The sequence below is a fragment of the Camelus ferus genome, chromosome 2, assembly GCF_009834535.1.
Source record: "Camelus ferus isolate YT-003-E chromosome 2, BCGSAC_Cfer_1.0, whole genome shotgun sequence".
NCBI lineage: Eukaryota > Metazoa > Chordata > Mammalia > Artiodactyla > Camelidae > Camelus > Camelus ferus.
The window spans coordinates 111,471,423-111,755,697 of NC_045697.1; the positions used below are offsets into that span (position 1 = coordinate 111,471,423).

The window sequence follows — 284,275 nt, forward strand, 5'->3', positions numbered from 1 at the left end:
TGATGTGTCTTTAATAACTGTATTGATAGTCCAAACACAAACCCACGGGTTGGATGTTCATTCATTGCAAGTTCTGCCTGGAAAACAGAACATTGTGCCCTGTGATTTAGAGGTTTAAGAAACTAAAAATGCATTCTATCCATTCGCAGATACTGTCTTTAACTGTATTTAATCATATTCCTGGATTCTAACGGGGTGGGGGGGAAGCACAGGAAAGACAATGTCATGTGCCAGTGCCTTTGCCAACCCCCTCTGTTACTCCTGTGGGGGAAACAGTACAGCTGGGAGAGCTGCACACAGGATTTAGTCTGGTATTAAGGTTAAATCTTTCCAGAGCAGCTTATCTGGGTGATTTGAGCTCATGGTCTCTTACCTGGTTGTAACTAAGATGTTGGACTGCAGTCCAACTGAAGGCTGGATTGGGGCTGGAGAAACTTCTTCCAAGAAAAAATAAATGAAAGATCAAATCCTGTTATAGAAAGAAAACTCTGATTGTGGGAGATAGTATCTGGGTTCCCCTCCCAAAGTTATTGCAAAAATATAAAATCATTTACAGCATTAAATACCCATCCTTTACACAGGATTTGTAGTCCAGGAAGAAATCTGGAGCAGATGTTATTCTGAAGAGGTTGCCATTTGGATTCAAAAATAGTACAAATCTAAATAAATAATCCATTTCAACCAAGCAGAGAAACTGGACATCATGTGGATAATTTTTTCATGTTAGACATAGTTTTTTTCTTAATTCACTCTTTCTCCACATGCCTAACATGCAGTGCACTGAATAAAAACTTTCTCCTGGAGAAAGTATAAATGATTTTATTGGCTCAAAAAAAGAAAAAAATGCTGCTAGAGAGACTGGTTTCAAACTCCTCTGACTGTTTCCCACAGCAGCATAGATCTTTTTTGGGAGATTTTGGGGGGAAAGCTGCCGCTACAAAGACATGCCACTCAGTTGAATTTGCACCCAGCCGTTTTCCTTTTCAGTGCAGGAATGACAATGCAAGAACCTTGTATATTTTCCTCTATGGTTAGTCTCAGTTTGATTACATGGTCCCCAGAAGTTTGCAACCAAAGCTATAATTAGATTTCTAAAATCATGCCCAAAAGAGCAACCTTGGAAACCTTGAAAAAGAAAACAGAGTAGCCAAAACCATAACTTCAGAAGGGGAAGGTCAAGAGTTTCATGTTAGCAATTTAAGGTAACCACACTGATTTGTGGCTAGGTGGGTCACATACTGGTAAGAACACACGTAAACATCATATGAGTCAGTAAAATCCTGTGTTGCCCTTAAGCTTCTCTTCAGATAAAGGGTGTGTTTTCTATTTTGTCCCAAATCTCAATTTTATGGATTGTTTTTGTTTTTGTTTTTTACTTTTTTGTAAATGGGTGGAATCCTCCCAGCAATGTGGTCTCATTTGAGGGGAGTCTTTTGTAATCTTAGAAACTGGTTTTCCTTATCTACAAAATGGAAGATCTGGATTCATTCAAGTGCAGCACAATCATCTAGAGAATTAATAAAATGTGCAGATTCCCAAGCCCTGACCGATGCAATAGATCTGAGGCGGGGGTTCAGGTATTAACAAGGTTCCAGGTTTTAACAAGAACTCCAGGTAGCTCAGAGTTTGATGTTTGACTGACAAACATACTTTGAGAAATACTGTCCCATGTGATTTCCAAAGTCTTTTTAAATCTAAAATACTATGATTCTGGAATTTTTCTTTTTGAGAGATGCTCTTGCATACCTGATAGATGATTGAGACTGTCAGTTACTCGCGGGCACACCGCACACACCAAGGAATCAGTTCAGAGGAGTTAAAACTAGGTTTTTGAACTTCTGGGTGATTTTACTGTAGGTCAGCTTCACTGCAGCCTATGTCATTTGTTTGTGGCTTCCGAGGCAATTATGTGAACGGTTACATACCCATCCTGATTCCTGGGTAGGAAATCTTGCATACTGATTGTCTAATGCATTGGACTCTGTGCACCCATAGTTAAACGTAGCGTGCACCCACATTTTAAATCATGCATGTGCATGCACACAGAAAAGAGAGAGTTCTGTTGCTCATCTCACTTCTGAACATCCATAAGGACCAACTGAAGCTCCCTTAACCTCCACTTCCCGCATCACCCCTACTACTTTTCAGATTCAGAAGCTACCTCTTCCTATCTCCCAAACCTTTGATTCCCTCCTTCCAAAGTCCTGTCTGAAACTCATCTACTCCACAAAAGTGCTGTAGACATTACCACTTTATATCTATCTGTCCAGTGATTTGATGGTAAATGTCTGACACTCAGCTCTCCATGGGGGATAAAACCGGGTTTAGAGTGTTTGCTGATTACCACAGGGTAAATATTCCCACCGTGGCTGATTTCAAATGGCCGATGTGACGTCACCAGACACAGCTTGAGAAGAGATAGGTGGCAGCACACCCTTATGCAAATTCTTTACACTCCTCCCTTTCACGGGGGAGCTTACTTCCCTTCTGCTTGAGCATCCACAGGACTTAGTGACTCGCTTCTAGTGAAAGTAATTTGGCAGAAGTGATGGGATGTACCTACCAAATTTAGGTGATAATGTAATAGAAAAGAACAAATCTGACTCCATATTACATCTGTTCCTTTGGCTTTAACCCTGTGCTCTGTTTCCTAGGCTTAGTCGTGCTGGTTCTACACCTTTTGTAAAAGAATGTTGCCTAGAGGCTGAAACATACAGGAGAGCCCATCCTCTAGGCTCTGACCTTTAAGGATATTAACACTTTTCCATTCATATAAAGAGAACAAGTTGTAGAATAGAAAATAATGTTTGTTTTGTTGGAGGTTTACAGGGGCACCATGATCTGACCCAGGTGGACAGGGCAAGAACAAGGATTCCAACACCAGAAAGTCTGCAACAACCAACCACGTCCCCTCCCCTTTTTTGTATAAAAGGAGCCTAAATTCTGACTTGGGGAAGATGGTTCTCCAGGACATTAGTCTGCCATCTTCTCAGTCTGCTGGCTTTCCAAATAAAGTCATTATTCCTTGCCCCAACACCTCATCTCCCGGTTTATTAGCCTGTCGTGTGGTGAGCATAACGAGTTTGGACTCGACAACAATAACAAGACCCTCTCCCTCTCTTTCTCGTTTCACTCGTCCTGGGCAAGTTGTCTGCCGTGTTGTAGAAACACTCACGCAGCAGGGACTGAGGGAGTCCTCTGCAGAACAGCCTGAGAGGGACAGACGGACGTCCGCAGTCCAGCCGCCGTGAGTTTCTGAGGCCTGTCAACAACCACGGGGGCAGATCTTTCAGCCCCAGGCAGCACCAGATTCCCAGCTACAGAAACTGTTAGAGAATGTTTGTTGTCTCAAGCTGCAGAGGTTGGGGCTAACAAACACAATTAGCATCTCCCCCACACAGACACGACAGACAGCATGGAGAACACAGAGGATAATGACATGTGGCAGCATAATGAAGAAGTCATAAATTTTGAGTATTTATTGCCTTTGTTTTTCATATAATTGCAAGCTTATATAATTTTTTTTTTATAAACAATGGCTGTGTTTAACAAGTGACTCAAATTCCTTCAATTTTAACAATTGGCTCTTGTCAGTGTCAACCAAGAAACACAGAAGACTGCAAACCAGAAAAGAGTTTATTTGGGGTTATTAACAATTCTGGAGATACAGATTCAGGTAAAACTGAGAGAGGGTTCAGGGGAGAGAAAGAGTCAGGGGCTCATGAGGGCGAAAGCCACAAGGTTATGGAAGTTGTCTGGCAAGAATTACGACCGACCCCAGTGCAGGAGGGAAGGTATTTGCCTTTAAGGGCTGGGCTGCCAGAGTTATTCAGGGTGAGGGTCCAATAAGCATCTTGAGTTTCTAGAACATTGGGCAGACGTTCTGGATGCCGGTGTTAAGACAGCAAGTGGTTGGAAGGTCAGATTTCACCCAGAACCTCTTCCTCAGTGGCCTCCTGGCTCCATTTTAGAGCTGTCTTAGCAACACCAACTTTATTTGATTTTCCTTCGACACAAATTGTTATGAATTGGCTCCAGCAAACCACTCTTCCCTCTCCAGTCCCCATTCCTCACTCAGCAGCGCCCCTCTCTGACTGGCCCTTCTCTGGGCTTCCCCAGAGAGGCAGTGTGGTACTGCCCTTCAGTGTTCCGGAACCTTCTGCATCAGAATCACTTGGTGAGCATGGCCGCATTCCAGACCAGTTGAATCCAGTTTTCTGGGGCTGGGGCTTGGAAATATGCCTTTGAATAAGCTCTCCCCACCCCCCATCCTCTCCTGGTGATTCTGATGCCAAATAAGATTGAGGAGCACTGGTTCCAGAGACTGATATTGAGGTTTGACAGAACAGCGTTCTAATCCCAGGTCTACTGGCTTCCAGAAGTTGTTCAATGAAGTTGTTTCAAGTTGCTCACTCGAAAATGAGGGACACGAGAAGCCTTCCATGAACTAAAGCCTGCAAGGAGGCAGGCACAAGAGACGTGCTCCATGAACGAAGCCTTCTGCTCCCGTTGGCTCCCTGCTGGGACACACGCCAACCGTGGTACCTCTTACCAGCACCGCAGCCCCACCCAGATGCGCCGGCTTCAGAATCCCTCCTTCTTCCTCTGAACTCCCAGCACCAATGCGGGCATTTCCGGTGAGCAAGGAGGACATTCTCTGACAGTCCTCTGCTCAACTATCTCCCTGTCCTCGCTGAGAAGTGCCCAGTTAGGAGGGAGCCTGGCACCTGGCGGGGCTGCAACTGGTCTCACAGCTCCCCCATTTTCCCCTTTTCTCCCATTTCTCATTTCTCTCATCGCTGGGTTGGGTGCACACACCAAGAGTCAGTCAGGTGTGTCACAAAATGTCCATGCCACTTTTACTTTAGCTATGTAATTAATTTTTTAAGAAAGTAAACTGATAAGTACAAGAATAGGAAAAAGTTGAATGCTTTAGAAACAGATGGATTGTTAAATTGGGATTAGGTATGAGTGAGAAAACAGTGAAGGACTGAGGAAGAGAGAAAAACCCCTAAACAGTCTGCTCTTAGGTTTGTTCAAAACCCTGTCACTTTAAAGAGACTCAAAGGGTAGAAAACAGTGTGGTGAGACGGGCTCGTTCCAACCACCAACCACCAACCAATGGATGAATGTATACTTATGTCTTAGGTTTAAATAAATTATTTAAAGTGTGCTTGCATGCTTCATTTTTTATGATTCTCTTCGTTAATTGGTCTTTCCCGTTAACCCCCTACTACCTAATCCCATTTTGTCAGCTGAGAGAGCGGACGTGGACCACGGCAGACAGGCGACAGCCAAATGCACCCTGACACGCAGCTTGAATCCGATGCACGTGCTCCATCCACAAATATCACAGCCTGAATATCTACTTACCAACTCAAACTAAACATGGTCACAGTTTTTCTACAGCTCTACCCTGTACCAGTTTCTCCGTATCCCAGTGGCCACCCCAGTATCCCAGCAGCCCTGCCCAACAAAAATATAACATGAGCTAGATGTTATTAGACGTGGCTACTAGAAGCCACGTCTAAATAAAGTAAAAAGGAAGAGGTGAGACTAATTTTAATAAGAAAATGTTAACTCAGTGTATCCCAAATGTTATCATTTCAGTGTGTTAACAATATAAATGCATTAATGAAATAATTTTTCATGCTGTCTTCAAAATCTGTTGTGTAGTTTACATCACAGCCTGTCAGCACAATTCAGATCAGACACACTTCAAGAGCTCACAGGCCACAAGTGGCTAGTGACGGCTGTATTGGACAACTGAGACATCTGGCCATTCTTACATTCCTACCTTCTGAAATCCTTCCTTCTGCTTTATCCTAACAGTTAATGCCTTGGTCCAGGCTATGGTAGCATCCTCCCCTGGAGATGCTGATAAATCTTAGTTTCTAATCTTGCTGCCAAAAGCACCTCCGTCATTCACCTCACCTTGATTACGTCATTCACCTCGATTCCGTCATCTGCCATCCCGTCATGTACTTCACTCAGAGGATCAAAGGAAAGCTGTGAGCCTCTTCCTCAGCGATGCTCATTAGAGAGCCCTAGGAAACCTCCCTCCCGTGTCTCCTTCCGCCTCTCTCACTACCACATCTTCTTTCTCATCCCGCACCCCCCCCAAACCACGACACAGCTGTATCTCCCCCATCCTTACCCTGGGCTGTCCTTCCTCCTCCCAAGGCCAGCCTTAATCCCCAGACCCCCTCCTGTCCCCACTCCCCCACCAGGCAGGCTTCCTTCCTCCTGAACTGCCAGCTCCTATCTCTCTTTGAATTTCCCTTTGGTCCATCCTCTTCTGTCTCCTGGAAAAAACCTGAAAAACTGACCCCGTTAGTTATGATCCAGCTTTCTCACAATTTTCTCATTCCCTCTCCCACTCAACTTCTGCTCTGTGGGTTCTCCCCAGCCAACCAGACAACATCCGCCGAGCTTGCCTGGCTCCCTCTTCACGTGCTCTTTGCGGGTGACCGTCATCCAAGCTCTTGGTGTCAAGTATCACCTCTCTGCTCCGTTTGCAGCTCCCAGGATTCGGAGTCCTGTGTCCACTGCCTCCCGCTGGGAGCCGAGACTGGCCTGACTTGCGTGTTGGCCTCCGGGGCCCAGCACAGTGAGTCACGGCCGCAGGGCCTCAGGATGCTGGAGGGTGAGTGAACTAACTACTCCATCTGCGGCCAACTCCCTTCTAACTTCGGCTCAGACTTATGCCCACGCCTTTAATGTTCTGTGCACTCAGCAAGCTCCTGGGTTCCTACGTTCTCCGCAGGACCCTGTCCTCGGGGTGGGGGGAGGATGCCTCCAGCCTCCTCTTGACTCATCAACCACATTTACCAAGTTGCTTGCATGTGACAAGTCATTTGCCAGTTTTCTCGTTTTATCTGTGTAATTATTCAGTGTCATTCCTATTGCTGTCTATGTTATAATTGTTTGTATAAATCTACAACATCACAAATACAATATTCAGAAGAGAAAAGTGGAGTTTTTTTCTTATGTCCTTCCCTTTGGAAAACAAATTACAGAGATGGAAATCAAATTGCCAATTTCCATCAGATGAACACCTGGAAGAACGACTGGGTTTCTCTGCAGCTGCTGGAAGGTCATTGACACAAACAACACATGACAACTTCGTAGGACAGTGAACTTCCTGGGCCTCGGGAAAGGTAAGCATTATGTAGGTGCACAAAGAAGTACTGAAATCCCTCGCGATGAACGATAACCGTGCTCATCCGCTGCATTACTCTTCAATCCGTAATGTCTTTGAACCTTTTAAAATCTCAAATGTCCAAGAAAGAAAGCTGTTCACAGCTTTGTTTTATATAACGTACAAGAAGTCAAAATGAAACAGGCTCTTATTTGTGAAAGTTGCCCACTTCCCTGCAAGCTCAAAATTGTAAATGTACATAAACATATGTTGTGTCCACACATATGTGTTAAAGTGTCTCTGGGCTTGACCAACATTTTGGAAGCCTCTGCTTCGAGATGGACTGACCAAGGTGCCAATGAGGTTGAAACTGAGGCTGACGGATCACTCCTGTACAGAGAGGAAAAACAAGCAAATCTCTTCCTTATCACCAGGACTGCACCCTTAATTTCAAAGAAACTTTGTGAATGACAACAAACCCAACTCCTCTGAAGGACTGACAGCTTACATCAGCCTGCAGGTGGGTGAGCGGTCAGTCATACCATTATTTGTGGAAAAAAAAAAAGAAAAACACACAGCATATTCATCAAGTGGATGTTCAGATACAATTCACGGGCAACTATGACTCTGACACGGTACCATCACATAATCACGGCTGTTGTGCACCTAAGTGTTGGCTGATCAAAGTCTTTGAAGTTAAATTGGGATTCTCTGATGCTCCAAGCACAAGACTGGTGTTGACCTTTTTGTTGAAAAGTTACTTACATGTGGAGTCTTGCTCCAAGTTAATGAAGAAGACGGTTCGGTGTGCTCCCCACTTGGTTGCCTGGTTTCTCCCAGGGGTCTGCATCCAGAGAGGGAGAGTGGGGCAGACTGCAGTCCACTCCACTACCAGGACGTGAGGGGCCTGGAGTCTACAGGGGTTGCTGCCCGAGGTCCTGTCGGCCCGTACATGCCTTCTCATGGGTGAGACTGTCTCTTTCTGTATTGTCTCTCTCAAGGGAATCCCATGGTGAAAGGGATAGAGTCTAGCTGAGAACTTAGTTGGAGTTTGTGCAAAACAGGAAGAACAGGAGGGTGGAGACTGAGCGAGAGAGAGAGAGAAACAGTAGAAGAGAGAGAGGAGGGAGAGGAGGGGAAAATAAGAGGGGAAGAAAAAAAGCAAACAAAGCAAGTCAGTTGAAAATCTGGTAACATCCCTAGTCAAGGGTCTGAGGAACTTGATGAACTTCATCTGCTTTGGAGTGATACGTGTGGGAGATGCTGCCTTCCTCCTGGAAGATCAGTCCTAAATCAAACTGAGGAGTCACTATCTTTTTCACGATGCTCCATAGCATAACAACAAATCAAGACCATAACATGTACAAAGTGTTTCCCCTGCATTTCCCAACGTGACTTTCACAATGACCTTATTTCATTACACACAGTTTACAGACATGCCACTTGATTTCATGGAGGATAAATTCCAAAGCAAGGATCCATGGGGTCAAAGAGAAATAGTATTAATTCAAAGATCTATTTTAGAAATGCTTCTTTAATCTTTTGGATCTGAGCTGATTGTATTTTAGGAAAGCATGCTATAAATCTAGAGTCTTAACATGTTACTCGGAGCCAAGAGTAAATTGAATTTCAGTGTTCAGCTCTCTGGCTCTGAAGAAATTGTTTCTGTGCCTTTACCAACAATAAAATGTGATAAGTCTTTAACAACCATAAAATGTGGTAGTGGTGTTATTTTATAGGCCTTAATTTTTCTACCAACATTATATACCCACATTTGGGAATGATGTTACCAAAATAAAAATCAAATGCCGCGCTCTCATCAGGCAAATATCACAGTGGATGTCTGGTTTTTCTTGGGCTATGAGGTGCTGGCCATCGCATAAATTTTAAAAACATATAAATTAATCAACCTTGTAAGTAAATAAGATCCTTATTTATGATGAGAGTTAACTTGCTCAGGAATCTACAGTGGTAACTCCAAACATAACACAGCTGCACAGCACGTCCCTCCCCCACCTCCTGTTTCCCATCCCCTCATCTCCTCTCCCTCCCCCACCCCATCCCCCATCTCATCTGTTCAGTCTTCTTCCCCCACCTCCTCTTCCTCCCCACCTCCTCTCTCTCATCTCCCTCCCCTTCTCATCTGTCCCAGCTTCTCTCCCTCCCTGGTCTCCCAGGCACCCCAGCTATCACTTGTCACATCTTTAGGCTCCTTTCCTTCGTCACACTCTCACAAGGTGTTGCTTCTTTCCCCTTGAGGACCTGCACACCTTAAGGGGAGGCTGCTACCACTGGAGTCTAACCCTAAAAGAGAGTCAATAAATATTTGTTGAAAAATGAGGCATGTCCTAACATTTTAAGTCCACAAGAACTTTATGCCTTTTAAACTGTAAAGATCTCAGGGAAATAACCAATTTAACCTCTAAAAGAAGAATATCATTTTTCATAGCCTTAATACCTAAAATCCTTGAGACAGGCACTCTACCAGTTATTGGCGTTACTCTTCCACATCCTACTACATTTCACACATAAGAAGACTGAGGTTTAGAGAGGTTAAATAATTAGTACAAGTTTATACGAACAGGAAGTGATGACATCAAGACAGCAGAGAAACACAGCATTATTTCCAGTACTGTAGTCCTAAATGCACTAATTCAGTCACTTTTATTTAGAACCAGGTACTTGGTAATTACTTGGTGGAATGTGGTCGGTAAGGAATACAAAATTGATTAACATATAGTTCCCGCCAGACAGGAGCTCAGAGCTTAGCCTCCAGTGTAGAGACCCTAAGATGGCCTTGCCCAGCAATGAGGGTGTTCCCCTCATGCACGAGAGTCCATTTCAATCGGGATTTAGCAGAATTTAAGTCTGGGGAAAACACAGACTTAAGAAGTGACTTGTTGAGGATTGTAAACACTTTGAAAATAGTACACAATAAATATTCAATAACTAGGTTTATTTTTCTTGCTTAATTAGCCTGTCTAGAATCTCCATTACTATGATCAAATGAAGTGGTAAGAAAGGACATCCTTGCTGGGCTCCTGATCTGAGCCATCAGTGTCTCACCGCTAGGTGTGTCAGCTGTGGGTTTGTGGTCCGTGTCCTTATCAGGTTGAAGTGGTCCTCTTCTATTGCTAGTTTGTTGAGTGTTTTCATCATGATAGTGTTGGATTTTTGTCAAATGCTTTTTTCTCTCCCTATTGAGATGATCACATGGTTTTTATTCTTTTATTCTATTAATATGGTGCTTATTGATTTGGGGATGTTAAGCTAATCTTACACTTCTGGGATAAGTCCAATTTGATGGTATATAATTCTTTTTATATGTCACTGGATTTGGTTTGCTAGTATTTTCTTGTGATTTTTGCATCCATATGTATAAGGGATATTGGTTTGTAGTTTTCCTTTCTTGTGCTGTTATTGTCTGGTTTTGGTATCAGCATAGTACTGGTCTCATAGAATGTGTGTTAACTGAGTGTTAAACAGGCACTGTTTTCTCTCTACTAGGTCACTGCCAGTGTTTTCACTTTCTTGAAAACTCCGGGTACCTGTACATATTCTGATTTTGGTCAAAAATGATTTAACATTCATACACTTAATATTTACATTGAAATCACTTTTCTTGTAGGCATTTTTGCATACCTATTCTGGTTTCAGTCCAAAATAGTCACGTTTTCATTTTATTTAGCCTTTCTTAACCCCAGACACTCTGTAGGAGCCATGGAGGCACTGTGAGTAAGGTCACCACCACGACAGTCCTTGAGGAGTTCCCAGTTCACTGGGCATGCAGGCAAGTAAATTGGCCTTTACAGCCCAGTGGGCTGAGGGCCGTGATAGGGGGAGAACAGAGTCAAGAGATAACTTCAGAGACGTTCCTGTGTCGGACTTGGAGAGAAGAGGTGAGAAAATCATCACTGGAGGGATGTCTGATCTAAGACTGGAGAACGCGTGGGAGTTAGCCAGGAGAAGAGGACGGAAGTTCTTGGAGAAGAAAGATTGTTCCAGGCATCAGGAAGAGAAAATAAAAATGACAAGAGAGAGCAGGGTTCTCTGTAGGGACTGAAGCAGCTCAGTGTGGGCCTGGCTGGAGCAGTACAAGTTGAGTCAATTGAGACAAAACCTTGTAAGCTGTTTGAAAAATGGTTGTAACAACACATTAAAATATCTCCACTAGCGAATACTACTCAGCCATAAAAAAGAATGAAATAATGCCATTTCCAACAACATGGATGGACCTCGAGATTGTCATTCTAAGTGAAGTAAGTCACACTGAGAAAGAAAAAGACCATATGATATCACTCATATGTGGAATCTAAAAAAAAAAAAAAGACAAGTAAACTTATTACAAAACAGACTCACAGACACAGAAAACAAACTTATGGTTACCCAGGGTGGGGAGGGCTAAAGAATGTGGGAAGGAATAAATTGGGATTTTGAGATTTGCAGTGTATATATACTATATATAAAATAGATAAACAACAAGTTTATAGTGTATAGCTCAGGGGGAACTATATTCAATATCTTGTAACCTATAATGAAAAAGAATATGAAAACAAATATATGCATGTATATGTATGACTGAACCATTATGCTGTACACCAGAAATTGATACAACATTGTAAATTGACTGTACAATTAAAAAAAAAATCTCCATTAGGACCATTGGCAGGGCTGGAGGCGTCACTGGAGATAACTCCGTTCAAACGCCCCCTCATCCAGGGATGGTCTCTGCTACACACTGACGAAGGATCCCAAAGCTGCTGCCTAAACCATCAGTGAAGGAGCAGGTCACAAGCTCCAACGGTTAGAAAATTCTTCCAAAGTTTGAGCTATTAAAAAAACAACTCCTACAGCTCTATTTCCAAGTAAAGTTCTTCCCTCTGGGGCAGTAGAGACCGCCTTGTCTGCTTTTACACAAAACCATTTTGGATATTTGAAGGCAACTTTGATGTTTCTATCTAGTCCTCTCGTCACCAACCATCGCTTTCCAAAAGAGCCTCTGTACTGATGAAAATGCCCTGTGGCCTACGTTGTCAAGTGTGTCAGTAGCCACATGCTGCCAGTCCCTCCCATACTTGATAGAGCTGCTCTAGACTAGGTTTCTATATTCCCTTAAAAGATTTTTGTGTCACTATTGTCAGGCCTTAAGCCACTCCTGGTTACTCTTTTGAGTATCAGTCAAAATGTGCCACAGTAAACATGGTACATTTCCACGTGCAGCCAAGCAAGCACTCCGGTGAGACAAACGATCACCATCTCTGCAGTTTGGACTTGCCAGTAATTCCATTTAAGACTGTCTTAATTTGAGGGTAAGTCAGTACTTGTCATCTACAAAAATTCTTAAGGTTTTCAGAAATAGATTTCTATTAATCCAGGTCTGTAGCTTTCAACTTCCATTTGTACAGCTGAACTTTAAATGAAGGCAAAAAAAAAAAAAAAAAAAAGATTGGATCTTGACTCTGTCCTGTAGGACGAAGTGTTAGCTTTCTTTTTTTTTTTTTCCTTTGCTTTAATCATAAGTGTATTAAGTCTGCCTTCGATGGCATTATCTAAGTCGATGAGACATGTGTTTCACAGGACAAGGCCACAGTCAAAGCCTCCTGTCAGGACACTGGAAACTCTCATTAGTCAAGATACTTTGTATTCGGTTGTTCAACCAGGTAAGAATCTAATTCTGCTCCTCATCAGAAGTGATGAAGGAGGTAGTCAAGTTCTTGATCTGGATATTGACTGTGTGGATGTGATCATTCAGCAAGCTGTGGGCTTTTGTTTGTGTATTTCTTTTTTTTTTTTCACTGTATATTTATTACATCCTTTATTTTGGACATTTGGTTGTTTCTGTTTGTATATTTCAATGAAAACTTTCTAACACAGTTTTTGCAAAATACTGACAACCAGCATTGCAGTCTTTAGTCCGAACTCTGTTCACAAAGGCCCCGTCCCCAGCTCTGCATGGTCACCCCTCCCCAGGGGTTTCTCTGGAGAAACTGAATAGAAATTGAACAAGAGGCTCAGGACTCTGGGATACTGGGGAGGCCTTGAGCGAGGTGGGCATGAGGCTGAGAACAGAGGGATTTTGTGACCGGGCACCCCCTGAACTCAGGGACCCCCAGATCCCCTGTTCAGACCTGATTCCCAGAATGATGGCATCTGGGCCTATTTTTCCCCAGACAGAGATCAGAAGATTCTTCTCTGGAGAAGCTGAACCCAACCTCCAGAAATACACAAAGTCTGAAAAGACCAATCATCTAACATGGCCTCAGAATCACATTTGCAAATCCTCATCCTCCAGAGAAGTGTAACTCCTTTGAACTTGGAAACTTCAAGTCATTTAAAGCTGTTCCGCCCTTGACGAAAGTCTGCGCCTCCACACTGGGATTCAGCTCCTGGTTAGCCGGCTAATGTGCTTGCTTTTCCAACTTGAAGACGGCTTTCCCTTGAAGGGCAGGTGCTGAGGGGTTCTGAAGCCCCCCTAACATGTTAACGGTGTGTCACCCACCCCTGAAGAGTGGCCCTTATTCCTACGGCTTCCTCTTTACCTTTTTCTATCATTAGCAGATGAATTATTTTCTAGCAAAAGAAAGCTCAGAGACTCTTCATGGAATACAAGAAGTGTGGCTCAAATCGGCCAAAAGACTAAACAACTTTAGATTTTCTTTATTAGGTAGACACAGTCTTTTGTCAAGTTAAATACACACCCATGCCCTCTGAATCTGTAATTTGTTCACAACAAGAACGTATCAGGGAACATATTCCATGAGAATCTGCACCCATGGAATCCGACCTTATTAGCGAGCAGTCAGACTTCAGCTGACCAGGCAGCCCCCACGCCGGCTTCGCTGTTCTTACTTAAAACTTTCTGAGTTGATTGTTTAAATAGCAGTGTAATTGCCAAACCCTACGTTAAGATGCTATTACAATATTCTCCCCTTTTTAAAATCGATACTTTTTTTTCCCTAAATTTTATTGACTTTCTTTTGGTGGGAGAAGGAAATTAGGTTGGTTTGTTGGTTTATTTTTAGAGGAGGTACTGGGGTTTGAACCCAGGACCTTGTGCATGCCAAGCATGCGCCCTACTGCTTGAGCTGCACCCTCCCCTGCCCCCCCCCCATACTCACTTCATGAACTCCTACCACGTGCAAGGCATTGCACCAGCTGTACAGAGGCTACAGGGGTGACTATACAGCTAAGTCCCAGCTCTCCACTCCTGACCTGCGTGACTGTGGCCATATTACTAACCCTCACTGCGAGTGTGTCAGGCTGAGAGATTAGCAGAAGCAAAGGTACAGAAGAGTGAAAGCACACAGTGCAAAACACAAATTTTTGGATTCAAAGAGGCAGCATGTCTGAGGAGCGAGAGAAGTGAGGGATACAAACTGGGAGCGAGGGAGGGTGGTGAGAGATTGCTGTCACCTGAAGCGGGAGTAAGACCTCGGGAAGAAAGGTGGGGATGGTAGGGGAGGCTAGAGCTGGTTCGTTAGAGGAAGGTGGGAATGTTTAACAGAATAGCGAACATAGTAGCACATACTTCACTTGGAGCATCTTAATCATCACAATCTCCCTATGAAATTTTATTATCCTCATTTCACAGATGAGGAGATAGGTGAGAGGGACAGGAGGGGAATAAGGCTTTCGAGGACGTGGACCAGTTCCGGGAGCAAAAGGGCAAAGCCTGCAGTTGCAGCCGCTGCATCTCCGCCCTGTCCCGCCCGGTGCGGGGTTCAGTCTCCAGAGAGCGGAGATCCTGGGGAGGGTGCCCGGGGCTCCAGGTCTCAGTGCGCAATGAGCCTGCACCCATCCTCACCCCACCCCTCCACCCCGAGTTCTGCTTCTTTTCCCAACAGTTTGAAGGTAGTACTTGAAGTAGTGGGCTCTACGCTCTCACATCCTCATCCTCTTCCTCTCAATGTCTGGAACACAACGGTACTCTAAGCATGCCGTGGACGTTTTACCGCGGTCCTCTGGTGATTTTATGGAAGAATGTCAGCATCTGACAGTCACCTGTCAGAGCATCCATTTGGCCAAGGGCGCGCATCACTCTTCTGAATATTGGCTGAAAGATTCCAGTCTTTTTGAAGAATGATTAGGAGCTAAATCCTCAGAGATAAATGTACAACCCTTCGTGCACCTTGAACCTTGAACGTCTTTCTCCAGCTTGGGGGAATTTAACAGCCCGAGGCTTTATATGAGAGCAGAGGAATCGGGAGTTGGTACGAGAATTTCTTTAAATATTGCAGACCCAAGCTTTTCCAAATGTCTAAATGTCTTTAGCTAGATTATATACAAAAGAAGGAAATCCTAGTTAATTATGACATTGTGGACATTAACTCTGTGAATATTCTACCATTCATTTAAATTACAATATTAACTTTAGGCTTTTAACTTATTACTTTAGCAAAATCCAACATAGATAATCCAAGAAACCAAGAATCTGGTAACTTTCTCAAGTACATGCAGATCTATGTACTGTTTTTGTGCTCATCTTCATATTCATTTTTGTCTATCTCATTGTCAAATTAAGATAACTTAATTTAGATAATTTAAAAAGAAGTCTGGCCAGTAAATCTTATCAAAGTCTATTTGTACCAAAAGCTCATGAATGAGTCTTCCTACTTTCTGGGTGGCTGTTAGCTTGGAACTTTCTTTCAAGTGTCTGTCTTATGAGGGGGGAATTTGGGGAAGAATCCCCTAAGATTTTCTTAGAAGATCCAAGTCTGCAGTGTGTGAATGTAGTGGCCACAACCATCGCTTCTGAAGTCAAAAGACTGGCCCCATGGGTCTGGAATAACTTCACCTCTCAGATAATTCCCTAATGTATGAATGGGAAAAAGAGCATCTGCCCTAGAGATTAGTGAGATCGTGCATTAAAAGCACAAGTCAGGGCATACAGTTAGTGCTCAGTAAAACATAACCAGCAAGAAAAGAGAATTAGAATGTACCAAGTTGTTTAAAAATGTTTAGCATCATTTTCAACAGTAGGTGTCACTCTCTCCCCAAGCCGTGGATGGAATCACCTTCCACTGCTAGTTCAGATGCCCGTGAGGTTCTAGGAGTATTAGGGGATGAAAGGTAGATGATAAAAGAACTCCCACAGGTAGCAACGACTAAACAGCACAATTTTAAGTACAGCTACCAAACTGCTGTTTGAGGTTTAAGAGGAAACAAATTTATTAAACACACACACACACAGAAGTATAGGGGTGGGGGGGATGGAAAGGGAGAATGAAAAGGGCCACAGAAGCAGGTACAAGTTAGAAACCATGGTCTGCGGGAGGGTATCCCCTGGGTTCAGTCCCCAGTACCTCCTTTAAAAATAAATAAACCTAATTACCTGCCTCCCAATAAAATACAATAATAAATAAATAAAATATTTTTAATAAGAAAGCATGGACTAGCAAGATACTCTCGGCTGTAATTGGAACCTCTTTAATGTAGAAGTTAAAAAAAAAAAAAAAAAGAAAGAAATTTACCAGAAAATGGCTCCTTATTTGAAAACGTAACAGTTTGGTACTACCATATTAAAAAGTCAGAATTACCAACTCTTGATTTAAGCTGGACTCTAGATGCTTGAAATTAGACCAGCCCTAAAAAGTTTAGCTCTATTCTTCCGTCTGTATGTTTTCTAAGTGGAGGAAAAGAGCTGCTTCAATACCCTCCACTTTATTAGGTCAAGAGATTTCCCACAATAGGTAGCCTGATAAATACATGTTGAAATTGCCAAAAAAGTTTAGCAAACAAAACACTTGAAAAGATACAACTATTCCTCTTATTACTAAACTTAATAATTTGGTGATTTCTGTACTTTTCCTGATAAAAATAAAAGGTGACAACTGATACTCAAAGTCGGAAACCAAATAATCAAACAAGATCACATTTATTCAATAGCTCCAAGTGCAAATACAGCAAGTCAGTTCACAAAGTTTCCAGATACAGCTTTAAGGATAATGAAAAATTGCTATACAAAAATGAAAGGGTAAATAGCAGAAAGAAAGCTCAATTTTTTAAAAATTCAAGTAACCTGAAAACCTTTACACTAAAATATTCCACTTACATCAATTCAGAAATGCCTTAATTTAGAGATACCAGAAGTACATTGCAATCAAAAAGGATTTCTCCAAAAAAGAGAATCACCCAGACTGTTCTTGGCGCTGGCTATTTCGGATTCCGCAGCCTCACTCACACTATTTGGATCGGTGTGGTTTATTTAACCCATGGTATTTGCTCTTTAAGCAAATTCTAAAAAGTGTTTAAAATTCAGTAAGAAGCCAACACCACTACTAAGAGTTCTTAAAATGGCCATTATGTATTTAAAAGATTTACAGATCAACTTCAGCTTCCAGCCTATGGTACCACTGGGGGAAAAGACATGGATTAATACTCCTTCCATCACTTAAATCCTTTTTGTCAGGTTAGCAACATGGCCTTTAAAGCTTCCTCATGGACACTGTACTTTAATATATAGAAGTTCCCACTAGGAAGATAATTAAAGGTTGTTAATGTTCTTTTTATCGCTGAGTGGCCAAGACACATGTTTATTTCTGCTCCCCAGAAGCAATGTTAGCTACTAGCTTCAATTCAGGAAAATGTGTATCTTCAGGAAGCTTTAAATGGGGTATTTATTCAGTCTTTTTCTCAGCCTGCTTCATCCTTTCATTGTAGGCAACGTATTGAGAGTCTGTTCCAAAAATTCTATCCCACCATGTAAATGTCGAAGCATAGTTTCCAATGAAGTTCATGTGGTGGAAATCATGGTGCCGAGAACCAGCGTAGAAAGGGATGAGATTTAAAGGGTTCAGAGGAATATCATAACCACTGAAATAAAAATGACAAAGATTATTAATGAAGTCAATACACCTTACATAATCTACATTTATATGCTTGCTAACCAATTCAAGGAACATTCCACTTGACCTAAGTACTTATTTCTGACATGTTTGCAAAAGACAAAAACTCACAGAAAGTGGTACATAGTCTAGAAACCACTTTTAGAAATTAAAAACTTAAACGATGTATAGAAATTAATACTATCCATCAGGGGATGAAAGAGAGGGATTATAATAATGAAATCTTTAGATGTAGATTTTCAAGAATTATTTCTTTTTCTGTTTTAAAGGACCTTTCTCACCATAGTTTGTAATGCTCATAATACTATATATTTACTACTAAATGATATGTAATACTAAAAGATACACTACATATCTTTTAGGAAAAATTATATGAAATTAGTATCAAGCATTAAGAAGGTTAAACCTAAGCATAGCTGTGTAGCAACTCCTTTTAGTGTTTTCTCCTTTATTTCTACACGTCTAAAATCTGATATCCACAATTGTACCTGTTGGAATCACCCCAATCCTTCCCTCCCCTTAGGCTGGAAGAAAAGAGTAATGCAAGGAAAGAATGAAGGAGACACCATCTACCACTTCTCTGCCTAAGACTAGAGCATTCATTTTGCCTGCCTTAGTGATTTAGAAATAATTGCTACAATTTCATACTCTGCTTTCACAGATGAAGTAAAAAGTCCCAAATAAAAATGTAATGTATATATAATAATTTTAAAATAATGAAAAACTAAGATATGAGGCATCTGAAAAGGCATGAAATACAAATAATCTGCCACCAAATGCCTCCCATTCAACAGAAAGGAAGCGTGTGACGTACGCGCGTATTCCGAGCAGTCTCCCTTCAGTGCTGGGCAGCACAGAAAGATGGAGAGAAAATATTTACAATGTATGTAACAAACAAGGCTTACGTGGACCAACAGGTTATAAAACATATAACCTAACAGAAAAGTAGGCAAATGATATAAAAAGGTAATTCAAAAAAAAAAATCCTGTTGGTCAACAAGCACACAGACATGCAGCCTCAAGCCTGAAGGCTCCCTGCCCCTACTACCGACAGACACCGGTGAAGAAGACTGTGATGTGGGCTGGCAAGGTGCTGGGTGCAGGGAGAGCTCTCTGACAGGTCCTAGTGGGGGTGGGATTGTGAAGACGGGCCCTTTGGGAGGGCAGTTTTGCAGCCCCTAGCAAAATTCTATTTCATTTTCTCAAATGATACATGAATATACTCTCACCATAAAAATGACAACAGCATACACAGATAGAAATGTAAAAAATAATCTATTATTTGAGCTCTTATCCGATGATTATGTTCTCTTGCTTTCTTAAAAATAATAACATTAACAAGATTAACTTCTTCTATTAATCTACTTAGAAAAAAGATAACCTACGACGATGATTAAGGTGGGTGAAATGAGTAAAGGGATTAAAAGGTATGAACTTCCAGTTGTACGATGAGTATGTCCTGGGGAAGTGATGGACAGCACGGAGACTATAGTTAATGGTACTGTACTGTGGAATTTGAAAGCTGCTAAGAGAGTAATCTTAAAAGTTCTTGTTGGTGGGGAGGGTATAGCTCAAGTGGTAGAGTGCATGCTTAGCATACACAAAGTCCTGGGTTCAATCCCCAGTACCTCCTCCAAAAATAAATAAACTTAACTACCTCCCCCCACCAACAAAAAAATAATAAAAAATAAAATAATTTTTAAAAAGCTCTTGTCATAAGAAAAAAACCTTGCAACTATGTGTAGTGGTAGATGTTAATGAAACTTACTGTGGTGGTCATTTTACAATATATCAAATCATTATTTTGTACACCTAAAACTAACATGTCAATTACATCTCAATTTAAAAAAAAGAAAGATAATTTTATCTTTATTTATGTCAATTACATCTCAATTTAAAAAAAAGAAATAAAGATAATCTATGACCATGGAAAAAAAGATATTTTATGCTGCCTTCTACCTGAATAGAAACCATAGCTCACCTATGGACATCAATAGTTTCTATCAAACGCACGGTCACCCAGGCCCAGAGAAGAATAACATGATCACATAAAAGCATGATTCCGATGAAAAATCCAGTTCCAAGAATTAGGGTTTCCAGAGGATGTGCATATTCAGCTTCCATTCCAAAGGGAGACTGAAATAAAGAAGAACTGCTTAACACAGTGTGATGGAGAATTTTACATGTCCACTTATTGAAGCCACGGTGCCCAGCTGCCTGGTCAAACACCAACTGAGGTGCTGCTGTGAAGGTCTTTTTCAGATGTTATTGACATTGAATCAGTAGACCGGACCCTCCATAAGGCAGGTGGGCTTCACCTACTCAAAGGCTTTAAAACTGAGCAAAGACTGTGGCTTACCAAGGAAGAAGGAACTCTCCAGACCGCAATACAGAAACCCTACCTGGTTTCCAGTCTGCTGCCCTGTGGGCTTCAGACCCACGGCTGCAGCATCAAGTCTCACCTGCATTTCCAGTCTGTGAGCTGCCCGACCAATTTCAGATTCGCCAGCCCCCATAATTAAAGCCAGTTCCTTAAAATAAATCTGTGTGTACAATGCTAATATACATATATATTCTAATTTATTTATGCACATAGTTTTATAAAACTATATCCTTTCTGCATGTTACAATAGCACAGTCATCCCTCGGTATCCAAAGGGTATTGGTTCCAGAAATTCCCCTCAGATGCCAAACTCCACAGATGCTCAAGTCCCTTATATAAAATGGTGCAACATTTGCATGTAACCTGTGCATAACCTCCCACATAGTTTAAGTCATCTCTAGATTACTTATATTACCTAGAACAATGTAAGTGCTATGCAAATAGCTATGAATACAATTTAAATGTTATGTAAATAGTTGCCCACTCAGACAAATTCAAGTTTTGCCTTTTGGAATTTTCTGGAATTTTTTTCCCTGAATATATGTATTTTTAATCTTCTGACTTGTTTAAGTCACTGTTTGTTTATTTTTGTTGGTTGGGGGTAATTAGGTTTATTTATTTATTTTAGTGGAAGCACTGGGATTGAACCCAGGACATTGTGTATGCTAGACGTGCACTCTACCACTGGGCTATTCCCTCCCCTCTTCCCAAATATTTTTGATCCTCAGTTGAATCCATGGGTTCAGAACTCACAGATACCGAGGGCCAACTGCATATCTAGCCACATATACATAAACGTTAACAATAATTCTCAATAAAAATATCCTTTTGTTCTTATCAAAATCAAAAGGTCTAGGGATGTCCTTAATACAATCTATTTTAAAAACTGTCTTTGATGGCTTAAGGTAAAGGCATTAAACAACTGACTCTAATTTTGGTTAATGCGTTTGAAATTGTTCTGCCAAGAAAGGGATGTTTCGCTGAGCATATCATGTAATCAGGATCAATGTGGATCAAGGAAGACCTGAGATAACCAATCCGACAAAAGCTAACAACAAAGTAGTGCCGATAAAAATCACTGTTTAGTTGGGGGGGATTTTGCAGTGAGGTGGAAATGCATTAAAACTAAGTTAGAAATTGTTTTAGAAGTTTAACGATTCAAGGTTTGTTGTTTTGGGATCCCATTAAGTGATCCTAACATCACTAGAGCCTCTACCAAAGTGTCAGGTACCCAATTGTGTCAGGGTAGTGCTCTGGCCCCAAAGACAAAGATGAACACTTTCATGTAACATTTTTCCTTTGAGTCTCAATTTACCATGAAATTAAGATACTAAAGACAGTCTGCAGAACTGTGTGTGTGTGTGTGTGTGTGTGTGTGTGTGTGTGTGTGTGTGTGTGTTATATTCCTAACAATGATGCCAAAGGAAAAAGAAATAAAACACCACTGACAATTTTTTTTTAAAGTCCAGATTTTTTAAAAAAATGAGATTTTTGCCTCTAATAGAAAAAAATGCATTAAATAGAATTCTAACATACCTGAAACTCATGATGAATTTTATGAATATATTTATATATTCTTTTGTGGTGTAAGAGCCTGTGCAGGAAATAGTGCCAGGTGTCTTCAATCACTGCACAGCCAAAGCATCTTGCCAAGAGCATATACCTTTAGGATGAAAATACTGTAATGAGTATAAAATAACTTTTTCTTAAACGATCTAGATTTTAACCTGGGAACACCACTTGAGACACTGCATAAAACCAAATACCAGCTTGATCTAATTGGATATGTTAATCAACAAATCCTTAAAACTGCTAGATACAAGTTGGCTATCTGATACCACTTGAAGAAGGGTTACAGCCTGACCACCATACCCATTCTAATTCATTAAAAAAAAAAATTCACAGGTATAAAATTGGAGTTAAACAAAATTCAAAACTTACAGGAATATACATTAATAGGAAAAGTATATATCTATACACTGTGCATCTAAATTCAGGTTATGTTGGGAACAGACAGTTAAATACAAATATTATTTAACACAAATATTTATGCTCAGATAACATCTTTGTGTCTATATGGTCACAACTTTTACAAATCTCACTATTCTTTCATTTTTTTTCATTCATTTAGACTTAAAATGCAATTTATTTTTTCTTGGTATAAGCACATGTATCTGTATACACGCCTATAAAGGATGTTATGGAAACTGCGGATGGGAGAAACTCACCTTCCAATAAAATATTACATTAAAACGTAGAAACATAAAAATGGGGACATTTTAAGTTTCTACTATGGTTTACTTTTCTACATTTTACTTGCAAAGTTTAGAACAAACAAACATTAACCAAACGAAGAAAGAAGATAACCATTAAGAGTATTTTAATTGGATGATACACCAGGACTGAGTATAAAGGTCAAATCTTTATCTACGTACCATCTTGGCATTCTTTCCCAATCATAAGGGATATTGAAATACTCCGTAAAATAGTAAGTTCCGCAAATCAAAGGAAGCTGGATACAAAAGTGATTAAAGAGAAGTACTTTAAAACATTTCCATTGGTTTTCCCATGTTTCTGGTTTATCCTGTGGAGAAGAATCACAGTATTTAGTACTAGCCTCTGCTGTCAGTAGTTTCACCTGGAAAGTAGAAGTAAATTCCTGTTTTTTTCTCTAGTGTTTAAATGAGTCCTGAATTCTATGCTATTTAATGAATCCTATGCTATGTGAGTTCTGTACTATAATTGCTATGTTACAGTAACTAGGGCCCAGGAACCACAACATCCGCCCCCGCTGAGTTCTTGACAACTGTTATCACCACTTTAAATAGGTGAAGGAACCGTGAACAGACACACCCAGGCGTAATAATCCCAGTGATCTCAATAAACCAAAACAGCCCCACAGAATGAACAACGCTCCTATTTGCTGCCCACAGACCGTTTACTTCTTTTACCAAAAATTCCCAAGAGGAAGAAAAGTGTTAAGCTAAGATCACAGCTGGGCTCTCCCCACTGCTGAGGTGGTTGTAAACGCAGCATTGGGAGCCTCACTGCACAGGCAACTCGGTCCTTCCGGCCATTCAGTGGTATTCATTCCCAGAAATAAGTGCATTTTTGTTCATGTAACAGTGACAGAATTATAAACTCTGAGCTGAAAGAACTTTAGAAACAAACGTGTCCAGCGGCTCCCAAAGAACGGACAGGTACTACTCATAGGTGGAGAAGTTCACGGATTAAAGTCAAAATGAGAAAGTGAGATCAAGGTGAAATGTTCATAAAACCTCATCAGGTTATGGAACTGCTCAGCAAGCCATACAGAAAAATCTAAATTTATTCAATTTAAAGGGCTGCCCTTAGATAAGAGGAGCTTTTGGTTTTACAAAAAGATGGTCATAATAAATAGTAGTTACTGCTTTGTTTTAAATGTCCCTGCTTAAAAATTCAGAAACCCGCCAATGAAAGTTTTAACCGAACCACAATAGCCCATGGATGGAAACCACTGCCCATCAGCAGAAGCCCAAAGAGGTCAACCACTCTGCCCAGGATCACACAGGCAGTTATTAGCAGAACTTGGACAAACCAAACTAGGTCTCCAGTGCTCCTGAAATTCTTTAGGAGAGTTACCTTCCCTGACGAACAAAACAACAAAAGGAACAGCATTCAACTGGTAATCAATCTGGAGAGCTGGCTCTGACCTCAGGGCTTCTGTGGCATTCACAACTCAGTTTACTCAACAATAAAATAAAGGAATTAGGCCAAGATAATTTATAATTGTCTATTTCTACTCTGACGCTGCTCCTCCAAACTTCCCATCTTTGATGGGGACAAAATGGAAGGAGATAAGTGGAAGAGGGAATAAATGGAAGATGCTGGCTTGGGCTGGCAATGGCATGGTTTTTCCCGTAGAAACTATGATTAACAGATTCGTGGTACCCTAGCTGCAGAAATTAACACAGAAATGAATCAACTAAAAAAAAAAAATCACATGTATTCTGTTTACCAGGGCCATAGACTTCAGAAAGAATGTTTTGGTGTAAATAACCTTGAGGATAATTCCCAGAAAATTATTAAGATGTATGACTTAAAAAAAAAATCCTGCAAGGTCTACTTCATCACTTTTTCATTCCCGTGTGTATAGCGCCCTCACTTAACTATCTTTTCTGTTTCAAAGCAGAAAGTCTTCAGTGTTAGCTCCACCACCAACTTCTTCCTGTACCTTCAATGTTTTAGGGTATCTGCCTTCAAAATGTGTAAACCTGTAATTAGCTTGTACTGATTCTTTGGCTTGTTTTTAACCCCCCTTATAGTGTGAAAACTGGTCCTGATTTACCTTCACAATTAATTTTAGTATCAAAAAAGCCCAAAGCAGGGAACTTAATGGTTGTGAAACTCAAGGAGAACATTTTAAATACAGACTTGAAGCCTTTCAATCTCCGTTTATAAATAACAATTTGATCTACCAGATTATTGCTTGTCTTTTTCTTTCTTTCTCTCTCTCTTTCTTTTGCCATGTTTTATTCTGAAGTCTTCATAAACCCTTGACAGAAAAAGATCTTTCTCTCTGAAAAAGTTACCACCTCTGACCAGTGAGTCAGCCATAGAGGGCAGAGCAGAAAGGCCTGGCCAGCCATACAACCAATCGGCCCTATACATAAACTATTGGGTGACTCATGGCAGCTGGAATTTCAAACACACATGAGAATTTAGACATCCAACCTGAAATTCTGCCTTTCAAACCAGTTCTTATTTCATTTAAAAAAAAAATTGGAAATTTTGTGTTCTTTATTTAGGGTAACAGGTTACCCTCCTTTGGGCCACATCCCATTTTATTCCTTCTCCCTTTACCGCTTGTTCTTCCCTCCTTTGCATTGGAGTCCACAGGGAGCTGGCCCCCTGCACTCCCCCAAGAGCATCAGTGTTAGTACCTGCATAAAGTGAGACTCACTGGGAGGCTACGAAGCAAATAGACGGACCAGAAAGGATGCGTGCAGGCACTGCACCAGACATGTACCTGTCTCCTTAGATGAACACTCCCAAGATGCCTACTTTCTACCAAGACTGTGTGCCCTCCAGTTTCAGTTTGCCATGATTTTTTAGAAAAAGGTAAACAGCATTAGAAGCAATCATGAATTTACCAAGTGCTGATAAATGGCTCCTTTCTTTAATAAGCTGGTCCACATTCTTTACTGGGAACAGTGTCAACCTCATTGGTCTACACATTGCTAGAGTTCATTACTTTCCCTGTTCAAAACTGAGAAGAGGCGCTGCATATATCTCAACACCTTGTCATGCACAGCAAGCTCTCAAGAAACATTTAGTGCACTGAGGCAAATACCTAGAAGCTAGGAGCATCATCACTTTTTTTTAGAATGACAAGAATGCGCAGAACTACCACAATATGTTAAAACAAAACCCTAATAGTCGTGATCAAGGTCTTAGCAAATTAACATACACTTAGGGCCTGAGACATCAAGGGTTGGAGTGAACTGCAAAATAATACTCAAAAATCCCCATAACCTTCCCTTCCAGTTAACTTAAAAATTAAAATTTATAACATTCATTTGTGATAAAACCTCTCCATAAAGTGGGTATAGAGGGAACATATCTCAACATAATAAAGGCCATATTGACAAACCCCACAGCTAACATTATACTCGATGGTGAAAAGCTAAAAGCATTTTGTCTAAGATCAGAAACAAGACAAGGATGCTACTCTTGCCACTTTTGTTTAACATAGTATTGGAAGTCCTAGCCACCGCAATTAGACAAGAAAAAGAAATAAAAGGAATCCAAATTGGAAAGGAAGAAGAAAACTGTCACTGTTTGCAGATGACATGAAACTATACATAGAAAATCCTAAAGATGCTACTAGAAAACTACTAGAGCTCATCAATGAATTTAGTAAAGTTGCTGGATACAGAATTAATAATATACAGAACTCTGTTGGATTTCTATACACTAACAACAAACTATCAGAAAGAGAAATTTAGGAAACAATCCCATTTACCACTGCAGCCAAAAGAATGAAATACCTAGGAATAAACCTACCTAAGGACCTGTACTCGGAAAACTGTAAGACTCTGATGAAAAAACTGAAGATGACACAGACGGAAGGATATAGCATATTGAAGGATCAGAAGAACTAACATTGTTGAAATGGCCATACTGCCCAAGGCAACCTACAGATTCGATGCAATCCTTATCAAAACACCAACAGCATTTTCCACAGAACTAGAATGAATAATTTTAAAATTTTTATGGAAACACCATAAAACTCCTAGAAGAAAACATAGGCAGAACACTCTGATATAAACTGTAGCAATATTTTTTTGGATCTGTCTCCAAACGCAAAGGAAAGAAAAGCAAAAATAAACAAACAGGACCTATTTAAACTTAAAAGCTTTTGCACAACAAAGGAAACCATTGACAAAGCAAAAAGACAACCTACTGAATGGGAGAAAATATTTGTGAATGATAAGGGATTAATATCCAAAATATATAAACAGCTCATTCAACTCAATATCAAAAAAAAAAACCAACAAATTAAAAACTGGGCAGAAGACCTGAATAGACATTTTTCTAAAGATATACAGATGGCCAACAGGCACATGAAAAGATGCTCAGCATTGCTAATCATCAGGGAAATGCACATCAAAATCACTATGAGATATCATCTCACACCTGTCAGAATGGCTATCATCAAAAGGACCACAAACAACAAATGTTGGTGAGGATGTGGATAAAAGGTAACCCTCGTATGCAGCTGGTGGGAATGTAAACTGGTGCAGCTGCTGTAGAAAACAGTATGGAGGTTCCTCAAAAACTAAAACCATATGATCCAGTAATTCTACTTCTGGGTTTATATCCAAAAAGAAAACACTAATTTAAAAAGATACATGCACCTGCCCCTCCAATGTTCACAGCAGCATTATTATAGCCAAGATATGGAAGTGACCTAAATTAAGTGTCCATCAACAGATGAATGGATAAAGAAGATATGTATATACACACACACACATATATATATATATATATACACATATATATAATGTAATAGTACTCGGTCATTAAAAAGAGTGAAATTTTGCCATTTTTAACAACATGGGTGGTATTGGAGGGTATTATGCTTGGTGAAGTAGGTCAGAGAAAAACAAATACTGTATGTTATCACTTATATGTGGGCAAAAAACCCCAAAACAAATAAATGAATAACAAAACACAGACTCACAGATATAGAAAACAAACTAGTGGTTACCAGTGGGGAGAGGGAGAGGGTAGGGGAGAGACAGAGGCAGGGGATTAAGAGGTACAAACTACTATGTGTAAAGCAGATCAACAATAAGGATCTATTGTACAGCATAGAGTACAGAGCCAGTATTTTATAATTTTAAACGGAGTATAATCTATAAATATTTTGAATCACAATGTTGTACACCTGACACCAATATATTGTAAATCAAAGATATCTCAGCAAAAAAATAAATAAATAAATAAAATTTATAAACCCAAATTAGACAAACATCAAATAGAGTTAAGGCACAATTTAACAAATTATTCTTGGCAACTTTATCAGTAATGATCTAGGGCTATGCTAATACAGTAGCAACTAGAAACATGTGGCTATTAAACACTTTAAATGCACCTAGTCTAAATTGAGATGGGCTGAAATTAGTGTAAAATATACACTGGATCCCAAAGACTTATTATAAGAATAAGAACAGAACATATCCTGTTAAATACTCTTAAATTTTGATTACTTGTTAAGACAGTAACAGTAGACATTTACTGGGTTAAATAAAATACACTGTTAACATTATTTTCTACATTTCTTTTTTACTTTTTAATGTATTCTACTAGAAAATTACATATGTGGCTTCATTATATTTCTACTGGACAACCCTGATCTAGAGTCTATTTTGAGCTATGAAGTTATATTTACTTTAAAAATATTCAACACTAATAATACCCATTGCAAGTCCATCATACTCACCTTTTGAATTTTGTACTTTTTCATGTAAGGTATAAATTGAAACAAAAATCCAGGTAAACAGAAGAAGAAATAAAGGAACTCATGAACTATGAGGGATCCCCACGTTGCAATCTGGAACTTTGTGTAATTATTCAACATGTAGTTCCAAGCATTTTTAAATGGTTCCTGCAGAGGATTCTCAGGTAAAAGTGAGTCTACATACTCCACAGCCAAGGACGCTGAACTAAAGATGTTGACACTTTCATTCGTCGCCATTTTTCAAAGCTCTGCAGACAGCCTTATAACTCTGTAAATATAAATAAATAAGTAATAAGCAAGCTAGATAATGGAATTCCAAGAAAACAGGTTTTAAAATCCTTCTGATTAATTTTTAAAATAAGAATTACTAAAGGAGCACCAATCTCTCAGGTCCTAAACATATGATTAAAAACACAAGTCTACAGTATGTCCTCACCACCTCCACTTGTAGATACGATTTAAAAGCCACATGTTAACTTTCAAGAGCAGGATCTAAAGAACAATAGTGGGTAAGGAATTTCAACCCATCTTTAAAGAGACTTTTCAGCATGGTCTCCAAGGAAAAATTTGTAATTTCACAGTTGGGTTTAGAAGTGTCACTTAAAACCAAAAGAATCTATAAAGAAAAAGCCTGCCAAATGTGACTACATACAAATTAAATACTTATAACTGGAGAATAAAAAGACAATTATAAATAAAGTCAAAGATCAAATGACAAACTGGAACAAATATTTCCAAGGATTATGACAAAGGGCTACTTTAAACGTGTGCTTTAGAAAAAGCCTAAGAATCTGGCAGAAAAACGACAAAAGACCATTCACGAAGCTTCACAGAAAAAATAAACGCAAATGCTCACTAAGCAAATGAGCAGTTCAATTTCGCTCACGTAGGAAATGCATACTAAGATAGAATCTTTACGTTTCCTAGTGCCCAGCACCCAGTCACAATATGGGGAAACAGGCGCCACTGTACGCTGTTGACGGGAGGATCAGCCTATCTTTGAGGAAAAATTCAGTATTTATTACAATTCAAAATGAATACACTTTTTGACCCAACAATTTTCTCACTCACTAAGACTGAAGGAAGCATTGCTTACAATAGCAAAAACAAAGAGAAAATAGAAAAACACGTTAAGCCCACCAACAAGAAACAAATTAAATTGTCAGGTCCTTCCAAAGACACACAGCCGCTTGAAAGGAGGAAGACCTACATGTTCTATGTAGAAAGATGTCTAAGATATGGTATAAAGTGAAACAGCAAGTTGCAGAATGTACAGCAAGAGCCCCACTTACGTTTTTGTGAAAAGGCTGTATGTTTTGTCTATGCACTTTTATGCATATGTGCATACTACACACACATATAGAAAATGTACAGAAAAATGCATGTGCATACACGGTGGGGGAGTTGTGGAAAGGAGAAAAATTTTCCTTTCAATTCTATACCTTCTTACATTTTTTTCTATGAGCATGTTTTACTTATATGATAAATAGCTTAAATAGGTCAGCAAATTAAAAAGGAGAAACTTATGAAGAATATCTCTTTCCTAAAAAATATTCACTGCTAGACAATGAAGCAAGGCCCTCAACATTCTAAAGGAACCGGATTTCCACCCCAGAATTCGATATCCAGACAAATTACTGAACCAGGTGGGTGAGTGGTATTTTTCAGCCACACAGTATCCAGAAGTTACCACTCCAAAGTCTTTCTTAGGAAGCTACTAGAAGTTGTTCACCACTAAAACCAAGAAAGTGGGACACAGAAAACAAGAGATCCAACCAAAAGCCAAAATAATTTCCTGGAGAATAATGGCAGGAGACCGCAGCCAGTCTGGACTAGAGCAGTGCCCTTTGCTGCTATACCATGTAGTTCCCCTGATCGTGTGCTTTTAGGAAAGCAAGAGAGTAAACCAAAGAAGAGAACGCCTTGAGATCCAGGACATATGGACCACCCCACCCCCTCCAACTCAAGAGAAAAGCAAAGGAAATTTTAAGGAAGACAGCGAAAGAAAGTGCCAGGATGACAGCTGGATGGCAGGCCTAGAGAAGAGCAAATTCAGACTGGAGAAAAATGAAGATCTCCCAGAGGGACAACTCCAGGGAAAAATTGGAAAGGACAGATTATCTCCTATGATTGACCTTATAGTAAAGTGTACCATGGGAAGAATATGCAATGGGTGTAAAGAAAGTTAAGCAAATGAAAATAATAAGGCAATTATTAACTTTGGAGAAAAACAAAAGCAAAAAAAATGAAAGAAAAAATAACATGCATTTTAATGTTTTAACTGTGAATAATTTTTACATAGGCATAATAACATAGTCTCTGAATGCTGTTTTAAGAAAAAACTGTAAACTAACCTTACCGGAAAGATGGAAGAAGGGAAGGAGAGAGGATATTGGTGTAAGAGCACTAAACCTTACTTATCATGATAAGAAAACAGTTGCATAAATGTTTACAAATGTTAACAAATGTTATATCCTCTTGTTGAATTGAAGCCTTTGTCATTATATACCACCCTTTTGTCTCTTATTACAAACTTTGTTTTAAAGTTGATTTTTGGTAGGGTGGGTATAGCTTGGTGGTACAGTACATGCTTAGCATGCACCAGGTCCTGGGTTCAACCCACAATACTGCCATTAAAAAACAAAACCAAAAAAAAAAACTAAATAAATAAAAAGTCAATTTTGTCTGACATTAAAAAAAAAATTCACTGCTGTTCCTAATTTATGAACTATGATGGATCCCTCTAAGACCAAATATATTAAGCCTCAGAAGCACGCTTAACAATGCTTAAAACACCCCCCTCCCCTCTCCCGCCCCCCAAATCGACCTCTTATCTTAGATGCTGGAAGCTCAGCCAGCTTCCTCAGGACTCTGAACTCACTCTGCATCGTTACTCGAGTCCCACTCATTCTCAAATGACTTACACCAGGGACTATCGAGTCACAGCCTGGGCTCACTCACCGTCTCCTCTAAGTCCAACTGCTCCTGTGCCCTCATCCTGCCTCATCAAGAACTTGTCCCTCACTCACCCTTTCGTCTGTCCCTCTTCACCAAGCTCACCTCCTCAAGTTGAAAAACATCCTCAAGTCTTCCTCTCTTGAGAAGTTTTCCTGACATCTCCCACCTCTCCCCTAAGCCACTGTCCCACTTCTTTTCCTCTAAACCAACCAACTCTGGTCTCAAGCCTCCGACTGCTTAATTCTCACCTACACAACTCACTCAACTACAGCTGACCTTTGATGGCACAGGTTTGAAATGTGCAGGTCCACTTACACTCGGATTTTTTTTCAATAAATATATTGGAAAATTTTTTGAAGATTTGCAACAGTGAAAAAACAGATGAACCAGAGAGCCTAGAAATAACCAAAAAAAGAAAAGAAAAAGGTATGTCACAAAAAATGTATCAAATACATGTAGATACTAGTTTATTCCCACCTAGGCACGAAGCAAGTGATATTTCATATAAAATTAATGTGCTATATTTCCACACTGTTTTATAACTTTGCTTTCAAAGAATTACATTACCATACAGAATGCCTCTCTCTCTTCTACCTGGAGAGACTGTACCAGCCTACCATCTCAGGTAAATGGTTTTTTAAAAGGTAATGTCTCCAATACTGTATTATGAATATAACTAAAATTATGCTGTAAAATTTTATAATGGTCATTCATTAGTTATAGGCTGGGCTACCGTGAAGCAATCGTATCGATTACACCAGGAGACCACAAAGCAATCACACTGCGGCTTCTTTGTTATCAAAGCATGAATCCTTATACCTGCAAATAAATCTGAATTATTACCACATTATCTTTTCAGTTTTGATGTGTGGTGTTAGTAATCTGTGTAACACCTATAGTGTTTTGTATCTTATAAAGACAATGTTCATGTAGGTACTGACAGACCATTCATCTTGTAAACAGACGATGTAAACTTAACAGTATTAATAAATACAGTACAGCAAAGAGTAAATGTATTTTCTCTTCCTTATTTTTTAACATTTTGTTTTCTCAACTGTATATATTATTGGTAAGGCTTCGATCAATAAGACTATTCGTAGTTCAGTTTTGGAGGAGTCAAAAGTTACGTATGGATTCTCAACTTCCCAGAGGGTTGGCATCCCTGAGTTGTTCAAGGGTCAACTGTATTTGCAGTCTGGCTCCCCACTCACACCAAAACTCCTTCAATCTCCTAAATTACAAGATAAAAATTGTTCCAATCCTCATTTTTCATGAGGTCATTCCCAAATCTGACAATGCTGAACCAACACCACTGACTAGCTATGTGACCTTGAGCAAGTTAAGTAACTTCTCTGAGCCTCAGTCTTATTATCTTTAAAATGTAAAGAGTAACAATAATAACTAGAGGATGGAATCTTTTCACCATGCATGTGTGTATCCCATCACCACAATGCACACTTCAAATATCTTACAATTTTTTTTGTCAACTATACCTCAATAAAGCTGAAAAATAAGGAATAATAAACATAATAGTATGGTTCTTCTAATGGGTCCAAGAACTAATGCATGTGAAGCACTTACCACAGGACCTGACACACAGTAGCTTCAAGAAGCGAACAATTATGAAGCATTATCTACATGCCACTGTGTTCTAGGGTGTTACATGCTCTGTGCATATTAAAGACTTTAATCCTTACCACCCTTTTCGAGGTGGGCAATTTTATTATCCCCATTTTACAAATGAAAAACTGAGGTGTAGAAAGATTAAGTAACTTTCTCGAGACAGAAACGCTAAGTGAAGGAGCCTGTATGCTCATCCATCGTGCTATCCTGTGATCCTAAATAACAAAGCACAAATTAATATTACAGTAAGAGTATTCCACATAGGCTGTCTTCATTTTCACACTGCCCATCTATTCTCCAGCCATCACAACCTGTTTCCTATTCTAATCAATGCACTGAATTTACTCTTAATCTAAGGGTCTCCTAGCTGCCAGATCCAACAAACATTTTTGGAGTTTTTTTTCAGCCAATCTGTGAGATTTGATACTTCTCTCCTTGAAATACCCTCCTTTCCTGATTCTTAGGATTCATACGTATTGACTCTGATTCAATGTGTGCTACTATGAGCAGCCACTGTGCTAGCTGCTGACCTCACCCTGACTTCAAAACATAAAACCTAGTGAGGAACACAAAGAAGTAACCAGACTGTCATAAAATTTGTGACAAGAACAATAAAGAGGTGGAAATATCAAGTGCTAGAACAGAGAGTTCTAGGGAAGAGTTCTAGAGAAAGATGCACCTAAAATCAAACCTGGAGCATAGAGGGGAGGTGACCAGATTAAAAGAGTAAAGTAGGGTTGGACAGGGGAACAGGGCATGTTTTGAGTAGAGACATCAGATCCAAAGACTCAAACAGGAGATGAGAAAGGATACAGAACTTTCTGATTTACTATGTCTGTGGTACAGCTTCTGAGAAAGGAAGGCTCGAGAATTGAGGCTGGAGAGCTTGTCCCAGGCATGCTTTTTTAATCCCTTTCTAACTATTCCAGATTACCTGGAGTTACCTTATCTGTTCCCAGTTTTAAGACTACGGCGATATCTACAATCTCTCTAGGCCTCTCTCCTAAACTCCAGGTACTGGTTATCCAAAAGTAATTTCTGCTTCGACGGTTCACAGGCACGTCAAGTTCAACACGTCCAAAAGTTCTGCCACTGCTCCCTGCAACCCTGCTCAAAAAACTGAACTGGCCACACCACCTGTTTAGTCATCTCGGAAGTTCTTGATCTCTGTCTCCGCTGCCTGAGTTAAGTCTTCAAACACTTTCCCGATTTAGAAATAACTGATTTAATTAACATTCAGACCCAAGGGAGGGAACCCAAGGGAGGGAAATGGATACCCTTCTGCCAGCTGAACAAGAGCAAACAATCGGAATTAAAGAGGAGAGGGGAGGGGAAATAAAGACTGAATATCTTTTCCTTTTCTCAGCCTTACACAACCAGACTCACTGGAGTCCTGCTACATGCTCGGACGAAAGAAATGTAGTCGTTTGTGGATTCCCCAAGAAACTTATAGTTTAGCTTTCTGAGCGCTCCAGCAGTGTCCGCCCTTTGCCGAGCCCGGATCGCACCTCCAACCGTGCTCTTGTTAAACCTCCCTCTAGGACACGAAGCCAGCAACCCTCTCAACAGCAGACAGGGCTCGCCCGTTCTCCAGACCTCACGGTTTCAGGTAGCGCCTTCCCACGGATAAGGGCCTAGGCCTCTGCTGTCCTCCTCGCTCACCTTCTCTCTCCCACCCTCCGTATTCCTACACGATGGGCTCTGACCATCCTGTGCTTCGGCCGTCTTTGCCCACGAAACATTGTCCCTTGCCAGTACGGTTCTCTGCTCAACTCCTATTCATCCTTCAGTACTTTCCTCGGATGCCCTTCCCCACCGCACGCCCCGCCGCGCATACAAACAAATCTTCCTTTTTCTTTTTGTAGAACTCTGGTCACTCTGCCACCCTGTGTTGTGACCACTGTTCCCGGACGGCTGAGGGCCGTGCCCCGTTCCGTCACTGAGGGGTTTCACCCATTTCCACCCGCACCCGCGCCCGCGGCCAGACGCTCTATCCTGACTTCCATCCAGACCTCCACCCGCGGGTGCTAGCCGCGCCCCCTCTATCCGGGCCCCTCACCTAGACGCCGCACGGTCTGCCGCCGCCGCCGCCGCCGCCGCCGCCGCCGCCGCCGCCGCCGCCGCCGCCGCCGCCGCCGCCGCCGCCGCCGCCGCCGCCGCCGCCGCCGCCGCCGCCCCGCGAGCTCGGCTAGGCTCTAGCCGCTCCAGGGGTAGCCAGTTCCTCCCGCCGTTATTGGCTTGTGAGTGCCCTGCCCCGCCTTCCCGGCGCTGTGATTGGTCCGTGCGGCTGACGGCATCGTGTGACTCAAGAGACCGGAGCACTGGCTGCGAGGCCATTGGCTGCGCGGATGGAGTGAGGATCGTGAGAGCTAGGCGTCCGGCCAGTAGCAGCGCCGAGGCGCCTATGGGCGGGAGCGCGCGGCCTGCAGAGGAGGACGGACGTGAGACCGCGAGGTGTCGCCTAGCAACCTCGGCCCCGCCCCCAGGCTCCTGCGCGATCCGGGAGGCTGTGGAGCGTGGGTTCTTCGGTCGCCGCGCTCGCTGTGTTCACAGATCACCCTTCCTGCTGGTGCGCCCCGTGTTTAGACCACCCTCTTTACGGTCCGCAGCCCTAGTACCCCTTGATAACCTCTACCTGTACATGGGACTTGGGGAACTTCAAATGCAGCCCGCCTCCACTTGCGGACGGGAAGCCGAGGCTCCGGGTTAGGAGAGCCTGGACGCGGCAGCAGACCTGCAGCTGGGCTCGGCCGCCTCCCGCCCTGGAGTGTGCACGGATGGGAGTCACATACGAATTTAAGCTTTCGCTTAAGAGGGTACCACTCGGTCTAGTTGAAGGCACTTTATATATACAGGATGCTGTCGTTTCTCAGGGCTATGCTAAGACTGGCTCTCCTGCCTGCAATAAGGGGCCAGCAGCTCCTCCCCCACCCATCGATTCAGGTACCATCTGCTTTAGGAAGCCCCTGTTTGAAGGATGTGTCTCGTCAGGTCCAGTGACCTCTACCCATTCGTCTGTCCCATTTGTTTGACACCCACTTTCTTTATAAAGTATCATGACAGGAAAGACACTCCTTTGCTTGGCCAGCCTGGCTCTAGACACCCGCCCATACTGGCTGGGGTCCTGGATGTGACTGTGCCGCAGCCCACTTTTCCCTCTGCCCAAACCTGCTGCCCTCCGTCAAGCAGTGTTAAGAGCTTGCATTGCGGGGTCAGACCTGCCAGGCTTTGTCACTCAGCAGTTTGCTCTTAGATAACTTACTTCTCTAAGTTTTATCTAGTACCTCTGTAAAACAGGTATTATAATGATGTTTGTTGTGACAATAATATGATCGTGTATGTGCCCTTTGCACGGTGTCTGAAATACAGGAAGTGCTCAATAATACTACGTTGATTATTCTGACGTAAAATCCTACCACAGTAGATACATTTTTTATACCAGAGCAGGTGTATGTATGTGAAGGGGTCAAGTTATTTTAAATCTCAAAGATTTAGAGCTGAGAGGAAATAGATATGGCTGCAAAACTACAGAAATAAGCTCAACTCACTTATTTCCTTACAATGAAGAAATGGTTCAGTGAACTGCAACAATAGTGGTAATTTACAGAGGGTCTTCTGTATTTCAAGCACACTAACATACATCATTCTGTTCAAACTCCTCAATAACCTTGCAAGTGACAGAGACACTACTGTTGCCATTTTAGAGAAGACGAAGTAAGGGTCAAAGATGAAAAAAATGTGTTTAAAGTCACAGCTAGCAATTGACAGAGGGGGAGGCAAACTCAAGAGCCATCTGATTCCTATAGATTGAACTGCTTTTCCCCTTGGAGTCCTGAAAGCCAGAAACTTGATTCAAAGTGTGATTCCATTTTCCCACGTAGCCTCCTCTCCAAAATGAGACGCTGGCAGCCAGACAAGTCAGTAGGAGGCAATTTGCTCAAGTCCACACTTGAAAGAAAAGGCAGGCTTATTAGCACATCTCTGTGTTATGTTATTCTACCCTTATGCTAATAAAAGTCTCATAACTCATCAGCAGCTGAGATTATAAATACCAGGGTCCTCATGCTGTCTTATAAGGGGTGATAATTAAAAAAAAAAAAAAAAACAGGAATCATCTGCCAGAGTCCGTAAGGAACAAGAGGGGAACTGAAAGTAGACACACCATCCACCTTAACACCATCTCTGCTTTCAATCAAGAAGGTGCAGAGCCAAGTGAGGCAGGCAGCAGAGTTGCTTCACAGTACACACAGATTTAGCCTTGAACTTTGTTCACACTGCATGCTGTGTGGATTTCTAAGACTTCTGACCTCTCTATTTTTGTACAATAATAGAACAAGTCAGGAACACTTTTATATGCCTGAAAGTGTATATTCGGAGGGTATATTCAAAGCTCTGAAATCTCAGTTATGAATCTAGCTACTGACAAACCCTGGCAAGCTGTTTTATGGTATAGCGGTCAAATCTTCAAAGAAAGAAAAGACAAAGAGGTATCTGATGTGCTAAGTATTTAAGACTTGGTTACTCTAAGAGATTGTATTTTAAGAAAGGCTTCAAAAAATTTTAGATAAATCTTTAATTGACAGATTCATGGAGAGTTTCATGGAACATTAGTGTTTAAAAGTGATTAGGAAAAGTAATGATACATTTTTCTTGGTGCCACTGTCAGAAGCAGCTAGCAGTGCTCCAAGTTTATTAGATCTTCAACATGTTTGCTGAGAATGGGTGTTCTTGGAGCCACGCTAATGCAGAAATTCATGCTTTCATACGGTGAACACAGGCTTTTTCTTTTTGATTAAATTCTTTATATTTCCACTTATAATGGAATTTTATATATATATATATGGCATTAAATATATTCTATGTTTAAATGTGAATACACTAGCTAAACAGAACTTTTGCTACAGGTGTACTTCTTTCCTCTTGATTATCGACTATTCTGGCAACAGCTCATGCCTAGCTGTTAAATTCCTGAGGAGCAGCCACCACATCCCTTCACCCCTCTCACGTCCAGCCCCTCAGCTGGCCACCTCACCCCTATTTCCTTAATTCTTTTTATTTGGTATCAAAATGGTAATTTATTTCTCAGTTGCTTTACTGTAGGTATTTTCACTTTGACTTTCCTTTTGGCCCATGCTAGTTGTTTTATTTTGTGTCCTGCCCATATCAGGGATAGAAGAACACAATAACTTTAAATTTCACCAGTCCTTGGGAGACTTTTGCCTTGACTTTGCTCAACTTGAAGAAGTTGAAGTAGCTTCTTCTTGGAAAACAGTTTTCAGTGCCTTCAGTTACTGATTTAACAGACTTGCCTTGTAGGTTACTTGAGCAACAAATTCAAAATATTGATTTATGAAGTTAGCAAATGCAAATTTTATAAAAGAACACAAAAAGTGAGCAGGCAACTAAATAGATAAAAATCAAGGACAACGTGAAACAAATAATATACAAACTTTTATTCAAAGTTAATTCAAGAAAGACATGTTTTGGTCATTTTTAAAGTGAGATTACTTGAACATCTCAGAAAAATTGTATCTGATCAACGCACATAGCTACTGACAGAAAGTTCTCTCTTCTGTTAATAGCAGCTAAATTTATTCACACAGAAAAAATTCTTAAGACCATGCAAATTCAGTTGAATTCCATACATTCATTGTATTCATCAAAAACCTGCAGTAATGTTCATGCCGAAGTGTTACTTTAAGAAAAAAATTAAAAATACACACCAAAACATGACCAAGATTAAACCAAAGAAAATAATAAATAAGCATAATTTATATTTTAAAAAAGTTTGGCATCACACATGTATTCAAGTGTGTCACACCATATTCATTCCTCAGAAGTGGCATTTTAAAGTGTTAAGCATTGTTAAATATCAAAAAATACAACTCTGTTTTACAATGTAGTACTGGCATAATTCAAAGTACTGTGCCAATTATAAATAGTATAATCAAGTTTCAAACATCTTTTCAAACATATTTAAAGGAAAGCATATAGACACACATTTATATGCACACAAATTATTATACTCATGTAATCAAACATTTTATAAAAGCAAACAGTTTTATCCCTCAATTAGTTTGTATACGTACATAAGATTTTAATACCTGTTCAAAGATTTTCAGTTCTTGTGTATACAGATTTTCAAGAGAAGGAATAAAGAGGAAATTTAGTTTTACAGGAACACAAATTACTTTATCCCCCTTCAAAAAATAATCCAGTCATTCAAGGTGGATTAACTAGTCTTTTTGAAAGCAACTGTTGTCCAAAGACTGCAGAACAATCCTGCAGTCCAAGTTTCTTATTAAAATTCAGTCAGCTGCTGCTCATTGCAGAGAAAGCCTACGCGGTGCATCTACCAAAAATAATCTTCAGTATCTGAGGCCTATAAAGGCAGATGATCTTACCTTCTGCGGAGACTCACAGTGCAGCTACAAGTGGAGAAGTGCTCGACTCTCAGTCACTTCAGAAGTACTTGTTGAAGCCTGCTTCTCATGTGTAAATATGCCAAAAATGTACTTCGGGCTCATAATGGTTTATCAATAACTGTGACTCCTGAACAAAGAAATGAAGAAATAAGACAGAAGTCACAGGAAGCATTCTGTATCTCTGAGAAAATACGGAATTTTTTATTCTATTACTTAAGTAACAGGGGCTGAACAGATCATGATGTTTCAAAATCTCTTTCTTTTCCCCTACTATCATTTTCATCTAAACGACAATGAAATCTTTGTTTAAAAATCACGGCCCAAAACTACATCGGACTATTTGAACTAGTCTCTTGTTCTTCACAGTTACAATTAAGGGAAAACAATTTCACTCAGGAAATACTAAAATCCACCTAATACTCAAAGGGGTACAAAGAAACTTTTGAGAGTGATGAATATTTTCATTATGTTGATTGTGGTGGTGGTTTCATGGTTATGTACATATGTCAAAACTAATAAAACTGTTCACTTTAAATATATGCTACTTATTCTATGTCAATTATATCTCAATGAAGCTGTTTAAAAAAATTCACGTAATTTTTAGGAATGCTATTCTGGGATCCTACTGTATATATTCCACTAGGTGCTGTTTTGGATGATACATAAAGAACAGTGATGGCTAATTAGTATAAACTTCTTTTTTCTCCACTGTTGGATCAATATTAGAATGTCACTGAAACATTCTAATATTAAAGCAATATAAATATGTATCATCAGAATAATTAATAAGCAACTTACAATTTTAAAGACTCAGTGTTGTATTTATTAGGAGTATTATCATTTCTCTTACTAAAAGAATGGACCAAAATGGTATTTTATAATTCAATCCGTGCTGTGCTTAAGGAAGAAAAGGACTCTGCAGCCTCACTGTAATACTAACACATGGAGCCCATCTGGGGCAGACATTGTAGAGGTTGTATCTTATGGATGTCAGAGTAATTAAAGGCTTGCCACGTAGTGAATTCCACACCACTGCATACAGATGTTAGTTTAGCCATATTACATTTTATGATGATTCTACACTGGGAAGATTTGTGAGTTTGAACACAAATGACTGCACAATGACAGAAGAATACTTGTGTTTTATTTCAGGATACACATATCCTATACTAATTAATTTGAGAATGAGAAATAAAATATACTTTGAGAAAAGACTCTTTCCTGACATAAAATGCTCTTCATGTAAAAATTATAATGATGTAATCTTTTTGTGTTACAATAGAAGACTGTGAGAAAACTGAAGATTATTACCTGCGTAACTTCTCCCTGTGCTCATACAAGATGACACAACTGTCCATTTATCAGTCGTTGGGTTATAATATTCTACCGATGCCAAGTTACAGGAACCATCATCCCCTCCAACGACATATAACAGACCATTTACTGCACAAACTCCTTTAAAAAATTACAGAGAGAGAATAATTATTTTAAGAATTTGGATGAATACAAATATCTCTGTAAGTGTCTGATGAGGTGATCAGGAGACACTTACTTCCTTGGAAGAGGCAAGAAGAGAAGATGGGGAGCCCAGAAAGAATTCCTTAATAAAAACCTACTGTAAGGTCCTACCCATGTCACTTACGCCATAGTTGCTTTATATACGCATTATTTCATTTAACCTTCACAGTAACCTTACTTTACAGGTTAGAAACTATTTTACTTTCTACTTTATTAAAACAAAAAAAAAAAGAAAATTAAAAGTCAAAGAAGTAGAAACTCTTCCAAAGTCAGCATCTAAGGGAATGCTAAGGAAATAAATATATATATATTTCACCTTCTACTATATATAGTAGAAGGTAAAAATGATTCTAAATTTTAATCAAACTGACTGATTATCTATTTTAGCTCCTTTAAAAGGGGAGAACAGTATTATTTATTTCATTATTAATAGAATAACATGGGGGGGTTGGCAAAAATTAAAAACATCTAGAAAAGTATAAAAAAAAAAGACTACCGCTAGTCCTATATCACTCAGAATCCTGATAATTGAAATTCTGATCTCTACTCTTGCAGGACGCATATATACTCAAGACACTCCTTTTTTTTAACCCCAGAGTAGCTCACAGTACACATGTTACACATGCTACTTTTTACTCACTCCCACTAAACAATACATACCTTGGAGATTTCCCCAAGTTAATAAATACAGATCTACATAATTTTTAATGCCTGGATAGTATTCCATTCATGATAATACCATAATTTATTTGTCTTTTACTGATGGGTTTCAAGTTAGTTTCAGTTTTTTTGCTCTCATCAATGATGTTGCAATGAACAAAGATCCCTCTTACACACATTTTTGCATACTTGTGCAACAGTTCTCTTAACGTAAATTTTACAAAGGAAACTGCTGACTGAAAAGGTAAACACCTTTTAACAGCTCTTTATTTCAATTTATTTTTTAAAAAGCATATTTAATAATTTTAAACAAGATTCAGAGCTTTTTATGAACTAGCATTAAACAAAACATCCAGAAGGATGCTGCCCGCACAGTGGTCCCTGGAGTTCTGTAGACAGTTTTGCTAACACAATTAACAGGTGCTTGCAGATTTCTAGTATAAAACAATGAGCCCAATCTCTATATAGCATTTAAAGTGCACCAGCAACAGTGGCTTCTATGCAAACAGAGCAGATCTTCTCTCCTCAAACTCAAATGTGTTACTATTCTAGCCTCTTGACAGGAAGCAAACTCCTATCATTTAAAGGTAATTCAAGCACCTGAAAAGCAAGAGTGGGATGACAATAGCTCTACATACACAAATCATCTCCTTATTCTGCTGGCTGGAAGAAGTGAGCTAATTTTGATTTGAAAACAGTAAAACAAGGGTAGAGAAAAAATAAAATTGGAATAATCTATAAGAAAGTAATAATGAAAGTTCAAACTGCAACTAAATTCCCTAATCCAGGAAGCACATACCCATACGCTTTTCTAAATTCACGTGCTGGAGACAAGCACTTATTCGACTTAGGGACCAGACGTGTGGGTTTTTCCATGGTTCTGGACTATCCATAGTTGAGGGGGTTTTAGTACTTCACCAAGCACAGCTGACTGTGTGAGATGGAAGGTCTAGTAGGATGAACTATATATTCTGTTCTGCAGTGGGAGTTCTTGCAGTCCTACATACTTAGTCTCCCTTAGTGATCACATTGAAATTAAAGAGAAATTAAGGAGAGTGTTTCTGGGGGAATGGAGGGTGCATCCTGCAACACCATCCAATGGTGCACAGTGAGTTTGAGAATCATCAGGAATTTATTTTGGATTATGAGAACTGGCATGAAGATAACGGTGTTTCCAGGAAGACTAGCATTTCCCAAAATCAGCACCTAGCTACCCTGAATCCATTTTCCATTTCTATTTCCCTTCCATATATCTTCTTTTTAAGCAGTTAGTTCCCTAATCTTGAAGACCTCAGCTTTCTTAAAATTACTGTTGTTGTTTTAGCTTTTCCATTTTCTAGAAATCCTTAACTGTATTAAATTGGAGTTACCTTCTTCAGGCTTCCCCTCCAGATTCAGATTAACAACCAGCTTCTTAATCTGGTATAAATATTTACTCAACTAGGCTAAATGCCTTGAGAACTGGGCTCCAGAACATGCTACCTGGTAGGGACTCAAAAAGGTTTGTGCTGAGAATGGATGAATTCAAGTATCAAATAAAGAGGGTTCCTCCTCTAATTTAGTTTCTATGATCATTACCAAAAAGCAGCCTCTAACAGAAGTTATAAGTTAACTGAAGGATCTCATCAATGTGCTATGCTGCAGACACTAAGCTAGGCATTCACTATATAAGATTATTACGAAAGTTTCTGCCTAAAAGAGCAAGTCTATTAGGGAAACTCAGATCAGTAAAAGAACAATGGAAATACACAGTGATACTAGTAAAACTTTAAATAGAATTCAACATAAATTTCACAATCATAAACTAGACAAATACCTGCATTTCTCCTGCACATGTTCATATCTGCAACCTGTCTCCATGAGTTGGTGGCAGGATCATACACTTCGACACTTTTTCGCACTAGAGGGCCATCATGACCCCCTACAGCATACAATAAGTTGTTTAACACACCAACACCTGTAAAACACAAAGAACCAAAGTATAGTAAAGGGGACAAGAAATTTATAACATATTAGGGTTTATTCAAATGACTTTCAAATAAAACTTCTGAAATGATTATTCATAGTAAGTCAATATTCAAAAGTAAAACCTAAGAAATGAAAATGAATAGAATTCCAAATAAGAATCTCAATAAGAACTACTGTTCTAAAAAAGAAGCATGTCAAATAGAATAAAAATAAAATGCAGCTGAAAACAGAGAGGGAAGTCCTTTAACATAACCCTTCTGAAAACAGCTTTCATGATAAAAGCAAACAAGTATTAAAGCAAAAAATGTGTAAGAAATGGCTCTCAAAAGAGCTGATTATTAAGCAAGTTCCCCAATAAGCACTAGAAACAAAAAAGTAAACGCAATGCCAAACAATATAAATAATGTAATGAAACAGGAAAGAGGTCTTTAACACGGCACTTCAGAAATTTTACGAAGTGAAATTTAAATGCAGCAGTCTACTGCTCTACACGCATAATTCAAAAGACATTTTAACAGTGTCACTAGAATCAGGACATATTTTCCGAAAACATAAAAAGATGCCGACAAATCACTGTTTAATTGTCTTCCATCATCTCCGTGCTCCAGGCGCTGCCCGCGGTCCCACTCACCGGCCCCGCTGCGCCGGGTGCTCATCTCCGCGATGTAGGTCCACTCGTTGGCCGCGGCGCTGTAGCACTCCACCGTGCTGAGACACTGACGCGACGCGCCATCGTAGCCCCCGACAGCGTACAGCAGGCCTAGCCACGGAACCACAAGGAGAGTCAGGTTCATAAAAAGCTGTTTTTTTGCAAATCAGAAAAGAATATATTTTTCCTTTGTGGTAGCAGAGTTTCCCTTTAAAGCGTTACTGGTTTTTACAAACTACTAAAATCTTATCTAATGGTGAGAGGTGGAGTTATCCAGTCACATTAAGAAGATCTGTGGGACATATACGGTGATACTAATTTAACACGTTCATCTGACTGACAGAACAGAAAGGACACTCATTATGCCTTTGGGTAACACTATTTGGTAACGGCACAACATCCTGGAAAATCAAATTAAATATCAAAGTTACCTCAGTAAATTGAAAAAAAAAGTTAAATCAAGAATTAGCACCAGTATACCATGAAATATTATTTGGCAACAAAAAGAAATGAGGTACTGGTAAATGCTACAGCATGAATGAACCTTGAAAACATTACGCCAAGTCAAAGAAGCCAGTCACAAAGGACCATATACTGTATGATTTCATTAATATGAAATGTCCGTCAGTGGAAAATTTATACAGAGATAGAAAGTAGAGTAGTGTTTGTTGAGGGCTGGGAGGAAGGGGGTGACAGTCAAGGGAGTAGGGCTGCTTTTTGGGATAATAAAAATGATTTAACATGAATTGCATACATGTACACTGGATTGTACACTTTAAACAAGTCAATGATATGGTATGTGGAGTCTATCTCAGTAAAGCTGCTAAAAAAAGTCAGTGCAGAGGATTATACCCACCTTGGGGAGGGGAGTGGGAACACACAAAGTTATTCAAGCAATTAAAAAAAAAATCACACAAAAAAAATCATACTTACAGCCTTTCTTAAGGGGGGGACAAGGTAGGATATAAATAAAGAACTGTGGCAACCCATCCCTTAAATGTTAAACAGCCGTTCTCCAAATGTAAAATTTCATATTCGTGTCATCCGGTTTGTTCCCCAAACCACAGTATTAAGAGGAGTTAGTTTTATGTAGGTTACGGGGAAGGGGGAAGGAGAGGCCAGAGGGTGGGCTGCCTTATATAGGTTAGTATATAGACGAGCCGATTTCAAAAAAAGGATAACGAATATTTTACAATAACCACTACTTTCTCTCTTTAAATGATCACTTCCTTGCCCATTTAGAAAGCTGGTGTCCAGGTGACCGGGAAGAACCACTCCTAACAACCAGGAGGCCAGCCGTACCTCCAACGACACCGACGCCCACACTGCTCCTCCTTGTGTTCATCGGGGCCACGTGGAACCACTCGTTAGACTTGATGTTGTACGCCTCCACGGAGGACAGACCTGCAGGGAACACGGCACAGAGGGCTTCACCTCCTCCTTGGGTTCCTTACATATTCAGCCACATTAAATTGGGCTAAAATCCAATTGCATGATAAACAGGAATGGCTTCTCTTCCAGACAGTTCCTACCCAAGCTACTGACATTTATTGGCTTTTTAAAGTTCAGAAGATATCTGATACTGAAGCATGGGGAAGAAAAGTTACATACTCAGCACTCTCATGTCATTTAAAGGAATTCTGGATGGAAAATTTAAACTTGTCTTTAAAATACATGTTAAAATACTCTAATGTGTCCTAATTTGCCAGGACTTGTTCCATAAATGTGACTGCTACGTTAACTCTTACAGCAATGTAGAAAGGATGAAAGGAAATTGCCTGTACTCCCGTCAAAGCCTCCCACAGCATATAACAGTCCATTCAGTACAGCAGCCCCCAGAGTGCTTCTCCGGTCCCGCATGTTAGCAACGCTGGTCCACTGATCTTTCACGGGGTCGTAGGAATCTACAGTGCGGACCCTCAAGGAGCCATTAAAGCCACCAACAGCAAAAACGAGTCCAGCCATGTAGACCATCCCTGCAAAAGAAATACAGCCATTAATGATGTGCACATGACCCAACTGCTGCCATCACCTAAAGTCTGCATCCCAGTAAGCCTTCTGCTGCTGTCAGAATATAAGCTCCCCTCAGGAGAAGCCTGACTGAATGGGCCCTACTCATTAGCAATTTAGTCAATATACAATGACTAACTTGTGTTCCTTTCTATTACTGAATTATGCAATGGCATAGGCTGAGGTACTATTTTGACTTTGGCTTTTTCAAATACTTATTTGTAGACTTAAACAATGGGCCAATATTTTCCAGCTACTTGAACCTGTACACATCTCCCAGGGCTTTCAATTTTGGACCTTTTACTCCATATGTTTATACTTAATTTGCACAACAGGCTCTCAGTTTATCATGTTAGTGGGCTAAATCAGGGGTTGGTAAATTATAGCCAGCAGACTATTTTTGTAGAACCTCATTGAGCAAAGAATGTTTTTTACGGTTTTAAATGGTTGAAAAGCAATCAAGAAAAAGAACATTTTGTGATGCATAAGAAGTCATATAAAATTAAAATTTCAGGGCCCATAAATAAAGATTTATTGAAACACAGCCCTACCCATTCATTATGTAGTGTCTGAGGCTGCTTTTGACTACAGCGGCACTTGATGAGTTGTGACAGAGACCGATAACCCACAAAGCCACATATACTTAGTGTCTGGTCCTTTAAGAAAAAGTTTGCTTGCCCAGGGGCTAATTCTGGGATGCTTGAGGATATCTGGACGGAGAAACTAGGCTGCCGGACTCGGGGCCTCCACCACCCTTCACGTTCCTGAGTTTTCTCATGCTGCTGTCCTGATCTAAGAAGAGCCCCTTCCAGTTGCACACCCCAGTGAGAGTTCCACATGCTCTAGGAGGCCTTCCCCGCACTAGTCCTGAAGGGACTACCGCTAACTCCTAATCCCCTATAGCAAATAACACCTACTTTAAGGCTAAAAAATCTTATGTAGTTTGCAATATCATTGTTTTAAAGTGTTGAAACTTTTATTGTTCTTAAATTCTATAACATTTATGTCACTGCCCCAGCTAGAGGGCAGGCCCTGTGACTCACAGTTCCCTGAATCCCACTGGGAGTACAGGAATCACCAGTTCCAAGTGTCTGACTAACAACGTTTCGTATGATGTCATCAGGCAAGCATGTACCACTACTCCCCAATGTCTTACCCTCTGGTGCTCTATCCCCCAACCCTGCCCCCAAAATTCATATGGATGTGCAGTCTTTCATATGGCGTGAAGACCCTGCAGTTCAGATGAAGTGGACTGTATTGGCAGTTAGGTTTCCGGTTCAGTCAGGAAATGAACAGTCAAGCTATACTCTGGAAAATCCAGAGTATGTGAGGAGAGCTGTGGGCAATGGCCAATTTAACTAGGCAGAGAACTAGCAAATAATTTAGGGTAACCATTGGATTTCCTGAGGACCCTCGACAGCAGGGGATGTGGCAGATCTCCTGGGAGGGCCTGGGGACAGTGAGCAGTGACACAGCAGGCAGCATGCAGAACCATAAGAAAATGTTAAATATCCACCAACAGATTAAGTCCTATCACTAGTCCTGTAACAAGTCCCATCATGTATAATACAGCACAATAATTAAAACTGTTCTGTTTTAATGCATGAGGCAAGACAAGTCAATGGACCAGAACAAAAAATTCAGAATAAAATCTAGTACATTTAGAAATTTACTATATGATAAAGCAGCACTTAAAATGAGTGGATACAGGTAGACTGGACAATAAAAGGTGTTATAACAACTGGCTAGCCATTAAAAAAAAAAATCCACATCTTCTTTCATCAAAATTAAGTCCAGATTTTTTTATATAAATATAAAAAATAAAACTGTAAAAGTACTAGAAAAAACTCATACTTTAAAAATATAATTTGGGTGGAGGGTATACCTCAGTGGTAGAGTGTGTGCTTAGCATGCACAAGGTCCTGGGTTCAATCCCTAGGACCTCCATTAAGTAAGTAAGTAAATAAATAAATCTAATTTACCCCCCACCACACACACAAAAAACCAAAAAACAAACAAAAACGAAGATTCTTTGAAAAAAAGAGAAAAAGACAACTTTAAATAAATAAATATATATATATTTTAAAAAAATATATAAATTTTATTATAGCTGAGAAACCTGGCAGACACTACCTTTTTCAAGTGACCAAGGTTAAAGTCACCAGAAATAATCATAATTACCCCAATCTAATGATGAGAAAATATTAAACCCAAAACTGAGACATTCTTCAAAATACCTGACCAAGTGCTCATCAAAAGAATCAAGGGCATGAAAGACAGGAAAAGACTGAGGAACTGTCACAGATCAGAACATACTAAGAAAATACAACAACTAAATGAAATGTAAGAAAGGAGGATCAAGATGGCAGAGTAGGAAGACATGGAGCTCACTTGTCCCAACAAACACATCAAAAATACATCTACATGTGGAATAAATCTCACAGAAAACCAGCTAGAAACTGGCAGAAGATCTCTTTTGCAACCGAAGCTGCAAGAAAGATCTCCATGTAACCAGGTAGGATGGGGAAAAAAAGCATTCAGGGCGGCACTGGCATCTCTCAGATGAAATGTTGAGCTAGTCAAACACTTAGATCTGGTGATTCAGGGCAGGGCATCCCTGGGAAGTATCTGTGAAGGAGGAAAGGTCCACACTGGCAGGTGCACATCCTGGGGAGCCTCCTTACTGCTGGAAGGTCAACTGGGACAGAGAGAAGGCCTAGAGTGACCTGGAGTTGGCTTGCAACGAGGGGGCGAATGCTAGTTTCTTAGCAATCAGGGCAGAGGAAAGAAGTCAGTTACAAGTGAACCCTCATAAGGTTATCAGCTGATTTCTCTGCAGAAACTCTGCAGGCTAGAAGGCAGTGGCAAGGGAAGAACCTGCAACCTAGGATTCCCTACCCAGCAAGGTTATCATTTAGAATAGGAGAAAGAATTTCTGAGACAAGCAAAAACTAAAAGAATTCAATGATACTAAACTAAACCCTAAAAGAAACAGTGAGAGGTCTTCTCTAAAAAGAAGTACGAATCTATAGGAAAAGGAAAATCACAATGGGAAAAGCAAGTGTGTAAGAGAATTGAAGATCACTTAAATAAGTCAGTACATATATTAAAAAAAAAAATCAAAAAATTTTGTAAAAGTGATTATAACTATAATTAACAGCAAAAGGATAAACATGAAGATGTAAAACAGGACATCAAAATCACAAAGTATGGGGGAGGGGAGTAAAAATTATAGATCTTTTAGAATGTGTTTGAACTTATATGACTATCAGACTATAAAGCAAGCAGATACAGTTACGGATCAATATACTTGAAAAACAGGGTAATCAATCAGAAATATACCACAGATTCACAAAAAAACAAGAAGAAAGGAACTCAAGCACAATACATAAGAAAACTATCAAACAACAAGAGGGAAAATAGAAGACATGAACAAAGAAGAACTACAAAATCAACTGGAAAATAAAATGGCAATAAGCACATATTTGTGAATAATTACCTTAATTGTCAATGGATTAAATATTCCACAGTGGCAGATTGGATTAAAAAACAAGAAATTACAACATGCTGCCTACAAGAGACTCACTTCAGGGTGAAAGACACACAGATTCAAAGTGAGAAGATGGTAAAAGATATTTCATTCAAATGGAAGTAACAAGAAAGCACGGGTAACAATATTCGTATCAGACAAAATGGACTTTAAAACAAAGTTTATAAAGAAAAACAAAGAAGGACATTACATAATGATAAAGGGACCAATATAAGAAGAGGATATTACACTCACTGACATATATGTACTCAATATAGGAGCACCTAAATATATAAAATACATACTAAAAAAACAAAGGGAGAAATTGACAAGAATACAAAACAGTGGGAAAATTTAACAACCCACTGATATCAATGAACAGATCTTCCAGACAAAAAAAAAATCAAAAAGGAAACAGAGGTCTTAAATGGCAAAATAGAACAACAGGCCTTAATTAGTATCTACAGGACATTACACTCAAAGAAAAACCAGACAACACATGGAACACACATGGAACGTTCTCTAGGAAAGACCATATACTAGGTCACAAGACAAATGTCAACAAATGTAAGAAAACAGATTATGTCCAGCATGTTTTCTGACCACAATGGTATGAAACCAGAAATCAACCATAGGAAGAAAAATGGGAATAAAACAAACACGTGGAGACCAAAAACATGCTACTAAAAAAAACAATCAGTCAGCAATCAAATAAGAAATAAGAAAGTATCTCAAGACAAACAATGAAAACATAACCTTACAAAATCTATGGGATGTGGCAAAAGAGGTTCTAAGAGAGAATTTCATAGCCATACAGGTCTTCCTCGAGAAACAAGAAAAATCTCAAATAAACAACCTCACCTACCACCTAAAAGAATTAGAAGAAGAACAAACAAAACACAATGTCAGCAGAAGAAAGGAATATAATAAAGATCACAGAGGAAATAAAATGAAGATCAAAAAACAATAGAAAAGATCAATAAAACTAAGAGGTGGTTTTTAGAAAAGATAAAAAAAAAAAAAATCAACAAACCTCTAGCCAGGTTCACCAACAAGAACTGAGAGTGGACCCAAATAACCAAAATGAGAAATGGAAGAGGAGAAGTAACCAATACCACAGAGATACAAAAAATTCACGAGAATATAACAAACAGTTATAGGCCAACAAATTGGACAACCAGAAGAAATGGACAAGTTTCTAGAAACATACAGCCAGCCCAATTTGAGACAAGAAAAAACATAATTTGAACAGACTGATCACTAGCAATAAAACAGAATCTGTTAAAACAAAACAAAACAAAACAACTCCCTTCAAACGTAAGTCCAAGACCAAATGGCTCTACGGGGGAACTGTACCAAACATACAAAGAACTTATACCTATCCTTCTCAAATTATTCCAAAAGACTGGTGAGGGAACATTCCCAAAGTAATTTTGTGAAGCCACCATCACCCTGATACCAAAACTAGACAAAGAGACTACACAGAAAGAAAATTACAGGCCAATACCTTTGATAAATATAAATGCAAAAATCCTCAACAAAATATAGCAAATTGAATCCAACAATACATAAAAAAGCATCATATACCATGATAAAGCTGAATTCATTTCAGGATCATAAGAATGGTTCTACATACACAAATCAATCAATCTGATACATCTATTAACAAAAGGAAAGACAAAAGGCACATGATCATCTCAACCGAGGCAGAAAAAGCATTTGATAAATTTGAACATCCATTCATGATAAAAACTCTCACCAAAGTGGGTATAGAGGGAACTGAGCTCAACATAATAAAGCCAGCTATGACAAACCCACAGCCAACATAATACTTCAATTAAAAAAATAATAAAAATAAATGCAATGTGGGATCTTGAAATAGAATAAGGACATTAATGGAAAAAATGATAACTTATAAGTCTGTAGTTTAGTTAACAGTAATGTACCAACACTAATTTCTTAGTTTTGATAACTGCAACACAATTATAAGATATTAATATTAGGGAATTACACACACATATATTATTATACACATAAATAATTTTTGAGTAAGCCTCTTCTACACAAGAAATGAATCCTAAGGTCCAAAGGCAAAACTCTGTGGTACTTCATAAAAAGATAAAATAGTTACATGGAAAAAATAACACAAATAAAGTCAACAGATAAAAAATTAATATAAATAAATATTCACACCACAAATGACAGACAAAAAAATTACCCTCCTTAACATCTGACAAATTGATAAAACAATATAATTAAAAAATGGCAAAAATCATTAACTGACAATTCAGAAAGATGTTTAATTTTCCTCATAATAAAAGTGCAAAGTAGATGAGACAGTATTTTTCACCTACCAGATTGGCAAAACTCGAAACATTTAATTACAAGGTGTTACAGGGTATGTAGGGAAACTGGCACCTTCATATTTTACTGTTAGTAGAAGTAATAATTGATGTATCCTCTTAGGATAGCCTCTGAATCATTAATTCTAGTGTTAGAGTTTTATCCCCCTAAAATATATTGGCACATGGACATAATGATGTATGTATAAGGAATTCATTGCCGCATTGTTTATAATGTAAGAGTAAAAACAAGTTCAATGTTCAATAAAAAGCTAGTAAAAATCATACTACCTCCAGACTCTCCTCCGAAGTATTAGACAGCACTAAAAGAATGAGGTAACTATGCTGTTATGTAACTATCTCCAAGATGTATTGTTAAAGTACGACCATGATGGAAATGTTCCATTGCACTTAGAACTCATTTTGCTATGGGCGCTATGAATTACGGTTCCAGGTTTGAGTCCCAGGAAGAATCCTTAGAGTTTGCAACTGCCTCTTCTGATTGCAGTTTTGGCTAAATAAGGTCTATTTCAACAAATGTCTGTGAAACAAATGCTTGGAAGAAGGCAACTGTGGCTCATAGATAAGTCAGGAATCGCTTAGAACAGAGGGTCCCAATTCTAAAGATTCTTTCTTAGCACTTCAGCAAAGGCAACGAGGAAAATATCCAGTAAATTGCAAGCTACTCTGTCTTATACCAGAGAATCAGAAAAAAATGTAAAGCTGAAGACAGAGTGGCTTTCCCCATCAATGTCTTGTGAATTGCACGAAGCTCCTGAATCACTGTTTAACCACATAGCTATTTTAATCCAAGTTTTGCTAATAAAGATTCTTCTAAATAAAATAAGACTTGAGAGAGAAGCTCTCAATGACCCAGTAGTAGGGAAATGACCATAATGCATCATGCTTACCTGCCCTACATCTCCTGGAAGGCAATTCTGCCACTTGGTGCCACCGTTCTTCTTTGAAGTCATAGCATTCCACACTTCGGATAGCCTTTGGTGCTTGGCCCCCGACCACCACCATCAACTGGAAGGGCAGACGTATAAGCACTTGAACAAATAGCTATTGCATATTCAGGGATTTAAAAGATCTTACAAAGACACTGACGTGGAGAGTGTTAGGATGAAGATGGTAGGGTGAGCTGGGGGAAAACAATCACCTATTCAACATTTAATCAACATCAACAAAGGGGGCACATGTTAGAACTACAGTTCTATCATCTAGCACATTGAGTCAAAAATAAGGATATCAGAAACTAAAATTAAGTTTCTGATCCTTCAAGCAAAAGCAGTATTTAAGCCAAAAACAGCAGGCAGTCAGCACTGGCAAGGCTGCAGTATGTCACAGGGCTTGCTATAAACTAGACCCCAGCTTGGTGATGACCAGGGATTAGATCTCCACAATCCAGGAGAGCAGAGTGGAGTGAAACTTATGTTAGTGGGTGGGCAATGTGAAAAGGACAGTAAGATATTAAAAGAAAGATGGAAGAAGGAAAAAAAATATTGAAAAAGGAAGACTAATTGAGTTGGAGTTCACAAGAAAGCACAGATTCCTAGATCTCAAGTAAAGAGACCTCCCTGGATGCCCCACAAATAAAACAACCAAGAGGACAGATAATGGAGATACTAGAACTCATAATGAATGAATGCACAATGGTCGAGCACTGAGAATAAGTCTACAAATTTCTTCAATTTAACTCAATCCAACAACTATTTACTAAGAGCCTATCATCTGTATTTGACCAGAATTGTGCTAGGTGTTCTACATAAGAAATGTAAGATACGGTCTCTACCCTCAAGAGCTTACAGATATCACTAAGGAGACAAGACTCTAAAGTAATTCAAGAACAACTTACAATTAAATATGACCAGAAAACTACATGATTAGTTATAGACATTAATTGCTGCTCCTGATCAGACAATGAAACGCAGCCATTTAGTGAATTTAGTGAAAGCTTCCTGGAGCGGGTGGAACCTTGAGAGTAGACAGAATTTCGCAGTCAACGTATCTGTTTTTACTGAGTACAAACAGGCACTCTTCGGCAACACTGAAAACATGGCTATGAAATCAGAAGAACATAAAAGCTAATGATGTCACATGTGGAATGCTGTAAAGAATGACAAGATCCTTTCAAGGCAAAGGTGAGATGGTTCACAAGAAACAAAAAATCAACACAAATAGAAGACGGAATGAGTCATACATACAGAAAGGGGAGGTTTGCAACCTTGACTGAGTAATGACCTACCTGTACCTGGAACTATAGGAAGATGGGCAGACAGAAATCAGAGTAAATCCTGTTTCCAAAAAGAAGCCTATTTTCATAATTTATTAACTGGAGAGTAGAAAGAGTTTTAATTTTAAAGATCTTAAAAAGAAGACTGAACGTAGACCAATTATATTATTTTTCACCAGACCTGCCCTTCTTTTAGTGTTGAATGCAAATAAATAAAAGGAAGAATTAACAAAGACTCCCTCCTATCCCCAAAGGAAAAAAGGGGAGGGGGCGAAGTTGTGAAATCATAGGGGTGGAACAGACAGTAAGAGAAACCCTATATCCAGGGATTTACAGATTTGTGTTTAAACTTTTAAACTCTGACCAGCAGTTAGACAACAGTTGAAAGAGGCTTGGTTAACATCTCTGATGAAGATCAGTTTAAAAAAATCTCAGAAGGGGAGAGTTTTCAAAAAATCCTTGAGAAACAATATAGGTTTCTTAGATTTCATGATTCTCAACTATGAATCTCATGACTTCTATGCAATAATTCACTTTTGTACATCAAAATGAAGATGGAGGGGAAAATGTGCTACTGACCAGAGAGAAAAGTAGTAATGTCTGTCCTTTACTCACCCAAGAGAAGTGAAATGGGGTGAGGATGTGGGACTCCGCGAACCAGAGATAACAGGGAAAAGGAAGAACGTATAATGGAAAGACATGAGCAGGGCTATCTGTACGAGATCAAGAGATGGTGCTAAAAGTCACTGTGCTACTTACCATCAAAAGAGGTGTCAGGGCTCTTAGACTCCAATTATTTGTAAAAGACACCTGATCTCATTTGAGAAACACCGTACTACTTACACGAATGTAAAAGAATAGAAAACTAGGAAGACATTTGCATGAAAAAGTTAAATGTGACATATTTAAGGAAGGCAAAGGGTAGGGAGTTAAATTCAAGTGGCCATCCTGAAATGTAGGTCAATTAAACTTTGTTCTTTCATTTTCTTCACCTATTAAATATTAGTTTAAAATTGCCTCCTGAAATAATCAAGTTTTATAATTTTTCCAACTGGAAATCTCAATAGATATCCTGGGTAAATGAAAGAAAAACATATGCACAGAAATAGTACGATAGCACTTGTAAAAACAGAGGTCCCGAAGATAAAAGGAAGCGAACAATAAAGCACAGCAGCACAACATGCACGATTTTCACTACGCTGTCCAAATCCAACAGTACCTTACGCAATCCCAAGACGGCGTACTGAAGATGCTAACCTAATGTTTGAGATACAAAGAGATCATCCGTGCAAATTAGCGTGAGTCCACAGAATCAGAGCCTAATAAATAAGTCAGTGTCATGGTAGACATATTATCTATCATTTCAGCACTGCTACCACATTCTGTCTGCTGTGTCTTAGCATGACTGTGATAAAGTGCATCATTACTATGAAGTTATGTCAGCATGAGAAATTCATCTTTGCCTCATTCTTGCCTACCTACGCAGAGTTAATCTTGACTAGAACCACTCTAAAAGGACAAATGGTGCTGCTGAAAAAGCATCCAACAAAACACTTTTTCAAAAACATGTGAGATAAACACACTTTGAGGAGACTATGCAGATGCAGCTCACTGCTCCCTGCCAGGTCTGCCAGTGCCTCCCCAGGCACCCTGAAAGGGCAGAAGAGAAGAGACCCTTCAGGGACCTGCATTCCCACCTCAAAATAAAGCCTGAAGAAGTGAGAAATCCAAAGTTAATACAGGTGGCAGGGACACTCCAAAGCCAACCAGAGAAGCCCAGAAACAATGGCAACTGAACTGACAATCACAACTCCACGCAAAAGAGAAAAAAGAATACTTGATAGGATTTTCCCAAGAACTCTTCAGCACGTTTTCCAAAGTGACATACTTATTCCAGAAATTAGAAGAGAATTAGTTTTCCCCCTAAGGGTAAAGCCAAAGCTAAAGATGCCAGAAGAGGGAATACACAAGAAGAGACTCTTTACAAATAAAAATGTTTAAAAAGTACTAAAGATAAAACAAACTATTTAGAAGGAAGTTTGAAAGACTAGCATAAAGGAAATAACAATCTGAATGGGCTAAGGCTATGAAAACCTTTTATGTATCTATTTTTTTTTTGTAGGAACAAAAACTGACACCAAATAATATGGACAAATATGAAGTAATGAAGACTTATAGAGATGGCTACTTATAAAAGGAGGTAAAAGGGTATTTGGAAAATGTAAACACTTATAAAATCAGCAGACCCAGATGGCATGCATACTAAAGTGTTAAGGGAACTAGCTAATGTACTTACTGAGCCACTTACAATTATTTTTGAAAAATCTTGGAGAACTGAGGAGAGATCAGAAAATTTAAAAAAGGCAAATACCAATTTTCAAAATAGGGTAGGAGGTGAATGCCTTGTAAATACCTTTTAAGTGATAATAATTCTTAGTAAAAATTTAGAATATTTTGAGAAAAGCGTTCGAACTTCTAGGAGCCTATGAAACGATGAGTAAAAGGCAGAGGGATGTTTTAAAAAATCATGCCAAATTTGAACATATATGATCCTGAATCTCATCGGATGTTGTATGTCTAAATATTTATTTTTGGCTTAGATAATAAACATAATCATATGGACCAAAACTTCCTAAAAATGGACTATGTCAGCAAGTGGGTATTTCTAATGAGGTGTCACCAGGAAGAATGCTGATGTCCATTCTAAATTAAAATATTTATTAACGGTCTAGAAAAAGGAGGGAGTAGCAAACTGGCAGAATACACAGTTGGTTCTAAATTGAGAACTCCTGTTAACACTGGGCAAAACAGAAAAAACACTACTAATGTGCATTTGCAGCAATTAAAAATGTAGACTCAAAAAAACTTGAAAAGACACTAAATAAAAGCATTAATACGAAAAAATGTAAAAGACATAATTTAATGGAAAGATAAAGTAATAACTAAAGATGATACAAGAAACAGTGAATAACAGATTAGTTCTTATTTCTTAATCCATCATTGCCCCAAACACACGAGAGCTGAAAATCAATACAGAAATAAAAGCATTATGCTATGGATCACTCTGATTAGACCAGACATAAAATGGTGCTTAAAGCGCTGGTCCTCCAGTGCCACAAAGAGGCAAACGGAGCAGGAGGAGCTGCAAACAGAGACAGAAATGAGGGGTTATTTGTAAGGAAAATTAAATCAGTAAAACATGAATGGCTTCAACTAAAAAGACAAAGGTAGAAAATGAACTTTCACACAGGAATACGTGAACACTAGAGATGAGGGAAGACGAATGGAAAACCTGCACTGAAGTGGCTACGTGTGATGTGTGAGTGAACCATCAAAGAGCACACAACAGAGAGGAGGAAGGCGCCAGCTGAACAGGCTACGCTCCTTAGTTCTCAGCAATTCTGCGAAACTGCTCGGTTTTCTGTTATCATCTAAACACGTGGCTATAAAGAAATCTTTCTACCTGGTCTGATTTTCCTTTCTGCTACAACTGAGCTAAAAAAACAAACAAACCCAGGTGGGACAAATACTGGTTGCCTCTGTTCCAGGAAGAGTGACATCATGCAGTTTATAAAAATCATATAAGCCAAACAACCCCCACCCTCCACAGACACAATCAATAGAGAGGTTGCATTGTAAACACTACGATGAATTCCTGGGGCACACGGGAATTCAGATAAGTAAAAATATCAACAGCCTCACTATGGGCCTTTCTGATGAGGTAGGAACAAGTATGAACATCGGATCCTACTTTGGGAAGGTTCATGGGCGTCCTCAGGCGGGTCCGGACGCTCTTCATCAGGACACGCTGCTCTGTCGGTAGCAGGTGGTACTTCATGGCTTCAATGAGGTAATCTTTACAAGCACTGCTGTTCTTCACCAGCGCTTCCTCCTCCACCCTCTGGGAGAAGAGAGCAGACACAGCCCATGAGGGGACAGCCACTTCATGACCAAACCGACAGAGAAACAAGTAAAGAAGAGGAAAAAAGCAGTAACTATCCTCTCTTGCTCAGTCTAAAAGTTACAGAGGAAAAGTTTATAAATATCACTGAGAGAAAAGGAAATGATGCCAGAAGATGCTTGAGTATCTGGTCTGCAACAGAAAAACATATACAAGTAATAAAGAAGAACTGCAGTGACAATGATATACTTCAATGTCAGCTATAGAATCATCTTTACATAACATTATGTTCACTTATTTCTTACCTTTAAACATCAAGCTAAATAGTAAGAAAAATAAGAAAATTTAGATAATGAGTCCCTCAGGTGGGGGAGGCAATATTTATAAATTAAAGACATCTTTTTCAAACCAAAGAAGGCAAATACAATAGCCAGAAAAGGGATTCAAAATACTTCATACAATGTGCCCACATCAAAATAAACCTTGTCCTTGCTACCCCCAACCTTAAGTGCAGGACAGGTTTTTTTCTATTCATTTCTTAAAAGCAGAGTACCAATGATTACAACAAATAATGAGGCTTCAAGAAATTCTAAAATGCTCAGATCTAATCTCCTAATACAGTGGTACCAGTGGGGAGAGGGAAGGGGGGTCAATATAAGGGTAGGGGAGGAAAAAGAGGGTTATTATGGGATTATATGAAATCATGTGTGTGAAACTTTTGAAAATTGTAAAGCACCACAGAATTTAAAGAACCTTTCATTCAATTAAAAAATTTCCATTAGATGCTTTCAATTATAAATTAAAATACTGAAATATCCTTAGTAGGATGCTAATAATAAAACAGTGAATTTAAAATTGTTCTGAGACTACTAAAAATCCATTTATTGCTATTCATTTCAAATAACCTGGTTTTCCCCACCTTAGAAATAAAGACAGAAACCAAATGCATGTCACTGTGAAATTATGAAGGAAAATGAAACATTGGGTTGAATGACAAAATTCTACTTCTACAGGGCAACCAGAGGAGGCCACCAAAAGGGAAGCCGAGGAGATGCAGAGCAGTGATATGGAACCACAGTGTATTTATTTACACAGACTTAAATCACCACAAGTACCAGCTGAATAAGCTCTAGTACTCGCTCACACAAATCAGAAACGGGAGGACCAAACTCGTAAGAGCAGGCAGGAGCCCAAGAATGAGCAGCTGTCAGGACTGGAGCTGTGTTTCTGGTCCTCTGCCCTGGGTCTCCCAGCCCTGTGTCCTGCAGCTCTTGCCACTGTGTGTCAGGAATCTACGTGCTGTCAGCCCACTGACACGGTGCGACGTGTACTGATGTGTTTTCATACGCTTTTACCTGAACTAAATATTCCCGAGGAAGCAACGGTAACCGTACATGTTCCATCAGCCGAGCCATAAATTCTTGCCTTACATCTTTGTCATGATTCACCCAAGCTATGACTGCTTCAAATACCTTGCAGAAAATATGGGGGAAAGAAAAATAAGTAATCACTTATATACCAAGTCATATGAATAAAATATGACGAGATTACATTTATACACAACTCTCACCAAGACAAAAGTCTAATCCATGGCTCAAATTTTTCAAATCCTGACTTGTGATATACTTAAAAAACCACTTCTTTCTGTTTTTTTAATTTGGTACTTAGTAAGTACTTAATTTTTTTTCCAGCTTTATTGAGATAAAATTAACAGATAACACTAAGTTTAAAGTGGACAACATGTTGACTTGATATATGTGACAAAATGATGACGACCACAGCTTTAGCTAACACCTGCATCATGTCACATAACTGTCATTTCTTTTTTGTGGTTAGAACATTAATGATCTACCCTCAGCAACTTTCGAGTATGTAATACAGTATTGTTAACTGTAGTCACCATGCTGTACATCACATGTCTAGAACTTATTCATCTTATAACTAGAAGATGGTACCCTTTGACTGACATCCCTTCAATTCCCCCACCCCCAGCGCCTGGTAACCACCACTCAACTCTGTTTCTATGAGTTCTACTTATTTAGAGTCTGCATACAAGTGAGATCACACAGTATGTGTTTCTCTGACTAATTTCACATAGCATAATGCCCTCAAGGTCTATCCATGTTGTCACAATGGAAGGTTTTCTTCTTTTTATGGCTGAATAACATCCCATGGCATATATATACCACTTCTCCTCTATCCTTTCATCCACTGATGGACACTCAGTTGCCTCCACATCTTGGCTACTGTGAAAAACGCCACAGCAAACATGAGAGTGCAGATATCTCTTCAGGATTCTGCTTGTATTTCCTCTGGATATATACCCAGAAGTGGGATTGCTGGATCATATGGTATATCTACTTTTAATTTAGTAGGTACTTTATTAAGTACTTTTATGTGCTTAGTGAATACTTTTTACTTGTTATTTACTACGCATTTCACCAAGTACAATATCTGATCTTGAATTTTAGTGGTAGCAGTGATGATCTGATGATATATGATCTAATTCACTGTTGACAATGTTTTCAAATTGAATTTGGCTCTACTTACTTATAGATTAAAATCTCAAGTCCCTTTGAAATAAAGCACCCAAGATAATAAAGCAAAGTGATATCTGGAAAGAAAATCATGCACTCTTAACAATTCATTTTTGGATTTTTCCTCAGGAAACCTACAAACAAATGTTGGATCAGATACTTCTAAACCGAGGGTCTGTAGACTACAATAACTCTTGTCACAATAGTAGAATGTACTAAATGTAATATTTTGAATTAAAAATCCAAACAATAAGGGAATTACAACATATATCTATGAGAAAGCTTAATAAACAAATATGAAGACAGAATTTGACTATATAATTCCCTTCCAGACTGATGAATATATAACCCAATAATCTTTAAAGGGTTGTAGAAAATGCTAGATGATATCTAAGCAGATAACTGGGAGCAAAAAATAGGTTATTTTGATGTAGGAATTAAGCAAGAAACTAAAAATAATCTACATTATAATTAACATACCTCTGTAATTAATTCAGTCAGCACCTGAGTATGTCTATGTGTCAGATGCTAGAGACAGAGGGTCCTCTCAGTCCCGGCTCCTCACTGCTTCTCTGCTCTGCCCTCTCTTCTCCACTCCTGTTTCTACCACCCTACATCAGATCCTGTGCTCTCTGGTAACTCCAGTGTCCTCTTGTCTGACCCTCGCCCCACTTTTGGTCCACTCTACACAGAACTACTTGGTAGCCACTCTCCAGAAATGGTCCTTACTAAACACCTCTGTGGTCTCCACACCTTACGAGTGCCCGCCCCCAGGGAGTGGGAGCTGGTCCTGGGTAGCCCACAGGTGGCAGTGGAGGCTGTGCTGTGGGGCTTCTGAAGCTGGGTCGTAAGACACCTTTCAGCTTTCTCTCTGGTCTCTTGAAATGCTCATTTGGGGGAAGCCAGAAGTCATGTAAGAAGGCTGATTACTGGAGATGACAAGCTACAAGAGACCCAAGCTAGTCACAGAGGAAGGGGAGAGGGAACGGGAGAGAGATGCCAACCAGCCCCAGCCCAGGAGCCAGACAAGTGAGTGAAGGGACCACCCAGATGTTCCAGGCACACAAGATGCCATGTGCAGAAGGACTGATGCCTCAGGTATATGCTCCAGGAGAACCACACAGAGCCATGTCTCCAGCCTTTCAAGCCAGCCCAGCTGCAGCTCTGGGCACTGGGGAGCAGAGCAGAGACAAGCTGTCCCTGTGTGCCCTGTGTGAATCCTGCCCACGAATCATGAGCATAATATGGTTATTTTATGTCACTACATTTTGGGACGGTTGTTACACAGCAGGAGAAAACCAGAACAGCTTCTGTGACATTTCCACAGTGCAGCTATCATCATGCCATCCTCCTCCTGTCACAGCCTCATCATCACTGGGATAAAATCGATTTTCTTTAATGTGGCTGAGAAGGTACCTTATGTCATCTTCCCATTTTATCTCCTACCACTCTGCCAACACGGTCTGAACTCTAATCTCACCGAACCAACTGAATGCACTCATTCTCTCACACCTTTTACACTTACATATTCTGTTCCCTCTGCCTGGACTGCCCTTCCCATTCTCACTCACCCTTATTTCACTGGCAAACTCATACTCATACTCATACAAGCTTTAAAAACTTGCATCACACATCTGAGCCACACTGACCTCCCATCTCTATCCCAGGAATGATTAAATGCTCCTACTGGGCCCCACAGCAGTCTGTGATCATCTGTTACCCCACCAGTTGTTCCTCCAGCCACGAGTAAAGAATTTTATTTTGTTAATCTTCTCATATCTAGCACTCCACGGCACTGTCTGCTCATAGTAGGTACTCAAAGTGTGTCCACTAAATACAAACAGTAGTGTCTTCCTCTCCTCTGTATTTCTAGGGTGCTAAGATTGTACATCTCACAAACACTTGCACTTACTTTTTCATATATCGTATTAAAAGAAATGTGTCTTTCTGCCCCCAGGTAGGATGAATATCCTTGGGGAAGAGAACTAAAGTTTATACAACTTTACATGGAAAGCACACAAAGGAAAAACTCAAATTTTAATTCCTCCAAATGCAGCGTATTTTTTTCCTTTTTCAGTTTTATTAGGTAGAATTATTAGTTTGTACATATACATTATATTGCATGTAAAACATATGTACAGTTTACTGCACACATTTGTAGTTTATATATATGTACTGATCATTGTTTCTAAGAAGAGATTAGAGCTTTAGTTTTTTAAACTTACATAGTTATCAAAGGAATAAAGCCAACCACAAAGAATCAACAGAATGTGGTAATCCAATCATAAAGGACAGTCAAATATGCTTATATTCAAGAAATATACTCAAGAAATCAATCATCTAGGTTATAAATAATAAGTAGTTCATTTGTGTCCTTTTGTTTGTTTGTTTTTTGTTTTTAGATTCCACATGTAAGTGATATCATACGGCATTTTTCTTTCTCTTTCCGGCCCACTTCCCTTAGAATACAAGATGTTCATAAGCTTTTGTGCCCTGATTTCCACAGGCTATAATACCTACTGAAAGAACAAATCCATTAAGAGAAGCTTCTCTCTCCAGTGATCGGGTGGCTGACAAAGGCAACCCCAAGTGCAGAGAGACAGAGGCCCCAACCAGACGAAGCAGCTGCACAGGCTCTGAAGGGGAGAAGGAAGCCCGGGGAGGGTGGGGTGTGAGCTGCAAGGGCCAAATCTAAAGGAAGAGGCTCAGTCTGGAGTAGCTAAACTTGGCCACCCTGGGTGACTTCTTCCAACTCACAAGGTGGTGAAATCACTTGGCTTGAGAACATTGTGTTTACATCACAGTTCTTTCAGGTGTCTAGCTGTGGGGAGAAAGCCAGTTCCCCGAAGGTCCCTGTTTCAGACCGTTTAATGTGTGCAGGCTCCTGCTGTGGGTCAAGTACAAAACCCTGGCGTCTGATTTTGGGAAGCTCCTTGGCAGTGAGGACACATGGTCATTTACACAACCAACTAGTCAACTGGCTGCGTTTCTCAACTTTCAGATCAAAGATCACTGGCTGTCACTACACATACAGGATCACAAAGTTACAAAACAAAGCAAAAGGAAAAATACGGTGTCACTGTATACTAGGAAAAGAAAACTACACTCACCTTCTCTTCTGAAGAAATGGTAAGTTTGTCACTTGAGATTAAGCTGCACACTTGCTCAATGCCGAGGTTGAGAAACTCCTCACTGAGCACGACGTCTGCAAAGTGCTGCTCTGTTTGGAGATTACAGAGAAAATCCATTAACACCAGCATTCCACTATTATCATTTTAAACTGCTTAAAAAAGAAGAGGCTTTTCTTAATCTAACCAATGAGTGAGAAAACCAAGTGTACTTCCTTAAGGCAAGAACTAGCAAGAGGAACCCAGACAACTCACCTGGGGAAGTGGTCTGTCCCTGAGTGACAAAGGGAAAGCACCTGCAGGAAGGCAGCCTTACTGTTCACGCAGCTGAATCACTTCTGTTTCATAAGGTGGTATTTTAGAGTTAAATATCTATTCCTTACATGGTCGTAGGACTATCAGTATTAAAATTTGTAAAACCTTTTGTTTACATAAATCAGATAAAGTACATTCACACACTTGACTTTATTAGGTAAAACAGAGAGCTTTAGAACATAATGGGATAAAGAGGGAAAGCTGCTTAATTTGAAAACTAAAGATTAAACTAAACAAAGAAATCTTAAACACTGGTCCATCTGAATATATGACCATCATTTAAAAAGAGCAGAACTAGTCTATAATATAGATAGTTCTGAATTCCATGTAAGCAGCTTTTTTAGGAATTAAGTTACACTGTTTTATACTCTCAACCCCTTTCCAGAAACCAGTGAAATTAGTAATTCTTAAAATACTTGGGGGAGGGGACTCTCTTTAATTTCACAAATATACCCAACTCCTCAAAGGTGGGGGAAGTGGGAGCTATTAGTATAATCCATGACTTTAAAACTTAAGAAAATATATATATATTTACAAAGTATCCTTTCCCGCAAGCCCAGCTGTCATTTTAAAGTGTGAGCTCACAAGGAAAGGTGGTGGTGGAATCCCAGCTCTGCCATGTGCTAGCCTGTAAACCCTTGGACAAGTTTTGTAATTTCTCTAAGCCTTGGTTTCCTCGTCTGTACATTAGGGTTAGGTAATAAAAATACCTTACCTAACAAGAGGTATTAAGGTATTAATGCTGTGAGGATTAAATAAATTGTTTACAAGCACCTAGATCTGTGCGTGGTAACGAGTGAGGATTCAGATCTTGCTCTTACTGTATTACAATCCCTGCAGTCTAAAGTAAAGACCTGCCAGAAGTTGTAGGTATTTTCTGGGTCTTTACAACTAACCAAATTCTAATAGTAATTTTTTTAAAAAGGCTTTTCTAAAATGAAATAAAAGATTCATTTCAAATACGTGTTTCAACACACCATAAAAAGGATTAGTCGGCTTCCCTTTCAGTGGACACAGGGCAGACCCATGCCCTCAAGGCTGGGGAGAGCAACAGGAGAATACTGGGAGCCGCAGCTGAGGGGCAGAGAGTCACAAGCAGATTCCACGTGGGAACTCGTGCCAGGGCAGGAAGCCTCAGCATGGACACTCTGAGATTTAAAACTTAAGCGGGGCTCAGTCATAGAAGGATCCTCACAATACAGTGAGATTTACATCTAGGAGGTTGACCCAGTTCCCACAGTAAATATCAGAGCAAAATCCCCTCTGGCTTTTGGAGTGAGGAGGAAAAATGAAATAATTTGAAATATCCAAAGTACTGTTCTTAACCATGCCTGCCCTCAGCAGAAGCTAGTTTTTCAGAGCGTAACTGACCCGAGGAAGGGAAACACCCAACTCCCGCCCACTCCAGCCATCCTGTCCCGCCTCGGGAGGGAGTGAGAAACCTGAGAAATACTTGTGAGGTTCCACAGTCCAGAGCCACAGGCTCACTAACAAACTGAGACCTAATCACAGGGCCACAGAAGGCTGCCCTCCCACACCTCACCACCACTGCATGAAAGGCCTGTTTACAGCAGTTCCTTTCACTGGTCTGGCTATCAAGAAAAAATTACAAGGCATTCCAAAAGGCAAAAACACAACTTGAAGAGACAGAGCAAGCATCAGAACCAGACATGGCCAGGATGCTGGATTTACCAGAGCGGAAATTTAAAACACAATTTAAAACAACTATGATAAATATACGAAGGGGGCCTAATGGGTAAAGTAGACAGCACGCAAGAACAGATGGGTAATATGAACAGAGGGATGGAACTTCTAAGAGAGAACCAAGAAGAAATGCTAGAGATCAGAAACACGGTGAGGAAAATGAAGAATGCCTTTGATGGGTTTATTAGTAGACTGGACACGACAGAGGAAAGAACCTGAGCTTGAGGATAATGGTGGATGCACGTCAGTATACACGGGTCAAAACCCACAGAATGTACAACACAGTGCACCCTAACATACACCAGGACTTCAGTTAATAATAACGTATCAGTCAGTACTGGCTCATTGTCTGTAACAAACGCACCACACTAAAGCAAGACGTTAATAGAAACCATAGGGAGAGGGACCATACAGGAAGAACTTGGCACTGCCCACCCCATTTGTCTATAAACCTACAAGTGCTCTAACAAATACATCAAGAGTATTAGTCCAAAAATGCACTATTGAAGAACAACATGAATGATTAATTTGTAACTGAATCTGTAATCAAAAGTCAAACTGGAAAAAAGTAAAATGGGTATTTGAAAAAATACCAACTAAAGGTTAAATTTAAATATACATTTTTAACATATACCTAGTCCTTATAATTTACTATTTTTATATTTCTTATAATTTATTAGTTTTAATTTATCTAGTTATTACAATATTACATCACAACAGTACTTTAAAACCTAGTGTAAATTTTAAATAGGGTTACAGATTTTAATAAATCACCATAATTAATTACAAGGGTCCTTTCTACATCTGAATATGATCCTACTATTTCCTCACCTCACACAACATTTACATAAAAAATATTTCAAAAGTCTTTACGTATAAAAAATAAGGAAAAACTTTTCTTCAGTGGCCGGATTTGCTTTTTAAAGAATGAACATAAGAAAAACATTAAAGAGATTCTTTATATTTGAAGTTCCCAAATATTAAGAGATAAATTCATTTTAGTGAAAATCTGGCAACAGTATATAAATTAAAAAATGTTTATGACAGCAACTTGGAAATTCAAAGATAAATACACAGTAGCTCCTGAACAAAAGACAAGTGCATACAAACCTCTTTTTCCTACTCATAAAATATTTTCACTTCCAAACATAGGTCTATAATGATTTTGCACCAAGCTTCTTTACAATTTTAAAATCTGAACCAAAGAGACTCCTAGCCTCCTCATACTTCTCATTGCAGGAAAAATCTCTAGTGGTAACAAACACAACAAAGAGAACATAACTTCTCTATATCATGACTGTATGAGTTACCCTAGACTCTGTCTCATCAATATGAAAAACAGACTTGCTAAAAAAGCAAATCTGGTGGTTTTTTTAAAAAAAATTAGCAATTACATTAATTTAGAAATAAGGACACTAGTAAACTCTATCTGAAGTCAAGTCTGGGCTCTCAATTCATTGAGTGCTCTTTACTAGTGATAAAGGGAAGTTAAGAGGGCACGGAATACAGTCAACTATTACAACTGTATGGTTGGCCCTCTCCTATCCGTGGCTGTGAAACCCAACTGTATTCATCCTCCAGCATTTTATACAGAGGACTTGCGCATCCGCGGATGCTGGTATCAGCGGGGCTCCTGGAACCAGTCCCCCAGGAATACACTGGAACAACTATACTGTCAAAACCATAACATAGCTGTTATTCAAACAAATGAACCCCATCCCCCTCACCAATTACCAAAACACTAGTCTAAACGAAAAGTGGAGAAAGAAGAAATGTTCAAAGAAAATGTCACTGCACACATATACAAATCTTTAAATAGTTCCAACCCTCACATACATTCTACTTTCTACCTGAACAACTTAGTGAAACCTCTCAGTGCTGGAATCTAATGTTCAGCCCTCCCTCTGTATTATATTTTCTTTGGAGAGGGCCTGGGAAATGCGTGGTGCATCACTAAACATGAAGGCATGTTTGGCATCAGTTGTAAATTAGTTCACTGTAAGGCCTGCCTTTCATCTATTTACAGCAACAGTACGAGCATTCAAATATTCTGCTGTGCTAACTGACAGCAGCTTGGTCGGACTGTTGCTGCAACACGCCCGATGCACCCAGATGCACCAGATGACCAGCTCAGTCACGGGAAGGCACTCCGGGGCACGAGTGATACTTTGAAATTTTTTGGTTGCACAAAGTTGTCCTGTGAATAATCTGAGCATTTTACTGCTCCTTCCCACTCAACCTGAAGACTCCACCCGCTTACCTACAGCAGCTCACACAGTGCATGTGGCCTGACTTCATCCCACAACCCAGCAGGGTTCATGACTACCCAGGGCCACTATCCTTGGCCCGACCCTCAATTCACTGTTTCCAGAATGTCTTCTGCTGTTTCAGTGTTCCGATGCCTCAGCCTGCGTCTCCTACTGTTTCTCAGCCCAGGCTTGCTCTGCATATGATCCTACCGACCTTAACACTTCAACCAGTTCACTTCGTATCAAACTAAAAACACTAAAGGTTGCCTATGTTAAAAGTGTATATATAATAGCATACATTAAACTTAAAACATATATTAAAAGTACCTATAACCAATTCTCTTGAACTAAAATAAAGTAACTCTTGTCATCTGAATGGGAAAAAGTTTAAGTCTATATATGTTAGAGGGAAAAATAAAATCCTGATGTCAAACTTGTAAGAGCAAAAGGAGCTTTACAAAGTTTTTACGGGAATATACAAAATCTAAACCACATTTATAAAGGGAAACTCCTGACCACCTCAGAAGGAAGATCTTTGTGTGAGGGGAGGTCACAAATTTTAGTCATCTAATGTGAGACACTGGCTACAGGGCAAGCCATTTCTCCAACACATATTTAAAAAGTATCATGGCCTCCGAACAATCCCTTTAATGAATCAGTAAAATTTTACATGTGTTTTCAAAAACATTAAAATAACATGAACTCTGGCATGACTGACAGCGGCAAATCTCAATTTTAAGATTCCTACACACGTATTCAAATTTCTAGGTACCAAAAGCAATTGAAAACATGTTTGGATAGAAATTGGTTCACAGGGACTCCGTGGGAAGACAAGAAGGTCAGTGCTGCCCATCTGTCATTTTATATGTTCTCGATATAAATCATTATTTGTCTCTCTGATGCTTAGTTCCTCTTGTTAAATGCTCTCATATTACCACTGCTGCCAATAAAAATGACATGATATGAACATTTCTTCCTTGGCCTCAAGCCACAAAACCATGAAGGACAAAATTAAAAACAAAACAAAAAAACAAAACAAAACAAAACAAAACCCTACTAAATGAAACAGTGTACTATTTCATACTGCTGGCAGGAATATAAATAAATCAGTACAAGCTCTCCAGAGAGCAATACTGAAATCATCCTACAAGTGCACCTGACCACTTATTAAAGAGCACACTGACCGCAGCACTGTTTTTAATAACTGCAAAAAAAAAAAAGAGTTCGCCAGTTGAAATTAGTTAAAACAGTACAACTATACAATGGAATAGTCTGCATCTATAAAAAAGAACAAGAAAGCTCATGCTGTGAAAACAGCTTCAGGAAATACTGTCAATTTGAGAGAAAAAGGGCACAGAACAGAGTATACAGCACGTTGGCTACCTTTTGTGTAAGAAAAGGGAAGGATAATGTAACAGGGAAGAACAAATCTGACTCCATATTTGACTGTTCCTTTCGCTCTGACCTTGTGCTCTGTTGTCTGTGCTTCGTCATGCTGGTTCTGCACATTTTGTAAAAGAACACTGCCTACAGCCTTGAAATATATAAAACAGCCCATTCTCAAGGCCCTGACCTTTAAGAGTATAATGCTTTCCAATGCACAGAGAGATTAAAAGTTGCAGAACAGAGAATAACATTTGTCTTGTTCGAGGTTTGCAGAGGCACGATGACCTGACATAGGTGGACAGCTGCAAGGACAAAGGATTCTGGATTCCTATACCAAGAATTCTGCAACAACCAACCACAACCCCTCTCCTTCTTAGTATAAAAGGAGACTGAATTCTGACTTGGATAAGGTTCTCCAGGATGTTCATTAGTCTGCCCTCTTCTCTGCCTGCTGACTTTTTGAATAAAGTTGCTATTCCTTGCCACCTCGTCTCCCGATTTATTGGCCTGTCGGGCCGTAAGAAGAACAAGTTTGGATTCGGTAACAATAACACTATAGATTCATGCACACTGGAAAGCTATAAAAGGAACTAATAAAAACAATTACCTATAGAAGAGGGTATACTTAAGGAAGAGGGAAGTAAGACAGGCATGGAAACAAATTTTTTCAGTGGATAGCTTTGTACGTTGTATTGTTATGTGAACCATGTGAACCAATTATCTAGCCTCCCCAACCCCCCAAACCCAAAACATAAAAACCAAAAACTAACACTAGTGATTACCTTTGCAGAGGGTGAGGGGGGATGAAGGACAAGGGAAAAAGGGAGACTTTTTCAATGTACACCTTTCAATACACTTGTGTATACAGTCAAATGATCTTTGATAAGGTTGCCACTTGAAGAGGAAAGAACAGTGTCTTCAAAAAATTATGCTGGGAAACTGGATACTCACGTGCAAAAAATTGAAGGTGGGCTCTGATCTCATACTTACACAAAAATTAATCCAAAAGGGATTATAGGCCTAAACCTAAGACCCTAAACTATAAAACTCTGGAAGAAAACACGAGGGAAAAACTTCATGATGTTTGACTTGGCAATTTTTCTTATGTCTTATATATGACACCAAAAGCATAGGCAACCAAAGCAAAAACAAAATGAGACTACACCAAACTTAAAAATTTTGTATATCAAAGGATCCAGTCAACAGAGTGAAAAAGCAGCCTACAGGAATAGGAGAAAATGACTTGCAGATCACATATCTGATAAGGTGTTAATATCAAAAATATAAAAATAACTCCTACAACTAAACAGCAAAAAAACCAATCCAATTAAAAAAATGGGTAGAGGATCTGCATATACATTTTTCCAAAGAAGACATACAAATGGCCAACAGGCATATGAAAAGATGCTCAACATCACTAATCATCAGAGAAAATGCAAATCAAAACCACAGTGAGAGATCACCTGACAACGGTCAGAATGGCTATCATCACAAAGACAAGAGATTGATGAGGATGGAGAAAAACTGGACCCTTGTGCACTGTTGGTGGGAATGTAAACTGGAGCAGCCACTATGGAAAACAGTATGGAAGTCCCTCAAAAAAGTAAAAATAAAACAGCAATCCCACTTCTGGTATATATTTGAAGGAAATGAAATCAAATCTTGAAGAGATATCTGTATGTTTGTGTTCACTGCAGCATTATTCACAATAGCCAAGATGCAGAAACAACCTGTGTCAACAAATGAATGAAAAAAGATGTGACAACATACACACCCCCACACCCACAACGGGAAAAAAAAATTGTACCATTTGTAACAACATGAACAAAACTTGAGGACATTATACTAAGTGAAATAAGTCAGATAAAGACAAATACTATGTGATATCACTTACATGTGAAATTTAAAACAGCCAAAATCGTAGAAACAGAGAGTAGAGTGTGGCAGTTACCAGGGCTTGGAGGGGTTAGGAAAATAGGGATACGTAGGTAAGAGGGCACAACCTTCCAGTTGTAAGATGAGTAAGCTCTGGGCATCTAACCTACTGTGTGGTGATTACCATTAACGATAACACATTACACAGTTGAAAGTTGCTAGGAGAGTCAATTTGAAATGTTCTCAACACAAAAAAGGAATAGTAATTATGCTTTGTTACTGTGTTACACGAGTTCACTATGTATTTTAGATATTAACCCCTCACTAGATATACAATTTGTGAATTTTTTTCCCATTTTGTAGGTTGCCTTTTCGTTTTGGTGATTATTTCTTTCATTGTGCAGAAGCTTTTTAGTTTCATGTAGTCCTACTTACTAATTTTTGCTCCTGTTACTTGTGCTTCTGGTGTTATATCTGAAAAATCATTGCCAAGACTAATGTCAAAGAACTTACTCCCTGTTTCCATTTAGGAGTTTTACAGTTTCAGGTTTTATGTATAATTCCCTATTCTATTTGAGTTAATTTTTGTTAAGTGTTATAGGATAGAGGTCTAATTTCATTCTTCTGCATGTGGTTATCCAGCTTTTCAACACCATCTACCAAAGAGATGTACTTCCCTCATTGAATACTCTCGAATACTTTGCCAAATATTAGTTGGTCATATATGCAAGGGGTTATTACTGGGCTCTCAATTTGTCCCACTGGTCTATGTGTCTGTATTTATGCCAGCAGCACCCTGCTTTGATTATCATACCTTTGTTTGAAATCAGAAGTGTGTGATGCCATCTTCTTTCTCAAGAATTGTTTTGGCTATTTGGGGTCTTTTGTGGTTCCATTAAGCCTTTAGGATTTTTTTTTTCTATTTCTGTGAAAAATACCATTGGAATTTTGAGAGAGACTGCATTAAGCCTACAGATGGCTTTGGACAGTATGGACATTTTAACAATATTAATTCTTCCAACCCATCAACACAAGGTATCTTTCCATTTATTTGTGTCTTTTTCAGTTTCCTTCATCTAAGTCTTACAGTTTTCAACATACAGCTCTTTCACCTCCTTAGAGAAATCTGTTCCTAAGTATTTTATTATTTTTGATGCTATTGTGTATGGCACTTTTATTTCTGTTTCATATATTTCATTGTTAGTGTATACAAATTCAGCTGATTTGTGTGCTGATTTTGTATCATGCAACTGAATTTGTTGATCAGTTCCAACTATTTTTTTTGGTGGAGATCATATCATATAAGATCATATTATATGCAAATAAATAATTTTACTTCTTCCTTTCTGACTGGATGCCTTTTCTTTCTTTCTCTTGCCTAACTGCTATGGCTAAGACTTCCAGTACCTTGCTGAATAGGAGTGTTAAGGACAGTCACCCTTGTTTTGTTCCGGACCGTAGAGGAAAAGCTTTCAACTTTTCACTACTGAGTATGGTATCAGGTATGGGCTTGTCACACATGGACATTATTATGTCGAAGGCATGTTCCTTCTATACCCAATTTGCTGAGAGCTTTTCTCATGAAAGGATCCTGTATTTTTTGTCAAATGCTTTTTTCTGCATCGACTGAGATGACCGTATGATTTTTATCTTTCATTCTATTAAGTAGTGTACCACATTTATTGATTTGCAGATATTGAACCATTTTTTAATTCTGCGGATAAATCCCACTTGACCATGGTGTATGATTCCTTTTAAGTGCTGCTAAATTCAGTTTGCTAACATCTGATTGAAAATTTTGTGTCTATACTCATCAGCGATATTGGCCTGTAGTTTTCTTGTAATTTCCTTTGTTGGCTTTGGTATCAAGGTAATGCTAGCCTTGTAAAATGAATCTGAGAGTCCTCCCTCCTCTTCAATGTTTCAGAAGAGTTGAAGAAGGATTAGTGTTATTTCTTCTTTAAATATTTGATAGAATTCACCAGTGAAGTCATCGGGTCCTGAACTTTGCTTTGTTAGGAAGTTTTTGATTACTGATTCAATCTCCTTATTTGTTATTGGTCTGTTCAGATTTTCTGGTTCAGCCTTGGTAACTTACATGTTTCAAAGAATTTATCCATTTCTTCTAGGTTATGTTGACATATGTGTCTCTTATACTCCTCTGAACTTCTGTGGTATAAAAGCTGTAATGTCTCCTCTTCCAATACTGATTTTATTCACTTGAGTCTTCTTTTGCCTCTAAGTCTAGCTAAAGGTTTGTCAGTTCTGTTTATCCTTAAAAAAAAAACAAAGGCCCTTAGTTTCATTTACCTTTTTGCTATTGTTTTTCTTGTCTCTATTTAATTTATTTCTGTTCTGATCTTTATTATTTCCTTCCTTCTGTTATCATTGGGTTTAGCTTGTTTTTTTTTTTTTTTCCTAGTTCCTTGATGTATAAAATTAGGTTGTTTGAGATCTTTTTTCTTAATATAGGCATTTATCTGTTAACTTCCCTCTTAGAACTGCTTTTGCAGAATCTCATAGGTTTTAGTATGGTATCTTTTCATTTTTGTTTGTTTCAAGCTATTTTTAAATTTCGTTTTTGATTTCTTTGACACAATGGTTGTTCAGGACTGTGTTTAGTTTCCACATGTTTGTGAATTTTTCAATTGCCTCCTGTTACTGATTTCTAGTATTATACCATTGTGGTTAGAAAAAAATACTTGGTATGATTTTAATTTTCTTAAATTTGTTAAGACTTGTTTTATAAGCTATCACACGGTCTATCCTGGTGAATGCTGTGTGTGTGCTTGAGAAGAGTGTGTATCCTGCTGCTGTTGGATGGAATGTTCTGAATATGTCTGTTAGGTCCATTTGGTCTAGAGTGCAGTTTAAATCTAACGTTTCCTTGTTGATATTCTGTCTGGATGATCTATCCATTGTTGAAGGTGGAGTACTAAAGTCCTCTATGATTATTTTATTGTTGTCTGTTTCTCCCTCCAGATCTGCTAGTATTTCTTAATATATTCAGGTGCTCCCATGTTGGGTGCATATATATTTATGACTGTTATCTCTTCTTGACAAATTGAACCCTTTATCATTATATAATGACCTTCTCTGTCTCTAGTTACCATTTCTGGCTTAACATCCATTTTGTCTGACATCAGTATAGCTACCCCTGCACTCTTGGTTTCCACTTGCATAGAATATCTTTTCCAACTTTTACGTTGAGCCCATGTGTGCTCTTAAAGCTGAAGTGAGGCATCCTACAGCTGGGTCTTGTATTTTGTTTTTCTGTTTTTAAATCCGTCCAACCACTCCATGCCTTTTAATTGAAGAATTCAATCCATTTACATTTAGCGTTAATTGTTCATAGGTAAGACCTTACTAATTCCATCTTATAGTTTTCTGGCTGTTTTTGCAGTTCCCTTGTTCCTTTCTTCCTCTCTTGCTGTCTTCCTTAGCAAGGTGAAAATTCTCTGTAGTAGTGTGCTCTGATTCCCTTCTTTTCATCTTTTGTGTATCTACTGTAGGTTTTTGCTTTGTAGTTACCATGAGGCTTACATAAAACATCTTATAGATATAAGTCTATTTTATGCCGATAACAACTTAGCTTTAATCACACACAAAAACTCGACCCTTTTACTTCCCCCAACCTTTTACGGTTTTTGATGTACAATAATTTAACTCTTTTTACAGTGTGCATTCATTAACAAACTATTGTAGCTATTTTTTTTTTTTTTTGCTTAGGAATATTTTTTATTATGGAAGTATAGTCGGTTTACAATGTTGTGTTAGTTTCTTGTGTACAGCACGGTGATTTGGTTATATATATAGATATGCCTTTTCATACTCTTTTTCATTATAGGCTATTACAAGGTATTGAATAGAGTTTCCTGTGCTGTACAGCAGGACCTTGTTGTTTATCTGTTATATATATATATATAGTAGTTAGTATCTGCAAATCCTGATAAAAATAATTTTTGACTGAACATAGCAAAAGATGTTTTGGAATATAATCTTGGTTTAGTCGGAGAGCAGCACTGCTTTAAGAAAGCCAACAAGATAGCGCAGACCGCACCCTACCCATCACCCAGGCAGCGTCCCCGCCTCCCCAGTCACACAGAATCGGGTTTGTATCCAAACTCGATGGCTTAGTTGTTTGGTGCAACACGATTATTTAGGTTCAATTTTGAGTTTCTTTCTTTCTTTTAAAAAATCCTTCCCTGTTGGTATCTAGGGTTGAATCTGGACGTGTGAGCAACTCAATGTTGAGTAAGACTGGGTTTACACTTGGTTCAGGGCCTGGTGCACAGCGATGATAAGTATTTGTTTCTCCTCTTTCTTTTCAGGACTTGACGTGTCTGCTTAATGTGCCACTGTTGATATTTGCAAAATTTCTGGACTAACCACGAGAGAGTGATGTCAGTGTGATGGGACAAATCCTCATTTGTTTAAAAAAAAAAAAAAGAATTCTCCCCAAGTGCCATAATGGGTATTGTAGCTATTTTCAATACTCTTGTCCTTTAATCTTATATCATCACTTTGGAGTATTAGAGTATTCTTAATTTTTATTATTACTTACCTTTACCAGTGTGATGTATATTTTCATACATTTTTATGTTACTAATTCACAACCTTTGATTTCAGCTTGAAGAAATCCTTTCAGCATTTCTTTTACGGCAGAACTCTCTCAGTCTCTGTGTCTGGGAAAGTATTTCTCCTTTGTTTCTGAACCACAGGCAGAGGAGCATCTCTCCTGGCCCTAAGCTGTGCCATCATGTGGCAGGGGTGATGCAGGTGAAGTGCAAACTGCTCCTCTCACACTCTAGTGCATCCATTGTTCTTGCTCCAGTGGAATGCTAAATCTTCTTCTCTGGAAACCCGGATTTCCACAAAGGCTCTCTCATCTGTGGAGGACTGTCTAGGTCAGTGTTCTCCAGGGGCTCCCAGACTGCAGCTAAGAGGGGCTGGAACTGGTTCACAGGTCCCATCAGGGTCCACAGTCAAGACCAACATCTGCCTGCCTACTGCCCAATGCATAGTGAGCAAGTTTCCTTCCGGATCCCTTAGGGTATGGTACTGGATCCCAGAGCTCCCACAAAGGCACTTTTGTTTGCCGACAGATAAGGAATATTTGTTGCATGGGGAGGGAAGGCAAGAATGAGGGGTGTCTTATGCCCATGACCCAAAAATGTGAAAACGCTAGTGATCGACACTTTTAAAACAAAGGGAAAAAATAACAAATATATCACCAAAGTAGGCCTATCAAGGTCTGTCCCCAATGAGGAAGTTAAGTATTACTACAGAGAGTCAATGCATTTTATTGTCTTGACTTCAGTGAACAAACAACTGCTATCCTCCCCAAGCTGGGCCACTGCCCTACCTTTCTGGTCTTCACACGGAAGTTCTTTATGACAGATCTTAATACTGAAGCCTCTATGTGCTGCTGCATTCACGTCTTTATGTGTTGTAACAGCCTCTGGCCTGCTTTCTCTTGAAATTGTTCTTTGAAAGTCCTTTTCTTGGGATTAGTATTTCTAAACCCCTATGCAGTATTTAATCCTAAAGACACTCTCTCCTAGCTTGGATTTAATACTTTTTCTGCCTTTCTAACTACTCAGTCTGTCTCTGTCAGCTCCCTAAAACTAGGTATTGCCTATGGATCTGACTGCCTTGGGTCCTCCTTTCATTTTCTGCTTGTTCTCCTTTACCATTTAATACACGTTTCTGTGTCCATAGTTATTGTCAACTATCATCCCAGTATAGTTGTTCCCATCCTCAACTTCTCTCCCAAATCCCAGTAACTGAATTTCCAGCTATCTGCCAGTCTCCATATAATCTCTCTAACCATCTTCTTTTAAACAGTCACCCCCACACCATACACCCAGTAACACATACAAGCAGACCTCTAAAACTCACATTATTCATTGTTTTAGGCCACTAACTTTGCCTGTTTTGAGCTCTGTGGTCTGGACTTTATAATCATCATGCATCTTTATGTTGATGACTTTGCTTCACTTCTTGGCTTAATACTCGACAAAGATTCTCTGGCTGAGTCTGCTGATTATCTCCTCAAAACAAATCAAGATCTTCTACTGGCCAAGTTGTCTTTGGCTGCTGCTCATAATCTTGCCCAGGATCTCTAAACTGATACTGTATTTCACTGCTGGTTCCTCCTTAAGCAATCAAGACTAAGATCCACCTACACTTTCCTCCATACACCTGCCTGACCTCCCATGTTTTTCTGGGTCACAGTGGCTCTATTATCCACAATGATTCCAAGGCTAAATAAAGTCTCAGTCACAGATGATTCCTCACTCCCTCTGTCTCCTTTTTTTATTGTGGTAAAAACGTAAGATAATTTACCACATTAACCACTTTGAAGTATATTGCTTAGTAGTGTTAAGTATGCGCACATTGTAAAATCTAAAACTCTACACCCATGAAACAATGCCCCTTTTCCTCCTCCTCCTCCATCTCTTCTCTTTAAACCCTAAAACGAATTGTTTCAGAAATCCTGGGAATCTTTCTCAGTAGTGCCATAGAAATTGTAAGATTTAGTGCTGTTAAGAGATCTGAAAGGTCACCTGACCACAAATTTCCTGTGTAAGAGTAACCTCCAAAATGTTTTTTTTTAAAGGGGTTTAGTGTATTCTTTTATTTAACTCCAAAATGTTGACTACAGTTTGCACACATCAGCAGAGAGCAAATCAGTCATATCACCCTTGAACTACTTATAACCCACCACAGAACAACATTAATCTTTCTCTTATGAAATTCCTTCAGACTTTTACAGAGAGCATTATATTCTCCAGAATTTTCCTTCCAAGGTTTATAAATTCCTAAGCCTTTTGACCACTCCTTGTACAACATAGTTTGGGGTCTTCAACATCATCCTGGCTCTGAATTCAGCACTTCAGTTCATCAATCCCTCTCAAAACATGTAACTGAAAATGAAGTCAATTTCATAGATACGGTCTGACCTGGGCAGAGCAGAGTGAGATAATTACCTGTTCTGATCATCTTTCTAGACACAATTACATTATTGATTGCTATTGAATCTACTATCAATGAAAGCTATAACATCTTTGGATTGGTTTGGCCAATATAAGCCTAATACTTGTCATGGACCTAAGACAAGAAATTCTTTCTTTTCACTGAATGACTTCGTATTCAGATGACTGTATCTCAGTGAGGTACAGTAAAAATCAGCAGCTACTGTACACTGCCAAGAAATATGCACACACTAAAATGTACCTACAAAGTTTTACCTAAAATATAATGCTAAAGGGCAGGTCACCTTGGAGTCCAGTCTGTTCCCCATACTCATATCCAGGCCTAGTTCCCTGATCCACTACCTCCTCTCCATCTTCACTACTCTAGTCCTCACTCTTCCCAGCCTCAACTACTCTTTCCAGTCCTCTTGCCAGCACAGTAACAGATTATTCTTTTTTGTAGCACAGAGCCTATACTGTGGCATTAATGATTTGCTTCTACTAGTTTACTCTGCTACTGTGTAAAGCCAACCTAATTATGCCAGCATTTGATAATCAGTTCCTTTCTCTCTGAACAACTGCCATAACTGCAGTGGAGAGTGAGTCCCAGTAGTATAAACCACACCATGAATATGCAAGATACATTAAACACACATACTGTACATGTATAATGTACATATGCATTCTTCCTTATATATAGGGAATCTCTTCACTCTAGAGCAGCTGGAAGAGGGAACGGCTCAAGTGGCAGAGCACATGCTTAGCAAGCATGAGGTCCTGGGTTCAGTCCCCAGTACCTCCTCCAAAAATAATAAATAAAAAAACCTAACTTTCTAGAGCAGTTGAACTTTCCTGTTGGCTTCCCTCCTGCAAGTAAAATAAGTTTATCAAGAAATGAAAGACGGTCCCTAGGATTTGTCACACTAGGTCTGTAAGGGCTCAGGTCCCTCGACCCAAATTAAGTCCAACGAAATCAACAACACAAGTCCAAAGTTCTGTTTGTTTCGTGTCCTGTGATAAGGTACAAAGTATCCTTTATATCTGATTTCTAAACAGCAAGCACCTTTTTGATCAAGATTAAATGCCCTGAGGGATGGCCATAATTCTTCTATACTCTGTCTACTGCAGAATCCCATCTGAGGAGTCAGGTTAAGTGTATGGGCAACAACAGTACTTTAGACCCACAAACAGCTTATCCCTGAGAGAAAAAGTGTTTGGGAGAAAATAAAAATATCTCTAGTCTTCATTTTCATAATAAAATGTTACACTAGATAACTGCTAAGGTTCCCAATTAGTGCTAACACTCTGTTCTTTCATTCTGAATACTATTAGACTCTAGGAGAAAAAATTCATATTTATGTGTCCCAACAGTTTCATTTATACTGACAGTTTGGTGAAACCTTAAAGCGCTAACTCATTCATCTCAGCTAGAAAAACTGTCAACAAAGCAGAAAAGAGAGATTGCATGTAGTTTACCAGGACATAAATGAGGACCATTATGAGTTTAAGAATATCAAAATGATTAATTCTTTTAAGAAGTGTCACTTCAGTCTGCATGAATTCAGTTAAGAAGTGGTATATATCACATGCTTTCACAATTCTCCAAAGGAAGAATCTTCTATATCAGTAAATTAACACTGCAATAGGAGAGAGAGAAGCAAGACGGCGAAGTAGAAGGACGCTTGTAACTCACCTTCTCCCACAAATACACCAAAACTCACATCTACGGACCCACTCAGCCAACCAGAGCACCTGCCAAACTCCAACAGAACATTGCCCTCCTCGAAAGACAAAGACGCCAAAAATCTGGTATGAGAAAAGGAAAAAAGAAAGAAGAAAAAGCAAAACAGTGTGGGACCAGTCCCGCGGGGCGGGAGCGGCAAAGGAGGAATAGCGCTCATTCGCTGGGTCTCCCCAATCCAACGGAGAGGCCAACAGGACGGAGGGGGGCCTCCGAGGCTCAGATCTGCCCCACGCACCCCTTGACTGACTAAACTAAGTTAAACAGGCACAGAGGGTCCCTGCGACACCCAGCCTGGGATGCGAGCCAGCAGCTGGGGCCGGGACAGGCTACCTAAGCTGAGCGGAGGACTGGGGTGGCTGCACTGGGGCAGCCCCGGGGGACTGCAGGGGGCTGCGCGGCATGGCTGGGAGGGGATACGGGAGCAGAACAACCTTGGTCCTCCATAAATTGTGAAAAAAGCAAAGCAACAAGGCTGGTGTGCCCTGAGGGGAAGGGAGCCGCAGCCTTTGTCTCCTCAGACCGGTGGCGCCATTACTGGCACTTCTTGCGAGAAGAGAGGTGGGGCGCAGCCACAGCCGCCATCTCCTCCTGTGCGCAGTGCCCGGGTGGGGGCGAGGCCAAGAGCTGAATCCGCACCCGGGGGCTCTGCAACCTCCTAGGCAGGACTGAGACTTGTTTACAGCCTGAGGCAGATAGAATCTTTCTGCCCTGGCACCTCAGGGAACTCGCGCCGCCAAGACAAACAAGGAGCTGAGATTTGGCACAGAGCAGGGGCGGGGCTGTTCTGCGGTCTTCCCTGAGCCCGCCTATGGAGCGCCGACCCGAGGCGGAACGTGCAGCTGCAGAGCAGTGGAGCGACCTGCACCTGGAGAGGGTGGGCGGCCACCCGCCTTCCTGGCAGGAACGCAGCACCTGACCACCGTGCTGGGAGGGGGCGCGATCCGCCCACCTGCCTCGCCCAAGCGCAGCATCTGACTGCAGCATCGGGAGGGGGAGTGAGCCACCCGCCCACTGGCCACAGTGCCAGAGAGATATGAGCAATATGAAGGAGCAGAAGAACCACTCCCAATTAAAAGATCAAGAGAAATCCCCTGGAAGCATGATCAAGGAAATAGACATCGATGGCCTACTAGATCAAGATTTCAAAAAAGGAGTGATCAAAGTACTGAAGGAACTAAAAGAAATAGTGTTTAGAGATATAAAATATGTCAAAAATGAAATAGAAGCTATAAAGAAGAGCCAAATAGAATTATTAAACTCCTTTGCTGAGATGAAAGCTGACCAGATAATGCAGAGGAACGAATAAGTGACCTAGAAGACAGGATAACAGAAAGCACCCAATCAGAACAGCTGAGAGAAAAACAAATAAAAAAACAATATAAGGGACCTATGGGATAATATAAAGCGTGCCAATCGATGCATAATAGGGATTCCAGAAGGGGAAGAAAGAACAAAGGGGACTGAAAAGGTATTTGAAGAAATCATGACTGAAAACGTCCCAAACCTAAAGAAGGAATCAGATATCCAAGTACAGGAGGCTCAGAGGGTCCCAAACAGGAAGAACCCAAACAGACCCACACCAAAACATATCATAATCAAGATGGCCAGAGTCAAAGATAAAGAAATGATCCTAAAGGCAGCAAGAGGAAAACAAAGAGTTACAAGAGAACCCCAATAAGGCTTTCAGCTGATTTCTCTACACAAACACTACAGGCCAGAAGGGAGTGGCAAGATATATTCAAAGTCCTGAATGAAAAAAAGATGCAACCTAGGATACTCTATCCAGCAAGGCTATCCTTTAGAATAGGAAAGATAAAGAATTTCACAGACAAGCAAAAACTAAAAGAGTTTAGCAACACTAAATCCATGCTAAAAGAAATATTCACAGGTCTACTCTAAATAGAAAAGAAGCAGGATGCTACAAAAATGAGAAACTCATAACTGCAAAGGAGGTAACTACCATGAATTACAAAAAGAATAAACACAAAATTGTAAAAGAAGACATCTAAATCATTAAGAGTGAGAGAGGGAAGCAAGGAAAGCCACTATGGAAAACAGTATGGAGATTCCTCAAAAGACTAGGAATAGACTTACCATAGGACCCGGGAATCCCGCTCCTGGGCATATACCCAGAAGGAACCCTACCTCAAAATGACGCCTGCACCCCAATGTTCATAGCAGCACTATTTACAAGAGCCAAGACATGGAAACAGTCTAAATGTCCATCAATAGATGACTGGATAAAGAAGAGGTGGTATATTTATACAATGGAATACTATTCAGCCACAAAAACCAACAACATAATGCCATTTGCAGCCACATGGATGCTCCTGGAGAATGTCACTCTAAGTGAAGTAAGCCAGAAGGAGAAAGAAAAATACCATATGAGATCACTCATATGTGGAATCTAAAAGATAAATAAATAAATAAATACAAAACAGAAACAGATTCATAGACATAGAATACAGACTTGTGGTTGTCAAGGGGGCGGGGGTGGGAAGGGACAGACTGGGATTATAAAATGTAGAACAGACAAACAAGATTATACTGTATAGCACAGGGAAATATATACAAGATCTTGTGGTAGGTCACAGAGAAAAAAAAAGTGACAATGAATATATGCATGTTCATGTATAACTGGAAAACTGTGTTCTACACTGGAATTTGCCACAGCATTGTAAAATGAAAAAAAAAAAAACATTGCAATAGACCCTTGAGTTTTCAGCATTGGTCCTTAGTATGCATATCATAAAGTCAAGGCTGTGACACCATTATTAAAACCACGCTCTCAACTTTCTTTCAAGGCAGCTTTCAAAATCATGAACTCATTTTTACAGATTCTTACCCCAAGCAGTGATTCCTAGCCTTAATCACAGAAGGATGGGCACATGATTGAGGTAAATTGACTGCAGAAGACAGAGGTATGGGACCAGCTTTCACAGAGAATAAGGAATACTCTGGATATACTAAGTTTGGGTGTGAATTGACTATTACTGGCCTATAAATTCCTTGTAAGCAGGGGTTAAATCGTATTGAACCTGTTATCACCCACAGCAGTTTCAGGAATACCACGCACATAAAGAGAGTAGCTTTAAAAGGACTGACCACTGGGTCTAAGCTGAGCAGCCAAGAGATGACAGGGAGAACTGGGACCAGAGCACAGATTTATGAAGAAATACAAGAGCATGAGAAGGCAGGAATATGGAAAGCACAAAGGCTGAGACCTTGGAGTTCCAAATACCAACAAAGTTCCACATGCCCTAGAGCTGTGCTCTAAAATGGCAAATGGGAAGAGAAGACAATGGTCATAGGAGGTAGGAAGAGGGAATCTCACGGGAGCCAACAGTACAGATTTTGAAGTTGCTGATGGCAAGAGAAACAAAGTAAATAGACAATCTAGCTGTCAGACTGAAGCATGCCTGGAAGCCTAGAGAGACACTGGGCTGCAGAGAATGCTGCAGACTGCCAGCCAGTGCAGAACCAGGGATGGTGACAGTGACGGAACAGCAGCCTGCAAGTCTACGCTTCTACCTACCTTCCTGGTGAGTCGGGGGGTGGGCGGCTGCACCTTAAAGAAGTTTGTCCCCAACATGCAAAAGCAAAGTGGGGACACACATGAAAAGAGTTGGGCACATAAAAATGTTTGATCATTGTACAAGCATAATGGGAAGGCTAAAAGCAGGGCAGTCTGGGGTGCCTGGACAGGCCTAGGGTGTTTTAGCAGACAGCAGGGTTAAGAGCAAGAAGAGAACAGGAAATAAACTGGAAGCATGTCAGTGACTGGAGAAAAGGACTTCTTCACAGGCAGCCCTGTTCCTGAGAAACGCCAAGTGTTTATCAAGCCTGGAGCTTCCGCTAGAGCACTGCTTTGAAAATGATACTAAAAATTTCCCCGAAGGCTAGTCAGAACAGATATTAAGTAGTTTCACAAATGTTTAGTATGGGGAGTGGTGAGGTGAATGACTAAGAATCTGAGACTTAATGTTTTCCTAAATTTGTTGGACATTCTTCTAATTCAACCACTGGCAACTTCTGTTCATCAACCAGGAAGGTTAACATTACATTCATATTTCAAATTAAAGTCTAACTTCCAAAAGAATCTTTTGCTGGGACTATAAAAATGCATCTAAATCGGTAAGTTCAGTCTTTTTCTCCTCTGCATTTTCAGGCCAGCAAAAATGCTCAAAACAGAGGTCTTAATGATTTGGGAAATGAGTAAAAAATGGACACCACTCAAAACACATGACAAGTAGGAGTCCACAAACCTGCATTCGCCAAAGAAGTCCACACACTTGGAGTAGGTGTGAAAATTTTCCTTTTTAGGTATGAAAAAATAATTTCATACAGCTTTCTAGCTAATAAAAAAATTATTCAAGAGCGTAACAAAGGCTGACTACAGTCCAGAGCACCAGGCTTCAACACTCAAGTCACCTGGCCTCATGGCCCTTGACTATCTCTGGTTTGAGGCTGCTCATGACACACTGGAAAAGCAGTGCAGGCCAGAGTGACAGGCCGTGACTGAAGCCACGGGAGGGGCCACCAGGACGGGGAGCACAGACCCCATACCTCCTACCCTCCCCACTTGGTATCCCACGTTTTTACTTTTTCTAAAGATGTTGCTATTATAAAAATTAAGCGCGAGTTCACAGAAGAGATTTCCATGGAACATCTTAATTCTTTCACTACACCTGTACAATTTAACTTAGTTATAATGAACACTAGAGAGCTCACCTCCAATCTACAAGAGAAAGGAGTGAAGCAGGTCTCACGTCCAGAATCTCTGGTGCGTTTTCAGAGGAGGAGTGCCCCTGTCTCTGAAGCAGTCCCACCTCAGATCAGAAAGTACCCTGAGGTCTTGAAACTCTCCTCCCTTTTCCATCTTCTCTCTCCCTCAGCCCTTTCTCCTCCCCCTTTCCGTGTACGCACGTATGTATGTATGTATGTACGTACGTATGTACCTACGAACTCTACTATTGCCCCTTATTTCTTCCTTTCCTTCTTTCTTGCCTAGACAGGCCTGTAACAGGCCCAACTTAGCCCACTGCCTCAGACAGGGAAGAGAAAAAATAAGACATTTTAAAGAAAATAAGAAAAATGTCTTATTACCTCTATTACCGCTTTTCTGGGAGCAACTTCACTCTCCTAGTTTTATTCACACGCTCTACAATTTGAACTTGAAAATAATTTAGAAGTTTGGGTAGGCTTTCTGGACACAAAAGTGCTTGAATTGTAAAAATAAAAGAGGGAAGGACTGAAAAACAATTATTTCTTATGGCAGAAAAAGAGAATTCTAGATATCTTTATGAACAGACTCTGTCTCCCCACCTCCTGTTTGCTTAAGATACAAACAGCAATCAAGATATTTTCACTGTGAAGAACGACTATTTCAGTTTAGTATTAAACTGGGTTATTTACTTTAGAAAGTTTGTTGCAACTAGTTATCAATACAAGTTATAGAAATAGCTCAATTATATGAAGTTGGTCACTGCATTTTATTCTTTAAAATTATAAAGACAAAATATATAGCTGAAATAATATGACTGAATTGCTTCAAAATAGTATAAGAGGATGCAAAATTTCATCAAGCCGTAGATTTATGATTTGCGTACTTTTTGATATGATCATTAGACTACATTAAAAAGTCTACATATAAAAAATAGTAACAGAAGGGGGGGAAGTTGAGAAGAGTGTAGCTGAAACAAGATTATCCACAAACCCACTTCAACCGCCCGTTGAGTACTGTTTTTTTTGTAAGTGTTGCAACTTTTCATAATAAAAGATGCTGTAAAATGTTACTTATAAATTTAAGAAACGAGCAATTTTAAGATTCAGGCACATAGTGTAAAAGCAGCGCATTTTTAAAAATGAGATTTTGATTTAAAATACAGTTCATTAAAAATGAAGAATAAATTTTCCTTTGTAATTTTGTTGAAAGGGACAGTTTTTCCATGAAAAATTCTTGGCATAATTCTGAGTCTCTATAAACTAAGATGTAGAGGTGGTCTAATTCTGGCAGAAAATTGTTCAAATTCTGAAGTATATCGCAATAAATTTAGGATTTTAAATAAAAGAAAAACATAATAAAATCTAATTATCTCTTAAAAACACAGTAACTGAGTTGGTTCCGAGATCAGTAAAACTAAGAGTTCTAAAGCACATCATGTGAACTAAGTGTGGACTCTTTTGCATTAATCCTGCTTTATTCATTCTCTCCCCAGCCCCCTCCTTATATCTTACAATTCAGTAACATTTATCAAGCACCATGAGGCAACCAGTAGCCCAGGAAAGATACATTAAATAGCGCTTGCTATATGCAAAAGAAACTATCCAAATAGTATACAGGTCTCCTCTGTTTTCCTAATATAAATCACTTACAGCAGGTTCATTATGTCCAGCAATTAATGGATCTTATGGATTTAGAATAAATATTTTCCTTTAAGCTCAAGAACAGAATTGGCTGCAATGGAACACATCAATGAATCCAAATTTGCCTTTGGTTTTTCTTAAAATTCTTTATCCCACTCAAAAGGATAATATGAAAATTGTTACATATTACAGGCATTCCCCAACTTACAGAAGGGCTGTGTTCTAAAAGTTCATCTGTAAATAAGCTTTCTGGAACTCAGATCACATTTCCCACTGAAACAATTTTATAAAGGGTAACTAAGCCAAACAGCCACCCCACGGAAATCCACAAAGCACAGACCTACTATGTTTTACTGCAGCACTGTGGGTTTTGTTCCCCTCAACTAACCAACTTGCACCTCTGTTTCTTTGATAAATGCAGTCGGGATTCCAGGAATATTTCTCCTGTCCTATGCTCTCTACACACACGTGCATGCATGTGCACAAACATACACACACACACGACCCCTTCCTTGGGTCTACGTGCCAAATGCCCCTTAGTTATCAGAGCACGCACAGCGGAGCACTGTTCAGATGAGTGGCTCTTGTGACTATCTGAAGGCTGGAGGAAGTTGGGGTTCTAGAGCTTATTAGGGAGCACTGGTCCTGGAACGTTCGATAGTAACTGTCCCTATCGGGTTTCACAATTACAGGGTAGAGATGGGGGATTATAACTTCTACCAGGTTTATCTTCTAGAAAAATGGTTTTAAAAAATTGGAAACTTCCTAATAATCACTTTTAATATGAATTTTTAAAATGTTTATAAATTCAGAGCAAAATAAATTATAAGTTACTTTCGTGTCCTTTATCTACACCTGAAGTTGTAAGAAGAATCTCTTCTCCCCAGCTGGACAGTCACAGGCCTCTGCCCACCACAAGGAGAGGATGCCAGCGGGAGGTCCTGGAAACCAGCATTTAATCTAAGAAGAGAGCTGCCTATATTTGGGACCAACTTTTCTACCCCACCCAAAGGCAACCAGACTCATTGCTTTGAATATTTTTAAGCCACAAGATTGTTTTCATGGATGCAAGAAAGGGAGTAAAAAGCCACAGAGATAAAATGAATTCATTTCATATGTAAACACTTTCTCATGTGCCTATTAATTTGACAGTTTGAAAGAAAAATACAAAGGGATTCAGTATTCAGGCCTAATACCATACCACGTGTAATTTTTTTTCTTTTAAGTTCAGAATTCTATGAGCATGCTTCAATTATGCAGTGCTACCAAACCACTGTAAGATTTGAAATGTATTTTTATGAAGTCCAGATCCAGAAACATGATATAAATTTCCAGAAATCACTATAGAATCATACCAGAACTCAAGAGTTCCAGACTCTTCCCTGTCTCAGACTCAGCCGAGGTCTATTCCACTTGCCTGCATAGGTGTTGGCCTTGTTCAGGAGGTCTGTGCATGCATGCATATCAGCAAAAGCCCGGATTCCTAAGCAGTTGACAGGATGAAGCTGAGATTCCAAAAATTCACAGCAAGTCTTCTTCACATCCTGTAACTGTAACAGACCAGCTGCTGGGAGAAGTACCTGTAATACACAAGTAAGCATGGTTAGAAACTGACTAGAAAAGTGTCACCATTCCCCGCGCCTACAGCGGGCTCAGGGGTCCAGCCACAGCTCATGATCTGCATCCAGACACAAGCATCCCAGAGAAAAGTAAGGTAACAATCATTTGTAAAAAGGGTGATGACTCCTTACATTCCCCATATTTTTCTATGGAATCTTTCAAAGGTCTCTTCTTGGTCACAAGAATTAACAGATATCAGATCGTATTAGGTCAACGGTTCTTTTTATAAGCATAAACAAAATGCTCCACTGAATTTTAAAAACATAAATTATTAGGATGCTAGGGGGTGCTGTGGTTCAGTGAAAATCTTTTTGTTCCCTTAGTAGTTCAAGTAGTCATAAACTTCAGTGATTTGGGGGGAAGAGTTAAGCACAGAGTAACATATGCCACAACCCAGCCTCACTTTGATTTTCCACTGTCTGAAATACCACGGACTGCTTTCCTTAGAGGGGGAGGACAATTTTAAACCTTTAAATTTTAAACAGTCTCTAACTACAAGCAGACTAATTTCTCTAAAATGTAACATATCTGCTAAAAAGGAAAACATAAAAAGTAATTGCCTAGTAATAACTTTTTAATTTGTGTTTTTATTTGAATAACTCCTCCAAGAGATTTTGTATTAATTAGGTTATTCTTTGAGATTTAACCAGTATCGTCACTATAAATACCACATCTTTTCAAATAGGTCAATGATGGAAATATTTTTCCCTATAAGTGAATTAGTATGATGCTATATTAGAGACCGTATTTGAAAGTCAAATTGGAAAACTTCATAAAAAAGAAGTTTGCAAGTTCTTCTATAAAAGCTAAAAGAAAAAAAAAAAAAACCTCAACTTTCAGAAAATAGAAAAGGTCACATGGCATATTAACATAAAAAATAAGTAAGACCTAAGTTCCTCCAGGGACTGACTTTCATGTATACCAAGCAGCAGCCCAAAGAGAAAAGAAATAGTAGTTTTGAATATCCTTTACGGTTTTCCTAAACATACGTGGGAAGTCCCAAGCGTGGAAGAGTAAGTGCATCCGTGTCTTTCTGTAACACAATCTACTCTATTTTCTTAAAGGAACCACAGCAGCTCTAAGTCTAGATCTAAAGTCTGTGTGTGCGCCTGCACGTACACAATCAACCGGTCATGAAGCAAGGACTAGAGGAACAACGTTTAATGTTTTAGTCCAATTCCACCAGCTAATACTAGTTTTCTCTGAAAACATGGAAACAATATCTGGTGACAATGCCTTTTCCTTCTCAATTTAAGGAAAATAAAGTGGAAATAATTCGTTTATAGCCAAACATCTTGTATAACATGTATAGTGTGCTTTATTATGTAATGGGAATCAATCTCCATGGAAGGCTTTAGTTGCTGATAATCTGCAAATTGGAGTTTCTCTACACTGGTCTAATTGTGCTCTGAAGTAACGTAAAGTACGTTCCAAGATGCTTAACTGTGCAGCCATTTAATTCAGCAAATACATATAGTTAAGAAAGTAGTCTTCAGTGTAAGATTCAATCTCTGTGAAATTTGCACAAACAGTGATGATCACCCATCTGATCAGCATCTTCCCAGACACAACACAGTGTACTGCAGCAGTATTCAAATTGCTTGGTAATAGAGAGAGAGCGATTCTCAGAGGGGAGAAGTTGCTGAGCAGAAGCAGACTCACTCACATACTACTGGTGGGTGTGTATACTGGTTCAACCTCCAGGAAGAGCAATTTGTCTATTTAATCAAAATTACGAATGTACATATCCTCAGATCCAGGAATTTAACCCACAGATGTAAAAAAGCTCACATACGCAAGACTTTCACTAGAGGGTTATTGTGGGTAATAGCAGAAGCTAGAAAAAAGTCTCAATGTCCACCATAAGGAGACTGGTTAAACACTAACGATCACCCATTCGACAGAACCCTCTGCAGCCATTCAAAAGAATGAGGAAACTATACGAATGGGACAATTTCTAAGATATATTAAGTGAAAACAAAAATCAGTGATTGGTTTATCCTATGCTAACATACACATACACACCCACATTTATATACACATCCATCTAAAAAGGCAGCTATAGCAGATTTAAAAAATTTTTATTTTGCTTCCTTGACTTCAACTTCATCACTACCAAGTTCAGATCTACTTTATCAGGAGATTAAAACTCACAAAATTGTAGAATCTCAGATCTGGAAAGGATATAACAAGTCATGCAGGCCAGGAATATAAAAGTTATTTCAGCTGTAGGCCACATGGTTAGAAATTCACATACAATTTTTTTTTTTAATGATGGTAGTGATGGATCAAGTGGTTCCACACTTGGCAAACATATATTAAATATAACTAAATGTAAAATATATATAACAAATTTATTTATATTTTCCTTTTTTATCAGTAAATCCTTCAAAATGCCTAAGTTTTATGACATAATTTTCCTATGACTAAACTTCAATAGCTCAGAATTTTAAATTAATTATATGCAGCTTTAAAAACAATTAATAATTGGCCCAAGCTTACTGACATGACCCCTGACGACCATCAGTCACTCATGACGAAAACTGGAAGGTAGCTGGGGCCACACCCACTGTCCAGATTACTCCGTGTATTAGACAACCAGCTAACAAACAAAATATGCTCCAAATTTCAGGTTAACCATATCTCACAATCAGAACCAAAGAGCTAGCAGTCTATGAGCTGGATGCCTTGGGATCAAATCAAATCAAACCTCCTAATTTGTCTGACGAAAAAACCAAGTCCTAGAGAGGCCAAAAGACTTGACCAAGTTGTACAACCTGTCAGTAGAGAGCTAGTGATAAAAATAAGAATTCGCCAAAAATAAAATTCGCCAACCCTTTGGTCTACTGTTCTTTCCACTATCCTGAGCCTCCTCTGTAGGTGTTGAATGGAGGGCTTGTCTAATTTCTAAATCTGCAATACTGCTCTTTTCAGCAAGGGTAATAAAGACAATAATCATTTCAACATCGCATTCTTGCAGCGTCTTCCATTAACTGAGTAATTACTACGTCGGGCCCAGTACTAAGCACTGGGCAGGCAACATCTCACTCCCTCCATTAGACACAATGAATACAGAGCCTGGGAGAAGCTGGTAACCTGCCCAAGATCACGCACCTGGCAGGTCAAGTCTTCTAGGAGCTTTTAGATGGCACACAGGAACATTCTCACGTTGATAGTCAGGAATAAGTTTTTAAAGTTACTATTTATTTCAGGAAGATAAATCCTTTCTTAAGTAAATTTATTTAAGCAAAACTTGAGTCATGTAGAGAAAAACATTACTGGCATCAGCACTAGTGAATATAGCAAAGTAATGAAGATGACACATAAATTACTGACTTGGGAGATCAGATTTAAGTGTTCTAATCTTTCAATGTCTGGTACCATTCTGATTTTCTGTGGTGTTTACATATCATTGAAAACGAAGGATGTGCTTTTTAATCTGAGGCCATCATAATCCCATGGCTTATTTTCTCCAAAGCAGACTAACTGTACATTTAGTAACAAAGGTAGGAAGCTCATTGATTGTAAGGAGGTGGTTTCTTAATGTTCTATTTAGGTCACAAAAGTATCTTGGGCATTGTCATTAAGAGGTCTGAAGAATATGACTTTTAAAATTAATTTTTCTGAGCTCTCTAGAGTAAAGGAACGGCTGAATAGTGCTGCTTCTTATATGAAGCAGAAGTGTATCAATACAATAAAACCTCCAGTCACAAAGAACTACAATCTAATAGAAAATTTCCATCTGCTTTCACCTTCCATATGCTTCAATTTTCAGATGCTTCAGTAGTATTCCTGCTATGACTGACTGAAAAAACCCTAAGTAAGGCACTCTAAACTCCTGAAGTGTATTCCAAAACATCAAAGAAAAAGCAATGACATTTGCAGTATACTCTGAATGTTAATGATATATTCTAGTAATCTAACAGTGATCAATTCCCATATAATGTATACACTGAGGAAGGGCCACATTCCAGAAGCTAAAACCCTGGTGGGAGCAGGGTCTGAGTGGAGAAACTTCAGGTCGCTACTAACAGCACCGCTCCGTTCCACCTGCTCTGTGACACTCAGCGCTATCAGAATCGACCTCACGTATCTGCCCCCACATTTTCTCTCTCTCTCTCTCCCTGCAAAACAACATATGCTCTAAGACAGCAGAGTCACATCTGTTTTAGTCCCTGCTGTATCCTCAGGTACCAGCAGAATATGTAGGTGGGTAATAAATAAATCAACCTGAATGTAAATTAACTTGTCACTCTATTGTGTGTTTGTATTTTAAAAGAGGTACAATTTTGGATGTCTTTTGACCCAGAAATACAAATGCTATTTCTAAAATGTATATGGGACACTTGTGTCCTACTGCGAATCCTCTCGGTCCCACCTCCTGCTCAAGCCACCACTGCAGCAACCAAGTCCAAGCAGGACTTGATCCCCTCTGTGAAGATGTAACTTAACAGCGCCTCACCCCGGCCCCTGCCATCCCTCCCTCTGGCTGTCTACCGGGGGTGCCCTGGGGACTCACACCTGCACAGTCTGGAAGCACAGGGGAAACGATGCTTGTGGGGCCACCACCAATCAGTGGAGAATGGTCCAAAGGAAGATGATGGGAAAATGCTCCCCTTTTCTCTTCCCCAGGTGGATAGTTCTGAGACACATTTCATAAGGCTCCTCAAAAGGTCCTGATGAGAATAAACACGTTACATTTAGATGTGGCCTGATCTATACCACATCTTAAAATGGTTTTCCCTCCTTTCCAATTCAAATCCCCTATTCACTCACTTCACTGTCGCCCTCTTCCATCACTTTCCAAATAAACTAACTGCACAAAGGCTCTGCTATTATAGGCTATTATATCATACACAGAACAAACTGTGAATGTGGACATATTTAGTTATAACAGTATTATAGTGCTGTTTATAATATCAAGAATTGAACTTCAATGTCCAACAACAAGGGGTAGATAAGTAAACTCTGTATTATCAGTAACAGTGAATACTTTGTAAGCACAGCTGTCCCACACAGTTTCCATGGGGGATTGGATCCAAGACCCCCCAAGGGCACCTAAATCCGTGGATGCTCAAGTCCCTTCTATAGAACAGTGTAGTATTTGCATATAACCTACACATACTTCCCACATACTTCAAACCATCACTAGATTACTTATAGTACCTAGTACAACGTAAATACTACATAAATAGTTGTAAATACAATTTAAGTGTTATGTGACTAATTCCCAGCACACAGCTTTTTGGAACTTCCTGGAATTTTTTTTTTTTAATATTTTCAACCTGCAGCTGGTTGGATGTGGAACCTGCGGATATGGAGGGCCCACTGAATTAAAAGAGATATGGTAGATAAACAGTTAATGACTTGGGAAAACATTCCTAATATAGTTAGTATAAAAAGCTAACTTCCAAACAATGTAGAGTGCAATCCCCTTTTCTGCGAGTACATGTACATGTCAACACAGGACGGAGCTAGAGGAACGGTACCATGGTTGTTAACGGGGATTACCTCTCGTTAATAGTCTTACTGGAGGCTTTCTATTTTCTTCTTTTAATTTGTATTTTTTAAATTTTCAATAATGAATACGCACCACTTAAATGGACACTTATTATTTTAAAGAAAGTCGGGGAGAAACAAGTAAAGAAACGCCTTTCTGGACCACCAGAATTCCAGCCAATACAGCGATGGTAACTGGAGCTGTTTACTCAGTGACTATCACCCACCACTTGCCAGACACTGCCCGGTCTGGCCTGTCCTCTGAACACCGGGAGGCTGAAAGGTCTTTCATTTCATCAAGCTAGTGTTTTGTACGACATAAAGCAGGCGCTACACATTACTGTTCTTGTTCATATGAACAGCATCTTTCTGTGCTTGGAGAAACATGAACTAAAAGAACGTGCCAGCTGATTAAATAAACTGACCTTCAAATGCCATCACTTTGTTAAACAGAAAAAAAATGTTTTTCATCTAGACATGTTGATTCCCAACATATGGAGACACAGAAAGCCTAAACATTTTACCCTGTGGAGATGTGTTCTGCAATGAACAAAGAAGTGGGGGCAAAGCTACTGCTGATTACTGAAGACAAGTAGAACAGAGACAGAGAAGACACCCAAGCCAATTAGCACCCGAGCGACACTCTTATCCCAGCTGCACATTTTAAAGTAAGATGCTCTCATCCTACTTCACGTTGCTGACAAGCCAAATTACACATAAGATGTTTCGCTTAGACAAGTACACTCCTTCTGCTTGGCTATTAGGATCTCAAGTTTATTTTGAGCTTGGACACTTACTCCATAGTGGGAAATAATTTATGCATCTCTTAAATCTTTTAAATCCTGAGTCATTTACAGTGTGTTTATTAGAAGACACTACCAAAGGGTCTGCTTATTCCATAGATGTAAGATTTCCAGATGTCTAGGAAAACATTCGAACACAAAACTCACAGCTCAGTCGCTGTTAACATTACAGTCAATGTACTGATAAAAAGCAGATTTTTATTAATTTCTCAGCCACCTTATACTCATATCAGAAGCACCTATTTATGAAAATGTCAGGGCCTAGTTGCCAGGAATAATATGAAAACAAACAAGAAAACAGCTGTCCAAAGAGCATTAGCAGAGGGCAGAAATTATCCCCAAACTTGTATCTTGTTAGACTAAAAATGCCTCATTATGAAATATAACCTATATCTTTCATTAGCACACATTTTCTAAAATCTGCACTTGGGTGGGAGTAGGGGACATACAGCTCAGTGGTGGAGCACATGCTTAGCATGCATGAGGTCCTGGGTTCAATCCCAGTACCTCCACTGACAAAAAACAAATAAACAAACAATAACAAACAAAATTGCATTTAGTCCCCAATTTATAAGTAAGTCATGCCCCACAAGTTTATCAATTGGCTGCATGACACTCCCTGTATATTTACTCACAGAAACAGTATAAAAAGTAGGTATAAACCACAATAGCAAAGAATACAATATTACTATCTGACTCTGACCTCAGGGGGCAGTGGGTGCAGGGAAGGAGGAAGAAAGTTTCCTTCCTCTTTCTGGGATGTAGGCCTGGCCGGGGACAGAGTTTTGAAATAGGAAGTGTTTGTCCTTCACATTCTGCCACCTCTTTTGCACGTCTACATCTCAAAGCCCTAAAGCTGGGCCACAGCCACAGCCAGCTAGCTCTCTGCTCTGTGCACCCAGATATGATTCTCCACCCAGACCTGTCTTTCCTGCTAAGTGTTTCATCTTCTGAATATACCTACCCCACCACCCTCTCCCAGCACACCTCTACCCAAGCTCCATCCCTCGGGACAGCTACTGTCAGTAGGGTCAAAAGGAAAGCCATCTCATTATTATTTCACATTAATAGTTAATAACATATCACCTTCCAGGACAAATCTCTTTCAGAGGTATTTAAAGATTTAAGAGAGGCTGACTCTTATGCAGACTACATCTGTAATTGATGGCATTTCCAATGATATAATAAATGAAGGGGAAAAGCAAAGGTGGCAGAGAGAAGAAATATGGGTCTCCTACAGTGTCCTTTTTGCAGCTGCTTCTTCCGTTATTTTAATACAAGGTTTCCCGAAAACCCCCAGTGGCTCAAATGTACAATGAAGACAGCACCTACCCTGCAGAGTTGCTGAAAAAAATTAATTAAGTTGGTCAACCATTCAACACAGTGCCTGGCTCATGACCCGACTAGCACATTAGCACTAATTCAAGGCTTTTTTTTCTTAGTTTGAACATTCAGTCCCATTACAATCAAATGTCAGGATTTCCTTTCTCACAGAGGACATTCTATCCAGGTCATTCACAATAAGAGTAAGGTTACTTTCTTATTGCATCAAATATTCCAAAAGTGAAAGATACAACCAAACAAACTGGAAAAGAACAAACAACATACAAATATGGGAAATATATTTGATACCTCACTAGTTATTAAATAAATGTAAAATAACAAGAAAGCATTTTATGATAACTGATAAAAAAAATTAAACATTCAGATCAAAGTACAGTTAAGTTTGGACCCTAGCATATTTTTGCTGTCAGTAAACCAGTCAACTGTCTTAGAGAGGAAATAAGCAATATTCATCAAGAGCTACAAAAATTATAAACGTTTAAAGCTTTTGACCCCGGAAGTATGTCCTGCAAATCTACTTTGAGAAAATAGTTCCAAGAATGAAACAGGCTACATCCATGAATTCTACTTTAACGTTACTTACAAGAGTAGGGGAAAGATGGCGGAGTGGTAGGACCACGAGCGCGCCTCTCCTGGTGACTACAACAAAACCACAACTGACTGCTAAACAACCATCGAAAAAAGACTGGAACCTAGCAAAAAAGACCTTCTTCAACTGAAAATATAAAGAGGGAACCATAGTGGGATGGCAGGAGGGGCGTGTTCATGATATAATCAGGCCCTATATCCCCGTGGGTACGCGACCCACAAGTAGAAGAATAACTAAGTCGCAGAGGCCCTCCCACAGGAGTGACAGTTCTGAGCCCCAAAGTCAGGCTCCCAAGCCTGGGGTGCCAGCACTGGGAGGAGGAGACCCCAGGACGTCTGGTTTTGAAGCCCTGTGGGACTCCAGTCCAGGAGCCCCTACGACTGGGGAAAACAGAGACTTCAGTCTCTTGGGAAGCGCTTATAGAATCTTATGTGCATCGGATCCAAGGGCAGAGGCAGTGATTTCATAGGAACCTGAACCAGACTTGCCTGCTGGTTTTGAAAGGTCTCCTGGGGACATAAGGGACAGCTGTAGCTCACCCAGGGGACACAAAAGCTGATGGCTGACATTCTGGGAGTGTTCATATATATGAGCTTTCCTGGAGGCTGACATCTTGACTGGATCATTTGCACCAAGACCCAGCCCCACCCAACAGCCAGTAGGCTTAAGGGCTGGGAAGCCTCAGCCCAAACAACATACTGTGTGGGAACGCAGCCCCACCCATTAACAGACTTCCTGAGCCCACAGCTCCCTTGAGACTCACTTCTAGACACAGTCCTACCCACTAGAGGGCCAGGATCCAGCTCCACCCAGCAATGGGCAGGAACCAACTCCTCTTGCCAGGAAACCTGCATAAACCCCTAGTAGGGCCTCATCCACCAGGGGGTAGACACCAGAAATGAGAAAACAACAATCTCAAAGACTGTGGAAGGAATCCACAAACACAGGCCAGACTCTACCCTGGGACTGGCTGGACCCTGGCCTTTGGGTGACCAGAGAGGAGAGTAATGCTGAGACTCACAGGACATCTCCTACACAGGGCCACCTCTCCAAGGTCAAGAAACGTTAACTAACCTACCTAAAAATACTAGTAGAAAGGTAAGACAATATGAGGTGGCAGAGGAATATCTTCCAAGCCAAGGCACAAGAAAAAAATCCCAGAAGAAGAAATAAGTGATGAGGAGATAAGCAATTTATCTGAGAAAGAGTTTAGAGTGATGATGGAGAAGATGTTCACAGAACTCAGGAAGAGTATGGAAGCACAGAGCAAAGTTTTTAGCAAAGAGTTGTAAAATATAAAGAATACCCAAACAGAGTTGAAGAATAAAATTACTGAAATGAATAACACACTAGAAAGAACCAAGAATAGATTAAATGAGGTAGAAGAACAGATTAGTGAACTAGAAGACAGATTAATGGAAATCACTACTGCAGAACAGAAAAAAGAATGAAAAGAAATGAGGATAGTTTAAGGGAACTCTGGGACAACATGAAGCACACTAATATTCGCATTATAGAGGTCCCAGAAAAAGAAAAGAGAAAGGACCGGAGAAAATTTTTGAAGGGATAATAACCGAAAACTTCCTTAACTCGGGAAAGGAAACAGTCACCCAAGTCCAGGAAGCGCAAAGAGTTTCACAGGATCAACCCAAAGAGGAAAACACCAAGGCACATAGTCATCAAACTGACAAAAATTAAGGATAAGGAGAAAATATTAAAATCAGCAAGAGAAAAGCAACAAATAACATACATGGGAACTCCCATAAGGTTATCAGCTGATTTTTCAACAGAAATTCTACAGGCCAAAAGGGAGTGGCATGATATATTTAAAGTGATGAAAGGGAAAAACTTACAAGAATACTCTGTCCAGCAAGGTTCTCATTCAGAATTGATGGAGAAATCAAAAGCTTCGCAGATAAACAAAAGCTAAAAGAATTCAGCACCACCAAACCAGCTTTACAACAAATGTTAAAGGAACTTTTCTGGTCACCAAACCACAAGAAAGAAAACAAAATGAGAGAAGAAGAAAAAAAAGATCTACAAATGATTGCTTTGGCAATTTGGGGTCTTTTGTGGTTCCATATAAATGTTAGATTTGTTCTAGTTCTGTCTAAGATGTCATGAGTATTTTAACGGGGGTTGCACTGGGTCTGTGGATTGCTTTGGATAGTTTGGCCATTTTGATAGTGTTAATTCCTCCAATCAAAGAGCGTATCTTTTCATTTCTTTGTATCATCTTCAATTTCCTTCATCAATGTTTTAGTTTTTGGGGTGTAGGTAACCTTCTTGGTTAAGTTTATTTCTGGGTCTTTAGTTGTTTTTGATGCAATGGAAATGTTTATACCAGTTATAAAATTCTGGTTTTTGAAATGCAAAAAAAAAAAAAAGTGAATGAAGGACTGAAAATGGCAAAATATCCTTCTTTTTTATGGGTGAGTTTTATTCCATTGCATACATGTGCTACTTCTTCTTTGTTCGTTCATCTACTGAAGTGCACCTGGGACGCTTCCATGTCTTGGCAACTGTAAATAGTACTGCTATTAACAGCAGGGTGTATGTATCTTTTTGAATTAATGTTTTTGTTTTTTCCCAGATATATGTCCAGGAGTGGAACTGCTGGGTCATATTCTATTTTTAGGTTTCTATTTTTAGGTTTTTGAGAAACCTCCATATTGTTTTCCATGGTGGCTGCACCAGTTTACATTCCCACCAACTGTATACAAGGGTTCCCTTTTATCCACATCCTTGCCAACATGTTTTTGTTTTTGTGTTCTTTTTGATGATGGCCATTCTGACAGCTGTGAGACGATGTCTTGTGATTTTCATTTGCATTTCCCTGATATTAGTGATGTTGAGCAACTCTTCATGTTCCTGTTGACCATCTGCATTTCCTCTTTTGGAAAAATGTCTATTCAGTTCTTCTGTCCATATTTTAAATGGATTCATTGGTTGGTTGGTTGCTTTTTAATTGAAGTACAGTTGATTTGAAACGTTGTGTTAGTTTCTGGTGTCCAGCATGGGTGGACTTGGAGGGCATTATGCTAAGTGAAATAAGTCAGACAGAGAAAGACAAATACTGTAAGATACCACTTACATGTGGAATCTAAAAAAATACAACAAACTAGTGAATATAACAGAAAAGAAACAGACTCACAGATGGAGAGAAGGAACTAGTGGTTACCAGTGGGGAGAGGGAAGAAGGAGGGGTAATGAGGTGGAGAATTAAGAGGTACAAACTATCAGGTATAAAATCAGCTACAAGGCTGTGCTGTACAACATGGGGAACACAGCCAATATTTTATATTAACTATAAATGGAGTATAACCTTTAAAACTGTGAATCACTATATTATGTACCTGTAACATATAATACTGTACATCAACTAGACCTCAATTTTAAAAATACGATATTGTAAAATAAATACAAAAATTTTTTTAAAGCTAAAGCTCTAAACTGTTCTGAGACAATGAACAGTACATATATGTAAATGTTTTAAAATGTCAGTATATTGTATATATGTGCTTACATGCAATATATTGTATATGTGCAAACTATCAATTTTACCTAATAAAACTGAAAAATGAAAAAAAAAGAACTACATTTAAAAAAGAGTAGGGGAAAAAACAAACAAGAGTTAACAATATGACAACTAACTAAATTATGATAAACTGACATTAACAAAATATTATAATCAATGACAATGAAGACTAAAAATGGTTAAAAAACAAATATTTTTAAAATACTTGCAATAACATACAATCATATTATAAAATTAAATGAATATTCAGCTTTAACCCATAATCATATTAGAAAAACTTTAATAGACATCAAGTTCCTTTGATCTCAGGGAACTTTTTTAGCAAGACAATGCTGAACAAACAAAACACTGAACTTTCACACATGATTCATTTTTCCTAACACACAGCGGATGTAAGTAAAGAAAGTCGTCCATGGGTCCTTTCAATGACAGCCTGGCTCCCTGCCCTGGCACTCACCAGTTTCATAGCTGGCAGCTTTGTATCTGGAACTAATCTTGTCTCTAAGCAGAGAGAACGTCTGGGCTCTAAGCAGCTCAACCCAGTGGGTGCTAGTTTACGCCAACACTGACGTGGCCCTGGGCACCGTGATGCCCTGCTCCCCAGACCCAGTTCCAGCCCACATGCCCCTCACTGCCTTGAACTAGGGCCCTTCTCTCAGTGGACCCGACTTCACTGTGCACTGACCCTTTCTCCCAAAGACTAAAATCCTGCCCCTGAGTCCCTGCCCAGAAGATACAGAATGCTTGTCCCCAGGTTCCCTTCCTCCCATCCTACCAGGACCTGCTTGGCTAGCTTCTAGTTCTCAAACAGGGCCAGCTTATCCTACAGACATTCCCTCATTATTCATTTAACTAATATTTATCAAGCTTCTAACTAACACTAATCACTAGTCTAGGTTCCAGGGATATGGCAGTGACAAAATGAACAAATGTACCAGCCATCCTAGAGCCTGGACTGTAAGAGGCAGCGCTTACATTTCGTAGGGGCACGTGGAGTCTCCATTGTGCCAGTACTCCTGCCTTCACAGGGGTCTTCAGATCTCAGAGTCTGAAGTCCACAGGCACGAGAGGGCTCAGGAGCTGTAGATGTGAAGCCCCAACCTGTCACTGAGTTCCTGGAAAGCCTTAGGGGCAGAATGGAGTCAGTAGGAAGAGAATGGAGAATGGAAACTGTATCACCAGCTCTAGAGTCAGAGAATGCTGGTCCTGAAGGCTGGGCACGCGCCATCCCAGCTGTGCAACCCCAGAAAGTCACTTAGCCCCTCGGAGCTGCAATCCTCCGATTTGTGAAAAACAACCCTCAGTCCACGATGTTGTAAAAACTAAACGAGGTCAGTACTTTGCAAAGTGACTGGAACACGGAAGGCAGTAGCCCCTTCTTCCAAAATGAATGTTTTATTCTATTTCTCTTATTATTTATCAGAGTTAATCCACTTCCGTCTCCTCTCCTTTAGTCCCTACTCTAAAACGACTACAAGTCAAAAAACACGACTACTGCTCTCTCAACTAACTGAACATGCATTTCACTCCTATAGGTCAACACTCCCCTCTGTATCTCCATCAGATCCTCCAAGATTCTTCCTCTGCACAACCTCAGAATTTCACAAATAATTAGGGAACAGACCATCACTGATTCCACATCCACCTTCCAAAACCAGAATTTAAACGATTAGATCAGCCTTTGGAGATTGAGGCATCTACCCGCTATCTAAAGAAGAAAATAGGGACTGACAAGTGCCATCATTAGGACTCAAAAACATGTTTTAATTAAAATTTAAGCAAGTTTAAGAGGCCAAGATAATCAGTTAAAGAACAGAAGATATATATCTCTTAATACAGGGGGGCGAAGGACACCTCTGACTTTCCTTTTTCGAGGGGAGGAGGAGGTAATTTGGTTTGTTTGTTTATTTAAATGGAGGTACTGGGGATTGAACCCAGGACCTTGTGCATGCTAGGCATGTACTCTACTACTGAGCTATACCCTCCCCCTACCCGGGACTTTTCAAAAGTGCTGCATGGATAATATTTACAACTATGGATGATAATCACCAAATTAACTGCCAAATATAATTGTCAAAATAGTTTACATTCATTGTTTCCTTTTTCTGTCAGTCACTTGGTCTACACAAAAATAACCATTCAAACCATTACGGATACAGGATTGGATTAAACTTTCATTCAAACATGCCCGAAAACCAAACATTTTTAAATGAAGAAAAAAGTCTTAATATGATCAATTTGAGAGCTCCTTGGTAACAAGGATTCATTATTCTTCCACCAACAAATATTTCTTCCTCCTTCCAAAATCTGTAATGTTGATAAAAATGGGGGCGTCTTAATCCAACCATCACTGTTAAGTAGGTATCACAGAATAGTTAACGGGGAGCAACTTGACATGTGTAGTAAAATGAGTAAGGCTTTAAGCAAGAGCTCTATCTTCAAAAAAAAAAAACCTGGGTCATATGGAGACTCCCTCCTCTCCCACTCCTTCCTGTTCTGTCCTCTCCTCCCTCTTACCTTCTTGACTTTTCGTCTATGCTGCTCCTTTTTCATCTCCTTTCCAAATTGATTCATATTATTCAGAGGCTCCCAAAGATTACCAAATTTATTCCAATGGGATTTTTTTCAAGGCTGAAGTGGCCACTACTAATTTTTAAAATTTTTTTGGTTTTTTTTTTTTGCAAATATAATGCTAAGTCAAAGGACACATACATGCATGTGCGTGCATGCACACACACTCTCTCTGTCTCTCTCAAACACATACACACCACACACTCTTACTCCTTAGACAAACAGTTCTTTTCAGGGACATGCTATATTTCATCAGAAATTATTCTACATTCTCTCATCTCAACCCTGTCTGTAATCAATGTTCATACAACATCTTCTAACTTTGTTTCTTAAAGCCTACGCTTGATATAAAAAGAGAGGTTAAGATCAAATTAAATTACTGCTGGACAATGAAAAGTGAGAAGATACTGGCAACATGCCTGATGCAAATGCGACCTCCCCACACAGGCTCCAAACCTAAACACGAGGCAGAGACCACAGATCAGGAACAAAACCCACCTGGTAAGGACTCTGACTTATTTCTAACTTTTCTCATCCCTACTCAACACTGCTCATAAGACGCTAACTCATAATCAGGGTAGAATCGGTTTTTTGTTCATCAAGATTAACAAGCTTGTATATTCCACATGAAGCTACTTAAAACACGAATTGCAAAATGACTCAAACGTCTGGACATCTTCAAAGAGTATATATTTTAATGATATAAAGCCACAACAAATAACGTAATTACTAACTCTTCTGGAGTAACTAACTTTTCTCCAAACAAAAACTTAAAAAACCACCTCAAGTGTGATGTCCATCTAGTTTTATAGGATGTTCTAGCTCTAGATTTTCTCAGAGTAGCTGACCTCAGTGGCTTCTTCCATATTAAATTCTACATAAGCTATTCTGTACTCTTATATAGAGTAAAACAATTTAACTGGCATGATTGAAAAATGGATGTTCTAACTGGTCAAATACTTTGATTAAAATTATGAGGATTACCAAGCTCTAACTTAAAGCATAATAAAATACAACTAAAATCAAAACTTAATTGTAGTGGGGAGGGTATATATCTCAGCAGAAGAGTGCATGCTTAGCATGCCAGAGGTCCTGGGTTCAACCTCCAGTACCTTCATTAAAAATAAATATGAACAAATAAACCTAATTACCTGCCTCCCCCCCAAAAAACTCAATTGTAAATAACTAAATTTTACAGTAAAAGAAATTCATCATTCATCATATTATTAATGATAATAAACTAAAATTATCACTATTCTGGTAAAGTGATAAAATACTAGGTTAACAGAATTGCAGGTACTAGAACGTCAGATAAATTCACTCCCATGATAGGATTTCCATTGTTATGACATAAACAACCACTAATCCTGAAAGTTTGATTCAAGATTTTTTTTTAAGTTTTAATCTGTGTTTTCCATGCACATCTGCCAAAACCCTTCAGACATAAAGAACTTCCTCCCTATCTCTTATGAGAAACAGAACTTGAATGGAAAAACAGTAAGCCTTCCACAGACTCTGCTAGGAGAAGCATCTCCAGCCATCACATGTCAAACCAATGCAGAAGGCTGTTTTAAATTAAAGATATAAAACAGTAATCACCCTAGAGGGCTGTCTCCACACTAATCCAAATATACAAGACTTGTCGGGTAGAGAGAAATCTATAGCAAACTAAGAATCTTTTTGGGGTGGAGGGGGTCACAAATGTATATCCTGATATAAAGAGTGAGAACATGAAGTGAGGGAAAGATTACACAAGCATTTTTTACCCAGTGATCCCAAATAATCTCAGTGAGCTCTTCTTCCTCATGGCCTCCAGTCTTTTCACTGCTGTTCCATTTCTTACTTCTGCGTAACACTCATAGAGCACTTTAATATGTTTACGAGCTCTGCCTGGGACATTTTACAGCAACCTGTGAGGTATCAAAGCATTACTGGCCTCATTTAATAGCTGCAAAACAGACAGAAATTAATGTCTTACTCAAGGTCACTCTTGAAGTCAATGGTAAATTCATGATTCGAGCTCTGAATTCTAATGGGACAGCTAGCCAGAGTCCACTGGCCCCTGAAGTTTTCTAGCAGAGCCAGTCAAAGGGCTCCTTATTATGTTCTGAGTTGTTCAGTAATAACTTAAATATGCAGTATTATGCACTCACTTAAGTAGTTTTTTGCTAAGGTGACACTGCAAGCATTCACAAACCTGCTCAGATGTTTTGTTCACCCTGAAGATGACCCTTCTCCTGAACTCTTTTGGTACTTGGGCAACTTCTCTATGTGTGGCTGAGAATAGAAAATAGTCATTCAATCAAGGTAACTAAAGGGTTGATCTGGGACATGACTGTAACCAAGCTTACACCATGATCAAGTGTACAGTTATGGTCTCTGTCAGAAGAAATTACTTTTAACAGAAGGTGCAAAATGGTCCATGTTACTCAATTTCCATATGGAGACAGACGAGAGTTCAAAACATTCAGCCCTCTGCCCTCTGGTAGGAATCCTGGCCTCAGTAAGCCACTGTGGCTGGTAGAGTCTGCCACATTCTCAGGTGCTTGAGGGCAGAAAAGGCAACTACCAGAATACAAAATATGCAGAAATGGGTCATCTGAAGAGCAGTTATTTGTCAGTTTTTCCAGGTGCCACACAGGGTGGAGGGACATTCGATTTGATGGCATTCAATCAATATTCCCATCACTAGAGGTGTGTGTGTGACAGTGCCATGGTAGTTCATTAGAGCCCTCCCTTATCTATGGGAGGTACACCTTCCTTAATCCTCTGATTACTAATTCTATTACTTCGGTACCTAGATGCTAGGAATGATGCACGCTGGATATTGCACACATATACACAGTCACTAGAAACACCTGCTACCTGTAAAGTACTAGGCTGTGAAGCTCTCTGCACAGGGGTCTTGCCTGTCTACTTGATGTTGCATTGCCAATGGCTGGAACATTGTCTGGCATAAAACAGATGCTCCAGGAAATTTTAATGAACTATTACTGAAAACTGGAATTCATAAAGAGCAAACCATGCATAAAAAACACTAAAATGGTTACTAATCCTTATCTGAACTAGCCTGGTCTAGCTGCAGACCTTAAAAGCCTTACGTCTTCAAGTTCAGTCCAATTCAGTCCTAAACTAACCCTGACCAAGACTACAAAGTTTATTAGGAGCCTAACCAGTGATTGTGGTCTGTAAGTAACCTCGCTGCTCTGAATGTGGGGTGCTCCCCAAAGCCCCCTCGTGCTTACCAAGCCACAATGTGAGCCCTTAAGCCCCACGGGACTGAGCATGGCCCCAAATTCTGAGTTTGCTGTCTGTTCCCTAAGGGGAATACAGGCTTTCCACAAACCAGCTTACTCAGCTGTGGGTATTACAACTGCCTAGCCCTTACCAAGCCTCCCTCCAGACGAGCTAGAACCCAGGAGCTGTAGGCCTGAATCACCGCTCACTCAGGGCAGTGACCCGTGGATCAGAGACTGTCATCAGCCTAAGAGTAGGTACCGCCACCGCCATCACCACCAGGAGACTCCCGCTGCCCTGCCTCCTACAGCACCTCATTCAGCCTGAACTGGTCACTCACCCTTGAACATTTTAATGTGGATTGCATCCTACCCTCAATTAAAAAAATATTTACTGAGTGCCTGCCCCTCTAGACCAGCGCCCCTACTCCTAGCCCCATTCATTTCTGGCTCAGGCCTCCATCCCAAGCACGCTTCTAATTTATCCCTGCATATCTCACCTCCATCCACATAAACCAGTTATCTAATCACCATGTTCCCATAAGCTCTTATATAAGAAAGAACAGAATTACATCCCCTTTTTCAGACAAGAAAATCAAGCTCAGAGAATTTGGACAAGGTCATATGGTATTTAAATAGCAAAGCCAAGATTCAAATCCAGTTTGTTAAGTCTATACTGTATTCATTATATGTTGTTCCCTGTTTATTTTCTGTAGCATCAGGACCTAGCATAGTCCCGAGTACCCAGCAGATACTCTGTCAATGACTGTTTAACTGATAGGGTGTCTTCAATATCCATTTTAAAAATAAATACCCATCAACGGGATTCTCATTTCCATGTTTATCTACACAAAGCAGAAGGAAAGCAAAAGCATCCCTTGCCAACCTCTGCCTAACCTGCTCGCCTGACTGACCAGCTCTCCCTCACCCTCCGCACACAGACACGCTGGCCCGTGTCTGCCTCTCCAGCTGAGCTGCATCTTACCGACCATGCATGTTAGATTTACTCCCAAATCTGTTTATGACACTTGCACTGGTTAGTGAAATTACATAATTTAAATAAATATGTGTAATCAAAGGAAATAAAGGAAATGTGAGTGTAAAAAGAGAGCTTTTCTATGGAAACCAAGTTGGTTACTTTAGAACAATTTGATCAATGTGTTACCAAAAAAACTTTTTTTTAATCAAATTAGACACATGAGGAATGACAAGAGAAAGTGTATAATCCGAAGATGACTTTGCATTGAGATTTCTTTTCAGGTGCCGGAGGTCAGAGCTGATGCGTGGTTCGGTGTGGCGCGTGCAAGGAAAGCACGGGGCTTTGCACGCAGCTGGCCAGACCTACTTCCACAACAAAAGACTGGCCTACAACTGTAGTTATATGTTTCAGGTTAAAATAAAATATCTAGGGTACACAAGTACTCTTTTTTCAACGGTTTCTCTACTTCAACAGGCTTTTTTGGATTAAGTGATCAACCATATCCACAGGCCTCCTACCGTGGGAGCGCCTCCTACCGTGGGAGACCCTCCCATAATGCCCTGCTTTCAGGAGCCCTCCTGGTAAAAGGCGACACAATGACACACTGCTGGCACTCCTGGTCTCAAACAACAAACACCCTGCCCAACAGCACCAAGGAAACAGACACACTGAACTGAATTTTCTACCATATGGCCTTTGTGTTACACACTCTGGTATGTTTATTACCAATAGTTAATTTTAACTATCTTTTGAAAAACTCTTGTGCAAATTCTGTTCCTTTTCTAAAGGGATGAGATTTTCTATCTAAAATAATTTCAGTTTATGCAATACATAAGTTTCATGAATTGTTTAAAAACCAACCATTCAAAATTATCAGATGCTTCTTAAATTCTGAGATGATAAAGTTCTAATGCAGAAAGAACTTCTGGATGAACACTCATATTAATTTTGGAATCAGAGCATTTATTACCTTGGCACTGTCTATTAACAGCCTTACTTCTGTTTTTCACACTTACATCAAGTGAAAAACTCTTATCTACTTTTAGCAAGCCAAAACAAATGCCCACAAACTGAGAAGTAAAAAATGCATGTAACAAAACCACAAATTTAGCAATGAAGTAAATGTTTTTTAAAAAATTCAAGATCCTTTAGGATTCTCCAAAATGTTAATCAACAAAACAAAAGAAGAAGAAATCTTCAATAATTTTTGGAAATTGAAAAAAATATTTTTGGTTATAAATGTATTTTTATTCTTGAATGTACAAACTTTCTTTATAAGCAACACTAATGACAACTCAATAGCTGCTCTGTGACGCTGAACTAATTACTTAAACTTCTTGAGCTTCCTCATTTGCAAAGTGGAGGAATTTCTGTCTAACATGATGGTAAATATCAAATGAGACAGATGTAAAATGCCTAGCACATAGCTGAAAATAAACCCATGTGGAAACTCCTTTTATATATACATACGGAGAGAGAGACAGTAAAGGATTCTTAACGGGGGGGGGGGGGGGGTTGGCAGGAGGACTGGGGAGGGAACAACAAAGTACATAAATTCTCTGAAAGGGCATGCAGAACTTTGTGCATATAAGCTTATGTGCACTTGATTTGGAAAAGGGCCCATAGTTTTTCATCAGCTTCTCAAAGAAGGCCATGACCCCAAAAAAGTCTCAAGGCCTACTTTTATGATAGCCTTTGGCTTTATTTTCTCTGTTCCCAGATCTATGAAGTTTATGAAACGGGACTGGAAACTTTAAATACAAGTAATTTAAATTATTCAATAGCAACAACAAAAAAAGTTCAATTGAAAGTGCGGTCATGGTAAGATACGTATTCTCCTTAAAAAAATAAATAAATTCATTTGGCTCAAATTGTTCCCCAACTTTCCCATAATTAAAAGCAAATATCCAAACTCCAACCAAAGTTTGAAAACCTAAACAAAAAAACAACAGCAACACCAAAAGAAAAAAAAAAAAAAAAAGGAAATCTTAAACAGCCAAGAATTAAAGCCGTTACTTATATAACACAGTGTCAGTTGTTCCTTCTTTAGAGTTAAGAATTTGAAAAATTACTTCATTCCCTCATTCTGACTCAAAGTCAACAATCTTCACTTCAAATAGTTATTATACATATATTTTTTAAATCTGTACAATAAGGAGACTGTATAGTATCACAGAAGGCACCCTAAACTGGGAATCATGGAAACGAATGTTACGGTCCTGTTCTGTTACGGTCCTGTTCTGTCACCAACTGACTCTAAGACAGCTGGACCTCAGCATTCTCTGGCACTATGATCCTACATAAAAACCTGCAAACACAAAGTAAAAGGGTAAGACACCTGCTATCCTAAAACTGTTCTTCACTACTAAAACAGAAACTTAACAAAAAGGGAGGTTACCTGACAAGTAACTGAGATTCTAGATCTACTGAGAAAATCGACCTACAACAATATACCTTTGAACTACAGAGAGTTCTGCCCTCACAGTCAGAGCTCACAAGGCAGATACACCCAGAGCAGGCTTCTAGTTGGGGCCATTTTAAACTTTAGCTTCACATTAAGAAGAACACCAGGTTCCTCCCTAAAACCACTCCTTTCCTTAAGGTGAACAGCACTCAGAAGAAAGATTTAACAAAGTACAGACAGACAAAAATACACAAAATAGACAAAAGAGCAGTCTGGTGTATCTTGGGTAAACCCTTATTTTGTATTTCACTGAAAAATACTTCTTATGGAAAAGGTAGCTTATTTTAATGAATTTTATTTCCAAATGACTTTTCCAAACAAGTGTTTTTCAATGGAGTACAAAATAAGGCCTCATATACCAAGATACTCCTATACTGAAGAACATCCCTCTTCCTAAAAAATAACAAAAAACAATGTGAATGTTAAACATTTAAGGAGTCTGCCAAATACAACCTTTTGAATGTATTCCTGTAAGAGCTAGCAATACACACAAAACGCAAATTAGCACGGCAAGAGGTATTCTGAGAGGCTGTGATGACTAACACTTCAGGACTGAACTGTGGTTGTTATTAAAAGAAACATGAGAGGCGTTCTCCCAGATCCTCACAGGTCAATGTCTCCACCGCAAGATCTACTACAAACAGCAGTCAGGGCTGAATTCACAGTTTAGTCTCTTAAACCTTCATCTTTTGCAATATCCCCCCATGTGATGCATTATATGAATCAAAGAATCCAATCAGAAATGCATTTACAGAAAATCAGATATAGGGCACAATGACACTCATGCACTCAAATGAATAAAAAGGAACAAGAAACCCAAGATAAGGGTCTTGTCGAAAACAAAGCCCAGAATCCAGCAAACAGTGTAACTGTACAGAAAAGACCAGAGCGAGATGACATGTACCAATCATTTTCCTCCCTGTTAAAAAAAGTTCACCTAGTGTCTGATTCCCACCTTTGCACACGACTTCAGTATCAACCAAGGTTTTTCAAATGCTCTGCCTCATGAATGGGACTTCCAAGCAGAGGCTACCTGAAGCCATCTAGGAAAGATCACCAGGAGGCTTCACCACTGCCAGTTTTAAGGTTTAGTAACAGCATGCCTTAATAAGTTACAGTGCAAAGATTTTAGTCTCCAAATTCAAATATTTGGGAGCACATTTCAACTAATTACAAGGGACAAAAGATTGAACCCCACAATATCCTATTTGTCCAAGTGGAATTTAGAGATTATTTCTTTTATTTGGGGGGGGGGGAGGATTAGGTTAATCTATTTAATTTCTTTTTTAATGGAGGTACTGGAGATTGAACCCAGGACCTCGCACATGCTAAGCACATGCTCTACAACTTGAGCGAATACCCTCCCGCCTAGAGATTATCTTTTAAGAAGTTAGTTCTAGTTCTTTTTACTGTCCTCAAAACACAGTCTACCTACCAGAAGGAGTATAAATAAATACAAACATTTAGACAGTAATTTGGCATATCTATCAACAATTAAAACATGCATGTACCTTTTGATCTACCAATTACATTTTGAGGATCTAGCCCATGAAATATTTGGATGCAAATATAAAAATGTACATTCAGTGCAGCATTTTTGTCAAGGTGAAAACTCATACACCCTGATTAACATGTGGTATACCACACAAAAGAATGAGCTAGATCCAGAGGTACTGACATGGGAAGAACTCTAAGACACTGTTCAGGGACAAAAGCAAGTTACAAAGCATGGGTATAGTAAAAATATACTTATGTCAAGAAAATTCTGTCTGTGTGTGTGTATAACTGCACAGAAAACGGTCTGAAAAGATTAACACCAAACAGATAACAGAGGCTACCCTCTGAGGAAGAGAGTGAACCAAAGAGCATGGGATGGGTGCGTGTGAAGAGAAGAACTGTTTTAAAGAGGGATTTTCAGGGGGGAGGGTATAGCTCAAGTGGTAGAGCTGCATGCTTAGCATGCATGAAGTCCTGGGTTCAATCCCCAGTACCTCCTCCAAAAATAAATATACCTAACTACTGCCCCCACCAAAATAAAATAATTAAATAACACAATAATAAATAAAATATTAAAAATAAAATAAAGAGGAGCTTTCACTTCCTACTCCAAATACACCTGTATTATTTAAACATTTACATCATATATATGTATAACATTTGTTCCTTATGGAAAGTAAAAGAGATGCAATGTCAAATTTTAGCTAAACTCTAAAATCACTAATAGAAGACACTGAAATAATATAAGAAGTAAAGGCTGTTGGCATCAAAAGCACCCTTTACAGACTTAACCTTCTGGAGAATAAAGGAAAATGTGGGCAGCACTGACCAGTAGTTATAAATGAACATGACCACGTCTTCATAAAAGAACAAGCATCATTCAGGGAACTAAAAGATTAGAATCTTAGAACTTTAAGAGTAAAGATACTGAAATCAGGAACATTATTAAAAAGCTAGAATCTTCTAAATGCCTCCTAGAAACACAGTTTTGACAACAGATTCTACTACTCTGGTACAAGGTGTCCATGTAGGCGTGTGCTCTTTTGCATTAGAACACTGGCCTGTGTGAAGAACCAAGGGGTATGAGGTGTCACACTTACCTGCACATTCTCTTCTGTCACCTGAATCTCTGCCGTGTAAACATAGTCAATCAGCATCCTCAGGGTCCAGCCGTCCACCTCCTTGATTCGAACTCTCTTTGCTCGGCTCTCACTCATCTCACCTAAAACACAAGAAGCAAGGCTGAGGCCGCAGCAGAAGCTCGGTGGGAAGACCAAGGCCCAGGCAGGCGGCCTGGGCACCACAATCAGCCACGTCGCAGGCCTACAGCATCCCCCCCACATCTCTTAAAAGCTTACCTGAGCAAACCACACGAAGTACTTCTGTTACCCACTTATACCTGAAAATCACATCACCCTGATGAACGTGCCACAGGTCCAACCGCATGAGTTCTCACACCCGTGGCATTACATGCCCTCCATTCGCCTGCCGTACCAGTAAACAAAGGATGCTGTGGCCATCAAGCCATCAGCCACTGCAGCCACCCCTCCTCCCACCCCTGAGGGAATTCAGGATGGGGAAAAAAAAAACCCACAGGACACTGGCCCAAGTTAGTTAAGGTGCACATCAAAGGAATGATTTCAATGAGCCCAGACTCTTGCATCTTCCCATACGTAAAAAAGTGCTAAATTCAACAACTTGAGATGTCTGGTTTTTCTTTAATTAACAGTAATCTTTTGATGTTCTGACTACCTGGGTTTTTTTGTTTGTTTGTTTGTTTGTTTGTTTTTGCAAAAACTCCTATCCTGGCTCCTCCCTCAGAGTGATCTGAGAGGCTGTCTCCTGGGTTTAAGTCCTCAGCAAGTCTGTCAAATAAAACATAAATCTCAACTTTCAGGCTGTGCTTTTTTTTTTTTTTTTTCCAATAGACAATGCTTTTGAGCAGTTTCTGTTCCTTTCAAATTTCTACTCAAGACTAGAACACGGAGTCACCCCCTTCGGCCAAATGCAATGAGTTGGTGAAGAGAGCCCCCAGGTTCACAGTGCTCACTCCCAACCATGTCCGTGCTGCTGGGGTGCTGCATTCAGAGGCCCCGCCCTCAGGGAGGATGGGCTTCTCTGGCAGGAAACAGAACACAGATTACGTAAGATGCTGAAGGAATACAAGACAAAAGCCAATGAGTCAATGTCCAAAGCAACGGGCCTCCCACTGGAGTTCTGTTCCTATTTGTCATCTGTGGCAATTTCATCCTGAAGTCCTTTCCACCCCAGCATTTACTACTAAAGCCAGGTGCCCTTCTACATCACTGCCTGCTACCAAGTGGTGCGAGACCTCCCTCCTGATACCCACAGAACTAATTAAGCATTCAGGGGTCATAAATATGATCCTCTCTTGTGGAAAGAAATGGGGAAGCAGAAAAGAGAAGGGATGGCCTCTAAACCTAGGGGATTTAGGGAGAGTAAGAAGCAGCTTTGGACACATGTGTGTGGACAATGTAAAATGACCCAAGAAATAGAGAGACATAAGCAACTAAATGGGGAAAGAAAATTTCAATTAAAATCAAGGCCATCTACACAGACTTAGTAAACAATCTCATGGTTACCAGGGAAAGGGGCTGGGAGGGGATAAATTTGGGAGTTTGAGACTTACAAATGTTAGCCACTATATATAAAAATAGATTTTTTTTTTAAAGTTTCTTTTGTATAGCACAGGGAACTAAGTCCAATACCTTGTAATAAACTTTAATGGAAAAAAATATGAAAACAACATATGTATGTATATGCAGGACTGGGACACTGCACTGTACACCAGAGATTGACACATTATAATTGACTGTAGTTCAATAAAAAGGTAAATTAATAAATAAGATAAAATAAAATCAAGGCAGTCTAAAAATAATGTTGAGTGCTAACAGACACCTTAGCAAAAAGGTTTAGGTTTAGTTCTACATTCATTCGGTTTCAAAGATAAAAGCAGCATGAAAAACAATGCCACCATACCTCACCTTCACCATAATCAGCACTGCCTGGTAGAAAAAACACAATGGCCTCAAGATTTTTTGAAAGTTTCTTTTTCAAGTACAGTGCACTGTCAGTGACCATAAACTATCTGAAAAGCCTATAGGAATCCATAATTACACAAAATTCCTTTGCAGACACAAACCTTGGGAGGAGAGAAATAATAATGGTGATGTATATTTAACTGCATGCTTCCCTGGACGTTATCTCTGACAAGATCTCAGAAAGAAGCTGTTCTAAGAGCTAAAATACCTGAGAAACTATTGTGCTACTTTGGAGGGGGAACAGGTATTACGGAGGAAGAGAGAAAGTTAATGACAGGCTCCTGTTTTGTGCCTATACAGCAGGAAGACAAGGGACTGCGTTATGTGTCCGCTGCCGGAGCATGTTTGTTCTTTCAAGGAGAGGAAACTTAAAGAAAAGAGGGGACAAAAGCAGGGTCAAGGAACATGGGAATATAATTCTTCATCTGCATATAAAACACCTCCCTCTGTCCTACTCTCTCTGGATCTTGTAATTAGATGGGATCTGAAAGCTCTTTTGTGCCAAAAGTGAAGACACCTTGGTAATTCTCACTTGGACTTTAGAGAAGGCCCCTCTAATTCAACTCTAGGGCCAGACAAGTACAAAACCACGTACTGAGTTCTGAAGGAGTGAATGCACTCCTCAGGACTTAGCTATGACTTAGACAAAAACAAGTTAGACTTGACTTTACATATATGACTAAAATAATTGTCAGTCCTCTGCCGAACAGTCTAATATTACAGTTCTAAGGTGTTGCTAGAAGATGCACTGTGCTGATTCACACATCCCTTATGTGTCATTTTTAATAGTTTCTCTCCCCAGAAAACTGCATCTACTTTCAACAAATTCAATCTCTATCACATACTGCTTTAAAAATGCTTTAATCTTTATTTTTCATATTAATTTACAAAAATAGTAACAAAAACAAATGGCTTGCCATAGATTCTGTTCACAGTTTAGAAATTCTAGTTAACTACTAAGAATCAAAACACATATTAAAGAGAGTTTAAAGACTATTCAGAGCTCATTTTATTTGTTATGCGTTACTTTACTTACTCCCCTTTGCTGTGTCTATAGAGATTTATTTCTGATACTGAATTTTAAAAAGATGCCCAAGGATACTATAAAGAGTTTATCTTGTAACATTTTTGACTTCCTATAGTCCCTCTCGGGAGGAAGGTTTTTTCCTTGTGTTTTTGCTCATGCAGAACTCTGAAGCTAAACTGGGACATCCACACAGACATCGCCCCCTCACCTCCTCTCCCCACTTCTGCTGCTGCACCCCCGGGCTCCCACCACCTGCTGCCAACACCCCCGCAGCCGCCTCCTAACTCCTCCCTCCCTCCAGGCCGGACTCCGCACATCTGACTGTGGCACTCAAGAGCCTTCAGCTGCTCCAGGTCCAGGCATGCAGGCCCCTTCCATGTCCCACAGTGCTTCGCTATTCAGCCTCCTCTCTCCTACTTCTAGTCTTCTTTGTTTCTTGTCACTTTAAAAATTTTGTTATACATTTTGTAAAGGTTACACGCCATTTACGGCTATTATAAAATGATGGCTATCTCCCCTGTTGTACAATACATCCTCGTGGCCCATCTTAACACCCAGAAGTTGTACCTCCCACCTCCTCACCCCTGCACTGCCCTTCCCCCCTCACTTCTAGCCTTAAAAATACTTCAGGAAGGAACTTTCCACAGTTTTTTCCTACCTCGGTGCTCTGTCACGCTTCATCGTCTGTCTCCTTGTGTCCTCATTCCCCCGGACAACCCCCACATATTCTTCAAGATTCAGCTGGAACCTCTCTAGGTAGCCTTACTTGCTGATGACCCAAGACTGGGTTAGGCTCTCACCCAAGGGGATCTTTTACAAATCCACTCTGTCATAATAATACCTGATTCTCCCCACCTGGATCCCCCCAGCTCCCTGAGGACAGGCATGACTTCTGTCTTACCCACAGTGCCTGACATATAGTAGATACCCCATACGTACTGGCTGGACGAGTGAAAGATCAGAAGAATGAAAAGTAACACAAGTGCCAACTCAAAATGTAGCATCTTGACTTAGCACAGTAACACTTAAATTAGTCTTGAATATGGGTAGCCTAGCTCCAAAGGATTTGGATCAGCAAACATGTACTGAACACGCACTATTCATGCCGAGCAAAGGAAGCACTTCACTGGTGAACACTGCACCATCCCTACTTTTTTTTGACAAAAGAATGAAGTCCTCCAAACTGTAAAAGTTTATGGACATCTGTATGGATAGAAACATTTCCACCCCAAGGACCAGGACTCCTGAAGCCCAGCACAAACTGGTGACTTTATTTACCCATTCTGAAGTTCTAAACAGTGAACAGGTTTAGGAGGGCAAATCCTAAGATCATTTCAATAAAAATTTCATATGATTCCAATTTCAGTTATTATTTAGTACATAAAAATATCTGGAAAAAATTATAAAAATATAATATAGTAGCCTTTATAATATTCTGAAACCCTAAGAACTGAATGACAAATTTACAGCTACGTTTATAAAATTTTGTTCCATTACTCTTCAAGTTCCTTTGGTCATCTGCTCTACTCATTACTGTCCTTTCGTTTGTTATTAGTCTTAAGTCACAAAGAAGCCACCAACACACAGGTATCTTTATTCTGGCAAGCTGGCCTGAATGCCCCTGCCAGCCCCTGGCTATGGTGGCTTGGTACATAATTTCCCAACTCTTCACCTGATCTAAGGCAAACATGATAAATGCATTACCTGCCAGTTTGGGTCTAGTTTGAGTAACTTCTGGGAAAGGTCTCCCAGGTCTCAAAGAAAATAAGAGAGAGACAATGCCCCTCCCTCCTCGAGATGCCGGGTCCTCTCTGGTAGGCAACTTGCATTCAGGAAGGGAAGCAACCATAGGATAAAATTTTTACTGAGGACAGCAGGTAGCGAGACAGGAAGAGGTTCCCTGACGATCCGATCATGACTGGTGCCCAGCCTGTTTTGGAGTTATGAGAGAATATATTTCCTTGCTATTAAAACCAGTTAAGGGGTGTTTCCTGTTATATGCAGACTAACGCATTCTCAGTTACGCACTTTATGTGCAGTACTGCCCTGTTTAATGTCCTTCACAGGAGTCAGTGATAAGAGAAAACTATCTTTTCTTTATGTTTCCTCTCTGTCTAACCTTTCCTCCTCTCCCCAAAGCCTAGGATAATGCATAGCATACAGAAGATGCTCAACAAGTGCCCCTTGATGAAGGAAAGCATGAATCTTAGACAAATACAACATGCACACAACTTTTTAAAACTCTCACATCTTAATCAAATGATAATCCATCTTTTCCTTTTTTAATCTACCTTACTAAATCATGTTCAATATGACAAAAGAAAGTATTCCAAAAGCCCCCTTAGAAAAGAAGAGTAAAAATAAAAATTCAGTATTACCCACTAGATTTCAGATATTTTAGCCAGTGGCACCAAAGAAGCTGCCAATGTATTTAAGGAAAACGGCCACATTTGCAAACAAACAAGTCATTTAAAAACACAGGAACCCAATTCGACATATTCTTTCTCAAGTACAGTTAAACAACCTGGCCTTGATCTAAATTGGCCCATAACTCACAAAAAAGCCTGTGACTACATCACAGAATTACTTTTCACCGCCTTCTCTACCGTAAAACTTCAAACTACGATGAGTAACAGAATTCTTTTTTAGGTGATTTAATTTGAATAAAAAATTCACCTACAGCTTACAGGAGATGAAAAACAAGGGCCAGAAAGAACATCTGTAGAGCCGCACTTCCTAGCAGGTGAGTCACGGGGCACAGGAGTGCAGCGTGCCCTGTGCCACAGCAAACACTTGTGTTTACTGCTTATCACTGAGCAAGAAGACACAAACATCGCGGCATGACAGAGTGTGCCAAGGTCTACTTGTGGCCTGAACCATGTTGTTTATGACAGATAATATAACTATAACAGAGTTTTCAGACCAGGAAAACAGAAAGACACAACAGGCTCACAGCCCAGCAAATCTTAAATAAATACATGCACACTAAACCACCTAGACGAAACCTTCATATCTTCTTTACCTATTCTCTGCTGATCTGTAGACCATTTAGTGGATTCAAAAGAAGAAAATTACAAAGATTGCCAGAAAGGTAAACAGCTTCTCATGCTGAAGAACCATAAAGTCTAGCCTAACAAGCACATGAAAGATGCTCAACATCTTTCGTCATCTGGAGAAATGCAAATTAAAACTATAAGAGATGCCATTTCACACCCATTAGAATGACTACAATTGAAAGAAAAAACAAAAACAGAGAGTAACAAGTGTTGGCAAGGATGTGGCGAAATGGGAACTCACACGTGACTGTAGGAATGTAAAACAGTGTAGCCACAGTGTAGCCACTTGGGAAAATAGCATAGCAATTTTTAAAAATTTAAATATAAATTTATCATATGACCCAAGAATTCCACTCATAGGTATCTACCACCACGAGAAATAAAAACATTGGTCGACACAAAGAACTGCACAGGAATGTTCACAGCAGCATTATTCATAAGAGCCCCAAACTGTAAACAACCTAAATGATAAATGGATCAACTGATAAATGGATAGTCCAAATATGCCACGTTCACACAATGGAATCTATTCAGCAATGAAAAGGAACAAACTGATGATACACACTACAACATGGATGAACCTCAAAAATATTATGTGGGAGTAAAAATGTTGTAAAGTTGATTTACGGTGATGGTGGTACTACTCAGTAAATTTACTAAAAATCACTAAACTCTACAATGGGGAGATCCTATGTAAAATATGCCTCAATAAAGTTGTAAAAAAAAAAATCACACCTGAGGTACTCAATTCACGTTTATATGTGTCAGAAATTAACACAGTACCCCTATTTTGCATCTACCTTAGTGCACAGCAGTCTAAGATCTGACCTAGCACTCTCAGGCAGAAGCAGGATGAACTACAAGGACCCATCCATTAGTTAACTGAGATACCTAGGAATCCTTATAGAACCAAAACATCTTCAGGGCCTAATTCCCATCATTAGGCAAAACGCATTTATTCACAAATTGCATGTCAGCTAAAACATAAAGAGGTGAGAGCCATTAGAAAGAAATAAAAAAAAAAGAAGAGAGGAAAATTGAAATGTAGTTTAGATTATAAAGGAAATAGAGAAGAAAAATAAAGACATATTAAATAAGATCTCCTATCTCCAAGCATCCATGTCTCTGGATGTCTACGGCTCAAGTAGTTTGGAGACTCTCTAAGTGCTACCTCTTGAAGGGAAAGAAAACTAACCTTGACCTTGTCACTTTAAGTTAATCACTACTTTTTTTTTAATTTAATTTTTTTGAGTTATACTCAGTTTACAATGTTGTGTCAATTTCCAGTGTAGAGCTCAATTTTTCAAACATAAACATACATATATTCATTGTCACATTCTTTTTCACCATGAGCTATCACATTCTTTTTCACCAAGATCTTGTATATATTTCCCTGTGCTATACAGTATAAACTTGTTTATCTATTCTACATATACCTGTCAGTATCTACAAATTGCAAACTCCCAGTCTGTCCCTTCCCACCCCATTCCCCCCTGGCAACCACAAGTTTGTATTCTATGACTATGAGTCTGTTTCTGTTTTATATGTAAGTTCAATCACTACATTTTTCTAAATGTGGAAAATAAAATACAAACAAAAGTCTAATTTAAGACTTTTTCAATCTTTTATTCCTACAATATGAAGACATTTTGGAATTGAGGATTAAAAAAATAAGGATGACCATGATAATTACTGCCAACATTAATTAAACATTTTCCATGTGCCAAGTAAAGGGCTAAAATATTTACATATATAATCTCACTTCATCTATACAAAAGTCCTGAGAAGTAAGTAATATTATCATCCCCATTTTCCAGATGGGGAACTGAGGAGCAGACTGATGTGAATGACGATCCCAAAGACCCAGTCATTCCGACAAGGAAGCGGCAGTAACAGTGTCACCTGAAGGAAGGCTGCTTACAGGGTCAGCACTTTACTAGGGAATCTCTAAATTCCTAAAGCAAAATTAGGCCAAGACAAACCAGATCAAATGCTCTTTTTTGCAAACCTAGAGATTCTGGTTAGAAAAGTCTCCAGGAGTAATAAATAAGATGTAAACCGAGAGCGGAAGTGAACCCAGGACATAAAAATTGAACTAGCCCTACTTTATTAGTACTGATGTTTCAGATCAGCCTCAGCTAAAGGCACCTCCTCAAATCATTTGCCCACTTGGCTCACAGCCCTCTACAATCTCTCCTATGTTCTTGGTTATTCAACTCAGTTCAGCAACAGCAAGACTGCAACAGGCTGAAAGGTGAGGGGTCATCCACGTTGCTGCGAATGGCATTATTTCATTCTTTTTTATGGCTGAGCAGTATTCCATTGTATATACATATCACACCTTCTTTATTAATTCATCTGTTGATGGACATTTAGGTTGCTTCTACGTCTTGGCTATTGTAAATAGTGCTGTATGATCTTGGGGTGCATATACCTTTTTGAATTAGTTTTCTCCAGATATATGCCCAGGAGTGGGACTGCTGGATCATATGATAAATCTATTTTTAGTTTTTTAAGGAACCTCCATACTGTTTTCTACAGATGCTTCACCAATTTACATTCCCACCAACAGTGTAGGAGGGTTCCCTCTTCTCCATACCCTCTTCACTCTTTGTTATTTGTAGACTTTTGAATGATGGCCATTTCTGACTGGTGTGAGGTGATACCTTACTGCAGTTTTGATTTGCATTTCTCTAATAATTAGTGATATTGAGCATCTTTTCTTGTGCCTGTTGGCCACCTGTATGGCTCCTTTGAAAAAATGTCTATTTAGGTCTTCTGCCCATTTTTTGATTGGGTTGTTTGTGATTTTTGTTTGTTTGTTTGTTTGTTTGATTAAGCTGTATGAGTTGTTTGTATATTTTGGAAATTAATCCCTTGTCAGTTGTTTGCTAATATGTTCTCCCATTCCATAGGTGGTCTTTTCACTTTATGGTTTCCTTTGCTTTTTAGAAGCTTTTAAGTTTAATTATGTCCCATTTGTTCTTTTTTTTTTTTTAAATGGAACTTTTATTTCATTGGACATTGATATTTGGAAGTTTCTCTGGATCTAATGATGCTCTAACTAGTACAAATTAAAAAAATTTTTTTTTTCAGTGGAGGTACTGGGGATTGAACACAGGACTTTGTGCGTGCCAAGCGTGCGCTCTACCACTCGAGCTATACCCTCCCCACTCACCCCAATTTGCTCATTTTTGCTTTTATTTCCATTACTCTAGTAGATGGATCAAAAAAAAAATATTGCTGTGATTTATATCAAAGAGTGTTCTGCCTATATTTTCCTCTAGGAGTTTTATAGTATCCAGCCTTACATTTAGGTCTTTAATTCATTTTGAGTTTATTTTTGTATATGGTGTTAGAGAATGTTCTAATTTCATTCTTTTACATGTAGCTGTCCAGTTTTCCCAGCACCACTTACTGAAGAGACTGTCTTTTTGCCATTATATATTCTTGTCTCCTTTGTTGTAGATTAATTGAGCATAAGGTTTATTTCTGGGCTTTCTGTCCTGGTCACAGATTTATGTGTCTGTTTTTGTGCCAGTACTATACTGTTTTGATTACTGTAGCTTTGTAGTATAGTCTCAAGTCTGGGAGTGTGAGTCCTTCAGCTCTGTTCTTCTTTCTCAGGATTAAAACATTCTGGCTCCTTTGTGTTTGTATACAAATATTAAAATTTTGTGTTCCAGTTCTTCGAAAAATGCCATTGGTAATTTGATAGGGGTTGCACTGACTCTGTAAATTGTCTTGGGTGTATGGTCATTGTAACAGTACTGATTCTTCCAACACAGTAGGTATATCTTTCCATCTGTTTGTGTTGTCTTCAGTTTCTTCCTTTAGTGTCTTTTCCCAGTACAGGTCTTTAGCCTCCCATGTTAGGTTTATTCCTAGGTATTTTATTCTTTTTGATGTGATGGTAAATGGGACTGTTTCCTTTGTTTCTTTTTTTGGTATTTCATTGCTAGTATGTAGAAATACAACAGATTTCCGTATATTGATTTTTGTATCCTGCAATTTTACTGAATTCACTGATGTGCTCTAGTAGTTTTCTCTAGTGTCTTTAGTATAACAAATCTTTCCAATTCCTGCTTTCATTTTCCCAGAAGTAGAATTGCTGGATCATATGGTAGTTCTATTTTTAATTTTTATATAAACTTCTATACTATTTGCCATACTGGCTGTACCAGGTTACAATCCCATTAACAGTGCACAAGGGTTCCCTTTTCTTTACCTTCTCACCAATTCTTGTTATTTGTTGTCTTCTTGAAAATAGCTATTCAAGAAGTATCTCATAGTGGTTTTGATTTGCATTTCCGTGATGACTAGTGATGCTATCTTTTCATGTGTCTGTTGGCTATTTGTATGCCTTCTTTGGAAAAATCTCTGTACAAGTTTTCTGCCCATATTTTAATGGTTTTTCTTTTTGATATTGAGTTGTATGAGTTCTTTGTATATTTTGCATATTTTGGATATTATCCTTTATTGGCTATTTCACTAGCAAAAAATCTTCTAAAATTTGGTAAGCTGTCTCTGTTGATAGTTTCTTTCTCTATGCAAAATCTTTTTAGTTTGATGTAATCCCATTTGTTAATTTTTGCTTTTGTTGCCTCAGGTGAAAGAGGCAAAAAGTATTGCTAAGACCGATGTCAAAGAATATGTTGCCTATATTTTCTTCTAGGAGTTTTATGGTTTCAGGTCTTACATTTAAGTCTTTAATCCATTTTGAGTTTATTTTTCTGTGTGGTGTTTGAAAGTAGTCCAATTTGATTCGTTTGCTTGTAACTGTCCACTTTTCCCAGCATCGTTTATTGAAGAGACAGTCTATTCCCCTTGTATAGTCTTGCCTCCTTTGCTGGAGATTAACTGCCCATATAAGTTTGGATTTATTTCTGGGCTGTCTATTTTGTTACACTGATCTCTCTGTTTTTGTGTCAGTACTGTACTATTTTGATTACTGTACTTTCTAGTATAATTTGAAACCAGGGGGCACGAGTCCCCCAGATTTCTCCCCTTTCTCAAGATTGCCTTGGCTCTTCGGGGTTTTTTGTGTTTCCATACAAATTTTAGAATTATTCTAGTTCTGTGAAAAATATCACAGGTATTTTTATAAGGACTGCATTGAATCTGTAGATTGTGCCTTAGGGTTAATGGTCATTTTAACAGTATTCAATCCATGAGGGCAATGTATTTTTCCATTTGTTTCTGTCATATTTAATTTCTTTCATCAGTGTCTTACAGAGTACAGGTCTTTTACCTCTTTGGTTAGATTTATTCCTAGATATTTTACCCTTTTGATGAAAGTGTAAATGGATGGACCTAGAGATTATCATGCTAAGTGAAATAAGTCACACAGAGAAAGACAAATATATGATATCACTATGTGTGGAATCTAAAAAAAGGATACAAACGAACATTTACAAACCAAAAATAGACTCACAGACATAGAAAATAGACTAATGGTTACTAAACGAAAAGAGGAGGAGGGATAAATTAGGAGTTTGGGATTAACATATACACACTACTACATATAAAATATATAAACAACAAAGACCTACTGTATAGCACAGGGAACTTTATTTAGCATCTTGTAATAACCTATAATGGAAAAGAATCTGAAAAATATATATATACTTATATAGATATGTATAACTGAATCATTACTGCGCATCTGAAACTAACACATTGTAAATCAACTATATTTCAATAAAAAAGAAAAAAGATGTTTTTATAAATATATATAAAAGGACTATTACTATGCATAAAAAAGAATGAAATCTTGTCATGTGCAACAACATGGATGGATCTAGAGGGAATCACGCTAAGTGAAATAAGTCAGAGAATACAAATATCACATAATCTCATGCGTGAAATCCAAAAAATAAAGAAAACAAAATGAAAACAGACTCAACAGATACAGAGAACAAACAGGTGGTTGACAGAGAGGAGTATAGCTGAGGGTGGATGAATGAGTTAAATAATTAAGCGGTACAAACCTCCAGCTATAAAATAAAGAAGCCGTGGGGATGTAATACTTAGTATGAGGAATGTGGTCAGTAATACTAGAGTAACCTTGTACGGGATCAGGTGGTTAATGGACTTATCATGGTGGTTATTTCATGAAGTATGCAAATATCAAATCATTATACAGTGCTCCTGAAACATAATACTGTACATCAATTATATTTCAATAAAAAAGGGAAAAATGAATTTAAAGACATTCAGTGTGACAGGTCAAAGTAATTTTTTTCCAGAAATATTAAAATCAGTCTATGTATTTTTATAGTTGGCTAAGTATCTACCCTATTTTCTTATATTTCTGAATCAGAACATCTCTCTGTTCACTATAAACACTGGATGAGGTAAATGTAAAAATAATTTGAAAAAATGTAAAATAGTAAAAGCAATTTTCTTTCGCCAAAATAAGAAACTGCCAAAAGCTATTATAAAATGGCAAGAAGGTAAATTTAGCCAATATATGTAAATATAAATATAAAGGGGGGAAACTGAGCATAAAATTGTATTTGTAAGTAATGGACACATACATACAACATGATTACAACGAAAACAAAGATGAGTAATCTGAAACAAAGCAAGAGCATTTTCTTCTATTACAATGCTTAATTTCATAAAAGTAAAATATCAGTAAGAAAATGTGGAAAGAAAAGCCCAGATCTACATACATTTTGAAAACATCCATAACGAAAACATTTCATACCTGTAAACATGGCGTGAAAGTAAGGACTACAGGCGGCCAGCACCACTCTGTGAGCAGAGATTTCCATGTCTTCAGCCACAATCGTGACATCACACAACAAATTCTGACTGTTACAAAAGAGAGAGAGGAAAAGTTTTAATGATAACAATAGTAACTGTATAACATCCTACATAACAATTTTTCTGTAAAAGCCCAATTTTCTGAAGTTGAGACTAACTTTAAAAAACTGCCATCCTTAAGAACAGGATTCCCAAACATGCAGCACACAGAAGACTGCTGTGACACAGACCCACATGCCTTGGCCCTCACTCAGTCTTGCCTTTGTTTAACAGAGAAATTTTTCCCAACTTGATTTCTGATTCCTCAACCTAATGAAAATTACTGGCAGCGAACCATCAGTGGAGTGTAAAAGGGAAGGTTGTTTGCATTAAAAACATTAGCAGAAGTGGCAGATGGCAGTGTGACACTAAGACGAAGACAAGATAAATCATATAGAAAATAAATTCTGTCTAAGTATCAAAAATATGCACGTATGTAAAATGACCTGGGTCATGAAGCAAAGGTAAAATTACATTCACCTGCTGCTTAAAAGGCATTTGAGCATTTGAAGTTTAACTTAATCAGAAGGTTTTCCCAGTGCAAAATATCACTCAGAACCAGAAAATATTACCATATATAATATTAAAAAGCATTTTGTTACCTTAAAACAATTACTCAGCAAACATAATCACACCTCTAGTTCTAAAATGTCCATTTTAATTCATTGAAAGACATGCAGTGAACACCTTTCCCATGTTACAGAGGTCAGATGAGACTTTCCAGCTAAATAAGAATGTCAGAGTATCCTTTTGGCTTTTGAGAAAAGGTTGCTGAGGTTAATTCCAGAACGAGGAAGAGGGCTCCACTTTAACACCAACCTTACTGGTAATCATGTCATTAATGACTGAAAAAGATGTGATGAACCCAAAGTCCTTTCCGCACCTCAAATATCTGCACACTGAATTTAAGTGTATAGTGTCACAGGTCACGCAGTACTCCTCCTCCACTATTCTGCCTTATTCCCACGAGGGTGGCTGCAGGCTTCTGTAATTTCTAGTAGCTTATAAGCAACATTTTCACCGGGGCTTAACCCAGTTCTTGAGTGTTCCACTTTCCCACGATGCTTACAGACTTGTTCCTGCAGAGCTCACACAAAACTCCTGGAGATTCTATCAGCACACACCTTCCCTTCAGTCTAGGAGAAGCTGTAAGAAAAGGGGCCAGCGCAGCCCTGGTGAGGCGTGCATCCCGGGGCCCCGCTGGGTGATGCGCACGCTGTGCCCTGTAGGCTGAAGCATAGGTCACGGTGCTGTGGGAGACATCAGGCACGTCGCGTGTTAGACTCCTAACAGGTGGCACGCCACTCAGCTGTCATTCCTCCAGACCGGTGCGGAAAACTGGCAAAGTCCACCGTGTGCTCTGAGCATCTAAAACCGCTCTGCAATTCAATGGATTCCACAGGTTCACAAGTAACCAGGGGGCAGGTGGTGGTGTTTTCAGGAAGATGTTATGCAGGAGCGCTCCCTGGTGTCTTATTCCACCTAGACCCTACCATAACCTTAGGAGGTACATGTTTTTGTGATTTTTACCCTTAAAACTTAGAGCTGGCGAAACTAAAGTAAAGATGAATGAGCAGGCTGAAGTCACCACTAGTGGCAATGCCAGGATTCAAATCCCTGGAGTCTGGCTCCAGGGCCTCTTACACTACACAAACCACCTAAAGCTGCATGGTTTTAAGGCTTTGTTAAAGCTTAAATAAAACAGGGAATAGAAAGTATAAATTATAAACCACATCAACTTATTATCTGACATGCTGTATACTAGAAATTCTATTTTTAAGTTCTATATATAGCTTATAAAAGGCCCAGTGTTAGTGGGTTTTTAGAACTACCTCTACAAGGATAGCTAGAAAAATCAAATTCAACAAAGCACTGCAAGATCACCTGTGCCCTTAAGGAGACTAGCACAAAGGACTGACAATGCAGAGATTACAGGACAAAGTGGAAAGCACCAGAGTGAAGATGCCAGGGGGGACAGGGGACACCTGAGGCAGACTGGGGGTCAGAAAGGGCTTCCTGCAGCTAGTGACCTGACCCAGCCACTGAGTTCTAAACACAAGTAAGCGTTAGCTGGATGGAGAAGGAGCAAGAGAACCCACAGAGAGAACAGCACGTGGGGCTGGGCAGAGACCTGACGCAGCAGACACAACGGGGAGGGTGGAGCACGAAGCGTGCGGGAGAAGGAGAGCGGGGCGCTCGGGGTCAGCAGGGCCAGCCAGGCTGCCCATGGTGACCAGGGCGTCTGGACACAACTCAGACATAAGCCGAGCGCATCTTTACATTTGTTCTCCTTTTGTCAGTGAACCCTTCCTAGTGCTCTAGTTTCCAGATGGAACTTATGTGGAATTTATACTTGAACAGCTCAAAAATCACATAATTAATTACATTCAGCTTCAATTACAATTACTCATTGATCCAAACCTCCTAGCAGAACACCTGCTGGCTGTCACAGAATTCTTTTGGCCTTACTGGTTTATTAACCGATGTTAGTTACGAAGAAAGTAAAAACACTGCCAAACCAGTACACAGCCACGCCCTAGGTTAAGTCACATGGAGTCTGAGGCCACGCTACAGAACAAGGATATACTGAGTATTAGTGCCCAATTTTTTTTCTTTTTCTCTCCAGCAATAACATATTTTAAAACAGCACTCACAGACAGGAGAGATCTGATCAACCTTCTTATCTTTCAGCCAGTGTGTGTTTGCCGAGTTTGGCCCTTACCTCTCCCTTCCAAGTGTACATGCTTATAAGAATTTGAGAGACTCTGGGTAAGGAGAAGAGGGCTACAAATAAAATCCGGTGATAAAAATAACAGAAATTTGTTTTAGTAGCCCATACCCAAAGTCTGCATGGTGAGTTTATGTTCCTATTATGTGAAATCTAACGATGGAATTACTGTAGAAGGAAAAGGTTTTCAGAGTAATAAAACAAAGTGGGTGTTTAGCAAAATCTGCATTTATTCACTCATTCATCAAATATTTAACTGTTTATAAAGTCCTGGGCACCAAGGACTATGTCAGCTGACCACAACAAACAAGGTAACAGCAAGGAGTGTATGGTGGAGCTGGGGAGACAAGCTGACAAGTAATTACAAAATGAAAAGATAACTATCAGGGCAAGGGTGCGGTGTCTGGGTACACGGAAGACAGGCCAAACCCAGACATATAGGAAAGCTTTGGAAAGGAAACTGCTTCTAAGCTCAAGTCTGGGAAAAAAAAAAAACCAGGAGTTACACAGGCCTTACGTAAAACTCAAACGGCTCAGAAAAAAGGTAAGCACTCAGCTCCTAAATGAAACATGAAAATTGGTCTTTCTCAGGGCAAAAACTGCCTTGAAAATGAATCAGCCTAAACATACCAAGACAGCTTTTGGTTTTCTGATATCAAATGAATGAATTCCTAAGACTAGAACACCCTATCACTGCTGTATGTATAGTAGCCTCCCTTATCCACGGGGGACATACTCCAAGATCTCCAGTGGATCCCTGAGAGTGCAGATGATTCCAAATCCTATATAAACCATGTTTTTTCCTATACGCAGATACACATAATAAAGATTAATTTACACATTAAGCACAGTAAGAGATTAACAACAGTAACTAATAATAAAACATAACAATTATAACTATTCTGTAATAAGTTATGTAAATATGGTCTCTCTCAAAATAACTTACTGTATAATGCTTTTTCCATCTTAACTAAGCAATTATCATGCTCTGTGGCTGTAACTTCTGCAGTTTGAGGTGTGACATCAACACTAGCACGAAATTTCGTTTCCTTTCTTCACAATTTCACAGATAGAAGATTTGTTCTTACTGTAGATCTTAGCAACCTCAGCATATGATTTTTTTTCTTATTAAGTTGGGAACATTCACACTTTTTACTTAAAGGAAGCACGTTGCAGCTTCTCTCTGGCATATCTTAATTGCCAGCATCACTTTTCTTGCACTTTGGGGCCATTATGAAGTCAAATAAGGGTTGCTTGAATACAAGCACTATGATACTGCAACAGTCGACCCGATGACTGAGGGGGCTACCGAGTGACTGTCACTGGGACCCACTGGACAAGAAAGGATGATTCACATCTCGAGCAAGACGGAGCAGGACAGTGAGATTTCATCATTACTCAGAATGGTGCTCAATTTAAAATTTATGAATTGTTTATTTCTGGAATTTTTCCACTTAGTATTTTCAGACTATGGTCGACCACAGTAACTGAAACCTTGGATGAGGGGGTGCTACTTTATTACATCTTCTTAGAGTAAAATGTACCATCAGGCTCTGAGATATCAAAATTAGTTGGTAGTTTCATGAAACAAGACTTTGCTACTGGAAGTTGGGGGGGGGGGTGGCAAGGTTACATGGCATCTGTCCCCTTTCTTCCCGAGGTGCCAGGCCGAGTGAGACAAGCTTTCACCAGAGTCCCCAGGGCAAACACAAGCCACAGCCAAGGAATGTGCTCAAAGGCATATTGGGAAAAGCATCAGGGATTAGGACACAGGAACAAGAGCAAGACATCAAAAGAAGTTAGGCAAGAGGTCAGAAGCCCAGAAGTTAAAACCTGGTGAGGACACAGGGGGAGCCAGGCTGCTCAGCTGCATCATTGGGCGCTGGCTGCTCAGCATGAAGAGAGGTGGGGCAGGGACAATTGTCTTAACTGTGAAAGGCTTCCTGATTGCTGACTTAAATCCATCATTTAACCAAACTTCCTATAACTGATAATGTCCTTTAACAGACAAGGAAGATACAACCCAGCTAAAATGTCAATCATCTTGAAGAGCAACATATAACATGGGTCACCACCACCTTTCTTCTTTTTCTTCTTAAAACGGTGATGGTTTGAACTTCTGTGGCAGTTAGGCACAGGAAAGCTTAGCTGTTGGGCTTAAGATCCACCACCACAGTAAGAGTCCTGAAGCACAGCACAGCCCCTTCAACAGAGCTGCAGCTGCTGAGACTTTCCAACAGGAAGCAGGAAAGGGTGACAGTCAACTTGGAACCTGGAGGCTCAGAGGAATACCTAATACAGTCAGTGATTTAGAAACTGCCTTAAACTAGAAAAGAGTCCCAGAATATAGAGAATTCATCATCCTTTTCAGATAGAAGCAAGAGAGCAGAATGACAGTGAAAAGTGACAGAACAGCCACAAGAAGATGTGGGTGGAGGCCCATTAGTGAGTATTTGTCAAGAAGGGAAGGTGACGACAACTCCAGATTTGAGGACTTGTAAGGACACTTGGTCACAGTTGAGAGGAGATGAAAAGAATAATTAGAAATAAAGCGAAAGAAGAGATCAGCGACAGGGAACAGATGTGGGGAGAGTGAGTGGAGAGATGAGGAAGTAAAGGGATGTCCGAGGGGGACAGTAAGGCAGAAGTGAGTTTCTGAACATGCGTGAGAAAAGCTTGACTACACGTAAAAAATGCAGAATATGCATAAAGAAAACTTTCTCATTAAAGGTTTTTCTTTTTTAAACTTGGTGAAATAAAATGAGGCAGATACTCCTAGTTACAATAATTGGAAAAAAAAAAAAACAAACCCAGGTAAGATCTTCCATTTCTGACTCAAGAGGGGATGCTGAAGCCAAACCCTGAAGTGGCTCGGCGTCCCCCACGTGGTGGGCACTTAGCAATGCAGGGCAACAGAAGACACTGAAGCAAGCTCGTTCCCTACCATCCACTCTTCACATCCTTGAGATGTTTAATGATTCTATCCGAGCTCAATAAACACCCCTTGATAAGAAATCTATCACAAGTGCTTAAGATACACTATAGAATATTACCAGTTAAATTTAGACTGTGAGCTTCAAAATTTTGTCTCTTAAACTTTCTTAAATAAACACATTTGCTTGATTTGGGAGCTATTCCCCACTGTTCTGTCCTTTAAGGAATGCTTTATATTCTACTTTAGTACAACATGAAAACTAAAGAAACTGACAATGCTTTGCCATAGGAAAAAACATTTATTTTTATGTATCTATGTTTTTATATTTATATACATACATACACACACACATATATGTGATAAAAAAAATTCACACCTTATGTAATTTCCTAAATCTCTTTCAAAAACAGCAATATAAAGCTATGAAGGGACAGGTAGTCTCACTTCAGTTTGTTGTTTAATGCACTTGCCATCAAAGCAACAAAGCACAAGTAACCAGAGTCACAACTCAAAAGGTTTCATGGATGCTCAACAGGTATAATCCTGGTAGTGGCATGGACCCACAATGTCTGAAAGCCCTGAGGGGCAAAATACAATAAGCACTCCCTTAAGGAGCTTCAGGCTCTTTTGTTTAAATTACCTTCTGGAGTGTAAGAACTGCTGTTATAACTAACAACTAAATATTTATGGCTTCCATGTGATATATAGGCAAACATTCAAATTGCTTCATGTGATTTATGCTTCCTAAAAACTTTCAAATCCTAAATGTAACTTAATGATCAAAATTACCTTCCTTCCAGATAAATAATAGCTTGGCCCCCACTAATACTCATGAAATTTGTAAAACTCAAGTCCAGTCTTACCCCATATTCTCGTCACTTGGGTTTTTTTTTTAATTTATTTTAAAGTCAAATTGTGAAATTAGACAGCTCCTTTTCTGATCATCTCAAAAAGCTCACAGTGTAACGTCCTCAATCAAACATGTGTTCAGGGTACAACTTGCCACTCTCTCTGCCCCACAGGCCCAATACAGAGTGCTGCGTGTAACAAGCACTCTAGAAAGGACTATCGTTTTGATTCTGAAAATGTCAGTGCCCTGCTAAGCCACGCCTGAGAAGTGTACAGAACTTAATCCCCGTCAGAGATGTGTACTAGACTCGCCTTTCACTATACCGCCTGTCTGTTTCTCCGACATCATTAGTCATAAAATGTTATGCTTGTTCTCAAAAGTCCCCACTGATTCCCAATGCCCATGGAATGAAACCCCAATGCAGCATGCTGTGTAAACCTGCCTCATCCTGACTTTTTCTACACAGGCCTCCCAGCATGAACTCTTGGTCCACATTGCAGAGGACGTCTACCCCGTTCCTCGCTCGTGCAACTGTCCAGGCCAGGAACCACCTTCCCTCTCCAGTCCTTTTATGAATCCTACTGTACCACTCAGGCCCCCCTAAAACTATCTCTGTGAGTTACTCTTGTGAGAATCTTTCTCAGCACCTACATTTTGCACACAGTCTTCCACCAACTCCTCCTCTTCTCTGTCCATCTCCTGCACAATCAGGTCACTTGGAGGGTGGGAGCCCAGTCAGACACTGCCTCTGGCTCCCACACAGCCTTCCTGGCATGCTTGCTGATTTCAAAGGAGAACCAGGTACTACAAATACTTGATGAATACATTGTTTGTGAGTGACTGCAGGGTTTTTAAACGAGATATTTCAAGTTATTCAAGCTCATACTAGGCTGGGATATACAGCTATTATCTGGGCCTCCTTTTCAAAAGAAACAAAAAACTAGTTTAAAGAAAGAAAATGCCACACTCCTTTTCCATGAACTATATTAATTTGGTAACTTAAGCCTTACAAAATTCCTGCCCTCCTGTTCTTACAACCACACCTTACACTACCTATAGTTGGAAGAAAAGTCATTTTTACTCCTAAAATTTCACTTTCATCAGCTAAAGGTTCATAAAAGCAATCTCTAGTGTATGGCTGTTATTCCACCAATGAGAGGTGACAGCCCAAGAGCAGAATGGAGAGAACAAGGAAGTTCTCCCTTCCCAGAAGGCAGGAAACCACTCTCAGCTACCCATTTCTGGCAGCAGGAAGTTGCCTCAAGGACAGGAAATAATAAAGGATTTTCAGCTGTACAAGAAGGCCTCTTCAGAGGGTTTGGTTTTTTTTTTTAAGAAATACTCAAATTGGCAATAAGGGGTAAAAGGAAATGGAATGACATTAAAAACCAAAAAAAAAAAAAAAAAAAGCTCTGATGATCCCCAAAGAGAGCTCATCTTTTACAACACTAGCAGTCGGTGACTCCATGAAAACAATTCTCGTTGAGCACCTAGCAGCCAACACTCTCAGCTATCCCAAAGTCATCCTTTGTTCTGAAAATCAACATCAACTGTTAGCCTGGTTACACACCAGCTACTGAAACCGTGAAAGCAAAGCACAAAAACACACTGTTCACAGCCATACAGCTCACGCTCGAAATGGGACAGCTGAATGAGGGATAAAGCTAAGTAGTCCAGGAGGAGACCAGGGCACCAGTGACCTGCAGGAAGCAGGGAGAGGGTTCCCGGGCTAACAGATCGGCACAGCTACGGTGAACCTTGGACTCCATTCCATCTACCCCCCTCATTTTATACTTAAAGCCTCAAAAAGTAAAACTGGCCCAAGGCCAAAGAGTGTGTCCCAAAACTCGGGTCATTCACCTTGGGGGAAGGAGAGAGAGGTGTGGCCTTCCCTGCAGCTCAGTGAGTCAGGCCTGGGTCAACAGGGGCCTGTCACACATCAGTGGAAGGCATGACTACCCGCCCCACGGGAGTGGGAGGAAAGGTAACTCCAACAGGCCCAGGAAAAGCCAGTCATTCCCGACTTTTCAAAGAAAAACCATTAAAGATCTCAGTCTCAAAATAACCAGACTATTTTTCCTACTTTTCTTTCGGTGTCACTTAATAACCACCACAAATTACACCCTAATAACTCCTGTTGCAATGGGATTAACGAACTGAAACAGCATGCCCAGACCTGCTGGATTATCCCGGCTATATTTTCTCCCAGAAACTAAAGAAAACCTACTTACTGAAAATGCTGTCAGAGCAGCACCAGGAAACAAACCAGACATCCAATAGTCAGTCTAACTTCTCTTGTCCCTCTCTCTCCAGTCCACTCTCCAACCGGCAGCCAGTGTGTTCTTTTCAAAATACAAATGTGATCATGTCTCATTTCTGCTTAAAACTCTCCAATGGGCTTCTCCCATGGCAACTCCTGATAATGATCAAAATGCTGCAGGCCCTAAGAATGCTCCCTCACCTACCCACTCAGCCTCCTCACTTGCCGTGACCCCCGGCCATCTGCGCTCCAGCTACCCCTCAGCTCCTCCAGGAGGCCAGCTCCCTCCCACTGCAAGACTTAGACACTGCCATGCCCTGTGCCTCTGACTTCATTCCCTTACTTCTCTCTTCCTTTCAATCTTAGCGCAAATATTCGTACCTTCTCGGGGAAACGTTCCCTGACCACTGTTATCTATCTTCATAGCCCTCCCTGTAGCACTTACTGACACTAGAATTTATAGCAAATTAGTTGTGTGATTCTGATTAATGCCTGCTTCCTGGAGTCACCCATAAGCTCCATGAGGGCAGTAACCATGTCTGTTCTGGCTCACCACTATGTCTCCAGCATCCAGCAGATAAATATTTATTGAATCTTTAACTTAATTAAAGAAACAAACAAATGAACAAACAATGGAACAAACAAAAGGATAGGTTTTTAGGAAGACACAGCATAGAGAGGTTAAAGGAAAGTTTAAGTCGCTACCTTCTTAGCCAAACTTTCACATATATATACTTTACAAAGGGAATGATATACATCTTTCACTAAGTGCTAAGAAAATACAACTAAGACTATTAATACATATATTAGTCTTATAATTTTTTTTAAAAGCTACTTGTTTTTCAATCAACTTTTAAAGTCATTCTTCATTGCAGTGACTCTTAAAAAACGTATTTCAGAACTACCTTAGCAATGACCAGATCACTAATCCCCCAAATTATAATACCACCAAAGAGAGAGTTACATTTTTCTCCATCTAAAAGTTTTCTTACATTTCATGCAAATGGAACCAACCAGAAAGCAGGGGTAGCAATACTCATATCAGACAAAACAGACCTTAAAACAAAGCCTATATATAACAAGACAAAGAAGGGCACTATTTAATAATAAAGGGATCAATGTAAGAAAAAGGTGTAACACTCATCAACAACTATACACCTAATACAGGAGCCCCTAAGTACATAAAGCAAATATCAACAGACATTAAGGGAGAAATTGAAAATAAAAATACAATAATAGTAGGGAACTTTAACACCCCACTGACATCAATGGACAGATTATTCAAACAAAAAAAAAAAAATGAATAAGGAAAGAGTGGTCTTAAATGACATATAGGACCAGTTGGGACTTAATAGGTATTTACAAGACATTCCATCCAAAACAGCAGAATACACATGCTTTTCAAAAGCACATGGAAAATTCTCTAGGATAGATCACATGCTAAACCACAAAACAAGTCTCAAACAAATTTGAGAAGATACAAATAATGTTAAGTATTTTTTCCAACCATAACAGCATGAAACAAGAAGTACATACAGAAAGAAAAACGTGAAGAGCACAAACACGTGGAGATTAAACAACATGCTACTAAAAACCTATGTGAGTCAATGAAGAAATCAAAGAGGAAATCAGAAAATACCTCAAAACAAATGAAAACGGAAACACAACTTTCCAAAATCTATGGGATGCAGGAAAGCAGTTCTAAGAGGGAAGTTTATAGTGACACAGGCCTTCCTCAAGAAAAAACATCTCAAATAAACAACCTAACTACATCTAAAGGAATAAGAGAAGTAAGAACAAACAAAGCCCATAGTCATTAGAAGGAAGAAAATAATAAAGATCAGAGAGAAAATAAAACAGAGACTTAAAGAAAAAAAGAGAGAAAACAATGAAATCAGTAAGTGGTTTTTTTGAAAAAATAGACAGAAATGGTAAACTTTCAGTCAGGATCACCAAGAAGAAAAGAGAAAGGACCCAGATAAACAAAATAAGAAATGCATGAAGAAATAATAACCAGTATCACAGAGAAACAGAAGTATCATAAGAGAACACTACATTTATATGCCAACAAGTTGGACAACCTAGAAGAAATGGACAAATTTCTAGAAACATAAACCTGCCAAGAATGAATCAAGAAGAAACAGACAATTTAAAGAGATCAATCATTTGTGAAATTGAATTCACAATTAAAAAAAAAAATTTCCAGCAAACGAAAGTCCAGGACAAAATGGCTTCACAGAGAAATTCTACCAAACATATAAAGAACAGCTAATAACTGTCTCTCAAACTATTCCCCAAAAAATGAAGAGGATGGAACATTCCCAGATTCACTCTATAGGGGGAGGGTATAGCTCAAGTGGTAGAGCACATGCTTAACATGTAGGAGGTTTTGGGTTCAATCCCCAGTACCTCCTCTAAAAATAAATAAAATAAATAAACCTAATTACCTCTCCCCTCTCAAAAAAAAAAACCAAAAAACAAAAAAATAACAAATTTACTCTACAAGGCCACAATTACCCTGATACAAAACCAGACAAAAACACTACAAAAAAGAAATGTACAGTCCAATATCCCCAATGAATATAGACGCAAAAATCCTCAACAAAATATCAGCAAGCCAAATTCAACAATACATAAATAGGATCATACACCATGATCAAGTGGGATTTATTCCAGGGATGCAAAGACGGTTCAATATCTGCAAATCAATCAACATGATACAACATATTAACAAAAGGAGAAAAATCACATGATCATCTCAACAGATACAGAAAAGGCATTTGACAAAATTCAACATCCATTTATGATAAAAACTCTCATCAAAGTGGGTACAGAGAGAACAAATCTCAAAATAATAAAGGCCATGTATGACAAACCCACAGCCAATATAATACTCATTGGTGAAAACCTAAAAGCTTTTCCTCTAAAATCAGGAACAAGACAAGGATGCCCACTCTTGCCATTTGTTTAACATAGTATTGGAAGTCTAGCCCCAGCAATCAGAGAAGAAAAAGAAATAAAAGGAATCCAAATTGGAAGGGAAGAAGTAAAACTGTCACTATTTTCAGAGGATGTGATACTATATACAGAAAACTCTAATGTCTCTGTCAAAAAAGTATTAGAATAAATTAATTCAGTAAAGTTGCAGGAGGCAACATTAATACACAGAAATCCGTTTCTTTTATATACACTAATAATGAACTATCAGACAGAGAAAGTAAGAAAATAATCTCACTTAAAATCGCATCAAAAAGGATAAAATACTTAAGAATAAACTTAACCAAGAAGGTGAAAGACCTACATTCTAAAAATTATAAAATATTGATGAAGGAAACAGAGATGGAAAGATATGATGAAGGAAAAAGAAATGGAAAGATATCCTATGTTCAGAGATTAGAAGAATTAATATTGTTAAAATGTCCCCACTACCCAAAATAATCTACAAATTAAATGCAATGCATATCAAAATACCCACACAACATTTTTCAAAGAACTAGAATAATCCTAAAATTTATATGGAATCACAAAAGACCCTAAATAGCCAAAACAATATTGAGAAAAAAAGAGCAAAGCTGGAAGTATCACACTCACTGACTACCAAAGCTATCATCATCAAAACAGCATGGTACTGGTACAAAACACACACAGATCAATGGAAAAGAACAAAGCCCAGAAATAAACCCATGCACTTTTGGTCAATTACTCTATGAGAAAGGAAGCAAGAATATATAATGGAGAAAAGACAGTCTCTTCAATAAGTGGTGCTGGGAAAACTGGACAGCTAAATATAAAAGAATGAGATTAGAGTATTTTCTCACACCATATACAAAAATAAACTCAAAATGGATTAAAGACCTGAAAGCATAAAACTCCTAGAAGAAAACATAGGCAGAACACTCTGATAAAATCATAACAATATTTTTTTGGATCTGCATGTTAAGGCAAAAGAAACAAAAGCAAAAATAGACAAATGGGAGCTAATCATACTTAAAAGCTTCTGCACAGCAAAGGAAGTCACTGACAAAACAAAAAGATAACCTTACTGAGTGGGAGAAAATATCTGCAAACAATACAATCGAAAAGTGGTTAATATCCAAAGCATATAAACAGCTCAGACAGCTCAATATCAAAAACAAACAACCTGACTTAAAAAATGGGCAGAAGACCTAAATAGACATTCTTCCAAAGAAGACATACAGATAGCCAACAGGCACCTGAAAAGAGGCTCAACATCAGTAGTTTTCAGAGAAAATCAAGTCAAAACCAAACACCTCACACCTGTCAGAATGGCTATCATAAAAAAGTCTACAAATAACAAATGTTGGGAAGGATGTGGAGAAAGGGAACGGTTGTACACTGTTGGTGGGACTATAACTTGGTGCAACCACCATGGAAAACACTATGAAGGTTCCTCAAAAAACTGAAAACAGAACTATCATATGATCCAGCAATTCTATTCCTGGGTATATATCTGAAGAAAACAAAAAACTAATTAGAAAAAATATATGCACCCAAAAGTTCACAGTAGCATTATTTACAATAGCTAAGATATAGAAGCAACCTAAGTGTCCATCACCAGGTGAATGAATAAAGAAGTGGTGTATATATATACAATGGACTATTACTCGGTCATGAAAAAGAATGAAATTCTGCTATTTGCAACAACATGGATGGACCTACAAGGTATTATGCTAAGTGAAATAAGTCTGAGAAGGAAAAACAAATACTCTACATTTTAACTTACATGTAGAATCTATAGAAAAACAAATATTATCTTTTAACTTGTATGTAGAATCCTAAAAAATAAAACTAGTGAATATAACAAAACAGAAACAGACTCACAGATACACAAAACAGACTGGTGGTTACCAATGGGGAGAAGGAAGAAGGGAGAGGCAGGATGTGGGTAGGGGATTGAGAGGTACAAAGTACTATGTATAAAATGGATAGGTCACAGGGATATATTGTATAGCACAGGGAAATATAGCCATTATTTTGTGCTGACTTTAAATGGAATATAATCTACAAAGATGTTGAGTCTCTATGTTGTACACCTGAAACTAATATGATGTAAATCAACTACTCAAAAAAAAAAATTTTTAATAAAAGTTTTCTTTTCATATTCTTTGCAATAAGTTAGAAGCCCTAGACCAGAGCTGTCCAACAGAAACATAATGCAAGTCACAATTTTCCAGTAATCACATTTAGAAAATAAAAAGAAATAAGTGAAATTAATTCCATTAGTAATTATATTTATCCCAAAATATCCAATATACTATCATTTCAAAATGTAATCAACATTTTTGAAACTTATTAATAAATATTTTACATTCTTTTTGTTGTACTAAGTCTTGAAAATCCATTACGTATTTTCCATTTACAGAACATCTCAATTCACACTAGCCACATGTGGCTGGTGGCTACCATATTGGACAGAGCAGGTTACACCATTCACACTTCTGATAAATTACCTGCTCTCTTCTTACATTAAGAAATTTGCAGAAAAGGGTTTAAATGGTTCCTGTATCAAACAAAGAAACAATGAGGGATGGGGAATATCTTCATTATAAACAGCTGAAAAATAAAGGTAAGAGATCCATGGTTACATGTATGTTAATGTAACAATACCTTCTTAATTCATTCATGACTTTAAAAGCTTTCTTCATGTGCCAAGGATTCACTGTCACTGGGCAGTGTTTTTCAGTATTATCATCTTTGGAATCGAGAGGCTTCTGATGACCCTGCTTTGTACATCTGTACATAAAAGAAAATAACAAAACAGAGAAAAAGACCTTATTAAAGGTAATTTAGTTCAAGCTTGTCAGGCTACAAGAGTTACAATGAATGCCCCACCTGCCCCATTCATTTAGAGGAACTCTCACAGTGTATCTCACCATAAAGACTAAAACATAATTCAGAACACTTTCTGATGGTCAGTGTGATTTTAACAAAAAAGTAGATAATTACCTCCCTGGTGTCAAAGCTCTGTCAAAGATGAGCACAGAAAGTTTAGTAAAAATGATTTTGCAACTACCTTCAAAAGAAATGCTGAGAAATGCTCTTCTCTGTTGGAAATTAACCTGCTTTTACATTCTGCAGTAGGCACACGCATTTACAAACCAGGCAGGAACTGGATCATATTTTACACATACTTTAGAAACTCATTTGAATTTTGCTCTCTATCTGCAAGGTTATTTGCTAGACATTAACTATAAAGTAGCCACTGTACTAAATTTTGTTTCATTGTTTGCTTAATCTTCACAACAACTCTGTAAGCTGCTATTATTACCCCCATATAACAGATGAAGAGATTGAGGCAGAAAACAATTTGGATATCGTGGTAAATGGTGGAGCTGGGTAAGACTGCAGCTAGTCTGACACTCAAGTCCATTCTTCTCACTACTGTTCGATACTGTTACCTACATTCAGCAATGACAGTTGATTTCTTATCTAAATGTGTAATTTCTAAAAACTACAAAGCTATATTAGTGTTGCTGTATAAATTATTCTTTTGAGACCTGGGAGCCAAAAAATAACAAATAAAATCAGGATGCCATTGAAGGAGGATTAACTGCATATGGACAGACACAAGGGGACTTTCTGAGGACAGTTGCACAACTCTAGAAACTGTCTAAAATCACTGACTTGTACAATTATAATGGGTGAATTTTATGGCATGTAAATTATACCCTAATAGAGCTATTAAATTAAAAAATTGGGATACAAAATTAATCCTAAGAAAATACTTGTATATATATATCACACAAAGAATAGGCAAGTATCATTATTTACTGCACCATTTCCCTTCACGCTGCTTCCTTTCCTTACCCATTTCTAAAAGGATAATTCATTTTTAAAATATCCTTTTATTAATTTATTCAGCCAATAATTTTTGACCGCCAACTATGTACCCAGGACCAGTCTAGGCACTTGGAATATATCAATAAACAAAAGTCCAGTCCTCACGGACCTTGGAGTCTAGCTGGGGCAGGGGGTGGAGGTGACAACTCACACAACAGAGCAGCAGAGTAGGTGGCACGTTAGGAAAGAGGAACCATGGAAAAAAGAAAAAAGGGCAAGGTAAAGAGAGTTGAGAGTATGGGGTGAGGGTGATGGATAGACCAAACTGAGGGCTGAGGTTAGAACTAGGACTAGGGCTGAGGTTAGAACTAGGACTAAGAGCTGAGAAGGCCCAGACGGATGGAATAAGCAGCGCCGAGGCCAGCACGCACCTCGTGTGTTCCAGGATGGGGGCAGGGCTGGGGCTGCAGGGAGAGGGCAGTGCCGATCATTATAGGACCTTGGAGGACGTTGTAAGGACTGTGGCTTGTACCCGGAGTGAAATGGGGAGGCACTGCAGAAGAGCGACACAATCCAACTCAGGTTTTCAAAGGCTCACTTGACTGCCGGGTTAGAATAGTCGATACGGGTCAGAGATGAAAGGAGGAAGCCACTGAGGAGGGCTGTGCAGGAGGAGAGGACAGTGGCTCAGGGCAGGGAAGCAGCAGTGGAGGCAGGAGCCATGGTGAGAAGTGGCTGGGCTCTGGATATGTTTCAAAGGCAGTGTTAGACCAGATCTGTTGACAGAATGCATGTGGCATGTCAGTGAGAGTCAGAATAACTCCAAGTTTTTTGACCCGAGCAGCTAGAAGGTTTGAGTTTCCATTAACTGAATGGGGAGAGGCTGCAGAAAGAACCAGTTTTGGGGGTAGAAGGACCAAGAGCTCAGTTTTCACACATGTTGGTTTTAAGATATCAGAGTTCCAAGTGAAGATGTCAAATCAGCAGATAAGGATAAGAGTCCAGAGTTGGAGAGAAAAAGTCTAGCGGGAGACAGAAATGTGGGAATTATGGGTCACACAGGTGGTACAGGAAGCCATGAAACCCAGGTACTCAAACATTAAGATAACCTGGCATTAACCATAGCAGTTATCCTTGCTCGTGTCCCCAGTCCCAGAATCAACACTCACTGAGAGACACCTGATCCTTTCAGGGCCTGCGTACTACATGTGGATATCAGTCCCTGTTTCCCAAGCACTTGAGTTTTTAAAGGGAACTTACAAATGAAGTAGTACAAGACACTGCCTCCAGTGGGTGGGTCCACAGCTGGAGTGGGAGAATGGGATGGTGCACGTTACTCCCTGCGGCCGTGTGTGTGTGTGTGTGTGTGTGTGTGTGTGTGTGTGTGCGCGTGCACGCACGTGTGTGTGCACAGGGGGATGAGTTACACCTGGCTTAAGAAAAAGAGCTGGTAGAGGGAACTAGGGAAACACTGTGTACTGTAAGACACATCCCCATAATGCCATTTCCCACCATCCTTTCATCAAGAACAGAGTCGGAAAGGGGGGGATTATGTAGATATGTGCAACCAACACAAAATTTCTGACCATGAAACACTGAATATCTACATATGTAGAAAGTTAATGATATTTATATCTGCTTCAAGTTTAATAACTTAAGTTTACACAGAGGGAAAATATAATATTGAGGACTGGTAAAATTATCACAGAAGGCCTTTCAATGCTCAGAATGGAAGCAAAAGCAGCGCCGCCATACAAAGAATGTCATTAAGAGTCAAGAGTGTTTATATTTGCTTAAGAAATTGAGAGTTACAACTTCCTTCATTAAAGAATTAACTTTTAGACAGTCATCATACAACAAGCAACGTCTATACTGGTGCATTCATAAAGCTATTTTTAGTTCCTGCTTTTTCTGATGTACTCCAGAAACTCTGCAAAGAAAAGCTTCCATTCAAAGGCTTAAAGGAATAAACAAGAAATAACACTGCATTCTTTTAAGTGTTCTCTGTACTGAGAATCACTTACAAATGCAGCACCCTGTCACTGGTCTACATTTTCAACAATAAAGTTCTTTCTACAGTTTTCCAATTGCTATGTAATTTTGTGTCAGATGGTCTCTCATTTAGAAGCAGAACGGAGTACCAGAAAATGACACATCATGTCTAAAACTACAGATGTGGGAGATGAACATACACCAGGAAACAGCCAAGTGGGAGAGAAAGGTTTATGTTTTAAGTTACCATAAGTGCAGTTACACCTTCTTCCTGCTTCCCTTGTGACGTGAAGAGCTAGTTTTTTCCAGAAAAGCTCTCATTCTGAGAACTGTCTTCTTTAAAATATCTGGAGATTCTTTTTTAAGGTTCTTTCACTTTTAAGTCTTTCCCTAACTCTACATCCCATAACCAGTGTTAAATTATCCAGTAGCCTATTGTTAACAAAACATACTCTACAGGAGCCGAGGTTTTCAAGGGTTTGGATCCCAGAACACTGCTAACAGATAATCTTAAAGCCTTCCTTCCGTAACTGACTCTTCTGCCAATTCCCAGCTGTGGGCAAGGTTGGCTTTTCAGACCAGGTAACTTTTTAACTCTGCCTAAGAACACTCAATTGCCAATAACGGAACTCTCAGGGAGCAAACTCTCTAATAAGGGCTGCGTCCTTCAAACAGTCAAGATGCCATCACCAAGCAAAGATTTAACCCTACTGCAAAAATTCTGAGGACAACTTAGAAATAACACAGTTTCTTTAGATGCATTTTAGTGCTCTGGAACAGTGATTTCCAATGGAGGGGGAAAGGAACACATGACCCAAGCAATTTTTTTAAACTACACATAACCATCCCTCTTCACGTGAGGATTCAGGCAAGCCCTTTTTACAGGTCTAGGTATAACAGAATGACAGCACCTCTAGGAGTAGGGGTAAAAGGCAGCTAGGTAGACTTTTTGTGAAAGAGGGTGATGTAATAGGCCCCACTGCCCACTTACCTCCCACCACAGGACAATCATCTTAGATCGAGAACAAACACTTTAGGAAATAGAGATTGTTTATGTTTTGACAGTATTCTGGCGAAAACAATGCTCTAAGTCCTGTGAAGAGGCAGCTGCAAAACTGAACAGGGGACTAGACATTTTCACATTCAGGACACAAATCCTCAGCCCCCGGGTGGCCACCATCTCTGCTCTTCCCTTTGCCTGTTCACCTCAAAAGCTGCAGGACTCCCCTGCTTGCAATGAGTCACCCACCACTTCTCACAAATTCCTGCCAAGTTCACGTCAGCAGCTGGTGTTTTCAAAGTCACCATTTGTGCTGTGCTGCTCTGAAGTCCCTCCATGGCTTTATATTCCTTGTGTTTTCTCCGTTGTCTTCCTAGCTGCACTTGCATTCAGAAGCTGGTTACCACACTGACATTGCTTCTCTAATGAGTCCGGGAAATAGGAAGTAGAGATTTAACCAGTCCCAGAATACTTGTCATGCCACTCTAGTTTCCCAACCAAATACTCTCGCATTCTTCATCTCACCCAAAGAACCACCGCACTACTTAGAGGTTGTAAAAGTAGAGGGCTTTCCCCACTGGAAACATTGTGGTTTGTGGTAGAGTTTTGCTTTCAGTTTTTGCAATTAGTTACAGGCAAAAAGACATGTTCTGCAAATGTTCAAGTGTTTGGAATTTAAACCTTTATTAGGTACAGAGCCAGCAGACTAACTGTAATCTATGAACATATGGTCATATTACCAAATAATGTTCATGTCTGCCCTACAGACATGTAAGAACTTGAATTATACCTGCGGTCTGCAGAGCTTTAGAATTGGGTGTGAAGCATCCTGTGAGATAAAAATCCTCCTATCCAGTCACAGAACACCTTACAGACAACATCACATTAATGCCACTGAATACATTAGTAAAGTCCATGGGTGGCTAAAAGTTACATCTCCAATTTCTCAGAGCTGGAAAGGAGATGTCTAGAAAAGATGGAAACACCCAATTGCCAAAACGGCTCAGCAGTTAAAGCAGACTCCTGCACCCCCCAGAGCGGACGGCGGAGGGGGCGTTGCCCACCACCCTGTCCTCCCCAAGGACGTGGCGTGTGGGGAAGCAGGCAGGACGGGGTGGCTGGGACTCGGAGGTGGAGAGGTGATGAAAGCAGGAGTGGAACTGCTCTGATCCTAGAACAATAGAGCTGTAAAAAGCTCAGCTTCAGTTCAACCCGCTCCCTCTCCCGCGTTCCCTCCCACCTACGTGACAAACAGAGCACAGTCAGGCACTTTCTGTCCCTGACAGTGACTACTAGCAGGAGAGGGACCAGGGTAAAAGCATGTCTTATGCAACATCAGTCTGATTTTAAAGACTCTGTTATAAACAATGAACAGCACTGTCAGAGTGGGACACTTGTGAGGCGCTCGAATAGGGAGGAGGAGGTTGAGGAACCATTTCTAGCATTTCCATGTCTTTTATCACTCCTATTTCTCACCTTTCTTTTGCCACTTTTCCCAGCATTGCCATCACTGGCAGGTAAGGGGGCAGCAATACGACTTGGCCATGCGGCTGATGGGGCTACATTTCCCAGCACTGGAGTGAAAAGGCACTGGAAGAGGAGCAGAACCAGCTGGAAGATGTGAACCGCAGTCCTGGCCTGTGCCCAACACTGACCAGGTGACCCTGGGTTAGGCTCTTAGTCTCTCCGGGCTTCTGGCTGTGTACTTATAAGATAAGGTTTCATCATTCCACAAATATGTCCAATATGAAATGTAAGGTGAAAGTCAAACATAATGATATCTCACCTTCTTGCCTCAGGGAACTGTACAGGCACTGAACACTATGTGAATATAAATGCAGAGTTAAGAAAACTGTTGAGGTAAAGCGCTAAACTGAACATGGAGTTAAACTTTTATGGATTTTCTTGGCCTTCCGCAGTTTTAATTGCAACGCTGAATTAAGTTATTAGCTATACTCCACACCACCGCCCCTGTGAATAAATCAAGTAGGTAAGCACTGCCTGGGTGCCCACTATTGCCCAATGCTAAGCAGGGTGAGGGGTATAAAGGAGGCTGAACACGGGCGCCTTCTCCAGTTACCAGCTAAGTCAGGAGGCACACTGGAAACCACCCGGGAATGGCACGAAGTCAGTATTCAAAGGCAAGATTAAGGGCTACCGATCACAAACAGTGCAGGAGTACAAAGAGGAGCTAGAAGGAGTTGGGGTAAATAGGGAAGACTCTATGAAGGGGATGGGGCTCCAACTAGTTCTCAGGGCAGTTCTAAGCTGTTTGAACTGAGGACTGGATAGGAAAAGGCTGGAGACTCCTGCCTTATGAGGCACAGGTTACCCTAGGAAGTTAAGGCACATAATGATTGCAACAGATAAGGTAAGGCCAAAATGATGGAGGGCCAAGACTACCTAGCTGAGAGATCTGGTTGTGGTAAGTCTTTGACTTGACTCTAGATGTTGGAGGGTCAAAATTGTAGGTGGACTGAAAGGTGGGGAGAGAATAGCCAAGAGTTCAACGGAAGGAAAAATTCAGGTTAGCAGGGATGAAAGCTCTTCATCAGAGTATCAGCAATCAGAATGGACACTTGAAACCAAGAATGTACAGTTCTGGGAGCTGATAAAATGTGGAGGATGGTGAGAGAAAGAGAAATCAAAGACCATTACAAGGCTTTGGGTATCCAGGACCGGAAGAATGATTATTCCACTGAATAAGTGGAGATGCTACAAGTGGAAGTCAGTTCAAGAAAAAGATTACGAACACAGTTTAAGACATTTTGAATCTGACGTATGAGCTAAGAGTAGGTGTTCTATAAGAAGCTCAAAATTCAAAACTGAAGCACAGACCTAGAGTCCAGACTTAAGATATACAGATGGACAAGACATGATAAATCTCCTAGAAGAAAACAAAGGCAAAACATTCTCTGACATAAATCTTAGCAGCGTTCCCCTAGGGCAGTCTACCCAGGCAATGGAAATAAGGGCAAAAATAAACAAATGAGACCTAATTAAACTCAAAAGCTTTTGCACAGCAAAGGAAACCATAGGCAAAACAAAAGGACAACTTACGGAATGGGAGATAATATTTGCAAGTGATGCAACTGACAAAGCCTTAATTTCCAGAATATATGAACAGCTCATACAACTTAATAAGAAAAAACCAAGCAACCCAATCCAAAAATGGGCAGAAGACCTAAACAAACAATGCTCCAGTGAAGGCATACAAATGGCCAACAGGCATATGAAAAAATGTTCAATATCACTAATTATCAGAGAAATGCAAATCAAAACTACAATGAGGTTATCACCTCACACCATTCAGAATGGCATCATTCAAAAGTCCATGAATGATAAATGCTGGAGAGGGTGTGGAGAAAAGGAAACTCTCCTACACTGTTAGTGGAAATGTAGTTTGGTGCAGTCATTATGGAAAACAGTTTGGAGAGTCCTCAAAATACTAAACATAGACTTACCATATGATCCAGCAATCCCACTTCTGGGTATACACGTGGAGGGAACTCTAATGTGAAAAGATACATGCACCCCAATGTTCATAGCAGCACTATTTACAATAGCCAAGACATGAAAACAACCTAAATGTCCATCAAAAGATGACTGGATAAAGAAGTTGTGGTATATTTATATAATGGAATACTACTCTGCCATAAAAAATAAAATAATGCCATTTACAGCAACATGGATGACCTGGAGAATGTCATTCTAAGTGAAGTAAGACAGAAAGAGAAAGAAAAATACCATATGATATCACTTATATGTGGAATTCAAAAAGAAAAAAGACACCATGAACTCATCTACAAAACAGAAACAGACTCATAGACATAGTAAAGAATCTTATGATTACTGGGGAAACAGGGTGGAAAGGGATAATTTGGGAGTTTGAGATTTACAAATGTTAGCCATTATATATAAAAATAGATTTTAAAAGAAGTTTCTTCTCTATACACAGGGAACTATGTTCAATATCTCGTTATAACCTTTAATGAAAAATAACATGAAAATGAATATATGTATGTATATGCACAACTGGGACACTGTGCTGTACACCAGAAATTGACACATTGTAATCGACTGTACTTCAGTTAAAAAAAAAAAAAGATATACAGATGGAGCCACAACTTACTGATTAATAGCTGAAGAGAAGAAGTGGCCAAGGCCTGCATCTGTGAGAAACAGCTACTGCCAACAGACAGAAGCCATGTAAGCCAAAAAAGCAATCAACAGAGAGATTACAGTCCCAGTTGCTCCTCTACTTATAAGTTGAGGAACGTAACTTAACCTCTGAAAACTAATAATAAGAGAGGTTGTTAATAAGGTAGGTTGTTGACAGAATTAAATGAGATAAAGTAATACAGTAAATCACATTTAACCACCTAAAAACTAGAGTGGGAAACCATGAAAAGGTATTGTCATGGAAAGCAAGAGCTTGTTTTTCAAGGCAGGACCAGAGAAAAGAACTAGTCAAAAAAATACTTTAGCAAATGCCCATAACCTGAAATGTGAGAAAGAAAGCAACACAATGCAAAGTAACAGTAATTGTATCATATATTTGTTTACTCTCAGTTTCAACCATGAGGAAAAGGACTTTGTTTTGTTTTCTGAGATATTCCCTAAGTCTAGTCATAGCAGACACCCAATATATATGAATAAAAAACCCAAACTCCCCCATTATAAGCAGTAAATACATTAAGACTGGCAGAATTCTATAGAAGAGCATCTGAAAGGCAATTTTCATTCTTTATCACCTTGAAAGAAACTTCCACCTGATCTTAAGAAAGACGTTCACCTGTTTTCATAAACACTCTCGGTGTTTACAGCCACAGCTAGGTAAATTTACAGTCACCCCACACAAAAGCACATTTACTAATATTTACTGCATGCCTACTATGTACATGAGAAAATGTAAATTAGAAACAAGAGATTTAGGGCTATTTGGTGGGAGAAGGAGGAGTGATTACTCAGAATCTGTAAGACTAATACATAATTGCTACTTATTTTTAGAATCCACTTCTCATGTTCCCAAATGCACTTCAAATTTTTCCTTATATATGACACTTTCTTCAGCACACACAGATTCATGTGTCTTTTTTCAACATTAACTTGTAGGCCATTATTGCTCCTAAATATTTTAACTGTCTTTGTCTATTACTAAGGATATTTGCCTATGATCTGAGAGATGCCCAATTTACACTTGGGACTAAACAAAAACAAGAATATATTCCTATAAAAGACAAACAAATGAATATTGGGGTGACCTGTGACAAGGTTTCAAATTCATGGTAATTGAATCTTAGAATTAGAATGAACATTAAAGCTTATCTGGTCCAGTGAATTGCAAATGTCAGGCTTCAATGAACTTTTTATTGGTCTGTGACGAAATGAGGACAGTGTAGTAAGTTTTCATGAGACTAAACGCATTCAACTTAAGAACTATCCTTTAATCTGAGATTATGTCCTTTGTATTGGGAAACGGACACTAAAATGTCCTTTCTTTTACAAAAGAATGATGATATTTGATAATTATTTTATCAATTTTTTTCTCTATTTGGCGAAATAAAACGTAGCAATTTTATGTTAGACTTCAACTTTTGTTTTGTTTGAATTTACAGTAAGTGAAATCCAAAAGTATGTGAACCTCTACTCTAATCCAACCAATTCTGCACTGCCTAAATCCCTTAGAACACAGTCAACAAGACATTTGTCTGCCTATGCTGAACATCTCTGACATTTAAGAGCCACCAGTGACATGGAATCGACTGAAAATAAAAATATGGTTGTATATCTGAGGTACACTTACTTAATTTCATGAAGGAAAAGCAGAAAAGCAAGGCTGGTAGAGAGAAAGCCAACTTGTGAAAGAGGGCCAGTAGGAAAACGAAGGCCAAGGAAACTCTGCCGTGAGGGGAGGTCAGAGAGATGCACTCTGTCCTATACTTAGAGTCTTCCCTCAACTTAGTAATTATGAAAATCCTTTACAAAAATAACTATAAAAACTATAATGTATAAAACATTCCTGGGGTCAGGGCTGATGAGTTTACATTTCCTTTCCTGTATCTCAGTTTACTGTCTGAGACTCCTCTGCTAACCTACATATAATTTTAGTTGCACACTTTTCAGATTCAATCAGAGGCTAATGTCTTATGGTCTTCATATTACCCAGACCCCAAAATGTAACAGAATCTAAAAATCACTGATACTCAAGGATGCAAAAAACAATAAACAGAGATATAAAGCCCAATGCCAATCAACATGAGAGTCAAAAAGGATGCGAACTTGGAGGCAAGGAGTGGAAAGAGCAGAAGAGATCAAAAAACTTAATCTCAACAAGCCCACCTGAAAGAACAAGGCAGCCCTCCATCCCTCCAAGACAATGTAAAACAGGCTGTCAGGGAGCAAGTTGGGGTTTGAAAACAATGCAAAACTGGCTATTAAGACAGAAGCATAAGCAAAAGCATCACACTCAGTGCTTGGCAGAGACAGGCATTCAAACATTTGCAGAACAAATGAATTAATAAACAGACACTCATACAAAGAGGATCTGAGTCCCTGTTTCCAACCACATCATCCAAGGCACTTTTAAGTCCAAGTCAATCTTCTTTGCCTTAAAGCTCAGGCTAAAAATCTAACCTTATGAAAAACTGATCCCTCTCAATAACTGCCACTGGCCTCTGTCCTAGCCCAGTTAGTTCCAGCACAGTGAGACTCGAAAAAGCTCCCCTCCCCAAGAACTGCCAGCGCTCAAATCTGGCACCCATGATTTGGCGTGGAAGGAAAAACAAGTTATTAGAGTGGAGGCAAACAGACAAAAGGATGGGAAGAAAAACTATTTCTTATGTACAGAAAGGCAAAAAACACTATCACGAGTTCTAGGATTAGGGCTAGTCCTAGATAGACCAAATGCAAATAAACTTATTTGTATTTATTATTAAATGAACAGAAACAAAATTTCTCCAAATTTAGCCACCCATGATTGAAAGTTGTTTTTTTTTTGTTTTGTTTTCTTTAACTATTCTACCATCCCTGTTGGCATTCAGGCTTTCCACTACATCTCAGCCTCTCACTGTTCTAGCACTACTGAGGGCGTCTCAGTACCAAAGACCTGTGCTGGACACCAAAATTATGAGTTGATCTGGTCTAGATTCAGTTTATCGATATTTGCATACACCCATTTATTTTATTTTTAATTATTTATATTTAAATCATTTTCTACATCTCTACTCTTTCCCTCCAGAGCCTGCTTTTCCACACCCTTTTTTTCACCTGCATTCTAATGTCCCCCTTTTCTTTCCTTTAGTTCCCTCTGCTCCAGAAGTAAAAAAAAAAAAAAAAAAAAAAAGACGAGGGGGGTGGCAGGGAACTGGTATGAAAGGGGCAGGTTTACGACAGATAACATCCTATGCGGGATATTCTCAATACTTCCAGTTGTCTACGGACAGGTAACGTTTCCTGCCTTGCATGCCTCTGAGCCTAGACAGAACTCATGTGCTGATGCTGTGCTCCCACTGCTGAAGTGAACAATCCACCATCGCGTTTCCTTGACGTTCAGGATCCTTCCTGAACCTGCTGAAAAACATAACCGAACTGAGCCCTTGTTCCTCCAGTCCAGGGGGGTAAATTCAAGAGTCCTATGTACTCCTTAGATCCCCATGATCTGTTCCACTCGAGCTAAAATTTCTGCAAGGCACTTTTAGAAATTGTAGTTCCAGAATCCTATTAGCTCTCCTAAAAGGACTCAACACCAAAAAATTATTCAGCCTAAGCCCAATATTTATATTTCGGCTGGCATTCTGCCAAATAACCACAAAAGGCTGGTGTGGTACAAATGCCATGGAATCAAGCTGGTCAAATCTAAGCGGAAAACGATAAAGCTCCAAAAATAAGCTGTCAGGAAGAGGTACACCATTCTTCAGAACGGTATTTGCGGTTTCAAAAGTCAGATTCAAAGCGTTCTTCCTTCATAAAGGTTAAACTAAGGAAAGCAAATCAAAATTGAAATGTCCAAAATTCCTGGGGATTTAGAGTCGACTTTTAACAAAATGCTAAAAAAGAATCTTGTACTGAATAATGCAGTATCTTCAATGTCTTCCACATAATCGCTCAGTTGTTATTTCTGGAAGCAATTTTGTTGCAGGTGGTCTCGACTGTATTTAGGTACCAAGGAAAAAGACACCTGTGCCTGGCATGTCGTACACTACTAATTCGCCCAGGGTGCCCGGGAAACAGAAGATGCTGTGATTTCCGAACACGATTTTCTGCAGTGCCAGGTAAAAGAGGTCATATGCCCTAAACAGCCGCGGCCCGTTCAGAGTGATGTGCAAGCTTCTCTGACAGAATTTTGCTAGGAATTCGGAGAAGCAGGTAAGCTGAGAGGAATTCCTCTCCACACCACCGGCGTCTGTACTTTGCAGCTTCCTTTTCCGACGGCCCCGCACGCATCCCGCGTCTCCTTCCCGCGGATGCTCGGCCCTCCCGGGGCTCCAGCTCGCCGGCGGAGGACCCTCCCCACACCCCGCGCGGCGACGCCCCGCCCGCCGCCCGGCCGGGTCCGGCCGCAGCGGCCCCGCCCGCCACCCGTCCGATCACTCACGCGGGAGGCCGCGGCGGCGTCTCCATGGCGGCTCCTCTCGGGCTTCAGCTCGCGGGCGCCCACCGCCGCCAGCACCATTCCAGCCGCGGACGCCGGCCCCGCCCGCCCGCAGCGCCGCGTCCCATTCGCCCGGGCGCCTGCCCGCCCGCCGCCGCTCTGCACCCGCGCCCGCGCCTGAACCCGCACCAGCACCGGCGCCCGAGGCTGCCCAGCTCCGCCAGCCCTGCTCGGCGGCCCCGCTCCGCGGGTGCGCTCCGACTGCCGGCGCTGCTGGGGGCGGGGCGGCAGGCGGGCACTTCCGGGTGTGACGCGCCCTCGAGGCCCCGCCCCGCGCCGCCCCTTCCTGCTGCCGCCGAGTGGGTTCCTTAGGGTGGGTCTGCCCTCCGGGACTCCGGGGCTGGAGACGCTGGGCGTGGTTCTGCCGGAAAGCGCGGCTTTCCGGCGGTCAGCGTCCACTGACTGCCCGGCTCCGCACGCGCGTTCGCTCCGTTCTCTCCCAGCCTGAGCCCAGGGAGGAGAAGGAGTGCGGGTACGCGACCTTTGCTCTACAGATGGAGAAACTGAGACAAGAAGAAATGACTCGCCGGTCCTGGGTCCCAATCAGGGACCGGGGTCTCCCTGCTCAGGCTGTGGTCCGCTCGGTGCACCTGCGGGGAGAGGTCTTGGCGCTTGGACGGGATGCGGAGCAAAACCAGGTCTCCGTGACAGCGGACCTGTCCATCTGGACACGACAAACCCGATGCTTGCCGTGAAGATAGAAAATAACCGGGGCGAGGAGACGGATGCTAAATAATGGTTACAGGAAAGGCCTCTCAAACCATGTCATTTAAACAGATGGAACAAAGCGAAACTTGAGTAATGCAAAGAGTGCTCAGGCAGAGGGAAGAGCAGTGCAAAGACTCTTGGCCGTCGAAGAACCAGGATAGTACAGTGTAAACTGATGGTTCCCCAGTTAGGCCGCTGAACAGCAGTAGCATCTGGGAACTTGTTAGAAATGCGAATTCTCCAGGCCCAGTTCAGATCTGCTGAATCAGAAATTCTGCGGGTGAGGCCCAGCAACCTGAACTATAACAAGCCCTCCAGAGCATGCTGGTGCCCGCTAAGATTTAAGAACCTGTACGGTCTCTGAGGCAGAGTGAGGACAGCATACCGTAAGAGGAGGTGGTGTGGGGGAAGCGGTGACAGGTCACATAGGCCTGGTAGGCCGTCAAAAAAGATTTGGCTTTTCCTGAGAAGAGAAACAATGAAAAGTTGTGAGCAGCTTGATCTGATCATTAAAAGGACGACTTTGCTGGGATTTGTTCTAAAATTCTCTACCAAAAAAAAGGGAGGGTAGGGAATAGAAGAAAGAAGATGGACAAAATATTAATTTTTGACGCTGAGTGATGAGTGCATGGGGATAGTTATTTATGTGTATCTATGTGTATGTCTTGAAAGGTTTATAATAAAAAACATTTTTTTAAAGATGACTGGCTGCTATATGAGCCATATATGTACTGAAGAAAGAGAACTGGTCAGATTCTGATTTTACTGACAAGATAAAGCAAAAAAGAAGAGAAAAAGAATTGCTGATAGATTAGGTATGAGTGTGAGAGGAAAAGCAGTGGAAGATGGTCCCAAGGGTTTTGGTCTGGGCTCTTGGGAGTGGAGATGGCCGTGTAGATGGTATTTAAAGACTGGTTGAGATCAACCAGATAATGTAACTAGAGAAAAGAAAGCACCAAGAAGTGAGCCCCAGGGCACTCCAACACTAGGACAATAAGATAAGGAGGATTTAGAGAAGGAGACAGGGGAGGAGCAGTAGTAACGTCGGGGGAACTGTCTTGGTGCCCTGTTGAAGCCTTCCAGGCAAAGGCCATATCTAGTATGCCTTAACATGAGCTCACCCCTGTTTAACCTGGTGGCGTTATTGATCCCTCAAGTATAAGGCATATCTGTTGAGTTATTTCTTTAGTGTTAGTGAAGATTTTATTCTGATCCGTAATAAAACTTCCTACTTTATTAGGTCATTGTAAGAATTACGTAGAATAATCTATTTAAAGCATATAGCACTAAGTGTATAATGGAAGTACTTGATAAGTATTCACTGCTATTATTATTTCTACGCATTTCCATGACCATCAGTTATACTTTACTCAGCGAGGAATTGAGGTCAAGTGCTAGACCCAAGAGACACACTAACAGGTTTGATCAAAACTTTGGCCAGACTTCCTTCTTCTGTGTGTAAGCAGAGTGAGCAGGACTGTTTGATCAGCGATTTCAGAAGCTTTCAGGAAAAAACAAAACAAAATCATAAAACTCTCCTAGTGCTTTTGTGTCTTCCCACCCCAAGTGATGCTATTGGTATAAGTAAATGCTGAAAAGTTAGGATATGTCAATCTGACAAGTAGGCACACAACTCCAAACCATAACCCCTTTCACATCCTCGCCTGGATTAGTTTTGTCCATTACAAATCTCTGCTTCTTAAGGGATCCAGGTCAGCTAGCCTGCTAAATGTCTACTCAAACCTTTTCTTTTTCACACCTATTCCTAAATTTGTAAGCTTTATAAGTCATCTGGGAGAGGGTACTTTTTACCCACATACAGCTCAACATTGCTAAGAGTTACATGACAGCCCACAAGCTGTAGTATCCTGGTGTGGTGGCCACCAGGTAGATTTGAAGACAGTCCATATTCCTAATCCAATACTCTGCCCTGACTCCACTCCCTGCAGAGACGCTGAAGAGCTGGGTCCACAGCTCAAACTTCATCTATGAATCTTGAAGCAATTTGAAGTTGTTAATCTACACAGCACTTTGGTGGTTTTCTGAAAAGACAGTGACCAGACCTTTGGCTTTCAGACATAAGCAGACCTGCTTAAGAGCAGTAGCCATTTATGAGGCCAAAGTTTCCATTTGCATCTTTGTGTGGGCCAAGTCACTTCACCAAGCTGGTCCTTGGCCAGATGCAGCCTCAACACTTAACCCTGTCTCACCAACCACAAGAAAAAAGAAAAAAGTTTGACAGGATGAACACAAATCCATCTGTAGGGAAGAAAACTTTTGATATGTTTTCCTTTGTATGTCAGTTTCACCATTTTCTCAAGTAAAGGACACAAAGGATTAGGGGCAGCTACCCAACTCCACCAAGGACCCCCTGTCTCCATTTCCCTTGGCACAGGAACTAACTCGATGTGCTGAGGTGTTTGACCTGCTCAGGTCATTAGCTCTGATCACCTACCTATGCTTTAGATGAGGTCTTCGCTCCCCCACACAGGGATGAGATCTTACAGGATTTATTATACTTCGAAATAGAACAATTCCTTAGCTGTGCTTGTAACCATAACCTATAGCTAATATGAGAAACCAGAACACATCACCAGTAAAGAAGATGGAACCATGCAGAGGAACAAGTCTGTGACAGTAGCTGGTAGCAAAAATGACTTTGATTGTGTTTAAATCACATGGTGCAGTAGAACTCATGACATGATAGGACAGACACAAGCACATCACATGGCAAGAGTCTGGAAACTGAGAATTGCTCCTGTAAAGAAAAGACTCAATTTCACCAAAGAATATAAAACTCTAAGATTCTGTTTTTGTAATTCCTTCCAGTGTAAAGGTAGGAAGAATGAAAAGCATCACTCATTCAAAAATGGGGCATTAAAGACAACGGAAACCTTCTAAAAGCTCCTGTTTTCTATCCTAAAGAGTTAGTCTAAAATGTATCACTTGAGTTGTTTTTCTCATTTTAAATTAAGGTTTTTGCTTTTATTATTTTGATTTGGAATCAGCTTAGTGCACATAATATATTATGAAGCTTTTCAAATTATTCTTGTGAGACTTCGCTGTTTAGCAAATGGATTTGTCAATACGTCAAAGTATTTATTACAGTGTTTGTGATGTGAAATGAGCTGATGTGCGTCTTCTGCTTCAGACCAACAGAAAATCTTTAATTGAAGGAATTCATTTCTGTGAGTCCAGTTTATTCTACAAATGTTGCTTCCTTGTTTTCATAGTCTTGAAGATTCAAACCTTATTTCCAGCACCACACACCTGCCAATTATCCTGTATCAGAGGTTCCTGGAAAAAATGAAAGCAAATTGTTTACTGCAAAGTTTAATCGGAAATCTGTTGGAATAGGTACAGGAAGTATTCAAAAATAGACTTCACACTAATGTATATCAGGTTAGCAGTTTTTCTGTCCTTTTTTTATGGAAAGGAAATTTACTTAATCTATTTTCACTTGTACATAGTTCTATGGTATCTATTTATGTGGTCTGGTGATGTAATACCTCATTATGGCATTATCTAAGACAACATCTTTCTACACAGTCAGCAATGCTGAGAGAAGAAAAAGCAAGTAAAACTTCTTGATAAATTAGACGAAGCATTATGAGCTTGGTGTCATTCATCTCAGGTCACACACACACACGCACATACACACACAAACACACACATACACACTTCTACCCACTTTTCTGTTTGTCCATCACAGCTATTAATAGCACTAACCCTAAACTAAATTGTGAAATAATTGGGTTTTTTGCCTTTCTCCTTTTCCCCATAGCGTTCCCTTTTTTCCCTTTTGGTATCAGTACATCTATCACCTCTCACCATCACCAACTACAGGACCCCACTGTGCTCTCTTCATCCCTAATCAAACTTAGAAATTATCTAATATCAGTTAGAATGATTAGTGGATTGCACTGCAATACAACAGACCAACTTGATCTTGGCATTATTTTAGCCAAATAATGTCTTCGTACCCTAACCCGTATTCTCTTTCCTCTCAGAATGCATTCCAACACCTTCTATATTATTTCAATCACAACATTTTTGATGAAAAAGTGTGATGTTGAAACCTATCTTTTCCATTAATAGAGGTATTTCTGTATAGCACTGTCAATGGAATGCTTTAATAAAGGACCATGCTGAAAGAGATGAAAAATATTCTTCTTAAACTCTTGACTTTTGGAGACCAAACCTCTAGGAGTCTGTATTATTTGTTCAAATTGTTCACATGGTAATGTGAAAAGATAAGTCTTGAGTTTCCACATGAATCCAAAAATTCAAGCTCAACCCAAGTCTTGGAATTATTTTTGCAAGTAAGGATCCTTTGCCAAGAAATCCTTTCTCATTCTTAATCTGGTACTAGTCAGCTTCGGGAAGCAGAGAAGCACGTTTAGTGCAGGATATAAGTGGTTAATCAATTCCTGAGGCATCCATATTTCTTCATTTCTTCTGTTAAGATCTTGGTAATAATCCAACCCACAAAATAGAAGTGAATCCAGGCCTCATATGAGAACTGTTCTTCATTGAACTAAAAATGAACCTAAGCTTCCATTTTGAAGTCCTTGTTAAAAGCTAACTAAAATTAAATCATGAGAAAAATATTCCTAGTCGTATTTTCTGAAGCAAAATGATTCAAGCCAATTTTATTTTATTATACTAATCTGAACTGTGTTATACTTGGGTATTTTCTTTTGAGAGTTATGTTTTATTCAGCGGACATTTCTGAGGACGTGAACCTCTTCAAGTCAAGCCGGGGATGACAGCCTCTCAGATGGCTCTGAGGGACTGCTCCAAAGAGGTAGGGGAGGAGCCAGGATATATCGGAGCTTTACAACAAAGACCAGGTAGTCGGAACATCAAAGGATTACTGTTAATTAAGGAAAACCAGACATCTCAAGTTAAAGAATTTAGTGCTTTTCTATGTATGGGAGGGAGCAAATGTCTGGGCTCATTGAAATCATTCCTTTGACAAGCACCTAGCTATCTAGGGCCAGTATCCTGTCCTTTCACATCCCTCAGGGGGTACCACTGGGGATGGCTGCAGAGGCCAGGCTGCCTTCTTGTCTGCATCCTGAGTTGGCTGATGACTTGATGGCTTCAGCATTCTTTGTTTACTGATATGGCTCACAGTACTTTCTGTTCACGGTGCTCCCCCTTGGTCCTAAATTCGACCAATATTTTGGGAAGACAATTCATGACCAATTTTGTCCATGGCCCTAGGGAGACTCATTCCTAGATCAGGCAAAGATTTTGCTGTTATGTCTCTCAAGGTATTAATTTTTGGATCAGGCCCTATGGATAACCAAAAGTTCTCTGGATCGCCTGTCTTACTAGTCTATTATGATCCGGGAAATATTGCTTCTTCCTATACCTAGAATCACACTATTATTATTATTTTATGCAGGATTATAAATGTTATTTATTTCATCAATCTTGTCGGAGGCCTAGTTACACATTGGGAAATGCAAGAGACTACAATCTTATAAAATAGAATATAGGTAATACAACTAGTAACATTAATAAAGTCATACAAAGCATAAACAATTTAGAAACAAAGAACAAATTAAAACAATGGTTAGTATAACTAGTGGTAATCTGGTTGCATATACTTGGGTATTATACAAACCATTTTCTGTGCCAGAGAGGGGAAATACTGTCAGCCTATTTAAGTTGCAGCTACCCTCTCTGCCCTCAGCACTCCCTAAACTCCTTTCCTGATCTCTGTTTCCCAGAAACTCTTATCACAATTTGACAAACTATATGTTTTACCTATTTTTTTTTCATTTATTGTCTATCCTCTGCCTTGGAATGTAAGCTCTGCTATACTCTCAGGGCTTAGGAAAGTACTGCACATAGTATGCCCACAATAATACCGTTGGATGGACAAACTGGCAAGATTCATTGTGTACATCAACCAAAACATTTACCTCCAGAAACATACTTTTATTTTTTTCACTTTATTTTTTAAAATTGAAGTGTAGTCAATTTACAGTGTTAGTTTCAGGTGTACAGCAAAATTATGTATATATATTTTTTCAGTTTCTTTTCCATTGTGGCTCCTTTACAAGAAATCGAATAAATTTCCCTGTGCTATATGGTAGGTCCGTGTTCAGAAACATACATTTTAACTCAAGTTCATGCAATGTACATTGTAACAGCTGCGTACTAAATCTATATATTAATTTTCATTTTCTTTTTCCTTTTGAAAGCACAAAATCAATGGTCCCCAGAAATAAGGAAGGCCCAGAGAAACTTCTTTGATTTCAGTCAGTCAGTCGGCCAACATTTATTGAATGACCTCTTTGATAAATAGGGAGTTGGGGTGGGTAGAAAAAAGAAAAAACTTAAGGCAAGGATTCTGCCTTAAGACTCTTGTAATTAACTTGAACCACAAGAAATAAATCCAGTGTTTTAAGTCAAATTAATTAGAGGGAAACACCAGATAAGAAAATCTTCACAAGTAAGATGAATGCTGACTTGAGTACTTAAGAAAGAGAAAGGCACATAGTGGGCAGCAAAGGGGGATTTTAGACAAATGAGTCCAAGAGTGGGGTAATAAGGAAAAGCCAAGACGCCAATGTTAAGGCCAGATCCTGGGCATCCTTGAATGGATGTTAGGCTTTATGTGGAGTAACAGGTCTTGGAGGAGTATGCGTGTGTGTGTGTTTGCATGCGCACGTGTGCTTGGCCAGGCAGACATCTGGAGCATTTCATCTGGCATTGTTGTGCAAAAGGAATGACAGGTAGGAGAGACTGGAAGCAGGAAGGTTAGTTGGGAAGCTATTTCGAGAGTTCATGTGTGAGACAATAGGGTTGTGCTCTCTAAATGAAAAGGAGAACCAAAGAGATGGCAAAAAAGGAACAAGTATGACTTGACAACCAGTTTGATATGGGAGCAAGGAAGATGAGGTAGTCAGAAATCCTAAGACTTTCAACCTGAGACTCTGGAGAGAGAATTGATAGAAAGAAGAAAGTCACACGAGGTAGATGATGATGTATGTGGTTTAGGCCTGCCAAGTTTTCAGGAAGAGCAAGATATCCAAGCAAAATATCCAGCAGGAAATTGAAGGTAAGCCAGGACAAGGACACTTTTATAAAGAAAATCACTCAGAAAATTATTGGCCCCTGAAGAAACCAGTAATGCAAGTTTCTGTGAGAGCTACTTTGTTATAAGATGTAAGCTCAAAAAAAAGGATAAATTCTCCACATTTCTCTCAGCATAGGTTGGCATCCCAGTGTTGCTTTCTTAATTTTAAGTTCTAAAATTGTGCAAATAATGCATCATTACGTTCTTACAGTGAAAATTCAAACCACCAAGTGATGATATCCACCAGCCCCTCCCCCAATCCCCTCTGTGTAAACAGAGATTACCCATGGTAATGGTTTCGTGTGTGTCTTTTCAAACATTTTCCTGTGCAGTTACAGACATACGTGATACATATAGAAAAACCTGGGGTTTTTTGTTTGTTTGTTTCACACAGTGGGATCATGCTGTGTGGTACCATCAGCCCATTAGCAGCTGCTAAGGAAGACTTACTGCCAATTTGCTGTAGCTGCGGGGACCCAGGCAGGGGGAGCGGAGCTGCCAGCTGCCAATGCATCCAGGATTTTAACTGATACTAATTTCAGGGAAGATTTTGAACATCAGAAGTTTGGCTAATGCATTAGATTAAACAGTACCCTGCCAGATGGATACTCCATTGCATCTTAGTACCAGGCAACTTTTCCCTCCCCTCTCACCAAAACACACATACTGTTTTAGAAATCTTAGTTTTCCTCTAATCCTTAGGAAGCAAAATTCAAAGTCACTACTTCCCCAGTCAAAATTAGTTTTTTAACACTGGATTTTACATTTCCCAGAAATCCTTGTATTTCTAGGTTCTCTGTTTCTGTTTTTTTCATATCCTTTGTTTCAATCTGTACTTGTCTCCGTAATTTTTCATTCCAGTTGCCTCGACCAAGAAGGATGCTTTCTCTTTAAAACTTAGGTACTAGAAAGATCTTGAAGGGCTAAGTTGTGGTGGATATCTGTTCATTGTATGTTGGTCAAGAATTGCTGAAATTTTATTCTTTTGTGTTTTAGTTCCTGATTAAACCTTCCTAAAACTGTAGTAATTACATGCCTACTTATAATGATTTACTTTAAAGCATGTTTAGATATGGCAGTGACATGCATTTTATTTAGCACAATCCACTTTTAAAGTTCTAACTGTAGAAAGCTATATATGTTCATGATTACAGTTTATTTGAATGTGTAGTATTTTGGGAACAGTAAAGTACCATACTTTGCGGGGGTGGAATGAAAATAATTTATTTTTAAATGAACTAAAGTTTTTAAAAATGTTCAGTGTCTAGGGTAATCTTGAAATTCATTGGTTCTATTTTATATCATAAGCTATGAATCAAAACATCTTTATACAATGGAATCTCACTAATGTGGTTTTCAAAAATCCATGTCATATGGTCACCACTAACTACTTTGGTAATTGTGGTTATTAAATCATCTTTGAGATTTTTTTTTCTCTTATACTGAATTTCATACCAAATAATTTTTGCAAGTAAGTGGAAGTGTCTTTCAGATGACCAGCTGAAAATGATTTATATTTCATCAACAACTTGTCATAATCGTGTTATTAGAAAACAATGGTTGAAGCCACTTTGAAAACTCATCTGGTTTATTCATCTGATTTCATATGGGGGTATGACTGATTCTAAAGGCATTCGGGGAATATTTCAGAACTTTCTCCTGTAACTCATTCCACACTTTTACAGTCCTTGCCAAGATTCAGCGCCCAGTACTGTGTTTGCTTTGGAAACAGATTCAAAAAAATAACCCTCCTGGGAACAGCTTGCCCACCCTGAGGAAATGAGATGTACGTACCTCAAATTATAGGGGAATATGATTCATGAGTGAAAAAATAATTCGGGGATGCGATTACCCCAGAAACACTTTTCCTCACACAGGAAGGAGAACACAAACGGCAGACCTGGCAGAAACGATGGGTCTGCCCCAACTGGAGGTGAAAAGCGGTAGCTGAGGTTGGACAGGAAAGGCAAGGTGTTTTCCCAGGGGACTCCCAAAGCCTGACTGAGAGGTGGTTTGAAATTGCTCTAATAAGCTGAGGTGTTTTAATAGGGGAGTAAAATATGCAGGCGAGATTTATCTGGCTGAAGTGGACGGACTTGCTGGGAGTCTTTAGAAGGAAGGGCATTGATTGAGGAGACATTACACATTCAACAAAAGTTTAAAAAAAAATAGATGTGTCCTGTGACAGCAATTCCACTTCTAGGAATTTATCTTAAAGAGGGAATCATAGATGCAGACAATAAGTCAGCTACCAGAATATTAAATCAGTATATTCATACAATAATAAACTGGAAATTGAAATTGACCAAAAGGTGGCTGGTCAAAAATTACTATCACACCACTATATAGTGGATGATTATGGGGCCGTTAAAATTGATATGTCAAAAGACTACTTAATGTCATAAAAAGATGACACTGATGAAATGAAAAAGGAAGTTACAAAATACTGTGTATAGTATGATCGTAGGCATGTACTAGGGGAAAAGTGTGCGTATGTGTGCAGCTCTGTGTGTGATGGGTAAGGTGAACAAATACGACACAGTTTAATGACATAGAAAATGCAATTTTTGTCCTTACGAACATATATTCATTGGTATTATCTTTTCCTGTCGTAGGAGGAAGTGCGGAACGGGCCCATCCCTCTAGTAGAAAGTCCTTCAGCCATTCATAGTTCTAAGAAGCCACAACTCAGTCTTAAGTAACAGTCAAAATTCCAAATTAACTTTGTGTTAACTTTTCTTCTCTCCGCAGTCTTTTTTTTTTTTCAATGTGTGTATAGTGGGGGGTAATTAGGTTTACTTATCTATTTTATTGATGGAGGTACTGGGAACTGAACCAAAGACCTCATGCATGCTAAGCATGTGCTCTACCACTGAGCTGTACCCCCCTCCCCCATCTTGGACTACTTCAGTCTGAAGTCTTGTAGGGAGGAAAGTTGAGGAGAGGGTGAGGTCCCTCTGCAGTGCTCCTTAGACTTAGGCTGACTGACCAGAAAATCTGAATTCTAGAACCACCTCTACATGCCAGACTAGTAAATTAACTGTTCCAGTTTATTACCTCATGTGAAAAATGGAACTAATAACACTTGGCCTACCTACATCTTAGATTTATTGTGAATACCATAGAAGCAGAACTATTTTGCAGAGTTAAGTAGTGTTTTGCTAGCATATTATCAAATACAATGTACTAGTCTAGGGATCCAAAACCCAAATGCCTACAGGAGGCCAGGAAGGTGACCTAAATCTCCAGGTGTGAGATGGCAAACGGCAGCCGGCATCTGACCTTGACGCTGGGAAGCATGGCACTGTGGTAGGGAAGAGGGTAAGCGGACGGGGGAGTGCTCCTGCCTGGTGGGCGGCGATTCCTTAGATCTGACCTGCTTGTGCCACGTGGAAACATAGGCTGTGTTGCTAGATCCTCTCATATTTCAAGGGAAGCCACAAATTCTGACTTTTATGTGAAATCTTCTATTTTTCCAATGTTGACAACTGATTTAAAGATCAAATCTATGTTGGTACTTAGAGCAACAAAGTGTGAGTTGAACTAAGAATGAATAAGGTCTGGATTCTGTCCCCGTGATGTTGCTTCGTAATTCGACACTACACTATAGACAACTCAAAGGCAGAGACCTCGACTTTTCCCTCTGTGGTCTTAATATTTTATACAACATCTAACATATTTGGTGCCTAATAAATGCCAATAAAGCTATGGATGAATGCCACTAAATTGAAAGACTATTTCTGCAGGTGAAGACGTCAAGCAACTCAACACTGCCTTCCTGCCTTGCACAAAAGAGTTCTTTATATATGACATTTAATTGTAACAATCTTTCCTTTTATTCTTCCCAGCCCATCAAGTTAGAGTAGGGGAAGGAAGTAGAAGACAGCTAAACGAACAGATGCAAAATAAGAGACTAAAGTGAGCAAAGAGTTAAGCTAAATACATAAAATCAGGTGTCTGGTTACTCTGGTGCCCTATCTTATAAGGAGATTGGATTGTCAGATTGAAGTGGGTGGATTTAACTAACTTTAGGTGAATGAGAAGTAGTGCAGGGCCTCATTGAGGGGGTGTGGGGGTCTCTTGTGGGGACAGCAGGTAGTTGGAGAAGACTTCCTGAGGGAGTGATGTTATTTCATTCAACAAGTACCTATTGGATGTTTATATGGACGACATCAGTGAACAAAGCAAAGACCTTCAACCTTCATGGAGCTTATGTTTCAGTCGAGGACACAATTGACATAAAAATTTGAAGATTATACAGGATGTTGGGAGGTGGGATGGTCAATTTCATGGGCCAGTTGGCTCGGGTATGGTCCTAAGTCATACAGTCAAACACTAATCCAGGTCTTGCTGCAAATGTTATCCTACATAATCTGGGTAGGCCTGCTCCAATCAGGGGAAAGACCCTAGGAGTGGAACTGAGGCTTTCCTCAGAACAAGAAAGCCCCCCTGTGGACTGCAGCTTTGGCCCATGTGGGCAAGTCCCAGTCTCCCCTTCCTGACAGAATGCCCGGTGGATTTTGGACTTGCCTGACCAGCCCCCATAGTTGCATAAGCCAGCTCCTTGATATATCTCCTTCTGGTTCCACTTCTCTAGGGGATCCTTGACTGGTGCAAAAAGTGATGGGGTACCAGAGAGGTGGTAGTGCAACACGACAAGAGGGAGCATGTTGTAGTATTAAACAGGAGAGTCAGCTTAGGTTTGACTGAGAATGGCTTGGCAGACAAGAGGCAGTGAGGCAAGTCTGTTCCTTTGGGACAATCAGTCTAGGCAGAAAGAACTACTAGAACAAAGTCCTTAAGGTAGGAAATTTGTGTGTGTGTGTGTGTGTTTTCCTTATTAGAGGCACTGGGGATTGAACCTAGGACCTCGTGTGTACTAAGCATGCGCTCTACCACTGAGCTATACCCCAACCATCCAGCAGGAAACTTTGAAGAAGGGGGCCAGTTTGGCTGTTGCAGAGTAAGAGTGGGGAGCAGGAGAGGAGATCAGAGAGGTAAGGGGCAGGGGCAGAAATTTAGACCATTGTAAGGACCTTAGATTTTACTTTGAGTGAACCAGAGAATCATCGCACAGTTTTGAGAGAAGGGTGCATAATCTGACTTATGTTTTTAAAGGATCATTTACTGTGGAAAACAGTATGGAGATTCCTCAAAAGACTAGGAATAGACTTACCATATGACCCAGTAATCCCACTCCTGGGCATATATCCAGAAGGAACACTACTTCAAAAAGACACCTGCACCCCAATGTTCATAGCAGCACTATTTACAATAGCCAAGACATGGAAACAGCCTAAATGTCCGTCAACAGATGACTGGATAAAGAAGAAGTGGTATATTTATACAATGGAATACTATTCAGCCACAAAAACCGACAACACAACGCCATTTGCAGCCACATGGATGTTCCTGGAGAATGTCATTCTAAGTGACGTAAGCCAGAAAGAGAAAGAAAAATACCATATGAGATCGCTTATATGTGGAATCTAAAAAAAAAAAAACCATAAATACAAAACAGAAACAGACTCATAGACATAGAATACAAACTTGTGGTTGCCAAGGGGACGGGGAGTGGGAAGGGACAGACTGGGATTTCAAAATGTAGAACAGATAAACAAGATTATACTGTATAGCACAGGGAAATATATGCAAGATCTTGTGGTAGCTCACAGCAAGAAAAGAAATGTGACAATGAATATATGTATGTTCACGTATAACTGAAAAATTGTGCTCTAAACTGGAATTTGACACAACATTGTAAAATGACAGTAACTCAATAAAAAATGTTAAAAAATAAAATAAAATGCAAGAGTTTTAAATAAATAAAAAAATAAAGGATCATTTACATTTGAAAAGATGACTATGCTGAAAACAGACTATGGGATGGAGGATATAAGGGCAGAAGCAGGGAAATCCGATGAGGTGTTCTAACAATCCAAGCAGCAGAATGCTTGGACTGAGTCTCAAAGACAGACTTGACATGCAGGTGGTTCACATTTGACTGCCTGCTGCCTATGCCATACCAGTTCTGAAATATTTTTAATATCCCCCTGCTCGAGGGACAAGTAGGAAGTAGGCAGTGAATGCAGCCATGAAGGTTCTAGTCACGTGCAAAGGCACAGGAGCGTAAGAAGGATCAGCATGTTCACAAGTCTCCCAGACCACCAGTACGGCTTGAACCATTGATACAGAGTAATAATTAACTACAGACACAGGCACATACCTCCTGCCAGACACTTTTCTAAATACCTTTCACATACCATAGAAAAACTCAGTCGACTTTGTCTATTGCTACAAAACAAACCACTCCAAAATCTAATGACTCAGTCACCACTTACTGCTCAAGACAGTGTAGGTTGACAATTTGGATTCAGTTGGTAAAGTTCGTCTCTGCTCTGTCTTGTGTCAGCTGGAATCTTTTGTGTGTTTGCACTCACTTGGCAAGTTAGGGGAGCTGGCTAGTCCCAAAAGGCCTCATTTACATATCTAGCTGTTGATTGAAGGGGTAGGGGGAGTGGGGTCAGCTGGACAGATGTCCCTCATCATCCAGCAGGTCAACCCAGGCTTCTTCAGGTGGTGACTGGGTTCCAAAAAGCAGCAAAGGAGGGAGGGCAAAAACTCACTGTGCAAGTGTTAGCAAGACTGCTTCCTTCACTGGCCAAAGCAGGCTAAGTGGTCAAACCGAAACTCATTGTGGGAGAGGATTTCCTGAGGTCATGGGTTCAGGGAGGCATCACTCATTGGGTTTGCCATTACTTCAGCAACCTACCGTCTTTGCACAAACCCTGTGAGGTAGCCTGTTAACCCTGTTAACATCCCCATTTTCCAGATGAGGAAACTGCAATCCACACAGGTACACAGTGTAGTAATCACTACCCAGCAGAGGCAAGGTCAAGGTCCGGACCCAGCCCGGCACCAGAGACTGAGGGGAAGCCGTGCAGTGACTGCAGACGGGAGTGTGTGTGTGTGTGTGTGTGTGTGTGTGGCGGGGGGGGGGGGGTTCTGGGTACTGGAACGCTGCCCAGGTGCCTGCAGACTGAGGGCAGGTAGAGGCAGCGGTGGGTGGAGGACTTGTGGGAAAAGGAGAGAATAAAGCTTTAGCCCAGAAATGGAGTCCGAGTCCCAGGCTGGGAGAAAAACCAACCCTGAACCGAACTGTAGAGGCAGGTGGAAGCGTAAATCAGTCGGCACTGGGAGTCAGCTCCGGAGAAGACGCCGAGGGCGGAGCGAAAGCGGAGCATCCACGTCGCCGCGGACAAACTGGGCACGCTTGAAAAACCGTATCTAGTTTTGTAGCAGTTTACCTGGAATCACAGGCATCTCAGCAGAAATAAAATTCTGTTTTACGCCTCTTTTGTGAGGGTGCGGGGGTCTGTAAAAACCGGGAACAGTGAGTGTGCCGAAACACCAGAGAGCAGCTCTGAGCAGCTGAGAGTATTTATAGATGTCAAGTACACGAAGCACGCCCACGTCACACACCCGCTCCCAGGAATCCAGGAGGAGGCCGGGAGAGTACAGGGGGTACACGGGCGGTCTGTACCCGACGCGGGGGTGTGCCAGGCATCACCATTTAAAAATCCTCAGGAGAACCTGACCAGGGTTTTACCAAAGCTATAAGATGCATAATTGGAAGGCTTGTAGAAGGAATTAGTTTGAATGCAAGATTTTTCTTCCTCCAAACACAGGCTGTGACATAATCTGTCTGAATCTCTCAAAATGGAGACATGTCTGCTGTGACCTTAGGTGAATGGATTGCTGAGAGATTGCCAAAGGGTTGCAGCTCTTTCTTCTACTCCATACAGTTCTCTACCATCACTTTGAACAATAAAATATATGGATTTTATGATCATGAAGTCTTTAAAAAAAAAAGTAATAAGCTGTCTAGACAGAGCTGTCTGGTTCTGTTGGTGTAAAATGCAGAGGGGGCCACATGGGGGGCCAGGAGGGGGACCAGGAGGCACTCCCCTGACACCCTGGGCCCCCAAATTTGGGAATGAAACTGTTAAATTCTAAGACCACATTTCAACCAATAATAGTCTCTAAGCATGAAAAACAGGGGCTTTGGTGGCCTTTTGATTTGGCATCTTTAGTGGCAATGGAGACATACATCATTTATCAGAAAAGTCATCACTTTTTCACTCAGCAGAAAAAAAAAGGGGGGAAAGAAATTACTGTAAGACCCAGACTGAGAACAGATAATACAAAAGACTGAGGGCATCTGCTTTCCTGTAACTAACGCAGTGAGGTGCACAGGGCAGAAAAGTTTAGCAGAGACTCAGAAACGTTCCCTGTGGGAGTAAACACAGGCACGTGCTGGCCTTTTCCAGACCAAGCAGGCCTCAAACTTTTTAACAAACCAGACATCTACTGAGCACCTGCTCTGGGCTGCTGAGTGAGCAGGGAATTCACCAGTGGGCCAAACACTGCCTCTTTGTTTTATTTTGTTTTGGTCTATCCCTGTTCTGCCACTAGTTCCTTCAGACATTTGATGGGTGGTGGAATTTTTTTTTTTAAATGCAAATCTCTTACCTCTGATTTCTCAAGAGGAGAAGAAAAGACAGATTAATAATGCTGTCTCTTGGGAAGTTTTCAGTGACTCACTCGCCAGGGTTTCTAAATTCACAGAAGCTCACTGACAAGAGAAGACATCTCTTTCTTTGAGCTGTTAATTCCTCCTTTGGGTATAAACCATCTTCTCTTTTTAACATGATTTCATAATGAGCTCTCTCTTAGCATAATAATAGCAAAAGTTAGAGTGGCTTCTTTCCCACTTTTAAATTCTCTGTCAGTCACTCCACATGACTGCCGTGGCTCTGTGACACCAGCAAAGTCACACTGTGTCCATGACTGCCTGGCACTTAGAGGGGAACCAGAGAAAAGATGGCTCGCACAGGTCCTGGAATTTTTTTTTTCTTTTTGAATCATAACATAGAGCTAATAGAATGCTTGAGGGGAAACCTTAAACAAGCTAGAGCCTGGATTCATAGGAACAGGGAGACATAAAACAGGTAGACTTTATGAAGGTTATTTATTGAAAAGAAAGAAGAAGGGATGAGGCCAAGGCACATTTCATTATTTTCCTGTTCTTTCCCTTCCAGCAAGGCAACCCTCAACATAGAACAGCCTTCTCAGCCTGCACAACCATCTTCTTGTGCAGTCCAATCTGTCTTAAAGGAGAAGTGCACCTCTCTCCTCCAGCACCAGCAGGCCTCGGCTGAGAAGCAACCCAGGACAGAAAGGTTAGCACACCAGGACAAGCACCACAGAACAACACAAAACTGTTGCTCTTTCATGGAAACAGCCTAAATGTACATCAACAAAAGACTGGATAAAAAAGCTGTGGTATATTTTTAAGTGGAATACTACTCAGCCATGAAAAAAGAATAAAGTAATGTCATTTGCAGCAACATGGATGGACCTGGAGATCGTCTTTCTAAGTTAAGCCAGAAAGAGAAAGAAAAATACCATATGATATCACTCATATGTGAAATCTAAAGAAAAAGAAAAAAGAACTTATCTATAAATTGATGAACTTATCTATAAAACAGAAACAGACTCACAGACATAATAAACAAACTTACGGTGATGAGAGGGGAGAGAGGGTGGGAAGGGATAAATTGAAAATTCAAGATTTGCAGATATTGTAAAATATATAAAACTATATAAAAAAGGCATTTCTTCTATATAGCACAGGGAATCATATTCAATATTTTGTAGTAATCTACAATGAAAAACAATATGAAAATGAATATATGTGTGTACATGTTTGACTGAACTATTATGCTGTACATCAGATATTGACACAATGTTGTGAACTGACTATACTTCAATAAAAAATAAGTAAAACAAAATAACTGTTGCTCTTTTAAATTCAGACAGAATTCAGGAATCTGTGGAAATTCAGAGGTGAAAGGGACAAATTTAAGTTAAGAAAAACTAGGAAGGGGTAACAAGAGGAATGGCTTTTGAATCGAGCCTTGAAAGATGGGTAGGGTTTCCATGGCAGAAATGTGGATAGAGAGATAAGGATCTGCTTCTCTGTGTTGTGAGCTTGTGACTCCGTCTTCCTGAGATTCATTCAGTATCTTCCTCTCTAAAAAAGAGGCTTGGAGGGTCTGGAAGCTTCCCCCAGCTCCGCTCTTCCCCCAGCATGCCATTTAGAGTCCAGTTGAACTTTGGCTAATATTTGCCTGGATCTTGATCAAGTTCCTTCCCACTCACCTTCCCTTTCATACCACTTTTTGCCTTCCTCCATTTCCTCCCTTTATCCTCTTTAAGTTACTAGTGAAATCACCACAGCTTACGTAAATCTATTTGTCAGCACTGCCACAAGGATGGTGCAGACACGAGCCACTGTCAGGGCCCCGTGACACTGACTCTCAGCTTGCAGGCTTCTGGGGGAGCTGCCCCTGGTCCTGTCCCCTCCCACCTTCTAGAGTCTTCTTCCTTCTCACAGTCACTTTCAAAGAATGTTCTGAATCCTTATCTTTGTCTACACCATTTCCCAACACATTGCTTCTGTGGAAAAAGATCCAGATAAGTACTTATTAGCTAAAGAAACCCACAAAAGTTTCCCAAATCTTGTTTAATATTGTAAGGAATGTTCTAGGAAAGCTAAAATCAAACACTAAGGAACTGCCATCTGGACTCTTTTCCTCACATGACACAGTTACCATTCTTGTGTGAGAAAAGTGATAATAAGGACACCAGTAATAGCTCATTAAATCAATCTCATTCAAGAAGGTTAGGATAATTCTAGTGTGGCAGGATCATGACCTTTGTACTTTTTCTGAAGAAAGTGCTTGCTAAGTAAATCATTAATTAAAAAAAAAATCCAGAGGGAACTATTAGCCTTCCTCACTCTGGAAATTCTGTGGCAGCATTTATTTGCATGTAAATGATAACAAATTAAGAATAATTTTTTGATCAGTCTGTTAAAAAGGTCCAAACTTTCTCTCCTTGAAAGGTTTGTAGGAATTAGCCCATATTCCAGGGGACCTTTAAAATACAAACTTGTAGATCCTGAGAAGAACTTCATAAAATCAGACCTTGATTCACTTGAATTTCCAGACATTTATTCAGAGTAATCGTGATAAAGAACTTTATCCACCAACTGATGACTTTGAACTAAGCTTATTTTAATCCAGATAAGTCAACCTGGACAGACATCCTTGCCTAGTGACCAAGTGAACCACACTTGCTACAAAGAAAGGTCATGAAAACCCCAAGAAGATACAAGGGTTCTTCTTCCAGAAATGACTGATAAAATAAACCTTCATCCATGGGATAGAGGTGAAGTGTCCTGTTTGTTCTCCAGGGAAAGTATTTCTCTAACAGTTCAGAGTAGTTACTGTGCAGCAAATAAATGTGTGTTCCTGCTCTGCTATTTGCCCCCAAATAATACACATATTTGATTTCTATTTGTAATTCTAGTTTTGGGGGCAATAGACTTGCTACCTTAAAATACTGACTCCTTGTACATTGTAGTGAACAGCATTTTTTATTTATTACTATACACTTAATTGTATGGTGATTTATTCTTAGAGGTCCTGTTCTCCATAAACTTAAAATTCAAGTACATTTTTCTTTTTTTTTTTAATGAAAATATAGTCAGTTTACAATGCTCTATCAATTTCTGGTGTACAGTATAATGTTTCAGTGATACATATACATACATATATTCATTTTCATATTCTTTTTCATTATATGTTACTACATGATATTGAATATAGTTTCCCTGTGCTCTACAGAAGAAATTGTTGTTTATCTATTTCATATATACTAGTTACTAGAAAACGTTTCTTAATTTTCTCTCCCCCATCTTCTAGAGCTTGTGTACGGGTTTCTCTCTCTCTCTGTCTCTCTCCCCACCTCCTCCTTTTTTTGCTCTCTTTACTTCCCCAATCACCTTCAGGCCCAAGCAAAACCCTTAACCTTTCGGAACTGCCACTTGGCAAGAGTTACATTTCTCTGTCTCGTTTCTCAAAGGCATTGCCCACGATTTCAACTGAACTCTGCCTTTCATGAAGCTAATCAAGTCACAGAGCCCGCCTTCCAAATTCACAGCTTGCTGAGGAACAGACAGGCGTGGGAGGGGAGGAAACTGGAACACCGGGTACTGGCAAGATCCCCCCTGTCCCTCTGTCACCTCTTTTACCAAGAAAATGTTCTTAAGATCCCAGCCAAATGACAAGCTCTTTTTAACCCTCCTTCTTTTATAATAATTTTCAGTATTTATTACTGCTTCTCAAGCTTCTTTAACCTATACACCTAATTTTTCCAGAGTTTTACCTTCTGTAGTTTTATTACAAAAGTCAGAGTATTTCCCCCCAAATATGAAATTATAATTGAATTCTTCCCCACTTACATACACCTGGAGAGTCTCAGCTAGTCCTGAGTGAGGAGGTTGACCATCTACCCTCCCACATGGCCTCTCTGAGAATCACTGGTCCACCTGCACTGCTCCCTGGAGCTTGGTTAGTAAGTCGGCCAAGACTGAAAAAGGGATTCTAAAGACTAGTTGTTGTAGTTATCCCGAATTGCAATAAACCAAGAGCTTGGGCCATAAAATAGGCACTTAATTGGTCCCTGGGGAAGCTGTTCAGCTTTCTAAGAGGTTCTACAGTTGGTACTAGAACCGTACAGTAGTGACTTGAGATTTTGCAGCTAACAAAAACCAGCAGGCTACGGTAATCCTTGTGTTTCCAATCGTGCTAAACGGAATTTAGAGAGCTGTTTGATTAGTCTAAACGAGTTTTCTATTTTCAATCCCTTTTCCAAAATATGTGGTTCTGCACTTCAGTTTTTATACTAAACTGGCTTATGCACATTCCTGAAAAAAATTTCTGAGCCAGAAGTTAGTGACTAATGGATAAGGCTGAGTGACATGGGAACAATGTGGTAAGCTTGCCTTCTGTTAGCATTTCTCTGACCTTGGGGACTCCGGTGTTGCTAAAGCTGAGGATTATTTGTCGTTTTTTTAACCTTCTTTCGCAAGGCATAGAGGTCAAATTTGTCTATGAATTCAAAACAGTGAAAATATTAAAATTTACACATGCTTTTTATTTGTGGGACTGTATTTTTCCTTTTAGTTATCAGCATGCATAAAGCAAACACATAGCATTTTCCCCTTTTTTTCCTAAAAAAAAAAAAGGTTATCTTATAATCTCATTAACCCTTACTGCCCCCCTGTGGAGTATGGCTCTCACTTTCTTTTCTTATAATTTCCCTTAAAATTGGGCTGACCAAATCTAAGAAATAAAGGAGCTTGTCCAAACTGAACAGTGAAACAGTGCTGCAATTGGAAATAGGATTCAAGACAGCAGGACCTAAAACTTCTCAAGATTGTAATTGAATATAAAATTTGATGCACCTACATGGTGTCAAGGAAACCTATTTAAGATATTTTCTTTGGAGGATTCCTGCTGGCATAATTTATATATATATACACTCATAAATCAGTATGCATGAAAATTTATAAGAAATATACAGCACACATTTATTTCTTCTAACATTATGGAGATCTTGCCTAATAGTTGCAGGTGTTCAGAAAAGCTTCAGGTCAGAGAGAGGAAGACCAAATCTATTTCTAAATCAATATCTAAATCTATCCCATTTCCTTTGGAACATAATACCCTCTTGAAATACATTTGATAGCTCCATCACCAGCCTTTGTTTCCGCGATGGTGAACAGTGTATTTGGCCTTGCCCTGATGCTGTGTTTTGACCTCTAACTGCCAATGTCAGTTTCCTTCCTAAGAGTCAGTGAGGGTTTTCCTGACCTTGCGATACATTGTTTTTAGATAGTACACCCCAAGAATACATGCAAATTCAAGAGATTTAATTTGACCATTGAATGTCACTTTTGAGTATAAATGTGATATTTTGGTGGCAGACTGTTTTAAAGGGATGCGGGGTGAACTCTGGAAGGTCACACTGAGGGGCGTATGGAGTTATCGGACTCCATACGGACCACCTCGTTTCCAAAGTACTTGATCCCCCCCAGTATCTCCTCTACCTTCCAAGCTTTTTCACATTTCTCTTTAGACTGAGGGTGTTTCAAGGGAGAAATGCCCTTGACACGATCGCTGCTCCCTGTGCCAGACTGCTAACACATGCATTGTCATGCTGAGAGGAGCTACACTTAGGGTCAATACATGAAAACTAGCTTACTGTTTTTAAAATACAGTGCATGCTCGATATGAACAAAATTCTAACATAACTGAAGATTACAAAGAAGAAAGTAAAAATATATCCAGACTCCCAGAGAAAGCATCTGACAGTGTGGTGAACACCCTCCACATGTTTCTCTGTGCATATCTACACGTTTGTAGACACGTACAATCTTACATAAATGACATCACACAGTGCACACTATTCTGAAACATGCTTCTTTCCAGTTATCTGTCCTAGACACCCTTCCATACCCATCGTTACAGAACTTCTTTCTTGTCTTACAGGCGGCAGTGGATTCTTCTGAATCGGTATACCATAATTTACTTGATTATCTAGGCTGTTTCTGAATTTCTGCTATTTTTTGGTTTTATTTTATTTTTTTAGTTAAAGTATAGTCAGTTTACAATGTTGCATCAATTTCTGGTGTACAGCATAATGTTTCAGTCATACATACACATACATACATTCCTTTTCATACTCTTTTTCATTATAGGTTACTCCAAGATATGGAATACAATTTCCTGTGCTATATAGTATAAACTTGTTGTTTATCTATTTTATATACAGTAGTTAGTATCTGCAAATCTCAAACTCCCAGTTTATCCGTTCCCACCCCCTTTCCCCTCCGGAAACCATAAGTTTGTTTTTTACGTCTGTGAGTCTGTTTCTGTTTTATAAACAAGTCCGTGTCTTTTTTTTTTTTTTTTTGATTCCGCATATAAGTGATATCATATGGTATTTTTCTTTCTCTTTCTAGCTTACTTCACTTAGAGTGATGATCTCTGTGTCCATCCATGTTGCTGCAGATGGCATTATTTTATTCTTTCTTATGGCTGAGGAGTATTCCATTCCATACCACATCTTCTTTATCTAGTCATCTGTTGAATTTCTACTATTTTAAACAAAGCCACAATGTGTATCCTTCCTGTGATATTTGTTCTCACGTATTCATTTATTTCTTTTGAGACTTTTAGACATATTGCCAAACTATCCTCTAGAAATCCCCACCAGTAAGACATAAAAGTATCCCTTTCCTGAAATCATCTCCACCTCTGAATGTTATTAACCTTGTAATAATTGTCAATTAGACCAAAAACTGAAATTTCATTGATATTTTATTTGGCTAGAGTTTGATCCTAATAAGGTTAAACATCTCATATGGTTATTGGTCATTTAGATTTCTTCATTTTGTAAATTTCCCATTCATTTCTTTTGTCATCTTTCTTTTGGTTTTTCCCCCTACATATGTATCATATATAAATTTTTTTTACTTTTAGCCTTTTGTTTTGCATCATGTTGCAAAACATTTTCCCAATTTGTCATCTGTCTTTCTCTCTTCTTTATAGCATAAGTTATCAGTTTGCTTTTTGTTGGGCTATATGCAACACAAAACTTTAAAAAGTCAAAGTTATTAATTTTAGCCTTTTTTGGTTTCTGATTTTTTTATGACATAGTTTTAAAAGGGCCTGCCATGTTCTGAAGGGAGAAAGAGTTATCCATTTTCCTTCTGATACTTCCAACAGTCCGTCTGTCACACTTCTATCTGTGATCCATCTGGAAGGTATTTGTGCATAAGGAGTTGAAATCTCGGTCTGTTTTGTTTTTTCCAGATGGCTGATCTGCTGTCCCAAACCATACTGAGTGGTCTTCTATTTTACCACTTTTTCTGAAATGCTAACTTTATCATATAAGTTAGTATGTATGGATACATCCATCATAGTGATTAAAACATCAGTATTTGGAGTCAATAAAGTCTGATCATTTTCTTCATATAGCACTTCTTGTTAAGGTTTTATAAGAATGTACTTTACATTTTTGTTGTTATCAAAATTGATGTGTTGTCTGCCAATATATTTTCTAACTAAGTATTTTTAAAGTATAAAGCAACTATTAATTTTGTATATATAATTTAAAATCTATTGCAAAAATGATAGTTTTGCTGCTTCTATTCCAACTCTTGTTTGATTCCTTGGCTTGATACATCAACAGCACCTCTCTTTTATTCCTGATTTAATAAGTTGAGAAAATATTCATCTAATTCTACTTAATAAGTATTTCATTGGAAATGGATGTTAAATTTTATTAAATGCATTTTTGGCATCAATCAAGATAATCGTATGGTTTCTCTCCTTTGACTTATTAATATATATATGGTGAATTATATTAATAGTCTTTTAAAAAGCTATAAGCTGCATTTGCATTTCTTGGAATCAGTCTTTCTTGGTCATGCAGTGTCAGTCTTTTAATATACTCTTGGATTCTGTTCAAGATATTTTTGCTTTTACAATGTGATTGTAAGCAATACATCTTAACAGTCCCATCATTGTTTTGGTCCTACTTCGAGTAGTAAATTCAAAGTCAATTCATTAAAAATATTGCACTGTTATAAAATGAAACTACTATCACATCTTCTTAAACAATAGTTTAATTACATTAAAATTTTGAAGTCACAGGTATATACCAAAGAGAATTCAAGATATGGCCACACAAAAACGTGTACACAAATGTTCATAGCATTATTATAATAGCCCAAAACAGGAGACAACCTAAATGTTCACCAACTGATGACTTGATAAACAAAATGTGGTATCCATACAATGACATATTATTCAGCAATGAAAAGGAATGAAGTAATAATACATGTGACAACATGGATGAAAATCTTAAATATATTGTTATAAATGAAAGAATCCAGTCACAAAAAGCCATTGTATGATTGTATGATTCCATTTATATGAAATGTTCAGAATAGGAAATTCTGTAGAAACATAAGGTAGATTAGTGGTTGACAGGGACTAGTGGGAGAGGGGAATGGGGAATGACTATTGGCACAAGGTTTCTTTTTTTTTTTTAGTCAAATAATTTTTATTGAAGTTTAGTTGATTTACAATATTGTATTGGTTTTAGGTATATACCATAGTGATTCAGGGTTTTTTGGTTTTCTTTTTTTTTTTTTTGGTTTCTTTTTGTTTTTGCAGATTATATTCCATTAACAAGGTTTCTTTTTAGGGTGATGAAATGTTCTGACATTAAATAGCGGTGACAGTTGCACAACTCTGAATATACTAAAGATAACTGATGGTACACTTTGAAAGACTGAATTTCATTGTATGTAAATTACATCTCAATAAAGCTATTATTTAAAAAAAAAGAATTACATGAGGGAAATGTATTGAAATGATACCACAGACAGGAAGTTTTTTAGTCCATGTTTTACTCCATATTTACTCCATTTTTTCCCTCTTTCCAAAGGCTAGCCTAGGAATTTTGAAGATCCCTGTTAAAAACTGAAAGAGGAACAAAAAACACATGAAATGTCTTGACAAACGCAGACTGAGACACGTATGAGGTTCCCAATCACCAACCATAGACTGAACAATAGTTTAATTTTCCTGATCTATAAAACTGTGCTAACAAAGGGCTTTTTATTTTAGGAGATATAAACTTAAAACACATTTGCAGGGGGAAGAGGGTGGGAAGGGATAAATTAGGAATTCAAGATTTGCAGATACTAATATATGTATAAAACAGATAAACAACAAGTTTATACTGTATAGCATAGGGAACTGTATTCAATGGTGTAACTTGTGAAGAAGAATATGGAAACGAATGTATGTTCGTGTATGAGTGAAGCATTGTGCTGTACACCAGAAATTGACACAACATTGTAAACTGACTATACTTCAATTAAAATATGTATATACAAAAAAAAATCCCACATCTGCACAAATCCAGCTGGCTTTCTGTGTCTTACTGCTATTATGACAAAGGTAATGACAAGTCTGCTGAATGTGGGTAGGTTAGCAGATGGAGGGGTGGGAAGGACGTACAAAAGGTAAAAGGGGGGTGGGACCATCAGACGTGTTTGCCGGGCTCCATGCCGTTCCTGGGAAGGCTACAGTCCCTGCCGTCCGACCTCAGAACCGTCCTGAGGCATCTGGTCCTCCCCACAAGCCCTGGCAGACCACATCAACTCATGAGAGTCACCAGTCAAGACCCAGGTTATCCTTCTGCTGTTACTGTTGTCTAAAGGGTCCTGTTACTTTACACAGTCAGAGTCTAGGGAACGTTTAGGGAAATGTAATCAAGCCTGTGTTTAATACTTAACTCTGAATTTAGTAGGGTATGCTCATGAACACAGACTAATTTGGAAATTATAGCACTGTAGGGTGCAGTTGTGCTGATTTCACTTCTCACACAGGAAAAATTCTACCTCTGTGTTTGCCCTCACCTGCAATCAGTGTAGATTCAGCCATACGTCTTTGAGAAACTTGGATTTAATTTTTGAAATACCATTATGAAGGGTCATATTACCTAATAGTTGTTAGGGCTGGGTACCTGCCTTACAGGTCTGCTTTGAAACACACACACACACACACACACACACACACGGAAAGTGTTTGTTTTTTTATAAACAGTCCGTACTATACTACTAATACGTCCACTACTAGTCATAGTCGTGGTATAATAATAATCATGTAGGGCTCAACCTGTCCTTGACCAATATACCTGGAATCAATTATTTAAACATAAAAGAGAGATAGGATTCCTGGTAATGAATCTAATAAAGGATAGCTGGAGCATTTATTGTGATAACAAGTCTCCAAGAGGGGGAAAATGTTATAAAATATAAATATTCACCAAGGATGAAGATGTCTGGACTGATCTATTACCACTTTCTTGCCAAGATTTTCCCATAAGGGCAATATTTAACAGATGTGATGCTGAAATATCATATCCCATTAGCCAGAAGTGGGTCCTATGGACACCCTGCCTGGAGGAGGTTGGCTGGGAAGATCAGGGCTGTGGTTCAAACTGGGTCAGCCAACAGCATCAGCTCCATCATCCCTCCCCTCAGTCCTACCTAATCCCCCTGAACCCAGTGAGGCTCAGTGACAGGGAGAAGCATGGAGATGTTTTGAGGCTCATAGAAAGGGAAGAGGGCCTGCTTCACAGATTACCTAGTAATCAGTTTTTACTTATAAAAGCATAATGATTTCAATAAATATTGGAGAGGGTGTGGAGAAAAGGGAACCCTCCTACACTGCTGGTGGGAATGTAGTTTGGTGTAGTCGTTATGGAAAACCATACAGAGATTCCTTAAAAAACTAAAAAATATAATTGCCATATGATCCAGAAATCCCACTCCTGGGCATATAGCTGGAGGAAACTCTAACTTAAAAAGATACATGCACCCCAATGTCCATAGCAGCACTATTTACAATAGCCAAGACATGGATGCAACCTATATGTCCATCAACAGATGAATGGATAAAGAAGATATAGAAGGAATGGAATACTACTCAGCCATAAAGAAGAATGAAACAATGCCATTTGCAGCAACATGGATGGACCTAGAGATTACCATACTAAGGGAAGTAAGTCAGACAGAGAAGCAAAAATGCCATATGTTATCACTTATATGTAGAATGTAAAAAAATGAACTAATTTACAAAACAAAAGCAGACTTACAGACATAGAAAACAAATTTATGGTTACCAGGTGGGAAGGGATAAATTGGGAGTTAGGGATTTGCAGATACCAACTACTATTTATAAAACAGATAAACAACAAGATCCTACTGTATAGCACAGGGAACTATATTCAATACCTTGTAATAATCATAATGAAATGAATAACTGAATCACTATGTTGTACACCAGAAACTAAAACAACATTGTAAATTGACTATACTTCAATTAAAAATAAATATACATATATATTTAATGAGAAAGGAAACAAATAAAAAAGCTTAATGGCTTCAAGAACAAAGGCAAGGATTTACACTACCTGATTTTAAGACTTACTATAATGCTAGAGTAATCAAGAGAGTTTGGTATGGGAATAAGGAGAGACATAGATATGAATTAATGGAATAGAATAGAAAGTCTAGAAATAGACCACACATATATGACCAAGTGACTATCAACAAAGTTGTCAAGGCCAATTAACTGAGAAAGAATTATCTTTTCCACAAGCATTCCTGGAACAATTGGCCTTCTGTATGGGGGAAAAAAATGAACCATATACACACAAACAAATGTTAACCTGAATTAATGTAAAGGCTAAAATTTCTGGAAGAAAATAAGAGAAAATCTTTGTGATCTTGGGTTAGGCAAGGTCAAAGCACAAGCCATTAAAGAAAAAAAACTGATAAACTATATTTAATCATAATTTAAAATTTTGATGATTAAAAAACAGAGTTAAGAAAATAAAAAAGCAAGACAGAAATTCTGTTTCCTTTCTTGCTAGTGATCTGGGGATGGTGATCTGAAGAGGCTGGAGGGCTAATGAAGCACTCACTACACACTGTAGATGGGAGGTAGGTTCGTACACATTCTGAAGAGCAATCTAGCAGTGCTTAGTTAGATTAGTACATGTGTAATTGGTGGCCCAGCAGTCTCCGTCCTCTTGGAGTATATACCCCAAGAGACGCTCTCATGTGGGTCTCCGAGGGAGCATATATAACTACTTTCATTGCAGAACTGATGGCAGTAGAGGTTGTTGGAAAGCCGTGTGAGTATCTGTCACTGGGGGAAGATTTCAGCAAACTGAGGTGGATGCATAACTTGAAGTAGAAGTAAGTTAGAAGTGAAGTAATGCAAATAAATACAACCACCATGCTGGAGGATAATTTGCCACATTCTTAGTAAAGTTGGAAATGGGCACAATCTTTATGATCCTTCAATGAAGTGAAGCAGTGAGAAGGAAGAGACCAGAGATACAAAAGCAATAGGGATTATCCCAACAACCACTGCTGACTATAAAGAGCAAGAAAAAGAATGAGATATAGTATACATACTGTTATATAAATTAAAAAATACATGCATGCATTATATGCCATAGCCAAGACATGGAAATAACCTAAATGTCCATCAACAGATGACTGGATAAAGAAGCTATTGTATATTTCTACAATGGAATACTACTAAGCCATAAAAAAGAATAAAATAATGCCATTTGCAGCAAAAAGGATGAACCTGGAGATCATCATTCTAAGTGAAGTAAGCCAGAAAGAGAAAGAAAAATACCATATGATATCACTCATCTGTGGAATCTTAGAAGAAGAAGAAGGACGAGGAGGAGGTGAAGGAGGAGGAGAAGGAGGAGAAGGAGAAGAAGCAGCTAATGAACTTATCTACAAAACAGAGACAGACTCACAGAAAGTAAATAATCTTACAGTTACTGGGGAACAAGGGGGTGGGAAGGGATAAACTGGGAGTTTGAGATTTGCAGATACTAACTACTACATATAAAATAGATAAACAAAAATTTTCTTTTGTATAGTAGAGGGAACTATAAACAATGTCTTGCAGTAACCTATAATGAAAAAGAATATGAAAATGAATATATGTGTGTATGTGTATGACTGAAACATTCATTGTGCTATACACCAGAAATTGACACATTATAAACTGACTATACTTCAATTAAAAAAATGCATGCATGCAAAACACAAGTTCATGCAAACATAAGGATATACTTTAAGCCCATTAGAAAGAGATGTGTTTGTGAGGAGGGGGTGGAGAATAGGTGTGGAAATGATGATAAAGAGGAATAAATAAAACAAGGAAGGGTCAAATGAAATAGCACATATGAAAACAGTGAATACTGTAGGAGAGGAAAAAGAATATTCCTTCTACCCTTCTAGGTTCTTGGCTGAGACCCCTCTGTAAGTAAAAAGGCAGATTAACAGGAGAAAAACAGAGGGGTGGGAAGTAGCTCAGTGGCAGAGCATATGCTTAGCACGCACCTCCATTAAAAAAAAAAAAAGACAAATAAAAATTTTTTTAAGTGGAGAAAGACATATTTAATTACATAGTAGATACATCAGTTCCACAAAGATATGAGACTCATAGAAGTGAACAAAGCAGGAAGCTCTTACATATTTTAGACGAAGAAAAACTAAATTTATTTTTTAAAAATTGACAAGAAAAAGGAGTTTGGCCTAGGATAGCAAAATGGGGAAGAAGTAACAGACAAGTTCATCTACACAGCCTTCCCAGCCCCAAATTCCCTGTCTCTGGTGGTGAGGATGCCTTCCACCCTCCTGGTACAGGGAGGGTACATCTCACATGGGAGATTTATTTTCTTTCAAGACAGAAGGCAGGGAGTGGTTCAGAGTGACTTTCCTGCTTCTACCATTTTCGCAAGCTCTTTGAGCTTAAGATATTTAATTTACCAAAGTGCCATATTTGGGGGTAGTGTGTCCTGAACCCCAACAATGCATATTTAGTGTGCAGAGTAGGCCATTCAATAAATGCTGTTTTCCTTCCTTCCTACATTGTTTTGTGCACACTGAGGCATGAAAGAAGGATTTGAGGGTGAGAGAAAATTGGAAATCCCAAACATTTGGTAGGGGTGCAAATAAATACAATTACCAAGTTGAGAATAATTTGCCAAGTTCTTAGTAAAGTTGAAAATATGCATAATCTATATGACTCTTCAGTTTCATCTCTAGAGAGAATGTCCTAGAGAAATTCTTGCACACATGCATCAGAAGATGTGTTCAAGGATATTAATTACAACATTGCTTGTAATGGTGAAAAACTGGATACATCCCAAATGTTCACCAGCATGTAAATGGATGAGTTTTGAGGTTGTGGTACAAGAAATATTACATCTTTTATGTCTGGTTCTGGGCACAGAGGTCTTGAACCCTTAGAATTTCCTGAGTGATGAGAGAGTCTTTAGGAATTCATTAGGAGTCCTTCTGGAGCACACCTGAGTTCGTGCTATGACATTATTATCGAAGCAAACTTGGATCTGCTTGCCAGCGTGCAGTAAAGCCAATCTACTGACACCAGGTTGTACTGAAGGAAAGTACAGAATTTATTACAGGTGCCAAGCAAGGAGAACAGGGAAGCTAGTGCTTAAAAGGCCCTAACTCCCCAGTGGTTTTCAGAGAAAGGTTTTTAAAGGCAGGGTGAGGGAGGGGGCTGTGGGGTATGTGATCAGCTCGTGGACAGTCTTCTGATTGGTGGGTGGTAAGGTCATCAGGAGTCAACATCATCAACCTTCCAGTTCCAACCAGCCTGGGGTCTATGTGCTTGTGGGCTGCATGCAGTTAACTTCTTCCACCTGGTGGGGGTTTCAGTCTCTGCAAAACAGCTCAAAGGACATGGCTCAGGATAGTATCTACAGCCCTGGAGGAGGAACTAAAGATCTTTGACTTATTTTAATGGCTAAACTAGTATTATTTTGTCTTGCTTGACTGTTTTCCTTTGTTTCTGTATTTTCTCACTTCTCTGATTAAACGTACTCTTTGGAACTTGGGGAAGCCTAGGAGACTAAAGTTTTTCTACAGACAAGAGGCAGGTGGAGGACATGGTGGGGTGGGGGAGGTCTGTTCCAGGCAGGTCCTGCTCGGTTACAAAGTGACTTAGGATGGGGACCCTAAGTAGCCTCAAGATGGGTCTGGTCACCAGAAGACCAAGTGATTAAAGTGTGGGGGCTCTCAGACCCACCCACTGACCTAGGGGGAGGGAGGAGGTATTAGGGATTAAACTCTATAAAATTTTTGAACGAGACTCAGAGAGCTTCTGGGTTGGTGAATTTATCACAAGGCTAAGAGGGTAATATGCCTTGAGAAGGCATGGAAGCAAATTTATATATATATATATCTCACACCAATTATAATCTTCACATCTGAAAAAAACTAACCCTGGTAGATTCTATTTTCTTTATTTTACAAAAAAGAAAACTACCACTTCAACCCTATAAGGATGGCTTTTTTTTTTAAGAGGAAGATAAATGTTGGTCAGGATGTGGAGAAAATAGAAACCTTGTGCCTTGCTGGTGGGAATGTAAAATGATGCAGCTGCTGTGGCAAAGAGTTTGGCAGTTCCTCAAAAAGTTAAACAGGGAAGTGTGACATGGCCCAGAAATTCCACTTCTAGGTGTATATCACAAAGAACTGAAAACAGGAACTCAAACATACACTTGTACGTGGATGCTCATGGTAGTGTTATTCACAATAGGCAAAAGGGGAAACAACTTAGATGTCCCTGTGAATGGATGCACAAAATGTGGTGCATACATACAATGGAATATTATTCATCTGTGATGAAGAATGAAATTCTGATATGACAATGCAGATGAAATCTGAAAATACCATGCTAAGTGAAATAAGCCAGACACAAAGGACACCTGCTTCATAATTTTACTTATATAAGGTTCCTAGAATAAACAAATTCTTAGAGACAGAAAGTCCAATAGAAGTCACCAGGGGAGATGGGACATTATTGTTTCACGGAGACAGAGCTTCTGTTTAGGGTGATGGGAAAGGTCTGGAAATGGATGACAATCATGGCTGCAGAATGTTCTGAATGTAGTGAATACAATAGAATTGTATACTTAAAAATGGTTTAAATGGTACATTTTATGTTATATATAATTTACCACAGTAAAAAGAAATCGAGAGAGAGAGAGACAGAGACAGAGACCTGGAGGTTCAAGGAATATTAGGTGTCTTGCCTGAGGCTGCCTCATTCACAGATGCTAGACCTGGACTCAAGCTCCCTCCGACTGGCCCCACAGCGGAAGCCTCGTGCACCGCCCGCCCTTCCCCCTCCGCGCTCCAGTCCTCTCCCCAGGAGAACTGAAACAAGGCGGGGGCGCCTGCTTCCACCTCAGCTAAAACTGTGCGCATCCGGCATGCAGATTTTCGAGGTTCTGCACACGTCCGCAAATGACCTCAAAGGGCCACAAGTATGGATGTGGGGGTTCCAAACAAATTTTAGCAAGTAGGTGAATTCGCAAATGGAGAATCTGCAAATAACGTGTGTAGGGAAAATGGAGTTACTCAGGCTCCCCCGCCGGACGACGCGTACCCAGTGACTCAGCAGTATTACCCCGCATGCGCGGGACCCACGTACCGTTATGTAATGATGACTTGCGCTGCACACGTGCCCTGGTTAGCCCACAGGTCATAGCTGGCTAGATGCCGGCTCTGTTTGCTTTGATATACAAGGCAGGTGGGACTTTCCACCACCACCATTGAAGCCTGTGTACTCCTTCGCAATAAAGGCATGTCAGAGATACCCACGGCTGAGAGTGCTCTTAAGTCTGCCCGAGTCCCGCGTGAACCTGCCAGGCCTTGAGCGCTTGCAATACAATGAGGATCAGCTCTATTTACAAAACTGTGCTTTTAAGCTTGCAAGGTTTTGGAAGTGACCTCCCAAGGAGAGGTACGTGTGTGGGTGAGGTGCACAGTGCCCTGCTGGCTTTACTTGGATGGAAAAGTCCTCAGCACATGGGGAAACATATCAAGCAATTATTTCCAGGCTTTCATATACCTGGGGAGTCACCCAGGAAGCTTGTGAAAATGCAGGTGCTGGGCCTTAGCTGGGGCTCAGGTGATCTAGGATTGAGCCCAGGAAGCTTCATCTTTAGAAGCAGGCTCAGGTGATTCTGACACATTTTGAAAAGAAAATCTATAGAAATTCTCAATCTGGGCCTGCCTCTTGTTTATACACTGCTGCCAAAACCCATCAGTAATACACCTGCAGTCAAACACATTTGAGATTGTTGGCTGAGTTCACTGCAATCAAGGAGACCACACACTATGGGGGAAGTATAGGGCCTCCCAGTGAAAAAGAGTTAGAAAGAACTTTCTATGAGAATTTGGCTTGTGTTACACGTTTGGGGGAAGGCTCAAAAAGTAGGCATGATGGGGAGGGATAAATTAGGAGTTTGGGATTAGCAGATCCACAATACTATATATAAATTACATAAACAACAAGGTCCTATTGTATAGCACAGGGAACTAAACTTAATATCCTGCAATAACGGAAAAGGATATATATACACATATATTCTTATATATATGACTACATATATATGTATATAACTCATTCATTTTGCTGTACGCCTAAAACTAACACATTGTAAATCAACTGTACTTCAATAAAAACATTTTTTTAAGCAGGCATTTGCCATGGATTGGGTGTTTGGGAAAGCAAGAGCAATTCTATGACTGGATGTCATAATCACTTTTACGTAGAAGGCAGGAGAATTGAAGCGGGGCTAAAGCTGCAATCAGTAAAGAACCAGCAATTACTCTGCTGGGAGAGAGGGCGTTTACCATGTTTACAACTCCATAGTGACCTTGTTTATGGCTGAGCTCAGACATAATTACACAATGGTCTTATTTCTGTTTCCCTTCATCAGGGACACGCAGTGAGCTCGCCCAAGGCTGGTGCTCCAGGCACAGGCGTGTAGTCAACAGCAGGGCCAGGTGCGAGGGTGTCCTCCTGAGGCTGATGGAAGGGTCAGACCCGCTCCCAGCTATGAAGGGTGGCTTCTCTGTTCTCACTGGTGGACATCAGTTTTTATCCTTTTCCCTCCTTCCATGGCCCTTTTCACCTTCCCTGGTCTCATTTTTGCCAGTCTTACCAGATTCAATTCCAGCTCTCCAGACACTGGGAGAACAGCTCTCCCTCACCAACCCTTTCACAATTAGCTTGTCGAATATACTCATAAAATTTTCCAAGCTTGAATGGACACCAATTGCTAGATTTCCCACGAATACATATACGCTTGTTAGGGAGAATACTCCCCCAGACTCCCACAATAAGATAAAAGAAATGGGATTCTTTTAAGTTCCAGTCCCAAGGGATGAAATTTTGTCTTTTGTATAGTTCTTGGCATATTGTAAATGTTAAGCAAGTATGAAATGGGGTACAGTGATGATCTTGGAGAGAAAAAGGAGGACGCAGTGGCATTAATAGAGTCACAGGTGTTTAATCTCATTTTAAACCGTTAGAAGAACTATAAGCACCTCTAACAAACTGCTCTCAATGGGCTGTAGTAAAAAGATGTGGATTTCATGATCATAAGGTCATTAAGAAAACCAAAACACGCAGTTTAGATATTTAGAAATACAGAATCTATTACTTTTAAAGAATCTTAGAGTGGCCAAATTTGATTTTCCATTGGTTCTAGGTCTGCCTTGAACAGCATGGTTGGGCTGATGGTGATGAAAATGGTAGGTAAAGATTTGTAAAATTGGAGTGTTGAATGGTATGATTAAATATATTTAATATATTATATATTTGAATATATTTAAATATACTGTAAATATGCTAATTATCACTAACTATAAGTGCCTAAATTCTCCATATGCTTTTACTGGCCAGGAAGTAGAAATGTCAAGTCAAACATTTTACCTTGTAAAAAATATTTAATTTGCTCATTAGAAATATTTGTGACTATCATATATGTGGGGAACCTTCCTACTCCTCCATCAAAAAATCATAATAAAGTTTTGGAAATTATTATCCCTATAAACCAAGTATCTATCAAAATAACAGACTGTTTTTGTGCCTGAAGAAGAACAACTACTTTTATTGAAAAGAAAAAGTAAAGAATTGGGATGAAACTAGCCCAGGGGAAAAAGAGAAATCACATCAACGTGGCAAATGAAATAGTTCTGGATTCAGAGCAGCTCCTCAAATTCTAGATAGTCTTAGTTCTTCTCTGAAACAATACACTCTTTCAAAATTCTATCTTAAAAAAGTAATTTTTCCAAATATAGAATACCTTATTATCCCCTTACTATCCTTACTTCTTAATGTCTCTATATGTTGTCTTCAGACAATATCTATTTCCAAACAGAAAATGTCTGGAAAGAGAAATACCATAAGCATATAGAGAATCCTCTATTTTTTTGAGGCTAGATTTATTCCAATGTTTATAATCACATTAAAGCACATGGTTATTCTACAAAGGATTCAAGTAAAATATATGTGTTTTAAGATCTTTACTGGTGTGTTGACAAAATACCGATTCAATAAAACAGGAAACCCACATGAAACAGACCAGTAGTGTGCAGATGTAGGCATATTCTGGTTTGTTCCAAAAAACCAAAATCATGGTTGGATAAGAAAAACAACAAGTAAAATCGTAGACTTGCCTGTTTATGACATTTAAAATTGAAGTGTGTACCACATGTTTGCCAGTCTTTTTCATAAGCGTTGGGAGAGGGGTATACATAGATTCCTCTAGTCCCGTTTTACAGACATACAAAAAAAAATGAGACAGTCACCAAGCTCACACTGTGAGATAAAATGTAGGAGTCTAAGCGGGTCTGGAAATGACTGTGCAAAAAACACACTAGACTGGGCATGTTGCAAAGCACAGTTCTCCAGCCTCTGCTCAGTCTCCCAACCATACTTGCACTTGGTTTCTGTCCCTCCAAGCCTTTAAGGTCCCAAGCCTCTTAATTTTCATTCAACTTTGTTGTTGAAATATATGTGATTATATGACTCAGGCCTACAACTCTGGTTTTCCTGGCTTTTAAAGCCAGGTGAATTGTTTATGTAATAATTAAATATAGTAACTACAGTGAGGTATAACCTCACACCAGTCAGAATGGCCATCATTCAAAAATCCACAAATGACAAATGCTGGAGAGGCTGTGGAGAAAAGGGAAGCCTCCTTCACTGCCGGTGGGAATGCAGTTTGGTGCAGCCATTATGGAAAATAGTATGGAGATTCCTCAAAAGACTAGGAATAGACTTACCATATGACCCAGGAATCCCGCTCCTGGGCACATATCCAGAAGGAACTCTACTTCAGGATGACACCTGCACCCCAATGTTCATAGCAGCATTATTTACAATAGCCAAGACATGAAACAGCCTAAATGTCCATCAACAGGTGACTGGATAAAGAAGATGTGGTATATTTATACAATGGAATACCACTCAGCCGTAAAAAATGACAACATAACACCATTTGCAGCAACATGGATGCTCCTGGAGAATGTCATTTTAAGTGAAGTAAACCAGAAAGAGAAAGAAAAATACCATATGAGATCGCTTATATGTGGAATCTAAAACAAACAAACAAACAAACAAAGCATAAATACAAAACAGAAATAGACTCACAGACATAGAATACAAACTTGTGGTTGCCAAGGGGGCAGGAGGTGGGAAGAGATAGACTGAGATTTCAAAATTGTAGAATAGATAAACAAGATTATACTGTATAGCACAGGGAAATATATACAAGATCTTATCGTAGCTCACAGAGAAAAAAATGTGACAGTGAATATATGTATGTTCAACTGAAAAATTGTGCTCTACACTGGAATTTGACACAACATTGTAAAATGATTATAAATCAGTAAAAAATGTTTAAAAAATTAAATATAGTAAAATCTCAATAAAGATGTGGTATATATGTATGTGTATATATATAATATATATATTATACATACATTACATACACACACTAAAATATTATTCAGCCATAAAAAGATGAAATCCTTCTATTTGTGACAACATGGATGAACCTTGAGGACACTGTGCCAAGTGAAAAAAGTCAGACAGAGAAAGATAAATACGGTATCATCTCATTTATATGTGGAATCTAAAAAACTAATAAATGAACAAACAAAAACAAAATAAATGAACAAACCAAACTAGAACAAACCAAACTAATACAAACACGTAGGTACAGAGAACAGAGTAGTGGTTTCCAGAGGGGAAGGAGAGGGTGAAGTGGGTGAAGTGGATTAACTGTACAGTGACTCATAGAAGCTACATTTTTCGGTGGTGAGCACTCTGTAGGGTGTACAGAAGTAGAAATATAATGTTGTACATGTGAAACGTATATAATGCTATAAATCAGTATTATCTCAGTTAAAAAAGTAGCCAAATTTCTGTTGAGTTTATTCAGTGAACAGCAACCAAGCATGATAGAAAAGTATAGCATACCCTCATTAGGAGAAGGAGAGAATGAAAAGGTGCCTCAACTTCGAGACTGTATTGTTGAAATTTACATGTTCATAGATAACATGTATGTTTCTGAAATTAAGCTGATTTTTCTGCAACGCCTTTTGAGAGCAGACGTGTTACGAAATTGCACAATCACGAGAATGACATTTAGGTGTGTTCTCTTTCAGGGTTAACACCCAACAGTTTTATTCAGTCTGTTCATGTGCTTAATTGCCTTCTGTTACTTATTTTTTAATGCAAGAAATACAGGCAGAGATCAGTGAATTGGAGCAATGATGTTTGGCTTGTACTCCTTCAAATGAGAACAGAGCCTCCTATTTGTGATGAAGTCTACTTTCACCTGCGCTTCCAGTAATCAGCCTCCGACCACCTGCGCAGGCAGAGTGGCGGCTCAGAACATTGTTCACGTAAACCAAGCCCGCCAAAATACTGTTTTCTAAAATACAAAATAGTTACTAATTACACTGATTGATTTTCTTTTTTTTTTCTTATTTTTAAATTTAATTTTTTATTGAAGTGTAGTTGATTTACAATGTTAGTTTCAGGTGTACAGCAGAGCGATTCAGTTATACATATTCGTACATGCATGTATTTTTTCAGGTTCTTTTCCATTATAGCTTATTATAAGAAATTGAATATAGTTCCCTGTGCTATACAGTAGGTCCTTATTGTTTATTTTACATATACTATACACTGATTGATTTTAAATATGTATTTTATCCACCAAGTGTTTATAAAAAATTACTTTTTTTAGGTATTTAATATTCATGAGATAATATGCGTGCGATCCTAGTTATAAAAATGAACGGTTAGAATTACATGGGAAAGACTGAATCAAATTGAACCGGGTCTTGTATTCGGAGAACGTTGCGGTGGACCACTGCCTTCATGTGGCACTGACGAATGGAGGTGTCCAGATGCTGAAGGCAGACTTCAAAGCAAGCATTCTCCTGTTCCGATTTTGATCATGTTCACATGTTAAGGCTAGGTACTCTCTTTTCTTTCTTTCTGCGGCTTTTACCTCTGGTAGTTATGAAGTACCACCGCTCCTCTCCGTACCTGGCCCCCATAGTCAGCCCATGGGCTGTGCAGACCAGCTCCCGAGGGGCTCGAAGAACGTGGTTCTATGCGGGCTTAGAACAATGCTGAGTGCCTCCTCGGCTTGTAGTTTTGCTTTCTCACTGTTTTTCCTCTATAGTTAAGTGCGTTTATTTCTGAAATACTACTCATGTATAAATACTGTCAGTTTCACTCCCAATCATTTAACTTGTTCTACCACCAATTCCTGAATTTATTTATTTGACATAATTGCTAAATTTTATCTCCCTGTAAAAGAGGAACTATTTTGTTTGTTTTTTGGTTTTGGGGAAGGGCGGTTATTATGTTTATTTATTTATTTAAATGGAGGCACTGGGGATTGAACCAGGACCTCGTGCATGCTAGGCATGCACTCAGCCACTGAGCTATACCCTCTCCTGCAAAAAAGATCTATTTTGGATTTACAGTATATTTAAATTTTTTTCTCCTTATCTTTTAATTTAGATTTACTTTTCCATTCTCTAATATATTTTTCTCAGTTTAATCGTGTCTTAGCTTTCTGAATATGTGCTACTTCGGGTTTGGTGTACTAGGGTTAGGGTCAAATGTTGGCTTATCAATAAATTAATTTTAACTAAAAAATATATATATATATATGAAATGTCTTAGCTAGTTTTCAATGTAGTTCACTCTATGTAGCATTGTCCCTCTTTCCATAGCATATTCTCTCTTTTTACATGTATCTTTGTACATTTTCATCCCTTTAAGAAATGAAGCTCACATTTGTAGTTTTAATGTGGAGGTTTAAAAAACTCACATAACTTGGGTTGTTCAGTCCTCAGCACTCTTTGTAGACAATACTAGAAAAATGACTGCATTGCAATGACCTCGTAGCTATGTGTTACCTTGGTTTTTTTAACTATCAACAGAGAGTCAAGGTCCTTCTACCAAACTTGGCTTATGAAATTGGAATTCAGCCCTAAAACCATTGTAATATAGATGAATATGCAAACAGTAACATGTATATAAATAAAAATCAGTTTAAAAGGAGAAAGTTACAGAAAGATTGTTTGAAAAGAAATAACTTGGGGAACCAATAATTTTATGTGCTATTACTGTCTTTAATTAGGTGTCGATTCCACTCATCATACTGGCTGCCTTTGCAAGGTTTGTGGTTTTGTTCCTGAGGAAATCTCTTCTGGACCTGCATATGTTGGAAGCAATTCCAGAATGCCTGGGCTGATGATCAAAAACCAATTTAAAATAATTGTAAGAATTCAAACACTTGGGGAACAACATGGTAATTAGGACGCAGGGAAACTGATGGTGCTTAGTGCTTACCTCTCTTCCGGCTAGCCTCTATGTATTCAACAGCCAGGTGCTGAATGCAAATATCTTTGCTTTCTGGACAAAAGAAGAAAAAACACAAAGTTCCAGGCTTGTCTTGATTTTTCCTGCTTCAAGACACAGAATCAAACATTTTGAAAAGCTATGGTTCTTTTTACCTGGGAACAATATTGGAGAAAAAAGAAAAAACAAAATGGAGCACCAGAACATAGTGTTTACCCACTGCTGGAGGGGAGGAGGCTGCCATCAGAGAAGGCACTTCTCCAGTTACTGCGCTACCAGCAATAATCTCTCGTAAGGAACAAACGGTGAGTTCTTGTTGTTTTCAGTTTATCTCTGCTTGAGTCCCTTTTGTCCTGCTCTGTTAAGGGGGCTTATGTTTCCACTTTAGATAGAGTTCTTCTATTTTACATTCACTTTAACGTGCCATACTGTATACTTTCATACCAAACAGTATGTCTTAATTATGTGATGACCCCTAAAATGTCAAATTCTTAGAAAGTTTTAAACCAGAATGATTCCCTAACACCACCCACCCCCTTACCACCGCCCCCCCCACCAACCCAGGGGAGGTCAAGGGTTGGGAGGGGGAAGGGAGGTAAGACCACGGAATCTAGACAAGCCAGGAGGGAGCTAAGATGAGAGGAACCTGAGCTTGTGGTATGGCCCAGGGACTGGATGTCTCCAAGAGGTTGAAGAGTGGGGGTTACTTGAGTAACTGAGCTAAAAGGAAGTAGTAGAGTATTTGAAAATGAAATTTCAGAAGTGGGGATATTTTTGAGATTAATATCTTGATGGTGGTCACTGATTGTGACCATGGGAAGTGGTGCCAGGGATCAAGTAGTCACTAGAGATGTCTGGGAGCCTTTCAGTCTTACATTTTAAATTGTTTATTAATGATGGATAAAACAAAGTCGTTTATACACCAACGCTGATTTTTGTATTTGTCCTTGTATTTGATGACCTTACTAAATCTAATTGGCTCTACTCAGCCATAAAAACCGACAACATAACACCATTTGCAGCAACATGGATGCTCCTGGAGAATGTCATTCTAAGTGAAGTAAGCTAGAAAGAGAAAGAAAAATACCATATGAGATCGCTCATATGTGTAATCTAAAACAAAAACAAAAACAGAAAAACAAAGCATAAATACAAAACAGAAATAGACTCATAGGCATAGAATACAAACTTGTGGTTGCCAAGGGGGCAGAGGGTGGGAAGGGATAGACGGGATTTCAAAATTGTAGAATAGATAAACAAGATTACACTGTATAGCACAGGGAAATATACACAAAATGTTATGATAACTCACAGAGAAAAAAATGTGACAATGAATATATACATACATATATGTTCACGTATAACTGAAAAATTGTGCTCTATACTGGAATTTGACACAACATTGTAAAATGATTATAAATCAATTAAAAAAATCTAATTGGCTCTAATAGATTCTCTTGGATTGTTTAGGGAGATAATGATATTACTGACAAATAGTGACAGATTTGTCTCTGCCTGTCCAATAATCTTACTTACCTTATTCTTTTTGTCTTATTGAACTGGCTAGAATAGCCAGCAAAATGTTGAAGAGTACTAGTTATTATCAGGGCCCACCTTGTTCCCTAACTTTAACAGGACTACTTCTACTGTTTCATCACTAAATGTGGTGTTGCCTATGGCTTTCCCATGTATGCTCTTTATCAAACCAAGAAGTTTCCTTTTAGTCCCAGTGTATTAAGGTTTTTGTTTTATTTCTCGCTATGAAATTGGGAGTGTGTGTTACATTTTATCAAATGCTTTTTCATAATTTATGATGTTAAACATGTTTTCCTCCTGTAATTTCTTATTATAGTGGGTCTTACATTAAAAATGCAGATACTATTTCAATTCAATTTAATAAATATTTTTGAGTGCTCACTATATGTACAAATGTGTATGTATATACATATATGTATGTGTATATATATCCCTCCGTGTATCAAGTTATATTCTAATGAATCCATCTAACTTAGCAATTCTTCTAGGTATTTATGCTACAGATACATGCTTATATGTACCTAGGTTCAAGGGTATTTTACTGAAACAGTTTCCCACGTTAAAAAACATTCAACAATAGGCGGGTGATAAAGGAATGATGACATATTCATGAATAGAACACTGTATAGTTATCAAAGAATGAGGTAAACACATGTGTACTGACACAAAATGTTCTGTAAGATTATTAACTTTAAAAAGAAGTGCATCGTTAAAACAGACACATGGGTCAATGGAATAGAGTAAAGAGCCCAAAAATAAACCCATGTTCTTATGGTCAGTTAATCCATGACAAGGGAGGCAAGAATATACAACGAAGAAAAGACAGTCTCTTCAGTAAGTGGTGCTCAGAAAATTGGACAGCCACCTGTAAAACAGTGAAATTAGAACATTTTCTCATACCATATACAAAAATAAACTCTAATTGGATTAAGACCTAAATATAAGACATGACACAATAAAACTCCTAGAAGAGAATATAGGTAGAACAATCTTTGACATAAATCATAGCAATGCTTTTTGGATCTGTCTTCTAAAGCAAAGGAAACCAAAGCAAAAATAAACAAATGGAACCCAATTAAACCTAAAAAGTTTCGCACAGCAAAGGAAACCATCAACAAAATGAAAAGACAACCTACTGAATGAGAGAAAACATTTACAAATGATATGACTTATAAGGGGTTAATATCCAAAATATATAAACAGGTCATACAACTCAATATTAAAAAAAATCAATCAAAAATAGGCATAAAACCTGAATAGACATTTACAATTGCCGGGAAATGGAAGCAACCTAAGAGTCCATCACCAGACGAATGGATAAAGAAGATGTGGTATGTATGAATATACAGCAGACTACTACTCAGTCATTGAAAAGAATGAAATTTTGCCACTTGCAACAACATGGATGGACTCAGATAGCATTATGCTAAGTGAATAAGTCAGATACAGAAAGACAAATACTGTATGATATCATTTATATGTGGAATCTAAAAAATAAAACAAACTAGTGAATATAATAAAAAAAAAGAAACATACACAGATATAGAGAACAAACCAGTGGTTACAAGCGGGAAGAGGAAAGGAGGGTGGGCAAGGTAGGAGTAGGGGATTAAGAAGTACAAACTACTGTGTATAAAATAAATAAGCTCACAAGGATATAGTGCACAGCACAGGGAATGTAGACAATGTTTTACAATAATTATAAGTGGAATATAACCTTTAAAAATTGTGAATCACGGGCGGGGGAGGGTAAAGCTCAGTGGTAGAGCACGTGCTTAGCATGCATGAGGTCCTGGGTTCAATCCCCAGTACCTCCATTAAAATAAACAAGTAAATAAATAAACCTAATTACCTACCCCCAAAAACAAAAAAATAAATAAGATAAATACTTCTTAAAAATTGTGACTCACCCTTTTGTACACCTGAAACTTATATAATCTTGTACATCAACTCTACCTCAACTAGAAAAAAAATTAAAAAAGAAGTGTATCATAGATCTATTGTGCAGATGATGTGTATGTCCATGGCCTACATATATACAAAGAGAAGTGAAGGACACTGATGGTGAATGTTATGTGTCAACTTGACCAGGCTAAGGGATGACCAGGTAGCTGGTAAAACACTATTTCTAGGTGTGGCTGTCAGGGTGTCTCTGGAAGAGATTAGCATTCGAATCAGTGGATAGAGTGAAGAAGATCGCCCTCAGGAAGGTGAGTGGGCATCATCCAACCCATTGTGGGATGACTAGAACAACAAGGTGAGGGGAGGGTGAATTTGATCTCTCTGTTCAAGCTAAGACATCCACCTTCTCCTGTCCACAGACCTCAGTGCTCCTGGTTCTTGGACTTCTGGACTCAGACTGGAACTTACACCATCATCCCTGAGACCCCCATTCTCAGGCCTTCAGACTTGGACTGAAGGGCAGCACCAGCTTTCCTGTTCTCCAGCTTGCAGATGGCAGATTGTGGGACACCTTGGCATCCATAACCACAGGAACCAATTCCTATAATAAATCTCTTCTATCTATATCTCTAGCTCTGTCTATGTATTTCCTGTGGGTTCTGTTTCTCTGGGGACCCCCAACTAAGACAGATACCCACCAAACTGTAACAGTGGCAGTTACCTCTATAGAGGGAACTAGGAAGGGGAGCAGGGGACTAAAAACCCAAAATACTACTCTACGAACTTCTGTATTGTTTGAACCTTTTGCAATGAGAATTTACTTGTGTATAATTTGAGCAGTTTTAAAAAGAGAGAGAGGGAAAAAAACAAAAGCATGAAACTGCTGTGAAACCAGCAAAATTTTGACAGATGGTCTGTCAGAACTACCAGGAAAAAAATGCAAGTCCCTGGGAAAATAACAGAGAAAAAACATCAGGGAAACAGCCTTGGTTAATTAACACTAAGAAAGAGAAGGAAGTGAGGGGTAGAAAGATTATCTAAATAATTGGAATCGAAAAGCAAAGCAGGAGATCTGAGAGATCCTGCAGGGCTGTTGACTTGACCACAGCCCATTACATCTGTGATTTATGAAGATCATTTTGTCAAAATGAGAGCATCACACATCTTTCTTACAGGTCTATTTCAGAAAGTCTGGAAGGCATCATTTCATTTTAACACTCAAGAGGAAACCATCATGTGCCAAGAAAGATTTAAATATCTTCAGGGACAAGAGTATGGCTTGCCAGCTTTTAAGGAGCCAAAAATTTGCTTGTCATGCTGAACCAAGATGCTGAGCAGAAAACAGATTCTCAGCTAAAAGGCAGGAACCAAGCACAGTGACATCTGCAAGTCAGGTGTTTTTATTAAGGAGTTTTTTGGTGATTTTTTTTTTTTTTTTTGAATAGAGGTACTAGGGATTGAACCCAGGACCTCACTCATGCTAAGCATGTGCTCCACCACTGAGTTATACCCTCCTCCCAGGAATTTGGGTTTTTTAAATTAACACTTTTAAATTTACAAAAAATTATTTGATACATGCTTCTCCGGTCAAAATCAGATCACATCAAAGAGGGGATGGCAGCAGCTTCCTGGAAATTTAGCCGTCCCTTTCACTGGGCTCCCTTGTTCTCCTACATTGCCTGGAGGTTGATAAAACACTTTCTCATACATTAACTCAGGGGTTCTCACAGCAAATGCAGGGCTGGTCCTTTTGATCTTATTTTATAAGTGGGAAACAGATGAAGGGAGTTGCTTCAACAAGGTCACATGAGTGAATGGCAGAGCTGGGATGCAAATCTCTGACTGCTGACTCCAGTGTTCGCCACAGTGACCTCTCAGATGGAGATAATTAATGTATTTGACCTTTCCTGGAGCCAGACTTATGAATTAGTACAAAAGAAGGAACTCAGATAGTTTGGGATGGAGCTAAAGAACTGGAGCAGAACGTGATATAAAATAAGCTTGGGGAACCGATGTAGAGAGGAGTGAATGAGCAGTGTTGATTTCGCTGGAGAGTTTTTTATTTGTCATGATTAGGCTTTTCCAAATGCCACTGCAGAACTTTGAAAGGGGAAATGCCATGATGAAAACTGTGTTTAAGGGAAATTATTTGAAGAATTCAGCCTAAGAGGAAATGGAAGAGTGGTGTATTAGAAACAAGGAGGGTGGGGCGATACAACAAAAGATGATGAGAATCAGAAATATAAAGCACAGAAAGTTTTTGAGACCCTGGAAAGAAGAGCCATTTGGACCGTGAATGAAGAATGAAGAAGGGGTCAAAAGATAAAGTCCAAGATTTGATACTAAGTATGCCGGGCTGGCAGTGATGCTAGGAACCAGTGGAGATGTTGACAACATGGGTAAAAATGACTCAGCCAATTACTGGCATGTAAGGTCTTAGGTGTCAATAATCAAGTGAAAATCTCTTATAAGGAGTTAGTAGTATAAATTTGGAGAAAAGTGAAAAGTGGGTGCTAGTTCTTTATATATGAAAGCCATTTATTTAGTTAGGTGGTCATGACAATTGGGAACCTAGAGAATTGCCCAGGCCTGAGAAACACTGGAGAGGTCCACCTAGTAGCAGCCAGAGAGGGCTCTCCGACCAGCAGGAGAGATGGAGCAGGTAGGGAAGGTTTTAGCAACAGAGCATTAACCAAAGTAGAAGGAAGAAATAGGAGTCATTTGTCTACCCGACAAGATCTGCAAGTCTGTGGAATACTGCCTAATGGAACATGCCTGGTAAACTTTGGATTCATAGCAGACATCCTTTTTGCTTTTGCTAACTTCTTTTTTTAAAAAAAATTTTTTGGAGGTACTGGGGATTGAACCCAGGACCTTGCCCATGCTAAGTATGCTTGACCACGCTTGACCACTAAGCTGACCCACCCCATTTATTAAATGGAGGCAAGTCCTAGGCTGAAAAGCACTCATTCTGGCTGTGAAGAGGCTATTGGAGAAAGGCAGGGTGTTGGAATTACTTCATTCTAAAGATGATTATAAAAGGGAGAAAAGACAAAGCCGAGGATCAAGTTTGAGAGACAGCTCACAACGAAAGAATAGGAGAAAGGTTAGTGAAGGAGAGAGAAGGAGAGAACAGGAGAAGGAAAGAAGAGAACAAAGTAGCCCAAATCTCAGGCTGAGGTAAACTGAGACAGAAGTGCTGTTAAATGAGCCAGCAGACCAAAAACGAGGAGAATATGCCAAAAAAAAAAAAAAAAAAAAAAGATTTCAATTATTCAGTAATCAGGAAATCACTGGTGATGAGATTTTAGTGGGGATAAATGCCAAGTTGCTGGGAGGAAAGATAGTTAGTAAAGCCATAGGAAAACTGTAACCCAGCAAGACAGTAACATAATAATGTCATGACAATTGGTAGGAAAAAAAGATTGAATTTAATTGAAGAAACCTCAAATTAAATGCATAGCACCATGTTAGGTGCAAAAAACAAGTTTTAAGAAGAAACAGACGAAGTAAAGTGAGGGAAAGGTAGGAAACATGGTGGTCCCCAAAAGTCTGATGGGAAAAATCTGGGGCAAAGAAAAATTCAGGGTTCAAGTATGGCTTTAAAGGGGGATTGGTAATTACTAATCAGGTCCAAGATTGGCAATGCTGGTCACATGACACGTAAGTGTAAGGTTGGAGTTGGGGGCAGCGAGGTGAGGGAGAAGGGTCTTATGAGGGGTCTGCAGGAAGTGGTCAGCTGTTGGGGACAGACCAGATCATTTCTAGTGACACGTTGCCTTTGAGTCAAAACAGACCTGGGTTTGAAATCTGGTCCCAACACCCTCTAGCTGTGTGTGAGCTTAGGGAAGTTGCTTAACTTTTTGGAGCTGTAATTTCCCCTCTAAATTAGCTGTCTCATAGTGTTATTGTAAGAGTTACATGAGATAATGCCTTGTAAAAGCAAGTGCCTGCCATTTGGTAAGTGCTTAATAAATAGCCAGTATTGTTGGGGGAAAATAGGTTCTTGTTTCGCCCAGGAAAGAATTCAAGAGCAAGGCGTGGTAAAGTGAAAGCAGGTTTATTTAGAGATGCACACTCCACAGACAGAGTGGGGTCTGTCTCTCTCAGAAGGGAGAGCGGCTTAGGAGATACACGCTCCATAGGCAGAATGTGAGCCATCTCAGAAAGGTGAGAGGGAGAGAAGCCGAGAGCTGTGGGATGTTTAGTTTAAAGTAAAAGCAGATACATACTCCATAGAGTGCAGGCTGTCTCAGAAGGCAAGAGAGAGCGACAGAGTGAGAGTGACCACGAGGTGCACAGTTGTTAGGTTTTGTGGGCTCAGTAATTTCATATGCTAATGAGCAGGATTATTCCAACTACTTTGGGGAAGGGGAGAGGATTTCCAGGAAATGCCCTCTCCCACTTTTTGATCCTTTATGACCAGCCTAGGCACTGTCATGGCCCTGTGGCTGTGCCATGTGGCTCAAGGACTACAGGAAGTCAAATCTTCTGCCATCTTGGTTCTAACCAGTGTGTCCTGTCCTCAATGGATGTGTCATTCCTTCAATGGTTGTGCCCTGTCCCCTTCCTTGCCACTTCAGTATTATTAATACTTAGTGCATAAGGACAGAAACGTGGGTGTGGGGCACAGGGTTGGATGGCATCTGAGGCACTAGGGCACTGTGGTTCTGAGGGAATGGGGTAAGGAAAGGCAGAAGTGGGGAAAACTTAGAACTCAACAGTCAGGCAGAGAAGACAGCCTTTGATACGTTCTAGAAGATACCATCAATAGTGCTATCAAAGAGGATCTGTACTACTGTATAGCACAGGGAACTATATTCAATTTCTTGTAATAACATACAATGGAAAAGAATCTGAAAAGAAAAAATATATATGCATGTATATGTAAAACTGAATCACTTTGCTGTACACCAGAAACTAACACTGTAAATCAACTACACGTCAATAAAAAATTTAAAAAAAAAAGAGAACCCTTAGAAAGCAGCTGAACAGCATTTCAATTTTAATATATTTATTATAAAACTAATACATATGAGCTATATACAAAATTAGAAAATCCATAAAATATAAAGAATGAACTTTAAAAGTAAAATTCATACTTGACTTTGGGAGATAGCCATTATTAAAATGGTGGAGCAATTCCTTGCTTTTGTTTTCTGTATACATGTGTGTATGAATGTAAGAAACTGAATCCTAGTTTTTTCACTTGACATTATATTATAGTTTTTGTCCAGACTCTAACCTATGGACATTCTTTACTGCATTTATCAAATAGTACATTTATCATTTGTTCAACATCATGTGTTAGTAGTTCAATGCACTATTGAACATCTGAGAATTATCAATTTTCTCTAAATATGGAGAGAGATTAATATCTGTGCGTCAGTTAAAGCACTTGCATAATAGTCTATTGTGTTGGTAAGCCTTAGTTTACTTAGTCATTTAATCTCATACTTGATATTTTAACTTTTTTTCTTTCTCTTTGACATTTATTATTCAAAAAATGTCACACTGAACACATTTGAATGCATGTATTTGTGTGTGTGTTGGGGTGAAATTCCTTTAAAAAAAACCTTAAAAAAAAAAAACTTGAAAGGGGGAGAAATAAAACAAACAAGGGGTAGGGTAGAGCTCAGTGGTAGAGTGTGTGCTTAGCTTGCCTGAGGTCCTGGTCCCAGTACCCTCTAAAAATAAATTAAAAAATAAACCTAATTACCTCCTCTCCCCCAAAAAACTAGAAAAAAGATTATAATAAAATAAATAAATACATAAATAAATAAACCTAATTACCCCAAAAAATCTTCTAAAAATTCCCTTAATACAGACAACCAGATTTACCTCTAGAAAGTCTGCCAATTTTCATCCCATCGTCAGATCCTGATGGTGTCTGTTTTATCACACCTCCATCAGTAAATGAACAGTGATCATTTTCTTAAATTCATTGGCAAATTGCTGACCAAAACAATGGTTTCTGCTTTCCTTTTCTTTTTTTTTTTTCACTAGTGAGGCTGTACATATAAATTTTTTATTGGCCATTTGTTTTTCATATAATGCTTTTTAAACCCTTTTGAAGGCAAAATGCCATTCACAGATCCTATTTTCAAGTATTATTATCAGAATCCCAGAAATAACTGCTTTCTGCAACATCTTAAGAGGGTTTTGTTTTGTTTCCTTTCAAGCTATAGCCGGGTAACAGAAGCACTTGGTTTCAACTCCCAGCAGCTCTTCATTATTTAAATGCTGAGGTGGAAAGCTCTCGTGGATATCTGAGAGTGTGCCAGGAACAGAGGCTTCCTTATCTTCTCCTGAGTCAGTCTTCACTGCAGCTCACTGAAAGGCTAGGCTGAATAGACTCCACAGTTTTCTACCATGTAGGGTTAAGTGCCACCTCTTTCTTCAAGTTGGAAATAGACATTGGAGGTTAGAAGTGATGACTGTAATTCATTTTCAAACAAGGCGGTGGGTTTATTTCTTTTATTATGGCTAGTGGCAGTAAGGGTAGGGAACTGCAGAAATTTCAAACAGAAACAATCCTGTTTAGATAGAGGAGACCATAAAGATCACTGTAGTGAAAACTTTTTTTTTTGGAGCGGGGAGATAATTAGATTTATTTATTTAATGGGGGTCCTGGAGATTGAACCCAGGACCGTGTGCGTGCTAACCATGCATTCTACCACTGAGCTATACCCTCCCCCACTAGTGAAACCCGATTTGATTTCCCAAATTTCTCTTCTTGAGGCAACTCTTTCCTGCTTTTCTTACCCTGAAGTCTATCTAAATTATCATTGACAGATTGGTTCTGCTGTGGACAGCTGTCCAAAACTTGGCCAATCCCAATCCTTGGGAATCAGAAAATTCTTTCACCAGGTGGATGGACCTCTAGGCTAATAAAAATTTGGAATGTTTTGGGAGCCAGGTTTTCTGCCATGTGGCTTGGGAAACAGAGAAAGTTGGTCAGCGAGTAGAGAAAAATGGTGCAAAATATTTCCCTTGTTTCATTAGGATGCTGCAGGCAACCTAGCTCCAGTTCACTGGCAGGCATCCCCACCTCTTTATAATAAACTCTCTCAAGTTTTCCCTCTCTCTTTCTCTCCCTTTCTCCTTTCCTCCCTCTCCCTACCCCCATCTCTGTCTCCAGCTCTCTTCTTAGTGCTGGCCAGGGCTGGTTTCTACTTGCTGGTTTGCAGGCAAGAGAATTCTAAATAACACAACCACCCACATTCTTTTTTTTTTTTTTTTTAAACCACCCTACCTGAGAATAAAGAGCATGCTGATTATTTTAAACTGGTGAGGAAAGGATGTATTTCCTCCCCTACTGCCCTTACTCCATCTGCTATCTTTTCTTTAGCAAAACGCTTGCAAACCATTTACTATCATAGTGTTCTTGTAAATGTAATCAATTTAACTGTAAATGTGATCAGTTCAATTAGTAAATGTGATCAGTTTAATTGCAGGAAGATGTTATTGTATGATTGCCTTGGCTATTCCTCTTACTCAAAAGAATTCGAAATCTTCTAAAGGGCATTCCAATTAATCATTTTTCTAGGTATAATCTTATATTAAAGTAAAGGCATGTTTTGAGACATACTATTGAAATATTCCCCATTTGGGGTGATGAAAACATTCTGGAATTAGATAGCAGCAATGTCTACTGAAATAAATGTGCAGCCTAAAAGTTGAGCGTTATGTTTTATTTGGCGGGAGGACTCGAGCTGGGATGACAGCCTCTCAGATGGCTCTGAGGGACTGCTCTGAAGAGGTAGGGGAGGACCCAGGATATATAGAAGCTTTACAACAAAGACCAGGTAGTTTGAACAATGAAAGATTACTTGTTATCTAAAGAAAACCAGACATCTCAAGTTAAAGAATTTAGTGCTTTTCTATGTATGGGAGGAGGCAAATATTTGGGTTCATTGGATTCATTCCTTTGACAAGCACCTAGCTATCTAGGGCCAGTATCCTGTCCTTTCTTATTCTGAGTCCCCTCAGGGTGCACCATTGTGAGTGGCTGCAGTGGCCAGGCTGCAGGCTTGTCTTCACTGGGGGGTGGCAGCAGCCGCTGATGACTTGATGGCTTCAGCATTCTTTGTTTACTGATGTGGTTTGAAGTATTTTTCATTCTCAGTAAACTTGTAAACATGTATTTTTAATATCACTGAATTATCCACTTTAAATGGTGTTATGGTATGTGAATTAAATATCAATAAGAATTAAGAAAAACTAAAACAAACAATAGCAACAATAAAGTTGGCCACAGTGGATAATACATGTTTAAGTTAAACATAGTGTGCTGTACATTTTAAATATCTTTTCATTTTACTTGTCAATTATACCTCAATAAAACTGAAAAAAATCATGAAATAAATAAATAAATTAGAACATGATATAATAAAATTCGTTGATGATATAATACAGAAAAAAAAAAATCTCTCAACTACCATGCCAAAATGCCTCTAATTCTTTTATTGGAGAAACTGATCCAGGTACACAAAACATCTTGATGCAGAACCAAACGCTCTAGCCTTAGTGATGATGAAAAAGACAATGATCATCATAGTTGAGACACACTAATTAAGGTCTCACATTTTAAGACTGTCTTTAGATATTCCAATATGTCAACCTCCTAACACAATGCCTAAGTGCTATTTCAAATAATAGCTCACCTGATTTATTTAGTACTGTTGACTGAAATAAACGTGCAGCCTAAAAGTTAAAAGTTATGTTTTATTTGGTGGGAGGACTCGAGCCGAGATGACAACCTCTCAGATGGCTCTGAGGGGCTGCTCCGAAGAGGTAGGGGAGGAGCTAGGATATATAGGAGCTTTACAACAAAGACCAGGTAGTTGGAACAATAAAAGATACTTGTTATCTAAAGAAAACCAGACATCTCAAGTTAAAGAATTTAGTGCTTTTCTATGTATGGGAGGGAGCAAACCTTTGGGCTCATTGAATTCATTCCTTTGACAAGCACCTAGCCATCTAGGGCCAGTATCCTGTCCTTTCTTATTCTGAATCTGCTCAGTGTACACCATTATAAGTGGCTGCAGGGGCTGGGCTGCAGGCCTGTCCCCACTGGGGGGTGGCGGCAGCCGCTGGTGACTTGGTTTCAGCATTCTTTGTTTACTGATATGTTTGCAGTATTTTCACTCACATTGCAGTATTTTCGTTCACAGTACCCACTAAAGAGCCTCTTCATATATGAAACGGAAACAACCATCTATCTTTAAGCACTTAGCCAGAAACACTACGTACTTATCCACTTGCTGAGAAAGATTACACTCTAAGAGGCCACTGTCCATCCTCCTAGTGGAGGAGCAGCACTGCTCAGTGGACTGGATGAGAACTGCACCTCTAAATGCAGGTGTGGTCCCGGGAACTTGCAACCAGATCGCTCAGCTGTAGTGAAGCCAGTCAGTTCCATCTGCTGGACAGCTTACAGTTCCGAGTGCAACACAAGATGCAACCAGGGTATGCATGGAGCAAGGAGGAGGGAAAAGGGCTGAGCCTGAAGATGGCAGAAAGCTCCACACCTCCCCAGATCCCTACAAAATTCTACAGTCCGCAAACACCTGGTGTAAATTGGGTTCTTGCAGCAATCAGTGAAGGGAGAAAGGCCGGGAGGCCCCAGCTAACACTTGGGTTCCTACTGAAAGCCTCCTCTCCTCCAGCTGGCCCTCTCTTCCTGACCTTTGGAGGCGGGCATGGTGAACAGGTGATGGACCACGTCCTCAGACACTCTGACCAGCCTCCACTTAATCTCTCTGCTTCTGTCTTACAAAACTGTGTTATCGACAAAGGGCAGGACCTCAAATTCTAGATGTCTGACTGCTCAGCGGCACAGAAACAAAGTTGTGAGGCAGGTGTGAGAAGTCTCATCCCACCTCGGGAGCAATGAATCGAAGTATCATTATGTGATTTGCCAAAACCACACTCTGAATTTAGCATTAGTGCCATCTGAGTTTCTGCCAAGGAAAAACATCCAATCAGGGTGATTGAGCAAAGTGCTTTTCTCCTGCTATGATCGTGCTGAACTTAATCAAAAAGCATTTGCAAAGGACTTAATGATGTGCGTTGCTGTGCTGGATACACACAGAGAGATCCCCGTGCCCCTGGCCCCCCTCCAGCAGTTCACAGGAAAGAGAAGTGGGAAGGGCGAGGGGGAGACAGGAAGGAAGCAACAGGTCAAAAGTTCCTCATTTGTGCCCAGTCCCATGTCGAGATTTCACATGTGATTTGATCCTTACGGCACCTTATGAGACAATATAATTTTGTCCGTTTTAGAGATGAGGAAAGTAAGGCTCTGAGGGAAAGTTGTAGAACTGGATTTCAAGCTGTGTTTTCTGACTCCCAGGCTCTTTCCTCGACACCGCAGTGCCTCTGAGAGGAGGGCAGACAGGCTGATGCGAGAAGTGTCCTCAGGGGAAAAGGACCCCTTAAATCAAGGAGACAGTGTCCCAGCATTTGGGGATGGAAGGCAGAAATGATGTATGGAATATAATTTGGAATCAAAGGAAGTATGTTTTGTAGACATCCTGAAAGACTTCTTTACTCACACATGAAAACTTGAGGCAAAAATGCTTTGCTTAATCTCTAAGTCTTGGGGTGCAGCATTGTGGGGGAGGTGCCTGAGAAGTGGCTGCCCCTTCCCCACACTTGCAGGCTATTAGGAGAGCCCAAAATTGCCCTTGGGATTTAACTCTTCTGGGCAGTGAATCTGCCACAGACCTAGGGGATTCTAAGAGTAGGAATGCAGGGCGTGGGCAGGATCCGCAGAAACCTGTCCAGGCGAGGTAGAGTGGAAAACAAACTAACAAACTGGCTTCCCTGATGCTAAACCTGGTTGCTGATTCATTCGGACTGAGAAGTCCTGAAGCTTGCTTTTACTGCCTTACAGACTCTTCCCTTATGCTCTCCCCTCCTATACATGCTTTACTGAGAATACCTTTAATCCAGAGGCTATGCTCCAGGAAGGAGGTAACGGACTGATAATTTAAGAAGAATGGACAGACCCTCCAGAGTTCCTCCGTGACACCAGGAGGATTCATTAAGGTTAAGAGGAATGAAACACCCTGACTGTTATCACCTTTTCTGTTCCATCCAGTTTTTCTATAAATCTTCAAGACCACAACCCCAAGAGGGATTCACAGTCTTTAAGGCATTAGCCACTGTAACTCCCCTTTGCCTGGCAAAGCAATATAGCTGTTCTTTTCTGATTCTCCCAAAACTCTGCCTCTGAATCTTAATCTGGTTTTCCGGGTATAGAGGCCAGTTTTGCGGCAATACAGGAAACGGCTGCTGCTGGTGGCCCATTGCAGGAGGCCAGGCCAGGACCCTGTCACCATGCAGCTGGCCTCTCCCCACTGCTTTTCTGTACCTCTGCTCACCTGCCACCAGCATTCTTTTCTGTAATTCCACCATCCCTCTCTCTCCTCCTCCTCCTCCCCACATCTCTCCTTCTATCCCATCCTTCCTGAGCCTATGTATTCCCACCCCCCACCTTCCACTGGCATCCTGTTTTTACACCTTCTCCCTCATTTCTGTATGAGTTCAATTTAACCACCACTTGTTGCACGGTCAGTTCTGGGTTGGGTGTGTGGATTACACTTTACAGCATCTGAAGTTTAGGCAGGGGTCGGGGTGGCGAGGATTAGGCATAACCCTGAAACTCTTGGTGATTACAGAATATTATTAAATTTGGAAGTCAGACCCCAAAACGGGGTGAACTGGGATCTAAAGAGATGAGAAAAGCTTTCATCTTTTTAACCTTCTACACTCTAAATGTCTGCTTTAAACGTCGCTAATTTCTCACTCACTAAAGGATAAGGGTCGATTTAAAATGTGTTAAAAAGTATGAGAAAAGGATAGAAATTCAGGCTGGTTACTTTCAAGTGTCTGGAGGAAAGCTGAGGTTAGGAAAAGAAGAGGAGCCATCGGTCAAGGAGCATTAAGGGGCAGGGGAGCATCAGTGCGTCTTCCTCCGCAGCTGGACCCTGATCAGGGCTGAGGAAGCCCTCGCTCTACCACTGCCCTTGTCTGCAGGCCTGGAGGATTCCTCCCCACGTTCTCATTATTATTTATTCTCCTTATTTCTTTATTCTTCTTAATTTCTTCAGCTACAATTTCCCATCTTTGATTCACTACATTTAATTCAAACCATGTTACAGGCATGCAGACTATGAGGTGGGTTTTTAAGTCATTTTCCCCCCATTTTATTTGTCTTGGCTACTTTGCAATGATGCATAGAGAAACAACTTCATCTTTTAAATATATATTCTATTTATATTGTTGGATATTTATGTCTAAACCTTTCCAAATTTATGTCTATTAGACTTACAAAGCATAATTCTTTTTCAAGCTATTTTTTATGGTAAAAATAACAGAACTGTTACAGAAAATGCACCAAGAGGCACAGGTGTATTTAAAGAAGGAAGTAGACAAATGTTCCTTTATTGCATTGTTTGAAACATCAAATAACTGAAATCAAGCTAAGTATCCATTATTTGAGGATATATATTACTTGAGGATGTATATAAGGACACATGTTATTTAAGTTAAATAAACTTTGATATTCATAATTAGTATCCTATTCAACAATTTTTTAAAAAAATGAAGTGCATCTATATACATTATCCAGAAAAACTCAGCTCTACAACATAGAAAAAATAATTGTGATATAATTTTATTCATGAAAAATGTATGTGTAATAGAAAAACCAAATGCAAATGTATGTTATAAAAGTATACAGAAAAATGTCTGCAAGAATACACAAGCCAAACTGCTTATGGTATAGTCATGAATTACCTGTTTAATTAAATGTTTAAAAATTAAGTGTATCCCCTCCCAACAAAAAAAAGAAAAAAAAGAAGCTCAAAAACTATATTAAAAAAAATTAAAAGTGTAAACAGAAACAAAAAGAAAAAGAAAAAGAAAAAAGAAAATAAAAAAGAAAAACCAAAAAAATTGAAAAAAGAAAAAAGAAAAAAAAGAAAAAAACAACAACAAAAGCAAAATTAAGTGTAAACATTTCAAAGTGTGGAAAAATTTAACCTGGAAAGAAAACATTCTTCAACATCCTCAGCCCTACTCAGCAGAGGTAATCATGCTGGAAATATATATATACAAATATATATATGACTGCAAATTAAAAATTTTTAACTTAGCCATATCATTCTGTAGCACATAAAGATCAGCACATACAGATCAACCCCTATGCTTTTTAATGGTAAGTTTCATTGGTGCAATATTTTATTTAATTAGTCGTCTACTAATGATGTTCAATTGTTACTGTATTTAACGAAGAGAGGAGTTTAGAAGCAATGTTCCAACAAATGTCGATAAACAAATATCTTTCTCTTTTCTAGTATAACAGTAGGAAATAGCCCTAGAGTCAAAAGATGAATATTTAGACACAACATTGTAAAATGATTATAAATCAATAAAAAATGTTATATTGTTAAAACAAAACAAACAAACAAAAAATATGAATATTTAAAAGTAGGATAAATTTTGATTCGGCAGGCTAGAAAGATTTGGCCAAATTGTTCTCGGAATGGTGCGATATTTCACATCACTCTAACTGACTCTAACAGTGTGTGATCTCACCCATACTTTTCATCTTTGTCAATCTGATAAGTAAAATGGCCTCTTTTGTTGTTTTAATTTGCATTTTAAAATTTATGGGTGTGGGAGGGAGGGTGTAGCTAAGTGGTACAATTCATGCTTAGCATGCACGTGGTCCTGGGTTCAATCTCCAGTACCTTCATTAAAATAAAACAAATAAATTAATTAAATAAACCTAATTATCTCCCCCCAAGAAAACATTAGCTCTTTATCATGTGAGTTAGAATCATGCAATGATTCATAATTACACAGTGAGCAGTTTTGTGTGTGTATTCCAGACTTTTTTAAACTATATTTTTATTGTGATAACATATTTCTAACATGTCATTTGCCGTGTTCCTCATTTTTAAGTTTACAATTCAGTGGCATTAACTACTTTTGCAATGCTATGCAGCCATCACCATTATTTATTTCCCAAATTTTTCATTTCCCCAAACAAAAATCTTTACCCGTTAAACAATAAATAATTCCTCACTTCCTCCTTTCCCCAGGCCCTTTGTAACCTCTAATGTACTTTCTTTCTCTATAAACTTGCCTGTTCTAGATGTCTTGTGTAAGTGGAATCATATAATACTTGTCCTTTTGTATCTGGCTTATTTCTCTTAGCATAATATTTTCAAGGTTCATCCATGCTGTAGCATGTATCAGAACATCATTCCTTTTGATGGCTGGATAATATTCCATTGTGTGTAAGGACCACATTTTACTTATCCAAGTCATCTGTTGATGGACACTTGGGTTGTGAGTGAGGAGAGGTGCTGGAAGAGAGAGGCCTGGCCTTCACAACCCCACTTCTGCAGAGATAGCCTAGTGTCCCTGAGATACCCGAAGGGTTCAGGCCAGGTGGCAGGGGCTGGACTGGGCTGGACTGGCATGGGAATGGCGAGAAATGGAATTGTGAACAGAGGACTTGGTGGGTATTTGAGCATGGTGTGACTGCCCTGTGTTTATCCCCATGCACCTGAAAGGAACAGCTCAGCTCTGAAACTCTTGGTTCCATTTGTTTACATTTGTGGTGTTTTCAGAGTCTCATCTGCCAAAGGTCTTAATTTCAGTGGCAAGAAATTGTAATTCCAGCTAAAAATTACAGGAGATTTAAGTTCCCTGACTCCCTTCATGTGTAATATTTATCCTATGTGTACATAAACAGTTTAAATATATATGTACATGCACATATAATCATTATTTGCCTTTAAGCAGACTATTATTATTTCTTTTCATCCTATTTAATGATGTTTATATTTCCTATCCATAATTCCAAAATAAACATGGAGAACTGCAAAAAAAGAAAGAAAGAAAAAGAAAAAGGAATGTTTCACCTTTGTTTGTTTTGAGGGGAGGTAATTAGGTTTACTTATTTATTTATTTTTTAGTGGAGCTACTGGGGATTGAACCCAGGACCCTGTGCATGCTAAGCACATGCTCTACCACTGAGCTGGACCCTCCCTCCTCCACCTTTTGACTATTGTGAACAATGCTGCAAGGGACATTGTCAGACAAGCACCTGTCTGAGCGCCTGCTTTCAATCTGCTTGGGTGTATACCTAGAAGTGTAACTGCCGAGTCATGGCAACACTGTTTAGCTTTTTGAGGAACTGTCAAACTGTTGTCAGCTACATCGCTTTACATTTCTACCAGCAATGCATGGAGATTCCAATTTTCCCATATTGTTGCCAACATTTGAGATTTTCCATTTTTTCATAGTATAGTAGGAGTGACATGGTATTTCACTGTGGTTTTGATTTGCCTCTGCTGACTAATGATGTTGAGCACTTTTTCATGTGTTTGTCGGCTATTTGTATATCTTCCTCGGAGAAATGTCTGTTGAAGTCCTTCGCCCATTTTTTATTTGGGTTTTTGGTTGTGTGTGTGTGTTTTGTTTTTGTTTTTTTATTTTTTGCTGTTGTTGAGTTGTAGGAGTTCTTTATATATTCTGGATATTAAACCCTTATCAGATTCATGAGTGTCAAATATCTCTCATTCTGTGGATTGTCTTTTCACTTTCTTGATAGCACCTTTTGATGCACAGAAGTTTTTCATTTTAATGAAGTCCAATTTATCTTTTTTTTGTTTGTGCTTTTGGTGTCATATTTAAAAGAACAACTGCCAAATGCAGAATCATGCAGATTTGACTCTATATTTTCTTCCAAAAGTTTTACAATTTTACCCCTTAAATTTAGATTTTAATCCATTTTGAGTAATTTCTTAATATGGTGTGGATATTCAGTTTTCCCAGCACAATGTGTTGAAGAGACCATTCTTTCATTGAATGATCTTGGCATCCTTGTAGAAAATCAAATTAGAGATGTGTGGGTTTATATCTGGGATTTCAGTTTTATTCTACTGGTCTGTATGTCTAGCCTTATGCTAGCATCACACTGTTTTGATTACTACAGTTTTGTAGCAAGTATTGAAATCAGGAAGGATGAGTCTTCCAAATTTGCTCTTTTTCAAGACTATTTTGTCTATGCTGGGTCTCCTGAAGTTCCATATGATTTTTAGGATAAGTTTTTCCATTTCTGAAAAAAATATTGTCAGGATTTAGTGACTGAATTGAAACTATTTATCACTTTGGATAATATTATCATCTCAACAGTATTCTTGCAGTCAGTGAACATGGGATGTCTTTCCATTTATTTAGGTTTTCTTTAATTCTTTTCAGCAATGTTCTTTAGTTTTCAGTGACAAGTCTTGCAGCTCCTTGGTTAAATTTATTTCTAAGTATTTTCTTCTTTTTGATGCTAGTGTAAATGGAATTATTTTAATAATTTCTTTTATTTTGTAGTGTTTGTTGCCAGTATATAGAAATGGAACTAATTTTTGTGAGCTGATTGTGTATCCTGAAACTTTGCTGAATTTGTTTCTTAGCTCTAATGGTGGGGGATGGGATATAGCTCAGTGGTAGAGTGGGTGTTTGGCGTGCATGAGGTCCTGGGTTCCTGGGTTCAATCCTCCACTAAAAAAAGAAAACAAGCTCTAATGGTGTTTTTTGTGGACTCCCTAAGGTTTTCTAGATGTAATATCATGTTTTCTGTGAGTAGAGATAGTTTTACTACTTTCTTCCCTATCTGAATGCCTTTTATTCCTTTTCCTTAATTAATTTCTCAAGCTCTGTATACCTTCATAGCATATATTTGCATATCAAAAAATTTTTGTATTATATGTGTACTCTTTCCTCATGAAAAAAATTTATAGCATGATGATTATTTTGCAACCTGCTTTTATAACACACCAGATTATAGAGCTGCTTTTTTTGGCCAACATATACAGATCTATCTCATTTTATAAATTGTTGGATAGTACCCTAATTATAGACACCAAAGTTTATTTTCCTATTCCACAAATAGTAGATATTTAGGTTATTTCTAGTTATTTGGAATTTGGCATTTATATTTTAACTTAACACTGTCTTTTTTTTTTTCCCCATGCAGAAGTTTCAAATTTTTATGTAGTCAAATTCATTATACTTTTTTTCTCTGGTGCTTCTGGGTTTGGGGTTATGCATGGAAAGTCTTTCTTTACTGCAAGACTATATTAAAATGTTCTTTTTTCTAGAATGTGTGGTAATTTTTTTTTTTTTTATGTTTAAATCTTTAAACCTCTAGGAATTTATTTTGGCTTAAAAATGTGAGAGCAATCCAGTTTCATTTTCTTCTAAATGTCTGTCTGGTTTTACCAACATCATTCACTAAATAATCCATCAACCAGGGAGTACTTATATAAAAGAAATATAAAGTTCAAGTTGAAAAAGTACTAGGACATTTTTACTCCTAGAAGGGCTATATAGACAAAGGCTTGCATTCAGTGCATTCAAGGGCAAGTCTCCTGAGTGAAGGTGAAACTTATCACCCGAAACTGAATTAAAGCCAGATTAGGGAGCTACTCTTCAGCCTAGAGTGGGAGACTATGGCTTCTAATTTGAGTGCCTTGCTCCTTCCTTTTATTCCAAATATCCCTCCTTTCCTACTTTTTTTTTCTGTGAAATACAACTCAGTCACCACCTCATCCATAATGAAATATTTCTTTATTCTCCAAAAGTTTCTGTGTTTTCTCCTGCTCTACTTCAAGCACACATCAGAACATCAAGGAACACTTTTCAACTGTCAACTCTGAGAATAAGAAGCTGAAAATATGAAAGGTTTGACAGGAGATACTGGAGAATTGGGCTGATGCTGGAGACCAGAACACTGTATTGGAGCATAAGTAGGAGAAAGCTGGGGTCTAATGGGCATATGTGAGTATAATGTACTCAGTCCATGTAGAAATTAAGCCAAAATACAAATCTGAGAGCAGCATTTACAAAGACTAGCCAGGAAGTAGGGAATAGAAACAGGAAACATAGGACTTACTGATTTTTTAGTTTCCTGCGGTGGCTATCAGTGCCCTACATTGAAGATTTTAGTTATTATCAATTGATGAATGAATGAGGGAGTGCTGAACATGAAGTTAGACTCCAGTTTCCCTGTGATTAGCAGGTGATCTTGGGAAAGTCATTCAAATGCTCTTACCAATTTTCTTCATTGTAGAATGCAAGCAATAATATTGCACAGCCCCACTTCTGAGGATTGTCATTAGGACCAAAATAGACATGTTGTTTCAAAATGTGTAAATGCGTTTCAGAAATTGACACAACATTGTAAACTGACAATACTTCAATAAAAAAGAATGCAAAAAAAATGTGTAAAGGCTTCATAAGTTGTCATGTTCACATCAATGTTGCACCTAGGATCCTTCTTAGAGAGAGGCAGGGCATGCGTATGTCCATGTACAAATTTACAGATTCTTTCTTTTCGTCTTCTGTTTTTCCTCCTTTTTAACATTCTAAGTAATTTAATTTTCACTTACTTTAAAGGATAAATTTATCTCTAGCTTATACTAACAAAGATGCTATAAACAGCAAATTACACATCCTGGTCTATCTCACTTCTTCTCAAACAACTTCAGAGACTGAAGCTGCAAGCTTTTCTAAATATTGGAAAATCAAAATAATCATTTTATAAGTTATTGGCAGACACTTTCAAATGTGTTTTATACCTCAGCACATAGAATTGGAATTGTGTTTCAGAAGAAAATTGTTACTTCTTAAATGTCTAGAACTTGATTAAATGAGATGTCACTGCAGAAAGCTGAAAGCCCCATCTTCTGGTTATTTCTGAAATAAGGAAATCCTCCGTGGAAATGCTAAGAGTAACCTGGCTGCATTGCAGAGCCTGGGACTTAACATTAGATTAGAATCAAGAAGGGGCAGAAATCTGATGAGACTAGCTCTCAAATTACTAAGCAGTAGTCTTGATTTCCATGAAGTTTACAAAATTCATTTCATCCTGAGTTTCTGTAAATTTTTTTTTCTAAACTTTCAGAGAAATTTTGGTTTTGGTCTAAAACTTCACATGTTTGGTATCTATCCAAGGACAAATTATTTTTGGAAGTTTTAGCAAATTTGTTCTCCCACTCCCGAATTCGTCAGTGAAACCAAAATAAAATTTTTCTGCCTTCAAAAACAAGTGTGTTTTTTAAATGTCAGGAACAAGAACTCCTGGAGAACACAAATCAATAACATGGGAGGAAGTGCTGGATAATAAGTCTCAAATTTTGTGGATTCTGAGGAGCTCTGATAGAGCTTTCTAACCCAAATTTGAAATGTTTGGTTACATTTGGACTCTATTTGGTTACAACTGGATTCTATTTGTGTCTGATAGACACAAACATTTCTAGAACAAATAAATGGAAACTGGAATATTTCTAATTGCTTGCAATATCCTTAAATTTCTTTCTAGAAAAAACTTTCTAGAAAAAGTACACAGACCAAAAATAATTTGATGCACTAAAATAACTGTTGACTTACTTTTTTGACTATTCATTAAAAGGGAGATTTTCAGTGACACATCTCTGGATATCTAAGAGAGACTTAGCTATAAAGCATTCCAAAGCCAGAATTTGAAATATGTGCATTCCTGATAGAGGTACAGGGAAACTTAAGAGAATTGTAAAAAGATCTAGCTTGGACCAATTCAATCTAAAATTTGATTAAAAGGGCAAGTTAAAATCAGTATCAGTAGATGAAGAGATCCCTCTTTAAAGTCAATATTAAATATTAGACACCTATTGTTTGCATGATACACATGTTAGGCTGAACAATATGTAAAATAAAATATATATTTTATGACAAGACAAGAAAAATTAAAAAAATTTTCTCTGCCTTTGGCATCCTCTCTCTCCTCTACTGTCCACTGTGTATCTGCATTACGCATCGACCAAACCTCCCCTTTGGCAGAAATACCTCCTTTACCATAAGAGCAACATTCTCTTAGCACCAACAAGATAACTCCTTAAAGGATAACATTCTTTCTTAATCTTGTAAGAAACCATTGTGACCCATGACCACTGGTCGTTTGGTACACATAGACCTGGATTGTGTAAACTGTCAATAATACATAATTTACTGTATAGCCCTCTGTCTTAAAACCTTACATAACTGTGCTTTGACCTCTAGTGGGTGGGACAGTTCTCAGAACTTTCTGAGAGATTGTTCCCAGGTTATAATCCTCAAGTTGGCCTGAGTTAAAAGTTTCCATTTCTTTCTTAGATCGACTGATTAATTTTTCATCAACAAATGGAAGTTACAGTGAGTTAAAGACACACTTTATTTGATGTTGGGGAAAATGAGATATTTTAACACATTAATATCTGTGATAAGGGCTGAGCACTTTGCTGGCAACTGTGCTGAGGGTGACAACACTCACAGGAGAGACGACGCCTCAGACCTGCACCTTCACCAGGTGAACCATTTGGCAGAAAGAAAGATTCTCTCCTCTTACTCCTGATAGGTAAACAAGTGCAATAATCTGTACCAAAAAATATTTTAACCTTGCAAAAATGAAATGTCAGGCATTTTTACAAATATAATTTCTTTACAGGGCTATATTTATTTAGATTGCTTTGACTACCATTAGAGCGTTATGCAGACATAAGATTTTAATCATCTTTCCTGATAATGACTAAGTTTTAATGCCCCATACATACTAACTGAGGCTTTGGTTCTATAAAAATATTTTTTGGAGGGTGCATTTTGGACAGAATTCCACAGAACCATATTCCTGCACCTCACCCGTGGTTTCTGATTATATTCATTGAGCATGGATATTGATGACTTTTAGTGGCAAGTGTATATTTCTCTTTATTTCTAACTTTTGAGCTGGACACAGTAAACATAACATAGCACCTACTCCTGCATGTCTAGGCCTAAACAAAATGGTTAAGTAAAGATAAATCTTGTTCTACTTCTCCCTTCTAAATATTCACTTTTAATTATCCATAGAGCACCCTTTTCACCCACTCAGTCTAACTCCCAGAAGTCAAGGTCCCCTATGGAAGCCCATCTCCTAGGCTGACAACCTCACTCGCCACCAACCTGCTCCTATAAAACCTCATGAAGTTCAGAAATCTATTTTTTGACAACATTGCTCCCGTCTGGTTTATACTGGGTAATCTCAGATTATTTCTACCCTAAACTAAGCAAGCCCTTTAGCTTAACAAGTACACCATCATCTTTGTCCCCCCAATTTTTTTTTTTAATTTTAAAACAAAAATATGACTACTATTTGCTGAGTGCTTTGTAGGGACCACGCTGTACTTGTGTAAGGGTATTACCTGCATATTTCATTTTGTCAAAAATTTCTCTGAAACATAGGCAGAACACTCTGACATAAATTTCAGCAATATTTTTTTTTCAAACCAGATCCTAGAGTAATGGAAATAAAAGCAAAAATAAACAAATGGGGCCTAATTGAACTTAAAAGTTTTTGCACATCTAAGGCTACCATAAACAAAATGAAAAGACAACCTACAGAATGGGAGAAAATATTTGCAAATGATGTGACCAACAAGGGACTAATTTCCAAAATATACAAACAGCTCATAGAGTTTAATATAAAAAAAAATGCAATCCAATCAAAAAATGGGCAGAAGACCTAAACAGACATTTCTCCAAAGAAGACATCCAGATGGTCAATAGGCACATGAAAAGATGCTCAATATCAGTAATTATGAGAGAAATGCAAATCAAAACTACTATAGTATCACCTCACACCAGTAAAAATGGCTGTCATTAAAAAGTCTACAAGTGAGGAGGGTGTAGTTCAAGTGGTAGAGTGCATGCTTAGTATGCACAAGGTTCTAGGTTTAATCCTCAGTATCTCCTTTAAAAATAAATAGACCTAATTGCCTCCCCTCACCAAAAAATAAAAATAAAATATTTATTTTTTAAAAAGTCTACAAATGATAGATGCTGGAGAGGGTATGGAGAAAAAGTAACCCTCCTACGCTGTTGGTGGGAATGTAAATTGGTGCAGCCACTATCGAGGACAGTATGGAATTTCCTTAGAAAACTAAAAATAGACTTATCATGTGATCCAGAAATCCCACTCCTGGGCATATATCGGGGGAAAATTATAATTCAAAAAGACACATGCACCTCAGTGTTCATAGGAGCACTATTTACAGTAGTCAAGACAGGGAAACAACCTAAATGTCCATTGACAGATGAGTGGATAAAGAAGATGTGGTATACACACACACATGCACACACACGCACACACACACACACACAATGGGATATTACTCAGCCATAAAAAATAAAATAATGCCATTTGCAGCAACATGAATGGACCTAGAGATTATCATATTAAGCGAATTAAGTCAGACACAGAAAGACAAATAACATAATAAGATGTCGCTTATAGGTGGAATCTAAAAAAAAGATACAAATTTTATTTACAAACCAGAAATAGACTCACTGACATAGAAGACAAACTGTGGTTACCAGGGGGTGGGGGGAAAGGATAGATTAGGAGTTTGCAATTAATAGGTACATGTTACTCTACATAAAGTAGATAAACAACAAGGACCTACTGTATAGCATAGGGAACTATATTCAATTTCTTATAATGAGCTGTAATGGAAAATAATCTGAAAAAAAATATGTATCTGTATGTAAAAATAAATAAAGAAAAAGCCAGGTGAGGAGGAGGGGAATTCTCTGAAATTGGAAATAGTAATAGTTTCATTTTTACAAATGAGGAAACTGAGCCCAAAGAACTTATATAAAGTGTCCAAGATCACAGCCTTAATGAGATGCAGAATTCAAAGCTCCATGACTAATTCCAGAGCCCTGGCTTAACCAGTTTACTGCACCTGTTAAAATACATGTCTTGACATAATAACTAAATGTCATGTGTGACCCTTGATTGGGTGGGAGATGGGGGGATTGTGGGGAGTGGGGGAAGCAGCAAAAAAGACATTTGGGGGACAATTTAGCAAATTCTTTTACCATGGATTTGTAAATATGTAATTACTATTAGTTTTCTTGTGATAATAATTTTGTAGTTAAGTAGGAAAATGTCCTTATTTTTAGACAATGAAGTATCCAGGAATGAAGTTTCATTATGTCCTCAACCTTTAGATGATTCAGTTAAAAAAATGTGTGACATGCACACAAGGGCACGCCCTCACACAGAGCAACTGTTGGCATAATATTAACAACTGTTGAATCAATGTGGATGTTCATTCTACTAGTCTTTCTGTTGCTGGTAGATGTAACTGGTGTTCCAGGTTCTTTCCCATCCCAGAAAGAATTTAGAGACAAGACACAGTTGTTAACAGAAGTAAAGTGAGGATTTATTAAAGGATGGATAGTGCACACCCAAGGGGAAAGCGGGCAGGTAAGCGGCTGCCCTGAGTTTCTTTGGCAAGTTGGTTACATAGAGTGTAAAAATGAACGGGCAGAATATTCATTAGGGAAGGAAGGGTTTGGGATCGTATTTCCTGATTTTTATCCCAACTTCACCTTTCCAAAGAAAGGAGGGATTTTTGTCCTTATTTAGTCTGGATCAGAAGTGTCATGGCATCAGTGCATAATGGGTACTTCTTATCTGCAAGGCTAATTTTATTGTAATGAGCAGAAGGGTACATTTGGACACCTGCCTTTTCTCACCTTTATTTGCTGGCCTCCAGGCTGTGTATCACCCCCAAAGGTGTGACCACTTATCAGTCCAGAGGTTCCTGCTTTTCCTTCTCTGCTTAGGGACCCCTCGTGCTTACATGGTGTATAGTTTCCTGCATTTGGCCTGTGTCTCTCTTTCTGCCCAATTCTTGCCGTTTGGTCTGTGTCCTCTCCTTTCTCTGTTCATAACTAGCTAGATATCTGCCTGCTCTAACATTTCTACATTTCCATAGGCTTGAAAATTTTAAAAAGAAAATGTTGAGGGGAAATGCATGTTTAGACAAGGCTCTTAAGAAATAATTCATATAACCTCAGGATATTTTAAAGATTTAAAAATTTCATGAGATTTTAAAGATCAGGTGGAGTCTTACAGCATCTTCTCTTTTGCTGGTATTTAAACGATTTTATTTCACCAACGGTAGGAACAAGATTACACCGTACACAATGTACAAATACGCATTAAAAGTATGGAAGTGTATGTATTCATGTATTCTAGTATCAGCATTACCTATGGGGATTAGTATTAACAGAAAATTTTACTTACATTTTCACAACTATCATGTATTTTCAGAAAATGTTATAAAAATGTAGTTCCATTTTTTAAAAGTCCTAAACATTTCTTATTGCCTCATGTCCCACTGGTGGAATCTGTAAATACTCATAGAAATTAGTCTTTCTTCTGTTCGTGTTTTGAGCGATAAATGGGAACCTAGGATTCTATCGCTGATTCTATGCATGGGGCAGTGCTGCAAACAAAAATTAAGTAAGACGGAGAAAAGTTAATGTTTTACAAAGCAGCAAGTGGCTACTAAAAATATTTCAGTTCTTGGACTTGGAATGCATCCTTTAGTGCCAAAATCTCCGCCAACCTGGAACGCAAGGGGAGGTTGCGGGGTCTCCCAGAAACACAGACCGTCCTAGCCGCAGCGGAGGCCCCAGGCTGGTCTTCAGGAAGAGGCACGCCCCTTCCGCATAGACCAATCGGGAGCGAGGTGTCGGGGCCGCCCCCTCTGCATCGGCTAATAGAAGCGAGGCGGCGGGGCCAGGAAGGCCTCGGGCCGCGGGGCCCGTCCTCTGCGCCTCGGCTAATCGGCAGGGAGGGGCGGGCCCTGGGGCGGGTTCCGGAAGGCGGCGCGAGGCGCAGGTGCGGAGGCCGGGCTGCCCGGCTGCGGCCTCGGGCGGCGGGGCTGCAGCCTCCGGCGGCGGGCAGTATGGAGGACGTGAGTGCGCAGATGCAGATGGCGGGCGGCCGGCCTGGATCCCCAATTCCGGAGCTGGGCGCGCTGGGCGGAGACGGGGGTGGGGACAGCCTTGGCCCGAGGGGCGCCTCCTGCGCCGTGCTGCCGGGGCGCGGGGTCGTGGGAGGAAGCACCCGGGAGGCGGCGGGGTCCGCGCCGCGCCGGCCCTGGGGTTGTTTTCCTAGCGGAGGCCGGGCGGTCGCCTAGCCCCATGCGGGCGTTTGTCGGGTCCCGGAACTGGGGCGGCCCGCGGTTCGCATGTGGGGCGTCTGGCCGCTGGGACGCAGGACGTCCCGCTCTTCGTGGACCCGGGGCTTGGCCCTGAGGGCTATGAACTGGAGCGGCAGCGGCTTCCTGGGCAGACCTGTCCCTGTCATCGCCCGGAAACCCTCACTGGATATAAACAGTGTCGTGATGTTTTGAATCGAGTCATGGTAGGAATGAAGGGATTTTTAAATCTCCTTCCTTTAATGGATCCAAACCAAATTGCTAAGAAACCAGTGCCCTAGTTACAGTGGATATAGTGTATATGGGAGTGAAGGGTAGTTAGAAAAATCTTTGCTTAAGTGCATTAAAACATTGTTTAGAGGAAGCATGTGTTTGTGCTCAGAATTAACTGGGTTGCCCATTGACACGAAATAAATTCTTGCCTAGAAGAAATGCAATGTTGACAGTTATATTAAAGCACTAATTTGGGTTAATGAAGTAATAGAAATATTACTGTAATCTTAGCACTGAGTGAAGTGCATCGGGCAAGGCACATGAAACACAGTTCCAGTCCTACAAGACTTTAGATCCTTGTGCAAATAGTGACCAATTTCTAATGATAAAACTAAAGAATTTTATTTTTTCAGTTGAGAAAATGGAAAGTAACTGTAAGCCCTGAAAGTAGATTTAAGACTTGTACATATTTAAAGAAAAATGGATTTTTTTCTAAATTTTTAAGGGTGAGATTCAGGAGCTGACAATGTATGGAGAAAATGAGTATCTGAGAGGAACATGAGACTCTTGGAAAAATTTTTGGTTAGGGCTAAGCTGCCTCGGGTTCTTGGATCTGTAGCTTTTAGCTTTAGGATGAGTACAATCCTAGAAATTTGTTTCACCACACAATTGGAGAGTAATGTTTCACCAACAACTACATAACTAAATCACTTTAGATCTGAGTAAGTTGCTTGCTTTTGGTATTTTTGTGGGTATGATTTCTACCACGAAGTAAAAGGCTAAAAAACCATGTCTTAGGCCCAGACACTTAAATGAGTTAAAAGAGGCAAAGGTTTTTTGTTAGGGTTCCTTGCTTGCAAGCGGGCAAACCTACTCAGGCTACTTTAAGGAAGAAAGAGATTTATTCCAAAGGATATAGGGTAGATGAACATCTAAGCCTCTGAAAGGACCCAAACAAGGGCAGCTCAGCAGATCCAGTGACAGGAATTCTTTCAGTGTCTGTGGTGGGATGGGGCTCCCTCAGTCACCGCCTCCCTCCCTTTGCTGCTCCCAGAGACAGTTGGATTGGCCCCGCCCTCTTTGGTTCCATGACCACCCCTAGGCCCGAGGAAGGTGAGGAGCATCAAAGGATGATCCCCTTGAGACATAATGCAGAGGTAGACATTGGGTCCCCAAAGGAGGCAGAAGTATTGTCATAAAAGAAGAGGGAAGAGATGGTGTGGGCCAAAAACAGACATCTATCTTCTCCAGGTAGCGATGTAGTTATTAATCGTGGGAATGAAGAGATTGGCTCAGGGTCATCTTCCCTTCACCTGTCACTTGCAGATGGCGAGTTACAGAGAATGACAGGGTGCAGGGTGCTGTTTGCATGGTTTTCCTACATTTCCTTTAGGATCCAGAGGACAGTGTATTTGATATAGCCACCAAATACATTGTATTTCTTGAAAAGTGAATAAGTGACATAGAGGAGAAACTGTATTGCTCCCAACCCCTTCAGTGCAGTCAGGGAAAACAAAAGGCCTGCTCATAAAGGAAACAATACAAGGCAGCATGACTAATGGTCCGAATTAATATTACAGGTATTACGTTTTATAGGAGTTTTAAATGTAGAAAGAAAACACTTGGCAGGACAAGTTTTGTAGAGACCATAAGTCTTGATTGGACCTTGAATGATGAGTTGGATTCTGAAAAAGAGAAGAGAGGATATTTGTGGAGCAATCCAGAAAGCTCATTTTGGCTGGAGGAGAAGTTGCATGAAGGGGACCTTGTGGGAGATAAGGTGGACTATTGTCTTAGAGTCAAGGTACTACCTTTTTAAAAAATTTCCAGATCCCAACTGTTCAGGAAGTTGGGCCATCTTTCAAAAGAGTTGAGTGAATACTCAACACACATATTGAGCACCTGCTGTGTATCAGGCACTAAGGGTACAAAGAACATGGCATAATGCAGAGTCCTGCCCTTCTGAGGCATATCTCATCCCAATCGCTGGGATACCTCGTGCTTAGGACTGTGAGTTATAATAGTGTAAGAGAGTAGTGGGGACTTCTTTTCCTGGCCAACATGAAGGATCCTGCCTCAAAGAACCCAAAACCAGTATATAATGTATGAATTGTCAATTTTTGCGATAGTGGACATCAGATAGTGAAGGACCATGGTCTCTGAGGGATGGGGAACAAGTGTTGTGAGCCCTGTGCTTGCCCCAGCTCACTGCCTTGAGAGAGCTTGGGGGCTGTGACTGAGGAAGGGGGACCAGGCGGGGCTTTAGGAGACCCAGAGTTGAGGGAGGTGCAGCTGAATCTGGGGAGATGGAGGCAGCTGGACTTCACAGGACATAGGGCCCAGAGAGCAGAGCGCTGTGCAGAAGGAGAGCTCAGGAGAGGTGCAGAGTCCCCGCACGTGTCCAGCTGAGTCCTGATCTGCTTTCTTCCAAGGAAACTCTCTGAGGACTGGCAGAGAACCACCTGGAAGGATTAGAAGGAGCAGGGCCAGGAATAGTACCTGTGCTACCAGCCTGACAGGAAGCCTCGTAATCACACGGTACTAGGTAGAGTGTTCAGAAAAGTCATGCCTCACTTGTGGGGAATAATTAGCATCAGGCCAAACATGGTATGGCCCCACCTACAGAGCACCTTAAAAGAAAGACCAGAAAGATCAAACTGTTTCAAATGACTGAACTAAATCCCAGAACAAAGCTCAAGAATATTTACAGGAATACAAATACGTCCAGCACTCAGAGGGGTAAATTTTGCAATGTCTGGCATCCAATCCAAAATTACTAGGCTTCTGTAATTACGTGATATGATGGAGGTATTAGCTAATGCTGGTAACAGCTAATGCTGGTGGTCGTCATTTTGCAACATATAAGTGTATCAAATCAACTCATGGTACACCTTTAACTTATACAGCGTGACATGTCAATTATATCTCAACAAAGTGGGAAAAAAATGATCACGGCACGCAAAGAGACAGCGGAATATGACACATAATGAGTCAATTAAAACTGATTCAAAAATGATGTGCTAGGAATAGCAAACCAGGACATTAAAAAATTACAACTCTTTCCTATATGATCCAAAGGTTAAAAAGACACACAGGAGATATAAAATAGACCCACTCAAACTTGTAGAAATGAAAACTACAACGCCAGGGGACAAAGGCAGTAGGAACAGTGTGGAGGCATCAGAGGAGGCAGCATTTTTACTGAAACAAACCTTTGACAGGTGAAGAGGCCCAGGGATTCGGAGGGTTTCTGGACAGACTGAAACTGAACAGTCAGCATCAGGTGGAGAGAGGCGGTGAGAGGCCGATCCAGACAAGTTGCTTGGGACGGGACTGTAAGGCAGACAGCCGGACTAAGAATTCGGACTTGGTCCTGAGGATAATGGGGAGGAAGCCAAGGTATAGGGGGAGAGAAACTTGAGTGTTCATTTTGGAAGAACTCTGGCTCCAGTGAGAAAGGTCACGAAGGTCTGGAGATGGGAGGGTCCTAGTAAAGGCCACGAGACCTGCCACGAGGGCCTGGACTGAGGTGGTGAGAACAGAAAGAAAAGAGCAGATCTAGCAGTTAGAATGGTAATGAAGTCTGCTTGGGGAGCAAAGGAAAGCAAGAGTTAGTGGACGCCAGGGCTGATACTTAGTGACCTTTGCTCCGTGCCAGGCAGTGTGCCAAGCACTTTTATGTTCACTGATGCCTTTGTCTTCCCAGCAAAGCTGGGAAGCAGGTGCTGCTCCCTCCTTTGTACAGGTGGGGGCGCTGAGGCGGAGAGGTGGGAGGCTTGCCCACAGCTCGAAGCACTTATGTTTGAACCCATGCCGCTCATCGGGGGAGCCCACCGTTAAGCACAGCACTTACTGCCTCTGGTCAGAGTGGTTTCTCCCCACGGTGCTTGATAATCTCTCTGATTAGCCCAGATCTTTGCTGATATCCTAGCTGAGTTAGAGGAAGGCAAGGACAGGTCTGCAGCATCTGTTCATTCATCCCATGTTGGCTGAGTGCCAATCATGAGTCCCTGTCGGGTGCTAGGATTGCAAAGGTGAAGAAGTGGGGAGTTAGTGGATCCTGTGACGTGATCTTGTGGGGAAGACAGATAAGACAGTATGATTGTGGAGGTGAGCGCAAAATGCTTGGGAAGACATGGGCCGCAGGTGGCAGGGGCCGTAGGGGAGATCCAGATGCTTGGGTGCTAGGGAAGGCTACCTGTGGGAGCTGCCTCAACTGGAGGGACAGCCTCGAGGGGTGCACAAGCCACGGAGGCAGCACAGCTCCTAACTGAGAAAGCTAGAGGCAGGGGAGTCTGGAAGGGAACAGTCTGGAACAGTCACAGCAGACTGAACAGGAAGCTATCCAGGCACTGAATAAAAAAACTGCAGCAGCGTTGAATGGCTGCAAGTGGAAATCGAGAAGCCCACCCAGATCTGGTCATGCCCCAGATTGCTGTGTTATCTTTAAATCCTGGTGCCCCACAGCCCATCCTTAACACCACTGGTCCCCCTTCCCAAGTGAGGAGCCCTTATCCTCTGACTCCACATCCTGTTCTCAGGCTTCCCTTTTCCCACCAAGTCTTCACTTCCCTCTCATTGTAGTGCAGTTAGCTAACCTAAATTGGTTGTGTCCTCTGTGCTGATCACTCGCTAATTTATCATGTTCTTCCCCGCAGTATTCCATTCACTGTATTCTGCTGTGTAGTCTTGTGTTATTCAGTCATGCACGCCTTTATCCCTAACCTCTCTGATGCAAATGTCATCTCCTTTTGACTGTGTCTTATTTTCCTTTGTCTCAGGAACAGTGCCTTGTATATAATAGTTTTCAGTAAGGATCTGAGATTGAGAGATTGTCACGTGCACCAGAGACCTGAAGCACTCTTCCTGTCAAGACAGTACCTTTAAACACAACTCACTAGATTTTTCGGTTGCAGCTCAGCCTTTCTGGCTACTTCAGTGACATTGCAGCTAGTTGTTTCCATTGAGAAGCTGTTATCTACACTCTGAAGTCTATCAGGGGGGTCTGTTTCTATTAGTACTCCACAACACTTCCGTCATACCTGAAAGTTTGTTCTAAGACCTCTTAAAAAAGACCAACTTTCCAAAATTTTGTGGAACGCCAAGATACCGTTTAAGAATTGCCATCATATGTAATTATTTTATCAATAATATAAAAATGTTAATTAAATCAATATGTAAGTTTTGAGGTCTTGAAGAAAATTACTTGCTTTAATCTTGTGTATTTGAAGACAAATGAATTAAGATTTCCTCGACCTATTTTAATAATTGTTGTTTTTACCAGTTTGTATGCAGTAGCCATCAAGAGGCTCATGGTAGTTCTTCAAAATTGGCTTTAGGTAGGGAGTGGGTTTTCTTGCCTCTATTTGTGTAATGGATTTTGAAATTTTACAGTTTAGTAGATTTGGCTGGGAGACATAATCCAAAAAGTGGTGATTACAGCTTGCTTCCTTTTTTCTGCACCCAGGGTTCCTTGGATCTCATCCAAAGCATCGAAGATGACCCCCTCCTGGACATCCAGCATCTCCCCCATCACTCGTTACATGCTCATTTTAGACCCAGATTCCACCCTCTTCCTACAGTCATCATAGCAAACCTTCTCTTGCTAATACATGTAAGTTGGTTGGAAGAAAGTGATCCATCCAGAGGTGACGTTTTTAAAAAAAACGTGTAAGCTCTTCAGAGAGCAGTTTGGCTATATCTATCAGCACTTAAAGTGTGCATGTTGTTTTACTCAAATCTCGACTTCAAAGAATTTATTGTAGACACACCTGTGCACATGTGAGGACACTGCTTATGACATCAGTGCCGTCTGTGATGTGAGGAAACTGCAGACTACCACCATCCAGAGGATGCTCTGTACATCCCATCCACATGAAGGAATGCGTATGCAGCGTTGAAAGAGAAACTTAGAAACCTGGGGTGGCTGTGTATATATTGAGACTAGCCTTCACAATTGCATTGTTGAATGGAAAAAAATGTAGTTCGCAGTGGTGTGCGCATTTTAAAAGGGAGTCAAGAGGGCTGTTGTTTGCATGGGTGATATTGTGACTATGAGACATAGATTTGGAAATTCAGATGACTGAAATATAGTTCTCATATTGGTTTGGTCTTTGTCCGTGGTTCCCGGCTCGTAGCTCCCAAAGCGCTTGGAATTTCCTGAGGGATAAGAACAATGGGAGCATCTTTTGTTATATTTTTTGGTCTCTGGTTCTCAGTTCCTGAAATCCTTTCAGAGTCAGAGGTGAAATGGGTGTCATGATATTTATAACAACCCCTCCCCACCACTGCTGGGTTCATGTTAATGAGGTGACTTTGAACAGCACCTAAGGGTGGGTGCTGGTTGCCTGGGGAACCAACTAGAAATAGAGGATTGCAACTTTCAGCCCCACCCCCTGACCTCTGAGGAGGGGACAGGGTCTGGAGATTGGATCAACCACCAGTGATTGGTGATTTAATCAACCGGGCCTATGTAGTGAGACCTCCATAAAGTCCCAAAAGGAGGGGTTCAGAGAGTGCGGGGTGGGGAGCCAGAACCCTTGTTGTGAACTGCCCTGCCGAGCCCCAAACTCCACTAGGACAGAAGCTCCTGTGTTTGGGACCTGGCCCAACGCACTCTTCATCAGGCTGTTGATTTGTAGTCTTTAATATTCTTCGTACGAAGCTGGTGATCTAGTGAGTAAACAAGTTTCCTGAGTTCTGTGAGCTGCTCTAGTAAATGAATTGAACCCAGGGAGGAGTTGGTGGGAACCTTTGGTTTGTAACTGGTTGGTAAGAAGCACTGGAACAACTTGGACTTGGAATTAGCATCAGACGCGGGGGCAGTCTTGCGGGACTGAGCTTTTAACCCCTGGGATCTGATGCTGTCTCCAGGTAGATCGTGTCAGAATTGAGTTGAATTGTGGGGCACCCAGCTGGTGTCAGAGCATTGTCCCCCCCCAGCCTCCCCAACATGTTGGAATTGGTACTAGAAACTTAACATGTATTCCTTTATTCTGTAATGGAATATTTCCAGACGCGTTCACAAGACCCTTTGGATACTAGTTTCACTGAGGGCCTCAGTGGAAGGGACACCTAATATATTTTACTGTTTACTTTTTTGGACTATTTGAAAAAACAAATGTTTAACCCTATTCATGTATTACTTTTTCAGTCATAAAAACAGAAAAGATACAGATAAATCTGTATATGTTGACACAGAAGTTTATCAATTTATCTATACACCTAGGAAATAATGTGAAGCAGAGAAATCAGTTTACAGAAAAATAAGTATGATGTTGCCCCATGTTTTATATGACAAAATTACAAATCCCTGGGGATTTTCCAAAACAGATATAGTGACTACTAGGTGAATAAATCCTTGAGATCTAGTGCACAGCATAATGATTATAGTCAACACTTAAGTATTATAAATTCGAAGTTGCTAGGAGACTAGGTATCTTAATTGTTCTCACCACAAAAAAAGAGATGGTAATCATGTGGCATGGTAGAGGTGCTGGCTAAAGCAGTATATGAATGTTTCAGATCAACCCGGTGTACACTTGAAAGTTACACAATGTTATATGTCAGTTATATTCCAATAAAAATAAGCAAACAAATAAATAAATACATAAATTCAGCATCATAAAAACAAAGCAAAACACATGTATGAATGGTTTTGCAGGCTTTTTGGTGGCTCTGCTCCATGTCTGTTCACTGTTTCCTCCATTTCAGTTATTGCAATCTCGGGCACTAGCGGGCTGTAGTCATTTGTTCTTCGCTGCAATGTGAAAAATCGAAAGAGGGCAAATTCTCCTTGGGTGTTCATGAGGTGGGTGGGTGTGGCTGGGGGTCTGCCCCAGCTGCTGCTCCAGTAAGTGCACCGAGGGAGACTTAAACTCAGAACCGAGTACACTGAGAGGTGCACCTGCTTTCTGCGTGTAGACCTAGTAAGTGGCCTGGTTCTGTCATGCCTTCCTGATCCCCAGGTACACCTGAAATGCTTCCTTTCTGCTTCCTTTTTGTATACTTTGTATAACATACTTTGTGTATGACACACACACATCACTTTAACAAAAAACATTGTATTTTAGATCGCCTGCCTTTGATACTATGGGAGTGATTGTCCTAATTTTGGAACTAAGAAAGTCTTAAGTGTTAAAGAGCAATAAAAATGAATGTCTTTATATGCTACTCTACGTAAAATGGATCAGTTGGGTTCAATGTACAGCATATTACAGTAGGGGGAATATATTGACTTTTCCACTTTTTACTTTATGATGATCAGCATCCTGAGTTGCCATAGCAAATATTACTGCTCTTGAAAAATCACATGTATTTTTAAAAGATTTATTACATAATAAGATTGGTGCTTGATGGCGGATGCTAATGACAGCATTTAAATTTTTCTTTATTTGATTTTTTTTAAAGTACAGAATAATACTTATTGTAACAAGTGAAATATTACCAAAGTACGCAAAGATATAATCTTCCCTTCTCTTTGCTTCAGCCCTTCTCCCTGAGTTCATAAATCGGGTCAGTTTGTTGTATCTCTTTCCGTGTCATTTGTTAAGTTCATACATGTATGTACAAAAAGATTAACATATCATAAAAGGATGTCCCCCACTTCCCCCACAAATTGGATAATATGGTATTTATTACTCGACAGCAGTGTTTCTCAGACTTGAACATTCATCAGACTCCCTGGCAGGCTTATTAAACTACAGATTGCTGCTTGCACCCCCCAGAGATTTTGATTCTGTGTGTCTGGGGTGGGGCCCGAGCATTTGCATTTCTAACTGATCTGGAGACCACAGTTTGAACTTGCGCTTTTTTTTTTTTTTTAATTGAAGTATAGTTGATTTACAATGTTGTATTGGTTTCTGGTATACAGCATAGTGGATCAATTATAGATATATAGATATATATATTCTGTTTCATTATGTTATTATAAGCTATTAAATATAGTTCCCTGGGCTGTACAGTAGGACCTTGTTGTTTATCTATTTTATATATAGTACTTTGTATCTGCAGATCTCAAATTCCTAATTTATCCCTCCCCTCTTTTCCCCTTTGGTAACCATAAGTTTGCTTTCTATGTCTGCAAGTCTATTTCTGTTTTGTAAATAAGTTCATTGGTGTCATTTTTTTTTAGATTCTGCATATAAGTGGTATATATTTGTCTTTCTCTGTGTGACTTCACTTAGTATGATAGGTCCACCCGTATTGCTGCAAGTGGCATTATTTTTTATGGCTGAATAATCCCTTATGTATATATACCACATCTTCTTTATCTAATCATCTATTGATGGACATTTAGGTTGCTTCTGTGTCCTGACTATTGCAAATAGTGCTGCTATGAACATTAGGGTGCATGTATCTTTTCAAGTTAGAGTTTTCTCAGATATATGCCCAGGTGTGGGATTGCTGGATCATAGTGTACGTCTATTTTCAGTTTTTTAAAGAATCTCCATACTGTTTTCCATAATGGCTGCACCAAACTACATTCCCACCAGCAGTGTAGGAGGGTTCCCTTGTCTCCACACCTTCTCCAGCATTTATCATTCATGGACTTTTGAATGATGGCCATTCTGACTGGTTGAGTTGATAGCTCATTGTAGTTTTGATTTGCTTTTCTCTGATAATTAGTGATGTAGAGCATGTTTTCATGTGCTTGATGGCCATCTATATGTCTTCTTTGGAAAAATGTCTTTTCAGGTCTTCTGCCTATTTTTTGATTGGATTGTTTGTTTTTTGTTATTAAGTTGTATGAAACGTTTATATATTCTGGAAGTTAAGCCCTTGACAGTTGCATCATTTGCAGATATCTTCTCCCAGTCCGTAGGTTGTCTTTTTGTTTGTTTATGGTTTGCTTTGCTGTGCAAAAGTTTATAAATTTAAATAGGTCCCATTTGTTTATTTTTACTTTTATTTCCATTGCCTTGGTAGACTGATCTAGGAAAAGGTTGCTACAATTACGTCAGAGAATGTTTTGCCTATGTTCTTTTCTAGGAGTTTTGTGGTGTCTTGTCTCATGTTTAAGTCTTCAAGCCATTTTGAGTTTATTTTTGTGTATGGAGTGAGAGAGTGTTCTGACTTCATTGATTTACATGTGACTATCCAACTTTCCCAACACCACTTGCTGAAGAGAATGTCTTTTCTCCATTGTATATTCTTGCCTCCTTTGTCAAAGATTAATTGACCGTAAGTGTGTAGGTTTATTTTGGGGCTCTCTATTCTGTACCTTTGATCCAAATGTATGTCTGTTTTTGTGCTAATACCATGCTGTTTTGATTACTGTAGCTTTGTAATTTTGTGTGAAGTCTGGGAAGGTTATTCCTCCAGTTTTGTTCTTTTTCTTCAGTATTGCTTTGGCATTTCTGGGTTTTTGTGATTCCATATAAATTTTAGGATTACTTGTTCTGGTTCTGTGAAAAATGTCCTGGGTAGTTTAATAGGGATGGCATTAAATCTGTAGATTGCTTTGGGTAGTATGGCCATTTTAACAATATTAATTCTTCCAATCCAAGAACATGGTGAACTACTACTTAACAACTTAGAACTTTTAATTTTAACATGTCATAGACACCCATCCAAACTAATACATAGAGCTGTAGTTAATTCTTTTATAGGTGAATAATATTCTGTTATATGAGTGGCTGTGCACGCATATACTTGGGCAGTTTTCCATTTTTGCAAATATAGAGAATACTGCAGTGAGTATTTATATCTATATATCCTAGGTACTGGTACTTTTACTTCTGAGGGCTAGGGTCCTTTGGGGATTTCTAGGTCAAGATCATTTCCAAGTTATCTTGAAACTGAAAGAGCAGTTCCCAAACCGGTCAGCAACATACGAGAATGCCCGTACAGATTTTGGCACCAGTCTTCTAAATTTTTGTCAATCTAATTGGATAGTTATTCTTCTTCTCTTGAAAATGAAACTAGAAAAAAACTTTTTTAATTCAGGATTTTACTTAGTTACATTTGAGGCGCAAAATTTACTGTTTTTACTCTTTTTAATAACAGAAAAGTGGGCAGGAAACTGTGTTTAACATTAAGACTCATTTCTGTTAGATGAGATTTGGGGTGATTTTTATTTCTTATTTGTGATTTTATCTGTTTCCAGGATTTCCTGCAAAATTTTCCCCCAGATTTTCTTTTTTAAAAGTTGGTAAAAATGGCAAAAAAAAATTTTTTTTTGAACTCATAAAAATAAGACAGTGAAAGTCATAGGTGTTAGAATATGTGCTGGGATGGTGATTACTGTTTCTTAAATCCAAATATTGAATATTAATTCTACTGCTTTCCTTTCCACCAGGTTGTGTTTGTTGTTTTAGCGTTTTTAACAGGCGTGCTTTGTTCTTACCCCAATCCAAATGAGGACAAGTGCCCAGGAAACTATACCAACCCACTGAAAGTTCAGACGGTCATAATCCTGGGAAAAGTTATTTTGTGGATTCTGCATTTCCTTCTTGAACGATACATCCAGTATCACCACAGCAAAGTAAGAAACAGAGGCTATAACAAGATCTACCGGTCGACGAGGCATCTTAAAAGCCTTGCGCTGATGATACACTCAACTGGTAAGCTCCCCACCTCCCCGTTCCCAGTCTCTCTTGGCTATCCTGTGGCTTGCTTGAGTAGCAAGAATAGCAGCAGAAAGAAAATGTTAAGTTTGATTTTATAATCAGATATCTTCTCTCATTTTTGTGCGAGTGAGGTGGCCTCTAAAATTTGGATCACCTTAATGTCTCGAAGCTTTTCTGATATTTTCCTTTGAAATCTGTGTTGGTTATTGTAGGGGAGGAAAAATAGCATTCCCTCTACCCTTCTAGGTTCTTGGCTGAGATTCCACTGTAATAAAAGACAGATTAACAGGAGAAAAACAGCAGATGTTTAATAACATGAATACTTTTATACAGAGAAGAGACCCAGGAAAACCGAGTAACTCCCTGAAATGGCCTAAGCCATTACCTTAAATATCATTTTCAGCTAAAGACAGAAGGAGGATGTTGGGAAGGGGCAATTATGGGAAGTTTTCAGGAAAAGCACAGTAAACAAGAGTAAGGGTGTTATGCAGATTTAAGTCCTTGCCTTCTCCATTGATGAGAGTGTCTAGAGATTTAGAGTCACCCTCCTCTTCCTGGTATAGAGAGGGAGACACCCTTATAAGTGGAGAGTTCCTTTATAAGTGTAAATCTCTCTCACAAAAGGTGACTCCTTTTCAGTTTTCAGAGATTCATCTGTGTCTGATGTTTCTTAAAACCAATCAGCTTAAAATAATCCTAATGCCAAAGAGGCGTATCTTGGGCTGGCGTTTCCTGCTCGTGTTCATTGTGAGCATGGTGTGCACATATCCCTGTGTGAAATGTGGGCTTTCCCCTCCCTTGGTACCAGCAGGCTTTTCCATCTCAAGGAGATAGAAAACTATTGCTATGTATACTTGTAGGGTAAGAGGGAATTTAAATGAAACTCAGTGTTTTTCTTGCAATAAGAGAGCAACTATTATAAGATGTTATAAAATGGAAAACCTGAAAAACAGTTTCTGAAGGCAAGGTCAGAAAGTTTGTCCAGAACTCAGAATGCTCATGTGCCCGCTTTTCTTTATTGCTGCAGACATTGTAAAGGCTTCATGGAATTAAACTGAACTTCTTCAGATATTTTTGCCTTATAGTCAACGTTTTCACCTTTTAAAAAAAACTCTCTTTGTCAATTTGAGTCTAGAATAAACAGTTGAACATTCCAAAACCAAATTAGAAATTAATTTTTCTCCATTAAAACAGAGCTACATAATTTAATGTTTTTTCCTGTGTTCTGGTAGTGCATTTTCTTAAAGGGCAGACCGTGAGTTCATCCACTTAGTGAGCTTCTCAGTGGGAGCGGGAGGGCCGACCAGCAGCAGAGGAAGAAGCCTTGTAGAGGGATGGACGCATCTCCCAGGGGGCGGCCTTCACCTCCCAGAGGAAGAGGGGCGGTTTCTGACATGCCACCGCTCACATGCAGTACTTGTTTTTGGCCAGAAGGTGTTACTATAACCTTTCCTCCCCCAACAAAGTGAAAATAGGAAACCTATTTGTACACTGACCAAAATAATGTTCAGTTTCTCCTGTGATGGTCTGGAAGTAGTATTTCTGAGGCCCAACGAGAGATTGTCTGATCTTTTCCTGTCCTCTGACTTTCAAATTCTTGCTACACATGTGACCCTTAATCACAGTCTTTCCAAACAATTGGACTCTTAGTTTAACCACAGATGGCATCACTTTTACGTCACTCATACAAGGACCCAGAAGATCAAAGACCTTTTCTTTGACAGTCTTTAGAGTAAAAGTGCAGAATGAGGTTAAAATGGTCTTCAAAAATAACAGATATGCTGCGCAGGGGGGAAATGGCTCGTATTTATTGGGTACTTCCAGGCCAGGCACCACTCTAAGTATTTTTCACATATTAACTCTTACTCCTCACAGCAGTCCTGTGAGGAAGGTACTTGTACTCTCCTTTTCAGGCAAGGATTGGAGGAGTGAAGGTGTCAGGGCATCTGTCCAAGGCCAGCAGCGCATCCAGGGTGTTTTCCTGGATCCCTGATGCGCTGCCTGACCAGAAGTGACCACTGGGTCCTTCTTGAAGGTCACTCCTTGGTTTTTAAGAAAGTCCAGATTCTTATGTGTTTGTGTTAGGGGGCATCATTTGTTCTTGGCCATGCCGGTTTCCATCGCCTCCCTCCCTTCATCGCGGGTGTGACGGGGTGGGTGCTTGTGGCGCGGGCTCCGGGGACACTGACACCCACACCCGCACCAGCACCCGCACCCGCACCGACTGGCTTTCCTCCCGCAGGCAACACGGCGCTCCTCCTCGTCCTCTGCCTGCAGCACTCCTTCCCCGAGCTGGGCACGCTCTACCTGGACCTCATGCTGGCTATCCTGGCCCTGGAGCTGCTCTGTTCCCTGGTGTGTCTGCTCGTGTACACAGGTGAGAATCGCACGGAGCCTGTTCTGATCCAGAAAGGCCTTTACTGCTGGTCGCAGCCCCACTTGAAGCCCCACCATCACCTTTCTGGCTGGAAGAACTTACTACCTGACCCAGACCCTACTGAGCACTCATCTCTCTCCTTGCTGAGCACATCCAGACTTCCCTAATTTCAAACCACCAGGAACTTACCATCGAGTCACAGTTCCAAATCTGTGTCATCGACAAATTTTTGTCAATGAGAATGACAAAAGCTTTTCATAAAAAAAGAAAATGAAAAAAAAAGATTCACAAACTTTTGCATCCTCAAAAGGCAACTGAGACATAAGTCTGGCTTTAAAATTTAAAAATAACAAAATGTAAAACAAAAAAATAATACATGCAAACTGCATTTAGCCCAAACTTGCTTTGGATAAACCATTTAAGAAGCTCCTTCTTTCTAAATTTAGAGCTGTCTGAAGATTGGTGTTTGTGCCTCTCTCCAAACTCTCAGTGGTAAAATTAAGTAAGCTTCAAATATGTTAACATGAAAAATAAACAGAAGGATACTTTAAAAGAAAAAAATCCAGGCCCAGAAGAAATCAAGATTTCATTCCTGCTGCAATATTGACATGCACTAAAATCTTTAATAGCACCTGATTTGGTGGCATTGAGCAATAGTTGCTTTGTGACAATAAAGTACTTTATCTGTCCATTTTGAAAGATCATTTCCCTTATGAAGGGAAAGTGACATGTGCCAAAATTGTGTTTCATTTTACTAATTTTTTTGTGCTTCTTTTGAGGCCTAAAGTATTTAGAATATGAATGGAGTGACTAGTTTTTAAATCAGTAATGTCACGCCTTTTTTTTTATTGAGGTATAATTGACATGCAACATTATGTTTCAGGTGTACAGCATGATTTGATAATGTGTTTATATTGTGAAATGACCATCGCAAAAAGTCTAGTTAACGTTGTCACCATAATCACAGAATTATTTTTCTTGTGATGAGAGCTTTTTAAGATGTACTCTCTTTACAACTTTCAAATATACAATATAGTTTTATTAACCATAGCCACCATGCTGAACATCACATCCATGGGACTAACTTATGTTATAAAAAGAAGTTTGTACCTTTTGACTCTCTTCACCTATGTTGCCCAGTCCCACCCCCCTACCTCCAGTAACCACCAGTCTGTTCTCCGTATGGATGAACTTTAGCTTTTTTTGTTTTTAAAGTCCACACATAAGTGAGATGGTCTATGAGCTTGGTTTGTTTGTTTGTTTTTAGATGCCGCATCTAAGTGAGATCATACAGTCTTTGTCTTCCTCTGACTTATTTTACTTAGCATAATGCTCTCAAGGTCCATCCATGTTGTCACAAATGGCAAGATTTCATTCTTTTTTATGGTTGAATAATATTCCACTGCACGATCACGCATAGACACACACAACATCATCTTTATCCATTAGTTTATCTGTGAACACTTAGGTTGTCTCCATATCTTGGTTATTGTAAATAATAACTACAATGAACATGGAAGTGCAGATATCTTTTCCAATTAAGTGTTTATATTTTCTTCAGATGAATATCCAGAAGTAGAATTGCTGGATTACGTGGTAGTTGTATTTTTAATTTTTTGAGGAACCTCCATACTGTTTTCCATGGTGGCTGTACCAATTTACATTCTCACCCACAGTGCACTTTAGTTTTAAAGTAAGGTTAATTTCTTAGTGTATAGGAAACAGCTCAATACTTCAGTAACGTGAGCCATGTTTCAGAATGAACACCAAGTTATCTTGTTGACTGAGGTCAGCTCCAGCCTGTGACATATCTGTCAAGAGTTGTAAATGGGGGTTCCAGTTTAGAGCTGAGTGTGGGGTTTATCTAGCATGTTATTTTATAGTATCTCTAGAAATTTATTTACTGCAAGGAATGAAAGCCCTCTGTAAAGTATCAGGTGGGTACTTTTTAAAAAGAATTTTCTTCAATATGTATATGTGCTCTATGACACAGAAGGAGGTGACGACTTTATTCCAAAGATCATGTGAATGTCTTCATGTAAATAAGGGGAAATTAATACAGTTAATATGTAGTCTAAGATTTTTCTCTCTAGAATTTACTCTTTTATTTAGAGGATTTACTGTAACATTTAAAATTAATTATACAGGGGGGAGGGTATAGCTCAGGGATAGAGCACGTGCTTATGCTTGAGGACCTGTGTTCAATCCCCAGTAACTCCATTAGTAAAAATAAATAAATACAAACCTAATTACCTCCCCCCAAAATAAAATTAAATTAATTGTACCACAAATAAGATAGTAATGTTAAAAACAAAAGAACAGAAACCTGAGACCATTTAAAAGGAAATAGAGGAAGCAGATGTTCCAGGATTCCTGAGGGGAACTAATTTTTACATTTGGGCACAAATATATTATTAGCTCCATGACACCCAAACTGTTTTAATCCATTGTCTTCCTTATTAAAATGAATTGCTTTGGTCTGTAGTCAAAGGCTTATTAGAAGCATATTTCACCCTTATTCATAATAATTAAAAATGTTTTATCTGAATAAAGTACAGCATTAAACATTGTCTTTTTATAAAGGTAAACATTGAAAATAGTAGAACTTGTGAATATGGCTGCATATGTTCTTCTGGAGCCAAAAATTACCCAGACAAATAGGTGGGAACATGAAAAAAAAAAAAACCTCTTTAAATCTCATATTGACATGCTTCCTACTTTCAGAAAACCTGATAATTGGTAATTCAGGTTTATAAAATAAACAGAAGATGATTTACATAGGGAAGGTTTTAGTTTTTATTTTATTGACATATAGTCAGTTTACAATGTGTCAGTTTCTGGTTACAGCACAATACTTCAGTCATATAGGAACACACATATATTCATTTTCATATTCTTTGTAACTATAAGTTACTACAAAGTATTGAAAGTTTTTCCCTGTGCTATACAGTATACAATTGTTGTTTATCTGTTTTATATGTAGTAGTTAGCATCTGCAAATCTGGAACTCCCAATTTATCCCTTCCCACCCTCTACCCCCCCCAACCATAAGTTTGTTTTCTATGTCTGTGAGTCTGTTTCTGTTTTGTAAATAAGTTTGTTTGTCTTTTCTTTCTTTCTTTTTTTTTTTTTTTTAGATTCCACATATAAGTGATACCATGTGGTATTTTTCTTTCTCTTTCCGGCTTCACTTTCACATTCTCCAGGTCCATCCATGTTGCTGCAAATGGCATTATTTTATTATTTTTTATGGATGAGTAGTAGATTTTAGTTATTATAATAATTATAAATTTACTGGACTGAAGCCCTGGGACCCTGGTTCCCTGGCTTCCCACTCACTGCCTCTGCGCCCCAGCTCGTGGCCCCATCTTCTCTCTTGCTGAGCTCCCTCCGCCCGCGTGGTGGCGCCCGCAGCCCAGTCCCCGTCTCCCATCGCATGGGAGCCTGGAGCCCGGGACATGCCCGCTGAGGGGCTTCTCATTTCCAGCTCTCTTGGCCACCACCTAAAAGTCAAGGGCTTCTCGTTACATCCCCTCACTTCGATCTTCCCGCATCTTACGGCCTCCTTCCTCCTAGTCCTTTCTGATGAAACCCCTGTGTATCTCTAAACCTCACATTTCTCTTCAACCTGTGCTTGAGCTTCCTCAGCCTCCTCCTCAGCTGAGTCACTTCAGAGTCATCTGTGGGGCCTGGCAGTTCCACGACAGGCTGAACATGTGGCTCAGCAGCCGCACTTCTGGGTACATGTCTGTCTACATCCGCACAAAGGTTCCAAACGGCGCCACCTATAGGAGCCAGAAGTGGAGACAACCTGAGTGGTGCAAGGATAAACTTGATGACCAGACCTGTCCTGTCCATGCAGTGGGTAGGATTCAGCCGAGAAAAGGGAGGAATAGAAGGACAGATGTACTGACACGTGCAATGTGGATGAACCTTGAAAACACTGTGCTCAGATTTAAAAAGCCAGTCATGAATATTGTATGATCCCATGTGTATAAAATACCTAGAACACGCACATCTATAAAGAGGGTAGATTAGTGCTTGCCTGGTCCTGGGGGCGGGGTACGTGGAGAATGACTGCTCCCGGGTACCGGGCTTCTTTCTGGGGGGACGAAATGATTTACAGTTGATTGTGGGGATGGGCGCACAACTCTTAGAAGGTATCATTGAAATGTACTCTTTAAATGAATGCCATGGCAATTGTATCATACCTGAGTTATATCTCAAAGGTGGTTACAAGAAAGGAAAGAATCATATGTGGAGTTTTGAAAAATAATGCGGGGAGGGCGTCTAACCTGCCCCCCACCCCCACCCGCATGCCGAATACTCGACCCACTTGGAGCTGCACAGACCTGGAATTCTCAATCCTGCCTAGGGGAGGGGGGCAGTCACTGCCTTCACTGGGACCTGGCTCAGCCTTTGTTTGTCATCTCTGCTGGCTGTGTCCCGGGCTTGTGGTGCAGGTCGGGGAGAGCCCAGGCAGTGGCTGTTACTCGGACATGCAGGTCATCCGGCTCTGACTGTCGTCAGATCTGCGAGGTGGGAAATTGCAGCCTTCGTGGTTTCTGCATATTTACCTCTTTGCAGCTGGCGTCTACCTATTTGCCTTGGCCTGCTGGGGCCGCATGGCAAATACCCAGCCTGGGTGTCTACAACACTGATTTTCCCTCCGTTCTGGAAGCTGGAGCCTGAGATCAAGGGGCCTCAGGGCTGCTTTCTCCCGAGGCCTCTGGCTTGGCAAGTGGGCGCCGTGTTCTTGCTGTGTCCTCACGTGGCCTTTGCTCTGTGCAGGTTCATTCCTGGTGTCTCTTCATCTATCGGATCGGCCTCCCCACCCACTCCTGCCAATTGCTCTGTTTAACTTTGATTACTTCTCTAAAGGTCCTGTCTGCAAGGACAGTCATTGAGTTAGGGCCTCATGTTCATCCGTGGTTCCCAGTTTGCCCAGTTCACCAGCTCCTCCCCGTGTCTCCATCTCCCAGCAACAGACTCTGGTGGCTCCTTCCTGCCTCTTTTCCTGCCTCTCTGCATCGACATTTCCAATCCCTTTAAGCAGGTTTTCCCTACTTTTTAATTCACTTTATGAAGCAATTTTTGGGCATGTTATTTGAAAAAAATAGCCAGTTACTAATGTACTTTGAATAAATGGAAAAAGAACATTTTTCATGATTAGGTATTCTGACAATAATATCTTTATTATTTTAGCGAAAATTCGGAAATTTAATAAAGCCAAGCCACAGCCTGATGTACTTGAAGAAGAAAAAATCTATGTTTACCCCAGCAATATTACCTCGGAGACAGGATTCAGGTAAGTGCAGAGTAAAAGACTAGAGAAAGCGAATTTAAAGTTTTTTGGTTTTTTTTTCCTTCTGGAAACCCGAGACCATCCTAATGCTTGGCGTTGAGGGCTCGGTGTGTATTGGAATATGTTTAGAACTGTATGTGACCAAGTCTAATGGAAGAGTCTCACTGGGGGCTACTGCTTCAGCTTTTACCATGTACGGAAGGGTAACAAATGCCGGGTGCTGTACTGAACACTAGGGGGGGACTGTTTGCAGAGAGATGGTATGTGTAACCCACTCCATCTGGGCTCTTTGCAGGACTCTCTCGAGCCTGGAGGAGATCGTGGAGAAGCAGGGGGACATCATCGTGTACCTGAAGCGCCACAACGCACTGCTCAGCCAGCGGCTCTTGGCTTTCACGTCCTCCGACCCTGGCTCTCAGCCACGTGGGCTTTGACAGCGGTTTCAGACGGACCCACCCCCTGACAAGCCGTCTTAGGGAACTGCAGCTTTGCCAAGTGACGTTTTACAGCTTTTGTTGGAAACCTAAATTGGGTTCTCACCTGTGTGGCTGTAATAAGTAGGACTCGAGGGTCATGTGAAAGGCACTTTGGAGAGCCGCGGTAACTCAAGGGGAATGTCTGTTTTGCACATTTTGGAATTATTTAACTGCCTGGTTTATCTGAGGCATAGGTATAGTTTAAAGTTCTCCTTGACTAACCCTTCTTGCAAACTCATTGCAACCCTGTAATAATTTGGCATTTTATGGAATAAGTCTGACAGGACAACCTGTTTAAAACTGGGCTTTGAGCAAAGAAGTTTTCCCCGCTTTTAAACTGGTCAAAGAAGCCATTGTTCCTCATGGTTAGTGTTTTTTTCCCGTGGAGCCTCATGCATTTCATATGCTTGTGTGGTGTTGGATGCCTCGGCCCTTGTACCTTTTCTAGAGAATTTCTTCACTGTAGGACCAAGGTCTCACTGAGGCATCTACTTTGCAGCTCCTACAGGTTTCCATTCTCCAGAAATAAAGTCTGAAGATGACTTGGACCAGTGTTAGACTGGCCAGTGCAGCTGAACTGCTTAGAGAAGACTGCAGGCTCTCTCTTTTTTTTGGCCCTTCTTGGAGAGGCTGCCATGTGTTTCAGTATTGACTGTCATCAGATCGGTACGTTCAGTGACAGGAAAGATGTCTGTGGCTGCAAGTTTGTCTGAAAGAAAAAAAAGAACACTTTTTTCAATCTTAGATTATACTTAATAAAAATTATGATGGGGAGAAAGTATCATATCATCTTATACGTGGATATTAAACATACCTAATTCTCCAGATAAAATGAAGCGTTTTTATGAGTAGATGACATTTTTCCTGCAGTTTTCCTAGTGTGTCCCTTTACTTTATCAGTTTGCCTATTGGAACCTTCACATGCTGCCTCAGAGAGACTTCAGGCTGAAAGCGTAGCGCGAGGGAGGGGATGTTTGTGATTATGTATGCTGCTATTTTTTTTTCTTGTACTTAGCTGAATAATCAATATTTGATTTAAAAATCCTTGAGCTATACATATATTTGGCAAGGGGTGTATTCGCTGGGCCATACCATACTTTTGAAGGGCAGACATCTGTCTCCTTCAGATACAGCCACTGGGAAACATTCTGCAGGTTTTCTGCTGAGGGCAAGGTGATTGTGTGTCATCTATAACCAACACCGTCGAGTCCCCAGAATGACAGTGTTCACAAACTAAAGCCAAAATTGTGTTTTTAAAGTTCAGATTGTATTCAAGTTTCCAGACTTTTCCTCCTTCTCTTCTTTCTTTCCTTTTTAGTAAGCATATCTCAAAGCCATTGCCTTCTGTGGAAATCTGTCTGTGTTCTGGAAGAACTTTTGCCTTTAGCTGTTTTCCTTAAAAGGAAAACCCCGTAGTAGACGAGGAATTCTCCTTTATTTTTAAATTAAATTTGGATCTTATAGTCAGTTTCTAAGGTTTATGAGATGAATTTTGGTTTACGGAGAAAGGTACGGTTTAAAAGTTAGAATACCCAGGTTCTGCCTGATGTGACGTCTGTATAATCACCACTGCGCTTTCCAAACCCAATAATGAACATTTCAAACAATAAAAGGAAATGGAATTATGAGAACTAGCAAAAAAGAATGAGCAGAACTGTTTACATGTTAAGCGTTCTATGCACCAGGCAGGTGCTGTGCCAGCACCATGGGTACAAAAGTTACTAAGACAGACCTAGTTTGTAGCTGACGTTCTAAGGAGAGGACTAAGGTTTCCAGGATCGGTGGTAAATGAAATGATGGCAGTTAGCCCAGGGTACCACAGGGATCCGGGTCAGAGAGCTCCCTGGGGGGATGGGCTTTAGGAATTCCAGGCAAATGCATGAGTAAAGAAAAAGGATGAGCAGCTACAGATGATGTCAGCACTGTCTGCAGCTTGAGCCCGATGTGGGCAGGACATGGGAGGGGCGGCTGGTGGCAGATTCTGGGGGGCCCTTGACGCTCCCTGTGCCCAAGGGGTCTGTGCTGGGATGGGGTTCGCTGAAGGGTTCCAGGCAAGGAAGTGGCAGTGGGTTTTAGTTTCAGGAGGATCAGGCTGTGCAGCATGGGAAAGCGGGCAGCAGAGTGACATGGCCCTGAAACAGGGCAGGTACAGTCACTTTATCAAGGGTGTATGTGTATCTATCCGTGATATGTTTCTGTATTTTTTATTTGGGGGTTTACTTCAAATGACAATAGGATCATGACTTATTGAATGAATACTAATGCAGGTGAGCTTTTTTTTTTTCCCCATACCCTTTGGTCTTTTTATAAATCTTTTGTGATGTTCTTGTGTAAGTCTTTTTCTTATTATTCTGCCTAGGATATTTTTTTTTCTTAACAGGCAGTCTTCCTTTATTTTTTTTTTAACATTTTTTATTGATTTATAATCATTTTACAATGTGTCAAATTCCAGTGTTCAGCACAATTTTTCAGTCATTCATGGACATATACACACTCATTGTCACATTTTTTTCTCTGTGAGTTATCATGACATTTTGTGTATATTTCCCTGTGCTATACAGTGTAATCTTGTTTATCTATTCTACAATTTTGAAATCCCAGGCTATCCCTTCCCACCCTCCACCCCCCGGTAACCACAAGTCTGTATTCTCTGTGAGTCTATTTCTGTCCTGTGTTTACACTTTGTTTTTGTTTGTTTTTGTTTTTGTTTTTTAGATTCCACATATGAGCGATCTCATATGGTATTTTTCTTTCTCTTTCTGGCTTACTTCACTTAGAATGACATTCTCCAGGAGCATCCGTGTTGCTGCAAATGGCATTATGTTGTCGGTTTTTATGGCTGAGTGGTATTCCATTGTATAAATATACCACATCTTCTTTATCCAGTCACCTGTTGATGGACATTTAGGCTGTTTCCATGTTTTGGCTATTGTAAATAGTGCTGCTATGAACATTGGGGTGCAGGTGTCATCCTGAAGTAGATTTCCTTCTGGATACAAACCCAGGAGTGGGATTCCTGGGTCATATGGTAAGTCTATTCCTAGTCTTTTGAGGAATCTCCACACTGTTTTCCATAGTGGCTGCACCAAACTGCATTCCCACCAGCAGTGTAGGAGGGTTCCCCTTTCTCCACAGCCTCTCCAGCATTTGTCATTTGTGGATTTTTGAATGACGGCCATTCTGACTGGTGTGAGGTGATACCTCATTGTAGTTTTGATTTGCATTTCTCTGATAATTAGTGATATTGAGCATTTTTTCATGTGCTTTTTGATCATTTGTATGTCTTCCTTGGAGAATTGCTTGTTTTGGTCTTCTGCCCATTTTTGGATTGGGTTGTTTATTTTTTTCTTATTGAGTCGTATGAGCTGCTTATATATTCTGGAGATCAAGCCTTTGTCGGTTTCACTTGCAAAAATTTTCTCCCATTCCGTAGGTTTTCTTCTTGTTTTACTTCTGGTTTCCTTTGCTGTGCAGAAGCTTGTAAGTTTCATTAGGTCCCATTTGTTTATTCTTGCTTTTATTTCTTCTAGGAGAAAATTTTTGAGATGTATGTCAGATAATGTTTTGCCTATGTTTTCCTCTAGGAGGTTTATTGTATCTTGTCTTATGTTTAAGTCTTTAGTCCATTTTGAGTTGATTTTTGTATATGGTGTAAGGGAGTGTTCTAGCTTCATTGTTTTACATGCTGCTGTCCAGTTTTCCCAACACCATTTGCTGAAGAGACTGTCTTTATTCCATTGTATATTCTTACCTCCTTTGTCGAAGATGAGTTGACCATAAGTTTGTGGGTTCATTTCTGGGCTCTCTATTCTGTTCCATTGGTCTATATGTGTGTTTTGGTACCAATACCATGCTGTCTTGATGACTGTAGCTCTATAGTATTGTCTGAGGTCTGGGAGAGTTATTCTTCCAGCCTCTTTCTTTCTCTTCAGTAATGCTTTGGCAATTCTAGGTCTTTGATGGTTCCATATAAATTTTATTATGATTTGTTCTAGTTCTGTGAAATATGTCCTGGGTAATTGGATAGGGACTGCATTAAATCTGTAGATTGCCTTGGGCAGTGTGACCATTTTAACAATATTGATTCTTCCAATCCAAGAGCATGGAATATCTTTCCATTTTTTAAAGTCTTCTTTAATTTCCTTCATCAATGGTTTATAGTTTTCTGTGTATAATTCTTTCACCTCCTTGGTTAGATTTATTCCCAGATATTTTATTACTTTGGGTGCTATTTTAAAGGGGATTGTTTCTTTACTTTCTTCTTCTGTTGATTTATCGTTAGTGTAAAGAAATGCAACTGATTTTTGAACGTTAATTTTGTAACCTGTTACCTTGCTGAATTCTTCAATCAGCTCTAGTAGCTTTTGTGTGGACCTTTTAGGGTTTTCTATATATAGTAACATGACATCAGCATATAATGACACTTTTACCTCTTCTTTTCCAATTTGGATCCCTTTTATTTCTTTCTCTTGCCTGACTGCTGTGGCTAGGACTTCCAGGACTATGTTGAATAGGAGTGGTGATAGTGGGCATCCTTGTCTTGTCCCAGATTTTAGTGGGAAGCTAGTCTTCCTTTATATATAAGGATAGTCTTCAGTTTATATTTGTTGGAAATATTTCCTAATTTGCTTCGGGTTCTTTTGCTAGGTGCTCTGCAAACACCACAGCCTGGATTCTGTCCCCACAGTGTTGGTGGAAAGTTCACTGCACATCGGGTGAGAGTGGCACTGGCTTGAGGGAATGTTAGCATAGCCAAGCTTCTGCTGGAGGCCTTTTTCCCTCTTCCAGGGATTCTAGCCAAAGTCTTACTTAATTCAAGTTAATTCCTTTCCCTTTTTTTTCTCCAAAGCAGGGTTCTCCAACTTCAGCACTGTTGACATTTTGTGTTGGAGGATCTTTGTTGTGGGAACTTCCCTGTGCATTGTAGGATGTTTGGCAGTATTTCTGGCTCCTGGGATGCCCATAGCAACCTCCAGTCTCCATACATAAGCATTTCATTTCATTTAACACTTGATGTTCAATTGAGAACTGACATGCCTGACATGCACCAGAGGGTGTTGGAGGTGTTGGGAATGCAGGGGCCAATCAGAAGAGGTTTCTGTTCTCGTGGAGTCTACATTCTACTGGCTGGAGTGGAGTGCTGGAGGGGGAGGTGGAAGTGAACGCTGTAGACAGATAAGCCAACTGTTGGGTTTGATGGATATGAATCTTCTGTAAATTAGACCACGTGGAGTATTCTGATGTTAATGTCACTTGTGGAAAGAATTTAGCTTTTGTGTTTTGTAGCCATTCAGAAAACTGAATGGCAAACAAAATGAACTTAGTGTCCTCCCCCTATCCTTTTTCATGGAAGACAACGTTATTTAGTGATCTCGCAACCTGATCAGAGATGCTTTTCGGAGTCTTGAATACAAAACTCCTATCTGTCAGTCTCATGAATTCTTGAGGAAACAAACCTCAACTATGTGATAATCACAAGTCAGAAGAATCTCAAAACATCCCCTGGGTTTCCTGAGGAAGAGTGTTTCCCTTCAGGCTTTTGTTCACATGTCTTTCTCAGTGAGGCCTTCTCCCCACACTCAGCCCTCTGTCTCCCTTATCCTTCTAGGGGTTCAGAATATGTCACCCCAAAATATGCCACTTTGGCATATTGATTATTTTGAACTAAAGTTACCTGACAACCACTACAAGAAGGAAACTCTGACCCTCCTTTGTTCCTGTGAAATCAGGGGATAAACCTCCCATGTAAAAGGTACCCTCCCCGTACCAGTGAAACGGAGCAGGACTCTCTAGGGCCCTCCTGAGTACAAAAGCCCCTCCATGCCCTCAGTTCTTGTTTGTATAAAAAGGCTTTAGTTTCCTAGGCTTTTCCTAGGCCTTTCCTGAGTTCCAAAGAGCAGTTACTTATTAGGGAAAGGAGGGAGTGCAGAACCAAAGGGAAAGCAGTCAAGAAACAATAGTACAGCAATAAAACAGTCCTAGTTCCTCCTCATGGGATACACATAACAATCTGATGCATATGTTTGAGTTCTGCAGGAACTAAGACCCCCCACCCCGGTGGAGGACAGTGACTGCATGCTGGGCACAATCATGTAGACCCCAGACCTGGAGCCAGAAGGTAGATGATTAAGATTTCTGAAACACCACCCTGTTACCTCACCACCAACCTGTCAGAGGACAGGTATCACCACAAACCTGTCATGCACCCTGCAGCCCTCACCCCAAAGGTTGCCTTTAAATTAAAACTCTTCCCTCAAAGCCATCAGGGAGTTCGGGACTCTTAAGCACAAGCTGCTCGCTCTTCTTATTTGGGGCCTGAAATAAATGTTGGACTTTGTTCACCACAACGTGGTATCAGTAGATTGGCTTGACTGCACGTGGGTGAGCAGACCCAGTTTGGATCTGGTAACACCAAGAAGACATCCTTATCACCGGATGGGGAATTTAGGGCCAGGAAGGCTGTGTAAACAAACCTTGCAGAGGGGAAGAAAAATAATTTTCCCTCTACCCTTCTAAGTTCTTGACTGAGAACTGTCTGTAAGAAAAGATAATAAACAGGAGAAGTTTAATAACATGTATACCTCCTGTGGTCATAGGAGACCCGAGAAAACTGAGTAACTCCCCCAAATGGCCCAAGCCACCACCTTAGATGCCATCTCCAGCTAAGGACAAAGAGGATGTTGGGGAGTGGGGGAGCTGGTTACAGGAGGCTATAGGAAAAGCACAGTCAACAAGAGCAGGGTTGTTATGCAGATGTAGGACTTTGCCCTCTCCCTTGGTAGGGCTTGTGAAGATGTAGAGTCATCCTCCTCTTCCTGGTACAGAGGAGGAGATACACTTATAAATGGAGATTTCATTTATAAATGTAAATGTTTCTCACAAAAGGGTAGCTTCTGGCTTTGGTTACTTCTTTGCATCTCATTTTTTATGGGGCTCCTACATGTACAAAATTAAATCTGTTTTTCTCCTGTTAACCTGTTTTATATTTATTTTCTTATTAAACCAGCAAAAGAAACTAGGAGGGAAGAAGGGAAGATTTTTCTGCTGCTACACCTTTTTTTCCCCCATTGTACTTCCCACCCTCCATATTATATAATTTACTTATTTACTTTGTTTTTCTCTCCCCTGACTAGAAGGTAATGTATTCATTTCAGATGTAGCATAGATTTCAAAGTGAAAATATACAACCATTATCCAGCATGATACACAAGTGCACAAAGACATGCAAAATCATGGCAGGAGTGTTGATAACAGTGAAAATGGGAGAGGAGGTTATCTCAATATGATAAAGGATGTATGAGAATACATACAATGAGATAGTTTCAGGTAATTAACTACATATACACATACATATATACTGATTTGGAAGATGTCCAGTCCCATATACAAAATCAAAAATAAACTTACCAGTATGGGAAAAATATTTATAATGTAAGAGTCAAGTATTCCTATTTAAGATTTTCATTTTGAAAAGATATAATGCAACAGAAAACAGACAAAGATAGTAGGAAACATCAAATAAGTTCCCATTAACATAAAAATTAGGACAAAAATGTCCACATATTATTATTCCTGAGGTTTCAACAAAACATTCAGTTAAGAAAAAGAATATGAATCTTTATAGATTGAAGAGGTAATGGTAAAATTACCATTATTTGCATATAATATGATTGAATACCCAGAAAAACTCCACAGACATAAATACAACTTGAAGTGCACTAATATTCTCATTAGAGGGGTCCCAGAAAGAGAAGAGGGAGAGACAGGACCTGAGAAAATTTCTGAAGAGATAATAACTGAAAATTTCCCTCGCTTGGGAAAGGAAACAGTCACCCAAGTCTAGGAAGCACAGAGAGTACCACACCAAGGCACATAGTCATCAAACTGACAAAAATTAAGGATAAGGAGAAAATATTAAAATCAGCAAGAAAAAAGCAACAAATAACATACAAGGGAATTCTCATAAGGTTATCAGCTGATTTTTCAGCAGAAACTCTACAAGCCACAAGGGAGTGGCATGATATATTTAAAGTGATGAAAGGGGAAAACTTAGAACCAAGAATACTCTATCCAGCAAGACTCTCATTCAGACTTGATGAGAAATCAAAAGCTTCACAGATAAACAAAAGCTAAAAGAATTCACCACCACCAAACCAGCATCACAACAAATGTTAAAGGAACGTTTCTAGTCATCAAACCATAAGAAAACAGAACAAAAAGAAGAAAGAGGAAAAAAAATTTAAAAGACCTACAAAAGATCGCTTTGGCAATTTGAGGTCTTCTGTGGTTCCAGATAAATTCTGGAATTGTTTGAACTAGTTCTGTGAAGAAAGAATGTTGTGAGTATTTTGATAGGGGTTGCAGTAGATCTGTAGATTGCTTTGGGTAGTAGGTAGTACAGCCATTTTGATCATCTTGATTCTCCCAATCCAGGACTACAAGGTATCTTTCCATTTCTTTGTATCATCTTCAATTTCCTTCATCAGCGTTGTACAGTTTTTAGAGTATAGGTGACCTCCTTGGTTAAGTTTATTTCCAGGTATTTTGTTGTTTTTGATGCAATGGAAATGTTTATGCCAGTTATAAAATTCTGATTTTTGAAGTGCAAAAAAAAAAAAAAAAGTGAATGAAGGGCTGCAAATGGCAAAATATCCTTCTTTATTATGGGTGAGTTGTATTCCATTGCATATATGTGCTACATCTTCTTTATCCACTCATCTATTGATGTGCACTTAAGATGCTTCCATATCTTGACAATTATAAATGATGTTGCTGTTAATAGTAGGGTGTATGTATCTTTTTGAATTAACATTTTTTTTTGCTCAGATATATGCCCAGGAGTGGAACTGCTGGGCCATATGATGGTTCTATTTTTAGATTTTTGAGAACCCCCCATATTGTTTTCCATAGTGGCTGCACCATTTTACATTCCCACCAACAGTGTACCAGGGTTCCCTTTTCTCCTTGCCAACATTTGTTATTTGTGTTCTTTTTATTGATGGTCATTCTGACAGGTGTGAGATTTGCATTTCCTTGATATTAGTGATGTTGAGCAACTTTTCATGTTCCTGTTGGCCATCTGCATCTCCTCTTTTAGGAAAATGTCTGTTTAGTCCTGCTCATGTTTTAAATGGGTTGGTTTTTTGTTTGTTTGCTTTTTAATTAAAGTACAGTTGATTCAAAACGTTGTGTTAGTCTCTGGTGTCCATCATGGAGGGACTTGGAGGGCATTATGCTAAGTGAAATAAGCCAGGCAGAGAAAGACAAATATTATAAGATACCACTTACACGTGGAATCAAAAAAATACAACAAACTTGTGAATATAACAGAAAAGAAACAGACTCACAGATGGAGAGAAGGAACTAGTGGTTACCAGTGGGGAGAGGGAAGAAGGAGGGGTAATGAGGTGGAGAATTAAGAGGTACAAACTATCAGGTATAAAATCAGCTACAAGGCTGTGCTGTACAACATGGGGAACACAGCCAATATTTTATATTAACTATAAATGGAGTATAACCTTTAAAAATTGTGAACCACTCTATTGTATACCTGTAACATATAATATTGTACATCAACTATACTTCAATTAAAAATGATATTATAAAAAAAAGAATATGAATCTTTATAGAGTAAAAACATAATGATAGAATTACCATTATTTGCAGATAATATGTTTGAATACCCAGAAAACTCCAAAGGACCTATTGGAAAGACTATTATTAAAAAAAAATACAGTGAGGAGGGAGGTAGAGCTCAGTAGTAGAGCGCGTGCTTAGCATGCACAAGGTCCTAGGTCCAATCCCCTGTACTTCCATTAAATTTAAATAAATAAATAAACCTAATTTCCCACCCCTACCAAAAAGACCAAACAAACAAACAAATACAGAAATTAGAGAATTTAGTAACGTGGCTGGGTGCAAAGTTAATATGTAAAAATCTGTTGCTTTATACAAGGAACTACCAGTTAGAAGATACAATTCAAGAAAAGCCCTCATCCAAAAAAAAAGAAAAGAAAAGAAAAAGAAAAGAAAAGAAAAGAAAAGAAAAGAAAGAATACAAAAACAAACAAAAGTAAAAGACAGAATTTTAAAAAGCAAAAAATTTTAAAAATAACAAAAAAAAAAACACAAAAAAGAGAAAAAGTCTCATCTATAGTAACAACAAAAACGATTAAATACCCAGATCTTTTTGAAGAAAACTTGGGAACACTGCTGAAAGATACAAAAGAAGCCTCGAAAAGGCATGACATGCTCAGAAAGTGGCTTGACGCCATTACGCGGCGTTCTCCCTCAGTGAACGTGTGTGTCTACAAGAGGACTAAAGCTATATGTAAGAGACTGGGCACAATAACGTTACAATGTTCTGTTATTAGAGTAATGGAAATAATTACACAGAGATACTGTCCAGGGATAATCAGATCAACAAAATGAAGTAGGAAATGAAGAAATAGACCAAAATACATATGGGAGCTTAGTATATAAAGGTGACACTTAAAATCTCACAGAAAAGTTAGCTCTGTCAGTAAGTGGTATTAAGACAAGTGGGTAGAGCACCAAGGAAAAACACTTGGGTTATTATCTCCATCTTACTATGCATATCGTCTAAATCTAGCTGATTCAAAGATTTCATGGTTTAAAATGAAACTTTTAAAGTATTAGAAATAAACAGTGGGATAGGTTTTTAAAATCATTTCAGAGGCAGGAACTCTTGAGTGTTTTTAAGGTTGGCATAGAAGCCATAGGTGAAAAGCCTGATACATTTAACTACGTAAAAGTTAAAACTTCCCCTTGGGAAAAACTACTCCAAGATGAACAAGACAAAAGTTATAGGACAAGTAAGAAACTGTAAAAAAACATTTACAATTTAAGTCATAGGCTGAGAGTGTGATTTATAATAAGAAATATAGATTTAGCACAGATCTCCTAAAGCCCTTGAAACTTCCTATGTGATAAGAGCAATGAGAGCGTCTTTTGTTACAATACTTGGCCTTCTGCTATCAATTTTTTTTTCCAGCGAGGTACTGGGGGTTGAACCCAGGACCTCATGCATGCTAAGCACGTGCTCTACCACTGAGCTCTACCCTTCCGGTCATCAATTCTCAAAAGCTCCAATGCCATAGAAGTGAAAAGGTAACAATCCCCTTTCAACCACAGCTGAGCTTATGTTCATAGGTGCCTTTTGGAAAGGACCTAAGGATTGGGGCTGGTTGCCTGGGAAACTGACCAAATTCCTTTCTACCAACTTCTAGGGAGGGGAGAGGGGAGGGGAGAGGGGCTGAAGGTCAAACCAGTCACCAATGGCCAATGATTTAACCTTTCCTGCCTATGTAACAAAGTCTCCGTAAAACCTCAAAAGGATGGGGCCTGGATGTTCTTGAGAGCACGTGGAGACGAGGAGAGGGTACCAGTGCTCAGAGGGGTGTGGAAGCCTTGCCCCTTCTCATACGCCTTGCCTCATGCATCGCTCCCATCCAGCTGTTTCTGAGTTACAGCCTTTCAGAATAAGCCGGTAATTTAGTAAATCAAATGTTTTCCTGAGCTCTGTGAGCTGCTCTAGGAAATTAAAGGAAGCTAAGGAGAGGCTTGTGGGAAGCACGAATGACAACCTGGGCTTGTGATTGGCTCCTCAGCATGGAGGTGGGTGGAGGGGCAGGGACAGCCTCGTGGGACTGAGCCCCTAAACCTGTGGGAGGGGCCATGATCTCCAGGTTCGTGGTTTGGGGAGACACCCAGCTGGCTGATGTCGCAGAATTTTGATGTGTGAGAGAAGACACACGGCGGGGGGGAGGGGGGTTCCCTTGCACAGACGAAGGGCAGAATTTTCTAATATAAAAAGAACAACTACCACCAAAATATGAACAGAGTTCACAGAAAAGGAAACACAAATGCTTCATAAGCCTTTTAAAAGATGGTAAATCTCGGTCCTAAGGAGAATTCGAACTGACCTGCGTGAGATAGCAAACCAGACGTGTGAACGTGTGACTGCCCTGTGAACGAGGGTGAGGGCGACCAGCCCACTGGGACGCGTGAACTGCGGAAGGCAGATTCAGAAATATCTGCCAAAACGGCAAATGCTTATGACCTTTATTCAGCAATACCACTTCCAGGAATTTATCCTAGGGACATGCTTCCACCTATGGTGAAAGCATTAATTGCATGATTATTTGTTGTAACCAAAATTAGAACACAAATGAAATGTCCATCAGGAGAAGACTGGCTACATAACACCATCAAAAAGAACGAGGAAGTCATCTACTTACTGAGAAGAAATAATCTCCGTATGTTTTTGAGAAAAAACACAGTACAGACTAGATATTATGCTACCATCTGTGTAAAAAGAAGATATGTGTACATTTTCCATATAAATGTGTTTCCTTATGTATGCACTGACTGTCTCTAAACCTATAAAAACTAGTATCTCTGGTTGCCTCCGAGAAGGGGAACTAGGTAGCTGAGAAATGAGTGGAAGGGGATGTCATTATCTGTCCCTTTCTACCTTTTGAATTTTGAAAATTGTTTTTTATACCTATTCAAATATTAAATTTCAGATTTTAAAAAGCAAAGCAAAGAAAAATAAGCAAACAAAAAGATGCAGCTCATAGACAAAACAGTGCTTAAAACTACAGGCACACCTCAGAGATGTTGCAGTTTCCATTCCAGACACCGCAGTAAAGTGACTATCACAGTAAAGTGAGTCACTTGAATTTTGGGATTTCCCAGTGTGTGTAAAAGTTTGTTACTATAGACTGTTAAATGTGCGATAGCATTGTGTCGAAGGAAACAAGGTACATACCTTAATTAAGAAGTACTTTAGGAGGGTCGGGGTATAGCCCAGTGGTAGAGCCAGTGCTTAGCACGCACAAGGTCCTGGGTTCAATTCCCAGTACCTCCAACTGAAAAAAAATAAAGTTACCAATAAATAAATAAAACCTACCTGCCTAAAGACTGGGCTGTCTTAAAAAAAAAAAACAACAAAAAAACCCTCATTACTAGAAAATGCTAAGCCCTCAGTGAGTTGTTAATTTTAGCAACAGTAACATTGTGAGAATTACCAAAATGTGACACACAGACAGGAAGTGTGCAAATACTGTTGGAAAAATGGCAACAATGAGTTGCTCAAGGCAGGGTTGCCACAAACCTTCAATTTGTTATTAAAAAACAAAAACAAAAACCACAGTATCTTTGAAGAACAATAAAGCAAGGTCTGTCTGCAACTAAAAAGATGCTCCACTCTCTTACCTATCAGGGAGGTAGACACAAGTCAAACAGGGCATTTTGGGGAAGCGGAGTAGCGAGAGTGTAGAGATTGGTTATGTCCACTTTGGGCAGGAGTGTGCAGAAATGGGCGTGCGGATGTGGTGATAAGGGGCTCGTAACTGGAATAGCACTTGTAGTGGTAATTTGACCAAATAATTTTCACTCCAACCATCTTTCCTGCAAAAGTATTCATGTGTGAAGGGTTACATAAGTGAAGATTTACTCATTATTTTTCAATATTAGGCAACTGAAAAAGATTCCTAGGTGAATCCTTAAAGAAGTTCTGATAGATTCATGGCATGAAACCCTGCAGCATTTTGAAAAATGACCTTGGCATCTGCATCTCTGTATCTATATCCCCCAACGTGAAGTTGTGACATCCCACTTAGGTTAAAAATGGTGTGTGTGTGTGTGTGTGTGTGTGTGTGTGTATAAATAGATAGAAGGGAGTCCAGAAGGATGTAAAACAAACCCGTAGCTCTCACTGGAAGGGGTATGTGACTCGAATGGAAGACTGAAAGGTGGGGGCTGAACAAGGAGAAAATAAAGTTAAGGGATTTGGGGCCTTTTCTTCTATTTCTGTATTAGTTAAAAATTTTTTCCAGTGACTTTTACTCTCTAATTAATAAAGAAATGTTCAGCATATATTAAATTTTAAAATGTTAAGTTACAACCCAGTACACTTCATAAACCACCTTTTAAGTAGTAACACATGCCATACACACAAAGCAAACCTGGTGCTCACAAGAAAAAAAATGAGACAGTGGGTGGATTGAATATACAAACTTACTATCGTTTCTTCCTTAAACCCCTAGAAAGATAGTAAAGAAAAATTTAAGGCAGAAACTCACAAGTGACCAAAGAATAGGAGAGGAACCACATTTTTTAAGTGTAGAGATTGTAAAGCAGGTGGAAGAACATTCCAGGGTGTGGTCTGACGGATGGGCTCCAGGCTGGTGCAAGTCCTGAGATTAAGGCCCGGAGCCAGCATGCAAGTCAGTTCTGTCTCCAGGCATTGAGAGGATCAGCTCAGGTTTTCAAAGCAAGGTTTCTCAGCAGAAGACATGGTGTGTCACCTCCTGGGGGGCCAATAACAAATATTTCAGGGATGGCCACTGACAGCACTCGGGTCTGTGTCAACTTCTGGTTCCTCTCCTCTGATTCTCTCTTGACCTCACATTTCTGTGCAGCTTTTGCCTCCACTTCTCCCCAGAGACTGCTGCTGCCAAGGCTGGGGGAGGCCTCCAGGTGTCTGAGCCAGTTCTCACCTCTCCTGGTCCTGGATGTCAACAGCTTGATTTTACCATGCCCTCCTTGAGCTATTTCCTTTACCTGGCTTCCGGCTCACTCACCACAATCTTGGGGTTTCTTTCCACCTTCCTGGTGAATTCTCAGTCTCCTTGGCTGTTTCCTCTCTTTCGACAACCAGTTTTTAAAAATATTTTTTAATTTTTTAAAAGTGAAAGTAGGTTTATTCAGGGGGGATCACACACTCCATAGAGAGAGGGCAGGCCGTCTTAAAAGCCCAATTTTAACATTTAAATTCACTAAAATTCACTGTTGGTGTACGACTTTTGGAGAATGTGCAGGTAAAGTCGTATAACCAACACCACAGCAGTAGGAGGTTGAGACTCTGGGGAGGTTGAGATGAGGTGAATGTAACTGGCATGTGCGACAGATGTGAATCTTTGGGACCAGAGGATGGGCTGTGGTAGCAAGATAATCTGCCCCCTCTCCCAAAGGTTTTCATGTCTTTATCCCAAGAACCTACCTCACATGGCAAACAGGACTTTGCAGGTGTGATTAAATTGTGTCCTGACAGCTGGGGGTGCCAGTGGGCTCAATGTGATCACAAGGGTCCTTATAAGGAAAAGAGAAAGGCAGGAGGGTCAGCCCATGAAGATGCGCGAGGTTTGAAGATGCTACAGTGCAGACTTGAAGATGGAGACAGGGCTGTGAGCCATCAAATGCGGGCAGCCTCTGGAAGCTGGAAAAGGCAAGAAGGAAATAATTCATTTCTTTCCTGGAGCCCCCAGAAGAGACACAGCCTGGCCAGCACCTTGATTTCAGGGCCGTTGACCTCCAAACTGTCAGATGGTAAATTTGTGTTGTCTTAAGCCACAAATTTTTTTGTAATTTGTTACAGCAGCTATGGGAAACCATTACAATAGTCAAGATAAGGAACGGTGTCATCAGCCCTTTCCTCCAGAATACTGTAGTTCTGCATCCCTTGATAGTCAGATCCTACCCCCACTCTTATCTGTTGACAGGGAGGGATCTGTTCCCATCTCTATATTTTTGTCTTTTCCAGAATGTCATATAAATGGATTCATGCAGCACGTGCCTTTTGAGTCTGTCTTCTTTTGCTTAGCATAACACATTTGCAATCCATCCATGTTCTGAATGCCAATGGCCCATTCCTCTTCATTACTGAATAATATTCCAGGAATGTACCACAGTTTATTTATTCAGCTCCCAGTTGAGGGACCTTTGGGTTGCTTCCAGCTTGAGGCTATTATGGGTAAACCTACTGTAAATATTTGTATAAAAGTTTTGATGTGAACTTCCCTCAAGTGAAGCTTTCATTCCATTTGGGTAAATACCTAGGAGTGGGACTGCTGAGGCATATGGTCTAACTTTAAAAGAAACTGCTAGAAAAAACCCACAAAACCCCAAAAACCTAAAGAGAAAAAATTTAAAGAAAGGAAAAAAAAAAAAAAAAACCTGCCAAACTATTTTCCAAAGTAACTGGGCCATTTGGCATTCCTACCAGCAACTTGAGTTCCAGTTTCTCTGCCTACTTACCAGCACTTGACATTGTCACTGTTTAAACATTGTAGCTCTTCTAATAGGTGTGTAGTACAGTCTTTGATTTTAATTTGCATTTCACTGATGGGTAGGATATTGAGCATCTTTTGTGGGCCTCTTTGCCATCTGTTTCTTTGATGAAATGCCTGTTCTAGTCATTTGTCCATTTTTTATTTGGTTGTTTGCTTTCTTGTTGATTTTTAAGGGTTTAAAAAAAAAGAATTTTTGAAAATGTTTGGAGCTGTCTGGGACTTCATAGGCAGTTACATTGCAGTTCATTTCTCAAAGCAGTGAGGGGCGGGCCTGGATCTATCCACAGAGGTAGGGAATTCCCTTCTCCAGCTCCTGCCTGCTTCCTGACACTCTGACTCCCTTCTCCTATGTGTGCCTGCCCTTAGGACAACGTGGCAGAAGAGAAAAAAGTCATAGGAGGATTTCCCTCTCCCCCTATCCCCCATTCCCTCTGCCACTTTTTTCAAGAAGTGTTCTCTTTCCCCTGTTCGTGTAGCCAGGAGTGCGCTTCCCCCGCTGGGACTAGAACTGGTCTCAGGCGGAGCGGGGAGAGAGCTCACACTCTCCATCATGGGCCCTTCCGCAGTCCTCTCACAAGGAAGGGCTTTCTCCAAGTGTTTGCCGTCTTCGATTCATGGCCCTGCTCTTGGATCACAGCTGAGGGTAAAAGAGGGAAAGTCCAGGAAGCTCACTGTCCCCTTACAGCTTGCTCTTCAGCGTTTGCCTTCCCTCCTGGTCTGCCTGCCCTTAATTACTTTGCAGAGTCCTTAGGTAACTGCTGTACTTTGGGTTTTAGTTGAAATCAGTGGGAAAGATGGGCTCCGGCAGGCTTATTCCATTTTCGTTGACACCCGAAGCTTCTCTCCCTGGATTTCTGAGGCTGGACTGCCGGAGGCTCAGTCCTGGGCCCTCTCCTCATCTCTGTCTGCACACCCTCTCTTTGTGACTTCAGCCTTACGTTTCAGCTTCATGGCCTTAAATCATCCCCCAAATTTATAAGGCCGGTGCGGCTCTCTCCTGAACTCCAGAGCAGCTTCTCCAACTGCCTGGTTGACACTGGATGGCCGATAAATACACAAATTTAACATTCCCCAAACTGAATGCCTGCTCTCTCCTGCCCCTGGACCTGTTCCACCTCTCCCTACCCCTTTCAGTAAATGGCAGGTCCATTCTTCCATTTATTCAGGGTAAAAAATTTGAGGTCACCCTTGATGCCTGAGCATGAGGAGAACAGCAGGTTGGGTTTGCCTGGTTAACAAGTACTAACACATAAGACATTCAACACTCAGCTCAAAGGGAAAAAGACTAACTCGATAAAAAATGAAAAGTTGGGTAGAAAAGGAAAAGTGGTCAGAGAAGGATGAACATTCAACTCTCATAACTTAAACACTGAATATTAAATTGACCAAAATCATAATAACTAGTATATGAGGGATTTGGGGAAACAGAAAGAGGGCATGTGTATGGCTGGGGTGGAGGCAGAAGGTCCAGAGCTAATGGCTAAACCTGAAAAAAATCAAGTAGCAAGTGAAGGATGTTATTTAGAGATACGGAGATAAATACCAAGCTGAAGTCAGCACCAAAGAAATTGAAAGCAGTTGACTTGGAGGAGAGAGGCACTGGGGAGGGTAGAGAATGCTGTTTTTTATAAGGGGTCTAGGACTTTCTGGCTTTAAAGGATATACTGTATAATCTTCATAAAAATAAAAATGACAAAAGATACACACCAAACTGCTAGATGACTAACAATGGTTGTTTTTGTGGGAATGAGACAGGAGGGGGGCAAGGCACAGCCACTCAAGGAATGCTACATCCATTAACATCAAAATGGCGAAAGATTCAACCCCCAGGAGGCCTTGAGGCTCAAGATGGTGGGAGATTTAACTTCTAGCAGATCTTGAGCTTCGTTATAGGCTCATTGTAATACATTAGCATGGTGAGTAACACGCCCACAGGCACCGTGGCAGTCCCAAGGCTAGCCCCAAAAGGTCAAAGGGTGGGAAAGGGCCAACTTCCTGGGAATCCCAGCCCCTTCCCTCGGCTACTTAGACTGGGCCTTCCACTTACTAGCATATGAAGCCACCAAGCCCATGAAAACTAGCAATAGGGCATTGCCTTGAGGCCGCACTCTCTCTCTCCCTCTTTGGACGGCCCACATTCTGTCTATGGAGAGTGTATCTACTTTTAATCTGAGCACCCAGCCCCCACCCCTCGTGGCCTTTCCCTTGCCTTTCAATGTATCTCTCTGTACAAATCTACCTTTACTCAACTGTGGCTCGGGCTTGAATTCTTTCCTGCATGAAGCCAAGGACCCACACTTGATGGGGCACGTCCCAGGAGCTCAACCGAAGCCTGGGACACGGACCCTGCTCACGCCCCACATCTGTTTTCCTGCATCAGAAACTCAGGAGGGCTAGGAGGCTGAAGCCTTGTCCCTACAAAAAAAGAAATGAGGGAGATGGAAAGGATTTGTACCCAAGAGGACCCCACAGGGTCCTGCCTTGATTTCAGGTTGTTCAGGGAAACAGAACCAACAGGACAGATATGTATTTCATACATATATATATGAAAAACTTAATATACAGGATATATAGTTATACTAGGCTGTATTATAAATCTTATATACAACTGATCTAAGAACATTGGAGTCGTCCCCTGTAATAATCTTGTAAGACAGTTTCTGTTATTTGTATTTTTCTTTTTTTAAATTAATCTGTTTTGGAGGGTAGGTAATTAGGTTTATACATCTATTTATATAATGGAGGTACTGGGGATTGAACCCAGGACCTCATGCATGCTAAGCGTGTGCTCTACCACTGAGCTACACCCTCACCCTATTATTTGTGTTTTTCGATGAGCAAACTAAGGATCTGAGAAGTTGAGAAAGTCAAGAAGAGGTTTCAATGCAGGGCTGACAGCTGGGTTACTAGCTGAAAGATCTTCTTCCTTAGAGAAGGTTGACAGCGAGGATACCCATGTGAAATAAGTGTCAACGAAAATAAAATCCATAACATGAGAGCTGTAAGTTTCAGTTGTATTCAGGGTCTTACTGAGGACGACAGTCCAGGAGACAACCACTCAGTAGCTCTGAGGACCTGCCGAAAAGGTAGGGGTGTAGCCAGGATATACGTGAATTTTTTGGCTGGGAAATACACGTAGTCAAGGAGCACACATCTGGGTAAAAGATTACAGCCCGTCACAAAGAACAGACATCTCAGGTTAACAATGCTAGTGCTTTTCTGTGTGTGGGAAGTCGCAAGACCACGGGGTCATTAAACTTCTTCCTGAGAGGTGTCTAATGATCTAATTACCCATTTATCCAAAGCCCAGAGGGCCTCATCTTGCTTTCCATCCAGAATCCTGACCAGGGTGGGCTGTCGGTGGGTGACTGCAGTGGGCTGCCACTTAAGCCTTTGTAGAACCGGGTGGTGAGCAATGTTCCTTGTTCCTTTTTAGACACAAGCCTGGTTCATAGATGCAGACTGATCCCCAAGGAAATTCTTGAGAAATAATCTAAGTCCATTCTACCTATACAGAGACAACATAATTCCAAAGTAGTTCTTAAGTTGTAATATTGATAGTGACTCTGGGTGACAGCTGCATGTGAAACTGAGCAGGACCCTGTGGGGCCCCTCCTAGGGTCCAGATGCTTTCCACGTTCCTGTTTCTTGTTTGTAGTTAGTAGGCTTCATTCAGCCTCTTTGACCTTCCCTGAGCTCCCAAGGGCAGATCCAAACAGTTGCTAATCAGGGAAGGGAGGGAAGGCAGAAACAAGGGAGGAGAAGCAGTGGAGCCTTAGGGCAGGGTCCTGGTTCCTCCTTAAGGAATACACAGAACAAAGTCTTTGAGTTCTTCAGTCAGAACCAAGGCCCCCACCCAGGTGGAGGATGGGCTGAGCACAGGATTCCTGGAGCACTGCCCTGTGACCTCACCACCACCCATCAGAAGAAAGTCACATACCCTGCAGCTCTCACCCCAAATTTTGCCTATAAAAACCTGTCCCCTGAAAACTATCCAAGAGTTTGTGTTTTTTTGAGCACTAGCCACCCATTCTCCTTGCTTGACTTTGCAATAAACCTTTCTCTGCTTCAACCAAACTCTGACATACTTAGGACTGTTGGCTTCACTCTTCATGGGCACACAAACTCGTGTTCAGTTAACACATAGGGGTTTATTATCCTGTTCTATTATCATATTCCTACTTTGTATAAGCTTTTAATTTTTCATAACAAGATTAAAAAAAGATTTAACTGAAGGAAGAAAGACTTCGTAGCTGATGTAGTAGAGAGAAATTCGCCACTTCAAAATATGTTTTTTTTTGGCATATTATTTTAAGCTGATTACTTTCTAAGAAACTAGAGACATTTGAGAAACTGAAAACCAAGTGGGAATTACCCTTCTCTAAGAAACATTTACATTTGTAAGGGAACTCTCGGTTTGTAAAGGTGTATCCCTGGGAAGAGGAGGATGACCAAATCTCTAGAAACTCTTATCAGTGCAGAAGGCAAGGACTTAAATGTGCATAAACAACCAGGCTTTATTTCTACTTCTACTTTCTATTTCTGCTTTATGTCACATGGTACAGAACTCTACGTTGGTGGCTTATTCTCTCAATACTCTAAATACCTCACTCCATTGTCTTCTTGCTTGCATTGTTTCATTTCTGAGGATAACTCAAATGTAATTCCCTTTGTTTTTCTAAAAATATACTTACGTAACCGAATCACTTTGCTGTACATCTCAAACTAACACAATGTTGTAACTCAACTATACTTCAATACAAAATTTTACTCTTAGCAACTTTTAAATATGCAATACAGTATTATTATTATTATTTGCAATACAGTATTATTAACTAAAGTCATCACACTGTACATTACGTCTTCATGACTTATTTATTCTATAACTGGAAGTTGGTACCTTTTGACCACTTTTACCTATATCACTCACCTCTCACCCCCTCCACCTCTGGCAACCACTGATCTGTTCTCTGAATGGATGAGCTTGTGTGTGTATATGCGTGTGTGTGTGTGTTTTAGTTCCACATGTAGGTGAAATCATACAGTATTTACCCTTCTCTGTCTGACTTATTTCATCTAACATAATACCCTGTAGGTCCATCCACATTGTCACAAATGGCAAGATTTCATTCTTTTTTTATGGCTGAAAAATATTCCATTTTATATATATATTGGCATATTATATTATATTATATATATACCACATCTTCTTTATCCATTTATCCATGGAGGGACACTTAGGTTGTTTCCATATCTTGGCTATCATAAACATTGATGCAATGAACATTAGGGGGCATATATCTTTTCGAGCTAATGTTTTTATTTTCTTCAGATAATACCCAGAAGTGGAACTGCTGAATCATATAGTAGTTCTATTTTTAATTTTTTACCTCCTTACTGCTTTCCATAGTGGCTGCCCCAATTTACATTCTCATCAACATCCTCACCAACACTTTCTTTACATCCTCACCAACATTTGTTATTTTTGTCTTTTTAATAATAATCACTTTGATAGGTGTGCGGTGATACGGTGATGCCTCATAGTGATTTTGATTTACGTTTCCCTGATGATTAGTGATGCGGAGCACCTTCTCATGTGTCTGTTGGCCATCTATATGTCCTTTGGAAAAACGTCTATTCAGACCTGCCGATTGTTTTTATTTTTTGTTTGTTTGTTTGTTTATTTTATTTATTTATTTTTTTTGCTATTGAATTGTATGATTTTATATATTTTGGAATATTTACCCCTTATCAGCAATATGATTTGCAAATATTTTCTCTCATTTAATAGGTTGCCTTTTCATTTTGTTGATAGTTTCCTTGACTGTGCAGAAGCTTTTTAGTTTGATGTAGTCCCTCTTGTTTATTACACTTTCATTGCTCCTATTTTTGGTGTCAGATTTAAAATATCCTTGCCAGGACCAATGTCAAGGACCGGTGTGAAGGATTTTAATGTCTGTGTTTTCTTCTAGGATTTTTTTTTGGTTTCAATTCTTATGTTCATGCCTTTAATTCATTCTGAATTAACTTTTGTGTATAGTGTAACATAGTGGTCCAATTTCATTCTTTTGCATGTAGCTGCCCAGTTTTCCCAACACCATTTATTGAAGAAATTGTTCTTTCTCTATTGTGTATTCTTGGTTCCTCTGTCATAAATTAATTGACCATGTATGCACGGGTTTATTTCTGGGCTTTTCTGTTCCATTGAGCTATGTGCCTGTTTTTATGCCAGTACTTTACTGTTTTGATTACCCTAGCCTCGCAATGTAGTTTGAAATTAGGGAGTGTGATGCTTCCAGCTTTGTTCTTTCTTAAGGTGTTTTGGCTATTCAGGGTATTTTGTGGTGCCACACAAATTTTAGGATTGGTTGTTCTATTTCTGTGCAAAATGCAATTGGTGTTTTGATAAGGATTGCATTGAATCTGTAGATTGCTTTGGGTAGTATAGACATTTTAACAATATTAATTTTTCCAATCCAGGAGCATTGACTCTCTTTCTGTTTATTTAGTCTTCTTCAATTTCTTCATCAGTGTATAGGTCTTTCACTTCCTTGGTTAAATTTATTCTGTTGTAAATGGGATTGTTTTCTTAATTTAATTTTCTAAAAGCTTTTTGTTAGTGTATGGAAATACAACAGATTTTTGGGTATTGATTTTGTCTCCTGAAACTTCACTGGATTTGTTTTTTCATTCTAGCAGTTTTTTCAGTAGAGTGTTTGGGGCTTTCTTAGTCCTCTCCTGACAGCAATACAACTTACCAGTTCCCAGGACACTTTTTTTTCTTTTTACTATTTTATTGAAGCATAGTTGATTTATAATTTTTTTCTTTTTAGTGGAGTTACTGGGGATTGAACTCAGGACCCCATGCATGCTAAGTATGCACTCTACCACTGAGCTATACCCTTCCTCCACAACAATGTTGTATCAGTTTCCAGTGTACAGCAAAGTGATTCAGTTATATATGTGTATGCATATATTCTTTTTCATTATATGTTACTACAAGTCACTGACTATAGTTCCCTGTGCTATACGGCAGGATGTTCTTCTTTTTAGAGGACAGAAGGTAAGATATTTAGAGAAGCATTTTTCTGAGGCCTGACTGGTATTAGCCACACGTGGATGTTTAGTGTTACAGGAGCTCAGCACTGAGCACCACATTCTGAAAGGTAACCATGAGCTCTTTAGTAAGTTGTGTGTTTGTGTATGTGTGTTGACATCTGCAGGGCTCTCTGTATCACGGAAGCTCTGTTGGACCTCTTGCTCAGGTGGAGATGTGCAATATTTGTAGTCCTTTGTCAGCTACATACATTGGGAATAACTTCTCTCACCTTTCCCCATACTCTTTTTATATTGCCATCTAATTAAAAAGAAGTCTAAAATGTAATACAGTCATCTATTTCTCTATTTAAGAAACAAATTTTAATCTTGAGATCATGAAGATATTCCCCTATTTTAGCTCCTAAATGCACTGCAGTATGTCCATTCATACAGCTGGAAGTGACTTTTATACATAGTATGAGTTTGATTTTCTGGATCCCTTCTCATTAAATAGCTGAAATTTAATTGAGGAGAAATGATATCTTTATAACATCCAATCTTCTTACTATTTTATATGGTAATTCCTGTCATTTATTTTGTCCTTTAAAAAAAATGTTCTGTAACGCTTCACAGTCAAGTCATCTGTGTAAAAGACCTGTGTATTTTTGTTAGATTTCTTTCGGTATCTGATATTTTTTGGTCCTGTTACAAATGGCAACTTTCATTTTCTGATTGATGCTGGTATACTGAAATGCAATTGAATTTTGCATATTAACCTTGTATGTAGCAACCTTACAACATTTACCTATTAAATACTTCATTTGTAAAATATTTTGAATTTTCTATGTAAAAAAAATCATACCATTTGATAATAATAACATTTTTACTTTTTTTCTTCCCAATCATTATGCTTGTTCCTTCCTTGCCTGATTGTTAAGAATGCCAACACGATGTTGAATAGATGTCTCATTTCCATTCTCAGAGAGAAAACTATCAGAATTTTATCAATGCTGTAGTGTTGTGGTAGACACCCTTCAACAGATTAAGGAAGTTCCCTTTGTTATCTACTTTGCTAAATTTTAATTTTTATTTTTATCATGACTCCATACATTAATCCAGGAAGGCTGACTTAAAATGTTACGACTGAGTGGCTTAAACAAAGGAAATTTTTCTCACGGTGCTGGAGGTCCAAGATCAAGGCGCCTGCAGGCCTGGTTTCTCCGGAGGCCTCCTTGTCTTGTACATGGCCTCTCTGTGCCCGCCCACGGTGTTTCCTCGATGGATACACTTCCCTGGTGTCCTCTTTTGAGGAAGTCTTATTGAAGTAGGAATCAACACAGTGCTAAAGAGGTGATAGCAAGAATCTTTGAGTTCCGTTGTCAGAGAGAGCACTATCAGAATTTTATCATCAGTGTGGGTTTTGGGTAGATATCAATGAACACATTAAGGAAGTTACTTTTTCCTAATTTGCTAAATTTGTTTTAAAAACAATCACTGACTAGTCATATTAAATTTGTCCTCACCCTCATCTAACCTTGATTACCTATTTCAAGATCACACCTCCAAATAGTTTGGGATGGGACACATTCAGTCCTCCGTAACTGTAGATGGGTGAATTTTATCAAATGATTTTTCTGCCATCTACTGAGATAATCCTATGATTTGTTTTCATTTCCATTCTGTGGTAAGAAAAAAAATTTGATTATTCAGCTAGGTTTGCTATTGGTCTCCGGCTTTTCATACACTTCATTGGCTGTGAAGATATGCATATGTGATAAACCTGTGAAGAAAAACAAACAGAGGAGGGTATAGCTCAAGTGGTAGAGCACATGCTTAGAATGCAAAAGGTCCTCGGTTCAATCACCAGTACCTCCTCCAAAAATAAATAAATCTAATTACTTCCCCCAAAATAAAATAATCAAGTAAGACAGAAATAAAGTACCTTTTTTTTTTAAAAAAGCAAGGGAATTATTAATATTAAATAAGATACCGGATGCCTCAGGCTGAGGAAAATGGGAGCGACATACTATGATGGAGTCCATCAGGGCCGCTGAGCTACGTACCCTTATTTCCTAACCTATACCTGGGTTTTCATTTTACTATTCTCCTTTAAATTGTAGCTCTATATGTTAATCCAATCTTACATGCATGCTTTTCATTAAAAAACAAAATCAGCCACACTCAAAGCTGAAATGTGACTGAAAAAATTAGAAATGGAGTAGAAATACGTTTAAATGTTGGAAGCGGGGAGAAAAGTAGCAACAGGTTAACCCTGCGGAGACATGGACATAAATCTCCCATGCATGGGAAGGAGTGGGGACAATTTGCTGTTTGCTCTGTCACAAATCAAAACATAAAAATCTCCCAAAAGAAAAAAAAAAAAAAGAAAGAAAGAAAAGAAAAAGTATTATTTTGTAACAGATACGACAAAACACTGTCTTTTTCTATGTCAAATATCTCCCAGGCAGACGTATAAGTATAAGTGATCTCATCTAATGCTCATAATTTCTGGACATGATAGACAAGATCTCAAATTTCAGGTGAGACTTGATTAAGATGCACCATTGGTAATAAGCAAAACACAACTCCTGTTAAAAAAAAAAAGAAGCAATAAATCTGCTTGACTTTTGCCCCGGAGGGAGACTGGACAATATACAAATCTCCCTGTACTCCAGATGGAGACACCGCCTCTTATCTTCCAAGGCTGTTTCCCATAAAAACATCCGGGCAAACAGTGTGGAGCCCTCAGTTCCTCGCTCCCGACACTTGCAGAAAAGCAAGAGACCCACTGAAAAGTGTCCCCGCACAATTGTCTTCTCTCCCACCTGGAACGCGTAAGGTGCTTATAAAACAGGTAAAGGTGCAGGTAGACGAAACATGCAAATGTTCACAAGTTTATTGCAGCTGTGAAACTACAGTTTCACACGCTCCCACGTTAGAGTTCTGGAAACACTTCAGTTATCTGCAGGTCCCTGTTGGCTGGGATCACCCCCGTAGTCTCTCACCGCGCAGACTGTGAGAGAGTCGCTCCTGATGCAGAAGTAGGGCTTCAGGACTTCCGAAAACGCCGCGGAGAAGGAGTGGAGGTGAGACCTGTCGTCCACACTGTAGAAGGACACGGCGCCCAGCTCGTAGTCCAGGTACACGCCCACCCCGCCGGGCCGGTCCTTCAGCTCCAGGGGGACGGCGCCCCCGGGCCCCTGCGCCTCGTACGCCCCGCCGCGCAGCCGCACCGTCCAGCGGCCGCCGGGTCCCGCCGGGCGCCCCGCGCGCGTCCCGGGGGCGGGGTCTGCGGGGTCCGCGCAGACGCCCACCGCCCACGCCGGCCCGCCCAGCCGCACCTCCCAGTACCGCCGGCCGCGCGCGAAGCTCTGGGCGCCCAGCACCGCCGGCTCGGCGCTGAACCTCCGCGCGCCGCGGGGCGCCCTCCGCTTCCTCCCCAGGAACGTCGCGGACTTCCTGTCCTCGGACACCAGCAGGCTGGGGTGCGCCGTCTCGGGGTCCAGGCTCACGTCCTCCCGGAACGTCTGGATGATTTTGCGCAGAGCCGAGTGCTGCGGGGGGAGGCTGCAGCCTTCGCGGCGCAGCTGGAAGGAGTAGACGGCGGGGCACCGCAGGCCCTCGCACCTGCGCAGGACGCCCGCGATGCCTCTCAGCAGCCTCACGCCGGGCAGCACGCTCCGCTCGGCCACCTCCTGCAGGAGGCCCTTCAGGGTGGAAATGTGGTCCGAGAAGGCGGCCACGTTGGCGCCCAGCTGCTCCTGGATGTCCCGCTCCTCCTGGACCAGCCTCTCCAGGACGGCCTCCTGCTCGCGGTCCACAGCCCGGTTCAGCTGCCCGAACTCCAAGGCCAGCTCCCGCCGCTGGCGCTGCACCTGCTCCCGCAGCTCCAGCAGCTTCCTGTCCTGCGCGGCCACCAGGCTCTGAGCGTCGGCCACCCGCGTCTTCAGGGGCTCCACGTAACTGCCGAGCCTCTTGCGGTGGTGAGCGGCGGCCTCGCCCACGGACCTCACCACGTGGCCCTGGTGCTCAGGGGGCTGCGTGCACAGGGGACACAGCAGCTCCAGGTCGTCCTCGCAGAAGAGGCCCAGGACCTGGTGGTGCCGCTCGCACAGGCGCGGCTCCTCGCGCCTCCTCCTCTTGCTCCTGCGGCCGCCCAGCTGCCTGGCGATGTCGATCATCCTGCCCAGCTGGGTGTTGCTCCTGACGTGCCGCTCCTGGCACGGGTGGCGGCACACGGGGCAAGGGAACCTGTCCTCCAGGTGAGCCCAGGACTGCTGGATGCAGCGGCGGCAGAAGTTGTGCCCACAGTCGATGGTGACGGGGTCGCTCAGGCCGTCCAGACACACGGGACAGTTGGCTTCTGCCTGGAGTCCAGCCAGGGCCGCCGCCACCGCCATCGGGGCTGCACCGAGGTGGGTTTTCTCTGGAGGCCGGGCTGCAGGGTCTCCACGCTGACAAGCAGGCGCACCCTCGGTTCTCACTCCTTGTCCAGGACGCTGCGCTCCGAAGGGCCGTCGGAACTCGGTGGCGCGGGCAGTGGCCAGAGTGGCTTCCTTCACTTCCTGCAGCTGATCGCAGAGCAGCTGGGCCACTCACTGCTCTCAGCAACTCTCTGGGTCAGAAAGCAGACACAAGTCGAAAGTGCCTTTTCCTTCCTGGGGATGAGAAAAATAATCCTGCCTGTGAAAAGGCTGCCCTGTGTTGTGGGACCAGCTCGCTGCCACCTTGAAGAATCTGCTGACCCTCCCCTCCACCACGATCCACTTACACCCGCAGGGACCACTGGCTGATGTGACGGTGTCCTGGGAGTTGAAATGTGTGTGGGCTTGGGGATGAGAGCCCCAGGCCTGGGTGGGGAGTCCCCCTCAGTCAACAGCTTATCTGTGGACCTGGGCAAAGTCACATAGCATCCCTGATTCTAAGAGGATCTGGTTAAAGGACAAAATTCTCAGCTTCAATCATTTCAGTGTTGTCAAAAATCTAATAAAAGAACCTGCTACTTTTTGGCTTAAACCACAGATATTTCTGACAGCACTCAATTCATAATACATAAAAATTTACTTTTCACTTAAGGTTCTCAACTACAGGATATATCAGATACATCAGACTGTGTGCATAAGTGGATTTGATTTGGACTAGAAGAAATTTATCTGGACACCCTGCCAGGTCAGAAAACTCTTCACATCAGGCACAGTATGAGATTGAGATCAGGATTTTATTGTGAGTTGAAGCTGAGAAACACACATACACATAACTACTCCCTGACATCCTTGGTGAGCTGCCAGCTAGTGAAGCTTTGTGAGGTCAGAATCTCTACAAGGATGTGTGGCACTTTCCCTTAGAAGCTGCTGCTGATTCTCAAAGAGCTGAGAGGCCAACTCAGGGCACCCACAGAGGATGTGTCCTGGTAAACTCCCCAGACTTTCCTCTGAGATCAGTGAAGTGATCCCAAAGCTGGACGCTGAGTATCCATGGCCGATGCGGGGAGGTGTGAGGGAGTCTATTGATTTAATTATCTTGATGCCTGATTGGTTTAAAACAGTATTTTGATCCAGAATGATGGACAAATGAATTTCAGAGTGTTCTAGCCTCTGATTGCCCAGCCCACTACCACCCTCTGGGCCCCCTCCAGTCTTCTGCCACCCACACCCAGATCTAGTCACACCCCCTCCCACAGGGCTCTCCTGCAGGACTGCGTTTCATCTAGAGGACCCCGTCCTTCCCTCAGCTCCAGCTTCCCCAGCACCAGGCTCTCACCCTCCTACCCTCCTGTAGTATGTTCAGCTCCTCTGGCCCCAGTGCCTTTGTACCAGCAGAGCCCTCAGAGGTCTCCGGTGCTGCCCGGCTCAGAGCTCACTGTCACTTCTTCCAGATCTCAGCTTCCCCGCTGCATGAGGGTCACCTCCCCAACAAAATGTGACAGAGCAGTAAGGACAGGATCGTGAGCTCTTTTCACTCTGACTGCTGTAGATTTACAGATTTGGAAAAACTGCATCCCACACAGAGCTGTCACCTCCGTGCTGTCTGCCATGATTGCATCTCCAAAAATCACCTCAGTCCCTGGCTAAGCTGTAGAGCACTAAAATCCTGCCAGGTTTCCGGGTCTCCCATAGGGACTGAGTGACTCTGGGGTAACCTGCTTCTGCTCTGCCTGTCTGCAGGCAGGCGTGGTGAGATGGAGGAAGACCAAATTCCTCCCCGGCCCCCGGAGCTCTAATCGTTGTCCCTCCCCACCTGCACACTGATGAGATTTAAAGTTCCTTAAAAGTCAAAATGGAGCCGGTGGCCAATGTGGCTGTGGTTTCAGACACATCCCTGCACCAGTAACAACCTGACTTTTCTGAACTGGATCAAACTCAAGGACACCACCAGCTGTTTACAAAGCAGTACCTGCTGACAGCTCTAGCTGCAACCTTGTAGTTTCAAACCCCTCCCCACCCCCACCCTCACAATTGTGTTATCAATTTGAGCAACAACCAGTCCTTCTCTGTTTCACCATCACCCTTCTTGCCAGGTCCATCCTAATTATTGACAGCCAACTGATGGAGCCTTGCAGGTTTCATGCCTTTATAAGCCTTCCCCATTGTGTATCCTGGGGACACAATTCAAGTGCTTTTTGAATCTGTGTCTCCGGGACTGCAGTCCTAACGACCCCCAATAAACGTCTCTATTTCAGTGAGGTCTGGGTTTCTGGGGTTTTGGTTAACACTCCACACTTCCCAGGACTGAGACATCCTGGAGGGGGATCCCACAGCTTCAGACCAGCCTTTGCGGGATTGTCACACACAAGTATTTTCATCCTCAGGCCCCCAGGACAGGGTAGGAACTTGGCATCTGTGCTCTCAGTACGCATTTAGGTGACTTAGGACAAGGCAGGCTGAGGGACTGGGAACCCTGATAAAGGACAGGTTTTAGCAGAAGCCAAACCTGAGTGTGGATCCCTCGGAGGTGGGTCCCTAGGCTGGGCCCAGAGCAGGGACTCAGGGAGCCCTGGCCTTGTCACCTCCCCACTCCTGCTCTCCACTTACCTGGTGCGGCTCTGGTGGTGTCCCAACGCCTGGTCCTCAGTCTGCTGTCCCACCAAATAGTGTGGGCGGGGATGTGACCCGAGCATATATACACCGCCAGGAGGGTGGAGCTATTGGGGTCCCGCCCTAAAGGCTGTGGCTCCTCCCCCGGAGAGTGGATTGGATGAGTGTTTAGAGGTGCTGCTCAGAGTTGAGGGGGGGAGGGGGGAGGACCCAGCCTGGGATGAGGCCAAGCTGATGGGCGGCCGCTGTCCCGGTGATAACAGGATCCCAGCTGCAGATTTGAGATCCTCCCATGATCCTTTCAACGCCACTTAACTTTAATCTTCTCCGATGGGGGAAATGAACTCTGAAAGGCGCTGTGAGTCTGTCCATTTCCTCCCCAGGGAGGTGTGACTCCCCCGCCCTTCCCGATCTCCAGCTCCGCGTGCACGCGGAGGGTCCGGGGTCTGGGTGAGTCCATCCCGGGCCCCCTGCACCCTCACGACGAGCAGTTTCCTATTCCAGGACCGCTGAACCCCGACCGCAGACAGGGCAGTGTACAGAGCCCAGGTCCGGACCTGCCTGACACACGGAAGACAAACTGTGCGAAGTCCCGGCCCCCGAGACAGTTGTGCCGCTGCGGATGGTTCAGGTTCCCGGCGTGATTGTCTCCCAGAGACGAGGGCGCTGCGGGGAGGGGCCCCTTGGGAGGAGACGCGCACCCAGGAGAAGCCCGGAGTGAGGCAGGAACCGCAGGGCCGGAGGGCAGCAGTGCCTGGAGGGCGGTGGCCTCTGAGCGTCTGCCGACTCTGTTCCTGGCGCGCCCCGCGGCCTCAGCGCAGCAGGGATTAGAATTCCAGGGCCTTGATGAAAATTTGAAAAGACGATGTTTGCGGGGAAAACCCTCTAATTTTGATGTATTTTGCTTTGGAACTGCCAAAGCAGTTTGCATTTGTTTCCTGCAACATTTCTGTAAAATAAGCCTGGTAAGTAACATAGTCAGTGAGGACAGACAGAAAATGGCTGTCTTCCAGGTGGCAAATAACAAAACACCTGCACTAGCTTTGCAGCTTCCTGTGAAAATACAATTGTTTCTAAACAAGTTAAAACAAATACACAACCAAAACCCAAAACACCATCTAATTCTTGAGATTATATTATCCCACAGTTATTAATTGTATTAATTTGCATAATGTTCTCATGAACCATAGAGGAAAAGTACCAACCGGGAAATGTCTCCCAGGTGGGTCCAGTAGAGAAATAAGCCCTACATTTTCCTCGAAAAGTATTGGTGTAAGTATTTTTGCTCTGATATGAGAGCTGTTATTCAAAGTACAAAATGAAACCTCTCCCAACTCATAATTTAGAAAGCGCCAGTCCCCCTGGACTTTGGTGTATGCGGTGCAACACAGGGGTTAAGACCAGAGAAAGATTTGTCAGCTTCCCCCTTGGGGGATGGCAGAGCCATAGCATCCCAGGGGATGGACCCCTACAGACACCATGGCCCCTTCACCACTGCCTCCTTCTCCACCAACTAATGATGCCAACCCTCTGAAGACTCAGGGCAGCTGGTAAACAAGTAACCTTGTGAGATTGTGTGGACAGCGTGGTTTCACGGTTTCCACTGTCATGCCTTTTCTGTCTTCTGAGGTGAGAAGACTGGGAACTCAAGTTTCAGTATCTAGGGTCAAATTGACCTTGGAAAGGTTGATTTTACACTTTCTGTAGGTTAAAATGTTTTCAAGAGATGGATCCATTTTTCTTCCATTCATATGAAAGGACCGCTGGAGGGTCTAGATCTCCATACCTGCTGGAGACGCTTTCAGCCCCTGGGAGCAAGTCCAGGTCTGACCCCGCCCCACTTCTCTTCAGTCTGGAGGCTGCCCACCCCACTTCCAGTCCCCTAGAATGTGCCAACGTGACCTGGTTTCCCTTGACAACTCCTGTCAGGAGGGTCCTTTCCAGGCCTGTCCCCTTTGTAGAGGGTCAGGGGGAGCTGGCTGCCCCGCGGGGTGCAGTAAGGGAGGTGCAGGAGTCACGTGTTTAGGGCTGTACCTGGATCTGGACTTTGGGAGCGGGTGTATTTTCAAACTATTCTGATGGGTCAGGAGATCCGGGGTCTGTCAGACACAGACGACTCTTCTCAGTTGACAGCAGAGGGGAACGGCTGCCGGGTCTTGACCTTCAGTCCTGTGCTTTGCCCGCATCTTCTTCATAGACCCATCATCTCCTGATCGGCTTATCACCTAGTCCCCAACCCAGCCAACCTCCGGAGCTCTCTCACTCACTTCATAGTTAGAGTCCTGGAGCCAGAGACATGAGTGTCATCCCAGCTGGGCCTGTGACCGTCCAGGGAGCAGAGACATAGGAAAGCAGGGCATATTTGCCTCCTTGCCCCGTTTCAGTGTGGATGACCTTCCCATCCGGAGAGAGGATGAGGCTTTGCTTCTCATCAGGAACAGACATTGCCCCCCTCCTGCAGATCCTGCACCGAAATGTCTGGTACCATCTGTTGGAAAACGTTTGAACAACCAAACCCACACGATTAGATCAAAAATAACACTGGGCAGTTGAGCCCCTGCGGCCACAGCAATGCGTGTCCAGGACCACGGGGTGGAGCGTTCCCAGCTCCTGGTCAGCCCGGAGCGGCCCGCGCACACACAGGAAGCGGCCGTTCCCTCTTTTAAACCACGGCTGAGGACAGGTGTCCTCCAACCCCAGCCCAGCCCCTTCTGTTCACTGAACTCAGGGTCTCAGAAACTGTTCCACATCCACACACATATTTCACTATGAGCAGAAGCCTGAATGGAAAGTGTTGCATCCATGGTGGGAAGAGAAGTTTCTGGAAGAAGGACAGTCTTTCTGCGAGGTCAGCGTTCCCTCCAGTGTTCTTCCGCCCTCTCAGTTTCAAATCAGAGGTGTCGCCTACTGAGTGCTTTACCAGGTTAGACTGCGTGCTCTGTGCTTTACTCAAACATCCTGTGAAAACTTCACGAGAATTCTCTACTGTGGGAGGACTTGCCTCCCATAGACAAAAGTGGAAAGGGAGGGTTAGAGTGGTGACGTCTGCGGGGCCACCGGGATGGAGTGTCACCCCTCTGGGGCCACAACAGCCCGTCTCTTTCAAAATACTTAAGAGTATTTCAAAATACTGGTTTTTAAGTATAATTTCCATTTTGTTGTTTTGTTTTGCAGAGAACAAGATTTCTTCAGTCATTAAGGACTTAGCTCCTTACATGGGCTCTGGTGGAGGCCGTGGGGCGGCACCTGCAGGTCTAAATCTGGGTGGGCATGTTCGCTCCTTCCGGGCTTCACGAGGACTCCTGACCACCTTGCTGTGCGTGGCACAGCTCACGTAGTAGTGCAGTTCCACAGACAGCTTGGGAGGCACGTAGGCGTGGAGACACTTGCTTCAGAAACGTCCCCGATGGCTGCGGCCTCTACTGTGTTTTGAATGACAAACTTCTCAGTGACCGTGTCCTTGGGCAGGCATCTGGCACAGCAAATAAGCTGCATGAGGCTGCAGGCCTTTTTGGCAAGACCATCGTTCCCTCTTTGCCTGGTCACCAGGCGAGGACACGAGAGAGCCAAAATACATTTTATTCCCACTGGCCAGCTAATTCCCGATTTGAGAATACTCTCCCAAAAGTCCAAAAAGAAAAAAGTTGTGATTCATAACATTTCCATGCAAGGGGCATTTATCTGATGGCAAGAGGAGAGACACGTCCCTGCGCAAGGGAAGCAGCCCGAGCCTGAGCTTTGGGGCGATCTCAGCTCTCTGACAATTGAGTATAAGTCAGAAGTCACTGCGATGTGGTTAACAGTCTTGTATGTTATCCGGCACAAAACAGTATCAGGAACAACACAGTTATTCTGTAAATGTCAGCATTAGGTCAGTGGATCAGCGCCCTCAAAGGTTTTAACCACCAGTGACGAGTTCAGCAGGCTCAGTGATGGTGTTGGGGGGGCAGATGGAGGTTCTCTAATTCTGCGCCCCTACACTTCACTGCTGGCATCTTCCCTAAAGAAGACCTTTCCCTCCCTGACGTCCCCTTCTGTGTTTTTAGAGGCACCCCCTGGACTCATGAATTCTCTTCCTCTCCAACGTGTATACCCATCATTCTCCTTGCTGAGGTCCAGAGAGCCCCACATGGAGCCGGCCATGCTCCCTATGCTGCCTCTGCACCCTCTTGGCCAGTCCTCGCTAGTCTTTGAGCTCATCCCTGCTGTGAGATACAGGAGCCTTCATTCCCATCTTTTATTCTCCTGAGACCAGACCTAGAACCAATATTTTCTCTGTGACACTCTGTTGGGCTTTATTGATGAAGGATAATGAAAAACTAAGATCTGGTGGAGTAAACGCTTTTAAATGTGTGATGTAAAACAAATGAGGGTGTACGTGTTAAGAACTATGAAGGATGTGAGATTTACCTTATTTTTGAGCTGACAAGTTAGCCTGCCCCTGTATGATGGATGCTGGCCGAAGACACAAAGCACTTTCTTACTCGTGGCACAGTGGTGGCATGAACTCTATGTTAGTCTCAGTACCCGGGGTCCTTCCATCCGTGGGGTGAGCCTAGATGGATGCGGTGCACACAGGGGATTTGCAGCACAGACGGGAACTCCCAGCCCAGGACATCCGGATCCTCACTGCGCTGTGGGCAAAACTGCCCAGACTCTGCCCCAAAGGGAGGCATAGCCTTCAACATGATGTACAGCAGTCACACCTCCCTCTGCTCTGCAGGGTGACTCTCCAGCTTCTGAAGCAGCTCCTCAGGAAGCATCCTTGGAAAGATAGTGCAGAACCAAATGGCAGCCAGTGCCTCTGCTCACAGGATGTGCAGAAGCCCTCAGACTCACAGAATGTTCTCCCAACATTGCCCAGACCAGGAAGCAGCATTACAACAGGAACTGAGACAACTCTTCTGTGGGCGTGGACATCTGGGTCTCTGAGGACATTATTAAGAAGACTTTTAGGAATTGGGAAGGGGAGGTGTGGAGAAGGGCCAGGGAGGACACCTCTGCAAGAAGGGGTCTGCACAGGGGTCTCTAAGCATGCTCTCCAGACCAGTAGCATCATGACCATGTAGACATTTATTAAAATATAGGTTCCTGGGCCCCACCTCCAACCTACTGACTCAGAAATAATGGGGTGGGGGACGGGGCCCAGAAACCACTGTTACCGACAGCCTACCGGTGACCCTGGTGCACCCCAACCTTTGAGAACCATTCATCTGGAAGTTGCATTTCAAGGAAACTAGAATATGTCACCCCAAAATATGCCTTTATGACACAAAAATTATATTGAGCTGAAGGCAATTAAGAAGCAGCAAACCCACAAACCCTCCCCTTCTCTGGCTAGTGGTGGGATACAAATTCTCGTCTTAGTGGCCGCAGACCCTTGTCAGCCCAGGGAGGGCGCCAGAGGAAGCTGCAAACAAACCTTACTCCATTAATTCTCCTCCATGGTTTGAATTTCCCACATCCTGCCTCCCTTGAAAGCCTAAATCTGTTCCAAGCTCCTCTCTCTGGTCTACAAATGACCTGTTTGTCGAAGCTGCTTTATAAGCTGGGGTTCTGAGCCTCCACGGGGGTTCCGTTTCCTTTAGGTTCCTCCAGCGAGGGGGTGCTGCGGCCCCCATTCCCTGCCTCCCTCTTGCTAATTTCTCTGAGAGACTGCCAGGGGCAAGCAGAGTAGGGCGGGGGCTGCACTTGCCTGCAGGGCGCGTCCAGAGCAGACATTCAGTCCCCGCCCTGCTGGGTGATTCCGCCCGCAGGAGGCCCCAGCAGATGACACGGGTAGGTCACACAGCAGGGGAGGATCCTGGGTTAAAAGAGGATGTTTTTGCTTTTTTCTGACAGGAGGAGCACTGAGAGGCGAGATTCTCTGAATGAAAATTGGATATGTGAAAAAAGAGTTATTTTTGGAGTAAAACCAGGAGGGATGGCACATCGGAGAGCTCGCGGACGCTCAGGTGTCAGCCACTCTGAAGACTTCAGCCGCCGTCTCTCTCTTAAAGGGTCTGGAGTCCGTGTTTGTAGCTTCAGCCTCAGTAAATCCAAGTGCAAACTAGGTCCTTCTGTTTCTTCGAGGACCAGACACGCCTTGTGCTTAAACTGCACTCACTTCCCCTCAGTTCTGCCCTGGTCCCGCGCTGTCACCTACGTGGCTGAAGCTCTTGCCTTGGGGTCCCTCTCCACCCTTTACTGACCTCCTGGGTGCACTTCCCACCTCGTCCACCAGGCGGCCTCAGGGCACCATGGGTCCAGCGGGAGCCTCCTGCTGCCCAGTCTGTATCCACTGGCTGCTGTATCCACCTCTTATCCACCAAGATTAGGGTGCAGCCCGGAGAGCTGTTCAAAAGTCCCTGCTGCTCTCGGGGTCCCTCTGCCTGAAATCCGCCACTGGCTCCCACTGTTCTCAGGGTCCAAATCTGAAATTCCACTCACGGCCCCTGGCCAGCTGTCTCTCGCCTCACATACTGGTTTCAGGGGAGTAAATCTCGGTGCCCTCATTTCGGGGAAAATAATGTCACCATAACTTCTCAGTTTGCCAAAGCACACAGGCCTTTGAGGGGAAACCTCTGACTCCTGAATTACTTCTCCCCACACTCTGAACCCCACGGAAAGGAGTTGCCACGGCCCCCAAGTAGTTGGACTTCTCAGCCAAGCTCCCTCCTGATCTTCCCATTTGATCTCTCTCTCTCTTTTTTAAATGAAGTATAGGCAGTTACAATGTATCAATTTCTGGTGTACAGCATAACCTCTCAGTCATGCATATATGCATGTATTCATTTTTATATTATTTTTCATTAATGGTTATTACAATATACTAAATATAGTTCCCTGTGCTATAGAGAAGAAATTTATTTTATTCATTTTTATATATAGTGCTTATCATTTGCAAATCTCAAACACCCAAATTTATCCTTTCCTGCCCCATTCCCCGGTAACCACAAAGCCACAGGATTGTTTTCTATGTCTGTGAGTCTGTTTCTTTGGTAGATAAGATCATTAATGTTCTCTTTTCTTTTTCTTCTTGTTTTTAGATTTATACTTATGAGTGATATCCTGTATTTTTCTTTTTCTGGCTTATTTTACGTAGAATGACAATCTTAAGCTCCCTTCATGTTGCTGCAAATGGCATTATTTTAATCTTTTTATGGCTGAGTAGTATTCCATTGTATAAACATACCACAGCTTCTTTATCAGGTCCTCTGTTGATGGACATTTAGGTTGTTTCCATGTCTTAACTATTGTAAACAGTGCTGCTGTGAACATTGGGGTGCAGGTATCTTTTTCATTTTGAGTGAATTTCTTTGTCAAATACTTTGTTGAGCATAATTTCTAAGCTGGTGGTTGTAGGGTGCCCCGGAGAGGGACAGGGACAGCCCAGTGGTAGAGCACGTGCTTAGCATGCACAAGGTCCTGGGTTCAATCCTTGGTACCTCCACTAAAAAAAGAAGATAAACATAAAATTTAAACAAGACACTGTGACCAAGGAAAAAGCTGTCACAGAACTTCCAGTTTCACAGGTGAGAGGATAACGACGACCACCAGATTCAGGAGTCAGTGCGAGGGGCTGGCAGGGGGTGCTGGGGCTTCCCAAGGGCCCTGCCCCTGCAGCCTGCGGGCTGTTAAGTGAAGGAAAGTTACTGAGAGGGAACAAGGCCGCGCTGCGCACGGGTCTGAGCATTCCCGGCTGGGAGCGAGGATTTACTACGACCCTTTCACACGCAGTTACACGACTGGGACCAGGCTCAGCTGCCTTACTCCCCGGAGAAGAGGGGCAGGGGCTCCTCCGCCCCCTGAAAGTCGTTGCCGGTTGTGAGTGGAGGACAGTAATCGTGTTGACACGTAGAGTGTCTCTGGCCCAATAACCAGAAGTTCAGTAAATATTTCAGGTGAGAATGTGTGCAAAGTGCGTACAATCACACGAAGCGCTCCTTTTCTGAGTGCCGTTACTGCACTGTTAGGATTAATATTATTTCTAGTATTATTTTATTTGACGACAGGAGAAGAAAGATGTAAAAACGTATTGGAAGACCAACAGGGGGCGATAATCAGCCATAAACCTACACTTTGATACATCAGGATTCATGTTCTCAGCTGTGTGCTCTCAGAAATGTTCCTATATCCACATCTTTATGTTTTCATGTGACAGATTATTTAGCATAAATTGCAGTATATTTTACATACAGTTCCTTAACCCGGTTCCCTCCACTTACCATTATATTAAATGGCATCCTTTATTGTCATAAAATCCTTCTATAATAGGAATTATATATTTTTGAAGTAATATATATTGGTAATATGTATAAAGGACCAAAAAAGAAGTCTACCAATGCCACCAATAATTTCTGTGAATGGCTTAATTTAAGCATTTTTGTAAAATATATACTGTACTCTCACGGACAATTTCTACTGTATTTATGTATGTTCACATCAGCATCAGATAGCTACTAAGTGTCCATGATGTTCAGGGAAACTGCAGTGACCACAACCAAGTTTCTGGTCTCCTAGAGCAGTGCGGATGGAAACCAAAATTGCAAGTCTTGTGCATATATTCAGGGTAGAGAAAAGTTTTAACACTTTTCCTAACATCTGACCAGTACAAACAATGTGTCAGGTGAAGACAGTGGACATAAAGAAAAATGAGACAGGACATTGGTTCAAACCCCTTGGAAATCATTTGGCTCTTTCTACTTAAGCTGGGTGTGCAAGTACCTACCCTACGTATGGCTCAGCAATTCCACTCCCAGGATTTACATGTGGAAACGTGGCCCGTAAGCAAGAATTCTCATAGCAGCAAAAAACCCACAGGGCAAATCGGGAAACAACCCAGGGATTCAGCAACAGAAAGACATACTGAACAGCGGTGCAGGCACACAGGCGAGCACTACTCACCAAGGAAAAGGATCTGAAACATGGAAATAAGAATGAACCCACCACCCATCATATTCAGCACAAGATCCCAGAAATAAAATAAAACACCCTGTATGTTTCCCCTCATATGAAGGTCACAACCAGGCCAGACCAGTGTGTGCTTCAGCAGCAGGTGGTGGTTATCTTTGGGGAGGAGGGTGGAGACAGTGATGGAGAGTGGGGGTGGGGGTGGGGGAGGCAGCAGGTACTGTTTTGTGGGTGGACTTGGTGGAGGTTTCAGGGCTGTGTTTGCTTTGTAATCCTGCATCAGGTGATGCAAAAGCATCAGTGTGTGTCTGTCTGTGTGGGCTCCATCCGTAAAGGTTTACTTAAAAAAAGAAACTGCTTCTGGTACGTTTCCACAAATGGGCCAGGGAACCTGCATTTGCACCAAGCATTCTGGTGCCCGCCAGCAACTGGAAACCCGTGAAAGGGACTGACTTCCAAGTGCAGTGAGAGGAAACCGCGATAAGACTCCTGGACGCTCACTGACTGACTGTGTGACCAAAGATGTGGGTCACAGTGGGGCCTCACGTAGCCTTCCTTCCAGCCCAACCTCTAAGCTGCCCAGCGCACCCTGCCCGCTGCCCCGTCCCCGGTGGCAGGGCAAGTGGTCAGTGTGGGAGTGGACACTGGAAGGAGAGTCTGGGCTGGAGCCCAGGATCTGCTGGTGGTCAGCTGTGAGCTGTGAGCTGTGAGCTCCAGAGCCTGGTGAGCTCAGCACCGAGCCTCGAGTCCCTCCCCTGCACAGGGAGTGAGTGGAGACCCTCTTCCCAGGGCAGTGACAGGGCTCACAGCAGTCAGAGCACAGACAGGGCGGATGAGGGGCCCCTGTCAGGAGGGGACTGTCATCGCCCCTGAGCAGGTGCACTTCTGAGGCTCTGCTGAGAAGCTCAGATCTGGATAGAAACTTCTGGATAGGATCCCTCACTTACTTTAGTCTGAGTCCCTACTAGCAGTTCAGTGCCTTGCACATTTCGAGGGACACAATGTAGATTTTCCAGCAAGTCGGGGGCAGACCTGAGTTGGACCTCCTCACCCTGAGAGAACTGATGGGAACACTGAGTTGTTCGACTTTGGTGGCATCGGGAATGACCACTCTGAGTTCCAGGCATCGACCCCACGCCCACGATCCAGTTCCCACTCTCCTCACACTTCCGGTCCTACCTTTCCACCCAGATGGTTTCTCGTGGGGACTCTGCCTCCTCCACTGACATGTCATGACCTGAGGATGCAGGACCTGGACCTTGTCACCCAGTCTCAGCGACTCTCTCAGTAGCTGTTTCTCGTTGGCTTATCTTCCTGATGGCGCTGTGCCTGTGGTCCCCAGGGTCTGCCCTGGGCTCCCTGTCACCTTCCAGCAGGTCCCTCCACCTGTGCTCTGCCCCACAGGCTGCTGTGCACGGAGACAAGCGCTTCTCATCCCTGCCCAGAGACCCTTAGGAGTGGGAGCCTGGACGAGAAACGCCCGCCCTGCCCCCCCGGAGCGGGAGCTGCCTGGCACCCTCCGCTCCATCCTGCGGGTCTCCTGGGGACGTCCACAATGTCACAGAGCAGCACCGTCGTCCCTTACGGCCACTCTGTGACTCTGGTGGACAAGATGAAACAAGAGCACTCTAGACCCAAGTCCAGGCGCAGACAAAACATGAATATTCCTCAAACCACAGAAATGACCCAACACCCAGGACAGACCCCCCTGTCCTGGCCCACAGGAGTGACGGCTGTGACTTTGCCCGTCACAGCGTCAGCCTCTAGCCTTCCTTCCTTCTGCAGGAGGTTTAGCAAGACACCCAATCATAGAATGACATCTCCTCCTGGCAGCATCCTGTCACGGCAGCGTCCCTAACCCTTCCCCAAGTCACATAACAGACCCAAATCCTAACATAACGCTTTCTAACACCCCCCTCCTGTGGTGCTCTAGAATTCCCCATGGGGTCTGTTCTCCGTTGCCCACAGCAGTGAACCAGGTGCTCAAATGCAGGCGATTCCTGGTCGTTTGGCTTAAGAGTGCTGACAGGGACGGAGGAGAGATAGAACTTGTGGGAAGGGAGGGCAGAGCCAGGGTTCCCTCCGTGCAGGGGGAGGGCCTGGGGCAGGTGGGCGGGTGGTGAAGGAAGACAAGATTCTGCTGCGTCCACAGTCACTGCCGTCCAGCCAGGGCCCCAGCCCTGCTCCACATGCTGAGTGGCAGGGCTGGTCCAGGGGGAGGCAAGCCAGGGACTCAGCCCAGGAGCACAATTGGAAGGGTGCCGAAACACTCAGGAATCAAGACCGATACTTCGGAATATTTTTAAAAATCAAAATCAATGTAAAAGATCCATGATGAACAAAATGTCAAAATCTTATATAAAGACAGGATCAGCATTACTAACTTTTCCTTCATACATGCTTCCTCACCAAGCTCATGAGGAACTAATCATGTATCACTGATACCTGATACAATTTGTCACATTTGATTCAATATTTAATACTCAGAAAAATTTAGTATTACAGACAATTCTGAGGTACCACAGTCCATTCCTCATTCTCATTCCTTATGCAGCTGAGTTTAGTTTGTACCTCTCAGTCCACTGTAAAACTAATTATCATGAAAAATCTCAGAGATACAGAGAAGCAGAGAAGCGTGTATTAAAAAAAAATTTCCATCAACTCACATTCAACATTTATTAAAGTTTCATTAATTCATTTTCTTTTCTTCCCTTTTTGGTTACTCTCATTACACACCTGTCTCCCTCAACCCAACTAAAATATGGACATTTTAAAATAAAGCCTCTACAGTACCTAGAAAACAAGTCACACCCCCTTAATAGCATTTACTATCTAATATGGATTCAAAATTCCCCAGTTGGCTCATGAATATCTTTTTAAAGTTGGTTTCCTCAAATCAGGATGCTAAGAAGTTTCATGTTTGACATGTACAAATTTTTTGCAGTTTCAACTCTCTCTGTCTTTTTTTTTTTTTTTTTTTTTTCATTTTAACCCCATCATTTACCTGTTGAGGAGACCAGGTCATTGTTCGACAGTATTTCCCACATTTTTGTGCTGTTTCTTTTAAGTTCATTAACTTATTCCTCCTCTACTGCCTCCATTTACCATAAACTGAGAGGACCCTACAAAGGCTCCTGAATTCAGGCTCAACGTCCTGTGGCCAGGAGAATTCAGAGGCGATGCAGTCTAGCTCCACAGACGTCAACTACGCGAGCACGGAACCGGGAGCGGCCCGCTGGGGATGCTGTGATTGGTGGGGGAGGTCGCCGAGGCCTGAGAGCCTGGGTGTCACGTCCCCGCCAGAGCGGCTACCAGCTCAGGACGCTGATGCTGGAAGAGGCCCAGGCACTGAGAGAAAGAAGCCAAGCTCTCATTATCTGCAAAAGATATGACTGTCTTTTAGGAAACTCGAAGGAACTAAAGAAAAATTGTAAAGGCTTCAGGGGATTATGGCAAGGTTATTTTGTAAAAAATCAATACATATATATTTTTTAAGTATATCAACATGTGAGCAACAAACAGGAAAATGTAGTGCTGAAAGTGAATCTCTTCCTCACAAATACAGAGAACAAACTAGTGGTCACAGTGGGGAGAGGGAAGGGGGAGGGGTGCGAAGGGGGAGGCGGAAAGAGGTACAAGCTCTGACGGATAAAAGAAGCTGCAAGTATAAACAGTACAACTCGGGAAACATAGCCAACATTATATAGTAACTACAAAAGGAGTCCAACCGTTGAAAATTGTGAATCACTATATTGTGCAGCCCTCACTTACATAATATTGTGCAGCAACTCCACTTCAGTAAAGAAAAAGGAGTCAAAAGTGAATCTTTTACAACTGTATCAAAATGTGAAATAGGTTTTAATGAGTCTAAACATGAAAAGCAAAAGTTTCATGAACAAAATCATAAACATTCAGCTGAAGAGATTAAAGAAGACACTTACAAATGTAAAAATACAGCAAAACCCCACGCATTGGATGATTCAGCGTAAGTTTCAGTTCTCTCCAGTTTGGATTGCAGCATCCATGAAATCCCCAATAAAATCCACAAGGACCTTGTGTTAATAATCAAACTTGGTTTTAATTGCTAAACTGATAGCCGTATTCAGCGATAAACTAGGGGACAAATCATCAGGGGAACATTAGTTTAGAGGAGAGGGTAGCCTATGGGGGAGCCTCAGGAAAGATGGGTTCCACTTACACTATGTTCTTAGTGTTGGCAACACGTTTTACCAACGCAGTGCAATGAAGGAGAAAAATAAGTGCAAAATAGGAAGTTGAAGATGCCACAAATTGCCCTCGCTTGCAGATACACACAGGGGAGTGTTCTGTACAAAGTGGACACCACGCAAGCGCTGAGTTTTGTGTGTACAGACTACTTGGGAAGGTTCATCAAAAAGCCATTAATCAGGATTCGTCTAGAAAGGGAAACAGAGGGAGGAGGCCACCATGTGATGCTTCCACCTGGGGAGACTTTTCTGGCATCGGCACCATCTCATTGTTCCCTGAAACACTTTTAAGCAGGATGGCTCTGGAGTGCAGGCCTGTGTGCTCCTGAGTGAGAAAACCTTCCTGCTGTCCTCGGAGTGGACGGCTGTCCTCGTGGACACCAGGGGAACCTTCCCTCTGGGCCCATCGCCCTCCATGGGGACCACAGCTGCCCGCCTGTGGGGAAGGTGCTGGGATCCTCGGGTCCCAGGCTGCGGGTCAGAGTTCATGGACAGGAGCGCTCGACAGGTGTGACGGTGACACAGGAGGGACTGGGCTGTCAGGGAGGGGACGGCCTGGAGGCGACCCTGCTACAGTAACTTAAGTCTTCTAGGAACACAGAGATTTGAGAAGGTCAGATC

The 284,275-nt window shown here is 40.4% G+C and overlaps 4 protein-coding genes and 1 pseudogene across 9 annotated transcripts; 1 reads left to right on the forward strand and 4 right to left on the reverse strand.

Annotated features, from left to right (window-relative positions):
- Nucleotides 1–16,996: 16,996 nt before the first annotated feature.
- Nucleotides 16,997–35,152, reverse strand: MSMO1 (methylsterol monooxygenase 1). 3 transcript variants are annotated; one of them, XM_032465484.1, is made up of 7 exons: nt 35,133–35,152; nt 35,014–35,069; nt 28,356–28,641; nt 22,804–22,952; nt 21,905–22,031; nt 19,967–20,121; nt 16,997–17,953 (listed from the first exon to the last, which is right to left on the reverse strand). In XM_032465484.1, exons 3-7 carry the CDS (start codon nt 28,608–28,610, stop codon nt 17,758–17,760), a joined length of 882 nt encoding a protein of 293 aa, XP_032321375.1. In that variant the 5' UTR covers nt 28,611–28,641; nt 35,014–35,069; nt 35,133–35,152; the 3' UTR covers nt 16,997–17,757. The 3 variants fall into 3 exon arrangements, with proteins under 3 accessions (XP_032321375.1, XP_032321380.1, XP_014419915.1); XM_032465489.1 differs by lacking the exons at nt 35,014–35,069; nt 35,133–35,152 and adding an exon at nt 31,647–31,723; XM_014564429.2 differs by lacking the exons at nt 35,014–35,069; nt 35,133–35,152 and adding an exon at nt 31,608–31,628.
- Nucleotides 35,153–38,386: 3,234 nt separating this feature from the next.
- KLHL2 (kelch like family member 2) lies at nt 38,387–151,905 on the reverse strand. 3 transcript variants are annotated; one of them, XM_032465504.1, is made up of 15 exons: nt 151,731–151,905; nt 138,970–139,095; nt 124,471–124,577; nt 111,714–111,835; nt 87,891–88,053; nt 63,840–63,949; nt 59,548–59,664; nt 58,043–58,192; nt 52,967–53,084; nt 45,953–46,150; nt 45,477–45,578; nt 44,157–44,285; nt 43,374–43,514; nt 40,691–40,834; nt 38,387–39,506 (listed from the first exon to the last, which is right to left on the reverse strand). In XM_032465504.1, the coding sequence occupies exons 1-15, from the start codon at nt 151,754–151,756 to the stop codon at nt 39,478–39,480; spliced, it is 1,782 nt and encodes a 593-aa protein (XP_032321395.1). In that variant the 5' UTR covers nt 151,757–151,905; the 3' UTR covers nt 38,387–39,477. The 3 variants fall into 3 exon arrangements, with proteins under 3 accessions (XP_032321395.1, XP_032321405.1, XP_032321400.1); XM_032465514.1 differs by lacking the exons at nt 111,714–111,835; nt 138,970–139,095; nt 151,731–151,905 and having other exon boundaries at nt 124,471–124,560; XM_032465509.1 differs by lacking the exons at nt 111,714–111,835; nt 124,471–124,577; nt 138,970–139,095; nt 151,731–151,905 and adding an exon at nt 92,615–92,748.
- A 68,078-nt stretch (nt 151,906–219,983) lies between these two features.
- On the forward strand, nt 219,984–242,692 carry TMEM192 (transmembrane protein 192). Of its 2 annotated transcripts, none has more exons than XM_032465526.1 (6): nt 219,984–220,180; nt 226,107–226,253; nt 231,939–232,203; nt 234,452–234,586; nt 239,792–239,894; nt 240,187–242,692. In XM_032465526.1, exons 1-6 carry the CDS (start codon nt 220,172–220,174, stop codon nt 240,323–240,325), a joined length of 798 nt encoding a protein of 265 aa, XP_032321417.1. In that variant the 5' UTR covers nt 219,984–220,171; the 3' UTR covers nt 240,326–242,692. The 2 variants fall into 2 exon arrangements, with proteins under 2 accessions (XP_032321417.1, XP_014419914.2); XM_014564428.2 differs by lacking the exon at nt 219,984–220,180 and adding an exon at nt 220,386–220,632.
- Nucleotides 242,693–257,012: 14,320 nt separating this feature from the next.
- On the reverse strand, nt 257,013–268,032 carry LOC102524539 (putative tripartite motif-containing protein 75). Its single transcript, XM_032466721.1, has 3 exons — nt 266,508–268,032; nt 264,679–264,844; nt 257,013–257,101 (listed from the first exon to the last, which is right to left on the reverse strand). The coding sequence occupies exons 1-3, from the start codon at nt 267,900–267,902 to the stop codon at nt 257,013–257,015; spliced, it is 1,650 nt and encodes a 549-aa protein (XP_032322612.1). The 5' UTR covers nt 267,903–268,032.
- A 5,645-nt stretch (nt 268,033–273,677) lies between these two features.
- Nucleotides 273,678–274,679, reverse strand: LOC102503595 (annotated as a pseudogene).
- Between the last annotated feature and the right edge of the window lie 9,596 nt (nt 274,680–284,275).

Bases quoted from the DNA above. Each gene is read 5' to 3' on its own strand.
- MSMO1 (XM_032465484.1), bottom strand. From the start codon at position 28,610: ATGGCGACGAATGAAAGTGTCAACATCTTTAGTTCAGCGTCCTTGGCT. The intron at 22,953-28,355 runs GTGAGTATGATG...TCTTCTCCACAG, and splicing joins AAAAGTACAAAATTCAAAAG to GATAAACCAGAAACATGGGA. The intron at 20,122-21,904 runs GTATGTTAGAAT...TCTTTATTTCAG, and splicing joins AAATTCATCATGAGTTTCAG to TCTCCCTTTGGAATGGAAGC.
- KLHL2 (XM_032465504.1), bottom strand. From the start codon at position 151,756: ATGGAGACGCCGCCGCGGCCTCCCGC. The intron at 58,193-59,547 runs GTAAAAGCGTAT...CTCTTCTCCCAG, and splicing joins CTCGGGAATATTTAGTTCAG to AGGGTGGAGGAGGAAGCGCT. The intron at 43,515-44,156 runs GTGAGTGGGACC...TGTGTTTTACAG, and splicing joins CACCCGGCGCAGCGGGGCCG to GTGTTGGTGTGTTAAACAAC.
- TMEM192 (XM_032465526.1), top strand. The intron at 226,254-231,938 runs GTAAGTTGGTTG...CCTTTCCACCAG, and splicing joins ACCTTCTCTTGCTAATACAT to GTTGTGTTTGTTGTTTTAGC. The intron at 234,587-239,791 runs GTGAGAATCGCA...TTATTATTTTAG, and splicing joins GTGTCTGCTCGTGTACACAG to CGAAAATTCGGAAATTTAAT.
- LOC102524539 (XM_032466721.1), bottom strand. From the start codon at position 267,902: ATGGCGGTGGCGGCGGCCCTGGCTGGACTCCAGGCAGAAGCCAACTGT. The intron at 264,845-266,507 runs GTGAGAGACTAC...TCACCTCTTTAG, and splicing joins ACTCTCTCACAGTCTGCGCG to CACTGTGTTGATTCCTACTT. The intron at 257,102-264,678 runs GTGAGAAAAATT...TTTTACCCTCAG, and splicing joins GATCTTGGACCTCCAGCACC to CTGTGATCCAAGAGCAGGGC.